Consider the following 288,358-nt stretch of genomic DNA (forward strand, 5'->3'; position numbering starts at 1 on the left):
AACCAAGCTATGGAAGTAAATTTATTTGACCGTAAAGAATATATTGCTTAAAATACTTTACTGACAGTTACAATATTCTTCGCAATAAATGTTCATCTTCAGTAACAGTCAAGTTACTCACCTTACATTTGTTTCATCATCCCATCCGATTTAATATCACTTTAAACAAATTGTTATTAACTCCTCTCTTTTTTTAATAACTTTAAATTTTATATTTTAATTTAATTTTTACTTCTTTGATATGAATTAATTTACTAATAGTTTTATTTCATTTTTTAAATTTTGCTTAGTTTTACTATTGTATTATTTATTGCATTATGCATTATTATTTTTAGCCCAAAAGGCGTTAGAACAGAAGGGCTATTAATTTCGTTTTGGCATTTTGCGTTGGTTCACGATAAACTTCGGTTCACTTTTCAATCTGTTACCACCAAATTTTACAGCCCTGCATTATATTAAAAAATTATTAATGAAGAATGGGCATAAATCTATGTATGTGTCTCGCATTGTGATAAAACAACGGCCCCTAGAGCCATCAACTTTTGAATAAGGTATATTTCCACTCGAATGTGGGCATCTGGAAGCCCAAATTTGGAATTCGGAATTTGTTTTATTATCGCTTTCATATTTTGTAAAATTTTAACGAATTTTTGATTAACAAACTCAACGATTTCAAAGCGAGCAATGGCAACACTGTATGGAAAAAGAAAAAAATATCTCCATCGCGCGAGATTAAGTATCGGAAATTCTAAAGATATACTCATTTTAAAATTACTTTGCGATATTGCTGTTGAATTTAATTTTATGGTTTAAGTGCGAAGAACATGATATTTAATAAATAAAGGTAACACATAAAACGTTGAAAAAACGCCCCCTTTGGGTGCAATGTAAAATCTGAAAGCTTTGAAATTTTTCAAAAATTTTATTTATTTATTTTCGTTTGCCCCTTTTGACAGCCTTCTATAACGCTATAACACTTCTAATCACAGAAAAAAGCCGTCCTCCCAGCAGCGGAAGTCTTTAATGCCTCTATATACATCTTGTTTCTATGCTATGTACCCTGTGTTTATGAAGTCCCGGACACATTTTGATGTTTAATAACTCATAAAATAATGAAGATATAAACAAGCTTATGGCATTTATTGATGGAGTAACTTACAGTGTCTCACAAAAGTGATGGGACACTTGTGCTTTACAAAAGGCAACTGTAATAAAATAAATTAAAAAAACATGCAAACATTTTTGTGGGTGTGTTTCTTACTTAAATTTAGTAACAATTATTACATAACATACATTTTCTCAAAATATTAAAATATTAATTTAATAAAAATACAATTGTTTAGAACAGAGCAAAAAATGGCTCACATAAGTGATGGGACACCATTAAATACTACTACGTACTACAATAAAAATATTTTTTGGGGTTTGTATTTTTACTCAAAAGCAATTGGCAATAATTTATAAAATCGTCTGCAGTATTTAGCTCCAGTTTGTTTTGGAATTTTTGTGTTTTTTAGCTCTGTGCACCCATGAATGCTAAACGAAAAGAAACTTTGCCTGAAATTCGAAAATTAGTTATTAATTTGCATATTGAACGTGGAAAATCTATTATAGAAACTGCTGAAACAGTTAACTTGAGTCATTCAACAGTTTTCAATATCATTAAACGATATAAAAAAATCATATGATTCATGATAAAATATCTGGCCGACCATCAAAGCTATCTAATGGAATAAAGCAAATTATCGTTCGAAATGTTAAAAAAAATCCAAGAATGAGTGCTCCTAAAGTTGCTGCTCATTTACAAGCATTATATGGAGTAATTGTTAATCCTGAGACTATTAGAAGAGTAATTCGATCTGCTGGATATCATGGTAGAGCAGCCGGGAAAAAATTCTTCGTAAGTGAAAAGAATAGAAAACTCAGACTGGCTTTCGCAAAATCCAACATAAATAAGAATTCTGATTACTGGAATGAAGTTATATTTGCTGATGAGAGTAAATTTAATATATTTGGTTCTGACGGTAGAATCTTGGTGTGGAGAAAACCCAAGGAAGAATTTCGTAAACAGAACTTGGTGCCAACAGTAAAACATGCTGGAGGAGGAGTTATGGTATGGGGGTGTATGTCGTCCGCTGGAGTTGGTAATCTTGTTTTTATTGACAGTATAATGGATCGGTACAAGTATATTGACATTTTAAATAAAAATTTGAAATCTTCAGCACGAAAATTGAACCTTCATAACGATTTTAAATTCTACCAGGACAATGACCCCAAGCACATTACTTTGAACGTTAGACTCTGGCTGCTGTATAACTATCCTGAAATAATAAAAACACCACCACAATCTCCAGACTTAAATCCCATAGAGAATATTTGGCAAGAATTGGAATCAAGAATTCGCAAACACACCATTTCTTCAAAACAACAATTAAAATCGATGCTTCAAGAAGAATGGGGTAAAATCACTCCAGAAATCACAAAAAAATTAGTTGAATCCATTCCAAGAAGATTAAATCATGTTTTAAAAGTAAAAGAAAATCCAACAAAATATTAAAACCTTTTAAAAAGTAAAATTTTTGGATAAATATTTGATGGAAAATTAAGTGTCCCCACTTATGTGAGCCATTTTTTACTCCGTTCTAAACATTTATATTTTTATTAAATTAATGTTTTAATATTTTGAGAAAATGTATATTATGTAATAATTGTTACTAAATTTAAGTATGAAACACATCACAAAAAATTTTTACATGTTTTCTTAATTTATTTTACTACAGTTTAATTTTGTAAAGCATAAGTGTCCCATCACTTTTGTGAGACACTGTATATATTTTCCTTTTCAGGTTTGAATATTTGAATATCTTTACTTTTGTAAATATCGTCTGCGCGTGTGGTTAATTTCAGATAATTTCATTTTCCAGTCTAAATATCTATACTTTTCTAAATATCGTCTGCTTATTAATTGCTTTTTTCTCTCTTTTGTTTTTGGCAACTATTACAATGGTATGAACTTTTTCCTTTAGGGATTTGTAAAGGACAACGTTTACAGGAGGAGAGTATCGAACATTGATGACCTAAAAGCCAGAATTACAACCGCAAGAGCCTCTGTGGATGCCGACATGCTTGCCGGTACCTGGCGTGAAATTGAATATCGAATTTCTCCGTGCGACGAAGGGGGCACACGTGGAAGTTCATTGACAAGGTTCATGAAACTTTTTGAGTCTATCTAACCATTTATGTTATTAATTTTAATCTATCTATTATTTTATGAGTTATTAAACATCAAAATGGGTCCGGGACTTTATAAACACCCTATATGGTCATGTGAAATCAACAGATCCAAGAACATTTATGAAAAAAGAATGGACCGATTAAATATTCTGTGATTATTTTCCCCACTGATGTATCAGTTTACAATGAGCTGAAACAAGCAGTACGTGAAACGCATTCTCATCAATTCGCTTACTATTAAAATTACTTTGAGTGAAAGCAAAAAACATTTTTTTATCTCTTTTAGGAGGAGAAATCAGTAGGAGCTTTATACAGAATTCAGTAGAACAGTTGTAGTTTATCCATTTTTTGTTCGTTGGTTCGGGAGGTCCAAAGTTCGAATCCCGGCGAGAGCATTGCACATTTTCACGCTCCAGCATCGATATAACCTTATAACTCTATAGAGGCATAATCTCTTACTAGACTGAATGTTAAATATCTGTTAAAATTAATGTGTATAATTCAGTCATTTATAAAATACCTTGTTATTTCACGACATAACTGATCAAGTGAGTTAAAGTTTGTAATAAATTAATAATCCCATAATTTAACTAGTTGTTTCATAGAATAACTAGTTATTCTATGAAATTCAAATGACTAGTTATTCTGTGCGTTAATGTTTGATAGGCAGTTAAAGTGTAAAATAAACATATCACTGAATAAATTATACATCATGCAAAATGTTACTTATATAACGTAAAACCATTTGTCTCAACAAGGATTACTATAGTAGCACTTGAATTGCATATAACATTATTTCTAAAATAAATACAATTTTTATTGCCACACGGAATTTTATATGAGCATTTTTTAAATCTCTCAATCTGTACCCAAACACTGAGCTGTAGCAAACGGCATGAGTTATTTTTCTGTATCAGACACTTCTTCGATCTTAACTAGCTTTTGTTCTCAGATGCTGAACTGTATGGAATATACAGAATATATAGGAATACAGAAGTGAATATACAGGAGATGATGGATGGATGAGAGATATACAGAAAGTTTTTACCATTTTTAAGAACGATTTTGACAAAGAATTAAAAAAAAGCAAATATTTTCGGAATAAAAATTTCTGGCAAAAGAAACATATGATTTAAAAATATTTGAAATGAGAAATATCGTCTGCTACTTTTAAATTTATTCTTCTCTCTAAATGTTGCTAGTGAACAAGCGTGGGTTGAAGGATATATTTTTGCTTTTCCGAAAGTAAATGTTCCTGTTTCGTAATTCAGAAAGCATTGTGAAATGTGTGGTCTTAAAATTTCTAACTTCAAAATAAGCAGCATAATTAAATGAAAGTGGAAAAACCATCAGTCACTACTTCTACAAGGAAAGAAGACTTCAAACAAATACCCAAAAAATATATGTACTGTTTCTAATGTTTCTAAAGTTAAACTGCTGGTAATAACAGAAAATACGAAGATATAAACTGCGAGGTCTTTAAAAATATCTATGCCAATAATAAATCAAGTGGTAAAACAAGATTTATAGCTTAAAAAAGCTAACAAACATAAAGTTCAACTGCTTTTGTCGAGGAAAGAGGCTTAATGCAGAACGTTTTGTTCAGACCTGTATGAAAACTATTTAGCAGGAGAAAATAGCAAATACATTGCGACCTTAAAAAGTTCTTTTTTTTAATCTAAAAGAGCTGAAATTGTATAAACATAGTTCTATCAATGCAAAGAAAAGTTTCTGTGACTGTGTCGTAGGATTCACTTGCAGTGGGAAATTAAAAATAAGAAGAGTGGAAAAAAGGGGCAAAAACAATTCAACGTACTATCAAGAGAAAGTTTTACGTCCAATATTTACAGATGAAATTCCATTTTTATATTTCAATAACTTTCAAAGAGTGAAACTTCATAAAAGAGCATAGCACCAAGTCATACTTCAAAATTCCTTGGAAAAAATTTTCTTCATACCTTGAAACAAAATGAAGACTGATGCATGTATTGTTGTTATGGGTCCTTCCCTTAGTTTAGGCCCCTAAAGCAAGCCCGAAAGATCATTACGCATCAACAAGTCGTAAACAAACTCATCCTCATCCAATAGTTACTCTATACAGGCACGATAAATTCGATGATATGAGAGGGAGACGCAGTGGTTGAGTAGTCATAATAGGCATTCTCACTTCCATTGAAGATTAAACTCTTAATGTGTCCAGTACCAAGCCTAGATAAAGCCGTCTGGGAGAAGAAGCACTGCAGTGACAATGCCAAGTCACAATAAACCAAGAAGGCATTTTGCGATGTTCCATGTATGATCTGGTGAGATCTTTCAAGTGTCATTAACATTGGTCGAAAACAGAGAATAGACCTCAGAAGTTCGTAATTTGGAAGAAGAGGCAGTAAGGAGTTCACTACTCCCTTTAGCAAGCAAATCGGTGATTTCGTCTCCATAAATATTCTTATGGAAAGGAATCCACTGTGAGCACAAAAGGCCCGCTTGGGCCAAAATTATCAATTTAGATACGATATCCTGCCCTAATTTATCTAGGATGCCTGGTGAATCCTTCAAGTATTGGACTACACTTTTGCTATCTATCAATATCCAAACATCGGGTATGCCAAAGTCCAAAGCAACGCTGAGAGCTTCTGTAATAACTCCGGCCCAGGTTTCTAAAACAGTATCTAGACTCCCCTTTACTAGTTTTAATAAAAATACCAATACCCGTTCTTCCAGAGTCAGATTTGCTTCCAATAGTGTAGATGACTAGGGCACGAGAAGGGATATCATTAATAACCTCAAGCCGACGCAGCAACTCTGGGTGTTCATTGTGTTTGGTAAAGTTCATTTTCAAGTTTTCATTAAAAGTTACATTATCAAGAGATATAGTAGGTGTAGATAGATTAAAAAGAGGACAGGGTTTAATATCAACGTCTGCCAACCCTACTTCCACAATAAACCGAGAAGGCTATTCTTTTTCAAACTCTGGTTATTTGTCCAGTTCGATAAATATTTGATGTTCTTTTACAGGGCCCAAACCTTTTAAGCTTGGCAGTGTACTTTGAGAAGTTTGCTTTTCTTCTCAAGGATAATGCCTGAAGATCGGCCTCAAAAAGGACATTATCTTTGGGAAAACAATTTCTGAAACCTGGCTGAACTTAATTTAATTCGCTCTAATTTTTTCAAATGAGTAGGGGCAGCAACCTGATAAATCTGGTAGCCATACTTGAGAACTGGTCGAATGAGTACAATGTAGGTAATCCTGAGTGCTTTAGCATCCGCTCCCTAATCCGTGCCACATATGTATTTTAAGAACTGTAACCTTTTTCTACCTTTTTCAGCAGGTCTGTCAATATGCTCACTACAGTTAATTTCAGTATCCAGAGTAAACCTCAAGGAAGTAGATGACTTGGTAAATTCAAGCAGGTGGTCCCATTACGATAAATCTTTGGCTGTTAAATGAACAGATGTCTTTGGTAGTGAAGAGGCAGCTTAGAGTTTTAGCAGTATTAAAATCAATTTTTGCTCCTTTGAGAAAAGCTGGATTGTCACCAAGAATTGTTATTATGCCGTGCGTGAATAGAGACAGTTCGCAAATTCACTTTTAAGAAAACGGTGATTTTGTGAGTTAATAAGTATGTATGTATAGTCAGCCGCCCAGACGGTATAGTGGTTAGGGAAGCCGATTGCAATACCGAAAGGCCCAGGTTCGAGCTCGATCCAACCATCTAGTGAGCTACAATGGAACTTCAGGAACGAGCAGTCTTGAAAACCACTCACAGAGTTCAGTAGAAAGTCAGACGTTCAATAGAAAGTCAGACGTTCAATAGAAAGGTGATTTACTGTAGGGAACCACCGCCCTTTAAAGAGTTAACCGAAACCAGTGGCAAAGTAAGAGTTTCTTTCTGCAATAGGTGGCGGTGTATTCTAGTAACTTAATAATTCGCTTTGGAAGAAAGTGTTCTTCATTCTGTCGGTTCTTACAAATGTCACGCATAAGAACCATCCAAATATATTTGGGAATAGTCAAAATATATATTTACGTTGAAATAGAATACTCGAAATTTTTCGTCATTTCAATACTTCCTTTATTTCAGACAAGGAAGTAAAATGCGTCCTTTGTTCTCTCCATACGTACAGACGTCACCTAAATCGTCCAGATGGATTCGGGAGTGGTTACAATGCATATATCCTTTTGAAATATGATACCCGAATTTTTTCGCGATTAGAAAACTTCTTTTACTTGGTACAAAGAAATAAATATCTGCAAGTGCAATCATTCATTATTCTAAGAATAACTTTCATTTTACAAAGAAACATAGCTCTAAGAATGTAACAAATTACTAAGTAAACGTTCTGATTTGTAATGAAATAAATTATCTTAATTTAAGTATTCTTTCTCATACGATGAAAATACTTTTGATTCCTTCATATCATCAACCGGTGATTCATTTAGTATATCATGGAGATAATAAGTTAATAATGTAAAATAATACGTATATTAAGGAATGCATGATTCATTTATTGATCAAATTCAATGCATTAATGATGAAAATAATTTTCTTTCATCCTTATACACAGTATATGCTTCTTCTTAATACCATACTGTACAAGCCTACCGATTTCTCTATGCTACGAAGGTGAATACTGCATTCTCAGACCATGCGTAATAAAACATTATACGAAAACAGTATATTAATCAAATTGCCGAAATCTGAGATATCTGGAACCTTTAAATATTTTTTCTTTATAAAAGTGATTATCAGTAATAATAATGTATATAAGTTAGAGAGAAAATCAGAAATGTTGTTTCGCCGAGTTAGAGAAATCACCTGTTCCATGTTGCCAGAACATAAAATGCATCAAACACGTAAAATACTCGTTATATCTCATAAACTGGTAACAAAATAAATAAATAAATAAATAAAATAAAATAAAAAAGTGAAAAAATTTGTTTGCAGAGCCTATGGTTAAAAAAACATCTTGTTTTTTTCATAATTAAACATATCCGTGTGTTATATATTTTGCTGTGTAGTTTCTCCACTAGAACTCGCACGTGCTTTACAGCGTGGATCGATATTGGGGCTATTAAATATTTCATATCTTTCGTCTTTAACATTTCAGCATCGGTCGATGGACAGGTTGTATTTTACACAGGTGAGGATGCGTTCTTTTCCCACTTTCAGAGCGCATAAAATGTAGCAATTTTTTTTTTTTTTTTAGCGATTTAAAGATATATTACATCATTTAGTTATAAGGTCGTTAAATCACACTGGTTTTCGATCTCATCCCCCCCCCAAATGAAAAAAGGTATCTGGATATGCTATATTCTAAAAAGTATCGTAATTTGTTACCTTTAAAACAGACATAAAAGAGAAAGGGAAATCTGTCTGTACAAAAAACATAATATATGATTGTAAAAGCATTTTTAACAAATATCTGTGAAATTAATCACATTTTGGTTCACTGTAAAAAAAAATCTGTAAGGTTACTAAGAAAACTCATGGAAACTGGGATGCCATGGGTTATTTGAGTAACAGAAACAGGTGTTTTCTTTGTAACGTTACAAGAGTTTTGCCTGTAATGGTTACAGATCTTTTTCTTGTAATATCACAGCATATAGTTATGTAAGTAGAACATATTTTTCTCATGTAAATTCCCAAATGATATATCTGTAATGGTTACAGATTATTTGCGTGTAATATTATAGCAAATAATTATGTAAAAAGAACATGTTTTTCTCATGTAAAATCCCAAACGATATATCTGTAATGGTTACAGATTATTTGCGCGTAATATTACAGCAAATAATTATGTAAAAAGAACATGTTTTTCTCATGTAAAATCTCAACAGATATATCTGTAACCGTTACAGGTTATTTGCTTGTATTATTATAGCAAGTTATTATGTGAGTAGAAGATACTTTTCTTACGTAAAATTCCAATGGTTGTATCTGTAAAGGTTTCAGATTATTTCCTTCTAATATCCCATTAAGTAATTATGTGTGTAGAATATATTTTTCATAGATAATACTAAAGGATATGTCTATAAAAGTAATAGATTTTTTTGTCTAAAATGATGCTTATTATAATAAAATATACTGAAATCAAGATGTTTTGAGTAAAACAATATCTGCATGTGTATATCATTATACAGATATATGCAAGTGAAGCATAATAGTTTGGCTTTTTAAATTAGTCAATTTGACCTCATAGCATTAATTTAAAAGATGCACTTTCAATAGCAATGTTCTTTTTTCAAAAAGTAACATTAGTCTGTTGCAGAGTATTTTTGTTTTATGAAGAGAAATTTATGTCTGATATTATTGAAAGGCCTTTCATATTATCATTTTGATAAATTTAAAAGTTCAAATTGATATGCTACTCCTTATATTTTCCCTGTAAAATAGCTGAAAAAAACAGTATGTTTTAGTGTCAGTTAATAAGATATGTTCTAGAACTTTCTTTTTAGTAATTTTAGCTAAAATAGACACATGTTGCTTTAGATTTAACTTTAGAGTAAACGTGTTGCATGTTGATATGATCATATTGTTACAGTAAAAGACATTTTGTGAAATATTTCTATGAAGAACTCAGAACAGCTGTTCTTCATGTTTCAAAAATATATTCTCTCCTTCTAAAAAATGACATTTTCAGTAAATTAAAGAATTCAACATAGCAATGAACTTCATTTTGTTACTACAAGGAATTCAAATTATGTTCATACGCTTGAATTACAACCTCTAACTAATTTTTTTATTCTTATCTGCACTCAGTGTTTGTCAACAGTCTGCTATTGTTTGAAATAATGCATAACTTTTTTACTTACCTTCAAATAATTTCCTTTGAATTAACAGATAGAAGTCTTTCATTAAAAACCTAATGTCATGCTTTTTCAATAAGCATAAAACTTTGCCAACTGATCTTAATTTTTAAAGCCTTGTTTCCCTTAAAATTCTTAATACAACTATGCCTTTAAGAAATTTATTTCTAAAATTAATACTTCAGTTTAGCTTAAAATTTAATGCATTTTAATTTTACCTATAATTTTTTACAAACATAATATGTAATAAATCTAAGCTTAATATTTACCATTTTTACCATTTCGAAAATGATACTAAAAAGTATTCCTAGTTATTATAAATTTCGAGATTCGCATACAAAATTGTGAAATAAACATGTGACAACAGAAAACAAACTTTATTGCTCTCTCTATATTACAGCATGTTAATTAAGAAGTTTATTGAATTTATAATTTTATTGTGAAACATTATGAAGCAAATGATATGCTAATTAAAATACAGAAGTAAAAATAATTTATTAATTCATAAACTTTACATAAAACCCGAAAAAAAGAATTAATTAAAAAATAACATAATATAATTTAATAAACATTTCATAAAAATTCGTTTCGACTGCTTGGAAAAAATGAATGGTTTTTCTCCTCTTTGTAAACCATGTCTCCTAAATAAAGAAAAAAAACATTTCTTTTAAAATCATAATCATGCTCTTAAAAAGCTTATAAAAATTATTTTAATAGATGTTTTAAACATGTGCTTATATAACACTTTTAATCATATTTCTTTATAATATCTTAATTAATTAAGAACAGCTTAAATTCTTTAAAAAATTGGATTACAGTGAACCGTCTCATTACGACAAGCTACCTCAGTCAATCACTTTTTAAATTTAACCAGCATTCTCATTCTTCATAAAATAACTAATTAGTAAACATAACTTCTCTAGGATGCCCACTATCATTTAAAGATCAAAATTTTCAGGAATCACGTATAGCTAGCTTAGAGAAGGTTCATTGTACAAAAACAGCCAATATTCAAATATTTTCATAAATGAAGCCACCATAGTTATTAAATATAATATACAGTATACTTATATTCAGAATTCAGAACTTGAATAAATTTCTCGAACTGTTTTAGCATTCGAAAAATATTATATTTCTTACCTTAAATTTCTAAAACAATATTACATATTCGTCCAAAGGAATCACTGGGACTCGGACAACATTTTCCCCCTAGCTTTCTTTTAGCACAGGATTCTGAATATGTTTTAAAGATTTAGGTAATGTTTGTCTTCCTTAAGGCGCTCACAAAACAAGTTACCCTAAATGTTTTGTCCGCATAGTGGTCATTTTCATCTTACTAACTGATTTGCTAGTGGATTTTGGGTGCATGGCCTATCATTGATGAAACAATAATAGTGAACAGCTTCAAGAAAATGGAGATATCTAATGCTCTTGATGCCATATTCCCACTTATTTTTACTAATTTTATCTTCTGAAAATTAAGAGGGAAAAATTAAACGAATAATTTAATTTCCAAAGGACAGAGTCACAGTAGGAATATAACAAATGAAAAGTAATCATGGATAAACTACTACTATCACAATATTATTTATTTAAAAGAAACCTCTATTTCAATAAGAATACACATAATTGCAACATCTAATAAGTTATCTCATTTCTTCTTTATAATTTGAACTTCTGTCATTCTCATTGTTGTTCTTGCAAATCCTTAGGCCTCAGATCATACATAAATAATTAGAGAAGGTTGTGGTCCGATGCTTGCTAGGGTGAACATTCAGCTGATATGGCAAAATTGCACAGTGAATGGCAGTTGGTATTTGCTTTCACTATCATAGATCATTGTTTGTATTAGGCTGACATAATATTCAACAGTTAGAAGAGAAAGATTCAACGGGGCCGTAAGTGTGCAAAAGTTTGCCTTTGTTAGTATGACGAAAACAATCATTATGTTGATAAATCCATTTTAAAATCTTGGGATATTCATTTTCTGAATGCATTAAAAGGGGGAAAATTATGTAAATATTTTTTTAATTTTCAGAATCTGGTTCTAAAGCTCGGTGGGGTGGAATATGCAACGCAATACGGTAATTCTGAAGATCATTGCTCGGGGCAGTACAAACTAAACGGTGATAACTTGCATGCTGTAGAAGAAGACACAAATTGCAGTTCCAGATGCATTAAATGCTTTGAGGTCTAGGGAGTAGCAGTGGGCAATACTAAGAGTGAAATTCAAGGTATAGGGAAGTAGGAATGAAAATTACTTTTATCAGATAACTTAAATGGTTATGTTACTAAGCGTTCTTATTGGAATGTAGGTTTCTTTTAAATAATAATACTATGATAGTTAACAGTAGTTCATTCATGAATATTTTTGAAGTATGATCTTATTGTAATCACATCCTTCAAAATTAAATTGATTGCTTAATTTCCCCCTTGATTTTCATACTATAATATAAAAGGAGGAAAAAAGTCTGCAAGTAAACATAACTCCTCTCTCTCTCTCTATATATAGACATGTATCTTTGTGTGCAACTAAGCAAAACAAATGTGACTTTTTCTTCTTTAAAAAAATTGTGTAAATAAATAGGATGAGAATTAAATTCATTTCAAAGACTTATGACACATGAAATATACATGATCAAAATAAATTAGAAAATTAAGTTCAAATAAATTTTAAGCTAAATTACGTGTTGCAATGTAAGTTGCAATAATTCAGTTGTAATAATTAATACTAACAAAACCAAACATCACATTCCCATTCTGCAAAGTATAAAACTTCTTCTGCAAAACTGAAAAAAGGACCAGCACTTTGGCTTATTTGATAACATTCAAATTCACTCCTTTGTTTGCATTTAGAATTTATAACTTTAATTTTCCACAGAAATTTGTTTTTGATTTTAAAAAATTTCACTGGCATAATTTCATTCACTTCAGCATATATTAATAGATGCAGAAGGTTTTTGTACCTTACATAATTTTAAATCTTATGTAAACTAACGTAATTAATATCAAAATCAAAACATAGATCAGAAACAGCATAAAATTTAATTAATAATTACTACTAGTGTCACACAAAATGCTATGAAATTAATTAATAAAATAAGAATGAGATAAAATATATAGAATTAATATTCCACATGTGTGAAGTTTGGAAGTTTTACGTTAAATAATTTTTTTTAATTAAGTATTTTTAAAAATGACCCCTTAAAGTATGGGACCTTTCGTAATTAGAACTTGCAAATCCACTTCGCTAGTCTTTCATAACATTGCTTTTCTTTTATTAACAAGAAATATTGCATTCAGTTATTTAATTTAAGATATCAAAAATAATGCTACTGAAAGGCATGAATACTTACTTAAATTTGAAATTAATTTGGTTGACTTAAAATAATATTTAAAAAAATAAATCTTCATATATACGTCTAAAAATCATACCTTATTAATTTTCTTTTATTTGAACGATATCTGAATTCTGCCTTAGTTTGGACTAGTAAATCATTGGTCAAATAAATGCCAAGCTATAAGAAAACTAATGTAGTTTACAAATGCACTGAATTTTATTTCCGGTATTAACTTTCAAAGAAGGTAAAATTTTCTGCATATTTGCATCATTTGGATTGATAGAATATGGCAAAGCATGCAAAGGCTATCAGCCTAAAGGGAAGTATGGAAGCACTTGAAGTATATATTCATGGGCGGTTTTGTAAGGAAAAGTAGCTTGCATTTCCATTTATTCATGTATATATATATATATATATATTTACATTGTTAATGCTAAAATCAATGCTTCATTAAAAATTCATTATTATTTAATTTTAATACAACATACAGATACAGAATTGTTTTAAATTCCAATAAGCAATAATAATTTATTTTTAAGAAAACTTATTTTATGATTTATATATTATATTACATGAATAAGAGAAATATTTGTCAAGAAATGTATTAAACTTGTATTAGCAGATTCATGCTATCCTAGTAACAAGATTATCATACTTCAAAACTGTATTAAAAACTGGGCAAAATAAAATCAACATAAATTCTACATTAAATGTTTAAAAACTTATAAGTATGCAATGGTAGTTATATATACAATATAATATATGTTGTCATTTATAAAATATTAATGAAATGATATTTTTGGAAATAATGCACAAAATTTTAGTTTTGTTTTATAATTAGTTTAACGAATTGTTAGAAAAATATTTTAGGTCATTTCCATTTTTCCCCTGTTGATCTTGGTATATTAAAATATATGGAATAATTAAGTTGCATCTAGTTAGTAAAACAAAACATTACGAAAAGTATGATACGGCATATTTTTAATCAATATAATTACTTCATTTTGGAGTTATAATATTTTCGTAAGAAATTAATACCACTGAAAAAAATATTATTACACTAAAGGAATAAACGAGATTCTCGACCGCGTTGTTCAAGTTTTTGTAATTTTACTTCATAACACACTCGTACATAAACATATTAGACTGAATTATAAACCAGGTATAACTAATCAGATAATCCTAGAAAAAGAATAAATTAAACCTTAAGCAAAAAAATATATACATTACATTCAGAATTCTAAATGTTTATGTAAACGTTTCTCGCAAGGCCTGCCGGGAAAAAGATGTCAAATGTTCTTTGGTCAGACGATTGGAAAAGAACGCTAAAATAATTAGTTTTGTTTTCAACAATTACATTACCATTTCAATTATATACCACAAGCAGTGATTAAATTTTGGAATAATTAGTTTTAAATAATAATACGGGCAATTTAAGGCGTAATTTATCGGATGCACAATGACAAAATACTACTATTAGATCTGCATTTGGAATAAATATTTTGCACTCTTTCAACTCATTAGACATTACGAACACTGATATTAATTAATCGCAAAGCTTAAACGTTTAAATACTTACTCACTACATATAACAGTGCAAAGTGCATGAGAATAATCTGCATAAAATGAACAATAAATATTTCAAGTAGTAATTGTTAACATTTTCTTACTTACCTGCGCTATACAACCAACATGCATTCAGCCATGTTTTCTTCTGCAACTAGCTTTCAAACACTTTTCTCCTGATTGGCTAATTTCCAGTCAGTCACGTGATTCTTCCGCGCGGCTACTGAAACATTATCTGTAATGTTACAAGCAAATCAGATGTTACCGCTACAGTTTGCTTTCAACCTGTTACCATTACAGGAAATTCTTCTGTAACTTTTTGATTTCTGTAACTTTACAAAACTTTTGCCTGTAAAGAGCGAACTTTTTTTTTACAGTGTTGTAGAATACCTTTTTCAGAAGTTAGTCATAACTGTATTTAACAAATGTACAGTAAGATTTTATAATGTCCCTTTAAAAGAAATCACGCGTTTACATGTTCTTTTTTTTATAACGGTTTACTCAAAAAATTGTTTTATATTTTTAGGCTTTTTAAAACTTGTTTATGGTTTTGATGATATAATTTTGTAATTTTTTTCACTACTTATTTCGGTTTATAGGAATGGGACTAATATTGATACAAATTAGTTTGATTAATTTTCTGATATTATTTAAGGTATTAAACTACAATTTTTAAAATGATTCATTGTTAGTTCAGAAACAGGCTCAGCTTTTTTTTACTTCTTTCGTTGCACGAACCTCTTGATGACGATGTAGCGACTAATGTTAGTTTCTTTTTTTCTTTTTGGTGTTAGCATTTTTTGCATCTTTTATCTAATTTACCACTGTGCTTTTGATTTTTATTATTGCATATGATTGTTACGAACTGAATATGGCATGGATTTTAAACATATCAATTCAATTTATTTGCTCATTTCATATCCAAAATTTTCTTTACACAAATGAAATCACGAATTTCGTAAAAACTGTGAACTTATGTGGAATGATACATAACATCACAACACTTAAATAAAAAGAAAAAATTAAGGGTATTAATTAAAAGAAAACATTTTATCTCTAGCGCACGAGACTGTGTGTCAGAAATTCTAAAGATATGCTCTTTTAAATATTTTGTGATTTATGGTTCAAACGCGATGAACGTGATATTTAATAAATAAAGGTAACTCAAAACGATAATAAAACGCATCACGGAGCAGCACCACAAGTCCGGGGCTCAAACCCCGGACTGGGCAAGTTCGACTCAGCCTTTCATCCCTTGATTACCATCTCTTGGGTCGATAAAATGAGTGCCAAGTTCGCTTGGGGACTGAACCAGTATACTACATGTATGTAGGAGGTATTGACTGAACACTGGGGGTCCCGCGACAAGCTGACCACTTGTTCAGGGCATATGCTTACGCACCCCGGGGACCACGGTCAAGAAAGCATTAAATGGAAAATTGCCAAGATTATCCTCATTCCTAAACCCGGTAAAGACTCTACTACTCCCGAGGGTTAGACCCAATTAGCCTACTGCCCGGACTTGGCAAGATTTATGAGAGATTAATACTTAACAGAATGCCACAATATAACAGCAGACTTCCTCCAGAGCAATTTGGATTTCGAAAGACACTCTCTACCACTAAGCAGCTTGTTCGCTTAACAGAATTTATAGGAAGGGCTCTTCATAATCACCAGAAAGTCGCCTTACTCATGCTCGACGTGGCAAAGGCATTTGACCGAGTCTGGTATGAGGGGCTTATCTTCAAATTAATTAGTAACAACTTCTCTCCAGAAATGACCAAGCTCCTCTACTCTTTCATCAAGAATAGAAAATTTTATGTTTCTCTCGGCCAGGAAAACTCCGACTTCAAGTATATTCGTGCTTCCGTAGCCCAAGGTTCAATATTAGGCCCAATTCTTTACTTATTTTATGTTTCCGATTTCCCCCTCATCCTGACAACGAAATTAACAGATTTCTTGGATGCTATGCGAACGATACGGCTCTTGCCGTAAAATCCCTTAGCCCCAACGCTGCCATACAGAAGCTTCAAAGCATCATGCCTAGTATCGAACATTGGTGTAAAAAATGGAAGATCGCTATAAATGCAGAAAAGTCGCAACTCCTTATTATCAGCAGAAATAGACGCACGCGTCAAGTCATCAACACTAGTTTAAAGTTCTTTGACAAGGAAATTCCCATAGTTAATAAAGCAAAATATTTAAACAATAGGCTCACTTGGACGGATCACATAAATATTATAAAAGGAAAAACTTACGGTAACATGAAAAGTTTTATGCCACTCCTGGGAAAACTCTCTTGTCCAGATCTGAAAAGAAAAAGGCATATTTACACCGCTATTGTCAGGCCTACCCTTTGCTACGTTTCACCTGCCTGGGCTACTGTGAAGAGCAGAGAGATCGAGAAAATTCAAATAGTACAGAATAAATTCCTCAGACTTACACTTCTGCGTATCGAATGCCACCTTACATCAAGATTTAAAAATAGATTACATCAAGAATCACCTACTGAAAATCAATGACAACTTCTTTCGTAAAGCCATTACGTGTCCTTTTATGGAAAATTTTCAAGTCTTTAACTACACTATTCTTGCTGAAGACAGAGATCTGAGACCCTGGGCGGCCCACCTCTGTGACGTAAATTTTCCTACGTAACATTTTCTGTACATAGTTGTAATATATTTTATTTTACATATCTTGTTTTCTCTATCTGACCCAGATTTTACTTGCATTATTTAATCTCACATTTTTGTATATATGTAACATACCTTATTTTTATGCTTCTTTTTCAGGTACTGTACTCTAGATAATACTCTTATTATTTTGCATCATACTTGTACATATGTATCATAATCAAAGTCCTCATTATTTTTTTAGGAACTATTCTTATTGTATCGGTATTTATTTTACTCAATTTCATATTTATCCCAGACTCTTAACTACTTATGCAAGAAATATTTTTATGTATCCTTATGTTCTTATGTATTTATTATGTAGCCTCTTTATGTACTTAATCACCTTACTTATCAGGAGTGAAATTGAATTTTCATCATCACCGCACTCTCCAACATCAATTGTCTGGTTTCTACAGTGTGACGCATGGTCACCCCCCTTTTCCTGACCTTCAGTTCCACCGCCACCCTTCAGGACTGTCAACTGTCAGGTGCCCACACTTATCAGCAGCCGTTAAAGCGGCATATACTCGCTGCACACCGGCAATAAAGACATGGACTGGACTGGACTGGTCAAGAAAGCAGATTTCGGGGCACTGCAGGCCTTGGCCCATTAGGGCTATTTGCACCACTAAGTTTAGTTTTTCTAGTTTTTTTTTTTTTTTTTTTTTTTTAATTTTACTTTTTCTCTTTTGAGTTACAGCTAAAAGTATTGGCTAAGTTTGTACGCACCCTTGACTATAAATCCTTTCTTGAAATGAATAAAAGGGTCTTTTCACCCTTTGTATGCTTTATCAAAGATACAGTTGAACTTAGCTAATAGTTGTTTCACAGTTCAAGTAAAGTTCTAGCCAACGAAAGTTAACTTTAATTTATCTAGAATTATACATTTGGTGCCCGAAAATTTTACGAATCATGTCACAAGGCAGTGAAAGATTTGCTTCGCTTCTTCAAGATTTGAAGTTCCATTGACACCAGTTAACCCAATGGAGAGTTTTTGGCTTCATAGTCGAGATCATGCGGGTCGCCATAAAACCCGCTATAATTTTTGACGGAAGAGTTATGTCGTTCTTAGGACAGTTAGATTTGCATTTCGTATTATATCCAGTTCCGGAAATACAAAAAATTACGACTGCTAAGGCAAATTTGAAAGCCCAAGCGTTAAACTGTTTTAAAAGCATAGCAAGTTCCTGCTAGGTGAGCTAGAAAATGCCTCCTACACCTGGGAAACGTTTAAAAATGCGTTAATAAAAGCATTCGCTGTGTTTACTCATCAGGCTAAATTGGAAGCTGAAATCTTCAGCTGATATCAGAATGAGCTCGAGAAGTTGACAGAATTTATTATAAGGAAAGTCCAGATCTTCAACATGTTGTACGATAAGAGGCAAGATGCCGAGGTAATCGAAGTGATATTACCGTTTCACCAAATTCAGGGCTATATCCAGGTGAGAACTCCTATCACGTTTGAAACTTTATTTCAGTTAGTAATAAAGTTCGAAAGCCGGCGAGCGACGGCAAATTTTCGTGCGGCGGGATATGGGCAGAGGCTGGACAGTTTTTCGGATCTCCATCCCAGCAAAGGGCACAGGGTAGTCAGAATAGGCAATATCCTTATTATCAAAATGGATGCAACCGCAAGAGGCGGTAACTGAAATAGTAGGCAAAAAAAGAAAAGTTTTGGCGATCGCTAGAATAAGCAGCAAGAAAAAGAACAAGTGTTGGAGAAATAGAATTTAAACTAATTTGTGGGATAGATGTTAAGAGGGTACGTTTACCTCTGACGCAAGAAAAATCCTCTACAATTAAATCTAATACAGTTTTGTTGTCAAGAATTTGGCTCTGCCGGAAATCCAAATTTTGTTTAATGACATGCTAGCTAGTGCTTTAATTTTAAGAGATATCGAGTGTTTAAAGTGACTGATTCTTGGATATGTTTTCAAATCTATCATGTACCTTCGGATACAAATTTTCGAAAGTTGGAAAGGGTACAATAGAGGTCAGCACGCTTGTTACAGCACGCTCGCAACAGTGTTTCAGCTGAAATCCTTCTCTGCGAGGCAGATACTACTTTGGTAGACGGTTGCCCGGATTTTTGGCGATTTACGTTGGCGCAATTGTTGGCGCGGTTTTTACAATCGACAGCCGTCTTAAAAAACGCTTTTTTTACGTATTTTACGCATAGTAAAGTATTCGAAACTTAAAAAAAAAAAAAATAATAATAAAAAATAAATAAATAAATATCGTTAAAAATAATGGATTAATTTTTTGTTGAAAATGTCGTTTTTTAAGATGGCAGGGAAATGTAAATAAATACATTTACGATGAGTATAAAATACTTAAGTAAGGTTAAATTATTACTTTCATATAGCAAGGAAATAGAATAAAAACACCGCTATAAAAACATTGCGCCAACGTTTAATTGGATTAAAATATTACTGAAATTGAATATCGAATTAAAAACATCATACCAACGTTTAAAAGAATTAAAATATTACTTAAATTCAAATCCTTTAAAATAAGTTTTATAGGATATAATTATTTAACATTAAAACATATGTGGCAATAAATATCTCGGCAATTTTTGAAAACAGTGTATTAATTTTTTTCATAAAAATTGAAGTATACAATTATAAAGTAAAAGAAAAATATGTACTTACATTTTTTCTTAGTATTTAACCTGTCGTATATTGATACTGTCGACATTCATCTTAGAAAACGACATTACCGCGCCAACGTAAATCGCCAAAAATCCGTGCAACTGTCTACCAAAACAGCACCGAAAAATTAATTAGTTATAGACTAAAAAATTAATAAATTCCGAAACAACTCCACAAAGACCCGAAAGAAATAAAATGTAAAACCAATACTATACCGAAATCCCCCAATAAAAAATATAAGAAAACACCTTCAACTCAGAGTTTTGGAATTAGAAGAAATTTTGAAATACGACTGGTTTGTAATTTTATTTTTTTCATGTTTTTGTGAAGTTGGTTCGGAATTTATTACTTCTTAGTCTATAACTTATTTGTCCTATAATTTATCTACTGCTTTTTGCTTTTGTTTTCTTTATATATATATAAATTATTCTGTCCCCAGATTTTTGGGCTGTGAACATTAGAAAACATTTAATTTAGTACAATCATGCTGTAAAGTAATGTTTAGTACAGTAATTCTCCAAATAATCATAAAATGATATTTCCATTTCGCCGGCGCAAATCTCGCCAAGCTGACTTTATTGGCGACAACATGCAATATACACAATAAAAATTTTTAATGAATGTTAGTTCTAAGAATTTTTTATTTTGAAGGCATAAGCATTTTAATATCGTTTAAAATTTTGTAAAAAGCCAATAAATAAAGACAATAAATTTGTAAAAAGACGTTAATTTAAGAATTTACTATGCTTTCATGGTTCAACATCCTGATTTGCCGGTTCATATCACTTGACCCCAAGTGATCTCATCTCGTAACTACGTTACAAAAATCTAATTCTCTCCGTAATTATCTATATTAATTTCAAGTTAAATCTTAATTTTAACATAGTTTAAATGCAAGAATTATTTCAATTCGCACGAATAGATTACTCAGAAATTATGTAAAACCGCAGTGCTTTACTTCGCTAATGCATTCTCATTAGAATGGATGAATAACCCTTGACTTTGCTTTTTTTATATTTTCGCCTTCGGGTGAGCGGTGTGATTGCATCCTAATTGACTTAATTACCGCGAATGGCCTTAGGGCATAAAATTGAATTATCTGGTAAAAATTCTATGTAATTGTATGCCAATATTAAAAGAGTTAGCCAATATTAAAAGTGTAAAAGGTTAGCAGCGAGGATATTCTGTTTGGCATACTGGCGACTTTATCGCCTTAGGCGGCAGAACGGAAAAGTACCTAAATTTGATATAAATTACATAAAAAATACTATAAATTATATTCATGTAATAAATTGCATCATTTGTATATACTATTAAACATATCCTGTACTTTAAATATATAATAAGCATTTAAATATTCTATAAAACAAAGATAAGAACATCAAAAATTGCGTTTAATGTTTTTAAACCTAAGGAATTATTTTAATTTTCAAATAATTATTTTTAATTTTGAAACCCTTTTTTTAAAATTCTTTTTCCCACCTACAATTCCCTGCCAGAATAAGTTTTCAGTAACGCGTTTTATGTAAATGAAGTAGAACCGGAGTTTAATGGGAAGTTCACATCCGTAGATGAGCTCAGAAACTCTCAGTAGAACGTATTCTGCCTTCGGGCCACGTTGTTGCTTTAAGCCTATCTTACTACATAAGGCCTGTTAGTATCTTACGTACCTGTTAGCATCCACCGGTGAGGTTTAATTAGGGCCAACTCGGTTAGTTATTTATGTGCAGTTTCGGCTAATTTTAGTTAGTTAGAGTAAGTCTCTAATTTTCTGTCTTAAGTTAAAGACCAAGTGGAGGCTTTCCTGTAAGCCCTAGAGGGGCCATCTGTCAAATATTCCTTTGTGTGAATAAAAGGGTTTTTAAACCCTTTCTTGGACTTTATAGTTGTAAGAATACCAGCGAATATCCTCTAGACTCTTCTCCAAGGTTCTAGTTGCCGAGGACACTAAATTAACTAGACCTTTGTAAATCTTTCAATGTAACCAGCAATAACAGTTTTAATTTGTAACATAAATGGAAGATCTCATATAGCAACACATTGGAATCAGGATAAGTATTAAACATGAAAGATAAAAAATCGTATAAATATTTCGTAATTCGTTTGCCCTCTTATGTCTGAAATGATTTAGCAGATTTTCATTTGGATGATAAGATATAGATGTTTCTAATCTCAAACAGAATTAAATATGAGAGTATTAAGACCATAACAGCAATTAGGACCATTAAACAGTATTTCCAAAATCTCGCATTCTCTTAATTAATTAAATTGTGATCCATAAAATTTGCATAACTTTAAGAAATGTCATAGCTTTAATTTTAGCTCATTTTAACGTTTTATTTTGAGCAAAATTTAGCGATAAAATTCTTGATTTGGTTTGTATTTTCATTCTTGTTTTTCAGAATCACGTTATTAAAGGCAGAATTGTTCAAAGTTAAATTAGTACAAAAGAAAAAGAAGGCAGGTAACTAAGACATAAGTGATTTTAGATGACATATTGAATGACTACAGTTTAGCAAAATACGTAATTTGCAGGAAGGAGGTGTAAGGTGTTTTGTAAAAGGTTAAACTTGGTGAAAGAAGGATTCTGTGAGAGGACAATGACACTTTTATGAAAAGTAAGATGTTTATGAAAATTGCTTATGGGCGGTTGGTTCTGTCCGAAAGGAAAGGACAAATTTTTATATACCATAGAGGTAGAAACTACCGGAACACACATTTTTGCTCCAAACTCAAAACCAAAAAAAAAAAAACTTGGCAATTCTTTAAGCACTGGACGCTCTTCTTTTGGTCTGTTGTAGAGAGTTCATTGAGTTGTTTTGGATAACTTGAACTATCTTTGAATGTTGAGTTTTTAAAAAGATCTTGAGAATTGGACCAGAGAGTGAGAAATGTAGCAATTGAATTGCTTGTCTCCCCTTTCTGAACGCAGGTTCATAACCAAGAATGTCGATGACTGCTCATATGATAATCTTATAATCTTATAATCTTCAACCGATATGATCCATGACATTGTGGGTAAAGAGAAGATATTTCATATTTGAAAATTGGGTATAAAATATATTCCTGATATCATGTGGAATTGACCTTAACAGTTTTATGCACTGTATTTAATTTTTTTTGTCGTTATATCAGAAAACCAACATCAATCATAAATCCCTTTGAAAAACTTTCGCTAGGTTCTTTGAACCATGTTCTGATATTTTTTCTTTTCTTTCATGAAAATAACTTATCTCTTTTTATTGCAGTCATTCAAATATATCCAAGATTCGTCTATTGTGGCAACATTTTTCCATTTTTGTTCGAATAATTGTTTCTTGTAGAGAATTCTGCAGCGCGTTCCGCTTTCGGCGATATGTCGTGGAGAAAGACGATGCACATTACGTTTTTTCACCTTTTTAAGATTCAAATCGGCATTAATCACTTTTTTTACAGTTGACACTGAACATTTTAATGATTATTTAACTGTCCTTTGACTTCGCAGATTTTCATTTAACATTAAAGTTGTTACCTTCGCACATTTGAAACATTCCGGTTTTTCATTGGATATGCATTTGGAACCATTTTTCTCCTTGAAGGCTAACCCTGACTTTTTTTCCCTTTCTTATTGCCAATGCTATCTATCTTTGCTTTAGATACCGGAAAATCATGGCTTCCACAGCAATTTCTGACAATTAAATATGAAAATTTTAAATGTTCCATTTGATAACACTTATTCTTCACTATCTTCCTACACCGTAACTTCCAAGTCACAGAAGGCTTTATTGATTTGGAAAACAGGGAAAGAGTAAAAAACATAACCCTATGTCCACTGCTTCTTTAAAAGTGCCATTTTGATGAAAACAAAACTGTCAAGCAGCAGGCGATAACTTAGAATTTGGAAAATATAGGTGGAATTAAAAAGAGTTTTTCAAGTAGGCAATCTTTCTTTATAGCCAAACAAATTCGTCTATACGAAGAGGCTCTGTAGTAAAAGATAGTTCGCTTTCTTTATCATTGTATAGCATTTAAATCTGTTGTTATTTTGTTTAAACAGCATAATGTTTCTAAAGTTGAATTTTAAAGTTTACATGAAAGGGCTGATTTTCGGTTCGAATTTGAGCTTGAATTTTGAGCGTTTCAAAAGTAACGGGAAACGGAAGTGAAAAGAACTGCTACAAACTTTCGTTGCTAGTCTAGCGAACAAGGTAGTTATAATATAACAGGAGTGTGTTTCTGATAAAAAGAATCAAAATTTCTTTGCTAAAAGTGCAATATTGTGTCTGACGGTCGAGAGATATTTTAATTCCTCCTCCAAACCCATACAAGCGATATTGAATGATATATTTCTTATATAGAAAGTATACTATCATTCGATAGCAGTCAATTAATCAATTACTGCAGGATTCACATCCTTGAGAAGTTTTTCTTTGAGAATTTTGTAGAGTGAATATAAATAAGAGCCTGCTGTGAGTTAAGCTAGCAAAGCAAACGATTCCTCCTCAAAATGGATTCGGAAAACTTCGCATTATTGATATATCGCTGCTGTACTTTGAATAAATATCACATAATAAATTTTTAGCCTTTTGTTATTATTTTTCAAGTTAATGTAACTGGTAATTTAATTAATTATTAGTCCAAAGGGGCTTTGTCCCTGAAGGACTATTGTTTATGTTTCGCGATTTTGCGTTGAGTCACTATAAATATCCGTTTCACTTTTCAAACTGTTGCCACCAAATGTTAGAGTACTGCATTATATTTGAAGAAATTAAATAATGAAAAATCTGTATAAATGTATGTATATTTCTCGCATCGTGATAAAACAACGGTATATAGAGCTATCGAATTTTGAATGACGTAATCTTACTGCGAATACGGGCATCTGGAAGCCCAAATTTGAAATTTGGAATCTTTAACGAATTTTTGATTAACAAACTCAAGGATTTTAAAGCGAATAATGGCAACACTCTACGGGAAAAAAATAAAAGCCTTTTTATCTCCAGCGCACGGAACTGTGTATCGGAAATTCTAAAGATAGGCCCATTTTAAAATTATTTTGCAACATTGCTGTTGAACTGAATTTTATGGTTTGAGTGCAAAGAACATGATATTTAATAAAGGTAACACACAAAACGTTAAAAAAAAAACTCCCCTTTGGACGAAATCTGAAACCTCTCAGATTTTTTTTAATTACTTTTCTAGTTATCCTTCTCTCACACATATATTTATTTTGTGATTCAAGTTTCTTAGAGACGATAACTCGTCCATGAGAGTGAAGGCTAGCTAATGAGAAGCAGCGCTAAAGAAGCAGAGTCAAAGCCTATTAAGCAAAACTAAAAACTTTTAGCTAATGCAGATCCGGATGACTCATATGCATGGTCTGATTAAGAGAGTCGGCAATATTCTTGTAGAGGTTCCAGACTCTCATTTCCCTTATTTTTACAAGAAAAATAACATGATTATGTAGAATTACAGGAGGATTTTCGGTTCCCTGTAATCTGTGGCAGCAGGGACTAGCGGCTTATAATCTGTGGCAACAGAAGCTATCAGATCCTACTCACACGCATTCTGGAATAAATCCCTTCTAAATCGAATTCTGGTATTAATCCTTCACATCAGGCTTCAATCTGAGCAGTTTAAAGCATATTTCAGATAGTTTACTAACAAAGTAAGGATAAAAAATTAATAATTAAAGAAAATTTAATTATATTAAACAACTATTAGATTATTAACAACTAAATTTTTACAAAGGTTAAAAAAAAATCGCATGTCTTAGATTCGTCAATAAAAGAAAGACATCAAATGTTTCAATCGATAATATTTTATTTACTTCAATACTTTACAATGTTTTTTTAAAATTGTGTACAAATTCAACACCTGTAATAGATGGAAACAAATGACACACAAATTCGAAATCAAATATGAACAAGAATAGTTATTTATGTATCTATTTTTACAGCTCTTTTCCTACTTTTCATAATTGGCTCCGAAGCATGTACAGTGTTTGCGCCGTAGAGTACAGCAATAGTTGAGTCCTGGTATTTAGGTACTCATTTCAACCTCAATAAAACAGTCTGCGCAATAATTTGAACAACAAGGAAATAAAATATTGTTTACAAAAGCGATTTAGAATTCTCTGAACACCCATTCTGATTAGGAGAAATAGGTGAAAGAGGCCCATATGCACTTTGAGTTCAGTATTCGTACAATATACGAAAAAATGAGCACAGATTTGTGGTCGGAAGCGAAGATTTCGAAGATGAATGTGCGATAAAATTTGATGAAATTGTTCTTTGAAATTACTAATTATTTTATTACACTCACACACCATTTTTTTATCAAGAGATCTTTAGGCCTGACTAGACATGAATGACACTGCTAGCGTTTGTCAGTAAAAAATCACTTAATTTGTTTTTGCAAATGCTCAAATGTATTCATTAAATGCTTTTACTACATACTTATTCTAATAATTTGCATAGTCCATTTGTTTGAAACAAGGTATAAAATAGAATTTTGGAACGGTTGTTACTTTGCCGTGAATAGGCTAGCTCTTCTGTAATATATATTTTATGAAACGCTATTAATAACTGTTCTTAATTTAAAGCAAACTGAGCAGTTTGTAATTTAAAATGCAGTAAGAAATCTCACTTAGTTGCATTTCATATTTTATCTGTTATTGATTTCAAATGATGGAGCTTAATTCCCTTTTTCTTGTTAAACTTTCTAACATGAATAAGAGAAATAATAAAATATTTGAAGATATATTTAATACCTAAATCATATTCTATTATTTAGTTAAAATTACTACCATTTAACATGTATGTGTAACTGAAAATTACAAATAAATGGTCCTTTGAATTAGCTCATTAATGATCTAATCTTGATGAATTCCGTTGCCAATGATATTCAAACAAACTAAAAAAGGTTCAAAGAGCCCGAAACGAAGTATGAACAGATAAAAACTGAAAGTGACAACAAAATGAAGCTTTGACCAAAAAATTCAAAATATACACGTTTTATCACCACTGATTTCTATGAAATAATGAAATTCTGTACGGAAAAAAATATAGTTTTCTGTTAATATTTACATTGATTTCTTTTAGAGATAACATAAAAAAGGATTTAAAAATTTCTTAACATTGCTATATACCAGAAGAAATACCCTTAAGTGGCTTTTTATTAAAGATAGCAAACATTTCCCTCTTATTTGTTTAGCTTCTAATTCAAAATAATCTAAAATTATTTTATTTTGATACAAGTTTAAGCATAAAGATTTTTATTGCTGTAGGAAAGGAAGAGGTTTTTTAATTCAAAAAAGTCCTAAAGTATGTAGATGTATATTGAAACTGCTAATTCTTGTTTATTAATTAATTTATTTTTATTGTTTACTAAATCTCTCTTTTTTAGAAATTTTATTATGTCTTAAAGACACTTTTCAATAGTCACTTGTTTTGGGATTTAAAAACATAAACTATAAAAATAGCCTACGCTCTAATATTTAACTCTAGACAGTCACGAAGATACATTTAATTCTGGCAATCATATTAACAAGGAGTGGTTTCATACACCATATTCAGATGTATGCATGTTCGCGTTTATATTAGCGTGTATCACGAATATGAGTTTTCTATGAATAGATTACTTTTCTAAGGTTTGTACATATTGTCCTTTGAAAAATTCATTATATTTTAGCATTTGAACTTGATTACAAAGCAAACATATAATCTGAAAAATGGGAAAAAATATTCTGATATGTTAACGGTTACTTAAAATAAGTTATAATGGATTAATTTTAAAGGACTTATTCTAATAAAGGTTTCTTTGCCTTCCGATGGTCGAGGAGATGAGACCATTAAACAGGAGTTGTGCGACTCAGATTCGGAGCCCTGAGAACGGGCTGGTGGTAAGGCGATTTAGTGGTTTTCTCCATATGTAATATCGATACGAGTTGGTTTGCATTTCAAACACCTAGTGTGTAAAGAAAAGTTAAGAGAAGGCATCCATCTCTGTTGTTGTTGCTTATGTTCACTTGTCTGACGTAGTCAGTCCAAGTCCACGAAATTCCTCGTGGCAAGGAGCGCAGATTACGCCTATCGTCGTTGGCAACAGCCTTGAGCACCTAACAGGTGACAGTGGCTCAGGATTTGGCTCAGTTCTGCCCCTAATTTTGACGGGGAGCACCCCGGGGGAAAGCGTCCGAAGGCATCCTTTTCTTTTGACACATACCACAAATATGGTCAAATAACCTCATCTAACAGAAAATTTTAGAAAAACTGTTTCAGAATTTCATGAATAAATATTTTGGGCTTTTAAATGAAATTAGATCCTTAACATTAAATTTTAAGAAATTTCAAAATAGATTTTTCTGACAAAAATTTAAAAAGTTTTAGAAATTTCGTACGTACGTTTTAATCTTATTTCTTACCCTGTATACATACATGCCTCTATTTTTAATGTCGAAAACGCATTTTATATTTGTCACAGCTAATAAAATTTCTATATTGCTCAAAATGTATTTGAATTTTATAAACAATTCTTTTCACAAAGAAAAGTACAAATGAACGAATCAGAGGTAAATAAATAAAAAGAAGAGGAGGGAAGAAAATGGAACATCGTTGTTATTATTCGACATTTTACCGTCACTGACTGAAATCAATAATTTTCTTAATTCAATTTAATTTTTATAGTCATTAATTAGTATGATCATTCTGTTTGTTTAAAAGTTAAAACGCGAAGAGATAGAAAGATCGTAGAATATACTCTCATGATAATTGATCTGTGAAATAAAATAATAATAATATATGAACTTTTACCATGTATGCATTAAATTGAAAAGCAAATCTCAGTTCGTGAGTTGGTTCAACAGCCATATTTATTATTAATGTGATGAAATAAAGTGGTAATTTAATCTTGATAGAGAACACCGCACATTCGTCTTCGAATCCTTATAACATCTGAAGACAGTCACAGGCTTAGAACTGAATTCTAAAGAAACCGACTTCTATCTTAATTCATGTGGCCTTGTCTATAGATACTGAAATTGAGACATTAAAAATAAAGTTAATTCTTTAACATACACTACAGAAACGAATATCTGATTAAGATGATATTAGTTTTTAAGTATAAATATGGACTAAATAAAATTATGCTTTTGAAGGGAATGCATTTTGAAAAAAAATATTGAGATAAAATAAAATAAATATTAATGAAAGTTTCATATTTGAACTTACTTTTTTATATAATTTTATTCTAAAACTGGGATGAAACTAGTGGCGGCATTCATCAGGTTTTCACCGGTTTGATAGTAAATCTTACTGAACTATTTTTAGTTCTGCAAACCGATCATTGTAATTAAATTATGATGGTTATTTAGGAAATTTATAACTATTTTCTTAATATTTATGATTGAATGAAGCAGCGACCAGCAGATAAACTATTTGAATCCTACCACTAGATGAAACAATTCGAAATTATTAAACAAGCTGCAATGCTATATAAAATTAGATTAATATGCCCATCTAAGATTGTGACGTTTAATAAGATTTAACTTATGCTTTTATAATTTTAAAAGTTATTAAACTGCCATTTTATTTGGAAAAAATATTTTACAAAATTATCATTTATAATTACAAGAACTTGAAGCAAGCAGAATAGTTTTTAAAATTTCGATTTTTAAGGTAGATCTTAACATAAAACATCGAACATAGAGACCTAGCAATCTTATTCAAGGTTTGATTGATAAAGATAATGTACTTTTTCTCAAAGAAAACAATTTACCTTATTTTAAAATAATATATCTTTGTACTCAAGAGAAAATTACATTCTAAAGATAAAATACTTGTACAAAAGAAAGGTTCTTACTATAGTATTCTACAACAATAATATACTTTAGCTAAGAGAAACTTTCATATTCGTCGGAATATAAAACTGCGTTTTTCCCCTTAAAATGTGGTTCTAAAAACCATAACTGCTTTATATGTTCAGGCTAGTAATTAGTATACATAATTAGGCAATTCATTACTTAGATATTCATTTTAGTAATGTACAAAAACACATTCACTTATATTACCTAAAGAAGAAGTGTTTTAGCCATTTAATTATTTTTTTACTTTGCTTACAATGCTCAAACTTAGATATGCGTTTAATGAATACGCAGTTGTCCGTTTCATGTAAAATACCTTATTAATACGATATTCACTACACATAAAATGACAATATAGTTTCACTGAAATACATGAATTTTTCTCCTGTCAAATGGCAGCTTAAGTTTTAGATTAATTTATTCAGATAAGAAATGCAGTTCTAATATTTATCACATAAAAATACAAGTAGAACATCAGTTTGTTAATGAGTCACTTTGGAATAATAAGAGGTTCACATTCTAAAATTTGGAATATTTCATTATCATCACTTACATAATATAAGAGTACATATTAAACTAAAGGAAAAAGAATGTGTCACAACACTCCCGTTATCCTTTTACATAAGATAAAAAGTAAAGTGAAAAGAAGAAAAGCTGACAATGCCAGTCTGCAGATTTGACTCAATAGATTTGTGTATACTTTAGATATGCCTTTTATTCAAGATATGCCTTAGAATAAATATTGTTTCTCATATTCTATGAAAGTAATTTCGCATGGGATGAAAATAAATTGAAATCATGAAATGACATTTAGAATAATTAAAAAACGAATTAAATTTACTCTCCGTTCCACTATCTTTATAGAAATGGCCACATGTGATAACAATTAGAATCTCAGAAACAAACTTTGATATATTTTTCCCTTGTTCAACCTCTGTCACTTGCCATGAAAAGAAGATGAGTTCGAATATTTTGTTCATGAAAGAAACATCAAAATCTGTAAATAATCACAGTTCATGGAAATTCTTATCTACCATTTAAGTATTCAAAGATAAATGATGAATATTTATAGCAATACGATCTAAGGTTTACAAGAGACGGGAATGAACGTAAAATCTCTCAACATTAGTAACAGATAATCTGAAACATTCATACTACAACAGCAGAGAGGAATGAATTAATTCGCATATATATTTATATATATATATCTGAAACGCAACGTCTCAGACACGACTGAAAATGGACGACTACGTCTTTGCAAAGTTATCTACTGAATTTATTTTCGCATTGCAAAGACAAAGAAGGTTTAAAAACTGCGTAAACGTCTGTAAGCAGTCGATGTTCTATCCGTTTGTTGTACATTCTTTAAATCATTTCAAAAACTGTTACGTTTTCATTGCTGCAATCAACATTGTAAAGATGAGGAGTAAAAAAAGACACAGAATGGTTTAAATGTAAGTATTTTTGGAAAGTAATTTACAGTACGTAAATGGAAAGAAAAGTAATATACTCCTAATATACATGTACGTATATAATACTTATAAATGTTCTCTGCATATTATTCATTACAAAAATTTGATTAAAATATTCTATTGTCTCAATGCAGTTAGTTTTAATTTTGTTGAAACAATACATTAAAATGTGTTAAATTATGCTGCAGATGTTTATGCTGTATTTTAAATATTAAAATAATTATTAGGCGTCTATTAAACAGGGCAGTGATTTTTAAGTTTTTAATATTTTGAGAACCGATTTTTTAACCCTTTGGTGGTCATCAGCGAACTCAGCTCGCATTTCAGTTACACACTGCAATAGGAGCAACGAACCAACTCGTATAACAGATTTACTACTCACAGATATCAGGCGCATTTGGGAAGAAAGAATTGCTTAAACTCGTAACCGCTAAAGGGTTAAAAACTACAATTCTGTCTTCTCTTTTTAATTGCAGTGTAGTGAGTAATGTCAAATTTTAATTAATAAATAGTAAACTTAAATGAATTAAAACACAAATTAAGTATATGAAGCTAAATTTAATTTTAATCTTTCTAATTAAATACCCTTCGGGGCGATATGACAGATAGCAGATTCTGACTGCCTGTACGAAAGATGTTAAGGTTTGGCTATTTGTGTACTGTCTTCCCCTTCTCCTTAACAGAGGCAGTTACCATCCTAGGATTCTTGAATTACATTGTCGGTGATCAGATATTTCAAAGGCTGATTATTTAGTTCCTAATGAATACCTCATTGGCAAATGCCTCTATCGATTTAGGAAACGGAGAAATTTTGATTAACTTTTATTATTATTAAAATTAATTATGAATTTTATTTATCAATTTGCATTAGTAGTTTTCACTTTTATCGCCTTTATTAATTTAACAACAACAAATATGTTTATTTAAATATTTGAGTGATTGAGATTCTGGTTTTACATATACTGTGCTATTAAAGATGAATAATTATTTACAAAAATAGCTTACTGTAACGCAAAGCTTCGATTAATTTTCTGAGTTAAAGGAAAGTAAAATTCGTTTTCAGCTTATCTGAAATTTAAGTAATTAGTATTTATTAATCTTAAAAATGCATTATTTTGTTAACATCGTTATGTTAAATAAAGTTGGAAAGGAACAAAGAAATAGTAATAAAACTTTCATTTATCATCTGAAATGAAAGAAAAAATTATATTCTTTCTTTTATAATGAAATCAAGCTTAATAAAAGTTTGCATGAGGTTTAACATTAAGCACATCTGTCGTTAATAACTCGCTCTGATCATTTAAGAAGTTCTAATAAAAATTATAAGTTCTAATAATTCTTTAAACTAGAATTCGATGCATTTAATTACTTACATTCGACATTAAATAATTAATATCTAATAACATTATATATGGTACACATAACAATAGTACTTAATAACATGAAAACGAAATTTATTGGCAAATAGTTTGACAGAACAACTATTTGATATGTGATATCTATCTAAAGAAAAACATTTTCAGTTTTGCTGTAAGAAATTACTTAATTCTGAAAACGTAACAATTCTTTATTTTGTAGTTATAAACTAGATTAACTTCATAAAAGTAAATTAAAGAAAAACCTATTTTGTTCTCCTTTATGACAGCATTAGATACATTGGGAAGTCAGAATTCTCTTTTAACTCATATAGCTAAAGCATATTTTCTGAATTAAAATAGACACCTCTTTATGTCACAATAATCATTATTTCGAAATGTGCCGCAAAAATGATCGTTTTTTTTTTTTGGTTCTAATTAAAATAATTTTCCATATAAAGAATTATCATAAATTCTTAACCATTAAATAATTATTGTAGTATTTGGTGTTAACGTTAATTGCAAGCCCAAAACTTAAAATTACTAAACTTGAAAATAACATCAACAGGACTCAACAGCAAGTATACTCAACTTTAGTATAGAATAAGCCAATGGTCTCAAACTGGCGATCTGGCGGGCAGAAAGCTGTGTCCGAAGCAGTTTTATGCTGCCAAGGAGTACATTTCTATTATGTATCAATTGCAAATTCGGTGTTACAATGATTTTCAAGATTATAGCTGTTTGAAGTCCGAGTTTACCTTATTTTCATTACCATTAAAACCGACATGAATAACGAACGAGAAAAATATATAAACAGAGTTTATTAATTTATAATCTGATATAAATCTCATTCAAAGGTTTGAAGATGCAGATTTTATTAACGTTTGTTCGTATTTGTCAAAAAGTAAATACCCTCAATTACGAATGTTTGCACTAACAATAATTACTTTGTTTTGGAAAGCATTTAAATGTGTACAGTTTTTTTTTCACATTTGAAAACTAATAAGAAAAAAAGACCTAGAATGACAGGCTATATATAAAATCCGATGATAATTTCTAGTAATTCCTCTTCAAGGCTACACATTTTATCAGAATCGAAACACCATCAAATGTCAAGCTGTACTAAAAGATATAGAAGTTTATAATCATTTACATACAAACGTATTTTTAACTACACGTCGAAGAAAATTTTAATAAATGTGAGAAAAAGATTAAACTAATTACCATTATTTACTCCAGTTTTGTCCCATTCCAGAAGTCTTCAAAGAAAACTTTTAAAGTGGGGCAAACTCGAGTTGTCAGAATTTGTTTACTTTTTGTGTGAATTAAATTAAGCTGTTTAATGTTTAATTAAGCATGTTATAATTATTTCAAATAAATGTCAATCTGAAAAAAATTTAATAAATAAATGTCAAATACATTTAAATTACGAAGTGTAATCAACAAGAATGTCTTAGATGAGACGAATTTGTATTTTATACAGAAAATAAACAAAATTTTTCCTTTGTGATATTATTATTGCTCATATATGTTTTGTTAAATATTTAGTAAGAGAAATTTAAAGTTATTTAAAATAGATTTTATTTTGCTACTACAAATTTTCATTGAAATTAAATCTAGCCTATCATTTGTTTTCTGATCGTGCATACAATATAAGTTTGAGACCATTGGTATAGGCTATATCAGGCTTTAGTTCAATATAAGCCATACTGGGCTTCAGCACAAAAGATATATCCGGCTTTAATATAATGTAAGCTATATTCAGTATAATCCATATTGGGCTTAAGCACAGTATAAGATATATCCGTCTTTAGTACAATGTAAGCTATAACAGGATATAGAATAAGCTATATGACTTTCAGGAAAATGCAACATAAGTTATATCATTTCTAGGAAGGTAAAATTTATTAATTCTCATATTGAGACAAAATTTTAGCAAATGTATACAATACAAATTTTATAATTCAACAAAAGAAGAGTGGGAACATTGAAAAATGAAAATGAATCTGCGAATGAAAGAAAACAGGGAAATATTTGCTTCGATTTTGAATTATTAACTATCAAACCTCAAAAATTAACCGTAATAATAGATAAAGAATGTTTATTACAAATCACTGTTTCAGCAAACACAATATAAATCCATTCGTGCATAACCAACATAACTGTCTCTTTAAATAACCCACAAATAAATTACAAACATTGAAATATTTAAGGAAAACAAATCAGAAACTTTGTTCACTTGGTTTGAACGAGAACTTCTTCAGAATATTGTGAATACGTCGCAGTATGAAAACCTTTATATTTTGCAATGCTTTCCTCAAAATTCTGATTTTAAGCACCAGCAAATTATGTTAGACTTTTAATAATAACAACAATAACAATAAAGTACATTGTATCTATATATATTCAGCATTTATGCTCTTATTCATGCAGTTCCATTGCAAAGAATATATGCTGATATAATCACAAACGAGATTTCTTATACCTTGAATAGAAATTCCTTTCTAAACCAAACTTATCCAAATTCCAAACGCAAAAACATCCTCATTTCTTTTTTGATACTTTAAGAAGTTACGTTAAATTTACGTTAGTAGCTTTGATAGCACCTTAAAAAGAAAATATTTAAAGTAAATCTCTCCGTTCTATGTCTCTTAACATCAACTCAACTCTAAACACTTAAATTTAATATAGCAACAAAATAACATCAAATTTATTTGCAGAAATATAGTACATCAAATTTGTTGAATTACATAAGTAACAATGAATTTAGAGACATAAGTTTGTTACATAATTTTGTGGGTAACAGAATTCTATGGTAATAATGACAGATATGGGAAACTGATTGATTTTAATTAACGCAGTGCATTCGCGCAAGGAAAATTAAATTTTACTTCAGAATGACATAAATGTAATACCTCTATCAAATAACAAAAATGAAATTTTATAAAGACATAAAAACATAATAAAGTTTACTCCATTGCTATTCTCAGTTTATTTCGAAAAAAATACTATTTAAATATTTCCAAAGCATTTATAAAACCTTGTACATTATTACTGATTATAACGAATATACAGCAAGCAATTAACTCAATTGACATTAAGAATGTAAAATTTATGATATGCATGTAAACAGATGGATCTATACTATAAACTTCTATTTTTAATTTCAGTTGAATAAATCTGCATAATAGTTATTGCGATAGAATTAATTTGTAATCCAAATAATACACAGAAGACTATTAAAGTATGATATTGACATAGCTTTTAGTTTTTCTTCAACTTTCGGAGTATTCTTTTTTTGTTCCTGTATTTTTACAGTTCTTCTAAATGAATTTTTATTTTTTTAGTTTTTAGATTTTTTTTTATGCTTATGTGTTGATAACTTTTATAATATCTTTTTGATTTATAATTCATCCTAGATTCATGTAAATAAATAAATAAAGTGACTAGTGTTAAGGATAAAATTAATATTCATTCAGAAAATTGCAAAATCAGAAGCGTCTCGACGTATTTTACTTGAAAACTAAAATAACTTGTCATTAAAAAAATTTGTATTTGGACTGAATAAATTATATACTTCATTGACTAGAATGGTGAACAAAGAAGATGTGTATAAGAATTTGTTTTCGTTCAAGTTTCGCTAAAAATATGTTATCTTTCATATTATTCATGCAGAACAGCTGCAAAGTAATTCTTACTACAACCCTCTTTTCCATCTGTTCTTATATATCAATAAAATAAATACATTGATTACTTTGCAGCACTTGTAATATTTTGTTATTTTCATTCAACATAATTTTTATTGGAAATTAGATATAATTGTTTTTTCAATTTGCTCCAGTATGTAAAAGATACTAAAATATGTTAATACACATATCTATTGATTATCTAAAAATGGCTGAGCATTCATTTATTCTTTCATCACATAAGATTTCATCTTGTTTATTTTTTTCCTTCGCATTCACTGAATCGTATTTTACATAATTAGTAATTTAAAATTTTGCATTTGCTGCTAATTAAGGAATAAATCCAGTAAAATCACTTTATCTTTAGATTAATAATAACTTAGATTGACATAATTCATAACTATAAATACAGTATGATTGACTACTGGTATTAAGTAGAATGATACTAAAGAAATTAAAGGAAAGAAAAAACTCTCAAGAAATTAGTTATTTTAAAGAGATCGTTCACCTATGTGGTTATCAACAGTTGATTTCCAACCTGACAACTGCAGATGATTCAGAGACTTTTGAAAGGTAAATGATTGCTTTAGTACTTATTTTGAATCAGTTTTTTTTATAATTGTTGCTTTTAACTATTTATTGTGCACATACAGTATAATTAACAACACTGAAACAATAAGAAAGGATTTACGCCAAGCATTCCGTTATAAATAATATTCTCAATGTCTAAAATTTTAGTGGCAATTAAGTAATTTTCTTATTTTCAAAAATCATACAGTTATTATATACATTTCTTTAGTATGATATCATTTTAGTTAAAGTAATTATAAATTAGTCGCATCTTTTTGGTGATGCTCTGTAACTAAACCATAATATTTGCTCTTTTATTTGCGAGATGGTAAAATTCATAAAAAAAATTACATGCAAGAAAACAAAATGGTGAACAAATGTTATCGAATAACGAGAAGAAATGTAATGAGAAACTATAACGTAAAAAACGGTAAACTCACATTATTGTGACATTATTATTGCCTTTATCTCGTATTTGAATTCTGAATTTTTATGTGATGCCATTAATTAAAACCACCTTTTCATAAGAATTCTTATAAGACGATATTAAATTTCCTTTAACGAATTATAGGACTATTATATATAAATAATTAATTAAACTAAGCAGCATTAGGTTATGAATTAATTAAACGAATTAAATTATGCAATATTAGTTAAATGTCTACCGTGTTAAATAATGCAAACTAAATTATACGGCATTTGTTATGGTTGAAATTATATTATATTAATTAACTATTGTATAACGACATTAATTCAATTTTATTAGCTTCGAAATTTTATATGGCACCATTAAATAAAATAAATATTGCCAAACGTTTCCAAATGTTTTGGCATTTCGGAGATTTTCTTCGATTCACTGAGTGAGCTGAGACCCTTAGCAAAATTTGAATTCAGTTTGTACATTTTTAAAGAACTTTGACAAGAGCAGGTACAGTAAATTTCTTCACAATGGAGGGCATTGTAAACTACTTTTCCAGCTATATTTAAAAAGTTCTCAATCAGAAGGCAAATGATTCTGTTATGAAAAATCAGCAAAAATTTTATGTTACCCAGTGAAGAGAAATGTTCTGCAAAATACAGAATAAAAGATTTAATTTATAAATATATTAATTAAACATTATTCATAAACAATTTTCATATTCATTATATATCTCCGTATTTAAATGTTAAAATCTTGGCTCGTTAAACAGATCTTTAATATAACAATACTAATAGTATATTATTAAAATTTGATAGCTTTTATTAATTAATTTAGCCTTTTTGATGACCAACTACTTTTGTGCGTTTTTCGTTTAAATATTTTTTTGCAACAAGATGTGAAAAAAGTCTTTCTATCTATCAACATGAAATGTGAGACAAAACATAATAACACCATGATTTCGTTAAAATCACTTTAGGATTTAAAACCCGTAAAAAATCACATTCATTTCTGAAAATAAATAGTAAATGAAAAAGAAATGAAGAAGAAAATTAGCAAGAAAGCTTTTAAGTACAAAATAGTTTACCAGAAAATAGAATGCATATTTAACAGGAATGTGTTTAGATTAATATTTCTTGATTTCAAATACTTTTCTGTATATATGAAGTTTTAAATTTTTATATCATTTCAACATAATTTTAATAATCGCTTTTTCTTAAGTACCACAGTATTAACAGCATATAAAATTTTATAAACGGATAAGAAGTTTGATCCACTACAGTATTCAGTATGTGTTTCTAAACATCTCATTTATACTTCTTCGGGTTTCAAAGCCAGAATTAAAAACAAAAGTCTCGAAAAATTGTAATTCAAATAATATTTGAGAATATATATATTCACAGGCTTTTTAAATATAAAAAATTAAAATATTAAAACACGAAAGAAATAAAATATTTAACGTGGAATAGTACGAGGTTGTTTGGAAAAAAATTTCATTGTTGTGCTTATGAAAGAGTTCTTCAATGTATGTCATATTTTAAAGCACGGTAAAATGCAAACTCCACTAAGTTAAGAAATAAAGAAATGTACAAAATTTGCTTTGAAGACCTTGTTCAATCAGTTGCCAGAAACGTTGATTCTTCCGGCTCTTCAACAAGCTATTGAGACACCCACTTCAAGACCTTCTTTCAAAATGCGTATTTTCATATTTCCTTTTGATTGTTATCACTGATCAAAGCGTCCGCTCTTGAGATTTGATCGTTTAAGAGTTCGAAACGTTGAAAAATGTTCTGGTTTAATGCATGCATATTCTGTTTCACTTCCTCCTCATTTTTTGAACTAGCAGTGGTTTATTGTTATATATGGAAGGATTACTTAAGATCTCAGACAGACATATGACTTTACTGTTATACATAGAAGAATTACTCAAGCAGTCAGACGACATTTTTTTTAAATGTAAAAGCAAGATGGTAACATTCTTACGAAAATACCAAAAAATTCTGACTCCTTTTTTTTTCGTTGTTGGTACTTAAAAGAGGTTTTGATTCGAATACAGGCATACCTCGGTATACAGCAGGGGTCCGTGACACTTAGCCGACATCAGTTAGCCGACAGGAAATTTAGCCGACACGGACATTTAGCCTACAGGACATTTAACCGACACGGACACTTAACCGACAGGTCATTTAGCCGACACGGACAGTTAGCCGACAAGACATTTAGCCGACAAGGACACTTAGCCGACAGGACATTTAGCCGATACGGACAGTTAGCCGACAGGATATTTAGCTGACACGGACAGTTAGCCGACAGGACATTTAGCCGACAAGGACACTTAGCCGACAGGACATTTAGCAGACACGGACAGTTAGCCGACAGGACATTTGGCCGACACAGAGTTAGCTGTCAGGACATTTAGAGCTACGGGACACTTACCTGTCAAGACATTTAGTTAACAGGTTACTAAGCCGACAGTGACGTTTAACTGACACGTACCCCAAAATTATTTAAACTATTAATTACAAAATTTCTCGACTACTCCACAAGCTCAATATATAAGTCATTTTTTCACCTATCAATAAAATTCATTTTTCGATTCTTAAAGATCTCATATGTGCTATTAATTATTGTGTTCATTTAGCATTGTTTGATATGTATCGTGCTGTTTGGTGTACATTGTGTTTGGTGTACATTGGCCAAATTGAAAAAGCGCTGAAATTTCTCGAAAATGATTAAAACAAAACCTTAAAGAATATTTTACTTCTAAATTAAACATTATACACTAGTTTAGGGCTATAAACATTCACCTAAGTAAGTATTTTAAGCAAGAGGCGTGGTTAATAAAATGTTACAGAATTTTTATCTCAAGAATGGCGACATGAACTGCAAATTATAGAGGTCACAAATAATTTATACCTTTGCTTGTCTTAAAAATTCACTTTTTTTAAAATTGTTTTAATAACAAAATAAAATATATTTGCTAAACTAACCCTCACCACTATATGTTTCCATAAAAAGTATAATTCAAGGATTACAATAATTTTTATTGCATTGCATTTTGCGCATTTTTTTCAAGCGTAATTCTTCTATAAATTTCTTTACTTTAGTAAAACGGTAAAAATGCTAAACGCAAAACTTATGAACTTATTTTTGTGTACAAATAAAGTAAAATTAAATAATACTGATAGCATATGATGCTTTGAAACAAATAAGGTAAAATTAAACAAGATTTGAAAATTTTCTTTGATTTTATGAGCATTTTCAAGCAATAGTTTTAAAAATTATTATAACATAACAAGACGATCATTTATTTGATTATATGATCATTAATTATTAACATTAAAACATGATTATTTATTTTAGCAATTCATAAAATTCGGAGCATAAACGTTTTTGAGTATAATGAGGAAAAAAAAGATAAACTCTGGAAGCACTCAGCAATATAATTTTATATTACGCCCAAAGGAGCGTTTTTGTAACGTTTTGCGTGTTACCTTTATTTATTAAACATCATGTTCTTCGCAAGTAAACCACATAAAATTCAATTCAAGAACAATATCACAAAATATTTGAAAATGACATATCTTTAGAATTTCCGCGTTGGAGATAAAAATGTTATTTTCTGTACAGGGTTGCCATTGCTTGCTTTGAACTCGTTGAGTTTGTTAATCAAAACTTCGTTAAAATTACAAAATATGAAATGGATTAAAACAAATTCGAAATTAGTCCTTGCAGGTGCCCATGTTCGGGTAGAGGATTACGTTATTCAAAATTTTATGGTTCTAAATTCTGTTGTTTTTTTTTTCACAGTGCGAGAGAAACATACATGCATTCATGCAGATTCTTCATTAATTTCTTTAAATATAATACAGGGCGATAATATTTGGTGGCAACAGTTTGCAAAGTGAAACGGACATTTATAGTGAAACAAAACAAAATGCCGTTTCGAAACTAATAGCTTTTTTGAGCTGCCGCATCTTTGGGCTGATAAAATAAATTAACAATAAAGAAGAAAACTTATTCAGAACTAGACATAAATTAAAAAAATAATCACTATAAAATACTAGCACAATCAATTATTACAGTCAAATACAGTTTTTAACTTTATAATAAATGCATAAAAATTATTAAAGTGTTAAAAGTGTTAATCACTATAATGTATTAGGAAATATTATTGAAATAAAACTTCTTTGTAGAATATTATGCTTCAATATTCAGATATAATTTTTAAAAAGCAGTACAAATAAGAATTTTAAGCAAAACTTTCAAAAATCCCTTTTTTCAATTTTAGTATTTTTTACTTATTTATACCAATAAAAGCATAAAAATTGTAAGAGAAAATTTTTTGCTTGAATTTTTCTATTAGTTCAGATTTAAAATATTACTTTTAAAAGAAGGAGATACAAATTTCCTTGCAGCATAGGAAAAGCTACTAAAATATCCCGACCTGAAAGCATGCAACAGCTTTATAATTATTTAGAACATCAATTATGCTCGATAAACATGCTAAATTTTTAAAAATCAATTTCAGTTTCAAAAATAAAAATATCTAAAAATTCTAATTTGTCAAATGAGGTGCTATTACCAGCTTTTTCTTGAAAATTATACGCGCTGCATACTCCTCCGGATATGGGCAAGGTGACAGCCGGCAATACGTCAAGGCAGGGGAGAAAACCCATTTGGGTTGGTCTATTTCTTATAACGTCCATGGATACATATCAAACCATGCTAAATTAACTCAATAATTAAAAGCTATATGAGATCTTTAAGAATCTAAAAATGAATTTTACTGATAGTGAAAAAATAACTTAAATATTGAACTTATGGAGAAGTCGAGAAATTTTGTAATTGATAGTAAGTTTGAATAATTATTGGGTACGTGTCAGCTAAACGTTACTGTCGGCTTTGTGTCCTGTGGATTAAATGTGTTGACAGTTAAGTGTCCCGTAGCTAAATGTCTTGATGGCTAACTCTCTGTTTCAGCAAAATGTCCTGTCGGCTAAATGTCCTGTCGGCTAAGTGTCCTTAAGTGTCTTGTCGGCTAACTGTCCGTGTCGGCTAAATGACCTGTCGGTTAAGTGTCCGTGTCGGCTAAATGGCCTGTCGGCTAGGTGTCCGTGTCGGTTAAATGTCCTGTAGGCTAAATGTCCTGTCGGCTAAGTGTCCCTGTCGGCTAAAAGTTCTGTCGGCTAAGTGTCCCTGTCGGCTAAATGTCCTGTCGGCTAAGTGTCCCTGTCGGCTAAGTGTCCGCGACCGATGCAGCAGACCATTTTTCAATATTTCAGTCCACCGCAATAAAATAAGCATGGTAATAAAAAGACTTACACGGATTTTGTAGTTCTTTAGAATGTATTAAAGCTATATTTCGATTGCAGACGTTAAAGTTTGAGCAACAAAGTAAGCAACAAAGCAATCGATTTATTTAACTTCATATATTTTGTATTTTTTCTGTAGTATAACTTTTATTTTCTTTCAAGAACCTTTTCTTTGTGTTTTCAACTTGGCTACTATTATGCTTCACGATAATGGCTACGTCTCAACGTTCGACATATCATTCTCTAGCAGATGAATATTTCTTCCTTTCACGTAAGAATACGAGACTAGAGAAATAGCATCAGATGCTACGAGAATCAACATTCTATACAATTAAATGTATGAAATTTATAGACATATTATAATATTATAAGAGAGGGAAAAGAATTTATGCAATGAAAAATTTTAATAGTTGTCAAAATAAATAAGAATCGTTTGAATTCGCCTATAAGAAAAAATTCTTTCACTCTTGAACCCTTCAAGACATCCAAGCAATTCCCAATTGTGTACTGATGGGTTCTGTAGCGCTGTGGTTGGCTCCTAGGAGCACGGCGAAATTTTACAATATTTTCTTAGAAATTATATTTAATCCACAGGATTTTAGAATCAGACAATCGAGGTATGGTACTATGACCGGAATAATATCTAGCAGACACTGTCCAAACCACCGGTTTTGAAAAATATCTATCAATTGGTATGAAAATTAATTTTAGAGTGATAATATCGATAAATTCTCTTAGATTTAATCCTCTTGAAAGACAAAACTCGACCTGAATTTTCTTCTATAGAAGGAAATCTCATTGAGCTGTCTTGGGATAATATACTGAAGATGATTTTTTACAGTAATCATTTACTACGAAACTAATTGAATTTTAGATGGCATTAAAACATGATGAAAGTATGTTCGACGTCATATCTTTGTAATACTGGTTTGTTAGAAAATGTTTTAATAAAGATCAAGTGTCGTATCAAAAATATTTTTGGGGAAGAGGAAATGAGGTGGTTATATCTGGTCTGATTCTGGGATTTCAAAAGATGGATGATTAAAAAAAAAAAAAAAAAGAAACCCTTAAACTCAGTTGCAATTCATTTGTTCATTGATACGATTATTCAAAATAGATACCTATTTTGTAATTTTTAATACAAATTGTTTCCTCAGTTTCAAAATATGTTTCATTTATTTTTTAGTTTAACAATCTAACCACTTCAGCTCCATATTATAGCTATTATTAAGTCTATTTCTAACGCGGAAACACTAAGATCGCCACGAACCGAAACTGTCTGAGATATTACGTGGCAATTATTTTGTCTAATAAAAATAATAATAATGAAAAAGTCTGGAATATTATAAGAATTATCAGCCGAGGTACAAAACGATCAAATGAGGTTTCCAGCTGATGCGAATCAACTGATTTCATCTTGGATTGCTGCAAATTTTTTTATTTTTTAAGAAAGAACAACGAAGTGAGATATACTTCTATCATTATTTGCACGAATTTAAATTGTTTACTTAAGTAAAGTTAATTAATACCTTACGCATAGTAATCCAAAAAAGTAATGAAGAAAAATAATTTTTCATTCTAACGGAATGACAAAATTTCAGATTCACTCATGCAACTGATTTACTTTATCAAAATGTGTCAAAACATTTTCCTAAAGAAAAGCAAAAAAAGAGGGATTATCAAATGTCACAATTAAAAAACGAGCCACAAAATTTCGTTGCCGCTTATCAAAGCTAATATAATAGTGGAAATAAGAACGTAAAAACTTAGAACGTATGAAATAACATATAACTGACGAATAATTATCTGCTTTCTATTAACATATATTTTATATTTTTAAGGTGCAAATATACTAAATGCTGACAACATTTAAGCGTCATTTAGCAGGAATAATGTATTATTAAAGCTAAAGTTAAATTTTTTAACGAAAAATAATTCAGTTCCAAGCAATGAATTTAGACTGAATTAATATGAAATAACAAATATATCAATTAAAATATTTCGTAATAAAACAAAAATAGTAATATATTAATAAAATATTAAGTATTTAAAATGTTTGGAAAATTACAAAAATACACTGAACAGGATTTGAGAATTATTTACTTATTAGTGATGTACATGTAGGAAAAAAAAAGGCAGTTTTATATCTCATGTTCTACTGGGCGAATTGAGGAAATTCAACTTGCGTTTTTCATGTCTCGAAAGCGCAACCTAAGATATGTATTAGATTTATATATAGCATTGTTTTAATGTAGGTATTTTCACACAAAATTGGACGTTTTCTGAAATGACGTGCCAAGATTTTCATATTTCGATTCTACGGCTCAAATTATGCCAAACTGCCAAGTTTCATAAAAATCGCACGAGTACTTTTGAAAAAATTAGCTCTGAAAATTTTAGTTCCTCAATGTTAATTGAATTTGGCATATATTTATTAGTCTCTCTTTTTTTATTAAACCTATTTTATTCGTTTTTTACCATTTCGAAATTGAGGTTCATTCCAAATAAAATTCGCCCATTTTTTATAATTTATTTTTTTAAATTGGTATTCTAAAATAATTTTTCGAAAAGCATTTTGAGTTGTAATCTATAAAATGTTTACCATCATCTTAAAATAGATATATTTCCAGGCACACATGCAAAAAATTAGAGTTTTTTATTCAAAATTTGCGAATATATACGTGAATTTATATATTGGTGTGTTTTGAATTTGGCATATTTGTTAAAAGCGGTAATAACATCAAATGTGGTTTAGGCACTTTGTTGAAATTATTTGAAAGCAGGAACGATGTGATTTTTTCTCGCTCATGCACAATGCAAAAAGGGAGAGGAAGATAGGTTGCCATATATTAAGAAGTTCGCTAAGTAAATTATTCTTGGCGCAAACTGAAAAAAATGCGCCAAAATAAACTTTTGAATTTCTCCACAAATTTCTCACCAAATTTTACAAAACTTAATATTTTGGCATAATTTGAGTCGTAGAATCGAAATATGGAAAAAAAATGACATGTCATTTCAGAAAAAGTGCGATTTTGTGTCAAAATACCTATATTAGAACATTGCTATTTATAAATATAATATATATCCTAAGTCGCACTTTCGAGACATGAAAAATGCAATTTGAATTTCGTCAATCTGCCCAGTAGAACGGGAGATATAGAACTGTCCCTTTTTTTTCGCAGTGCATGTTATAATAAAATATTTACGACAGAAAAGATCTTGCGGTGAAAAATTGATATTTAGGAAAAGACATTATGCATAATGGAGAAGTATCAAGAGATTTAATTTTAATTAAAATACCATAGATTTGGGGAAATGATTTGGATAAATGAGCACGTAAAAAGCGAAATTTAAAAATCGCAGTCATTGAGTAGCAAACAACAGCGTACTATTCCTTTCTGTACTATTCTATTCTATTGAAACAATTTTGTTCCAATTAAATTCTTACACTCTCTTTTATCTTATTACACTCTTTGATAAGCAAACATTATTCGCTTTCGAATCTGCAAGAAAGAGAGGGAATTCTGTTTTATTACCAATAGTATTTCTATATTGAAGTTTATAGTCTTGACATTAATTAGAATATTTAAACGATAATTCTGGCATGAACCCCAAAATATTACATATACAGACAGAGGCATTTGCATTTAAATAAAATATTTTAAAAAAATTATCAAAAGATAAACATCATGCAGGCAAAATTAAAAGTAATCCATTTAAAGATTCTTTGACAGTGATGAGCATGAAGGTGATTGCAGCAAGTGTTAACACGTGCTACGAAAACAACAAGTGATGAGAACTTTTTATTGTTTCGTAATCGCACGACTGCTCTATTCCAGATGTGCGAAGAAAACAGTTTCATAACAGTTTCTTAGACTGAAAAGGCGGTAGAAATTCTTGCAATACCTTTCGAACATTGTATGCCTAACTAAAAACGATTAGATAAAAATAAATAAAACATTTTATCATTTCTAATGGCATCAAGCGGTACATGCTTTCATCACCACAAATTTTTCAACTTCGTATTCGTAACTTTGCCAGCTTATGATTGTGAAACGAATGCTAATCAATTGCACTAAAGGCCTGTGGCTGAGCTTGAAGATATATTATATTACCTTGGACTTTGAATACATCACGTGTGCAACAATGCTTAAGGTGATTTGCTTTTCGTTATTGCAAACATATTATACTTCAAAAGTCAATGATGCGGATGTCAGCAAGTACATTAGTATTATAACATACGCGAGCCAACTAGCACGGATTTCAAAGTACAGCCCACTCTCTCTCTCTCTCTATTTTTACACCCAGCACTTCAATATTATGACTTAGAATTCTTCATCAAAAAATTGCATTGCACGTAGCGAAGTGCTAAGTGTCAGAAGAGTATTTTAAGTAGCATTTAACCGGGTTTACATCAGTGGCTGGTTTTGGATTCAAAGATGGATTTCTTAGTCCACTTATTTATTCGTCGTTGCACCATATACAATATCTTACTCCATGCGAGTAAACTAGCAATTTGTGATTTTTGGAGAACTTTATAAATGTCTTTTGTGGTTGTGAGGCAACTTAAATGGAATGTACGTACCTCCATAGTAGTTGAACGGAATGCTCGAAATATCTGGTTGAAAAACCTAAAAGCGGTCTTGCTAAGTTGTAAGCTGTAGATTACTGGTCCATTAGCTTTTGTACACCTCTTGTGCATTGCAAATTATTGTCATGAATTTTAGTCTGAAGCAAATGAAAATTCACTTGCTTCTGAAGATCTTTCTTGTCATGATGCGTTGTACACTACCACATGTGACATCACAATGAGAGAAAATTTGACCAGTTGACTTCAACTCTGTACTTTGAGATGATTCCCTGAAATGAAATTTCTTAATTGAAAGGGAAATAAGAAAGGAATCCTTTTCATATTACGTATCCTTAAAACCTGGACAACAAAACTAGACAATATCCCAGTCCGTGTCACTATATTTAAGATTTTTTCCTGTCCATTTTGTCTTTGCATAATCTTTTATAGCAGCTGTACCGAGGAACTGTAAATAGATTAAGAAAACAATTACCGCAAGTTCCATCTCTTTCGTGATTCTCAAAAATCAAGTAATATTTGCTTTTTTTGTTTGCCCTTCGAGAAGAAAATAATGGTGCGCATTTCTTCAGAAAGGATTTCTTATTTTATTTACCCAGGAATGGCAAAAACCTCGAAGGCCTTGCCAGAACGAGGCTATTTTCTGCAGATATAAGGATCAATATACCGGCGTTTGAGATGAACCAAACAAATCGATTCATTAAGTAATCGCTTCTGTAGGTTCATGGATTGCATAATGTAATATATTTATATATATGTTAATGTATATATATAGATATATCATGGATGACGTCTGAGTATATCTCAAGGTGACAGAGAGTAGAAGTAGCAGAGAAGCCACGGTCATCCGACTGAAATTGATGTTTTACGGGTGGGCGGAGTTGGCGGTGAGAGCTGAGCCATCCGCCTATAAAGGGTGGACCCCACGAATCGCGGATAGGAGTCCCTGTGCATAAGGGTGTAGATCTGCAACTGAGCTTCGTCAAAAGTGTTAGCTGTGGGCGCCACCATGTTCTTATTCACGATTTCACGAACCTTCGAGTCCAGACTTACCTGCAAACACAAAAGACAAATAAAATATGCAGGCAAAGAGACAGAATTTATTTTGAACAACAGCTCAGCGATGATAAAGAAAGCAAAATGTAAAATAACAATCGAACTGAAACAATTAACAGTTCACTACAGGCTTTATTTTTCATCTAAAATTATTGGTAAAAGTAAACAAGAAACTTTTTGTCTTAGATTTTTTATTATCCTCCTTTTCTTAGTTATTGAATGAATTTTCTTAAAAATACAAACATTATGTTCCTTTTGTGTGTACTCATATACACATTAAGGAATCATGATTTTGCAACATGATTGTTTTTGTATATATATATATGCAAATACACATTTACACACGATTTAAAGGGAATATCATGTTTAATTAAATTTGTACATTTATATGCAGGGCATTCAGTTAAAAAATTGACCATACATTTGATAGTACATCATTTTTGGCATATTTTTATTTTGTTCGTGATGGTTTTAATTGTTGTATTCTATGTTATGAGGTTGATAGCCCAACTGCCTTTTTTTCGCGGGGAGGGGCATGAATTCTTCAGACGTAGAAAGGGGTTGTGACACTATAGTTTGTTTAACTAACAAGTTAATTTTTAATTTGCGTCTTTATTGTCCTTTTTTAACTTCAAGTCATGTTTCTTTCCCTGAAGGTTATATAGATTTTATGTGCTAGGTATAGATGTATAAAAGAGTTTACCCGAAAGAAACAAGTGTGAATGAGGGAACGAACGAGAAACATATGGCCACGTGTGGAGTGAATTAGCTATTGGCGAATGTCTGGCCTGCGTAGAAGAATCCTACGAATTACCTGTCCAAATGGTAAGCTGCAAATGAACATTTTAAACACGTACTATCAGCCAGAGATTAATGATTCCTTCTAGACTAAATTGAATTGTGACTTTCTCAAGATTTAAATTTGATCCCACCTACATTTAATAACCAATCGAGTAAGACTGTCAGCTTGTAATTTAAGAATCTCAGGTAGAGAACTAATAAAGTTAAATTTGATTTTATACAGTATTCTTATTTGCATAAACTTTAGCATTTCACGAAAACTCATGGTATGGGACTTATTGGTCGGTAGAACTTACGCATAGCTGTAAGCTGAACTGGTTACACCCACCCACTTCAAATAAAATACTCAAGCGTCATGGGGTTTGATGAGTCTTTCGTGGGGAACAGATACTAAACCCAATCATTCTGTGTATTTATCTTTATTTTATTTGTTTTTTTTTTTTTTTTTTTTTTTTTTTTTTTTGTAAAACTTAGTGACAGCATTTCTATTTTACATCAGGCACTTTTCACAGTTGAGACATGGTTTCATTGAAATGAAATTGCTATTTTCAATGTTACTGAAGATGGAGTTCCGAAGATCTGCAATATTTATCGAATGTTCTCTATATTTGTAAAAATATCTTGGTGTGCCATGTCAAGACGACGAATCTATTCTTTGAAACAATCATAGACGTCACATCAAACACATTCTAGAAGCTCGTTGCTTTATTGCAGGATAACGAATCTCACTGGATTTTACCACAAAAACGGTGGAGGAAGTCCTCCCACCCCGAGACAGAAGAAACATATTGTCCCGATCTAGATAACGTTTTGTGGGGACGCTTCGTAAAACTGTGTTTATAAACAATACATACACACACTAAAAAAGCTGCAAAATTGAGCGTCACTGCTACCATCCAGAACACAGATAAGGGAAAGGCTTTATAAAATTGCTAAGAATATAATGAAACGTGGTGACAAGTGCATTGAATTATAAGGTCATCATTTCTGTAGGCTGTCTCATACAGATGTTCACTTACTGTTTTATTGATTCTAAGAAGGGTCCACCTTTTAAGTGAATATCCTGTACGTACGGGATATATGCACAGGAATATACAAGGGATTCAGAGCTATTCAAAAATCTACATATAGATCAGGAATATGATAATAAGCAAGAATCATTAAAAGAATATATAGTGACATGAGTAACCCAGACTCCCAAGATATCGCTAGAGGCCGCTAGGAAAGCTGGCCAGGATAAGAAACGAAAAGCGTATTTTGGGTCTATGAGCGTAAGGAAGGATTGAATCGCTATATGAATAGAGAAATGGCGAATATGCGCCTCGTTTACGGGGCAGCTAATTGTAGTGGAACAGCCGCTAGGGAACTGTACCACACCGGTTCCCTGACAGATGTACTCCTGCTTATACCATGTTCGGACGTGTGCATAATCAGTTGAGCGAAATCGGAAGTTTCGAAACAAGAATGAATGATACTGGTATTGACAGAACATCTCGGACACACAACCTGGTAGAATCCATGCTGTAAGACATCGAAAATGACCCAAGGACGAGTACTTGAAGTATTGGAATACATTTATGTACTTCTCAATCCAGCGTTTGGCGTATCTTACATGAGAACGAATTGTATCTGTACCACGTGTAACGTGTGCAGGTTCTGTTCGCGGGTGATCATCAGCAGCGTGTGGACTTTCCACATTGGTCTTTACAGCAGACTGCAACGGTCCCCAACTTTGTAGCTGACGTTATTTTTACTAAGCAATCTTTACACTAGAAGGCATCTGCAGTGTGCCCAGTGTGCATGCGTAGGCACATAAAAATACAACAGCCACATGAACCTATGCTGCTCGCTGCAGCGACGATAGATTGGGATAGAATGATTGGGTGATAGAATGGTCGGGTGATCGATAGAATAATCGGTGAATGAGGGATAGAATGATCGGCGACGATAGAATGATCGGGTCCTCATTGTTTCCATTGATATTAGATGGAGAGACATATCACACCTTTCTAGCTCAAGTCCTGCCGGAATTGCTGAGCAACATACCACTCATGTCGCTCAGCAATACCGGCAGCACCGGAATTGCTGCACCGGGTGTGGTTTCCCATGTGCAGCACCGGATGTGGTTTCAATATGACAGAGCTCCAAAGCATTTCTCCCGCAATGCCGGCCACTATCTGGACGTTATATTTCCGGTACGATGCATTGGCTGAGCTGAACTCATCCTGTTGTCACCTCGTTCGCCAGATCTCATCCCCTCTTATTTGTTTCTTTGGAGTTGAATGAAAACTCCTGTGGAATCGGAAATGGATTTGGTAGCACAAATCGTTGCTGCAAGTAGCGTTATTGTCGATACATCAAGCGTTCCTGCGAATGTTCGTCGACAGCTGCGTCGTCGTTGCGAGGCGTGTATTACAGCTGCAGGCTGTAACTTCGTTAACTATCGTTATTTGTGATCTGTCCTGCATCTTTTAGTCTCTGGCTTTGTGAGCATGTAGCGCATGGGGATTGCGTTTGCGATCAAATGTTACTATATGATTCTTGCTTGTTATAAAAGTATTTCTGACATACACGTAGATTTTAGAACAATTGCTCTGAATCACCCTCTCACTCTCTCTCTCTATATATATATATACTATGTGGGATGTCATCTTTTACGACTGACAGATTGCGCTTAACGCTGTCTGATAGAACTGCTTTTGTGAAAAAAATCTGCAGACAAGGCCGCCATGACAAAGGAGTTAGAATTGCTGATTCTTTAAGAGCTGGTCGCAAAACATCTGTTAAAGTTTCGCATCAGAATATTTGGAACCTTAGGTGGTAAGAAAAATAGATCCAGATTGCGTAAATTTGCTGGTTTTCCGTTTGGTTTTAATGTCGCAGAAACGAAACAAAAATTAAGTCAGACTTTCACTACAAGCGATTTCATTTCTTTGTGTTACATCTTAATAAGAAGTGAAATTCAGATAAGAATTGTGATTTAATATTGAACACTCTTTGTAATTTTAAACTTTTACAATCCGAAACTGATGACGATGATGAGTTATCTGAAAACGAAAGTATTCACGATTCTGATGATGATATTCTGTTAAGCCAGAATCATCTCCAGTTAATAATTCAGTAGATCCAAACGTAATAATACCTAGTAATATTTTATTATATTTTCTTGACATTTTTGAAAATGTTTCAGAATTTAATGGAACGGTTACATATCCGGTCGAATCATTCATTTGCGATCTGGAAGAGTCTTTTAAATTATTTCGGTTATCTGAATTAAAAAGATTATGTTTACTAAAAATTGCTTACTGGTTCTGCTAAAGTATTTATTCGGTCTTTGAAAGGTATGATGTCATGGTACCAGTTAAAAAAAAACTTTTATCTGAATTTGGTTCTAAAATAAGTAGTACGCAACTTCAGAATTTGTTATAAAAACGACATTTAAAACCTGGTGAATCCATTTATGAGTATTTAATTTTTACGCGAGAATTAGCCAGTCTTAGTTCTTTTGATGATTCATCCATTCTTGATTATGTAATTAATGGAATACCTGATCCAAATGCCAACAAAATCATCAGAGTCAAACTTAACGACACATAAAACATGGATAAAAGTTGGATTTACCGAAAGACCTTTGAAACTAATACCTGTGTTGAATACCTGAAATCCTGGTCAGACGATCTTTGATAGTACAACATTGATTTTAATAATTTCTGATTTAGACTTTTTTCCGACTTGACAAATTTTTCCTGATCTGACCAATAGCCTACTTTAAAGGAATAGTCTCTATTGTTTTAAAAAGACGTGGACCATTTTAAGATCTTTGCTTTAATTTAATTCAATACGACAAAGCACAGGAAATTTTATCTAATTCGAAAGTGATGCCTTCGTGGATGACTTTCTAAGAGAAACCGACTCGTATACACGTTACACATGGGAAAAAACACGCAAAGCCCATGCAGCCAGCCCGCTAACTAGGAATCGAACTTCGGACCGAACTGCCAATGTTCAGCGACATTACTGCTCAGCCGCTGTTAGTCGAACCATTTTAAGAAGAATAAATAACATGTCTACGGAGGAAATGCATTAAAGAAAACTGTTTAAAGATGACGAGGTTTTGGAAGACGCATGTAGAAAATGCATTCAGACGATATCTAAGAAGACTCTTTTAGAAAACGTATCCACATGATATTTAAGAAGATGCATTTAGAAGACATATCAGGACAATATTTAAGAAGACGCATTTAGACGTATACAGACGATATTTCAGAAGACATACCCGTACGATGTTTATGAAGATGAATTCAGGCGGACTTATTTAGATAACGCTGAAGAAGAGACTCTACGAAGCTGACTTTCACTTTTACCTCAGTTGAAACTTAAAATTGTCTCTTTCCCTCTGTTTTTTACTTCCTTGTACGAAGTAAAAAGGAAGTATTGTAATCGCGAAAAGTTTCAGGCAGCATATTACAAAGAAAATATCCATTTTGACCGCTTTCGAATGGAATTTAACGATGTATTTGCATGACATCTGTACGTAAGGGCAGAATAAAAGACTCCTTTCCTCCAAAAAAATTATAAAACTGCTTTAAAATGAATTCTGAAGAGAATTTTTCGTGGCGTCTGTATGAACGTATGTACGTACGTATCTCGCATAACTCAAAAACGAGTAGCCTCAGAACGTTGAAATTTTGTATATAGGAGTACTATAACATGCAGATGTGCACCTCATATTTTGGTTGCAATCGGCTGCGCCAAACGTATATAAATATATATATATATATCCACTCTGTTACCCGGCTCAGTGATCTCAGTTTCTTTACTCTTATATGTTTGTAAATTGCACATTTTTTGCTTTAAAAATGATTGAATTATGTTGTTCTTATCTTCCGGTTAAGGTTTTTATGCCTTTAGTAAATCTGCATGCAATATTTTTAGCATTATCAACAATTTTAAAGTTGTTTAAGTGCCGCTAAGCCTAATAATTTTTTTTGATGGCGGCCATTGCTTGTTTACATTTGAAACAGCAAAATAGTAGATTTGTTGCTAATCTAGAGAGACTAAGCTTCGCAACACAAAGATAACGCCTCCATTTATTATTGCGAATTAAATCATGCTTAATCCTTTCTGGAATTTTTTCGAGGAAATAAGTGTTTAAGATTTACTTCGTAATTTTGAATACAGACATCTTGAGTTTTAATGTATTTTTGCCTGGTCGCGAAGTGAGAACTGAATTAATTGAATGAGAAATACTGGATCGTTCTCTGAAAAACGGTTTTTTTTTTTTTTTTTTTGGTTGTTGTTGTTCTTTGCTTAATTTCTATTATACATCGTTCTAGCTTTATTATTGTATTTGAATAGAACATGTGGCAACGATTAGATAATTCTCTAAATGTTATAAATTTTGTGCATTCTGAGTTATAATATGAACGAAATATAATACTGTTAAGTGAACCTAGCGCCAGAGTGTCGATATGGTAAACAAATAGAGTGAATTTTAAAGAATGCATTTATTCTGCTGTGTTTATGCGCTGTCGGCGAAGTAGGTTTAATTCAATCCAATAAGTTTAAACGAAATGCGAGAAAAAATGTGTATAATTTAATATTCCGTACAAGGAAGTCATGTGGTGTACACATCAAATTTTTATTTTACAGATCCCCAGACGATGATGACCTTTTTCCCAGTACGCGAGGATGCATACCATTAAGATGGAAGAGCATATGTGAGATGTCATCTTTCACGACCAACAGATGGCGCTGCACGCTGCTTTATAGAACTGCTTATGCGAAAAAAATGCAGATGATGCCGTCATGACAAAAAGAGGTATAAGACGCAAAGTAATATATGTAAATATGAAAGAATTACAAATTTCCTGCAAATATTCATTTTCGGACGACACTCTATTTATCATATAGCCGTCCGGGTATCTGGGCTCTGCATTCACCTGTCACCTGCAAATATTCATGTTCCTATCATCCAATTTTCATAATTTGTAAAAACCGTTGATAATTTTCGTTAAATGTTCAAAATAAAATGTCATTTGGACTAATGTATCTATTCTTCCCTAGATCAATGAAGTTTCCACTGTTTAAGAAGTAAGTTTTCAGTCGTCAAGTTAAGCTAAGTATCTCCACACACACACATTAATATATATACATATTTTTTTCTTGGATTTCCTGTAAAATCTATGGGTACTAGACGCATAGTCTTTTGACAATTCCTTCCCCCTCGGAATAAGAATAAGCAAATCTAGCACTAGAAACATAAATTTTATTTTAAACACATGCACATTTTTGTTTGTTTACTTGATCTTAAAGGGTGCTAAAATGACCAGTTCAGAACTTGGCATTGCCGATAAGATAAGTTTATTGCAAAATATTGGCAATTTGTATGTAATAAATGCAATACGTAATAAATGTAATAAATGCAATACGTAAATCTAAATCGCGCATGCATGCTCAGCATTTTATACTTAGGTAAACGTATTACAATAAGTAAATTATGAACGTTTTGGTAGTTTTGATGTTTTTAATGTATAAAATCATTATTTATTTTACATTTTCTTTCCAACTGTAGGTTATAGGACTTTTCATTATTATGATCAATTAGTGCAAGAAACATTTCAGTGAAAAAATATCATAACTGCATGTCGGAAAGTAGATGAAAATAAATATTAAATATTTTTTTTATTAAATTCTCCTTTAATGTGTATAAAACTGCTAATAAAAAGTAGTAATAGATAAATTAATATGTACTTGAAAAGTACAGTAGAAATTTGAAAGCATTTAATGGTTGTGATCCCATACTGGTTTTTAGAGGGGAAGTGGTGGGAGAATTTGATACGGTAGTAGTGTGAAACGGAGAGTTCAGCAACAGGAGGCCGTGCGCGGTGCAAATTCAGAGGCGGTGCAAGCGGAGGCGCGAACCGCGTGCTTTTCGTCCGCCATTTTGGAACACGTGGTCTTTCATCCTCCATCTTGAATGGCTCCCGCCATGCTTCAGTCGCCGCCATGTTGGATTATTTTTTAATCTAATTTTCTTTCTAATTACTTATTAAATTAATTTTGAATCACCTTCGAGTAGCCGCCATTTTGAATCACGTGGTTTTATTTTTTGCTGGAGAACGCAGATTCAAAAACTACCAGCCACGCCCGAACCCACAATGTCGGGATCTGCAGCCACGCGCTTTAACCACTGAGCCACGGTTTGCTTGGCGGCGAGGTATAAAAATGGGTACTTGTAAAAAAAAAAAATGACAAAGCGTTCAACATGTTTATGGATAGAAAGGGGTTCTTTTAGACGAACAGTATTAATACGGAAGATAATATATATTTCCATCTTTATTTTCGAACATGGCATTCTTTCGGAAAAAATTAAAAAAAAAAAATAAATAAAAAGACGAAGATAAATATTTCTTCGACCATTTGATATGTTTCAAATCCCTTTTATTTATTTTTTTTTCTTTTTCTATGTGTTAATATATTTTTGTTCATTTGGAGTTTTAATTTTTCTTAATGAATATTTTTTAAATTAGAAAATTAATTATTTTTTTCCAATACATTTTTTCTAAGCGGGTGATTTCATTTCTAATGGGAAGAATTTTTCAAAGTCATTTTATTATTTGCAGCGAATGAGTTAAAAACGGTATTTTTTAAAACATTATTGGATTTTCTTAAATACATGTTGCTGCTGGCGCCATCTAGTGTACATAACATCTACTAAAGTTAACAGGATGGTTTAAAAAATGAAGAAGTAATATATATTTCCTTTCCACGTAGAATCGAACCCGCTGTCCCAGCAAAAATGAATAAAAAGGAATTGAGGGGCACCGCATCCAGTACTTTAGGCGATACCCCACAATTCCTTGGTTGAAATGGTTCTTAATTATGTATATAAGGTTTGAAACGCCATCTTGGTTTGAACGCCATCTTGGTCGCCATCTTACTCTGAATCCGCCATTTTGAAAGATTTGCTTTGGGGGAGGATGACATCACCCATATCATGTTTATATTTTATTTGTTTTAAAGTACTCTAATTTTAAACTTGTTCATTATATTTTCCTACCATATACCTAAATTTTACTTAACTTTAGATGTAAATTTTAACTTCTTTTCTACTTTTTAATGTTTTTAGTTTCCAACATACTCTGAATTTTTAACTAATTTGTTAGATTTTCACACTATGTTGTAGGGTTTATATTTATTTTAAATAACATTTATTTTAAGTTTAAACTATCTTTCCTGTCAAGCCTTACTTTCCCCTGGAATTGCCAATGCCAGAGTATGTAAATTTTAGTAGAACGCGCAAGGATTCAAATTGTCAGTGGAAGTAATCTGAGTTAAATAGAAGGGAAACGAGTTCGAAAGTGTGCTTTATTGCTTCACGAGCGTGGAGGTAGCTAGTTAGAAATTGAAGAACCACGCGTTTCGGCCTGTGTGCTTGCCTCAGTAGATAGTTAAATCTTTCAACGTAATATTCAGAAGTTTGCTGAATTGTCAGCGGTATCTTAGAACGCGGTTAGGTTAGTTACGCTTAGAGAGCCTCGTAGTTAGTCACTTATTATTCTTTTTTTTAGTTTCTTATTTTTATTTTACCGCCGGCTCGGCGTAGTTTGTGAGCGTCAAGACCACGCATCTGTAATTTCTAAAGTTGAATAAAAAGGGATTTAAACACTTCTCAAGACTTTGTATACTTTCCAGTTCATAGTAGTCACCACTATTGTGGCGTGCAGGTTGGAAGCGCGGAATATTACAATGTACATGACTTTCATTTACTTTTTAACTACTTTCTTACGTTTTAACCTTCGTAATTTCAAACATATCCTTAATTTTAGCTTAATTCCTCTATTTTCTTACCATATAACGTTTTTAATTCGGTATTTTTTGCTAATTCACTGCATTCATACCATCATTTTTACACTTTAAATGCCCCGACTATGCAAATTTTAAATTTATCACTTTTTTTCTGCACCAAGTACGAGTATTTCTGCCTTCATGGGCAACGTTCAAGTGAAATTACCGATTATTTACGTTACATGCACAAAAGAAATTCCTAAGATAAACATTTTCAGTATCAAATGAGAGATGAATGACTATAGATTTTATCCATTGGTTATCATTTCAGCTCTTGAAATTATGTTTAATCGATATACTTTTATTTCTAGTGCATAATGTTAACACATTTCTTCGAACCTAGTTCAATTCCAACTCAATTTCCCTAGACAATTGCATACATAGTCTATTTTTCTAATTTCTTATACTAGGATTTTCTTTCGTGAGTGTCAGTTTTCATTAATTTATTTACCAATTTATTCTCTTATGAATGAAATCTTGTGAAACACTGCCATACCTTTACACAACATATATCATTACCAATATACTTATATTTACAGAACGAATCAAAGAAAGAAACAGTAAGAGACATTTTACCAAAATCTCCGCTATATTTTCGAATATTTTAACTTTCATCCATCTCGAATACAGAAATTTATTCATAAATACTCATTACATCAATTAAATATTCCTTACTAATAGCCATTTAATGAGGAATAACCCCTTTAGAATATACAATTACATCCAAATAAGTGTTCCATTTTCCTATAATTTTACATAAAAATTTACATTACAGGAACTTCCTATGTATGTAATTTAATTAATGCTGTTAAATATTACCTTTTTCTAAGGCGAAAACTCCAAAGATCATTCAACTTTCCAACTCCAAAGACTATTCAAATCATTCATCTTCGCCTGCAGTATTTCCCGCAGTACCGAATATCTATCTTAGAACTATTTTCTTAAAGAACTAAATACGAAAGAAACATTGTCCACTGTAGAATATTTACTGTTTTATGCAAAATGAAAATAGAACCTTTACCTAATTTAAGTTCTTTTACCCAGAATTCCAACAAATTTTAGAAAATGTGCTATAGAAAGCAACTTATTTACCTAAACATGAGTCTTAACAGATTTTTATCGGCTTCAGATTTACTATCAGTGGGAAAAACATAAAGTTAACTTCATCTAGCCTTGTCAGTATATACAAAAATGTCATGAATCATTTTGCAGTACAGTTAACATTTTAATACTCATTAACAAATTTTAATTAACTTTCAATTAAGATTTTAAGTTTTTAAAGTTAAGTTTTAAGTTTTTAAATGTTTATTTTAAGATTTTAAAAGTATATTTATGCGACATATTATCAAATTATTCCCAAGCATTATTAAGATAAATGCAATTAAATATCCACGTACACACTACGCAAATCCCATTCATTAGGAACAGTAAAATTTTACCAATACTAAAATGAAATGTAAAATCTTGCAATGCATTAGTATAAAACCTGAGTAACATATCATTTCCTATAAGCAGTAAACGATAAAAAAAGAGTATTCTTATGAAGCCTTAAGCAGTAAGAGTAATGTAAAGAGATATTCATTTAAAACATAATATGAAACAGTTGACAGCTAAATAAAGATACATTTCAATATAAATAAAACATTTTTTTATTAAAATACATACTTACTAAAACAATTCTTTCTCACAAATACTTACTAAAACAATTTTTTCTCACAAATTTTCTATTCTATCACGTAAAGTTGACAATGAAATATTCTTTAAAACGTCATCACCGTCATAAATACAACAACAATTGTTAAATACAACAACAATTGTTTACATAAAGCTTTTGAGCAAGTCTTTTAAAGTTCATTGACAATATAGCTTTGTCAATATTATTCATAGCTTTTTCCCGAGTCGTCTGCATTATACAGCGGTGGCGACGCTGACTTGGATGATCGACAGCACATCCCTCACAGATAAATACCTCGTTGAGACTCGTTAAGTACTCCTCGTAAATAATATTGTTAAGTTTCTGCATGCATTGCTCGCTAGTTAAATGTTCCAGCTGCTGGCATTTTGATCGCCGTTTTCTTATCTCATGCGGTAACACATTTTGAAATAGAGCAGTTTGGATAAGTCTGTGTTATTTCACCGTATAAATCTAAAAGTTTATCTGTCTGATATGACTGTAATTCAAAACAATCTGCTACAAGACGGAAACCACCGCAGGAATTTTTAAAAATTTGTTGAAGAACACATTGCGAGTTTGTACAAAATACCGTTAACTGATTATTGGCTATGAAAGATGCTTCTGAATATTTGAAATTAAAGTTTGGTAATTTGTTCATGAAATCATACCAAGTCGCAGGAGTCATACTCACACCCTCAAGAGAAGATCCCCAGTTGAAATTATTCGTTTCTGCAAAGTTTTGTATAAGAATTCGAACATTATTATTTCTACTTACAACGATGGAAAGACGAGACATCCGTTCTAATGACCAATAATTGATCACTTCATCATGAATTTGTGATGACTGGTAATGACGACTCAGCCAGTCGTCCTGGGGTATGTCAAGCACCTCATCTTCTAAACATGGTTTCCCTTACGCGGAAAAGTTCTTTTATTCATGCACGGTATAGGGATTGTGTTGTCATAATAACCAAAGTCCATTTCATCAGAAGAACGCTTCATTTGCGGAGATATAATTTTTCTAAACGTCAAACTTTTTCGAATAGTCTTCACTTCGGGATGGGATGGGATACCTGTTTCCAGACTACATTTGTGGGCGGGTTTCATCACTAAAAGCGATCCATGTTCCAGACTCAGAATGTGAGTCATATAATTCTATCTTGTAAGATGCATCACTCGCGTCGCATCGTAACTCAGCGTGGGAATGCAGTAGGAAGGATCCAGGCAGCTTTCATCGTCTCTGTGCGCGGATATCTTGGCATCTCCGTCAGGGTATTTGTTGAGCAGAACGTAATTATATTTTTCGTGGGTGAGGGCTTCCACTTCACTTTTAATTTGGTACAGCATGGGAGTCCAGGCCTGGGCGAGGATCGATGTGCCCGAAAAACTGTAGGTGAGTCCATCTTCATCCCTGTAAGCGCAACAAAGTCGAGCTGGAATATATTGGTGGCCGTAAATATTCAGTTTCACAGGTTGGAAAGGATACATACAGAGTTCCTCAAAAATAGAATTTGCCCTTTCTTTACTATGAAAATCTTTTAAATAGGATAGTATTAACTGATCATCAAATATTTCGGTCATCGTGAGAATTGTAAGAGTTAAGAATGACTGCTTTGAAGTACAATTCGTCAATATTTGCAATGAAATGAGAAATCTACTGCGATCGAATATTTCTAAACTTATTTATATAATCATTTACTGATAAATAAGAATCATTTGATACATTCTTTTAATCGGTAATCACCTTATTTATTCCGATAACATCATATTTTCCAGAACGATGTGGATATATCGAACCTTGTCATGATGAATCATTTAAGGATAAACAGATAGGGTAGCCCGTATCACCATAAGTTGGTAAACCGTGGATTAGGGAAGTGAGGACCTGTTGAAATGGGATGCGCACACATCCCATTTTAAGAAACTCCACTTCCCTAATCGACGGTTTACCAACTTATGGTGATACGGGCTACCCTATCTGTTTATCCTTAGATGATTCATCATGACAAGGTTCGATATATCGACATCGTTCTGGAAAACATGATGTTATCGGAATAAATAAGGTGATTACCGATTAAAAGAATGTATCAAATGATTCTTATTTATCAGTAAATGATTATATAAATAAGTTTAGAAATATTCGATCGCAGTAGATTTCTCATTTCATTGCAAATATTGACGAATTGTACTTCAAAGCAGTCATTCTTAACTCTTACAATTCTCACGATGACCGAAATATTTGATGATCAGTCAATACTATCCTATTTAAAAGATTTTCATAGTAAAGAAAAGGCAAATTCTATTTTTGAGGAACTCTGTATGTATCCTTTCCAACCTGTGAAACTGAATATTTACGGCCACCAATATATTCCAGCTCGACTTTGTTGCGCTTTCGGGGATGAAGATGGACTCACTTACAGTTTTTCGGGCACATCGATCGTCGCCCAGGCCTGGACTCCCATGCTGTACCAAATTAAAAGTGAAGTGGAAGCCCTCACCCACGAAAAATATAATTACGTTCTGCTCAACAAATACCCTGACGGAGATGCCAAGATATCCGCGCACAGAGACGATGAAAGCTCCCTGGATTCTTCCTACTGCATTCCCACGCTGAGTTACGATGCGACGCGAGTGATGCATTTTACAAGATAGAATTATATGACTCACATTCTGAGTCTGGAACATGGATCGCTTTTAGTGATGAAACCCGCCCACAAATGTAGTCTGGAAACACGGTATCCCATCCCATCCCGAAGTGAAGACTATTCGAATAAGTTTGACGTTTAGAAAAATTATATCTCCGCAAATGAAGCGTTCTTCTGATGAAATGGACTTTGGTTATTATGACAACACAATCCCTATACCGTGCATGAATAAAAGAACTTTTCCGCGTAAGGGAAACCATGTTTAGAAGATGAGGTGCTTGACATACCCCAGGACGACTGGCTGAGTCGTCATTACCAGTCATCACGAAATCATGATGAAGTGATCAATTATTGGTCATTAGAACGGATGTCTCGTCTTTCTATCGTTGTAAGTAGAAATAATAATGTTCGAATTCTTATACAAAACTTTGCAGAAACGAATAATTTCAACTGGGGATCTTCTCTTGAGAGTGTGAGTATGACTCCTGCGACTTGGTATGATTTCATGAACAAATTACCAAACTTTAATTTCAAATATTCAGAAGCATCTTTCATAGCCAATAATCAGTTGCCGGTATTTTGTACAAACTCGCAATGTGTTCTTCAACAAATTTTTAGAAATTCCTGCGGTGGTTTCCGTCTCGTAGCAGATTGTTTTGAATTACAGTCATATCAGACAGATAAACTTTTAGATTTATACGGTGAAATAACACAGACTTATCCGAACTGCTCTATTTCAAAATGTGTTACCGCATGAGATAAGAAAACGGCGATCAAAATGCCAGCAGCTGGAACATTTAACTAGCGAGCAATGCATGCAGAAACTTAACAATATTATTTACGAGGAGTACTTAACCAGTCTCAACGAGGTATTTATCTGTGAGGGATGTGCTGTCGATCATCCAAGTCAGCGTCGCCACCCCTGTATAATACAGACGACTCGGGAAAAAGCTATGAATAATATTGAGAAAGCTATATTGTCAATGAACTTTAAAAGACTTGCTCAAAAGCTTTATGTAAACAATTGTTGTTGTATTTATGACGGTGATGACGTTTTAAAGAATATTTCATTCTCAACTTTACGTGATAGAATAGAAAATTTGTGAGAAAAAATTGTTTTAGTAACTATTTGTGAGAAAAAATTGTTTTAGTAAGTATGTATTTTAATAAAAAAATGTTTTATTTATATTGAAATGTATCTTTATTTAGCTGTCAACTGTTTCATATTATGTTTTAAATGAATATCTCTTTACATTACTCTTACTGCTTAAGGCTTCATAAGAATACTCTTTTTTTATCGTTTACTGCTTATAGAAAATGATATGTTACTCAGGTTTTATACTAATGCATTGCAAGATTTTACATTTCATTTTAGTATTGGAAAAGTTTTACTGTTCCTAATGAATGGGATTTTCGTAGTGTGTACGTGGATATTTAGTTGCATTTATCTTAATAATGCTTGGGAATAATTTGATAATATGTCGCATAAATATACTTTTCTTTTTAAAATCTTAATTGAAAGTTAATTAAAATTTGTTAATGAGTATTAAAATGTTAATTGTACTGCAAAATGATTCATGACTTTTTTGTATATACTGACAAGGCTAGATGAAGTTAACTTTATGTTTTTCGCACTGATAGTAAATCTGAAGCCGATAAAAATCTGTTAAGACTCATGTTTAGGTAAATAAGTTGCTTTCTATAGCACATTTTCTAAAATTTGTTGGAATTCTGGGTAAAAGAACTTAAATTAGGTAAAGGTTCTATCTTCATTTTGCATAAAACAGTAAATATTCTACAGTGGACAATGTTTCTTTCGTATTTAGTTCTTAAGAAAATAGTTCTAAGATAGATATTCGGTACTGCGGGAAATACTGCAGGCGAAGATGAATGATTTGAATAGTCTTTGGAGTTGGAAAGTTGAATGATCTTTGGAGTTTTCGCCTTAGAAAAAGGTAATATTTAACAGCATTAATTAAATTACATACATAGGAAGTTTCTGTAATGTAAATTTTTATGTAAAATTATAGGAAAATGGAACACTTATTTGGATGTAATTGTATATTCTAAAGGGGTTATTCCTCATTAAATGGCTATTAGTAAGGAATATTTAATTGATGTAATGAGTATTTATGAATAAATTTCTGTATTCGAGATGGATGAAAGTTAAAATATTCGAAAATATAGCGGAGATTTTGGTAAAATGTCTCTTACTGTTTCTTTCTTAGATTCGTTCTGTAAATATAAGTATATTGGTAATGATATATGTTTTGTAAAGGTATGGTAGTGTTTCACAAGATTTCATTCATAAGAGAATAAATTGGTAAATAAATTAATGAAAACTGACACTCACGAAAGAAAATCCTAGTATAAGAAATTAGAAAAATAGACTATGTATGCAATTGTCTAGGGAAATTGAGTTGGAATTGAACTAGGTTCGAAGAAATGTGTTAACATTATGCACTAGAAATAAAAGTATATCGATTAAACATAATTTCAAGAGCTGAAATGATAACCAATGGATAAAATCTATAGTCATTCATCTCTCATTTGATACTGAAAATGTTTATCTTAGGAATTTCTTTTGTGCATGTAACGTAAATAATCGGTAATTTCACTTGAACGTTGCCCATGAAGGCAGAAATACTCGTACTTGGTGCAGAAAAAAAGTGATAAATTTAAAATTTGCATAGTCGGGGCATTTAAAGTGTAAAAATGATGGTATGAATGCAGTGAATTAGCAAAAAATACCGAATTAAAAACGTTATATGGTAAGAAAATAGAGGAATTAAGCTAAAATTAAGGATATGTTTGAAATTACGAAGGTTAAAACGTAAGAAAGTAGTTAAAAAGTAAATGAAAGTCATGTACATAGTGTGAAAATCTAGCAAATTAGTTAAAAATTCAGAGTATGTTGGAAACTAAAAACATTAAAAAGTAGAAAAGAAGTTAAAATTTACATCTAAAGTTAAGTAAAGTTTAGGTATATGGTAGGAAAATATAATGAACAAGTTTAAATTAGAGTACTTTAAAGCACAAACATGATATGGGTGATGTCATCCTCCCCGAAAGCAAATCTTTCAAAATGGCGGATTCAGAGTAAGATAACGACCAAGATGGCGTTTCAAACAAGTTAGGTATATGGTAGGAAAAAATAATGAACAAGTTTAAAATTAGAGTACTTTAAAGCACAAACATGATATGGTTGATGTCATCCTCCCCCAAAGCAAATCTTTCAAAATGGCGGATTCAGAGTAAGATGGCGACCAAGAGGGCGTTCAAACCAAGATGGCGTTTCAAACCTTATATACATAATTATGAACCATTTCAACCAAGGAATTGTGGGGTATCGCCTAAAGTACTGGATGCGGTGCCCCTCAATTCCTTTTTATTCATTTTTGCTGGGACAGCGGATTCGATTCTACGTGGAAAGAAAATATATATTACTTCTTCATTTTTTTTAAAACATCCTGTTAACTTTAGTAGATGTTATGTACACTAGATGGCGCCAGCAGCAACATGTATTTAAGAAAATCCAATAATGTTTTAAAAAATACCGTTTTTAACTCATTCGCTGCAAATAATAAAATGATTTTGAAAAATTCTTCCCATTAGAAATGAAATCACCCGCTTAGAAAAAATGTATTGGAAAAAAATAATTAATTTTCTAATTTAAAAAATATTCATTAAGAAAAATTAAAACTCCAAATGAACAAAAATAAATTAACACATAGAAAGAGAAAAAAATAAATAAAAGAGATGTGAAACATATCAAATGGTCGAAGAAATATTTATCTGCGTCTTTTTATTTTTTTAAAAATTTTTTCTGAAAGAATGCCATGTTCGAAAATAAAGATGGAAATATATATTATCTTCCGTATTAATACTGTTCGTCTAAAAGAACCCCTTTCTATCCATAAACATGTTGAACGCTTTGTCATTTTTTTTTTTTTTTTACAAGTACCCATTTTTATACCTCGCCGCTAAGCAAACCGTGGCTCAGTGGTTAAAGCGCGTGGCTGCAGATCCCGACATTGTGGGTTCGGGCGTGGCTGGTAGTTTTTGAATCTGCGTTCTCCAGCAAAAAATCAAACCACGTGATTCAAAATGGCGGCTACTCGAAGATGATTCAAAATTAATTTAATAAGTAATTAGAAAGAAAATTAGATTAAAAAATAATCCAACATGGCGGCGACTGAAGCATGGCGGGAGTCATTCAAGATGGAGGATGAAAGACCACGTGTTCCAAAATGGCGGACGAAAACCGCGCGGTTCGCGTCTCCGCTTGCACCGCCTCTGAATTTGCACCAAACACCGCCTCCTGCTGCTGAACTCTCTGTTTCACACTACTTACGGTTCTGTTACTGTTTCCTTTCTACAAAGCAGTTTTAGCAAATATTTTAGCAAAGGAAAGAATTTTTATCATGTTATTTTTATTCATATCATTTGGATATAAATTTAAATTGCATGAGGTAAAGTATTTACTCTTCTGTAACTTATAAAAGATTGAAATAACATTTTGGACCTTAAAATTGCCCACGGATGAAGCAATTATCGCTAATTTTTTTCCATGTGGATTCTGATGAACACAGTGATAAATATAACTTATTCTTCTAGAAAATTTTCATTTTACTCTCATAATAAATTGTGTTATAGGTAGCGTAATATGTTGTACAGCTGGTGTCGAGAAATTTTATCACAAGAGACTTTTATCACACATTTATTATTTTAAATTTGCTCCTTTTAACCACTGTACTTAATTTATTATATTTTAATTTTATGTCTTTTTTCATACGAGATTGACGCGTCACGTGTTGTATCTCAGCACAGCACTGATTTGTTGCCTCACACGAGACCGTTTTTAAATCAATGGCCTGTTTTGATTTTCATTATAGGGGAATATGTACGAAAGAAAAACTGTAATTCTCTCTAATATGACTATCTTAGATTCCAGATGATTTTGTCTTTAGTGGAGGTGTTTGCTTTAGAGAAATGAACTTTAGTATTAATGTTGATTTTTTGTTCTTAGAAATACTGGGTCATTTTTAGAAGTTACCTTCTTATAGAGGTGGTCACCCCAAAAATGTTTACTGCATTTTTGAATATGAAGGCTAACAAATGCAAGAAGGCATAATGTGCTTTGATAAAGCTGTAAAAATCAGATGGGAAGGGGAAATTAAAATGATTTAATGACAATAAATAAGCAATATTTTAGTTCTAATAGATGTCATTAAAATTAAATGAATAATTTAAAAAATGTCTCTTTCAAAAAGAATACAAGGAATGCATAATTAATTCTTATCTGTTTGGTTAGTAAAATACCAAATTTTCTTTCAGTATGGCATCATACTAACTAGACAGAATGTCATCACTAAGTTTGATGAAAACATACAAAAGTAGAACGCAGCAGCTCATAAACATTAGTTAAAAAAGGTGTTTAGTACAAGTTATATATTAGTTTAAATAAGGAAATTGTAAATTCACCTCTTTTGGGGAAAGTATGGACACGTAATCTTCGTAAATAAGTCGTGCCTTTTCTTCTATTAACTCAGGATTCTTCTCCCGCTTTAAATCTTCGCAAGCTAGCCAAAAAAGTATATTCTCCTCACTATACTCACAACGTAAAAAATCTCGAAATATTTTGCGACCAGCTAGGCAAAAAAGAAGAAAAAGTATTTAGGTACACTGCGTAGTTTAAAATCATTAGAATATTAAGTAGAACTACACATATAATATGTGTTTAGTCCAGTTTGAAATCAATGAACTTTACTTAAATTAAAACATAATTTGACAAAATATTCAGGAAATATAAGAGAAATCCATAAATAAATTTCGATTTAAGGACACATCTAGTGGTTTTGAAGGAACATAAAGCATGACAGTAACTCTGCAGCAAACAGCGATAAAAATTTATGATTTTTGTGTCTATGATATAACTTTAGAAATATCAGTTTAGAGGTATTTAGCAAAATTATGTTTCTGGGGTTTGCCATTAGAAGATGAGAAAAAGCTAAATAATTCCGTTAATGGCTGTGACTATGGTTTCGTGATAATGTTTTGAGTATGGTTACAATTACTTTGGCTTATTATTTTGAAGATAATTCTAAACAAAGCATGACTATATTTTTTTCCAGTAATGGAAAGCATTAGCCATTATAGGCGTTGGCCATTACCAAGACCCGAAGCAGTGGTCACTTTATTATGGAGGCAACTAATAAGTGGACCACCGATTGAAGGGACAGACATTTTACATTCATGCCTTCTCCGGGAATCAATCCCGGGCCCTTCGGTAAGGCTGTCAGATTCACTAACCATTTCCCATCTGGACGGTGACAAAGCATTTTCGAAGCATGAAGATGATAAATAAAGCTTTTTTATTCTCACATTCCATTTACGCTTACACTAAAAGTTACTTTCATCCATAATTTCATTTATAAATTTACTCTTCATTACATTACATCGCTCAAAAACAACAGTAGATCTTACAATAAAAGTTTTCACAAAGTTTTCACAGTTAAGTATTTACCTCATCTCTTAATGCCTATATATCTACAATTTTCAATACATTTTATTCAGTTTTTAAAATTATGAAAAATATTTATTATTTTTAAAGGATTCCGCCAGATATAATTTAACATATATATTAAGGAATTTACAATATATTTTAATTGCTTTTTCCAGATATATGTTAAGTATTTTGTAGTTATATTTTGAAAGCATTGTAAATTTATTTAATTATATATGTTATTTAATAATATTATAATTATTAATTAAAAATATCACTATTATTATATACAATGTAATATTATTATACAATAACATAGTACCGATGAAAGATTTTAATCAGACAAAGGATTTGATTTTGAAATGCAGTTATTATGATTGGCATAGAGTTAAATTTTTGTTATATACTTGCTTTTTCTGTATTTAATTACTTTTCAAAATACTGAAATTAAACTAACAGAGCATATTTGATGTACTGGAGGCAACATGCATTTTTTTCTTTGAAGAGAACCTTGTACGATTTTTTACTTTATGTGCTTCAAAATGGGAGCGTAATTTATGCATTCAAAAAGGAAAGCCTCTTTCATGTAACCATTGATTAATTCCACAGCAAAACCTGACTGAAAAATATTAGATGAGATCTTAGTACTGACAGCCATATGAGGCTTCTAGATGAATAATTAGGAAACGACTACATAAATCTTGAAACTCTAAACACTTAAATTCAACTTTACTGTCAACTACTATTAAAAAACTCATTATCATGTCAATTGCTCTACAACAAAAGATAAAATTACTTAATTTGCATATTTTTTGAATAGCTACAAACTGTTGTAACTTACTCAGTTTACATGTGCCAGGAATTCCATTACATCTTGAAAAGGAATTTAAGCCAAATTAATATTCCCTTCAAATATCAGCGAATTTCACCAGAACAAAAATCCAAATTTCTCTCAACTAATTTTGGAATTCAAATTCATACACTAAAGCTCCTTAAGATATCTAATTCAGTTGAATATATGTAATCTTAGGGAACGCATAATTAAGAGTACGGTAGAAATGTAAGTAGTACAAGAGGGTCATAAAATAACTTCTCCGATATATATATATAGCCTTAGCAGTCTCTTCGATCAAAAAATCGAATTTCAGGTATTATTAATTGAAGATATGCGCTCGCAATTGTGATGATTAAAAAGATTACAACTCTCGTGAGTACAGTTTCAGTCAAAACATTTCGAAATTTTAGAATGTTAAAATCCAGATTTTTCCTGTGCAAACTAATCGACGCACTAAAAAACCATAAATGGCGTTAGAACGATATACGTATGACGAAAACTGGCGGTGTAAGACATTTGTAAAGTAGGCTCGTTGCAAAGGCGCAATGATAACAAAAGAAAGGACATGGAAAAACTTTTTTTGGAATTAAAAGTTTCAATGTGCGTACCTTTACAGACAATATCGCATTGCAGACAGGAGATTATTTACGACGAATGGAACATTGCATTAAAAATCTGTAAAACTTCACGTTTTAAGGCAAACTCACGTTTTAAGGCACTTTCAATTCTGGCAAACTTCGTGGTTTTGATGTTCCTACCTTAGATTTCAGATAGCTCCAGAACCAGAAATCCATCGCAATCGGGGAATTGCGGTGGTTACGAATCTTCAAAATTAGGATTACCTGTCTTCAAAGTTAGACTCTGTCTCTAAACCGCTGTTGCAGCACTTGACGAACACACGTGGTTTGTAGACGTGTGGACCAACACGTGTGGTAGTAGGAGCACCATCTTATACCTATAACAGTGTCATTAACGACATTTCACTGCTGCACATTTGAAATTACGTAATTCTGGAAAATTGTTGTATACCGAGAACTTGTGATGGAGCACGTTATCGTACGTGTAGAAATGACGTCTTCGAAGAAGTACGGGCCAACAACTAATGTGGTTGCGATGCCGTATCAAAATACAGTCACTTTGTGTAAAAAGCGTTGGTGCCACATCCTGAGAATTTTCGTCAGACCAGAAAACGCAGTTCTTGGAATTTACAAATTGGAGTATTTCGAGTATGAAAAGTGCGTCAATGCACCTCCTCTCTGTGTTATCATTGGTGCTTTGAAATTCTCTTTGCAAATGTTTTACGCCGGCAGTCGTTCCGACGCCATGGTTTTTCAATGCGCTGGTAAAAAACTGGATTTTGACATTCTAAAATTTCGAAATGTTTTTAGCTTCAACCGTAACCATGAGATCTGTACTCTTTTTAATCATCGTAATCTCGAGCATATACCTTCAATTAACAATACCTGAAATTTCATTCGGATTGGTTGATCGAATAGACCGCTAGGGCTTCATACATTGGGGAAACGTTTTAGAACCAAACTTCATATAAGTTAATACGCGTTAAAAATATCTGCAGAATAATAGAGTAATATCTAATAAATATTATTAAAATAATTAAATTTGAAACATTGTGAGGATATGTGACTTAAATAATGAAATTATTGTATTTATCTAACAGAGTACTGCCGTTTTCAGTTATAAGGTACTAGGTTTCAAACATTTCATGCTTAATATTCATTATACCGCTTAGTTATTCAAGTAGTTATGCATGAATAGTATTTTACGTTGTATCCCAATTTTTACAAAGTACACTTACCTGCGCATTTCATGAGCCTGTCGAACGATTCACCCCATGATCGAATTTCTTCTAAACTCGGCCTAAAAAGTAAATAAAGAATAAGTAAAATCGGTATTTTAAACAAAAAATGTAATTATATTATTTGCAGACGTTACCTTGCTTCAAAAACTAGATATTTCAATAGAAAGCATTTATAAATACACTTAACGATGAATCCACCTTTATGTTTAAGAACATTTATATCTTTATGATACGTAATAACACAATGGAGAAAATCCTATATTTACAATTTTAATTTAGATGAAGAGGAGTTTTTTATTATAAATGAAACTTTCGTGGAATAGCAATATAAATGCCTTTTGAAATGAAGATGAAAATCGAAAATATCCATTTTTACCACTATCGAATGCAATTTAACGATGTTTTTGCGTGACATCTGTACGTAAGGACAGAATAAAGGATTCTTTTTCCAGCAAAAAATTAAAAGACATTTAAAATGAATTCTGATCAGATTTTTTTCGTGGTGTCGCGTAACTCAAAAACGAGTAGCCTCACAACGTTGAAATTTTGTATATAGGACTGCTATAACATGTAGATGTGCACCTCTCATTTTTGTTGCAATCGGACGCACCAAAAGTATATAAATATATGTATATAAATATGCACTCTATTACTCGGCTAAGTGAGCTCAGATTCTTTGTTCTTATATGTTTACAAATTGTGTACTTTTGCTTTAAAAGTGATTGAATTATGTTGTTCTGGTTACGATTTTTAAGCCTTTAGTTAACCTGCATGCAATAAATGTGTCATTATCAACAATTTAAAAGTTTTTAAAGTGCGGCTAAGCCTAATTTTTTTCTAGCATGGGAGGCATATTTATTTACATTTGAGACTTAGCAGAATAAAGGATTTGTTGCCAATCTAGAGAAGCTAAGCTTCGAAACAACAAAGTAACGTCTTCTTTTATTATTGCCAATTAAATTATGCTTAATTCATTCTGGAAGTATCATACAAATTATTAGCTTGTTTTTACGTAGGAACTGTAATTTTAATTGTAAAAATTGCTTTTTTAAAATTGTTTTAACTGTACTTGGTATTTTATGTTTTTCTATATGTTTCAATTTTTAATGAAAATATTTTGAATTTTTATGTATTTTTGCCTTGCCGCGAAGTGAGAACTGAATTATTTAGTAGCGCATGCGCATTAGGTAAGCGGCCCTGAATTGTCTGTGAAAAACTGTTTCTTTTTTTACTTGTTTAATTTCTTTCATACATCATATTAGATTTATTATAGTATTTGAATAAAACATGTGGTAATTCTTCATATGATATAATTTTTGTGCACTCTGAGTTATAAAATGAATAAGACGTAACGCTGTTAAGTGAACCTAGGGCCGAAGTGTCGTTATGGTAAATAAATATAGTGAACTTTGAAGATGCTTTATGCGCTATCGACGAAGCAGATTTAATTCAAAATTCGTTAACTGTTAATTCAATATGTTTAAATGAAATGCAGGAAAATTGCGCATAATTTAATATTCCGGACAAGGAAGTCATGTGGTGTACACGTCAGAATTTTTAGCTTAATATGTAATTTAGTACATTTATTTGATTTGAACGAAAAGTAAATACTACAGTTTTCCGAGACGGAGAAGCTGCATTTAAAAAATAAAACCTGAACTATGATTTCATGAAACAAATATTTTGACGATATGGACGAAGAAACTGATCAGTTTTACACATGTTAATCTTTAAGCAGATGTTATTCTATCAGTTGGGGTTTGCTCAACATTTAAAATATTGAGATATAATAAATGTGATAGGGATTCTGGCTTATTATTGCATACAACAAATAATCAAGAAACAATACTAACGCAAAACTGCTCAAAAAATAGGAAAAGCAAACTTGGATCGTCGGACATTGTACATAAAGCTTTAACTATAATGATATCTAATCAGTTTAAGAACGAGATTTTAGACTCATTCAGTATTCCAAATAGATATAAAATCTATAAGGAATAAAATCTTGGAAAGTTGTACCGAATATGTAAAAAGTGTAAAAATTATCTTTGGATTTAATACTCCGTGTTTCCTCGCATATCGCCTCTTTTTACTTCCTTATACGAAGTAAAGGAAGTATTGTAATCACGAAAAATTCCGGGTTTCATATTTCAAAGAAAATATCTATTTTGACCGCTATCGAATGCAATTTAACGAAGCTTTTGAGTGACATGTGTACGTAAGGACTCTTTTTCCCCAAACGAATTAGAAAACTGATTTAAAATGCATTCAGAAGAGATTTTTTTCGTGGCGTATGTACCTACATACGTATGTATCTCGCATAACTCAAAACGAGTAACATCAGAACATTGAAATTTTGTACAGAGGACTGCTATAACATGTAGTTGTGGCCTTCCTTTTTAGTTGCAATCGGCTGCACCAAAAGTATATACCGTATATACCCGCGTATAAGTCGAGATATTTTGGGCAAAAAAAAGACTTCAATGTGGGGGGGGGTCGACTTATACGCGGGGCCATAAAAAATTAAAAGAATCGGAAGTTCAAAAATTTCTTTGTATAATGCAGTTGTTTTCTTCCCGCACTCGAATTGGACGACTTATCAAATAAGTCACTTACTTGAAGTAATTTCATGACTTAAATTATGTGACGAACTACAGTGGTGGCCAAAACTGTGGACACTTTTGGAAATTTTTATGTTTTTGCCCCTGAAAAATGCGAATGCCTGCGAAATACCCTCTGAATGATTATAAAATCATTTAAAAAATGTTGTATTAGCAACGAACTAGACGGCACGGAAGATGATACTGTTTTTGAAAGTGAAAATGAAGACGAAGGCTGTAGTAGTGATTGTAACAATACAGAGTTCGAGACTGAAAATATGTATAATGACGAGCCAATAACGACAGAAGAGTTCTATGAAATGTTTGGCGAATCTGACCATGAATCAGACGTTGAAGAATTTTGATTTTGTTTATTTACCAAGGTATCTTTTATCGTATATTTACTTTTTTTCTCAGATGATTTTGAATAAATGTAGTACTTAAAAAATTTTTTTCGAAGTTTCTCGATCGATTTCGGAAGTGGGGGATCGACTTATACGCGGTTTCTTATTTTCTACGAATTTTTTATGTCGAAGTGGGGGGGGGGTCGACTTATACGCGGTATCGACTTATACGCGAGTATATACGGTACATAATTGCAAAACAATTTTAAAATATATATAATATAATCATGCCTAATATTTTCGAGCATTAAGCTGCTGAAACATTATCAGGAAAGACATAAAATAAAATTTGCATACAATAGTTGAGGAATTATCAATAATTTAACAGTTGCTTAAGTAGTGCGGCTAAGCCTATTTTTTTTTTTTACTATAGGCGCCATATTTGCTTACATTGCTAAACTTAGCAGAATAGTGAATTAAGTCTTTCTGCACCTTTAGTGTTTTTTTTGCCGAGTGGGACAAAAACAAAAAAATCTGCCTTCTTGCCTGTTGACCGAATTGCTTGTTTTTCTTGAAACTGTAATTTTAACTGTAAAAATTGTTTTTTAATCGTTTTAACTGTATTTTGTGTTTTATATTTTTCTCTATCTTTCAATTTTTAATGAAGACATTTTAAGGTTTTATATGCTTTTGCTTTGCCACGAAGTGAGAACTGAATTAATTGAATGAGAGATATATCCCTAATGAAATTCGAGGAAATAAGTTTAAATGAAATGCAGCAAAAAGTATGTATAATTAAATATTCCGTACAAGGAAGTAATGGGGTGTCTGCCACAGATTATTTTACTAATTTTCCTGTTTGAAAATCGATATAGAGCAAAATATGCGAGTAATTTAATTTCCGAAGGACATGGTTGCAGTATGAACATAACAAATAAAAAGTAGTCATGGATAACCTACAGGTAACTATCACAATATTGCTTCTTTAAAAGAAACCTACGTACCAGCAAAAATGCATAATAATATTAACGTAACAATATGTACTAAGAAGATATTTTCATTTCGGCTTCCATGAAACTTGAATCGCCCTCGTTCTTATTGTTGTCTCTGCTACTCCTTAGATCTTAGATCCTCTGTAAGAAATTAGAGAAGTTGAATGTTCAGTTGACTTAAAGATAGCCTGAATGTCAATTCGTGTTTGCTTCACTGTGATTGGCCAATTCTTGTATTCAGCTGGCATAAAAATTAAGAGCTTGATAGTGAAATGCTCCGTGTGACCTCCGCAGGTATTTTTCGAGGGTTTGTTAGTAAGATAAAAACTAAGTGGATGAATCAATTTAAAATTTAAGAGATCTTGTTCTCTGATGTATTGAGGAAGGGGGAAATAACGCGAAAATTTTTTTAATTTTTAGAACTAGGGCTATGAAACCAAGGCGAAAACATGAGAGGAAATGCGGTAGATGAAGAATCTTAAAAATTACTGTAGAAATTGATAATAATTTAAAAGTATTTTTAGAATATACAATTCACTTTTAAACTGTAAGCATTATGAATTATATTTATTCAGAATCAAAAAAAGTAGAATGTTTAATTAGAGCCATTAGAATCCCTATTTTGAGCAGAATTCTGACGCACTGGCTTTCCAATCTAAAGAACGTTACTAAAGATAGTTTAAAGACCGTTGCCAATAAGCTATTCTGTCACCTTTTTTTAAACGACTAAGAGATGAGCGTTATGTTTATGGTCCATTATATATTTCTGGTTTCCGAAACCTAAGCATTTCAGCTGTAGAGTTTCTAATAATTTAAAAAACATTGGGTCATATAAAAAGTCTCCGCATTTTTTTGCCACCAGATGGTGTTGATGCCTATACATCTGGCAACATTCACCCCATTGTCTCAAATGAACATACGCGTTAAAGGTGACATTCAGCTTCCATTGTTTGCGAAAATAGTTTTATAATTCATTGCTTGTGTAAAAAGTTATATTGATTTGAAAATGAGTAAAATATCTGAAGAAATAAGTTATATGATGCTTTTTTTACTATAAAAAAGGCAAAAAGGCTGCAAAAAATGCCGAAAAATTTGTGAAGTATATGGTGAGAATGCTGTGAATGAGCGAAGGACTCAGAAGTGGTTTGCTTGATTCCGTTTCGGAAATTTCGATATCAAGGATGCACCTCGCTCTGGTCAGCCAGTCACTGAAAAAGTCGATGAAATTTTGTAACTGATGGAGCAAGACCGGCACCAAGCTGTCAGGAAATAGCAGAGGCACTAAATATCAACCACATGACACTTTGGAATCATTTGAAAAGAGTAGGTTACAAAAAGAAGCTTAATGTTTGGTTGCCACATAAGTTGCAACCTGTCAAAACCATCAATTCGGCCCTTTACTGTACACAACTGGACCGTTTGAACGAAGCAATACAGAAAGAGCGAGCAGAATTGACCAAAAGGTGGTGTATTGAGAATACGGCAAAGCACACTAGGGCTATCTGCCTAAGGAGAGGGATGCCTTCGTGGAGGACTTTCTAAGGGAAACAAGCTCGTATACACGTTACACATGGGGAAAACCACGAAAACGCCCATGCAGCCAGCCCGGTCGCGGGATTTGAACCTCGAACCAAACTACCAGTATTCAGCGATTTTACCGCTCGGCCGCTGGTGGACCAAATTGACCAAAAGAAAGGGAGTTGTGTTTCATCATGACAATGCGCGGCCACACCATCTTTGATGACTTGGAACAAATTGACGGAACTTGGTTGGGAAGTTTTGATGCATCTACTATATAGCCCGAACCTTGCAACGTCTGATTACCATGCGTCTGACTTCTTAAGTCTCCGCAAAACTCTCTTGATGGTAAAAAATTGGCCGATCGAAGAGCCGCTGAAAATCCCAAGTTTTTTTGACGATAAACCACAGAAGTTCTACACCGATGGAATTAGGAAGCTCCCCGAAAAGTGGCAAAAGATCATAGATAATAATCATTAATATGTACTTGATTAAAAAAGATTTTCAATAAAGAAAAATTTTTTTTTCAAATATGTACCAAAAAAGTGCGGAGACTTTTTATATGACCCAATATTTCTAATATTCAAATTCATTTAATATCAAATTCATTTTAGTAAACCAAAAACTTATTTTAATAATGTTTATTCAGGGTTAAAATTACAACGTTTTTACGCTCCAGTACACTTGTTTGTCCAGGGGCCACAATGTTGTCAACACGGCACTGTCACTGAATAGCCAAAAGGGACAGTCAGAGAAAACCTCCGAATTTAGTTCTTATTTAGATACATTCTGAAAACTATTTCCCCCCAAACCCAACAAATAAGAAGTAAGAATGTGTGACATATTTACATCATTTACATGTGATATTACAATAAAAGTAATACGGAATAAAGCAAAGAAGTTTACATTCCATGAGCACAGTACCATTTAATTAAGAATTTCTAAATGGATCCGAAAAAACTACTTAAACAATCATATTTGATTTCATATCAAAACTACTGATTAACAGTTAAATACAAATGTTATTATAAAACCTTATAATTTAAATGTTGCTTGTATTCATTGGATAGATGCAAGTTATTTACCAGTTTCATAATTTTAAAGGAAAATGCATTCATTGGCAACATTGTATTTCACATCTAGTTTTGGCAACAATAAAAAAAAATTCTGAACTTGGATTTGAAAACCAAATGTATGAGAAACTTCTATTGTATAAAAAAATCCATTTTGGACAGGATTTATGTAAATTCCGTTCTTAGTGCGCGTCTGAATTTTACATTTCATCAATAAAATTTGATGAAGATACATCTCTATAAAATGTTTTCTCACCAAAGAAAAATTTGGAAAAAAAAAAAAAATCTCATCACACCAAACGTAGAACAACAGAAAGTGAAGATTTCCTTCAGTTTAAAAGTACCTATAGCCAAATATAAATATTTCAATACTTACGGCGCTTCGTCACTCCCGTTAAAGAAATTATCTCCAGGTGCAGAGATCGGTTGCATATTACCGGTGGTTTTATCTTTCGTGGGGCGCACAGAAAGGCTGCGGGAAAGAGCAGAAACACACCTAAAATAAATTCAGTCGTGATGTGATCTTCAATTATAATTTTTTTGGGGGTAAATTGATTACGCACATAAAAAATAATCAGCTAGTTTGGAAAACAGCCTAAAATATAACATAGAAAATGATCGTACTAAATTACCTTTACGTCAACAGCCTGTTTGGATAGAATGGACATTACTTTCAGATACTGCGATATTCAATACTCACATCTAATTACGAAATGATGCTAATATTGGGATACACTTAAATAATACCTTTTTTCTCCTTTTAAGGGTTTTATGATTTCACTTCAAGCAGCTGACTAATGATCGAGAAACAGATTCGTATAAATATTAAACATCAGATAACGTAAAATGACGCAAATGATTATTTATGATGACGAAAAAGTAAAAATAAAACCTTAATTCCCATTCAGATAAAGAGTTATTCAGACTGCGCAAAATAATTCGCGTTCAAATAAAGAGTTATACAGACTGTGTAAAATAATTCGCATTCAGATAAAAAGTTGTACAGAGCAAACACTGAATGAAGTCACATAAAGAGCATCGCTTTCAGATTATATATTACGTCCAAAGGGGCGTTTTTTTTAACGTTTTTTGTGTTACTTTTATTTATTAAATATCATGTTTTCGCATTTAAACTATAAAATTCAATTTAACAGCAATATCGCAAAATATGTAAAAAGAGGATATCGTTGAGTTCGTTAATCAAAAATTCGTTAACGTTTAACAAAATGTGAAATAAATAATAAAACCAGTTTCGAATTCCAAATTTGGGCTTCCAGATGCCAATATTCGAGTGGAGGACTACGTTATTCAAAATTTGACTTTTCTAGGTACCGTTGTTGTTTTCTTACACTGCGAGAAACATACATACATTCATGCAGATGCTTCATTATTTAATTTCTTTAAATAAAATGCAAGGCTATAATATTTGGTGGTAACAATTTGAAAAGTGAAACGCCGTTTTATAGTGGACGACGCAAAATGCCCAAAACGAAATTAATAGCCCTTCTGGGCAAATTCTCCTTTGAGCTAAAAACTGTCGAAACGCCAACCGTATAGAAAGATTTATAAAGGTTCAAATTTTGTAAATGACCACATTAGAATGTTTTTCAGAGAACTTTAAATGCTTAATTTTATTTAAAGTAATGAATTAAAAATGTTTGATTCCTTTCATTAAATAGCATTATCATAAGGAAAATATCTTGTTTTGGTCAGAGTTAAGCCCCACCGAAAAAGTTTTCAACTTAAACAATGATGCTGAATTTATATCTATATCAAATAATGTTCATAATGTATTTTAAGCTATAGGTGTCTAAAGGTTCTGGAGAATTTAGAGCAAGTACCCCAATAAAAGAGCATTCCCAAAACGGCTCTCAGTTTAAGAGGATTTAGCTTCGACTCTCAAGTGGCTCTTCGACTATCGAAGTCAATTTAAAAAGAAATTCTACAAGGGTGCATGAGGAGAGGCAAAATGTATCTTAATAAAATAGACGTCGTACTTTTCTGTTTTGCCGGCGCAGGCGATAAAGTCGCCAATAATGGTACAACTTATGTCAAACGGAATATCTTCGCAGGTAACCTACGCCTCACTTTCAAAAAAAGTCGCAGTCATTTCTTATCAGATTGATTGTTTTTTCAATACTGGCATACAAATTACGTAGAAATTTTACCCAGATAGTTCAATTTTATGCTCTAGGGCCATTCGCGGTAATTAAATCTATTAAGATGCAATCACACCACTCACCCGAAGGCGAAAATATAAAAAAAGGCAAAGTCAAGGGTTAAATTCATCCATTCTAATGAGAATGCACTAGCGAAGTAAAGCACTGCGGTTTTACATAATTTCTGAGTAAGCTATTCGTAGAAATTGCTATGATTCTTGCATTTAAACTTGTATTCCAAATTAAGATTTAACTTGAAATTAATGTAGATAATTACTGAGAGAATTAGATTTTTATAGTGCAGTTTACGTGAGATGAGATCACTGGGGTCACGTGATATGAACCGGCGAATCAGGGTGTTGAATCATGAAAGCATAGTAAATTATTAAATTAAAATCTTTTTACAAATTTATTGTCTTTATTTATTGGATTTTTACAAAATTTTAAACGATATTAAAATGTTTATGCCTTCAAAATAAAAAAATACTTAGAACTAATATTTGTTAACATTTTTTATGTGTATACGGTATGCTGTCGCCAATAAAGTCAGCTTGGCGAGATTTGCGACGGCGAAACGGAAAAGTACCGACGAAAACAAAAATTTGGCAGAAATGTAAATACTCACATCTAAAATGAGCTAATTTCTTAATATTCTAATGTAACTATAAATCTTATATTTATCTCATTCTTATGTAGGATACTCTTTATTAACTTTCTACCCGGTATCAGTACGTAATATTGTGAACTCCAAATTAACAGAGAGTCTAAAAATTTAATCCCAGTCTGTTAGAAATGAATTATTTACATTTTGCAAACTGAATAAATAAATCCAACAGCAGATCCTGTGTGAGTCCTTTGATTCAAAGCTTTGAAATTCAATTTCATATTGGAAGCAATTTTAGGGAAGTATGAGATATACTTAAGGAAATCCAATCCAATACTTGAGGAAGAGGGGTCTGTATTATGCTTTATCGAAATAATGTAAAACTCTTCCCTAAAATGTCTCTCTTCTGTAATCAACTGAGAGCAAGTCCCACTCTATGCGAAACTGCGACTATACTGAAATTACTATTAACCTCAATTTATTTCAACGCCAGCAGCAATACCTTTCTTTTTAAGGATTTTTATGCATTTGAGATTTATACCAAAATTATTTAAATAAATAACAGCATTCTTTCATTTTAAATATTTAATATGATTTCTATAAAAAAAAAGGAAAATTATTCGACCAGTGCCACACTTGACTTAGTATTTCATGTGTAAACTTCTAGGCATTAAATTTGCTATATTATGATGGAAAGCAAATAGCAGAATTTTTTTATTGTAGTACATATACAGTATAATGGGAAGAAAACATGATTAAATTTGCAGGTAATTTGAGATACACAGCAGAATTCAGTACACAAAACTGAATCTTCTGCCAGCAACAATGGCTGTAATCCAGTTGGACATAGAGTCGAATTTAGCTTGGATTACAGATACGGGTACACCCTTCCATGTGGCTGCTGAGCTGTGGCTTCCAGTCTCTCGACAACTTATAACCAGATGTTTTCAGTGGGGCAGAGATCTGAAGAACGTGCTGGCCAAGGTAACGGTCGAATGTATCGAAAAAGGTCAGAAAAGCATAGGCAATATGTGGTCATGCATTCTTATTGAAAAATGACTTCACGCAGGCCTCTTAGATAGGCACAGCCACGGGCCTTAACAAGTCAGAAATTTCACGACGTGTTGCCAATCCTGGGTCGAGTGTCGTCGTTCATCGCACTACTGTAAACGTACTTGTATCTGCTGCATCGTCAAGGGTAGCCGCAACAATGGTCCCGTACTGACAGCCCATGGTGCTACAAATGTCAACGCACTGTCTCTGCGGACACTTACCGTCCTGCTTATGAGTACGTGACGGTGCTGCACGATCCTACAAGGCCAAGGTAACAAAAAGTGTTTCCTCTCAAGCGATGGAGTTTTGGGACGGCAAATATCTTGCAAGGTGCTCATTTAACTCTTCTGGACAACACAGTTCCATATACGCCTGAGGATCTTGGGATTCCGCCTAACACGTGCAGTAATGTCCGCAGTTTCAATAAGCCAATATCCTACCACGGTTCCATTCCGACACTTGCTGAGGCTTTTCTTCTTCTCATATGAGGCATAACCCGACCTTTACACAAAAAACTTCTAATGCGATTTCCAAATGAGAAAACTGTTTCCCAGTCTTTCCATCTATACACAGTGTAGAAGGCATTACTTTTATCTGCTTTGTGCGCATGCTCTGGAATGCTAATGATTTGCATGTCCCAGCACATAGTACCTCTCATGCAAATTTGACGTTTGTTACGTACCGCCTTTATGTGCATCAATTTTTATGGCCAACAGTGTCAGTGGATTACAACAATAAATTAACATAATTAATAATATTAACATTACTTACAACAATAGAAAGTAGATATTGTTAGGCGGTAAGACATTAGCAATGCAAAGCTTTTTATTTTACTAATCAATAAACTTTCTAATTTTATATCCTATCCTGAAAATTAATCATTAAGAATGATATTCCTCAGTATATAACAGTAACTCTGAGCATGAATTATTAATTATTTGGTTCATCTCAACTCTGTCTTTAATCAACCTCTGCTTTCTATCTTTTTATTAACCTCTGTTATCTATATTAGATGTCTGGCTCCCAAATGAGTTGCCGGCAGTGTTTCAATTTCACTTTTGTTGCAGTGTTTTGTTAAAAAAAAGTCGAATTTCTGGAGTGAGTACTTTAATTTTGAGAGCACTTTATTAATTAAGAAATCCATGCAGTCAAGTCTCTATGATTGCTGCAATGGATTTAATAGATTTATAGAAAAGCCCACTAAGGTTATCTGCCTCTGGAAAAGAGATCCTTGGGAAGGAATATCTAAGATAAAACTCGCGTCAGGAAAAGAGATGCCTTGAGAAGAAATACCTAAGCCAAAACTATCTTCACGTTAGACATAGAAAAACAGCGAAAACAACAATCCGACAAGTTCCGGCTAAAATGGCTAGTTCTTCGTGGTTTGAGCCCGAATCAATGCCCTAGTATTCAGCTGTCGTTTTCGCTTGGCCACTGGACACCGACTTTATGGATATTAGTTAAATTACTTGAAGCTTTTATTTATAGCTATTTAGAAACTGTGTTTTATATGCTTACCGATTGCACATTATAAAGCTTCTCTTCACTTTTAGATGGCATTAAGAGAGAATTTTAGTATAAACTTAAATTGTTTTATAATTATATTGTTCATTTATAGACATATTATTCGCGTGGTTACTTAAAATGTACTATTGTGTAAAGCGACGAGTCGCTAAGGTCAGATTAATCAATAAAAGATAAGAAGGAGAAAACTGGAAACCACCACAATAACGTTTATTCAAAGCTCATTTAGTGCATTTGACTTTTTTAAAATTTGGAATTTTAAAATTTGGATTTAAATTCAAATTTTAAAATTAATTGAACTTGGCTTGCAAGCAATAAAAACGTTCTCTGTCAAAGTCAGAAATGAAATTAAAATTTTGAATACTTTCACTAAAAGATTTAATGCACCCAAACCAGACATATTCTGAACGACTAACTGATTTGATTTCTTTCTTAAATCAGAACCAAGAATCTGCAACTTTCTATTCAAAAATATTTGATCATTATTTAATATCTGAAATATCTGTAGAGGGTAATGAAATTTCATGTATGGCAGAACACTGTCTAAACAAAATGGTGAAGAAAATAACTTTGAATCACTCAATTCGGAAACTAATTCTTTTCCAATTGTCAGTCCTTTCCTTTTTTTAGAAACCTTCCTTTATTTCGTTTTTTAGAATCCAATATATTTTTGTAATGAAAGTGAGTGATGCAAGTTTATGGCAAGCAAAAATAGCGAAATGTAAAGTAATCTCTGTTCAAGAGATAGCCTCGTGATGGATTGCATCGACTGAAATTCTGCATGCATTAAAAAAGCAAGTTGCTAAGTTACTGAAAATGATGCTAACAAAGTTTCCCTCAAGTTATAGAAACATTTTGCAATATATGCCAAATAGATCTTTTCATTTGATGAGAAAATGTGTCACTGGCAAACAGGTTTGTTGACAACAATCCACATGAATGCTTCTGAAACTGGATACTTATAGTTATGTTTAGCAAATTAAAGAGTATTTTAAATTTCCGTTTCTATACAACATTTTTTAATACTGAAGTGTCTAAACCATTGTTATTAATTTTGATCACGTGTTGTTTCGCCTCTTTCTTCGTGCTATTAATTCTGATCCAGATTTTGAAATTTTTCCAATTTTAGTGTACTTTTAATTTATATCAAGAGCTTTTTGAATACTAGTTATTTTTAAGTCTTCCTGAACTTTTATTTGGGACATCAATTCATCAGTTTGAAAACAATAATTGTAATAAAACAAAAAATTAACGTTCCTTTCTTAAATGATATTTAAAGAAACGTCTTCCGAAATGTTTATTGTAAAGTGGATCTAGATTTGGCGTCCAAGCGAAATAAAAATTATTACTACCGGAAGACTATATTTGTTTTAATTTAGAGCGAAAATGATACATAAAAATAAATGCACAGCTACGTCTTGAATATATAAATTTTTTCTTTCTTAAACTGTCCAAATGTCTCCACTTAGTAATACTCTATGATGAAATCGTAGCATAACTGGATTCTTTATTTCACCATTTAGCATTGCTACTGTAAACAGTTCATTTTAAGTGCAAGATTTTACGTTTCCTATTCTGAATTTTGTGTGAATTAATTCTTTAACTAGTGCGCTAATCGCAACAGTTAAATTTTTTTAATATATTAAAATAGAAACAGTTTGCTAAAATAAGACCGAATTTTTTTTAATTTATGACTTTATAATTAGTTTTTGTAATATTTTAATTTTTTTAACGTTTTAATGATAAACTCTTCGATAAGCTAGACTGCAATTTTATTTTTAATTTTAATTTAATTCAGTTTATTATTAGTACAAAGAGGCAATTTGCCCAGAACTATTAATTTCGTTTTGGCATTTTGCGTCGGTTCATTATAAAAGTTGATTCCCTCTTCAAATTGTTGCCACCAAATATTATCTCCCTGAGTTATATTTAAAGAAATTAAATAATGATGAATCTGCATAAATGTATGTATTTTTCTCGCATTGTGATAAAATAACGGTACCTAGAGCCAACCAATTTTGAATGACGTAATCCTACTGCTGATATGAGCATCTGAAAGCCCAAATTTGGAATTTGTTTTATTAGCGATTTCATATTTTGTAAAATTATAACGAATTTTTTATTAAAAATTTCAACGATTTAATAGCGAGCAGTGGCAACACTCTACGAGGGGAAAAAACTTTTTATCTCCAGCGCGCGGAACTGTGTATAGGAAATTCTAAAGATATTCTCATTTTAAAATTATTTTGCGATATTGCTCTTGAATTGAGTTTTATGGTTAAAGTCAGAAGAACATGATATTTAATAAATAAAGGTAACACACAAAACGTTTAAGAATGCCTCTTCGGGCGTAATGTAAAATCTGAAAAATTTCAGATTTTTAATTTTTTTGAAATATTATTTTGTAATTTAATATCTCTATTATTTTTGTAATACATACTGTTTTGTAATACATCTGATTAACAACGGGCTTGTTTATATTATTTTTATCGGAAATAACTGAAATTATATATCCGAAAAAATGCTATCGGAAAAAATCTTTGCCTTATTTAGTTCAGATAAACAGGCTTCTACTGTATAGTAAAGATTCAATTAAATTATGAAAAGGATTGCAAACTTTAATTTTTTATAAAATTTCAGAGGGTTGACGAGTCAATTTAGCCGCAGTCCTCCAAAATGTTATAAGAAATTTTTAGACATGATATGCTTCAGTGAAAAATACCTAAGAAGTTAAGAATGTGTTGGACCGCTTTTAAAAACTGTAATACATCTAAACTTTAATTCTAAAAATTGTTAATTACATGTAATGCAAAAATTTTCAGCTTTGCTCAAGAAGCTGTCATACCATTCAATGGAAAAATCTCAGAAGAATTAAAATTATCATATGATAATTTAATTTTGAAGTTACATTTATAATCTATTTTTCCATTTTTAATATTAATCGGGGGAAAAAAATTTTTGTTTATTATAAGAGTAACTTTCTTTCATATTCTTTCAACAGTCTGGAGTGCATAGCTAAACGAAAATTATTTAAGTGAAAAGTAATTTAAATGACAGTGTAATACAGAAAAATCTGAAATAAAACAACCGTCCAAAATCCAAATAGCATTATTTCATTGGCTCTTTTAATATGATTTATTATTCCAAAGGGATAATTTGCCCAGAAGGACTATTAATTTCGTTTTGGCATGTTGCGTCGATTCACGATAAGCGTTGTTTCACTTTTCAAATTGTTGCCACCAAATATTATCGTCCTGTATTATATTTAAAGAAATTAAATAATGAAGAATTGCATAAATGTATGTATGTTTCTCGCATTGTGATAAAACAACGGCACCTAGAGCCATCCAATTTTGAATGACGTCATCCTACTGGGAATATGGGCATCTGAAAGCCCAAACTTGAAATTCGGAATCTGTTTTATGATCGATTTCATATTTTGTAAAACTTTAACGAATTTTTGATTCACAAACTCAACGATTTAAAAGTGAGTAATGGCAACAATCTACGGGGAAGAGGAAAAAAAAACCTCTTTATCTCCAGCGCGCGGAACTGTGTATCGGAAATTCTAAAGATAGGCCCATTCAAAACGTTAAAAAAATGCCCCTTTAGACGTAATTTAAAATCTGAAACCATTCAGACTTTTTTAATGTTTTGTGTGTTAACTTTATACATTAAATATCACATTCTTGGTGCTTACGCCACAGGAAATTTGTCACAAAATATTTAAATACAGCATATCTTTAGAATTTCCAATAGACAGTCTCGCGCGCTGGAGATAAAAATGCTTAATTTCCTACAGTCTTGCTACTGCCCGCTTTGAAATAGTTGGGCTTGTTAATCAAAAATTCGTTAAGGTTTTACAAAATATGAAATAGATAATTAAATAAATTCGGAATTCAAAATTCGGGCATCCAGGTGGCCATGTTCGGGTGAAGGACTACGTTATTCAGAATTTTATGCCTCTAGGTACCGTTGTTTTTTTCACACACACCGCGAGAAACATACATACATTCATACATATTTTTCATTATTTAATTTCTTCAAAAATAATACAAGGCGATAAAATTTGGTAGCGATAATTTGAAAAGTGATACAATGCATTTAATTTTTTCGATGCAAAATCTCCTTTCGAAGCAAATATAACATTCGGGACAAATATCCCATTAATCCCTTTTGGGCTAAAAAAAGATGATTTGCGTAAAAAAATTAATTTGGGGCAGTGAATCTTTACTATTTCCTCATATTTATATTGTTATCATATATTGCATATATTTAGAAAGGGTAATTCAAAAGACATGTAATATATGATCAACAGGAAAAATTTATTAAAATATTCTCTTTTTATGCTTTAAATCCGTCAAATACCAAGCAACATGAAATTTTAAGATCAAGTTAAAATGAAATTTTTATCAGCTCAATGAATTATTCGTTATTTAATTTGATTACATATTTTGATGTTTAGATCAGAAGAGTTTATATTTATGAAGCAAACAAATTTTTTGTACAATCTTATTTCAGATAAGATACTATTTAAAAAAATGCAGAAACCGTGTTGCTATGCAATAACAGTGAATATCATAGCAGCAGGACAATGCCTCATGTCACAAAGCTTAAAATATGGAGAGCTTCGAGGAGCATAAGAATGAATTCCAATTAATGTCTTGGTCACCTAATTCGCCGGATCTTAACCCGATAGAGCACACTTGAGATATCATGGAGCGGCTGCTCAGAGCTCAAACATCATCATGTCGGAATATCTCGACTTTGTGTGACCGCTGCTTAGAAATTTGGTACAACCTATCTCCAGTCATCTGCTAAGAACTCGTGGCATTCATGCTAAGTTGATTTGCAGGGTCTCGCGTATTGAGTAGGTGGTCATAATGGTTTGGCTGTTTAGTGTATATGCAGTCATGTTATTTATTATTTTATTTGAAGTGAATTGATTCTAAATTAGCAAACTTAAAATGAAGGCTCTTTAAATAAAAGCAACGGAGAATTTATGCTTTTTTTTATTTTAACATACGAATTTATTTTTAACAAATAAAAAATATGGTGGGAGAAAATAAAAAATAGACAGAATAAAAATATATGAATTAAGAACAGGTATGCAGAATAAGAAAAGAAGAAAATGAGCCGAAACGTTTTCGCGGCCTTACCGGTCGTCAGTTGGAGAGAAAAATGAAAAGAAAAATGAACGCGGCCAGATGCAAACAGAAAAGAAATTTCATAAAGTGTTCACAGTCGGCAGCTAGTAACTAAGTGGTTTAGACCAGTGACATTTGAACCTGAGCTAGAATCCTCCAAGATGGACGATGTTTCCGTAGTTTTCCCATAACGTGAATACAAACCGTTATCTGAAGGGGGAAAAACACCCCTCCATGAAGGCATCTCTTCCCATAGGCAGACAGACCTTTTACTTTTATAAAATAAGCAATAAAATTATTGCCCGCAGCTGCAGTGGAAAGAATCTAATCAAATAATCCTGACAGAAAAAGAGCTCAACAAGAAATGGGTATCATTCAACTCATGAAGCAAATCTAGTTGATACATCTCACTGTTTACGCCTCATAACTGCTGTTGATTTATTTATATTCAGTTTAAGAACTAATGAATGCTTATTGTACGTATGGGTCATTTTTCTAGTAGATAAAAGCTGATGAATACTGGTAGTTTGACCTATGTGTGAATTGTAGTGAATGGACTAGCTGCGTAGGGTGCTGCGATTTCCGAGAAAAGAGACGAGCAGGTTCTTTAGGAATTCTTCCACGTAGTAATTGCTTCTCTGAGGCAAATAGTTCAAGTGCTTTATCATTGTTTATTTGTTTTATTTAAACTGCTACTCTAAAACACGCAAGGGGTATCTGCCAAAGTATGGAATACCATTCTACAAAATTTTTTGAATGGTACTGTCTGATGTACGGTCAAACACGGGAAAAAAACTCATATGCAGTAAACCTATTCTCAGGAGTTCAAACCCGGCTTGAACTCCCAATGTTCAGCGCTATTAGCAACTCTGCCACTAGCAGGCTTCGTGCTTTGCCATAATGACTAAATAACAACATACCTACTGTATTGAATTCATGAATATTGTAGTGAGAGGAAAATAGCAATGCGTTAAACACTGAAGTTCTTTAAGACTAAAATGACACAATAAATGTTTCAAATAAACTTCACTGCAAATTCACCAAAGCATTATTTTAAGAAGTTAGATAAATACGGATCACAGAACGGACATTTTCCAGGTAAAAAAAAGTGAAACATCATAACATCATAAATTAGTAATTACCACGAGCAGCTGCAGCAGCAGCACCAGCAAAAGCAGCAGGATTTGTCCTTGTTGCCTTCTTTCTGAGTCCGATTGTTGTTATTGTGAGCAACTGGGGTGGACGTGGAGCTGCCCGTTGTTCCACTACTCTCCTCTTTGCTCTCTTTCTTGGTCGATGAGCTCTTGCTGGTCTTCGGGGGAGAGGAGGTGGAGGGACCGGGCCGGCCATCCCCGTCAGCAATGGGTGAAGAGATGGCCACTTGACGTTTGGCCGCCCCTTGTTGGGGCTTGGAGCTGGCTTTTGGATTCTCTTGTTGTTTGCTGGCTGTACTGCTGCTGCCACCCTTCGGTGGGCTGGACATCTATGGGAGAGAAAAAAATGAATATTATAAATGCTTGGGGTCTTTGTGCAGAAGTTCTGCCCAAAAAACATTTTTCAATACTGTGCTTTATTTAATGCATAAACATATGAAATGTTACATTATTCATGTCAATGTCTTTTTTTTTCCTCTTTTGAAAATAACGCCGAAACTATGTATTTGGAATGTATCGCAAAAACTATGCATGCTAACTCAAAGCAATAAGGATAAAAAAAACTTAATCGATGAGATATGCGACATTAAGACTTTGTAGCCGCCCAACCGAGACAGTGGTTAGTGACTCTGACTGCCGCCCTGAAAGGCCTGGGTTCGAATCCCGGAGAAGGCATCGATGTTTGTAAATGTTTAGTGTCTGTGCTGCATAAGACACTCTAAATATGTGGCGAGCTTAAAGTCCTGTCGAGAAGCTGATGGTAGGGGATGAGAGGTGGGAGACACTTGAACCAGTCCAGCGGGCTCTTTCAAAATTGGGAGGGGGACTGAGCTAAAGCTCTGTCGCCTAATATGGTGCTCAAGGCTCTTGCCAACGACAGGCGCATTTGACTTTCTGCTCCGATGAATGTCGTCGGCTTGTGCTGACTATTGTCAGACATGTGAGATTGGCAACAATGACAACAGATTTGGGAAGCCGGTTTCTTGAGAGCTTCAAGAGTCCAAAAAGGACACGCTATCTTAATCCAGAAATTCTGCGATGCTTCCTACTAACGTAATCGCCAAATCCTGGGTGAGGAGAATCATCCTCCACCACACTTTTAGTTCGGAGGCCACTGTAGAGACATTAGGTACTTTTGAAGCAAGAAAGATGAAAAATATGGAACGCCTTCGCCGGTAATCGAACACTCACCTCTGAAATACGCGCCCAGAGTACAGACCACCACACCACGAAGGCATGCCAAGAAGGCAGGAGAAATATCTTATATTTCTACTACTGAATGAGACTTTATGCTTGAATATTTATTATATATATTAAATATGTAAATCATAAATATTTTATCACCATATTTAAGTAAGAATTATGCATTATTATCAAACGAATTGCATACTTCTGTAACGAAAATTAGTCCAAATTGTAATTTATGGTAGAATGAGACTGAATATGGGAAGTATATTTTATACCGGAAGAACTTCAAACATAATACATCTGGTTATAATTTAAATGAATAAACTTCAAATTAAAGTTTGAAATTTTAAAATGTACTAAAAGAAATAAATATACATGTATTGGTGTATGAAGCTATTAATTAAGAAAACTAACTCATCAGTTTCTTTTGGAGAAAAATTAATTTTCATAGTATAGTTTAAAAATATTTTTATGCATCGTCCACTAGAACACTGATAAGCAAGAATATTGCCTTTTGAAATACGTAAAGGTATGTTCTGGGATTCATGGAAGTAATATTTTATCCGTAATTGCTAGAAAGTATGGTAGGAAATTTTTACCTGTATGGATGTGAAGCAGCTTTTAAATTAGAAATAATGGGATAAGATAGAATGGTAGAGGAGAAGTTATACAGTATATAAGGAAATTTGGGAAAGATAGCAACGCCTTTAAAAGAATGGTATGGAAAAAATGTGCGACTACTTGAAAAAAAATAGCTAAGAGAGATAAACTACAGTGCGTAAGAAAGTTTGAAATACATGGCTGTTTTCTTAAATAGTAAATTTATTTCTTTTATTTGTCTCAAATTTCTCAAAAGCAGAGAATTTTGGGAAAATCTCTCAACATTACGTGTAGGAAAAGATCCGTGAAATAAATTAAACGTTTCATGTGGTCTCTGCAGAGCAAAAAAAAATCAAAGTTCTAAAGCATTCTTTGCTTTTTAATGAGCTAAAATGATTTGTTATCGTTGAGAAAAAAATTTTTACATCATTAATGATCCAACTAAGGAAATGTGAGATTGAACTTGCTGAGTGAGGTCCCTTTCCATGACATTTATGAATAGCAATAAGAAGACAAAACCAGTTAATAGTTTCATCTTGAGAAAAATATTTACTACTAAAATTTTAGTTAATCCATTAATAGAGTGACACTGTTTATTAAAAGTAGATTCGCGAATTTTGAAAAGGTTATAGTACATATTGATTTTCTGGAAAAAGCATAAGAAACATATCCCTAATGCAAAGTTTTTTTCCTAGGATGGTCACTCGAAAATTATCACAAAAAATAAAATCTAAAATTTTTAGTTACAGTCAAATGAGTGTAACATTGAAGCTTCAAAAAATTAATTTCAGAGCGATGAAAAATATTTAAAAAAATAAAAAAATTAAGAAATATTAGATTAAAAATAAAATGCGATCTGATTTTGGCATTCAGATTCTAGTTTAACATCTGAAAAAAATTTTAACTTTATTACTAAAGGTCCAGCAATTTAGGAATGAGTCCCTTTAGAAATGACAGATACAGAATATAAAATCTGATATTTAAAATAACTTGTTGATAATGGCAAAGATAAATGGTAGGGAAAAAATTACCATGACATTTCATTGTACATTAATGAAATGGGGAGACTGGTAAAGAAAAGATTTAACTATTCAAGATGTAGTTGTACATTTGTTTCACTACACCGCTCGCTCACGATGCTTGTAATTAAATATTTAACTCAAGATGCAATGCTTTCCATTTCATCAGTTCACCAAAATGCCCGAACTGAAAACAATAAATATCTCGAACAGGCATCTTACGAGCTGCTTAAAAATAATTTTCTCTATCGACAGTATCTGTATCCAAATAAACTTCGCTTAAGTTCTAACTTTTTATGCACAGTTAAAATTAGGAAGTGATTTTGGAACTGACATGAGTCTTTTTTTATGTTTAAGGTAATGTTTGTTATATATTAGATGCTATAACTATAACTGTAAAACTATGACAAAACATAATTATTAGTAGTAGAAAAAGGAGAGTTCATCGCCAGGATCTCAAACTCGCAGGCGGATTGCGGATGATGCGGATTGGGGAGGTGGAGTACGCGGAGGCGCAGCAGATAAAAAGGAGAGTTTCAGGATTCTTCATAAAACTGATAAGATGGCGTCACGCTTTGATAAGAGATTATCTTTGAATGATTTTCCGGAGGTTCTATGAATTTTTAGATGATTTTCTATATACTCAGAATTTTACCTGTTTCTTAAATCTTCTGTTCATAGTACCAGATTTACTTTCCGTAATCTTAATTATATTCCTTATTTTTATTGTTTATTCCATTTTACCCAGAATTATTTTCATACCTTTTAACCAATACTCTTAATTCATTTGTTACAATTTACGATCTTAATTATTCAGATTTGCGTTTCTATTTCTTATATTACTTAATTTTAGATGTAAAATTTAGCTTATTTTATACTTTTAGTCGTCATAATATTTAATGTACTCTAATTTTTAACTAATTTATTATATTTGTACACTATATACATGACCTTCATAGTTTCCAATATAGTCTTAATTTTAACACAGTTCCTATATTTTCAGATCGTATACCTGACTTTTATTTAATTTTAGATATAAATTTTAAGTTCTTTTCTACTTTTTAACGTTTTTAGTTTCCAACATACTCTGAATGGTAACTAATTTGCTATATTTTCACACTATGTATATGACTTTAAGTTAATTTATAGATAATTTCATACGTTTTAACCTTCATAATTTCAAACAGGCTCTTAAGTTTAGCTTCATTCCTCGATTTTATAACCATATAATGAACTTTATTTAATTTTAGATGGTATTTTTAATGTGTTTCGTACATTTTGAACCTTCCTAATTTTTAAAGTACTCTAATTTTAAACTTGTTTACCATATTTTCCTACCATATACCTAACTTTTATTTAATTTTAGATGTAAATTTTAACTTCTTTTCTACTTTTTAACTTTTCTTAGCTTCCAACATACTCTGAGTTTTAACTAATTTGCTATATTATCACACTAAGTACATGACTTTCATTTCATTTTTAACTACTTTCATACGTTTTAACCTTCATAATTTCAAACAGGCTCTTAATTTTAGCTTAATTCATTCCTCTATTTTTCTGACCTTATATAAGCTGTACTGAATTTTAGATGTTATTTTTAACTTGTTTCGCACATTTTAAACCTTCGTAATTTTTAAAGTACTCTAATTTTGAACTTGTTTATTACTTTTTCCTACCATATAAATGAACTTTAATTAATTTTAGATATAATTTTAATACTTTTTAGATTTTTGTTATTTCTAGTTTCCAACATACTCTACATTTTAACTCTTTTTTACTATTTTCGATTGTAATCATGCATTTGATTTTACTATTTCAGCGAAATTTAATTATTTAAATGTCTTAAACATAGAGATAGTTTTCAATTAAGCATTTTATTTTACAACTGATAACTATTATTTATATCCAATGCGTTGAATAGCTCTTACTTAATCTTTATAGTACTATTTTAATTTGCTAATTCTACAATTTACCATTCTGTAGCACTCTTAACCATGACTGACTCTACTATTTTACTTCATTATTAACTGCATTTAGTTTCAAACTTTAACATTTCCTGCATATTCTGGTATTTCCTTATATTTTCTACATCATTTATATCTGACTATATGTTTTTAAGCTCTTCAATGTTAACAATGTTCGGTTTTGAATCTCGATTCTCATTAACTTAGTTTGATAGATTCCGCATTTTTAGAATGAATTCACTACGTTCATGCATAATTTTAGAACCAAATTCAATGTTTCATGTACACATACATAAATCTTTCTTATTGTTTTGAATGTTTCATACTTTTTAATTCGGTATTTTTTGCTAATTCACTGCATTCATACTATTAATTTTAAAGTTTAAATGCATCGACTATGCAAATTTTCACATAATTGCCTTTTTCCTGCACTAAGTACGGATATTTCTTCATCGACAACTTTCATGTGAAATTAACGATTATTTAAATTACACATACAAAAGAAATTACTAAAATAAACATTTCCAGTATCGAATGAGATGTGAATGACCATTGATTTTACCCATTGGTTATCATTTTACCTCTTGAAATTTTGTTTAATTGATTTAATTTTATTTCTAGAGCATAATGTTAACACATTTCTTCGAGCCTATTTCAGTTCCAGTTAAATTTCCCTAGACAATTGCATATATAGTCTATTTTTTAATTTCTTATACTAGGATTTTCTTTCGTGAGTGTCAGTTTTCATTAATTTATTTACCAATTTATTCTCTCATGAACGAAATCTTGTGAAACCCTACCATACCTTTACACAACATATGTCATAACCAATATACTTCTATTTACAGAACGAACCAAAGAAAGAAACAGTAAGAGATATTTTACCCAAATCTCAGCTATACTTTCAAATATTTTAACGTTCATCCATATCGAATACAGAAATTTCTTCATAAAATACTCATTATATCAGTTAAACATTCCTTACTAATATTTATTTAATGAGGAATAACCCCTTTTCAATAAAAAATTACACCCAAATAATTATTCCATTTTCCTATAATTGTACATATAAGTTTGCATTATAGGAACTTTCTATGCATTTTCGAGAACTGTAAGTTAACTAATGTTGCTACATATGACATTTTCCAAGAGAAAACTCTAAAAGCTATCAAAATCATTCACCTTTTCCTGCAGTATTTCGTCAGTGCAGAATAACTATCTTAGAACTAGTTTCTTAATTTTAAGAACTAAATACAAAATAAGAATGCTCCACTATAGAATATTTACTGTTTTATCCAAAATCCAAAATGAGGATAGAACCTTTACCTAATTTAAGCTTTTTTTATTCAGAATTCCAACAAATTTTAAAAAATGTGCTATAAAAAGCAACTTATTTACCTAAAAATGAGTCTTAACAGATTATCATCGGCTTCAGATTTACTATCAGTGGCAAAAACCTGAAGTTCACTTTATCTAACATTGTCACTATACACACAAAAACCAGGAATCATTGTGTAATGCTATCAGCATTGTAGATAATTTAATACTGATATAACTTTCAATTAGGATTTTTAAAAGAAAAGCATATTTATGCGATACATTATTAAATTATCTCCAAGCGTTGTTGAGGAAAATGCAATTAATATCCACGTATACGCTAAGAAAATCCCACCCATTAGGAACAGTAAAACCTTACCATTACTTAAACGAAATGTAAAATCTTGTAACGCATTAATATAAAACATGAGTAACAATTCATTTCCTATAAGCAGTATACGGTTAAAAAGAGTTATAACTTATCAACTTTCAAGAAGTAAGAGTAAGGTAATGAACCAATGTTTTTAGAAATTTTCCTTTATTTTCTAAATCTACCCTTTTGTAGGAGCGAGAAAATTCAGTGATACTCCTATTTTATTTTTATGTAGGCATGGGCATTTCTCCTAACAGGTGAAAATCCGAATATCTCACTTTTCCAAAGATTTAGCTTTAGACTTACTTTCATCGGAAAAGGAAAATAATTTTACTTAAAAAACAGATATCTTCTACTAAAGCACCATGAAACAATCACGATCACATCTATATGCAGCACTCAGTGATTTAGTTTCAAACCCAATTTTGATATTGTATAATCATGCAAACATACCGCTCTTTTACTTCAATAAATAGTTACTTCATTTAAATAAAACCAACCAATTAATAAAATATTTTAATTTTCAATAACGTTTAGTACATCTATACAGTTATTTAATTCATGAAATACCAAATTTTGAAAATAATAAGACTAAAAACATCACATTTCAGAATTTAGGAAGAGATCTTCAATAATGAGAGTGAACATATACCGAACTTCATGAGAGATTTTTATCCTTTCATACCAAACATTTCACTATTTCGTAGATTCTAAGAACATAGCTCAATCTTTTTTAAAGAATATATATCATTTCACATTAACTAGAGAGTGCCATACGAGTTTATTTGCAGATGCGTACTGAATGACACTAAATATTTCAAGGAGAAAATCAAATATTTTTCATCTTTGCTGAAAATTTGTGAATAACAATGATATCTCATAAGACCTAGAAGACTTAGTGCAATGAAATAGTATAAAAAATAGAAAACTATTTTCAAAATCCGAATTCCAATTGAAAATTTTAGATATTCTTATGTAAAGTTATATCACTTCAGTCGAACTTGAAGTACCAACCAGATTTATTACATGATTTGATACATTTCTGGTAATTTTTCCGAAAATAGAAGTTTATATTTTTCATACGCAAACTATTACAACGAATCAATGACATTTTATACCCATATTACTTATCATTTTTTACCGCACAGAACTATTTTAAGTGCCATATTCGAAGATCGGCATCCATAAATTTTACATAATGCTATAGTTACACAATGCGAACTAGATGAAAAGCTAGATAATCTATATTACATACAGAACATAGAATACAATACCCAAGGACCTACTTAACGAATACATTAAACTGTTCAAAAATTAATTACATTTTTTATAATTCTATGCCTATTTCATACATTAAGTACATTTCACGTTTTTAGAAATGTAGAATCACGTTTTTCAAGACAATGGCCAGTATATCCAACCTTATGAAAATGAGTCATTTAAATAAGAAGGTGTAGTTTTATCATCTTAAACTGGTAAACACGCGATTAGGGAAGTGATAGCCTGTTAAAAACAAGGGTACGTACATATCCTAGTGGTAGTAGTTTAACAGGCTGTCACTTTCCTAATCCCGGCAGGAAAAAGGCAATTATGTGAAAATTTGCATACTCGATGCATTTAAACTTTAAAAATAATAATATGAATGCCGTGAATTAGCAAAAAATACCGAATTAAAAAGTACGAAACATTCAAAACAATAAGAAAGATTTATGTATGTGTACATGAAACATTGAATTTGGTTCTAAAATTATGCATGAAAGTAGTGAATTCATTCTAAAAATGCGGAATCTATCAAACTAAGTTAATGAGAATCGAGATTCAAAACCGAACATTGTTAACATTGAAGAGCTTAAAAACATATAGTCAGATATAAATGATTTAGAAAATATAAGGAAATACCAGAATATGCAGGAAATGTTAAAGTTTGAAACTAAATGCAGTTAATAATGAGGTAAAATAGTACAGTTATAGTTAAGAGTGCTACAGAATGGTAAATTGTAGAATTGGCAAATTAAAATAGTACTATAAAGATTAAGTAAGGGCTATTCAACGCATTGGATATAAATAATAGTTATCGGTTGTAAAATAAAATGCTTAATTGGAAAACTATCTCTATCTTTAAGACATTTAAACATGTAAATTTCGCTGAAATAATAAAATCAAATGTGTGATTACAATCGAAAATAGTAAAAAAGAGTTAAAATGTAGAGTATGTTGGAAACTAGAAATAACAAAAATCTAAAAAGTATTAAAATTATATCTAAAATTAATTAAAGTTCATTTATATGGTAGGAAAAAGTAATAAACAAGTTCAAAATTAGAGTACTTTAAAAATTACGAAGTTTTGAAATGTGTGAAACAACTTAAAAATAACATCTAAAATTCAGTACGGCTTATAAAAGGTCAGAAAAATAGAGGAATGAATTAAGTTAAAATTAAGAGCCTGTTTGAAATTATGAAGGTTAAAACGTATGAATGTAGTTAAAAATGAAACGCAAGTCATGTACATAGTGTGATAATACAGCAAATTAGTTAAAACTCAGAGTATGTTGGAAGCTAAGAAAAGTTAAAAAGTAGAAAAGAAGTTAAAATTTACATCTAAAACTAAATAAAAGTTAGGTATGTGGTAGGAAAATGTGGTAAACAAGTTTAAAATTAGAGTACTTTAAAAATTAGGAAGGTTCAAGAGCCTGTTTGAAATTATGAAGGTTAAAACGTATGAAATTAGCTATAAATTAACTTAAAGTCATGTACATAGTGTGAAAATATAGCAAATTAGTTACCATTCAGAGTATGTTGGAAACTAAAAACGTTAAAAAGTAGAAAAGAACTTAAAATTTATATCTAAAATTAAATAAAATTCAGGTATACGATCTGAAAATATAGGAACTGTGTTAAAATTAGGACTATATTGGAAATTATGAAGGTCTAGTATATAGTGTACAAATATAATAAATTAGTTAAAAATTAGAGTACATTAAATATTATGACGACTAAAAGTATAAGATAAGCTAAATTTTACATCTAAAATTAAGTAATATTATCAGGTTCTGTGTTCCTCCTTACTTGCTTTGGGAACATTAAATGTCCTGACTCGGAACAGGGAGCTTACTAAAGCTATGTTCAATAAATTTGGGAAGTAGACAAAACACACAGGAAGGGTATACGAAACCCTTTATTTTTCTCTCTTTACAATGATTTCCGGACTTCGGAATACAGAGACCAACCACTTGTGGTCTGAACGTAAGAATATAAAAATATTAACTAAACTCTAACTAAACTTAACTTTGGATTAATCAAACAAGTGCCTACTCCAAGATTGGCCGTATATTAGCAAAAAGCCGTATGTAGTACAGAGAACTGCTAACACTACGATACGTTTAAAATTATCAAGAGGATTAAACCTCTGGCCTTGAAGGCAACCAGCAACCGAGTAAAACTACTATGGCAAGCGGCCTGCTTCTAATAGCTCCTTCCTCTCTCTTGCTTGGCAAAAAGCCACAACTTAAGTACTTGGCGTTCGCAAGACAAATTTGCATAAATAAGTTAAAGCTTTTAATTCTGGCCGGAAGAAGAAAATAAGAAGTGATAGTAAAGATTTAAAATAAAATAAACGTTAGTAAAACTTAAGATCCTTACAATATAATAAATAGAAACGCAAATCTGAATAATTAAGATCGTAAAATGTAACAAATGATTTAAGAGTATTGGTTAAAAGGTATGAAAATAATTCTGGGTAAAATGGAATAAACAATAAAAATTAGGAATATAATTAAGATTACGGAAAGTAAATCTGGTACTATGAACAGAAGATTTAAGAAATAGGTAAAATTCTGAGTATATAGAAAATCATAAGTATGCGGAAACATAAACAAAATTTACATTTAAAGTCAAGACTTTCTGGATCATTCATTAAATTCAAAAATAAGCGCCGTTCAGGGCACCTAGGAAATAATCATCATTTACGTTATAAAATAGATGGAATACGAAGAAAAATATACAAAGACTAAAAATTCATGGAACCTCTGGAAAATCATTCAAAGTTAATCTCTTATCAAAGCGTGACGCCATCTTATCAGTTATATGAAGAATCCTGAAACTCTCCTTTTTATCTGCTGCGCGTGCGCGTACTCCACCTCCCCAATCCGCCTCATCTGCAATCCGCCTACGAGTTTGAGATCCTGGCGCTGAACTCTCCTTTTGCTACTACTATTATTAGTATCCTCGTAAGAATTAGCTACAACATTAGTATCCACTTTGCTGCATTTTTCAGAGATTATAACATAACTGAAAAAAAATCAGAAGATAGTTTTTAATGCAATTTTTCACTGCTATGAAGTCAGTATAAATGGAAAAAGTGGTCTAATGAGACAAAGAAAAGAATAATGAAATGACAGAACAAATTTGTCATTAAAAGACACAACTTCGATGTCTGACTTTTAGAACATATTAGAATTACATTTACATTTGAAGATTTTAGTTCCTTCAGGAGAAATATTATCAAATATATCTTGACATTAGCATTCCTGCTTCAAATAATAAAATGGGATTTTTTTTTATTCAAATCAGGAAGTATCGAATCCTATTACTTAAGCCATATTAAATTTCGGTACTTCCTTATAATAGCTGCCCCCCAACACTGAATCGCTAGCCAACAATGATACCTCGCTACATGTAAGATTTCAATTTATTAACGATTAAATTTCGGGAGACGCTATAATAAAGAAGAACTTAAATTTTTAGCCCGAATGCACCAGTTTACAATTTGTGTTTAAATTGTGGTCAGCAGCCCACGCCACTGCCCCACTCTATAGCTGTTTGAAAGAAATATTTTATTTTAGCTTAACGTACTTAAGCGGCCCACCAGCGGCCGAGCGGTAAAGTCGCTGAACACTGGTAGTTCGGTCCGAGGTTCGAATCCCGCGAACGGGCTGGCTGCATGGGCGTTTTCGTGGTTTCCCCCATGTGTAACGTGTATACGAGCCAGTTTCTCTTAGAAAGTCCTCCACGAAGGCATCCCTCCCCTTAGGCAGATAGCCCTTGTGTGCTTTGCCATAATTAAATACACCTTAACGTACTTAAAGTAAACCAAAATAGAATCGTATGTTTACCTTGAAAATAAAACTTTAACAGTTTGCATAAAATACAGTGATTTATTTGTATGAAAGGTATATATTTGTGCAGATAAAAGTTACGCTCTCATTACCTTCCATCTAACAAGTTAGTTATTAGAAAACAACTTGTAGCTTGTGAATATATTATACAACTCAAATATTTAAAAGTATTAAAAGTATTTTCACTTAACTATACTTCGCTAAGAAATGTTTTATAAATATCAGCAAGCTATTGCCCTGACTACAAACGACATAACACAAATTCATTAAACGTCAACAAACTTCGCTTTATTAGTCTTACTAAATTACAGCTAAAGAGATAATTTACAAAAAAACAGTCGAATACTTATCAACCATACCAGGTAGCAATTAGGTGTCCTGCCTTGAAATACACAAATATCAGAATCAAATATTCAGAAGTAAAAGAACAAATTTTATCCTTAATCACCTTATTCACCAAAACATATTGTGGCCTTCGACCAATCCTAAACATTTTGTGTCCCAGATAGTTGAATTGGCACTAGCAAGTAAGGAGAGAAAACGGCTCTTGGCAAAACAAGGCAGATGTTGTAATTTCACTACTGATTTTCACTACATTTAAAGTTTTCTTGCGTATATTTTAATTTATATGATTTTCTGGTCTGAACGAATATATATCACATGAATCAAAGAGAAGAAAGAACAATGTTTTAATTCAGTTTATGTGTTAGTAAGACTTAAAATAATTATCACAAGGAGACAAAGAAAAGAAGAACAAGGGATTCGTGTTAGATGAAATTTGCTGACATTTGTGTTAAAGATAGGCAGTTTGGAGAGACATTAGAATCTTTTGGAAGCAGGAGACGTGAAAAATGAGCAACTCCTTCGCCGGGACTCGAATCACGGGCCTCTCGAATACGCGCAGATCGTGCTGACCACTACATTACGAAGGTATGCTAAGAAGGCGGGAGAAATACCTTATAAGGTAACTCAAATGCTTTAAATAGTATGCTCAGCTTGACAATGATACGATATTTCCATATACCTCTAAATTTGGATTTTTCGATATAAGCCGGAACTGAAATCTGACTCTGATATTTTTTCCTTATCTAAAAGATTGTATTGCAAGAAGGCAAATCCTTACTTGAAATTAATCGCTGATATTTCCTAGTTGTATTCTTAGCCCTGATTGTACATAATTATTGCTACATAATATATTTCTGTTAGCACTCTATCTTATGGAGCAGTCTTCTACCATTACTGTTGTTGTACGGTATTATCCCGTTATTATTCTACCTTTTTCTCCTAATATCACTATTTCCCTGCATGTTGTTTTCTTACTACTTTACTTCTATCATTCTACTACTCGGTCACCCGCTTTTGTTAATCCACTCTTATTTTCTTTCACTCAGTCTGAATAAAAGACTCTGATGAGTGTGGCATCCCAAATTATAGCACATAAAAAAAAAAAAAAAAAAAAAAAAAAATAGAGAGAGAGAAAAGAAAATCTGAAATGTTTCAGATTTTAAATTACGTCCAAAGGGGCGTGTTTTTTAAACATTTTGTGTGTTACATTTATTTATTAAATATCACGTTCTTCGCACTTAAACAATAAAATTCAGTTCAGCAGCAATATCGCAAAATAGTTTTAAAATGAACATATCTTTAGAATTTCCGATACAGAGAGTCACGCGCTGGTGATAAAAGTGTTTTTTTTTTTTTTTTTTTTGTACAACGTTGCCCCATGGTAGAAGTCAGGTTCTGGCCCCAGATGGAGGCTCCGTACAATATAATGCGTTCTGAAATGGTTTTATACCAAGATTTCGGGAGATTTGCCGGTGTGTTCTATTTCATACCTGCAGTACGATTTAGTGAGATTGCTAATGCGCTGCCTGAGAATTTTAAGATGAGGAGTCCATGAAAGTTTATTATCAAAGGAGAGACCTAGGTATGTCATTTCTGAGACTGTTTTTAATAAATGTCCGTGTAACTTTAAATAGGTTCTTCTCCTAAGGGGATGACGACGTCTTATTGTCATGGCTTGCGTTTTTTCTGCACTTATTTCAAGTTTATGCTCCTTGGCCCATTGAGCAAAGATATCTAGACAATCCTGCGATCTTTGTTGGATGTCGCTGCAGCCCGCTACAATAATGAGGAAATCCTCAGCATATGCCAGAATCTTGACTTGGTGAAGGTTGATGAAACGCAGGAATGCAGTGTTTGCTACTAAGTTGCACAGGGTGGGACCTAATCACGAACCCTGAGGACAACCACGAGTAATTGTTTTGGTGTTGATGTTATTATTCATCGCGATCTGGACTTCTCTGTTGTCCAAGCTGACAAGCTGCTGATAATGTCTGGCCACCAGATGGTGTCAAATGCTCCCTGGATATCAATGGAAATAACGAGGGTAGTGCATGTCTGCGCTCTTATTATTTTATAGCTGATAGCGTTGTCATTAGATAATCTAATGCATTTTCAGTTGACATTCCGGCTCGAAACCCATACTGATTAGGATGCAAAGCATGAGTGGTTGCAAGGTGGTGGTTGAGCCTAGTAAGGATGGTACGTTCTAGCACTTTTCCAAGGGCTGGTAATAAGCAGATGGGTCGGTATGATCTTGGTATAGCCGGATCCTTTCCTTTTCTGCAGAAGAGGGCTACTTGTGCCACTTTTATTCCTTGTGGAAAATGACGTTGCCTCCAACATGCACTGAAGATGGAGTATAGTAGAAAGGAAAGTGCTGTTAGATGATTTTGATAATCATATTATTTAACCCCTCTGGGCCAGGGGCTTTCTTAGGAGCTAGGTATTTTATTACGCGGTTAAGCTCATATGTTGTGGGAAGTGGCTCTTTTCTTTGCTTTGTTGACCACCTGCGTTTGCTGAAGAGCTGCCTTGCATGTCTTTGTGCTACCGAACTATCTTCGTTGTTATCTGTGTGAAATATTCAGTCCATAATTCGTCTCGCCACGTCTGAACCTGACTTAGCAGTAGGTAGGAGTGAGGCTCTCAGCATTGTTAGTCAAAATACTTTGTCGCATGCTATTTTTTGCTACACCATAAGTTTTCGTCGCTGTGGAACAGTAGTGCATCCAAGAAGAGAGTTTTGAAGCCGTAATGTTGCGCTTGTATTGCGCCCTGGCCTCGCGAAATTCCAGCATGCGTTGGCTTCTAAGTGGGAGCTCTGTTGTTGCTTGTGCTCTTCTGCGCAAAGCCCGAATTTTGCTACGTTGTGCATTTAGTGTAGGAGTCCACCATAATATGGCCTTCTTGCGAAAGATATTATCGCAAGCTTTTATTAAGTGTTGCACAAGTTGATTGTAATGATAATCAAGTTGCTCTGGGCTTTGACAATTATCTAAGTTTGCTTCAAGATTTGCTATGTGCGGCTGGATTTGAATTCTGAATGCTTTGTGTCCACCATAGCATGCTTTGTAGCGACGTTTTATGAAATAGGTATGCGAGGTCCCCAGGTGAAACGTAATAATGCAGTGATCACTGACAGAAGGTATGTTGCTGACTTTCCAGTTCTGTATTAATGCTGCTGTATTAGCTGATGCAATTGTTAGATCGGGCCAGCCTTGTGCCCGTGTGGTCCAGAACGTTGGCTTTGAGTCATTGAGAATAGTCAGGTTATAAGACATTACAAATTCTTGCACTATTCTTGCTTGTGGAGTTTCCAAGTGTGCTCCCCATTGTGGGCTGGTTGCATTAAAGTCTCCTCCTATTATTCTATGTGTGGGTTGAGTTGTTAGCCCAGTTTCTAATTCTGCTAGTGATGTTGCCATATCAGCTCTGGGCGGGAAGTAGACAGACGTTATTTCAAGTGAGGTTGCAACTGGCTCGAGTAGAACAGTGCTTGTGTGATCTGTAGTTTTCTTATGCACTGGAGTTAGTGGGCCTTTATAAATTGTAGCTGCTAGGCAATTGGCGAACAGAAATACTTTGAAGAGTGTTGGGATTCCTGGTATATATCCATTTAATGTGTAAGGTTCTTGTAGAAGGCCTACATCTGCTTGGAGTTGTGTCATTGCCTGAATTGCATTTAACGTGGCTGCTTTTGAGCGTTATAAGTTGACCTGCATAAAATTTAGATTGTTAGCCAGTTTTAGAAGCGGAGATGTGGGACCTATTGTTTGTTCAAGGCTTTCGACTTGCTGTCGAGAACTGCTCTGTATATTGGACATGTTGAAGAACTTGCTAAGTGATCTTTTGAGAACTCTGTGCCTTCTGTGGAAATAGAAATATGGCAGTTGATACAGTTCACTTCTTCTGACTGACAGTCTTGAATTAAGTGACCTTTTCCACACTTGGAGCAAGAAGGTGCGGCTCGGCAACTTTTATTAATATGGCCAAAATGTTGGCAATTATAACAACGTGCTACTCGAGCGTAAGAGCGAAAAGGACAAAACACGAAATCTATGAAAACCTTCCCTTTGCTAGCAGCTTTTCCTTGAAAGCTAGCTTTGCTAGCAGCTTCCTCCTTTTGCTTTAAAACATGAGATACGACTTAATAAAGACATGAGATACGACTTGAGATAGATTTAATAAAAGCTGTACGTAACTTTGTTGGGTATGTCTTTTTCCCAGTCAGATGTAAACTTTGACGTTTTCTTGCGTTCATATTAATTATGTCATTTATTTACGTGTAGAAATATTAAAATACTAAAAACAACTTTTCACATCTTTTTTTAATAATTCAATAAGAGTATTTTTCGTCGGACAGTGCAAAAATATAGCCTTCCATCCATTGTTTCTTTTTCAGCGACATTTTAAGGAAAAGAATGTTTTTAATGGTATAGACTAGTGCTCCGCAACCTTTTCTCACCTGCGACGCATAAAAAATCTTTCTGGAATTTCGTGGCACACCCGAGTTCCGAGTTATCAAGGAAGTGCCGAAAAAATTCAAATGCTGACACACTTACAATTACACACACAACCACACAACAGTGAAGTATATAAAAACATTTAAAATAGACATTATTAAGGGAAAAAATTGTCATTGTGTATTAAATACATGATAAAAATTGCAAAGTGTCAAATACATGTATTTGATTGCGGCACACCTATATCCTACTCATGGCACACCAGTGTGCCGCGGCACACCGGTTGCGGAGCACTGCTATAGACGATAATTCACATTAGTCCAGTTTGATGTCAATTATATTTGTATTTTAAAGTTAATATTTAAATTCACATCGTTACAAAAATGCATGAACACCCTCTGCATGTTATACAAACTTCATTTTCGAAACAAATTGCCTAAAATTAATTAATTTAGGAATTAAATAATTATATTAAAATAATAAAAATTTCAGAAGAAAGGTAGAAAATTGTTTGTGCCTTTTGAGCAATTTTGATCAAGTGCTCTTAGCAGTAACAGCTGTGCTTGTGGATTTTAAACACGAAACAAGTTTCGAAGCTGTTCCACCAAAATTCTCTTTTCATCGCTTTCTCGTTAGAATTTTATATATTTTACTTTGATCTTGCGATCTTCTCTTTTTCCTCCGAGGCAAGTGCCTCATCTATTTATTCCTCAAGCGCCGATTTATTGATAATTATTGCTAGTTTAATCAAATATCACTGAATATAGAAAAATGTATTTCCATCTTCTTTCAAAGGATTGGTTCCCACAGCTGAAAGCTGCTAAATATTTAATAGGTATGAAATACTGTTTTCATTATATTCATGGAATGGATTAGTACCTACTTTCATGATAAATACGTGAACATATTTTGGTAAATCCTTCGCAAATACCTACGTAACTCAATGATTACATAAGCATAACATTACGAAGAACGTCCGTTTCTTTGGAAACATTTCCTTTCTTCTATATTGTTGCGCTTTCTTCGATGATCCATAAATCTCAGTTATCTCAGAAAAAAAACATTTTTTCTTTGATACCGGCTGCAGAAGTATTTTTCTATTATAACCATACAGATTAGTCCAAGGTTTGCATTCCATCTCCCAGAAGCATAAAAGAAGCCAAATAATTACCGAGTGGAAAATTATAATGAAATACAATTATAATAAAATGGATACATCAAAATAATTAAAACGGAATTTTTTAATCAAAATAAATAAAAAGAAAGAGAAAGGAAAAAAAAGTAACTGAAAGCTTTCAGATTTTATATTTTAATGTTTTTTTGTCTTTTTTTTAAGTTTTGTGTACTACCTATATTTATTAAATATCGTGCTCTGCGCACTTAAACCATAAAATTCATTTAAACAGTAATATCCCAAAATATTTAAAAAGAGCATACCTTTAGAATTTTCGATATGGAGTCTTGTGCGCTTGAGATAAAAATGTTTGTTGCCATTGCTCGTTTTGAAATCGTTAAGTTTGTTAATCAAAAATTCGTTAAAGGTTTACAAAATATGAACTAGGTAATAAAAAAAATTCCAAATTTGGGCTTCCAGACGCCCATATTCGAATGGAGGACTACGTTATTCAAAATTTGATGGATCTAGGTACCGTTGTATTTTCGCATACAAGATTATATAGATTCTTCATTATTTAATTTCTTTAAATATAATGCTAATATTAGGTGGCAACAATTTGAAAAGTGAAACGCCATTTTTAACAGGCGATGCAAAATGCCAAAACGAAATTAATAGCCCTTTTTGGGAAATTGCCCCTTTGGGCTAAAATGGATATAAAAATTTAAAAGGGTTCCGCTTTTAATGATGATCCAAAAGGGATCTTTTAAAATTTAATTTGGTTTCTCATTAGAGATTATCCGTAGAGATGGCTCAGTAGGAATAGTGAAATATTTTATAGGTTCCTACGAGAATATAACACGAGAACGTTATAAATCTTCTGCATATTTGATAAATAAAAGCTATGTAACTTAATTTTATAAAAATATTTAACGTTTCTAATTATATGTATCATGAATTAATTATATGCCTTTTTATTTAAACCAATAAGATTAAAAAGTGAAAAAAGTAATTTTCCTAAGAACTGTATCTACTGCTTTTAAATAGCTTAGTTTATTAATCAGTAATATTTCAAAATTAAATTTGAAGCTTACATTTTGCCGAATGGCAGCAAGTCCACTGAAAAATGAAACAACACATTTACAGTGGATTGACATTTAACGCAAATCAACGCAAAATCGCGTTTCGAGACTAACATTTCGCTTAATTATCAACAGTAAGAATGAACAGTAAATTTACTTTTTCATTTTATTTTATTTATCAACAACTGATGTATTTTATCCAAATACTTAAAATTTCTACGCAGATTTATAAAAGTTTAAAATTCAAAGTCAATTTTAATGTAACAAAAGAATAATATTTGATGCAGCCTGCATAATTAGACATATACTATAACGGGTGCAACAGTACGCTTGTTGATTGTCGTGGGCATCATGAACTTGAAAACGTCTCTTGACTGCATATTTCTAATGACAGTTTGGTGATTTTGTTTTCATGAAGACGTTTATTACGTTTGTAAAATGGTTATTCCTATTAGTATGAAATAACTTTTAGCACTAATAGGTGAGAAATTTCAAACCACTATGTCATACAGGCACACTATACACCCCCGCCCAGATATATACAAAATAATTTGGATTTTGAAGACAGGTGGATCGTAAGCCATCGAAAACGGTTGAACATTTCTTTTACTGTTGATAAATGTAGCCACAAATAATTTGGCAGGAAAAAAGCGTTCCTGTTCTCGAAGATCTATATCGATATCTTTCAGACTTTTGAAAATACTTTTGACGACAGGCATAGCAGCAGGCATTAGAAAGTTGGCAGTAGTTAAGCGACAGAGTCAGAGCAATCGAGACTTATTGAAGATGAAAGCTTAGATGAGAATAATTTAGTTTCATTTCAGATTTGTGCCCTTGGATGACATTAATTTTCGACTCCCAAAGATGAAAGCTTAGTTCAGATTGATTTAGTTTCAGTCCAGATTTGTCCCCATTAACTAACATTAAGTTTCGGTTTCTTATTAGAAATCAGTATTGGTTGACGTCTTATATAAGCATCTGCGTGATTAGCGTTGTATAAATATCTTATTTTTTAAGGTGTACACACACGCACGTACCCAAATAGAGAGTTACATGCATTCTGTTGCTAAGAGATTCAAATACAAAACAAAAGATATCAAAGCCCGTCTCAACAAATGCTTCTCTGCACCCTATAAAGAACTGCTGTCAAAAACCAAAACATACCGATACACTTCTGCTGAAAATTAATCACTTTTCTTTAGTAGTTAGGAGTATAATCGTCACTCATTAATCACGTCACGAAGTACCTTTTTAAGTGAAATTGGCTCATATTCACCCATTGTACATCATAGTCATCAAAAAATATAAATTAAAAGTTGATTAACTGATTAAGGTGAAGCAATTAAAATAACTACCTGCCTAAAGAGCGGATGCGTTCGTGGATAACCCTTTTAAGAAAAGTGGTTCACATTGAAGTTATACATCGGGAAAACTACGAAAATGACCATGTAGCAAGGCGGCCCATGGGATTTTAAACCTGGATCAAAACAGCAGTATTAAGTGGGCATATCCTCTCTTCTCTATTGGTGTTCTTGCTTATTAATGCAGCATAAGCAATAACCTATAAACTCTATAGCAGGGTTTTGCGATTGGGGCATTACCATTTGAACAAAGATTCGCAGTGAGCAATCAGACCTTCATATTATCTCCTTCATCTATTGTTGTTGCCTTGTCCATATTACATGGAACAATGGTTACCAGAGCTCCTAAGAGAGGTTGGATTTCTGTTTTTCAACCCCAATTTTGAGGAAGAGCACCTCGGGGGCGAATCCAGGGGTTTCCCGCCCCTCTCCTCTCCCACCAACCCACACGAGAAGACCTTCGGCTCACCACATATTTAGAGTGCCTCCATGCCGCACCGACACTATACATTTACAAACATCCATGTCTTACCCGGGATTCGAACCCGGACCCTTCGGTACCATAGTGGGCTCCTCTAACCACTATACTGTCTGGGCGACTTCTTCATCTATTTTATTCTCTTTTAAGACTTTACCATGTTATGTTAGGGAAGTTATGCTATTCCATACGGAGCTATACACAGGATGTAGCTATTTGCCCGGGTGCCTGACAAAACGTGTGCGCAACACCTGAGCTTTCGTCATCTATTAAGAGCGGGATATGTATAAACACTGCAACGGCCCGCGAGGAGGTTGTTAATAGATGCTTTCTTGCTGCGTTCTCCGTGGCAGTACTTTCGGTTTTTGCAACTCGTGGCGACACCTATGGGCATTGAATGGAAGTGCGATGCAAGAGTCTCATATCTTTGGGAGGCACATTTTTAGGCGGGCCCAAAATCTGAGGCCAGTCCGTGTGACCGTTTCAGAACTGAGCACAATTTTAAAAGAAGTATTTTGATTTTAGGGTTTATACTTGTTTTTATAGAAAAGAGCAGAAACAGTAATAATAATAAAATAATAATAATGAGAGATAACCAAATGAAAAAAAAAAGATAAATACTATTTTCAAATCATCCCGATTCGCATCAGAAATCGATCTTTCATCTTCATTTCAAATTGTTAAAAACAAAGGCCATGTAAAAAAACAAAATCTAAATTTTTCTCATTAGTTTTGCTTTAGTACTTGAAAGCGGATACCTTCTCCAGCTAAATATTTTTTATTTCATTTTAAAGGTAAAAGTAATATGCAGTATTCTTTGATTACATTATGCTTTAGAAAATATAATCGAACAGTCTTCATAATTTTAAATCAGTCCCAGCAGAAACAAGAAACATTACTATTTGAAATACAGTACGTTAGAAATTATTTTTAGCAAGAGAGATAATAAAGTTACAGATAATAAATAATTAACAGCAAAACAGAAAGCGAGGCAAAGAAGCAGGAAGTGTTTTTAAATTTACTTTAATGTAAATGGAATTTTCACTTAAGTTTATTCTATGCAGTTAAAACTGATCCTAATATCAAGTATTAAAATCTAAACTGGGTATATTAATAGTTTTCTTGATTAAAGTATTTTATTATACATAACGCTGAATTACGATAACCTTAAAATTTTCAATTAAAAATTGAATTCCCATGCTCAGAGAATTACTGTTCAATAAATCTTTCATAAAATGTCATTGCTCTTGAGCATTATTGAAACTATGATTCTCTAATACACTCTATATTTCAATTGGGGTCTTCTACATATATCAATATTTAAGAAAATTATTTAGATACTGATATTAAAATGGGTTTAAAAATTACATCTTATATTTTTTTTAGTTCTTTTCTTCCCATTTCAATCAATAGATGGCTCTTGATATATTATTACTCCAAAGGGGTAATTTGCCCTGAAGGACTATTAATTTCGTTCTGGCATTTTGCATCGAAAACTTTAAAAGGCTGTATCACTTTTCAAATGGTTGCCACCATATATTATCGCCCTGTCTTATATTTAAAGAAATTAAATAATGAAGAATATACAGAAATGTATGTATGTTTCTAGCATTGTGATAAAAGGAAGGTATCTAGAGCCATCAAAATTTGAATAACGTAATCTTCCATAGAATATGGGCATGTAGGAGCCTTAATTTGAATTTCAAATTTGTTTTATTATTGATTTCAGATATTGTAACACTTCAGCGAATTTTTGATTAAAAAACTAAAGGATTTCACAGCGAGCAATGGCATCACTGTACGAAAAAATAAAAACATTTTTATCTCCAGCGCGAGACTCCTACCGGAAATTCTAAAGATATGCTCATTTTAAAATTAATTAGCGATATTGCTGTTGAACTGAATTTTATAGATTGAGTACGTAGAACATGATATTTATTAAATAAACGTAACACACAAAACGTAAAAAAAAAAAAAAAAAAAAAAAAAAAAAAAAAAATTCTTTGGACGCAATTTCAAATCTGAAACCTTCCAGATTTCATTTTCATTTCTATCATTTATAATTTTGTTTTATTATTTATTTTTATTCTGTCTATTAAAGTAAGGAGAAAAACAGATAAACAGAATGCTAATAAGTTCAGTATTGCATCTATACAAAAAACGCATATTTGAAGACCATACTCGTTTTTCATGTATTATTCTTTATGTGTCTATATATTATAAGTTACTATTTCTCAGAAATTAATCTAAAGAAAGAAATGCTTGGTAACAAGAAACTCTCGCTATGTCAATAACCTAAACGACAAGCTGGTAAATCAATACGCAGACGTTTTGCTTACTTGGTATATTCACGCAGATTTGAGAATAAGAGTATAACATCGCTCAACAAATTTGCCAGTAAATAGTTTAAAAGCTTTGCTTTCTCAAATAGAATAATAAGATTACAAGGGTTAGTGAATGATCTTAAGAAAGAGTTTAGAAGTAACCAATCAAAGCGTGGTCTTATTTTAGTAACTTCTGGAAACTACAGATATGGATATGAGAACATTTAAACATTTTTGTAAATCTTGAAAACAGAGCAAGACAAAATGTTCATTCATTTCAAGCACCTGTCGCTAAGAATATGAATCAACTGCAAATGTTATGGAGTGGGATCAGAATTACTTTGCCCTTGTCAGGAACCTTTTAGGTACATGAAATACTTCATGTTCACCGAAGAAAGGTTTTGAAGTAGAATAAATAGCATGTATAAATGGACTTAGGCTGAGTGTTAAGAGAATGATGACTAGAGCGTAAAATAAATTGTTTACACTATTATGAAATTTTTTTTCTTATTTTTATTTTTATTGTTGCTAAATTTTACTTTAATGTTTGAGATTTAGTTTACTTTATGGGCTTCCTAATGTACGAATACATGAAGCTTGCAAAATCAAGTAATTCTCAAAGAACATATGAACTACAAACAAATATTACAAGTTCATAAAAATATAAAAAAGCAAAGTTAGGCACATGAAAGAAAATTGAAATATTACAAACATGTTTCCAAATGAGGAAGAACTCATCTATGTTACACAAAATTATGAAAGTTAAAAAAATATACCTCTATAATATAAAATTTGTACCTACTAAAAGTAATGACAATACATACGCAGAGTTAAGGAACAGAAGAAAGTTTTAAATATCCTTCGATAATTTTTCTTTATTGTTTTTACTCCTTCTATAAACTAAAATACAAAACAGAATGTACGGAAAACTTTTTAAGGTAAATAGTTTTACTTAAATGCACCAAAAAGTAAAAGCGTAAGTTTTTAAGCTATCATAATATTCGTAATAATAAAACATGACTAGATGGCTTTGTAATACTAAAAGCCGTCGGCGCACATATACGAATTATACAAAGATATAAACAGATTTTATGCAATAACAGCTAGTGTAGAAGTGACATATACAAGAATGATTAAATTAAATACACTTAAATATTTCTCTTTGACAATTTCGATTTAAAATTAAGCGTTATTAGCATTCTTATGATTTTATTTTTAGTCTCTCATCACTGAAAATATTATTTATGATAAATAGAATAATATATATATACGAGGGTTGGAACTTTAATAGTGGCAACTATTTATTTACAAGGAATACAAAAGTGATTCATGTCACCATGTTTTACAGTCCTTCAATATAGTCGCCAGCATTGTGTACAACTCGTTTCCAACGATGTGGAAGTCGCAGAATACCTGTAGCAGCGCCTGTTTTGTTGATAGTTTCAATGGACCGGTCTACTGCCGCAAGAATCTCAGGAACAGTTTAGAAGCGAGTGCCACGAAGTGGTTCCTTCATCTTAGGAATTAAGTCATAGTCACAAGGGCTTAGATCAGGAGAGTATGGTGGATGGTAAAGCACTTCCCAGCCCCATCGCTTGAACAAATCAGTCACAGCTTGCGGCCGAGCATTGTCATGTAAAATGAGAGGAGTGTTCTGCAGAAAGTGTCGCCGTTTTTTTCTCAAAGCTGGTCGGAGATTGTGCTCCAAAAATGAGCAGTAATACTGCGCAGTGACGGTCTGCTGTGGGTGAAGGGTATGCGTTAGGATGACACCATCACAGTCGTACACGAGAATCACCATAACTTTCACATTGCTGGGGTTCTGACGAAATTTCGAACGTCGTGGTGATCCGTGATGACGCCATTCGTTTGATTGGCGTTTCAGTTCTGGCTGGTACGATCGGGCCCAAGTCTCATCCAGCATAATGATATGGTGTAAAAAAACATCTCCTTCGCGCTCATAGCGCTCCAGGTGGGTTCGGGCAGCATTGTATCGTAGCCATTTCTGCATTTCCGTCAATTGATGTGGAACCCATCGTGAAGCAATTTTTCTCATGGACAGGCGTTCCTTCAGAATGTGCAGCACAGTCGTATGCGCTAATCCTGTTTGTCCGGCCAGCTGACGAATCGTTTGGTGGCGATCACTGTCCATTAGTGCGGCAACAGCTTGCACGTCTGCATCGCTGACACTCGGGCAACCTGGCCACAGCATGTCTGCCACGTTTTGGCTTCCTTCATTGAATGCTTTCAGACATCTTGCTACGGTTCTGTAAGGCAATGCAGATTCCCCGCAAGCTTCTTGAAGGCCTTAATGACAGTGTCGTGCTGTACGACCTCTGGCACATTCAATTTTTATCCAACATCGTTGTTCTTGTTTTGAAAACATCCTGACAACACTTACTTTAGACCGCGAGCTAATACAAGGATTCGTTCTTCGCGTCACTCCGCATGCTCGTGACGTAGGCAGGACGAGTCCTTTTGCTGAGAGGTAAGGTAGGTATGTAGTTTACATGTGGTATACGCGATATTCTTTGGTTTTGTTGCATAGCGTTTTTTCAGCTGTGTTGCCACTATTAAAGTTCCAACCCTCGTATATATATATATAATTTTTATACATTTAAATAACACCATGTAACTTTGAAAACTATATTTTATTTCGTAATGCTTTATTAAATAAAATAATAAAATTAAAGTTCGAAGAATTTGTAATAATTCAAAACGGAAGTCATGCACCACACGTAACGTTTACTTCAAAACATTTAATTTGCTTAACGAAAGCACAAAATACTGCACTACTAAGACTTCCTATTATTAAAGTTTGGTTTTCCAGTTGAAGAAAGAAATATTATTACAGTCGCTCAAACAGCTTCTGCTTTTAATTTATTTTGCAATGCCAAATAACTTTACTTGCTTCAATATTTCTAGCATTATTTTAGCACTTGTTTACAGTCATAGGTTCATTACCTGAAGTACATTTTAATATTTGCCTGCTTAAGCTTCAAAAATCGACTAATGTAAAAATCACTACTCTGAAGATGATCACTGCTCTGACAGATGTAAAAATCTTAGCATCGAAAAATATAGGGTCAATCCATAAATTCGGGCGCATTTTTTGGTAAATTTTTAAATAATATAAAAAAAACACAATTTAACATTTTAATCAATTATATAGTTTCCTCCATTATGTACAAATGTCTCGCCATCTTACAGGTAGCTTTTTTATGCCATTGCTGTAGAAAGACTCTGGTTTTGATGCAAAAAAACTTTTGCATCAAAGTTCATTGTGTACATCCTGTTTAAAATTTAATTTTTTTCCCAGTAACAAAATTTGTAAGGCACGAAATAAGTCAAAATTACTTGGAACAATATCTGGGGAGTAAGCAGGAATGTGGCAAAAGCTCCCAATTAAAATCACTAATTTTTTGCAGCGTTGTTCGAGCCGTACGCGGTATAGCGTTATAATGATGAAACAACACTTTATTTGATATTCACCCATCGTGATTCAGAATTTTGATCAATTCTGAGTTTAGACGGCAAAGTTGTTCACTATAAACTTCTGAATGAATCGTTTGATTTGGTTCTAACAGTTGAAAACGTCCTGAACGGGTTTCATCATCAATGCTGCTTTTTCCAACTCTAAATTTTTTAAACCATTTCTGGACAACCCTTACACTAATAGTGTGTTCACCATGTACACTATTGATTTTTATCGCTGCAAACCTGGCAGATTCATCACACGAAAATAAAAAATGGAGCACAGCACGTTTGTACTGATTATCTATATTCATCTTCTACGGGTACTAAAATGCGTTCGATATTTACGAAAGTTGATGATGAACTGAAAAATATGTTAGTCAAACGATGACAAGTTTCAACAGGTTTAAAATTGTATTGTTTTAGTAAATAGTGAATTCCACGCATATTCTTAATGCGCACGAACTTATGGACTGACCCTATTTGACTGCTTAGACCATTAATACTCAACGTTTTTTCTATCAGACCACTTACACATATTAGGCATTACGAATACATTACGGAGGCTGCAACGTAGTACAAAATACCTCATAGCTTAACAATACAGAAATAAAGTATATCCAAATGTATGTTTAAAAATCAATGGGATTTTTGAGATTGGTACAAACCTTTAAAAATTTTATAACTCAGGTTTATAATTGCTATGAGCTCTTCGAGTATTTCCTTTCAGAATAAGACTGAAAGGTATTTTCTTTCTTCTTGCCGCGTGCCTTTGTGGCGTAATTAGAAGCATGTCCGGCCAGTAATCGGAAGAAGATTCGGAGGGCGAATCTCGGCGACTGCAGAGCCGAATTTTCCATTTTCTTTCTCCAAAATAAAACTAATGTTTACACAAGATGATTTACAGATATACATTATATTGAAAAATGCGAGTAGCCTTTGCGCACAATTTTGTCCAGTTTTGTATATGTTAGGCATTAAATTCCAAAATTCAGCATACCCCTCTTCTTCTCTCTTTTTTGGAAATAATTTTCAAACTCGTACTGTTTCTAAACTCCATGAATTTACCAAAATCATACACCAATACAAGTAGTTTTGCAATAACTGCTGTTTCCATATTTTAGGTATTTTATATAAGTGAAATTCAAATTTTAACATTTTCTAAATCTTGAAATTTTCTATTAAATTCTCTATTAAAGGTAGCTAACTAATTTTAAATTATCGCAGAGCTTTTTAGGCATATCTTAATTTCAATTTTTTTAAACTTTTGTAATGGTTGGAAAATTATACGATATTTGAGTATGTATTTCCACAAAATCACTGCCTAGTCTGTCTTCAAAAGCAAATGCATTTTTTCTTATCTGTAAAATAATTTTATTTTCGGCCTATAAATAGCGGAAAAATTTTCTTTGACTTCGCACAAAAAGGTTAAAAGGCACCACCTATCATTTTGAAGAAGTTCGCCTTACACACAGTTTTCAAGTAAAAATAAATTTTTAAATAATATTTTTTTTTTTTTTTTTTTTTTTTTTGGCGTAAAGAAAACTGATTCAAAATATTTTGCCTAGTTAACCGTCGCACCGATATATGCAACAGAGAATCCCTATATTTACTATTCTTTTATTCCAACAAGTTCTTAAATTTTCTATGATTCAGTTCTAGGCTAAATATAATAAAAATCACTGTATTTATTACAGTTTTCATTGCCGGGGTCTGTTTCAGACATACAGACACGTCTTGTCAAGATTTCTTGATAAATGATGCAGTGAAATGATAAAAAACCTTGTTATATTATATTTTTGTTTTAATAAGGGTATAAGGTATTTCTCCCGCCTTCTTAGCCTGCCTTCATGATGTAGTGGTCACCACAGTCAGAGCGTATTAAAGAGCTCCGTGGTTCGAGTCCTGGCAAGGACAATGCTCATGTTTCAGCTCTCATGCTTTTAAAAAAACATAATGTCTCTACAATGGCGCCCGAACTAAAAAAAGGTGGTCGGCGATGATTCACCACCACTAGGATTTGGCGATTGGGTTCCCTAATCCCCAGTCTTCTTTAAAAGGAGGTGTATACAAGGTATTTCGCCTTTCCTTTTAGCATGCCTTCATGGTGTAGTGGTCAACACGCTCGGCGCGTATCTGAGAGGTTTGTGGTTCGAGTCCCGGCGAGGGCATTGCTCATGTTTCATGTCTCTTCCGTCAGAATAACCTAATACCTGTAGAAGCAAATATATCCCTTTATTGATTTCGTCACTTACGGATATCCATCTGCGCATACGCAGACTCTTTCTTTATAGCAATATAGCGTTTTTCCAGAAATATACTATTAATATCGAGGTATCCTTTACCTCTGGTTTGATTCTTCAGAGGACGAAATTTAAAGAAATCTTCATAAAATAAATTATTTTCATTACAGTATCTAAGAAAGCGAAGCATTGTGATGCTGCTAAATTGTCAGCGTTATAATCAAATGACAAGTTAAAATATGTACAAATTAATTTTTTTTTTATCAGAAGCGTGTTTTGTGATATTTTCAATGTGTCTAAAGCAGGTAGAACCTCAGAATTGCATATTTTTAATTTGCACAATTTTTCTGATTTTTATTAATAACTATATCAAGGTATTGAGGTATTGAAGAATATTGGTAGTATTGAAGTATTTAAAGTATACTTTCACAATTTTAGTTTTAGTAAATGGTTTCATAAATTTGTCAGTCGATAATCTTCATTATCCCTGTGTTACTTAAAATCCCCACTGGCATTATATTTTTTCATTGCTGAAAATATTTCCGGAAGAAAGTTTATTTTTAACTTCTTATTAAAGATCCACGAGGAAATGTGTCACTAAATGATTTGCGTTTCGTAATACAGTGACGACATATGCTATATATTTTTAATATCACGATAAAGCAAAAACGTTGACGAGCTCTGATATTTTTTCGAAACGAAATATTCTTGAAATAATTCCACGCGTCTTGAAATCATCAGTTATTAGTTATTTTTTTGTTCTTTTCTTTTGAAGACGTTGTTGCCATTGCAGATAAAATCATTTTACGAATATAAATATGAAACTGAAATCATGGAATGCACTCCGCAAGAGAAGAAGACGAAGCATGACCTTGTTTGTTTACACATAAGTCACGTGATCTCTGAGGTCATCTACATTCTTTATTTACATTAGTGATACATAAGTCGCGCGATCTCTGAGATCATCTACATTGTGCATTTACATTAGCTATACATAAGTCACCTTATCTCTGAGGTCATCGAAGTGTATCTTATTTATGATCAAAACTGCTATACGTCGACCATTAAGAATAATCTGTACTATGTAAACTTACTATTTATGATATTTTTAACTTCTCAAAATGCATAAAAATATTATTTACAACATCAAACTTTGAAATGCTATCCAGCCAATGCGATGTCATAGCCATGTCCAAGTGACAAACTGGTCAGCCTATTCGCCATCTTCTATCCTGTCCTCCTGGACTCACTGTGCTGCAAGCATTCTACTTGAGGCGTCCTACTATGGCACACGAAGTTCTGACAGGTGACAGGTGACGGAGGACGAGGGCGCCTGATGTTTAACATAGGTAAACAGGCATATGCCCCGCGTCCTCCACTATCTAGTGGCAACAACTCCCTGGAGCCTCATCAGGCTGCCTCGGGAGTATATTTGAATCTTAATGAGAAAGTTACATGGCCATACAAGGGCGGTTGACATAGTCTACATTACAAGTGATGTGTATGACATTTGAAAGTTTTAGGATTACAGTGGTTGTTACAGGAAATCTAAAAAAAAAAAAAAAAAAAGGGGTGGAGGTGGCATAAAAATGTAAGACATAATACACATAACAACACACTTAAAATACACAGAACATACTCACAGACTGCTAAGTAGAGTACTAATAATGCATTCATGTGATGCTGTTAGAACATATAATGCTGGGCAGATGTAATACTATGTGACATATAAAAACGTGTAATAAAACTGGTAAGATCACAGGATGCAGAGCAGAGATAAAGCTGCGATACTAGTGAAAACACATGGTGCATGCCAGATATAAAGCACGCGTGTAACATTGCCAGATATAAAGCACGCGCGTATACTAATTAAAACACATGATGCAGGGCAGTTTTAAGACAGATAATAACATAAGTTGCAAATAATTATTAGCAATGAACTTTTGGTTTACATATGAAACAGATGGTGGTATATGAGTAATAATACTTATGGGGAGACAATTCATAGTGCATGAACCTAGGCTAACACATGATAGGAGTACATGATGCAGAGCAAATATGTTAATAGTATATACACATTATACAGAGCAAATATAGAGCTAAATAAAAGACATGATTCAGGACAACTATAATACTGTTAAAAACACATGACTTTGGGCAGAGATGATGCTATTTAAAAGCACATGATGCAGGACAGAGATAATAGTAATGAGAAACACATGATGCAAGCATAAATATGATACACATGGTACAGGGCATATGTTATACTAATAGAAACTCATGATGCAAAGCAGATATAATACAAATAGGAGCATATGATACAAATAAATATTAGGGTACTTTATGCAGAGCAGGTATGATGCTGGTATATACACATGATGCAGAGCAAATCTAGAGCTAATTAAAAACGTGACATAGGGCAGATATGATACTAATAGAAATACATGAAAATACATTATGCAGTGCAGTTTATGTTCTAATGAACACGTATGATGCAAATCAGATATGAGAAAAAAAAAGGGCCACATGCCGCTGAGCAGGTATAGTACGATTAAAATCATTTGATGCAGGACAGATATGATACTAATGAATATACATGATGCAGAACAGATAAATAGCTTATAGGCTCATATGGTACAGAGCATATGTTGTACTAATAGGAACGCATGATGTAAAGTAGATGTAATACAAATGAAAATATTTAATGCAGATAAATATTTGGGGTAAACAGTTGGTGTTTCATATAATGCATATGATAGTATATGTGTAAAAAAAAAAAAAAAAAAAAAACTTATGATTAGACAACTCATAGTGCACGAACTTAGGCTGTCATACGATTGAAACACATAATGCAGTGCAAATATGATATTAATGTATATACATGATGCAGAACAAATATAGAGCTAATTAAATGACATGGTGCTGAGTAGATGCAGTACAGATGAAGAACGAGTAAATACACTTGGTACAAAGTAAATATGATGCCAATAAATATACATGGTGCAGAGCTGATATGATACTAATAGCAAAGCAGATATAATACGAATAAAATACATTGTGCAAATAAATATTAAGGTAGACAAAGATACATATGATAGTATATGAGTAATAAGTGCTAATAGAAACATATGATACGGAGAGCTGATATGATGCTTATAGGAAGGCATGCTACAGAGTCGTTATAATACTGACAAAAGCACATAATACTGTGCTTGTATAGAACTAATAAGGACACATGACAGCGTTAAAGTTCATTAAATATTTGCTATTGTGCAAGAGTTCTCAAACCAGTTTAAGTTCTGTTTAGGTATAAGATATAAGGTATGCGTGTGCAAATTGTAGTTTCCTGGATAAATGCAGTGGAAAACCTTATGTTGATTAAATGGGCTGGCAGATATCCTGACCTAGTGCCGCGATAAATTTTATAATTTTACATATTGCATTAATGCTTCCCTTGTGCTTTATTATCAGTCGGTGGTAGGCAGTTATGTTGCTCGTGGGCATGAAAAGATGCATGGTATTTGTCAGAGGGCACCTGAATAGGTAGTGGTCTGGCGTTCCGTCTTCTCCACAGGCACAGATGTCTGTATTTGATATCCCATGTCGATGAAAATAAGACGGGAACGGCCCGTGACCTGTTATGTAGTTTACCAAAGGAGCAATGGCGATAAGGCGGTCAGTTGATACCTTTGAAATACGCTCATAGGTGCGCCTCCCTGTTTCCGCATTAGTCCATTCTTCTTGCCATTGTCGTATTGCTTGTCCCTGCAAATGACGCTTTAGATAGGATGGTGGGGCAGGAATATTTATTTCTTGTGCTTCGAGATTGCTTGCAGCATCCTTAGCCAAACGGTCAGCTGCTTCATTTCCCTGGTTGCCATCGTGGGCTTTGACCCAGACCATGGTAATTTTAGTGTGACGATTATGCTGCAGGATGTCTTGCAAGTTAATGATGCTCGGCGATACATGGTGTTGATTTTCTATTGCATTTATTGCTGAAAGGCTGTCCGTGTATATGGTAGATGCCTGTATATTGTTGTTGAGTATATGCTGTACCGCTGCTGTGAGAGCAGTAACTTCCGCCTGAAAGACGCTGTTTTCCGGTTTCAGATGTCCTTTCCATGTGTATTCGGTGTTGGAACCATCATAGTGTATAAAGGCACTACCTACTCCATGTTCATGCTTCGAGCCATCCGTGTATATCTTCGTGAGGGTGTCTCGATGAAGGCAGTTGGATTTAACTGTGCGTATGCCTGTCCCTTTTATTGAGGGATGTGTACGCAATACGTCGCCCCGATGCTCATATTAGACTGGGCTATAGGTAGTGTTTCCAAATGTCGCATCTCGGCGCAAGTGGATCAGTTGGGCATATGCAGATTCCATTAAGGCTTTGATATGCAGTGGTATGATACCAGCTAGTACCTGTGCTGCATTTGTGGCTGTAGTTCGATATGCTTTGCATAGGTTTATCGCAAAAGGTCTTTGCAAGGCTGATAGTTGACGGATTTTCCTGGCTCCCATTGGGTTTGCCCAGATTGGGGCTGCATATAATGCGATTTTCTCTGCAACTGTGAGATATAACAGTTTCTGAAAATGGGGGCTCTGACCCCAATTCTTGCCCTGAAATTGGCGCGCTGTTCTCGCTATTCGAGATGTTTTAACACGAAGGTCTTGTATATGAGGAATAAAGGTTAGACCGGAGTCCCATGTTACTCCTAGATATTTAAGATTTTTAACGAACTTAATATTTCTCCCGTTTAATTTAATACAGGGCCGTCGTGTTGGATTTGTTCCTGGCCTTGGAATGATCAACGCTGTTGACTTTTCTGTTGATATTTGAAGCTTAAGTCGAGTGCAGTAGTCAGCAAAAAGTGTGCAGACTTCTGTGCCGTTTTTCTCCAGTTCGTTGCGTGTGCGTCCTCGCACCAGGAGTGCAGCATCATCTGCGTAGGCGACAACTCGCGTGTGTGCGGGCCAGTCTGCAGCGAGCACTTCGTTAAATGTGATGTTCCATAGGAGGGGCCCCGCGCAAGAGCCTTGCGGGCAACCTCTCACTTGGGCTTTGGATGAAACACCTGCATCGTGGGACATTATTAACATACGATCTTGTAAGTAGCTTGTGATTGTTAGATAAAGGTTGGTCGGGCATTTTGCATTGCGTAAAGCTTGTTTGATTGCTGGCCACCACAGAGTATCAAATGCGCTGGCCAGGTCAATCGAAATGAAAGCCGTATGCATATTATCATTTCTATTCTTCTGGATGCAATCCTTGATTGTTGAAAGGGCTTGAACGGTGGAAGATCCTATGCGGAAACCGAATTGTCCGACACTTAGATATTTCGTCTTGTGCAGATGATGACGAAGTCGATTGACAATCAGCTTTTCATACACTTTGCCCAGTGCAGACAACAAGCAGATTGGCCTGTAAGACCGCGGTTCAGCTGGATTTTTGAATTTTTTCAAGAACAAGACTACCTGTCCCTTCTTAAATACGGTTGGGAAGAGCTTTGCCTGAAGTAATTTATTGAAAAATTTAGTGAAGAAATCTGGATTGGCTTTATATGCAACTTTAATTATTGAATAGTCCAGGCCATCCGGTCCTGGGGCTTTTTTCAGGGGTAGGTAGCGAAATACATGAGCGATTTCTTTCGCTGAGAAAGCATAATCATCTGGCGTATCTGGGATAGTTGTATTGTTTCGCACTGCACGTTGTTCCAGTGTATCTTCATGCGGATTGTCCTTTGCAAAAATTTCGTCAAGAAGGGTGGCAGCTGTAAACCCCGCTGGGTTTGTTGAAAGACTAGCTGTTGGAACCTGTGCATGAATTTGTGCTGGTTTGAATACCTTCTGTGTTGCAATCTTATGTAAGATCCCGTAGGGATTCGTATTGTTGTTACAGAAGGTACGCCAGCTTGTCACGTTTGCAGCGAGAATATTCTTTTTATATTTAGCCCGCTCTTGCCGGTATGTAGTCAGAATCTGTGCTTTGGTCTCTCCGTCCACGTTGCCTCTTAGTCTGCGGCGCAAAGCTCTGCATTTTTGTCTTTGTTGCCTTAGTTCGCCGGTCCACCAAGAGATTCCTTGTAATTTTTTGGTTGTACGGAGGGATAAAATTTGTTGATATATTTCATTAAGTTCCTCTAGAAGTCCTTGTGCAAGGGAATCAAGGTGTTCTGAGTTGTTGCAAGATTCTAGCTGCAATTCTTTTGCTTGATTGTACGAATTATCGAATGTAGGTGGTGCATTCGTTGTATTGTGCAATTGTAAATTGTTTGCCGCAATATAATCTTCAAGCTCCTGCCCTTTTGGATTTGTGGTACTATACCCCCATATAATATGATGGGCATTAAAGTCGCCTCCTATGACTTGAGCTGTGTTTGGAAATTTTCTACTTGTTTCGCTTATGTGGGCGACAGTGCTGCCAATTGCATCTGTTGGTGGTGAATACACCGAAGTAAGGATAAATTGCATATTTTCAAAAATGATTAGAATGGCGACATAATCCCTATGCAGCTTGATGACTTGTGGTGTCCATGCGGGGTTGCAGCAGGCAATTGCTACTCTAGGAGCAAGATCTGCCGTCGGGGACTCCTTTTGGTATATTTTCCATGCAATAGGTAAGCTAGCGACGTGACCTTCTCTACAGTATGGTTCCTGCATGATTACGAGGTCTATGTCGTTGGAAATAACTTGCGTGAGGACATGAGATGTTGCTGCCTCAGCCCTTTGAAGATTGATTTGCAGGCATTTGATGATACTTGTGCTTAGTGTACCTATGTTCCTGCTTGATGGAGGTATAGTATGTGGAGAGAGAATCTGCATATGATTATTGTTATTATTAGATTGGATTACAGGCGTGTTGATGTTAGCATTAGTAGCAGATAGACTATTCATAGATAGTGCCGCGTTTGATCCGTTCGACGTATCTCGTGTATGTTGGACAGGCAACATCATATGCTGGATGGTCGCAAGCTTTATTGTCTCGGTTGCGGTAGTTACTGTCTGCACAGTTGATGCATGTGGCTCGTCTGGTTTGACAGTCTTTGATTGCATGATTCCCCGAGCAGTATGCACAATAGATTTTATTTTGGCATCCCTGCTGGGTATGGCCAAATGCTTGACAGCGGTAGCACCTCTTAGTGTTGAAGTACTCTGAGATTCGATGTGCCCGCCAGCCGATGAGTAGTTTTCTGGAGCGCATGAGTTGTTGGAAGGCATCGGGATTACATTCGACAATCCACTTGACTGTGTTACTCCTTTCTTTGAGCCTGTACAGGATTTTGGCATTATTCTTGTTAATATGGAGTTCTAAACTGATGACTCGTCCAAGTTCCTCCTGTGTAACGCTTAATGGGATATCGTGTATAGCAACCCTGGGAAGCCTTGTGCTTGGGATCTTGGTTTGCAAGAATTCTTTAGCCTTTTCAGTCTGCAGTTTTTCCGAGAGTGCGTGAATGTCCTCCTTTGTATGGCAATCCACTGCAAGTCCTTCCTGCGGGATGTATCTTAATGCTGCTACTTGAACTCCCAATGTGGGTAACGGAAATTCAGCAGTCAATTTTTCTTTTAACACTTTCCTGGATGTTGTGGACGGGTCTTTAGGGTAGATCAGCAAGGTGTGTTTAGGCTTTTGCGCCGTTACACTTGCGTAGGACTTTCGATTGTCTGTTGCCTTTTGCGCTAGATTAGGTGCAGCTGTGATGTGTTGCTGTTGACTTGCTAGTTCACACGCGAAAATACTGGATACTGGATGTGTTGACTGCTTTATCGACGGTATCCGGAGGTGGGATATACTCAGATACTCCCAAAGCCAGAATTCGGAAGGCTTCAACCGTGTCTATCAGTTGCTTTCGCAAGCCTAGGGGTAGAATATTTTTGCCACCTCGAAAGGAAGTTGCGATCTTTTTAATTTCGTCAGTGAGTTTATCAATCTTCTCAGTATAGCTTATGTCCGAGGTAATGAATGTTTGCAAAGCAAATTCTCTCGAGTAAGTGGAGGAATCTATGTCACTCATCGTATGGGAAAGGATCTAAGTTTTTCTGTACAGTACTGCGTTTGGTGCTGAATTTTTATATTTCTATCTGGAATACAGGAAAAAGTCAAATTTTATTACCTTGGCAGCAGTATTTCATCTGTCCTTCATCTGTATAAAGGTATTCCATAGTAATCCAAAGGCACATAGACACTGAAACACAACACTGCACTGTAATAGGAAGTCAAACTACGCAATTTTGCAGCTTGAAAATTCTAAGTTAATAAATGTCGAAAAAATTATATCTTTGGAACCAGTGGGCCGATCACGACCAAAATTTGAAACTTCTGCTTCTGAAGATAGATGATGAAGATTGCCGTTTATTCCAGCATGATACAGCAATTAGGAAATTAATTAGCAGGCAGCTAATAAAGTGTCCGCTTCATAAAAGGAAAGCCGTTGCGAATGTCCTTGACGAAAACGCGCTACCCCGAGGGGGGGATGGTGGCACCTAACGGTCGAAAATGCAGCGTGAGCGAAAAAAGCGTTAAATTAAATGAGTAATTTCTGCATAATTATTCAACCAATTATCCAATCTTGATAAAACTTATATCAAAATACTGCTGAGATGATCCTCTATCTGGCTGTGTAAAAATCCGGCTGCTACGACGTCCGTCGGTGTATCCACGGACTGCGAAGTTGAGGAACAAGGCGAAAATGGCTCCAAGTCGTGTAAAAACTTTGAAGTTCCATAAAAAAACGACTAAATGTCGTAATAACACAATTTTTATATAAGTGTACTCCTGATGATGTTAGCTACACGTAGCAACTACTTTTACAGCGGTACGTTGAGAACTTCCGCTGATATTAGGCAAAACGGCGGAGCGACAAATACACGTCAGCAGTAAAACAACTGAACACTGGTTTTTGTGCACGAAGTTCTGACAGCTGGAACACAGCATGAACTTTTCATTCTAATCTCGGCACACAGCGGAAGTTGGAGTTGCTACATAGCTAGAACAGTTCACGGTCGCTCATTGAAACATTAGTTCGATTCGTGCCTACAACGATCTTGCATCCAGTGTCGTGCATTCGATAGCGATCGATATTTTAGTACGTAGGTAAGTTGAAAGATAAGTTTCCTCTGTCGACTATGGTCAGAGTTGTGTATGAAAGTCAAAAAATAGAATGGGACATTAAAGATATGACATACCTTTATTTTTCCACATAGGTACCAAGTACATTGAGACATTTGTCATATCGCTTGATAAGCTTCAAAAAGCCCTCCAGGAAAAAATCAGGGCTTTGCATATGGAAGAAGCGTTGAACGGCTATGGGCGAAAGGCGGTAGGTATGGAAGGAAGGTGCGTTTTGAATTCGTGGTCAAAGGAGGAAGTGAAAGCGGTTATCCGCTATGAATGGGCACGTGGAGTATCAGGAACAGAAATTCATAACCGCCTAGTGGAAGTCTATGGGCCAGGTGTGATGTCGAAGCAAATGGTGCGGAGATGGTGTCGCACATTCAGTGATGGACGTCAGCAAGTGGAGGACATACCGAGAGCTGGACGGACGCGCACGACCACTACAGATGCAAATGTCAAGAAGGTGGATGATATGATTTGAGCGAACCGGCGTATCACCATCGATGAAGTAGCGGAAGAACTTGGAATCTCACATGAGCGAGCTCAAAACATCATCCACGACATTCTTCGATACAGAAAAGTGTAAGCACGGTGGATGCTCCGACAATTGACCCCGACACACAAGGAACAACGCATGGGGGTCAGCCTGGAACATCTTCTGCGTTACCATGAAGATGGCAATGACTTTCTGTTTCGGATTGTGACGGGGGATGAAACGTGGGTCCACCATTTCACGCCAGAATCGAAGGCCGCATCTATGCAGTGGAAACATCCGTCATCACCTGTCCGAAAGAAGTTCAAAACAACTCCCTCTGCAGGTAAAGTGCTCCTCACAGTTTTCTGAGACGCCCAAGGAGTTTTGTTGCTGGACGTTTTGGAGGTTGGAACCATCAATGCTACGCGCTACTGTGACACCCTGTCGAAATTGAAAGAGGCGATTCGGAAAAAGCGGCCTGGCCTTCTCACATCTGGCGTTCTGCTGTTGGATGACAATGCCAGACCACATTCGGCGACGGCAACGCAAAACCATTTTGCAACTCTTGGTTGGGAGCGCCTACACCATCCGCCATACAGTCCTGATCTCGCACCAAGCGACTTCCATCTGTTTCCGGCTTTGAAGAAAAATCTCGGAGGAAGGCGCTTTGGAAGCAATACTGAAGTGAAACAAGCCGTTTAACGCTTCTTCCATATGCAAATGCAAAGACCTGATTTTTTCCTGGAGGGCTTTTTGAAGCTTATCAAGCGATATGACAAATGTCTCAATGTACTTGGTACCTATGTGGAAAAATAAAGGTATGTCATATCTTTAATGTCTCATTCTATTTTTTGACTTTCATACACAACTCTGACCACAGTTGACAGGGGAAACTTATTTTTCAACTTACCCTCGTAGTTGTACCAATGGCATCACAGATTTAAAGATTTACAACACACGGGAAACTTAAATGTCAACATGCATTTAAAAACTTATAATTTTAAACTTTTCTACAGCGCAGGCGACTGCAATGTTTGTTTTCAATAACAGCAAAAAGGCTTTCTTGTGGGCCACATATATAAGCTCAACAAAGCCACATGTGGACAGAGGGCTACTTGTTGAAATGTAAACAACTTAGACTAACCATTTTTGTTTTCTGTCGAAATCTTTCATGAGCTGGGTGTTCATGGGGAAAACTCTGGTAAACTGCCCTAACCATAAATGATTTTGAGCATTTTTTTTCTTCTTTTCTTTCCGTCATCGCTGGTCCTTTCGGCAAGGTGTCCATCAGTCTGCATGATCTTCCATACTGTACTTCTGTAACCATTGCATAAAAAAATAATGAATGCTATTTACGGATTTTTATATGTAGTTTCCCCTCCTTCCTTTGCGAAACTGAAATATTTTTTCGGATTTCTTTCTATTACTGAAAAAGGTAATAGTATAGGCGGAATATAAATCTCTCAGCTTTTGCTAAAGAGAAATGACGTAAAATGAACTCTCGGAAAGCCGAGAATTTTGAAATGCATCAATGCCTCAGCTGTCCACAATGGTCAGTTTTCTTTATTTTCAAGACTTTTCCACCCGAGCGTACTTTTTAGTCCAAAGGGGCTTTGTCCTTTCGTTTTGCGATTTCGCGTTGAATCACGATAAATGTCCGTTTCACTTTTCAAACTGTTGCCACCAAATGTTAGAATCCTGCATTATATTTGAAGAAAGTAAATAATGAAAAATCTGCATAATGTTATATCTATTTCTCGCATTGTTATAAAACAACGGTACATAGAGCCATAGAATTTTGAATGACGTAATCTTACTGCGAATATGGGCATCTGGAAGCCCAAATTTGAAATTTGGAATTCGTTTTATTATCGATTTCATATTTTGTAAAACTTTAACGAATTTTTGATTAACAAATTAGCGAGTTCAAAGCAAGCATTGGCAATACTATATATATATATATATATATATATTTAAAAAAAATCTCCAGCACGCGAGACTCTGTATCGGAAATTCTAAAGATAGCCTCATTTTAAAATTATTTTGCGACATTGCTATTGAACTGAAATTTATGGTTTAAGTGCGAAGAACATGATATTTAATAAATAAAGGTAACACACAAAACGTCAAAAAAACTCCCCTTTAGACGTAATTTAAAATCTGAAACTTTTCAGATTTTTTTAAAATTTTTATTTATTTATTTATTTATATATATATTTTTTTAATTTTATGGAATCGATGGTAAGTGTCGTTATATGTTAGCCACATGTCAGACACATTTTTCCTCAAATAAATCAGTTCGTAACAGAGAAACGAAATAGGAAAATATTCCTCGTGATATGAATTTTATTCTTCGAGGCGAATGCAGCTTTCAATCCCGAAGTCTATTTACAGAGACCTCACCCCTATTTCACTAACGTTTTCCCACCCGCAGGAAATTCGACAGAAAAGCGGAGGAGGGGGGTGGAAGTTCACTTTTTCGCTCAAATGCACACACACATTCTTACATAATTCACTTCTTTTTCATGACATTCTTTTGACAGTTCCTAGAAAACGAACATGAAAAGCGCATGTGTTAGGTTAAAAAATGAAGACGTTTTTCAGAGTGGTCCTGAAATTTTATTTTTAATATATGTCTTGTAAAAAGACAGTTCTTAAAATAGTAATGTAAACTATTAAAAATAAATTAGAGTACATGTAAGAAATATTACTTTTTAATTTTTTTTTTTTTTTTTTTTTTTTTTTTTTTTTTTTGCATAAGAAACCCGAAATATGGACAGAAGGTTGAAACTTTTTAATATCGGCCATGATTTTCAGTTTTCGTTTGCTGCTCATAAGCATCCAAATATATGAAATTCCGATTCCCATTTCGTTGTCAGATGAGTTAGTTGATAGAAATTTCCTGAAATTTTCTCATGTTTGTGGTAAATCGAGTTCTACACTTCATTAGCTATGATACTAATTAGCTTTCAGCTATTACAGGCAAGTAGACCCACCAGCGGAGGAGAGGTAAATTCGCTGAACACTGCTAGTTCGGTCTGGGTTCGAATCCTAGCGAATAGACTGGCTGCATAGGCGGTTTCATGTTTTTTCTCATATGTTATATGTATAGAGCCAGTTTCTCTTAGAAAGTCCTCCAGGATGGCATTCCCCCTCTTAGAAAAAAAGCCCTCTAGTACTTTGCCATAATCAAATAAACCAAACTAATGACAAACGAGTTATACAAAAAAGCTAAATACTTATGGTAGAAAACAGTGATTAAATCATTTCTTAAAAATGATTACAATTTGGGTTACAAAATTCAGAATAATTATAAACCAAAACTTCTTTTACTTACAGGAAATAAACATTCAAGTACAGATTTTATAATAAGAATGATTTAGGTACATTCTAACGATTAAGCTCCTTAAGCTGCCTAGCGGCTCTAGATTAAATTCACTAAGCATTAATATTTCTTATAAGGTTCTGTAATGTAAATATTAGTCCTAATTTCACAGAAAGTTCATCTATGAAAGTTATTTTTCCTTCGTAAAAAGTAAGTAGGTAGAATTAGTAAGTTTGCCATAACCAAATGATTCTGAGATTCGGATCATGATGTCTGCAATAAAGGTAGTAAACTGATTTAACTTTATACTATTAGCGCTGCCTCCGAGAATGTATCCGATATCTGAGCCAAAGAATATTATTGACATTAAAATTAAGTTATTATTATTAAAATTATTAGCATTCAACATTAATGAGCCAAAGCTAATGTCTCACTAACAAAAGGTGTTTGTAGCTCTCTAATTGTATCTTGCACTTAAACTCTTAAATCCACTTTGTAACAGCTAGTCAAGTCACCTGAGCACTTGTTTGTATTACACTTCTCAACAATCAGCGCGCTTGGTTCATACATAACAACTCTGCTTTTTCTTCTACAAAACTTTTCACATAGCTAAGAATTGGAGAGGTGATATGATTATGACAAACGAAAAAGGAAAGGACTTAAAATGGTAACTGGTAAGTTAAGGCCAAAGTGCAATCTTACAAGTCCTCCAAGAAACCACAGTATGCAAGTTCGATGGCCTTCACTTGTTTTCCTCTCACAATCAAATGCAGTAAGCTTTCAAAAGCTTTTCAAGATCTATTGCAAAAAATGGGTTCAAACCTTTCACGTTATCAATTTGTAAAATTAACCATTCACTTGGAATCTCATTGTCAGCACGCTCGAAGCGTATTTGAGAGGTCTGTGGTTCGACTGCCGGCGAGGGCATTGCTAATTTTTCACATCTCTTACTTCCAAATAAGCTAACGTCTCTTAGAAGAGTATCAAACTTATTATGTGCTTAAAAATATATTTTCCGGATTGTGAATATCAAGTCTTTGGCCCCATCAAGTCTTTATGCCTTTGAGCGCTCATTCAAATCCTGAAGAAGACATGGATAATTATAGTTTTTGCAAAGTAACGCGCTTAAATTATTTACGCCGTTTATCTAAAAGCACTTTCAAGAGTTTCAGGGTAAGGAATGAAGAATATAATCATTCCCCTAGGTAAATTCGCGAATCACTATATACTTGAATGCTCACTGATGCTTTATGCCCCGTCCACACAGACCCTTGAAGCACGCTAAATAAGGATTAAGGATATGTTTTATATCAACTGACCAGCATGAACGGGTAATACATTATGCAACAGTGGGCAAAGCAACTGCACATGGAGCATTCTTACCCCTTGTTAAGAATGTTGACACTCACACCGATTAAATGTGTGTGTATGTGATTATGGCAAAGCCTTGAGGGCTATCTGCCTAAAGGGAGAGATGCCTTCGTGGAGGACTTGCTAAGGGAAACTGGCTCGTATACGCGTTACACATGGGGAAAACCACGAAAACACCCATACAGCCAGCCCGTTCGCGAATTCGAACCTCGGACCGAACTACCAGTGTTCAGCGACTTAACCTCTCGGCCGATGGGGTTAAATGTGCATAGAGCATCTACGTCCATTGCATCGTCGCATTCAGAACTAATTATCTAAAAATTTGCTGTCTATCCATATACTGATCTATATATATTATATATTGCATTTATTTTATAGTAATACATTCCATTGTATTTTTACTTAAATATAAAGATTATACTTGGAACTTTCTACAGTTTCATTTTAATTTTTTGTTTGTAAAATGCATATATAGTTGTCCGTACCTGTATCAGTGTTATGGTTGCAGATATTTTCGTTTTTGAGGGCGTAAATAACCAATATTAATGGCCCTACATGCATTATATTCATATTCAAACTTGTATTGCTTTTTCTCCTAGCGATTTATTTCGGCAAATACAATGTATTGCACTTTTAATAATTGACTTCTGTTTAAATATATCATTATTAGTATTATTTTCGTTTACAAACTGTATATTTGATTCCTAAATTGCTCATTTAACCTACGTTACCTTACAGCGAAGTACCCACTTCAGGCCACATCATTCATTGTAAGTTTTTCATGACAGACTGTTTCTGCAAACATTGCATATAATTTTTCAATTAAATCACTAAGTACATGTAGTAGACTAGTAGAAAATCATTGCACACGTATTAGATTATAGTGAGTTCAGTATAAATTAATCGTGTATTCATCGTATGCATATTACAGTGCTTCTGTGAGTCTATTGCCTGAAATTAGCTTTTATATCATTTTGCATCTTAGTGTAATATTATATCCTGATCTGTGCATGCATGATTATACTGTATTAAGCTATCAATAAACCTGTACACCTGTAATAAGAGATGTCCTGGCCCTTGGCCGGGGATTGCAGGTAATAATGGTATTGCGCAACTGAACGCTAGTAAGTGTCCTTGCTAAGGAGTAAAACGATAACTCGACAGTTACAGTCGAGGCTAGTTAGTGAATAGCACAGTTAATGCGAGAGCTAGATTTTATGATATCTTATAGTATATTTATCCCACGAAAGTTTTAATAAGAACAACTTATGAATGAACTATTGAAGATGAAATCATGCAATGATTTCATTTCCAACCTAAAGTTGTTCACCTAAAGCATTTCAATTAAAGTGATATTAGTACAGTATCCAAGGATTTACGCATTTTAATACCGAAAACCTATTTCAAACATTACAGAATTAGGACATGGTTAAAGATTAGAAATGTGATTATTTATAAGATTATATTCCCCGTGCTTTCAGCATGCCTTCGTGGTGTAAGTGGAAGCATGCTTGTCGCGTAAGCGGGCGGTTCGGAGTTCGAACCCCGGCGCATGCATTGCATGTTTTTCATGAGAAGACTTAATGATTCTATGCATTAAATAACATATTCCTAATTAAAATTAATAATTCCTATCGAGGGGACGAGCAGTAAAGTCACCGATAGTGTTTCGGTCCGAGGAATCTCGAGAGCGGGTTGGCTGCTTGGGCGTTTTCGTGGTTTTCCCCATGTGTAACGTGTATACGAACCAGTTTCCCTTAGAAAGTCCTCCACAAAGGTGTCCCTCCCCTTAAGAAAATCGCCCTCGAGGCTTTGCCGTAATCACATAAACCATAAACCAAATCTAATCTTGGCGAAAAATTAGTTTAATTTTGAAAATCCAATATTATATTTACATGTTTGAAAATATGTCTTATATATCAAGAGATGTCGAACTATGGCTTCTTCAAAGGCGACAAAGAAAAAAAAAACTCGGAAAAGAATCAACATCATTAAGGAAAAGGGTACAGTACATATAACTATTTTGCCGTGCTTGAAAATAATGCTTTAAGGAATAATCCCTAATCATTCACTAATGGTAATTAATTATTCATTACTATTCCACTACGTGCAGTTTATTCAATAAAATCTTATTAATGATAAAATTTACTTAAGTTTAAAAGAACTGAATACATATAAAAACAATTATTAAGAATTTTATCAATTAAAAATTAAAGCAATTTGAATATTAAATATGACACATGTAATGCAATTAAATGTTAAATCGATTTACTTACATAAAATTCTTAATTTTTAATATATCCATGAGAAAAAAAATATTTATGAAATTAATTAATATGCAAATGTTTTATTCGGAACTTAATATTCATTTAAAAATAAAAGAAAAGAAAACAATATTATGTGTACTTCTGCCTCTGAGAAAATATGCAGAATATACACTCATGTCCATAAATTAAGGATAATTCGGAGTCACGCGGAAATTGAACTCTAAAATATATATATCACCTGTAAAATCACTACACACATCTTCAAGAATCATATGCAAATTTCAGGAAGTAACCAGATGACACCGATGGTACATCACAATGACGAGAGTGTAAGAAAGTGATATATAAGGAATACAGGCAAAGAAGTAAATTTGTTCGCAGGCGCTTTATAAGCATTTTAGTGGAATAACCGAATAGTTATGACACAAAGGACGCATTTGGATGATTTTTTACGTGGTAGAATTATCGGCCGTCTCGAATGTGGGCATACCCAACTGGAAGTATCAGACGAACTTGGAATTGCCCAGAGTGTCATCTCCAGGCTTTGGCAACGATTCCAAGGTGATGGTAATGGGAGTAGACGTTACAGCACAGGTAGCCCCAGAGTTACAACGCCGAATGAGGATCGGTATTTGGCAGTTATTGCCAAAAGAAACAGGCGGAGCACAGCCTCAGACCTGTCTCGTCAGCTCTCTTCAGCCACTGGTATGACAATTTCAAGGCAGACCGGGTACAGACGCTTAGGGCAGATTGGTCTATATGCTCGTAGACCTGTCAGATGCGTTCCACTTACTGCAACTCACTGTCGTAGAGAGCATGCCTGGAGTAGAGAGCATGCATTGTAGACACCGCAACAGTGGGCTTGTGTGATGTTTTCCGACGAGTCCAGGTTTAGCTTGCAGTCTGATTCTCGCCAGACTTTCATATGGAGAGCTCCAGGTACCCGTTACCACCAAGAAAACATCATTGAACGACACCGTTACGGTAGTGCAGGAGTGCTCGTTTGGGGTGGAATTATTCTGGGTTCCAGAACTGACCTGCATGTTCAAATTGGAACCATGACAAGCCAAATCTATCGGGACGTCATTCTGTAACAACATGTACGTTTGTTTCGGGGCGCCATGGGCGCACAATTTGTGTTTATGGATGACAACGCCCGTCCTCACCGTGCAAACATCGTAAGCGAATACCTTCAATCGGAGGATATCACCCGTATGGACTGGACAGCATTCTCACCGGACTTGAATCCAGTAGAGCACGTGTGGGATATGCTTGGCTGACGAGTTGCAGCCCGTCAACCTCCTCCTACATGTCTACCGGAACTTCGGAGAGCATTGCGTTTTGAGTTGCGTAATATCCCCCAAATGTAAACAAATACGCCTGCCATGCTAAACAAAAATTAGGCTTAGCCGCACTTAAAGTACTTTTAAATTGTTGATAATTGCACAATTATGGCATGCAGGTTAAGTAAAGGCATAAAAATTTTAACCGGAAAATAAGAACAACATAATTCAATTTTAAAGGAAAAAATGCATAATTTAGAAACATAAGAATAAAGAAACTGAGCTTACTGAGCCGAGTAACAGAGTGCATATATATATATACTTTTATATATATATACTTTTGGTGCGGCCGATTGCAACCAAAATGGAGATGCACATCTACATGTTATAGCAGTCATATATACAAAATTTAAACGTTCTGAGGCTACTCGTTCTTGAGTTATGCGAGATACGTACGGACGTACGTACATACACAGACGCCAGAAAAATTTCTCTTAAGAATTCATTTTAAATCAGTTTTATACTTTTTTTGGGGGAAACAGAGTCTTTTATTCTGTCCTTACGTACAGATGTCTCTCAAAAACATCGTTAAATTGCATTCGATAGCTTTCAAAATGGATATTTTCGTTAAAATATGATACCCGAAATTTTTCGAGATTGCAATACTTCCTTTTTACTTCGTACAAGGAAGTAAAAAATAAATTTTTATTTACAGCATTTCGAAAATGTTACGCAATTATAGTTTATAAAGAATTATTATTATTTCATAACTGTTATGATAATGCCACTTTAAATAAATTTAAAATGTTTGAAAATTCTTACACAGTTTCTTTAAAATAATACGCAATCTATTATGTCTTCAAACGACATTATTTTTTCAAATGGGTTCTTTTTAAGATGGGCCAAATATTGGCGTACTGCAGAATGTTTACATTATGTTCTTTATTTTCTAATTTTGATGTTAATAACTGAAAAATTAATATTGATACAAATTTCTTTTTCGCATTATTACAATTTCATTTAAAGTAATGTTTAATTACAAAAATCCAAATTAAACTAAAATTTTATTTTGAAGAAGGCACCAGTGTCTATAATTAGTTATATGTAAGAATAAAAAAAATAAAAATAAAAATAAAAGCTTTATTCGTGTATTTCATTGAAATGCATTTCTTCCTCTGTATAATTATTCCTATAAAAGGCACGAATTAGTTAATTTTTAATATCAGGTAGTTAGCATGGGATATTTTTAAAACTCCAAAATAATTTTTAAATGATCGTAATAACAATCATAGCTTTAAAACTAAGAATCAGCCTGAACTCAGGCAAAGACCTTAATAATTAACACTTAAAGCTATAAATACAGCTTGTTGCAAAAGTCATGAAACAATCATATAGTTGCGATCTCATTCCAGCCATCACAAGAATCACATCAGCTTTAAGAAAGTTTTGAAATGAATGCAAAATGTTTTGCAGATTTAAAATATCAGAACTGCTTCAAAAGTTCTGAAGTAAAAAATGAGGCCAGGAAAACGTATGTGACTGTTGCATCAAGCCGTATAGAGTTTTGGCATAACAGCAATGATAATAGCGTTTGATAACAAAAACTTCTGTAATTGTAATTGATATGCAGATTTACCAGAGCTAAAGAATCTTCGTCAACTTCATAATCAGATTCATTGTAGTATCGTCCATTTAATGGATGATCCAAACAAAGTCGAGCACACATGTCAACTAAGCTTACTTCTTGAAAATCTCCAGCAAACACACAAGGCAGAAAACAAGCGTTCATTTGGACTTACTAGCTTCGGACTTATCATTCTAAAGACGCTGAATAATAGTTATTCCATTACAATGTACTTTACGGAGGAAGTTCACCTTGTTCCGCTTTTGTGACGTCATACAATGCTTCCCGTACCGTGTCATTTTCTAATTTAAATCAAAATTCCACTCTTTTTTTTTTTTTTTTTTTTTTTTTTTTTTTTTTTTTTTTTATAATTGAACTTTAGTTTCTGTTGGATATTTAGTTCGAGTATTTCGGGGCATTTAAAATTCTTTTTTAAAGAACATTTCAGAACAAAATTGAATTAGAAATTCTAAGTGAAAAGGAAATACTGCGGGGAGAGAAGTCACTTATCAGCTGGTCACCGCACCTATCCCGCTTCCTGTTTCCCGGAGCAATTAGATTTTACTCTAAAGATATTGCTCTTATAGTAATGCGCTCTCCATTGAAAATACACACACACACTATATATATAATTATATAACATATATATTAAAATGTTATTTTTTGCGTCATATATATAGTGCGGATAATTCTATCACAGGTGCTGCAATGCGTATTAAAACTTTTTTAAATACTCGTAAATATCTCACGAAGGAAACCAGTATAAAATACCTACAAAGACGCAAATCTGAAAGCAGAAAGTGGACTAATGTAAAACAATGATTTAAATCTCGATATATTTCTTCGGTCTTCACAAAATAAATAAATAAATAAATAAATCAAATAAATAAATAAATAAATAAATAAATCACAAAATAAATAAATAAATAAATAAAGCAAAAAAATCTGAAAAGGTTTCAGATTTAACTGACGTCCAAAAAGGTTAAGGCTTTTTACCCTCTCGTTGAGCTCGCAGTCTACCAGTCTGCTATTATACTCACTCCTAAACTAACCCTTTTTACTTCCTTGTACGAAGTAAAAAGGAAGTATTGTAATCGCGAAAAGTTTCAGGCAGCATATTTCAACGAAAATATCCATTTTGACCGCTACCGAATGCAATTTAACGATGTTTTTGCATGATATCTGTACGTAAGGAAAGAATAAAATACCCTTTTCCTCCAAAAAAATTATAAAACTGCTTTAAAATGAATTCTGAAGAGAACTTCTCGTGGCGTCCGTACGAACGTATTTACGTACTGTTGTGTAGCGAATTTAATTTAATTAAGTGATTCATAAAAATCAAAATTTTAATTTGTAATTATTCAAAATTTGAGCTACACAAGTTTGGTTATATTCTTTTTGGGCCTATTAATTCTAGTGTAATATATTTTGGCTTTCCGAGTTTACGCGAACTGCGTCTTCATTCTTGTACACGCAAACAATGGATAAGTATTTTTTCCTACGTAATAAACTCAGTTTTTCATGTCAAAAATTAATTTGATTTCTTAGTATTTAATATCATTAGTTGCAGAAAAATTAGCTCTTTAATTTGGCATAACTTTCATTTTTCTAACTTTAATTGCATTTCAGTTATGAGCTTTAATTAGTAGATTTTTCTTCGTTTCGCTTGTGATTTAGTTAAACGGGGATGAAATGCCTTCTTTCCGGTTGAAAAGTCACTTTTTGCGAGTTTTCAGCGTTCTTTCGTTGGGACCCTTGCAGGGTTGTTGAAATTCCTAATCTCCCCCGGTCGCAGGTGGTGTTTATTTGGCGAGGGTTTGGCGACATAGATTTTCCGTTGAGGTTTCAAAATAGTGGTTTTGGCGAGTTTGATAACATGAGGGTATGCTGTGGTTGCAACTATTTCAACTTTCGGCGAAAAATGGGTTGCGCCAACTTGGCAGTCCGGCGCTCTCCCTTTTAACGGGTTGTTTTGTGGGACGAGCGCACTTCTTACACTTTTTGCACTTTTCTGACACTTCTTTTGCCCTTTGAATTGGCCGGAGGCCACAGCTGACTCCGACGAAGAAAATGGAGCTTCGCCCCGATAGACCTACGGGCCTCTTGGCTAAGCGCTGTGAGCGCGGGCCGTAGATATGGGCATCTATGTCTTCAAAAAAAAAAAAAAAATCGAAATTCTTTCATCAGTTTCTTGTTGTGTGTGTTTGTGTATCTCAAGAAAAATATACAGAAGTAAATTTCTAGAAAAATGATGCGCACCATTGATTCGTCGCTTCACTCGGAACCAGAGCGTTAATTTACAACCGTTGCTTTTGGAACCTCATTTGCTCATCCTAAAATCTACTAGAACTTCAAGGTTACCGTAATGAATAATTTGCAACCGTTGCTTTTGGAACCTCATTTGCTCATCCTAAAATCTACTAGAACTTCAAGGCTACCGCAATGAATCTCTACTGTTCGACGAACATTTTTTTTCCATTCAACAGGCTGCCAGCACTGTATTTCACTTATCTTGCCGTATTGGAACCTCATTTGTTCATCCTAAAATCTACTAGAACTTCTAGGCTACCGTAATGAATCCAGACTGTTCGACGAACATTTTTTTTTTCCCATTCAACAGGCTGCCAGCATTTCTCATGAGCTTCGATGGATTTTTTTTTTTTTTTTTTGTTTGATGCTCCTGCTGCTCTTGGAACAGATAAGTTCTTTTCTTTTTTGGTTAATTCTTGGTTAGTTAAATATTATAGATTTCTGCAGTTAAAATGATTGAATTAACTTAATTTGTTAATTTGTTGAACCCTAATTTTTTTTTTTTTTTTTTTTTTTTTTTTTTTTTGTAGTTGATAACTTTATCCTAACTCTATAGAAATCATTTTTCTTTGGTGTATCAATCAAGTAAAAGCATTAAATGGAATAAAGATTTATAACCTTATTAAAATTATTGTAACTTAACTTAATGGTTAAGAAAATTAAGTTCTTCAGGAAATTATTTACTTGAATGTTTTTTTGAATTACTCATTGGTGAGGATGATTTGAAATAGTGCTTGTATTAGAGCATTCTTGTTTCTCAGGACGAACTTGTTTGTAGAATAGTAAATGTGTCATTACTTATCTTTATCCGGTTAAACCATATTTAATTAATCAAAAAAAATTAAATAATAAAAATTATATGTGCAATAATAGTATTTAAATGATTATATTGAGTGCAATATTAAGCAATATTTTTTGTTGTATTGATGAATTCTGTGTGAAGTAGAAAGTGTAGCTTGTTAAATTTTTTTTTATTATTTTCTCCCCGGGGAGGGTAGTGTTCTTAAATTTATAGTTTATTTTGGTATGTTTTACCAGATTTGCAATATTAAATTTAATAGTAATTACAAGGATGTTAAAAAAATAATTACTTGGAAATGTTTGATGTGTAAAACAATAGTTCAAATTTTGTTGAATATATTTTGATATTTTTTTTCAACTAATGGATATATATATATTTATAATTGACATTGATAGTTAAATAAATAAGTTTTTCTAGATCATTCAAAGGTTAAATTTTTGTGTGTGTGCTCATGATTTTCACCCGTCTCATTCTCAAATTGATTTCAGGGTTAATCCGAAAACACAACGCGAATGTACAGGGCTTATTGATATTAGTTTATTACTGTTGTTAAAAAATTTTAAGTGTTATGTCAACAGAGTAGGAAACCATAACAATTTAGGTACCATGACTTTAACATAACATATTGGTGCCGTGTCTTTTGTCATAACATATTGGTTCCGTGACGTTTCGCTATAACAGTACGTATCTCGCATAACTCAAAAACGAGTAGCCTCAGAACGTTGAAATTTTGTATATAGGAGTACTATAACATGCAGATGTGCACCTCATATTTTGGTTGCAATCGGCTGCGCCAAACGTATATAAATATATATATATATATCCACTCTGTTACCCGGCTCAGTGATCTCAGTTTCTTTACTCTTATATGTTTGCAAATTGTACATTTTTTTGCTTTAAAAATGATTGAATTATGTGGTTCTTATCTTTCGGTTAAGGATTTTATGCCTTTAGTAAATCTGTATGAAATATGTTTAAAATTATCGACAGTTTTAAAGTTGTTTAAGTGCCGCTAAGCCTAATAATTTTTTGGATGGCGGCCATTGCTTGTTTACATTTGAAAACTTGGTAAAATAGTGGATTGGTTGCCAATTTAGAGAAACTAAGCTTCGTAACAACAAAGATAACGCCTTCATTTATTATTGCGAATTAAATCATGCTTAATCCTTTCTGGAATTTTTTCGAGGAAATAAGTGTTTAAAATTTACTTCGTAATTTTTAATACAGATATTTTGAGTTTTTATGTATTTTTGCCTTGTTGCGAAGTGAGAGCTGAATTAATTGAATGAGAAATACTAAATCGTCTGTGAAAAAATGTTTCTTTTTCTTTCTTTCTTTTTTTTTTTTTTTTTTTTTGTTTGTTTTGTTTTGTTTGCTTAATTTCTTTTATACATCGTTCTAGATTTATTATAGTATTTGAATAGAACATGTGGCAAATGTTAGATAGTTCTGTAAATGATATAAATTTTGTGCATTCTGAGTTATAATCTGAACGAAATATAATACTGTTAAGTGAACCTGGCGCCAGAGTGTCGCTATGGTAAACAAATAAAGTGAATTTTAAAGAATGCATTTATTCTGTTGTGGTTTATACGTTGTCAGCGAAGTAGATTTAATTCAATCCAATAAGTTTAAATGAAATGCAAGAAAAAATGCGTATAATTTAATATTCCGTACAAGGAAGTCATGTGGTGTACACATCAGATTTTTTCTGTTTAGCTTTATTATTAAGCATCATTTTCTACGCACTTACGCCATATACAATTCAACAGTAAAATCACAAAAATTTTAAAAGCAGCAAAGCTGTGTACGTTTAGAATTCCCGATGCAGCTTTTATTATTGGTATATATATTTTTTCTGTTTTTACCCCAAAGGGGCACTTTGCCTAGAATGGCTATTAATTTTGTTTTGACATTTTGCGTTTATTCACTATAAACGGCGAATAACTTATTAAATTGTTGCCACCCAAATATTAAAGCTCTGTATTATATTTAAAGAGATTAAATGATGAAGAATCTGCATAAATGTATGTATGTTATGTATATATCTGTCATTGCGATAAAACACCGCTACCTAGAGCCATCAGATTTGGAATTACGTACGTCTCCAGATGCTGATATTCGGATAAATATGAGCATCTGGAAGCCCATATTTGTAATTTCTTTTATTATCTATTTCATACTTTGTAAAACATTTATGAGTTTTTGATTAAAAAACTCAAAGATTTCAAAGCGAGCAATGGCAACACTGTACGGAAAAAATAAATGTCTCCAGCACGCGAGACTGTGTATCTGATATTCCAAAGATATGCTCTTTTAAATATTTTGTTCAATTGAATTTTACGGTTTAAGTGAAGACCATGATATTTGATAAATAAAGGTAACGCACAATACCTTTAATTTACATTTAATAAATAATAAATTAAAGGGGCGTTAAAAAACGCCCCTTTGGGCGTAATATAAAATCTGAAAGTTTTTAGATTTCTTTTTAAATTTTTTTGGGGGGAAGTATTATTTTTTCCCTTCAGTCGTTTGTCAGTTCATGATATCAATGCTCAGTTTTCTTACGAAGATGGCTTTACAAAACGTATTTTATCTTTTCATTATTAACGCTCTGTGCGTTTTCTTTATATATTAAATATCATGTTCTTAGTGCTTACGTAAAATAAAATTTGATTCAACGGCATTATCACAAAACATTTAAAAACAGCATATCTTTAGAATTTCCCATAAAAATTTAAATATAATACAGGGCGATAATATTTGGTGGCAACAATTTGAAAAGTGAACTAATACCGAAACCGCTTCGAAACTAATATCCCATTCGGAACTAATGTCCCTTTTGGGCTAATAAACAAATAAAATTAAAAAGTTTTAAAAATAACATAAAATAATACTAGGATTGCCAAAATGAAAAATGCACAAATAAAGAAATAAATAAATATTTTATAGTTTAAATGAGTCCTTCAGATTGGTAAAAGAGCTTGTAATTTCAATAAGTCTTTCCACGGCCGGAAATTTTTTGTTTTCAGTGTGCTATCGAATGCTTTTATTTCCTATATATGTCTACATTTTTTAAACAAAATTTCTATAATTTCTGTGTGTTTGACAAACCATCATCAAGTAGTATATTGAGCGGCACCTTAGCTATCAGTTATTCTTCTTCACTCATTATAATATTTGGAACTGCAATGAAGATATTTTTCTTCCTCACTTTGAAATGTTTATTCAGCAGATGAAGCTTGATCAACACCATGAGCATGTAAGTATATATAAACATCATAACATGCAAGTATTCATCGGATAATGAAAATATTTTGATATAAAAAATCCTTCGGACACGAAGAACCTTTTCTAATCTTCTTTGATAAGGTTTAAATAAATAATGTAAATGTAATTTAAATTAAAGTAATCACGGCATCTGTTAATAAACTCTACCTCCTCTTCTTTAATGCCAACTAAATGAATCCTTTCTCGTTTTTTATATTACAAATACTAGCGGAAGTACCCGATGCCAGTTAAGTTTGATTGAGAGTAATGTATCTAACAACAGTACCACTGTAATCCTTCTCTAATAACGATGCAAAAAATACGATTCATAATCATATATTTTCACGCTGATGCGATATGGAACCTACATAGAAATGATGATAGAAAAATAAACTAATTCTCTCTCATTATATCAGCAAAAATGGCACGCAGTTTTTAATAAATTTCATCTTTCTAATCAAATGGTCCTAAAAGCTCAAGTTCCATCCAATATATCACCTATATTCAATTTTAGTTGATTCAGTGTGGCCAAAAAGCGATCATAATTAATCAGAAATCAATAATGCTAACAAACACGCAAGCAATCATTCTTCTTTATGTAGAGAGATATTGTAAAACTTAAAAAATTTTTGATTATGAAACTCTGCGATTTGAAAGCGAGCAGTAGCGACAAGTTTCGAAATAAAACATTTTTATCTCCGACGCGCGACACTGTTGCCACTCGGAAAAATGAGTGCGAAAATGAGCACTTTCAGAGCTTTTAATTAATTTCTCGGCTGATTAAAGTCGTACGTAGATGGAAACAGTTTAAATGGTTTCTCACGAATTTTTGGAATCGGGAATAATGTATTTAATGTTTGGCAATGCTATTTGTATTTCATCGTAAAACTTAGAAATTTTTTATTTACAAAATCTAGGATTTGAAAGCGAGCAGTGGCAACAATTTTCGAAATAAAACAGATTTTCATTTCCAGCTTGCGAGACTGTTGCCACTCGGAAAAATGAGGGTGAAAATTAGCGTTTTTCCGAGTTCTTAATTAATATCTCTGATTTTAGCTACTTTTGTTTGGGAAAAAGTGGATGTCGACCTTTTCCAGGACACAGAAAAGAATTTTATAAAGTTTGGAAACGATAACTATAGTAGTGACTGAGTTATTAGTGAACAAAACAGACTTTCGTCTTTATCTAGATTGTTGTCGTATTGTTATTACAAACACTGTCAGCAGGAAATATCATTATCTAGCAAATCTTCTTATATACCCTATTTGTCAAACTACTATCACATGGTACATTCGTTCTTATCATTTAGTACACGCAAGCATTTATGGCACTTTGGATCATTACGTCACAGCCGTTTGTAGCAGAACAAATGATGCAAACTGACCTATCTTATCTTTTTACTAGTGTTAAATTATTACAGGTAACAAAGTCAAGCCTCGAGGTTTAACTTTATGAAGACGATATAGCTTCATAAAGTTAAATTTTGAAGAACCCATGGTATATAATTTCGTTTTGAATGTTGCATTATAATGTGCTTCGTAAAATGGTTTTTAAATGCCTACTTCAAGCCTGAGAAAATACGACTTAATATAGTGTTAAGATATAATGTCAAGAATAGCCAATATGCGATATATTCTCATTTACTGTGATACAAGGATGTATTAGAATTTGATTAAGGAAAGTATAAAATGTCTAAGGAAGGGATGCTTAAATGAATGACTTCTTGAGGAAAACTGGTCCATCTTCCCCATTGATAGGCTCGATCTGTTACAACAATGTCGATTTTTATCACCTACAATGGCATAATAAATAGCCAAAACATGGTAGATATATTCTTATCTGTAATAGCATGATGAACAATCCTAATATAGTGTGTCATTTTGAATTGTTGTTGTCCGTTGATTTAATTGCTCTTATTTATTATATTTCAAATTTCTTAGAGATATCAAGTACTTAAATGTTTTGGTTGTTTACAATCAAATAGATGTAAGAAGGGTGACATTGTATCTTCATGAGCAGAATTCTCATTACTTTCACCAGGTTAATTCACCAGAAATTCTTCTCAAGCTAGATTCGAGAGACACTTGTCGCATTAGAAAAGAATGAGCCCTCGAGATCCATCAAAAATACATAACCTTAAAAATTATGTATAAGTTATTTGCTTCTAAATTCTTCACTTGACATGAAGACGTGCCTTTAGCTGAAATCCTTCAGAAAGAGATTATGCTTTAAAATGAGAGCCAGTCACGCTTCCACGTGACAAGAGCCGAAGATATCGGTTCCAGGCAGAGAGCTCGATCAACGCCGTTCAAGTTATCGATCCAATCGAGTCCGGAATCGATCGGCGGCTGACTTCGTTGAACCTCAGCCGGAAGCATTTCCCACCTTCCAGAATAATAAAACTTGTTTCCCAAAATAGTTAATCGTCGATAAAAATAGCCAGAGTTAGGAATGCGTTTATTTCGGTGAAATAGGCTTCGTTTTTACCCATTTTAGCAATTTTTTCTTTAACATATCTTCTGCAGTTAATGGAAAGAGAAAGTCGACTTTTATTGCGCAAACTTTTAATCACTGGTAAAATCCAAGCCGCTAGGAATATTCCAGACGCCATTACTGAGAAAGGAATGTAGATGAAGAACACTTATCTGTGAAGCTCATTACATTTCGCAGTTTTATAGGTATGATTAAAAAAACAAATGATATATCGTATATCGTCAAGAATTTTGCCAGTATGTGGAATTTATAAAGCTGCAGTTAAATAATACTTTTTTTTTTTAGAAACAGTTTGGACATTGCTGGCTTAGACTGCTCATATACCAGAGTAGGGACATTAGGATTTTTGATGCTGAGAGATGAAAAATGAGCAATGCCTTAAACTAATCTAATAACCCATTAGATGACTGATATTAAACTGATTATCAGTTTTGTATCTTAATTATCTACTAATTCATAAATTTAGAGCTTTTCCAAATTAAAAAGAGAAAGAAAAATCAAGTTCCTTTTGTTGGGTAACATTCAACAATTCAGAGAATCAGATATTAAAAGAGGCAGTTTGATAAGATTGAAGCCAAAGTTTTAATCCTTAACAAGAACAAAAGTAAGCATAAAATCGGTAGATTTATGAAAAACTCATAATTTCATCTTCACCTGGATATTGAAATTGATTCTGCAGTGGTACACTACGGGAATAAAAAAAGGGGGCGGAGAGTTTTATATCTCCCTTCTACTGGGCCGATTATCGACATTCAATTTGCGCTTTTCATGTCTCGAAAGCGCTACTTGGGGTATATATTAGATTTATATTATATATAGCATTAAAATCCGCAAGAGTAGTTTTTAAAAAATTAGCTCTCAAAATTTTACCTCCTCTATGTTAATTTAGTTTTATATCTCGAAATTTAGGTTCTTTCCAATAAAATTCGCCAACTTTTTATGATTTACTTTTAAAATTTGTTATTTTCAAATAATTTTTATACATTTTTCGAAAATATATTGAATTATAACCTACAAAACTTTTGACATCATCTTAAAGTTGATGTATTTCTCAGCACATCTGCAGAAAATTAGAGTTTTTTATTCAAAATTTCCTAAGATATACGTGAATTTACATTTTTGGCGCTTTTAAAATTTGGCGTATTTATTATAAGCGATAATAACGAAAATGTGTTTCATGCACTCCGTTGAAATTATTTGAAAGTATGAACGATGATTTTTTTTCTCCTCGTGGACAATGAATGGAAAAAAGGAAAGGAAAATAGTTTGCTATAAATTAAAAAGTTCGTCAAGTGAATTATTCATGCAGCAAGCTGGAAAAAATCCGCCAAGGTAAATTTTTAAATTTCTCATCAAAAATTACAAAACTTAATATTTAGGCATTATTTGAATCGTAGAATCGAAATATGGAAAAAAAAATGGCATGTTATTTCAGAAAAATCCGATTTTGTGTCAAAATAACTATGTTGGAATACTGAATAAGAATAGAATATAAAACTATTGTACATCTTCAGTCGCGTTTTCGAAATATCAAAATTGCAATTTGAATTTCGTCAATCGGCCCAGTAGAACGGGAGCTATAGAACTGTGCTCCCCCTTTTTTTTGGCGCAGTTTACATAATAACAAGAGCATCATCAAGATTTTTAAATTTCTTTTCATAATAATGACGCTGTAAATTTGATCTCAAATTTTATATATTTTTTAAATCAGAAATGACAGAGCTTGCCAGCCTACAGCATAAGGAGTAATCCAGAGACAAAGCATGAAATTGGCAGTTCAGAATTCAACTTTCGCATAAAATTAGGACATAACAGACATTCGCAAAAAATAAAGTCTAACTTAGCCATAAAGTCAAAATTCACTTTTACGTTCCAATACTACAAAAACAATAAGTACATAAAAATCTTAATACATATTCTTTTAACATGATTTTCAATAGGTTGTAAATCATAAAATAATATTTATGATGTTAACAAACAATAAAGTGTTTAAATAACGAGCCACAATTATTTTGTGAAGTTACAATGCACATAGTGAGAGCTTCAAAAGCACTGGCCTTTGTTTCACTGTCTGAGCTAAAACTTCATTCACTTAGATATTGATAATCCAAGTGAATGAAGTTTTAGTTGCGAGTAGAAAAAGATATCACTGTCGAAAATGAAGCTAAGGATTACCATCATTTTCAACAGCGTAAATTAGAGTAAAGATTATAGTTTTAACAGTAACAAATAACTAAATGTAACAGTAAAGTTTATAATTTTAACAGTAACAAATAATTAAATGTAACAGTAAAGATTATAATTTTAAAAATTAACCTTTTCATACAACTCTCATAATCCAAGACGTTGAATGACTTGAAAAATTTTGTGTCAATTAAAAAGTAACGAAAATTCCAGCTGTAGAATTCATATAAATCCATGCTACAGATTATCGAGAATAAAGTGGAAGCATTTGAAATATTAAGTAACAAAAAAATACTTTCTAATTTCTGTAAGTGTTTATAAACAAATTAAAAAAAACCGAATAATCTTTTTAAACAAATTTAAGAAACATCATTCGCATTTTCGGTATTTAAATGACAGCCAAGCTGCAAAATTTAAATGAATTTCACCTTTTATTAATAATTGATGAATGAATTCAATAACAAGCAAATGTTTGAAATATTGTAAATTTTATGTAATCCCCTTATTAGTCCTGGAATAGTCTATAGAAAACAACGGTGATGTCAGTCGGGAAAGCATTTTCTCCACTGGGGTTTTGTTTTGTTAGATACAAACGTATAAGAAACTAGTAGCATTTGTAAATAGGCATTTGTAAGAAAACACAATGTGTTTTTTTACTAAATATATTATTCAAAATCGAAAATTAAGAATAAGAATTAATGAAACAAAAATTAACAATGATTACAGATTTATTTGAAATCAATCCACTTTGCGGAAGAGATATAGTTATTCCTTGCAAAAGAGTTTGAAAAGCTTTGCGAGGACGTTAGACTGTTTAATTAAAAGAAAAGAGATGAGACTAGGAGCAAGTTAGAGAAGTAACTTGCTCCAGTCAAGTTACAGGAATTAATAAAGAAGTCAAGCAACAAGAATCCGCTTTAAATTTGTAAATCTTGCAGGACTGGTTTCGATAGTTTAACTACAGAATTAACTTCCTCAGGACTTTGGTAGCCAACGAAGATGGTTCTGTAGTTAAACCATCGAAATTAATCTTGCAAAACTTACAAATATGACACTGATTATTGTTTTTTGATTTATTATCCTTATTATCCTGACTGATTATTGTCCAACAATCATTATTAGGAGTGTTATTTTAAACTAAATTTAAAATTTAAAGTTATAGCAAGTTAGAGAATAACTTGCTTTTCTCTTAATTACTCCACGTTATTTTCATTTTTGCGTTAAATGCCTATCGACGTGGTGCTCACGTCGCTCGCGGTTTGAGACAAAAGCATCTCGACTTGCGTGGCACGTCTTTTTAGCACAAGTGGGTAAAAGAAAAGGAATAAGGCAGACCTGCTTTCGAAAAGAACGTAATAGAGCTCTGGTCATTTACAAGGCTGCTATCGTATAGAAAACTTCCCGAAACTTCTAAAATAAGCTTAAAATAAGAGGCGTATTAATATGAACTTTCAAAATTTTAAGGTTATGATTTTTGTTCCAACAAAGGAAGTTTACGGCAGATTTTCTTCTCGACATTCAGTTTAGTGTGCTTGATAAATTCCCTAATCCCGAATTTTGAATCTGCAGGTTTGTACGTTACAGGTAAACCGTATTAATAAGGAATTTTATAAACATAATAAGAAAGAAGATCAGATATTCTGACTTCGGATTATTATATTATCGAATTCAAAGGATACAAATTAATTGTACTGCTTGAAATATTCCGAAAACGGAGACTTGAGTTTTCCTATGAAAGGGAATTGAAAGGAAGAAATTAATCTGCTTAATTATTCAGCATTAATTAATTCTGCTTAATTATTCAGCATTAAGCTAAAGGGAATGAGATCTAAAAAGTTTCGTATAATCGACGATATCATATTAAGGAAAATATAACCATGATTTAGTACTAATTTAGTATTGAGTTAATTAGTCATTTAATGCTGAGTTAATTAGACAAAAACGAAATGTCTGGTTATACAAATAAGCAGAACGATCAAATAGGGAAATGGAGACAAGAAATAGCTTGTGAAATTTTGCATTAAATTCATCATTGGATTTCGATTACAATAAGTTTGTAAAAGGAAGGTAATAATTCAGCTCAAGTTTTCTATACTATAAACAGTCTGGAAAAAAAAGTCCAGAAGGTCATCTGCTAGCTTGCCCAAAATAACAAGTATGTCATTAACATGCAACATCGAATAAAATCAATTCAATAAAAAAGAGTACACTAAAAATAAATTGTCAAATGTTCGTTGAACTGATACTGATTATATATTCATCAAGCTGCATATTAATCATGTAGTCACTGGAACTGTGCTGAAGTATCACATCTTTGTGAGATGCTTGTCATAAGAAAGACTGTCAATTATTCCATTAAGGAAGTTCAAATACTCATGAAGACTATATATAAACTATGACCCCATGAACAAAACTATATATATTCACTGAAAATTTGACCTTAGAACTGAGACAGCAATTGCAGGACCGATAACAGTCTTCACATTTTAAAATTATAAAATGCCTCAGGGTTGAAGCTCTCTGAAAACTGCAAAGAAACTGTCCAGATTATTTAAATTAGATAATATAAATAACTACAACGAAGATTGTTTAAGAGGTGGTCAAGAATCATAAAGGTTTATCATCCTTGTGGGCAAACGTATTAGTACCTGCACTACAGCAATAAGGTTCTTCAAGGGGTATTGAAAAGTATCCAAGGTGCAAGTATCACTCTCTAGAGCGATGGTTAAGAGTACGTAATAGTCTTATAGAGTACCACAACAGTGGACAAATTATTTCCTCCAAACAGAACTATAACAGAGGCGCAAGATCTCATAATGGCTTCAACACATAATGAAGAGTTTCCAAAAGACTGACTAGAAGTTCGAACAGGTATTCGAATCCCAGGAAAGAAAGGACTGCCTGCATAGGCTTTTTCGTGGTGTCCTCATACGTAACGTTTATACGAGACGGCCTGGTGGCGCAGTGGCTAGAGCATCGCGTAGCATCACCACAGGTCTGGGGTTCGATCCTCGGGCTGGGAAAGTTGGACTCAGCCTTTCATCCCTTGGGTCGATAAAATGTGTAAACACTGGGGGGTCCTGCGACAAGCTGACCACTTGTTCAGGGCATATGCTTACGCACCCGGGGGCCCACAGTCAAGAAAGCAGATTTCGGGACACTGATGGCCTTGGCCCACTAGGACTGTTGCGCCAATGAGTTGAGTTATACGAGACAGTTTCCCTCAGAAGGCATCCCTTCCCTTAGACAGATAGCTCTCATGTATTTTGCTGTAATCAAATAAACAAAACAAGCAACCAATCCAAAAGACTGATGAAAAAGGATCTATATGAGAATCAAAATCAAACTTGGTAAAGGATAAAATAACTTCTAATCTAACAACAGACCATATAATTTAATTCATGGAATTCTGCATCTGACATATTAAACACATGTCAAGGATCATTAGACAAAAAGTAATATTGTGAACACAAGCATTTATCGATTAGAACACGGAGGACTGGGAAAAGTGATGCCTTTCTCCATTATTCAGAGCTTTCTTACATGGGGTTACTAGTCGTGAGTGCGTACCCTAACAAAAACATGAAGAAGGGAATCCTCCCCTATGTGAGCAACACTGAAGACGGACAAGGCGCTGTATTAATCTGATAAGTATTTCATTGCTGCGCCTATGAAACTCCAGATGCTTCTAGACCGACATATAACTGAAATTATTGAAGTTGTGTAAAGTGTTGTATAAGGGAAGTCAACTGTCAACTATACTGAACATCTTAGTTTGAGATAGTGTATTATAGGACAGTAAATTACGCGTTGTATGTTAGAATGGTTTGCAAATTTTTCTGAAAAATGTGTAACAGTAACTGTTGTAGTAGTTTACTATAACAACAACAGAAAGATGTTGTCGTAAATAAACTACTGGAAATTATTATTGTAGTTCATCATTCGTAAATAAACTACTGGAAATTATTATTGTAGTTCATTTACTATACGGTATTTTTCTCCCTTCTTCCTGCATACCTTCGTGGCTCAACGGTAGCACACTCAGTGGCTATATGAGAGGTCCAGGTTCGAGTCCAGGGGAAGGCATTGCACACTTTTCACGTCTTCTGCTTCAAAACAACTTAACGACAACTGATTTTATGGAAAGAATTGCTTTTTGTGGACTACTGCCCACCAGCGGCCTAGCGGTAAAGTCGCTGAACACTGGTAGTTCGGTCCGAGGTTCGAATCCCGCGAAGGGGCTGGCTGCATGGGCGTTTTCGTTGTTTTCCTCATGTGTAACGTGTATGCGAGGCAGTTTCCCTTAGAAAATCCTCCAAGAAGGCACCCCTCCCCTTAGGCAGATAGCCCTCGAGGTTTTGCCGTAATTAAATAACCTAACCTAAACTTGTGGACTACTTCGTACCTAAAGCAGGTTATTCAGAGTAAGGGAACGGGATTATTCGCCGTGGTCGTTTCGCCGTCAAGATATATTTTTCTTTACATGACTGTATCTTGCCGGATTATACTAAGTTTATTTAAATTAATAACTCTGTTTAGGTTAATAACTTCATTTAATTTAATAAACATTTTACATAAAATAATATATAAAATATTTTTGTGTACAGTTTTATACAAGTACACCCTAAGTACAATACATATTAATTTTAAGAGAAACATATTAGTTTTAAGAGATGCATATTAATATTAATAATTACAATACATATTAATTTTAAGAGAGTAATGTGCTGACAAGGTTCCAAAGTAATTTCGCTTTCCATTCAGATTTCATAAAAATGTGAATTTCTTGCTTGGATGAATGATTTCTCTGAACTAGCCGATTAAAATTTCAAGAAATTTTGACGAATCATGTAAATATTGTGCTCGCATAATTTTAAAATCCATAATATAACTTCTGTTATATCAGAAGTTTAGCCCCAGTTCTCTTTGACATAATTTTCCAACTAACTATGTGTAATTTCTTTATATCTCATACTTATAAATAACTATATATATTACAAGCAATCTTTATTAAGTATACAAAAGGTAAACAGAATTATTAAACTAAATAAATTTAATACGAGTGTAATACGGAAAGATATAATACAGTCATGTAAAGAAAAATAAGTCTTGACGGCGAAATGTCCCGATGGCGAAACATCCCGACGGCGAAACGTCTTGACGGCGAAACGGCCACGGGGAAAAGTCCTAGACCCTCAGAGTAAAAGATTGATCAACAAGTTATACAAACCAGTGAGCATTTAATTCAACATGATATTGCTTTATTGACGGTGGATGATATACCCGAAGCATGTGTGTTTGTAAAAGAGAATAACGAAAAAATAATAATAGTAATAAGGTGCAAAACGGTTATATATTTTCAACCTTACCTCAACGGAAACTTAACAGGTACACAGACTATTATAAGAACTTCCAGTTTCTAATATTACCTCTCCGTGAAATCTGGAGATAAATAAAGGAAAAATAGCTTTATTTATGCTTTCATTTTACTCGTCTCCATTTCAAATTTATTAATTGAGATTTTTTAAGCAATTAAAGTCAAATTAATTGCGTTTGATAGTATTGCATTTACCGAATGAAGTACAATAAAACATTTTGAAATAATACTAATAATACATAACGTAACAAAGCAATATAAGGGCAGAAACTCTTAATTGTTTAGCTTATTTAATAATGGAAAAGCACGTCTGTTAAGGCAGAAGTGATCTGACAACCACGATGAGAGAAAACGACAACGTGGTGAGCTAGCGGCCATTATTAGTGTGCTTGATTGCGTGCTGGGAGGTGCACCTATGCGATGGCAAGAGTGTCCATCCAAACAGAAGTTAAAAGAAATAAAGCTACAGTCCATTAAATCTTGGTGTTTGTGTTTCATGAGTATGTTTATTCTCGAACATTTTGTGGTCCGTGCAACCCGGTGGGAACATTAGTGCCTATGGATAAAGTGCTGATTAAAAAGCTTAAAGGTGAAGTGTTAAATTGATAAAAAGTGTGATATGTTACTTCGCATTCGACAAGATAATTAAAAATTAGTGTGTGTTTGGATTTACAAATTTCGGGTTCATTTGGATTACCTCAAACGGAGGTAAGTGAATTTGCTCATATATGTTCGGTATTATTAATTAACGTTAATTATGGAAGCATTTTTAATTAATAAAAGAATTTTAAAGTCAAATATAACGAAAGCGACATCAGATTTCGAAAAATATACTTGTGATGAATTTCAGTTACAACTTTTTGAAAATAAATGTGCAAAATTTAATAATGAGTGTTCAGAGATTTTTGATAAATTATTTGTAATAGTTCATGAAAAAGAGTTTGAGAAATATGTAACTGAACAACTAACTGTTCAAGACAGCATTGATACTTTGTGGGTTAAGGTTAAACAGCAAATGTCAAAATTTAGTGCTAAAGATGCAAGTAATGTAAAGATTGAAAATACCAGTGCACAAGGTATGAAATTACCTAAATTAAACTTGCCGTCTTTTAGTGGAAATATTCAAGATTGGTTAAGCTTTCGGGATCTTTTCATTTCAAGCATTCATAATAATAATGTATTATCGGATTCCCAAAAGCTCTCGTATTTGAAATTATCGCTTCATGGCGAAGCAGCTAGGATTATTCAATCAGTCACAATCTGTGACAATAACTATAAAATTGCTTGGGATTTTTTAGAAGAGAGATACTCCAATAAACGTGATCAGGTTTTCGCCCAGATAAAGCGATTCATGTCAATTTCGCCCATACAAAATGAAAGCCCGTCTTCTATTTTAAAATTAGTAGACACAGTGAATGAAAGTGTAAGATCTTTGGAAATATTAGACCAAAAAATAGAGGGATTCGCAGAAACATTTCTTGCATATATTTTGCTGCAAAAATTGGATGTTTCCACTCGTCTTTGGTGGGAAAGAGATTCAAAAACAAGTGAGTTACCTAAATTATCTGAGCTTATTACATTTCTAAAAAATCATGCTAGAACTTTGCAGTCGTCAAAATCATCTAATGTGTTTAATTCAAAAAAGGGTCAACCTATTCAAAAGGTGACTGCCTTAGTGTCCAATGTTAAAGGTCAAGATTTTAAATGTATTTGTTGTAAAACTAACAATTTTCACAAGTTGTATAAATGTAATTCTTTCTTGAAAATGACTGTAAGTGAACGTCTTGAATTTGTTAAGAAACATAAATTATGCTTTAATTGCTTGGGTTTTAATCCGACTCATACTGCAAAAAACTGTCGTTCAGAATTCAGCTGTTCAAAATGCATGAAAAAACACCATAGTTTACTGCATTTTCCCAATCAAGACATTTCGCATTCACCTGCTACTATAGCGAGTTGTGTGGGGAAGGAGGAAGCACCGGCTAATAATTCTGACCCCCCTTTAGTAGACAACTCGGAGCTGAACGCTGAAGCCAGATGTTTTGAAATGTTATCTAATTGCAACCAAATAAACAATTCGGAATTTATTGGTTCGTCTGTAACTGCTTCACAAGTGATTTCGAAGGAGGTATTACTATCTACTGCTATTATTTATGTTAAAGATTCTTGCGGGAATTTTATTGCTTGTCGAGCTTTACTTGACTGCGGAAGTCAGTGTTCGTGTTTCACCTATGATTTCGCTAATAGGCTTGGAATAAAAGGGAGTAAAATTAACATATCAATTTCATGTTTAAATGGAAAAGCTCTATCGGTAAAATCCAAGCTTATTGCTGTGATATCAAACAAGCGTGATTACCACCGTGCTCTCGAATTCTTTGTTGTACCTAAAATTAATGATTTGGTACCAGTGAATTATTTTAAATTTTCATTTTCACAGCTTCCGCAAAAGATGAAACTAGTGGATCCTCATTTTAACAAGTCCCAGAAAATAGATGCCTTGTTAGGTGCAGAATGCTTTTATGAACTACTGAAGGCTGATCAAATTCATCCACGCAATTCTAATTTAACTCTTCAAAATTCCGTATTTGGATACATTGCTACCGGTGTAAATGTTGGTTCAAATTCAGGCAATACGATTCAGTGCGGATTTATGAAAGTCGAAGAAGACTTAAATTCACTAATTAAGTCCTTTTGGGAAATTGAGGCTGTTACAGAATCTCTCAAAATAAAAAATAAAGAAGAAGTAGAATGTGAGGAGCATTTTAGAAAAACCCATCAGAGGGATATTGAGGGTAGATATGTAGTGACGCTACCATTAAGGCAAGATGTTCATTTGGGTGATTCTTCGCAATTAGCCACCCAACGGTTAAATAATTTGTGGAAGAGACTAGACAAAACCCCTGACATGTCTAGGATGTATTGTGAGTTCATGAGTGAATATGAAGCGTTAGGGCATATGCAAAAAAGGCAGAGTGTGACGGAAACTCCTAAATACATAATGCCTCATCATGGTGTTTATAAGGCAGACAGCAGTACAACTAAGTTACGAGTGGTATTCGACGCATCGGCTCCTTCATCGTCTGGTTTTTCATTAAACGACTGTTTGATGAATGGAGGTGTAGTTCAAGATGACCTGTTTGCTATCTTGCTACGATTTAGAAAACACAAGGTGGCTTTCACTGCTGATATATGCAAGATGTATCGGCAGATTCGTATAGATCCTGAGCAACGAAAACTTCAATGCATACTTTGGAAAAATACGTTGAATGATGCATCTAAACTTTATCAATTACTTACGGTAACATATGGAACAAAATCAGCGCCTTTTTTAGCAACAAGAGTTTTGAGGCAGTTAGCCTTAGATGAAAAAGATAAGTATCCATTGGCTTCTAAAACGACACTCAACGATTTTTATGTTGATGACATTTTGTCTGGTGCAGAAGATGTCACCTCTGCTGTAGATTTGCAGCGGCAGTTAATAGACATGCTACAATCTGCGAAAATGGAATTGCACAAGTGGTGCTCAAACGAAAAAATTCTTTTAGAACAAGTTCCATTCGAAAAACAAGAGTATCATTTTGGAGAATCTTCACAAAGCACCGTAAAGACTCTGGGTTTAAGATGGAATCCAGAAGAAGACTCTTTTAGTTTTACTGTGTCTAGTTTGTCAAAAATCTGTACAAAACGCCCGGTTTTGGCAGATATTGCTAAACTGTTTGATCCTTTAGGTTTCCTAGGGCCTGTAATCATGCGTGCTAAGATATTCCTGCAAAGGCTGTGGCTTTTACATCTAGAGTGGGATGATCCACTTCCTTTCAAAGAGCAACAAGAATGGGAGACATTTCAAAAGGCCCTACCAGAGTTGAAACAAATCAAAGTCCCTCGTTGCACTCTAATAGAATCAATTAAAGAAATTGAGCTCCAATGTTTTGCTGATGCTTCAAAGTTTGGATTTGGTGGAGTAATTTACTTGCGCTGTGCCTCTAAAATTGGCGAAGTGACTTTACTTTGCAGCAAATCTCGAGTATCGCCTATCAAGGTAATAACCATTCCTCGTCTGGAGTTGTATGCAGCAGAGCTCCTTTCCAAACTTGTGTGTAAGGTAAAAACATCTTTGAGTTTATATGTTGACAAAGTTATTCTGTACAGATTGAACAATTGTGTTAGCCTGGATTGCTACATCTCCTCATCTTCTAAAAGTGTTTGTGTCAAATAGAGTAGCTCGTATCCAAGAGCTAACTAAGGATTTCTGCTGGCAACATGTCAGAACCGCAGACAATCCCGCTGACCTAATTTCTCGCGATCTGAGCCCGGAAATTATTGCTGACAACTCTTTGTGGTTTCAAGGACCAAATTTTCTGCATCAACAAGTCATTAATTATAGTGTTAATAATAACTTTGAAAATTCAAATGAGAACTATGTGCGCGAACTGAAACTTATTTCTAATGTAAATTTGACAGTAACTGTTAAAAATTCTCTTTTGGATTATGTTTTTAGTATTACTAATTGTTATGCTAAATTAATTAATGTTTTTGCTTATATTTTAAGATTTATAAGAAATTGTAGATCCAAGGAAAAACAAGTAGGTCATCTGACAGTAGATGAGGTTTCGTTAAGCGAAAATAAATTACTTTCCTTAGTCCAATGTCAAAACTTTCCTGAAGAATTCAAGAACTTAAGTAAGAGAAGGGAAGTATGTAAAAATAGTCAGTTAAAATTTTTATGTCCCTTTCTAGATGAATCTCAAGTTATTAGAGTAGGTGGTAGACTGCAGGAAGCTAACTTACCCTTTAACACAAAGCACTCTGCTGTCCTGCCAAAAAATCATAAACTGACTCATTTAATTATGTTACACTACCATATTCGAAACTTTCATACTGGAGCACAAGCGCTCTTGCATAGTGTTAGACAAAAATTTTGGCCGATAAGTGGGCGTAATCTTGCTAGAAAGATAGTAAGAGAATGTGTTACGTGTGCCAAAGTAAAACCAGTATTGCTGGATCAAAAGATGGGAAATTTACCATTAGAGAGACTGAATCCATCCTTTCCCTTTAACCATACTGGTGTTGACTTTTGTGGCCCTTTTGGTATAAAGTATACAACTCAGAAGAAGAGCGTAGTGCACAAGATTTATGTTGCAATTTTTGTTTGCCTCTTGACTCGTGCAGTCCACCCCGAGATCGTTTCAAATTTGTCTACAGATTCATTTATTGCTGCTTTGAAGCGATTTATTTCTAGAAGGGGTAAATGCGCAACCTTATTTAGCGACAACGCTCGAAATTTTGTTGGGGCTAGCAATGAATTGAAGCGACTCTACAATTTGTTGAAATACCCTGATGAATTCTTAACCAAATATCTGACATCTGAAAGAATTCATTGGAAGTTTATCCCTCCCAGGGCTCCTCACTTTGGAGGTATCTGGGAGGCAGGTGTTAAGTCGTTTAAGTTTTATCTTAAGCGTGCAGTTGAGAGATTGATTTTTACATTTGAGGAGTTTCTTTCAATTTTGAACCAGATTGAAGGAATTTTAAATTCACGTCCAATATCCCCTTCGTCAAATGACACCAATGATTTAGAAGCTCTTACACCCGCACACTTTCTAGTCGGGCGACCTTTAACATCAATAACAGAGCCTGATTTAACTGATTTTTCTGATAGTTCTTTAAAGCGCTGGCAGCGCACTACTAAAGTAACGCAATATTTGTGAAAAAGATGGCAAAATGATTACATCAGTCATTTACAGCAACGATTTAAGTGGTATTTCTCTAAGGATAACGTTAAAAAGGGCACTATAGTTTTAGTAAAGGAAGACAATATGCCCACTTCGACTTGGGTACTGGGTAAAATAGAAGAGGTAATTTATGGTAAGGATAAAAAGGTTAGAGTTTGTATTGTAAAAACCAAGTCAGGTTTTTTAAAAAGACCAATAACTAAATTAGCTGTACTACCAGTATATGTGACATAATTTCATGTATATTTCCAGAGTTCAAAAACTTGCTATATATATGCATTGTATTTTAATTTAGATGTTGTGCATTTCATGTTCTGTGGTTAATTATGTTTATTGCTTTTGTTCATGTGTATCAATTTAAATTTTGTGATATATGATTTGGACTGTATGGTGATGTAAAACTGTTTAATTTTGGTCATTGTTAACTATGTAACAAATGCCCTACCCGGGCGGTATGTTAAGGCAGAAGTGATCTGGCAACCACGATGAGAGAAAACGACAACGTGGTGAGCTAGCGGCCATTATTAGTGTGCTTGATTGCGTGCTGGGAGGTGCACCTATGCGATGGCAAGAGTGTCCATCCAAACAGAAGTTAAAAGAAATAAAGCTACAGTCCATTAAATCTTGGTGTTTGTGTTTCATGAGTACTTTTATTCTCGAACAACGTCAAAGCCATCTGCGTGTGAGGAGCGATGCCTTTGTGGAAGATTTTCTAAAGAAACCTGGCTCGTATATACGCCGCACATAAGGAAAACCAAAACGCCCATGCAGACCATCCGCTTTGCCATCAGGCCCGAGGCGGAACTACCAATGTTTACCGCTCGACCCCTGATGGGCAGAAACTCTTAATGATTCACCACGATTGATCATTGATCATTCATCACGATTAATCATTGATCACTCGTCACGATTGATCTTTCATTCACGATGATCATCATTCACCGAATGATTGATCATTCATCATTAAACTCTTAATGAAACAAATATTAAAGCTAATGTGACATGGAATTTGCGGTAACATGTTAAAAGAAATGTAATGCATGTTACATTTTTGCCATTGCTTAAAATGTCTGCTGAAATAAGGTATGGCAAAACAACGAATTTCCCAAAATTTAGTTTCCTTATTTAAGAATAGAACTGGATTGGATAGAAGTCTTATTTCTAGACGAATCAATCTCGTTTATATTTTAATGTTAGTGATCACTACTGAATAGATAACAACATTAATACCATTATATCACCTTGGAGAAGAGAGCTATTATGAGATTTATATTAATCAATTAACTAGTAAATGAAAAATACCTTGGAAGAAGATGTTAAGTACATCTGGTACTTGAAAATAACCAATTACGTATTACTTCAGCAGAATCTCCCATACTATCTGACTGTAAAGAGTTTACTGTGCTTGAGGAGGATTAATTATCATTCGTAATTAGAGGCTCAAAAATTAAGCTTCATTCATATGAGATAAGTTTTTATTTAAAGAATGCTTAGTTGTACCATAAATAACGAGAATGAATAGTTTTTTTACGTCCTTCTAAGCTTAACGTCTCTTATTCCTGTCTTACATTTGTGTTATGTAACCAGAAAATAACTAGTTTAGTGACTGTAGGCCTTAATTGGAAATCGCTCAACTAGACGTAGCAGTTATAATTAGTGATCTTAATGCAGTTTATATATACAGTTTTATATATAATAACTATGTGGTTTATTTAGCATTTAAACAGTGAAATTGTTCCATATAATATGATAACCAAACTGCTTCCCTTCATTCCACAATTTCATTTATAAGGTATTATCCCGCCTTCGTGGTGCAGTTGTCAGCATGCTCGGCGCGTATTCGAGAGGTCAAGGGTTCGAGTGTCCGCGGAATTATTGCTCATTTTTCATCTCTTCGGCTTTCAAAAAATACCTAATACCTGCATAGTGGCGCCCGAACTAAAAACTGGGGGTGGATGATGTTTCTCCTCTACCAGGATTTGGCGATTGTGTCTCCTAATTCCCAGGTGCCCTTTAAAAGGGGGAATATATAAGGTATTTCTCATGCCTTTGTGGTGTAGTGGTCATCACACTGGGCGCGTATTCCAGAGGTCCGTGGTTCGATTCCCGGAGAGGGCATAGCTCATTTTTCATGACTCCTGTTTCAAAAAATACCTAATGTCTCTACACATTTACTGAAACATCTGATTATAAGACCTGGCCAAATTTTAGAACAAAACAATATAGTAAAAAAATGAGGTCTTATTTGCGAGTCAATAGCTAACTGTCGAATATCCTACCTCTGTCTTATCCCTTTTCCGCGAAGTTTCCTTTTCCTGTGTATGTTTAATCAAATTTCAGACTGACTTCTGAAGAGTCATTAGGTTATTTTGTTGCTAGGAGACATGAAAAATGACTAGTGTCCTCCCTGGGACTCGAAATATGGAACTCTCGATCACGCATCGAGTATGCTTCCAATTACGCCACGAAGCCATGCGGAAAGGAGGGAGAAAATACCTTATATGTTCCCTCTTTTAAAGGACGATTGGGGATTAGGGGACCTAATCGCTAAATCCTAGTAGTGATGAATTGTCGTCCACCACCCTTTTAGTTCGGATGCCACTGCAGAGTCATTAAGCTTTTTTGTCATTAAGCTAAGCAGGAGAAGTGAAAAATGTACAATGCCCATGCAGGGACTCGAACACTAGACCTCTCAAATATATGCGTCGAGTTTGCTTTCAGTTACACCACAAAGGCATGCAGAAAGAAGGGAGAAAATACTTTATATGTTCGTAACAATATGATAGAATTTTCTGCTAAACTTGTAAAGGTAAATACAATTTTTCCTTAGTCTATTATACTTGAATTTTATTCAAGCGGCTGCTTTCTTAAACGCTGTTATTCCTTTATAAAGGCTTTAGTTAGATACAACAATAATCTCAAGGTAGGAATAAATAGTCATATACAGCTGGTGTATGACCACTGTATAGCTGCAAAAATCCCAGCTTCGCCTAAAACTCGAAGTTAGGATTTCTTTAGCGAACTGTCAGCAAGCGATGAGACATTTACTGTATGAATGTTGGCATTTGGTCACTGGATTCTGTGGCAAGATCAGCAACAGCTTGCTCAGCAGACGCTTGATAACCAGATTCTAGACTTTCTCAGTTTCTAATTTATGTTCATCTGATCAATATCACTAACGCATCTGAATGCCTTATTAGCAACTGGACGAGTATTTCCATACATATAATTTAGAAAACTAATTTTCTTTCCAAAATTAATTTATATTACTATTAATTTAATGTAACAACATTGCTGTCTATTATAATGAGGTCTCTAAGTGTATAAAAGAAGGAGATGAAAGACGTATTACAAATTAAATTATTATTTTCTTGTGGAATGCAATAAGCGGGTGAATCGCTCTTTAAAAAAAAGTACGTATATTATACTCATAGTTGATCTATAGGCCTGACGTCACTGATGACGTCGCTAGCGCTACTCAAAAAGGCGTAGGAGGCAGAATCAGGAGACAAGAAAAAATTTCGTGGCTGTTAACGTCGGTTGGAGGCGGTTTAATCGATTAATAAGACCCCGTAAAACGGATTAATCGCCTTTCCTATCATTCCTCCAAGAGTTCCAGAGGAAGATCAATAACTTATTTTAGTGTAAGAACGTCATATGCTCCAGAGTAGACCTTAAAACCGAATATGAGTTCATTGTCAGCTTCCGTTAAATTTGGGCAGCTTTAAACGCATTTGAACCCCTATAAGTTTGAGCTGATCCCAGACTAACCACTCAGCATTAGCATAAGAAGAACAAAGACTATCCTCTGCAATGCACTTGGGAATTTCATTGATGGAAATACTACATAATGAAACATTCGTGTTTTTTTATTCATGCATTGATTTAACTAGTTATGCGCTAATTCAGTGTTTCTCAACTGCCGGTCCGAAAGAAATATTTACCGGTCTGCGAATATCTGTCCGAAACCCAAAATGTCATCGGCCGACAACCGATATTACAACAGCACCTACATTACAATAACAACAATAGTTTTCCAGTTTAGAAAATAATGATTGATGATGAAAAATATAACAGACTGGCAACTATGTACCTAATCGCGTTTCATAAATTGTCGTGCCGTGCACTTAGTACAACCGTTAGTGTGCCCCTGTCAGCCTTGAATATCGCTGATTACTTGAACGCTGAATATCTATCGTAGTGTTCAAGGCGTCTTAGGTTAGGTTGCGCTTTTTATCTTGCTTACATTCTTTTGCACGCTTGGACAACTGAAAACTATTTATCAGAGAAAGTTTTTAGTAACTTCTGAATTTAATGCTGTGCTATAACTACTATTTCTGTAAATTTAGGCCAACAACCAGGATGAGTAAGAAGGAAACGAAAGGCACATTATTAAATTTCTCGCGAAGAAAGGAATCTTCCAAACCACGTCCGTCCCTTCGAATACAGATGAAGGTGAATATAGTCCACAATTTGCAATAAAAAAAAAAAAAAAAAGAAAAAGAAAGAAAGAAAGAAAAAGCTTTGTAAGGCACTATGTCGCAGACTATTTGAAATATGGTTTTATCCTTTGGCCACAATCCGAAAAAAATTGTCCAAAACCTGAATGTGTGTTGCTTGTAGAGATGTTTTTTCCAACGAAAGCATTATTATGAATTTTTCCACTTGAGGACGAGAAGAGGTTGACAAGGGGCGCTTCAGGTACGGTAAATAGGGGATCCTCATTCGCTTGTCCAGGGACCGTCACTAATCCGTTTTTATATGCAAGTTTTTTTTTTTTTTTGTTTTGTTTTTGTTTTTTGTTTTTGTAATATTGTGATTTTTCTCAAAGGTTTATTTACTTATATGTGATAATTATCCTGATATGTAATAATTATAACATTTACTTATCTTTATATTTGAATATGATTGTAGGCAAATGGTAATAAAAATATTGCAATTAACTTATGTAGTAATTCTCTTGAATACCTTGTAAAGTTTTTGTTTTCGGGGGAGGGGGGAACTACCGGTTCGCGAACCAAAAAAAGGTTGAGAAGCACTGCATTAATTAATATGATTAGAACTGACACCCACATAACCTCTTAACTAGGAAGTTTCTGTAGTTCTCACCTACTAATTAGAGTAGATTTCCTGCATAATATCAACGACAGGTGACAGGTGACAGCAGGGCCGGACACCCGGACGGCTTACAATGACTACTCGGGTGCTGTCCGGACCCTGCAACTATCTGTAGCTGAAACTTTAAATAGACATAAATATAGTAATTTACAAATAGACCTGATCGTGTAATCGCACGAAGCGTCAATGTACATAATGCAACACACTAAGATACTGTAAACTCAAAGATAGACACAATACACCAATACACATAATTGTGACACACTAATACGCTGTACAACAGTATTCTATACACTAATATACTATACACCAGTATACTATACAATAATTCACGAATATACTATACACTAAAAGATAGACACAATACACCAGTGCGCATAAATGCGACACACTAGTATACATTGACACTAATACATAAGTACCATATACACAAAAGTACACATAGGTAAGATAATGCAATTATTCTATTATACTACTGTAACATACACGCGGATACAATACACTGAGATAGGTAGAAACTTATGCTAAATTACAATATATAAAAAAGTTAAGTATTGATACACATAGATACTGCGTAAATTCTATATATTTTAAAATACACTTTTGTGTAAATATTAATAATACACAGTACTACTACAGGTGTTACTCTGTATGTTCTTAGATCTTGAAACATGACAACATGATGCTAGAATATGAATATATTTATAGACACAATAAATCAATGACACGATGCGTCAATATACATAAATGTTTCACACTAATATACTATACACTAAAAGATAGATACAATACACCAATGCGCATAGATGCGACACACTAATATACTATACACGTATATACTAAACACTAATACACGATACACTAAAATATAGGCACAATACACCAATGCACATTAATGCGACACACTACTTTGCTACTTTGCACTGATATACATTGACACTGATACGTAAGTACCATGTACACAAAAATACACGTGAATTAGATTATACAACTATTCAATTATACTACTGTAACATATACGTGGATACAATACACTGATAATACGTGAATACAGTACACGTAAATAAGATTAAACAATTATACTATACTACTGTTACATACACGTGAATGCAATACACTGAAATATGCAGGCACATACGGATATGAAAACACTAAATACTACGTGGATTCGACATATTATGAAGTGCACATTAATGTGAATATTTAATACATGCCAACTACAGGGGCTGAGCCTCTTAAAAACTTGACAACATGATAATAGAAATTTACACTTTGGCTGGTAGAGATGTACATAAGAAACAGACGGACATAAACTGTAAGAGAATTCTAGACTGCACCTATACACTTGTCTATGCATTATTCTCTTGGTGCATGTACGATGGGTACAGTGCATGCTGAGGTACGTTGTAAATGCGTCTGTGGCACGCTGAGCATATATGCTAGAGAGGTACTCACTTTGCCACGTATGTTACAGAAACTGGCATGTGCGGCACCTATGCAGGGCTGCAGAGCTCCTGCCTCAGTACTTCTAAGTGATCCATGATCTGTTTGATTTTGTCGGGGTGATTCGTGGTTGTTTCAGCACGAATCTTTTAAAGGCGGCCACATTATTCGACGGTAGTTTAACGTGCCATTGTGTGGTGAGTTGACACTCCGTCAGGTAGTGGTCGGGGGACCCGATTTTTCCGCAGACACATAGGTCTGTGGAGGTTATATTTCTCTCTGCGAAGTAGGTCGGAAACGGCCCATGTCCTGTGATGAATCTTGTTAAGAAGGGCGCAAATATGAGTCGTTCCGTGTCCACTTTTCGTATGAATTCGAAAGTTCGCCGATTCTGTGGCGACGTGTTTCATTCCTACTGCCAGTGCGACAGAGCTGACTGCCAAGTCTGCCGATTGAGAAGTGACTTTGGTAAAGGTGGGTTTATTTGCACCGCGTCCCGGTTCTGTGCTGCCTTTTTTGCCAGGGTATCTGCGCGTTCGTTGCCCTGGGCACCAACGTGCGCTTTTTCCCAAGAGATTTCAATTTTTTGGACCGGACTCGTATTTCTTAGTGTCTCCTGAATTTGGGACACGAGTGGGGAGGTGTGGCGTGGGTCGTTGAAGGCGTACAGTACCGATAGGCTATCAGTATAGATTGTAAAATCTTCTGCTCTGGTAGTTTGGGCCCATTCTATTGCTTTAAGCAAAGCAAGGGCTTCCGCCTGGAAGACCGAATTCTGCGGAGACATATGGCACTTCCAGGTTTGCACTTCAGTGCCATTACGGAAAACTGTATATGCGCTGCCGACTGCATTGTCCATTTTCGACCCATCCGTGTAAATCATGAAGTCCGGGCCCTCTATGGATGGTGGTAATTCAGGGGCGAAGTGAGTCACAACACTTTTACCGTAATCTGAAGGGTGCGTTTTAAGTTTTGAACTTTTAAACTCGAAGTCTGCAGGGTCATAGCTGAGCTACCCAAATCGTGCTTTTCTATGCAGTTGGGAAACCATTGTAATTGCGGCTTCCTGCTGTGCTTTTATTGGTAACGGGATTAGTCCCGACAGAACTGCTGCGGCTGCTGTCGACGTTGTTCGATATGCCTTTGTAATCGCCAGTAGGAAAGGTCTTTGGGAACTTTGAAGAATTTTTTGTTTCCTGCAGGTCATGGGGTTTTCCCAGATTGCCGCCCCGTAGATCATGATCTTTTCTGCTACTGCAGAGTATAGGATCTTTAGGATATGGGGACGCAATCCCCATTTGGAGCCTTGCATTTTCCTTAGTTTCATGGCTATTTTTAATGCTTTTGTTCTTTGCTATCTTAAATGGGGGATCCAGGTAGAGCCCTCATCTAGTATGATACCTAGGAGCTTCATCTCTTTAACTCTTTTAATCCTGTGACCTGCCATCGTAATTGTCGGGTTTCTTTGTAAGGTCTGGCCCGGTTTATGGTAGATGATTTATTTAGATTTGAATGCGAGATGTTAAGCTTCTTAGCCTTGCAAAGATCATAGAACATGTCAATGACTTCCTTGCAGTTTTGTTCAAGAATGACGCGGCTTTTCCCAATGACCACGAAAGTGGCATCATCTGCGAAGGCTGCGACTATTGTGTGAGCCAGCCATTCTGCTTTTAGAATCGAGTTAAATGTTAAGTTCCACAGGTCTGGACCTGCGCATGATCCCTGTGGGCAGCCTCTTTGCTGTGGCCTGGTAATTAAATCCCCTATTATGAACTGCGATGAAGCTGCGGTTACTGAGATAACTTAAAAAAATCTGTAGGATGTTATTTGGGATGTTAGCTGCATGTAAAGCTTCTAGGATTGCCGACCACCACAGGGAGTCAAATGCACTTTGCAAATCCAGACTGAGGACTGCCACGTGCTGTTAATATCAGCGACATCGGGACTAATTTTCTTTACCTACTTACTGAAAACTACCGCTTAGACGAGAAGGTGGTTAGTGATTCTGATTGTCGTACAGAAGCGCCAGCGTTCGAATCCCGGAGGGGGCATGGATGTAAATTGTCTCTCCCTTCATAGGAGGCAACGTATGCCTATCTCCTCTGTAACAGAAAGACCACCGCTCCTGGCCTTAGTTGTGGCAAACGTCCATAATGGCTAATGTCCGCCACTGAGGACTGGAGGAAACTTACTAAAACATTTGCCTACATTTCGAAGAGATTGCACTGAATATGTTAAAGCCACTTACCGGTATGTTTTAAAAGATTCTTATGGATCTGCAACCATACCAAAATGCTAACAACTGGATAGTTTTATTTTTCCCAATGGCGGGCTGTAGTTGTATGTAGGCGCTATCCACTATTAAGGGCAAAAGAGGTGGTCTCTTTATTATGGAGGCGCCTAATAAAGAGACCGTTAGTAATGTGGGTCACGTTGCTTCCTATGAAGCGATAGACAAATTACATCTATTCTTTTTCCGGGATTCAAACCGGGACCTTTAGTACGCTAGTCAGAGTCACTAACAACTTTCCTTTCTGGGAAGCCGTTTTAACTGGATAGTTAAAATATACGAATAATGGTAACAATAAAACATTACAAAGGTTTTACCAGTACCTAGCTTTAAAATATATTCCGAGACAAGAATTGCGTTACCATGTAAGAAGGATTATGTATTTTATGAGAGCAAATATCTTTTCGAAGCGTCTATTATTAATTACCAAATACGCGTATCGCATATAGTAAATAATTCCTTTTCTTTGTAATTTCTAGTCTGTATTATCTACTGACCTGAGTTCCTGCTTTCATAAATTTTGAAAATGTTTAAAAGTTACTTGAATAACCAATATGATAGAAATACATAGAAACAGATAAATCAATAAATGTTTAAGATACAAAGACACGCAGACAAATATTAATTTAGAAGTCAAAAAACAAAAATCAACCTTATATTTTCACAGGACTAGTTTCGATGGTTTTACCGAACCATCATCCACAGCTACAAAAGCGCAAATGAACGAGGTAAGTTATAATTATTAGACAAGATAAGATGAGAAAGCCTGGACAGGAGATAAGCTACTGGTGCCATCTGTTGATGAAACCAAAACTAAAACATAATTTCTTTAAAGACTGAAGGCAAAGATGGATTAAAATTAGGGTCGTTAACTAGAACAGAAAGATTTTTATATGTCTCGTGTTCCTTAACGCGAAATTTTAAGGCTCTCTTAGTTTGACCAATGTAAATTAAACCACACTGGCAAGGAATCCTGTAAATACCCCAGGAATTCATATCCGGAATGGGGTCCTTGAGTATGGAACTCGAAATTTTATTGATGGGAGAATAAAGGACCCGAAAGTTAAATTTCTGCAAAATACGTGCAACTTTATAGCTAATTGATGGAAAGAAAGGAATGACAACAGAATTTTTATAATCTTCTAAAAGAGTGTGCCTTTTGGTGTGTTGAGATGAGAATTTTTTAACTGCTTAATTAATAATGTTAGGTGAAAAACCCCTGTCAATAGCTATTGCTTTTAAATAATTTAGTTTTTCATCAAGGGATAGTTTGGAGGAGTTAATTTATACAGTTACGTTTTCTATTACAAGTCTGACGAAATTATGTTTTAGCGATACTAGTTGGATCACTAAAAGAGAAAGTTTAATCAGTTTCTGAAAATGTTTTAATTCTTTTTCTTTACTGATAATTCTTAAATAATGTAAAGCATCTAAAGACTGAAATCTTACTAAATAAAGCAAATCATTATATAAGGTATTTCTCCCGCCTTCTTAGCATGCCTTCGTGGTGTAATGGTCAGCACACTCGGCGCGTATTCGAGAGGACCGAGGTTAGAGTCCATGCGGGGGCGTTGCTCATTTTTCATCTCTCCTGCTTTCAAGAGATACCTAATGTCTCTACAATGGCGCCCGAAGTAAAAAAGGTGGTAAATGATGATTTTGTACCACCAGAATTTGGCGATTGGGTTTCCTAATCCCCAATAACCCTTTAAAAGGGAGAGTATATAATGTATTTCTTACGCCTTCTTAGATGCCTTTGTGGTGTAATGACCAGCACACTCGGCCCGTATTCGAAAACCCCGAGGTTCGACTCCCGGCGAGGGCATTACTCATTTTTCTTCTCTCCTGCTTCGAAATAACCTAATATCTCTCCAATTAAATCAAATAAAACAAATATTATCCCATAAATACTTATGTATTTTATGACATTCAATGAGAAGAGTTTTATTCTTTGCGACGTTAACTCTCAGAAAGATCCGAATGAAATCAACTGCCAAAAGAATTCAGAGACATTCACATACAAATGGAAATTAATAAAAATAAATTGATGTTCAGCTTTGTTTTCATCTTCATGCCAAGTAACTTCTCCGAAGCTGCTAACCTATTGATTAGTTTTAATGACACATTACAAGATTTAGCACTGAATGTACAGCATACCATTGCTACTTTTCACACAATTAGTAATAAATCTTAAAAACATTTCGGATACAAAAACGATATGTGATAGTGAATCTTACGCTAGATTAAAAATTGAATGTAAAATTGCGAAAGATCTTGTTAATGTGGTGTTTGTTGACGTCCTCTAACCTTACTCCGTTACCACAATGAGCTCTTCTGTTGACATGACAACGCAAATGGAGATGCCTTGTTGCTATATTTTTCTAATACCTGTTTCCCTGGGCACGCAAGATAAGCGATTGGAAACATTAGAAAGAAATGGTAAATGAATCTCCCCTTAAGATTGTTAAGGTTCCATGCAGAGGATGAAATAAACGAAAAAGAAATTATTTTTTCCTTAAGCATCTAAGTATTTCTTTCTCCAGCTTAAAGAAGAAATCGTTATAAAAATTTTTTCTAGAGTAAAAATGACACATATTATGAACACTATCTTTCATCTTGATCTTATATTAATATTCATATTCTGTATTTAACACTTTAAACCTCTCTCGTTTAAATGTTTCTATTATTCTATTGCAACTTATTTAATTTATTATTATTTTTGTAACGTTTATGATAATGTTTAATTGAATGGAATTTAAAATTAAACAGACTGGTAATTTATATTTTACTAATTCTCAGAAATCACGCATAAATACTTTTTTATAAACTTATACATTTGAATTCGAATTCCAAATCATCACTGAAAAAATGTTTAGGACAAAGCGAAAGACTTTCATCTGCTTTATTAAGAAAGGCCTTTGTAGAGAAATTACAAGAAAAATAGTTATATAATTATTATAAATTTTTATTATATGATACCATAGCCATATAAGTAGTCTGTTTTTCCAAAGCTCGCGTAGTTGAAAGGGTTAGATTATTCGATAGCGGGAAAGCACACTAAAATGTGACTATGGAAAAGGTATTTTAAAAGAAACTGAATAGCATTTACATAATATATGAAGAACACCCATAAAGTCAACTTGTTTAGTTGCCAAGAACAGAAACCAGGGCAAAATGCTAGTTTCATGGCTTTATACACTATGCAATTAGTCGACATAAGTATTGAGTATGATCATATGATCATCCATACGGTAACATCTAGGATAATGGAATATACCTATTTTAAGTGTGAAAAATGAAGTAAAATCACGAGAGACATAAAAAAATATGAAAATAAATCAGAAGCTAATAAGGAAATTCAGTTTGCTCAGAAATAAATATAAAGGAGAAGAAATGTGTGCCTAGAAATAAATGGTTATTTTTTTTCCAAATCACATTTGGGATAATGAACATCAAAACTCTTAAGTGCGTATAAACTCAGTATTCTTAATTTATTTTCTTAATAAATATAGATGTACTTTTAAAAAGTACAGTCTCAAATTTATTTTTCGCTAAATATAAATTTCAAATTTTGTTTTAATTAAAAAATTGTAAAGTAAAACTATTTTTACTTCTTTCTTCTCTCTGTTTGTGTTACCTAAACGATATGAGATTCGAACAAATTTCAGGATTTGGATTCAAATTTTAGAAAATTTAGGAATCTGCCCCATCTCTAATTTAAAAAATTTATTAAGATTAGAAATGCTGAAATGACCTTTTTACTGGGAATTTCATCATAGTAAAAGATACAAAAATTTTTAAGCTCTTTTGAACACTAGCTTCTTTGAAAAAGAATCTTTCATACTATTAAATATGAAATTTACGGTCAACTTCCGATTTGCCACGGTAATACCGGGAACGACATCCAAGATTAACTTAAGGACAATTAAAGTGAATCTAAGAACAGGATTCAAAAGAAAAACAGCAAATATAAGCAATGAAGAATAAACATCATTAGAAATGAAGAAACGGACTAAAGAACAATATGTACAAGAATATTGTACCAATGTCATGAAATTGAAAGTAGCATAAAAACGCCCGTTAGCGTCTTTTCAGTTTTTGCTAAAGATCATCTGGTAGATATTATCTGCTATCACAACAGTTATAACACGCAATTTTCTTTTCCTTTTTGAATTTTCCGCACACTTTCGTTTTACGATGATGGTTCGTATGAAGGTAATTTTTCCATTTTTATTTTAACTTTTTTGACAGAACTTGGTTAATTAGTAACACGATTAATTCGCTCAGGATGATCAGCAGTTGACTGCACCGATCAGGAAAAAGATCAGATATAATAATTTTATTTAGGGACTCCACTTGATAAAAAAAATCAAACGTTACATCATGAGAAAAGGTTTCAAATACGCTGACCCATTCACTTAATAGATGCTACATTCTATTAAATTGAATCCCAATATTTAATCTTTAATCCCCTTGGAAATTCACATTTTGTCCGTAACGATTATATATTCTGGATCTACCGCCCACACAGCCTCACTAAAAGAGAACGAAGGATTGTTGGCTTCTGTTAAATGGAACGCACGAATAAATTCATTTTGCCAGTTTGGAACGTGTCCAATATTTATGTAACTTCACCCACGGACTCGTGGACAGCATAATCTTGCTAATTGTGTACGAAATGTCTACCGAATATTCATCCGTAAAGCAATTTTTAATGGAGAAATGTGCCTTCCTAGAAAACTAGGAATCGTGTAACGACCCGTAAAATTACTAATTTATGTAAATGGCATACTTACCTTTAAAGGGGAAAAATCGGTTTTTGCGAAATGGCAAAGGTGTAATTCTTATTGGTATGCATCTCCTTTCCGAGAAACATCTATTAAAAATATCATTGATTGCTTTAATTACGGAAATGTTAACTGACTGCCAAAAGTTATTCACACAAAACTACAAGAAATAAAAGTTTTTCGGTACAAAAATTATTCCAGGATATGCTTCTCTCTCGCTCTCTCTCCGACGTTATTTTTCTCACTTTTTCTTACACTTATTTTTTTCCTTCTCTCTCTCTCTTTATATATATATTTATTTGTATAGTTTAACACTTAATAGAACTAATACGAATCACGATTATACTGAATACCTAAACCTGCTCATAATTTAACACAACAAATTTAAATTATATGATAAAAGGAGGACATTCCAGTTTGAAACTATTAAACTAATTAATTGGAACTGTAATATCTCTAAAATAGTAATAGGTAACACTTTTCTAGCCAAATAATTAAAATGAAAAATATATGCACTGAAATAGGAGGTTTAAAGGGAGAAATAATAAAACTAATTAAAGTTCAAGTTAATAACCAGGTCCCAAAACATTTTATTAAATCTATATTAAAAAAGCAGGCATTAACTCTTCCTTTTAATTTTTTAACTCTTTAAGGTATGGTAATTATTACCTTAAACCTTAACCGGACGGTAATGGAGGATTTTGAAGAGTTAAGGGATTACTTGTAAATATTAATTAATTATCAATTTTGTAAAAATGTATATTTTCTCAATACTGGATTCTTTCCTTTTATTAACGTAGGCCCACCAGCGGCCGAGCGGTAAAGTCGCTGAACACTGGTAGTTCGGTCAGAGGTAAGAATCCCGCGAACGGCCTGGCTGCATGTTTTCATGGTTTTCCCCATGTGTAACGTGTATACGAGCCAGTTTCCCTTTGAAAGTCCTCCACGAAGGCATCCCTCCCCTTAGGCAGATAGAACCAGTGTGCTTTGCCATAATTAAATACACCACACCGCCTTTTATTAATGAAGGGCCAAATCTCTCTCAATTATAGCCCGAATTGAATGAAGATTTTTATCTAATTTTTCTAATTTTCTCTACCTTTGGCCAGTATTTAGTTAAAGTTTTGATTAAACTTGTAACTTTAGTTTTAAATAATGCAGTCTAGTGCAAAAAATTTATTACAATAATTCTCCATTATTTCAATTTGTAATTTTCTAATTCAAATTCAAATTAATTCAATTAAAATGTTTTTTCGAACTTTTATTTTAATTTTAATTTTACTTAAAATTTTTTTCAAAACATTTTTTTCAGAATTTTTACATCTTTAATATTTTGCAACATCTTTTTTCACAAACAGTAGATGATCACATTTTTACTTTTTTCACACATTTTAACAATGCCTCAAAGTTAGCAACATTTATGCACACAAAACAAACATTTTACATTTTACATTATTAAAGATTACAGCACAGGTTTTTTACAATAGCTCTCACAGGTAGCAGCTTTACACTCAACTTTACATTGCATTAGCGCCCTCTATTTATACAGTTAGCAGTAACAAACTAATCAACTTCACCTAGTTTAGCAAACGCTGTCCAACTCAGGAATTCAAATATGTAGTTCTAGGTAAGTTAAGTTAAGACTTATTATTTACTAGCCTATTTACTATAATTATATTTTGATAGATCGTATATAGTTTATTTTAGGTTTACATGCATAATTCGTGTAGGGGAAGTTATTAGTAGGCAAGAGTTTCTAAATTACTTTGGTTTTCTAAAAAATTTCCTTTTCTACTCTAAGTGACATTTAATTAATTTTAATTCTAGTCATTTACTTACTAATTTCTCAAAATTCCATTAGTTTAAATTTCTTTTTAGTAATTCACTACATTTGAAACACGAATTGAGTAATTGAAGAAAGGTTTGGTGGCAAAATCCCCTTGATAAGTCTGTCTCCTGCCTGCTCAACAATTATTCACTTATGTAATTTAATTTTTTTGGAATAATGTATTTTTCATGGTTTTAGATACGTGCACTTAATTTGCATATGCTCTTAGAATTTTAATGGTATTGTAAATTAGTTCGCAGCAATAATAAATCTTATTTTTATTTTTATTTCTTATTTTTGCAATTAAAATTTCTTAATTAAATTTTAATGTTATACGAATAGAAAATATTCGTTAAATTCAAATATATATATATACGTAAAGCATCTAAAGTTAAAAGTAAATTGGTGTCAAAGCAAGGCAATTCCTCAACAATATTAATAATTACATCCTTGTTTAAGAGGTTTAACATAATATCTAAGCAATTCAAAACTAAAAAAAAGGATCATAGTAGTACAAACTCAAAAAGTAAAAATGCAAAATGGAAAAAATACACAAGATAATAAAAATATAAAATTAATCTCTTTTTATTGAAACTCCATTTCAGAACTCATCAGGGAAAAATGAATTAAAGCTTCATAAAAGTCGATTAATATTATTAACTGCTTCCCTTACAAATTTTTTTGAAAAAAAATTGCAAAAAATCATCAAATTTTTTTATTTTATTATTAAATACAAGAAAACGAAACAAATCAAAATATGCAGGTTTTAAGTTGAATTTTTAATTTTTTGAAGGTGTAAAAGCATTTATTTTTAAGATTATTTTACTATCCCGAGTTATCTCGGACAAATGGAAAAAAGTTAAATATTAATCTTTGTATGATAGTTTTTGAAACAAGGGATAACACAGAGTGATGCCTGACATTCTACACTGATATCTAGTCTCTTTTCTTACTGGCTTACCGCTGGAATCTCTTTCAAGGGAGCACAGAGTACACTGTCTCGGTGGATTTGATTTTTTTCCACCTCTTCATAATTATTATCTGAAAAATAATCGCTTTCGCTATCTTGCATCATCGCCATCATTTTATTTTTTTTTCAACACATGCATCCTTCTTTATACATTACTCTTTTTGGGTGTAATATAAAATCTGAAAATTTTCAGAACTTTTTTTTTACTTTTTCTTTTGCAAAGTAAAGACTTTCATACTAAATCGTAGCCTTTAAATGCATTTCACGAATCCTCCCTTGCTTTTGTGCGTGTTTCTTGTAATTGAAAGCCCGTCCGACGTGTAATCGTAAGGTTCGGAGTTCAAATCCTGGCAAGGTCACTGCTAATGTTTCTTGTTTCCGCATCATATATATCATCGATATAACCTAATGACTCTACATATTTAATTTATTATTATTTTCATAGTTAAATTTATAAAGTGTTTATATAAGTGTTACAAATTATTACTTTTCAAGTATACCACTATCGCTGTGCTATTTCAAGTATATACTATCGCTGTATATTTGTCCTTTTGATGGCAAATTTTTGCTGAGGTTTGAAATTTAAAATCTCATTAAAATTATAATTTCTATATTATTATTAAAATTAGTATTTTACAAAAAAAAAAAAAAAAAAAAAAAAAAAAAAGGGATGCCGGAACAAGCATGCTGAGGAGTCCTTGCATATTTTAAAATTAGAGAATTTCTTTGATTACTTTTGGGCACTGTATTAAATGCAAAAGGTTATTAAACCCTCACTTTTTAGAGACAGAAGATAAGATCATTATATAGTTTTCAGAAATGTGCAAATTGTTAGTTTGGTTTCAGTAATATGGGGTCAATAATTGATTCATACTCACACTTAATAGTTTTAGGTAAAATTAGATAAAAACAAAAGTTTTTGGCAAAGATATCTAAGGCAATCAACGTCAGTCCCTTCTCTCAGAAAGGAAAGAAATTGTTAAAAGAAAAATTTATGTCAATCGACTTTGAAATTGTTACAGTTACATTTAAAGTTTGTCTTTTTGATTGTTCTTAGTTGAAGTTTTTTCTTTTGGAGAATGCTCCATTCAACAGATAATAATGCATTTAAATTTAATAAATTTTAATCAGATATTACGTGTATTAATATCTTATTTAATAGAAACTTTTCTATTTCTACCACCTTAATAGAATTAAAAATCAATACAAAATTTAACATTAATAAAAATTCTAAAAGCTACACTTTACTTTCATCCTTAAGAATGTCTTACAATTTTACACTACTTTCTAAATCAGAAATTTAAGAAACAGATTAAAAAAAAAAAAAACTACGGGAATAAAAAGATACATAATATTCCCTAATAAAATTAAGTTCCGTGCATGTGATTCGTCCGGCATAATTTTTGTAAGAATAATATATTTGCAAACAAGTTTCAGGAAGATTTATTCACACTCGCCATTATTTTCTATCCATGTAACAAACAATTTCCGGAGTGATATTTCCCTTCAAAGTTATCGCTGTACGGATAAACACTGCTGAAAATTATCTCTGAGGATACAATGAAGATTTTATCCTCGGAGACCCCTTCAGCTACCTTTCTGAGGAGGAAATATTCGTTTAATTCAAAATAAATGTTGCTTAGAGAATTGATTAGAGACCAAATTTTAGGACTAAATCTAGATGCAAAAAAGGAGAGTACTTTTACTTCCTTGTACGAAGTAAAGAAAGTATTATAATCGCAAAAAATTTTGGGTATAATTTCAACGGAAATACCCAATTGTCCCATTTACGAATCCACTTGTACAATTTTTTTACTTGACGTTTGTACGTATGGACGGTATAAAGGAATCGTTTTAAGAAACGGTTTGTAAAATGGATTTCTTTCTTGACTTGCAATACCTACATATGTACGCACACTGCGAAAAAAAAGGGGGACATTTCTGTATCTCCCGTTCTACATACCGATTGACGAAATTAAAAAAGCGTTTCCCATGTCTTGGAAGCGCGACTTAGGATATATATTAGATTTATATATAGCGTTGTCCTAATATAGGCATTTTGACACAAAATCGGACTTTATCTGAAATAAAATACCAGTTTTTTCCCCATATTGCGATTCTACGACTCAAATTATACCTAGATATTAAATTTTATAATTTTTGGTGAGAAATTTATGGAGAAATTTTAAAATATATATTGACGAATTTTTCTCAGTTTGCGCTAAGAAAAATTCACTTGGCGAAGTTCTTAGTTTATAGCAACCTATTTTCCTTTCCTTTTTTTTATCGATGAGTGGAAAAAAGTCATCATTCATACTTTCAAATAACTTTAACAAAGTGCGTGAACCACATTTTCGTAATTATCGCTTATAACAAGTACGCCAAATTTCAAAACGCGCCAAAATGTAAATTCACGTATATCTTAAGAAATTTTGAATAAAAAACTCTAATTTTTTGCAGGTCTGCTTAGAAATACATCTACTTTAAGATGATGGCAAAAATGTTATAGGTTATAATTCAAAATGTTTTTGGAAAAATTTATAAAAGTTATTTAAAAATAAATCATATAAAATTCACAAATTTTATTTGGAATGAGCGTAAAGTTGGAAATATGAAAGGGAGAATCAGATAAGTTTAATAAAAGAAGAGATATAAAAATATATATATATATCAAATTCAATTAACACTGAGGAGCGAAAATTTTGAGAGCTAATTTTTCAAAAACTACTCGTGTGATTTTTACTAAACTTGGCAGTTTGCCATCATTTGAGTGATAGAATCAAAATATGGAAAACAATTGGCATGTCATTTCAGAAAAGTCTGGTTTTGTGTCAAAATACCTATATTAAAGCAATGCTATGTATAAGTCTAATAGATATCCTAAGTCGTGATTTCGAGACATGAAAAACACAACTTGAATTTCTTCAATTGGCCCAGTAGAAAGGGAGATACAGAACTGTCACCCCTTCTTTTTTTCATTTTTTTTTTTTCCCAATCCCTCGTAGTAGTCATTTACTTCCAATTACAGAAGAGTTTTAAATTACGAAAAGATCCATGTTTTGGCCAAGTCAAACTTGAAAACCAGTATTTTCCACAAATAGCGAAATCTGACTTTAAATGCAGTCTCGTAGTTTCTATACTTATATATGGGAAAGTTTTAATACTCGTCATGGAAAAATAAAATTAGAAGAAGTTTGACTTCCGTACAACAAAAACGACCAGGATATTAATTTCAAAATTTGCACTTTTTGATGTCAACTTATTTCTTCGAATTATTCTAACTTGAGGAATGGGTTAATTAAGTTAGAATAACTCGAAGAAATAAGTTTAAAAGAATTGCAGCAAAAAATGTGTATAATTCTATAGCCCGTCCTGTGATATCCACAACAGACATATTTAATTTTCTTTTACGCTTATAATATATGCCAAAGAAGCGCATGCGAATGGAATCATCAATAAGTTTGCTAATTATTAACGAAAAAATTTATTAAGTATTTAAAAAGGATAGGTCAATAAAGGAAAAAAAACAATATGCAATTCGTATGCAACACTTTTTAAATATTTCCCTTTTAGTATCAAAGTTACTGATTGCTAAAGATTAAAAGAAATCTTATTTTGTAATCTTCTGCATTATTCATTATTCAATCCTTTTTTTAACTGCAGTTTCATAAACAAATGAATGCAATTTAAAACAATTAAATTAGGAATTAAAAATAGAAAAATTTTTTATTGCGCCTAAAGGGTCGTTTTTTAACGTTTCGTGTGCTAACTTTATTTATTAAATATCACTTAAACCATAAAATTCAGTTCAAGAGCAATATCACAAAATACTTAAAAAGAGCATATCTTTAGAACTTCCGATACACAGTTCCGCGCGCTAGAGATAAAAATGCTTTTTTTTTTTTTTTTTCGTACAGTGTTGCCATTGTTTCATTTGAAATTACCGAGTCCGTTCATCAAAAATTCGTTAAAATTTACAAAATATGAAATAAACAATAAAACAAATTCCAAATTCGGCTTCCAGGTGTCTATATGCAGGTGAAGGACTACGTTATTCAAAATTGGATGGCATTAGGTCCCGTTGTTTTTTTTGCATTCCGAAAAACATGCATACATTCATACAAATTCTTCATTATTTAGTTTCTTTAAATATAATGCAGGGAGATAATATTTGGTGGCAACAATTTAAAAAGTGATACGCCGTTTATAGTGTATAAGGTATTTCTCCCGCCTTCTTGGCATGCCTTCCTGGTGGGGTGGTCTGCACGCTGGGCGCGTATTCTAGACGTCCGCGGTTCGATTCCCAGCGCAGGCGTTTGCTGATTTTTCAAGTCTTTTGCTTTCAAAAAATTCCAATGTTTCTACAAATGAATCGACGCGAAATACCATTTCAAGACTAATGGCCCTTCCGGGTTAACGCTCCTTTTCGCTAATAACGAAAAGAGATCACCAGAACTAAATTGAAACAGAAACTAAAAAAAGTAGTTAAAATAATTTTAAGCTATTTTATTGCAGTCTTCAAAAACACAATTAGAATAATTTTCTGACTCTCCAAGAACCTTTTTCATGAAAAGATGACATATTTAATGCTGATATTCTATACGATAAACTCGCGGTTTCATAGTGCTTTTAAAGGCTTCAAAGTAAGAAATCTTTTCCAGAAATTAGAAACCTTAAAATTCATAATAAAGTTCAATATAAATATTATAAATTTACAACAGGTTTAAAATTTCGAGAGAGGGTTCATATTGTTTAAGGAAAAGCTAGTAGAATGTTAAAATGCTTCATTTAATTAATTCAACAGCAAAGAAATAATTGTTAACGCGCCACTTTATGTATATTGCTTTCTCAGACTGTTTAATGGCATCGCTAGTAATACTTCTAGAATATAATTAACTATTATCTCGATAGCCAAAAGGATCGTTCGAAGTAGAAAATCTTTGTCTCTCTATTCGTAAACATATTTTATCCTTTTCCCAGTAGTAGTTAGTTTTTCTTGAAATTTTTGCAATGTAACTTGAGTCTTTAATTTTATTTTATGCTGTCATTCATTATTTCTGAAGTTTTCACGAAATGACTAGATATTTCGTGTAAAGAAAATAAGAGGAACAAAACTAAACAGTATATAATTTTAAAAAAGAAATTCTGAAAGGTTTTAGATTTTAAATTACGTCCAAAGGGGCATTTTATTAACATTTTGTGTGTTACATTTATTAAATATCACGTTATTCGAACTTAAACCATAAAATTAAATTCAACAGCAAATAGTTTTAAAATGAGCATATCTTTAAAATTTCCAATACAGAGACTCACGCGCTGGAGATAAAAGTGTTTTTTCTGTACAACGTTGCCATTGCTCGCTTTGAAATCCTTAAGTTTGTTAATTAAAAATTCGTTAAAGTTTCATAAAATATGAAATAGATAATAAATAAAACAAATTCCAAATTTCAAAGTTGGGCTTACACATGCCCCTATTCGCAGTAGGATTACGTCATTCAAAATTGGGTGGCTCTAGGTACCGTTGTTTTATCACAAAGCGAGAAACATACACACATTTATGCAGATTCTTCATTATTTAATTTCTTCAAATATAATACAGGTAATACAGGTTGATAATATTAGGTGGCAACAGTTTGAAAAGTGAAACGGTAATTTAGAGGGATTCGACGCAAAATCGCAAAACGAAAACAATAGTCCTTCAGGCACAAAGCCCGTTTAGACTAAAAAAACATTCAGAAAATATTCTTGGAAATATATTTTATTTAGATTATTTTTTAACATGTTTTTTAATTAAACAGCAAAAAGAATATAAAATTCTGATAAACACCAAAACGTGAATAAAAGTAGTTTTTTATACTCAAAAACTAAAACTAAATGCTTAACATCTAAATAAAAGGCTGATAATATTTTCCCTAAAACAATGGAATTCAATCCAAAGGTGATTGCCCCTCTGGGTAAGGTCCCCTCAATATTATAACACCACAAAAATGTTTAATGATTTTTATAACAAAGCTATTGCTTCAATCATTCAAATTATACGATTCTGGACTTCGAATGCAGTAAAAATTATGCAATGAATTCTGGTGAATACTACAGATCATGTTTTAATTTTTTTAATATACCATTTGTTCTTAATTATGTTCCGAAAACAACTGAAATGAAGAAAAATGTCTTAAAGCATTTAACATTTTTGTGCATAAAGCAGTCTTATTATTTTACTACGGAAAACGAAATATAGATCAGCTTATTTCTTTCCTCCAGATTGTTTCAATTACATTTACATTTTTTTAAATATTCAATGTTTCATTGTATATTGGCAACTGATGTTGCAGTCTGCTTTTATTTTTATTGAAGTATTCGATGATAGGTTATAATGTCTTGGTAGTAGAAACTGACGAGACCTAGAAGACGGTGAGGAGAATCATTCTCAAGTCTTCAGTATAAAATGTACAAAGAAAGATGTAAAAATCTCTTTATTCACTCAATATAAGATTACATATGTTCCAATTGTGCGTACACCAACGCCAACACTTCTGGCTTAATTCAAACAGGTAAAGATGAACTTAAAATTAAATATAGTAAGTTTAGCTTAAGAACTCACAGATAACTTAAAACGCAGGAAGGCTCTGATTCGCAAAAGTTGGCGTAACAAAACTGATGGTTAGAAGTATTCGACACCACAGAACTCTATCGCTAGTAATGCAAGGTAGCAACGTGGCCTTCAAGCATGCATAACACGCTCTAAAATCACCTTCGAAAACCTTCCCTTAAAAACAACTTCTTCCAACATAATTTGAATACACGTCCGCTAACTTATTAACATTCTGGCAAGAAAGCGTGGGTGAAAATGAGAATCAAAGGATAACTGCTTTAAAATAAAAATGTAATGTTAGATAACTTATATGAATCTTCACAAGGAGAAGTTGAAAGTAATAACCATATATGTCATTTTCTTTGTAAAATTCTTGTTTTCTCTCTATCTACGCAACGAAACTTTTCAGATCTTTCTCAGAGAACATCTAAAAAAATCAAGGACGGAGCTTAAAAATAATATCACAAGCTACAGAATAGAAAATTACTAACGTTATGAATATTGAATTAAGCATTACGAATACTGAAGAATTTCCGCACGCGTTACTACTACGAGTCTAATAATAGGCAAGACAGCTGCTTCTTACATCTTCAGCTTACAATGTGACACATCGAAGAAGAAAGGTTTGCCTTCAAAAAAGTGTAAATGGCGCCTTAAATATTTTTTAAAAGAATTGTGATCTACAGCGCTATAAATTTTTTTTATAAATTGCCCCCGAAATGCTGCAAATAATCATAAATATTATTGATTAGATATAGCATGAAATAAATTAATTTTTATATGAATCAATCAGCTAAAAAAGTTTAAAAATATTAAGAACGATTCGTTTATTGCTTTTAAATAGCTTAATTTATTAATCAATAATATTTTAAATAGCTTAATTTATTAATCAAATTTGTCTGTTATTTATTAATAATTGATTAATTTATTAATCAATTATTAATAAATAACAGACAAATTTTGAAAGTTATATTAGCATGGCAACGCATTGCTTTTGGTAACACACTGGTGCAGTAAAGATAAAAATATTTTATTTTAGTCAGAGACAACACATTGTTTTTTAAATTTTCTCAATTTGCTGATTAAACCTGAAAGATAAATAAATTACACTTTTCTGTAAGACAAAACAGTGGAGCGTGGGAGATAAAAATTTTTTTTATTTCAAATGGTGGTAACGCATTGCTTTTAAACAGAAGAGTTTGCTGATTAAATTTGAAAGATAAATAACTTATATTTTTTCATATTTTCGTATTAAAAAACACTACAGCAAGAAAGATAAAAATGTTTTATTTCAACCAGTGGCAACACATTTCTTTTAAATCTCCAGGTTTGTTAATCAAGTATTCGTTAAAATCGAATGACATAAAACATGAAATTTAAATTCGAATTTGAGACACATTAGGTAGTGAGAGTGAGTACTGAAGCCTTGCCAAAAATACCTCCCAGAAAATAGGAAAATTTTACTGTGGGAAAAGTTAATTAAATAAATTTGAGGAAAAAAGATTTTTCCTCCGCATTATTTCAGGGTTGTAGGACTGTTAGTCATGAGGCAGCGTTTGTTATTTCTGGTTTTCCGCCTATTGACTTAGTAATCTTAAATGACCTTGATGTTATAGATAGATTTTTTAATGACAACTCTTGCAGTGCCTTGAATGGGATGCTTTCTTTTCAAATTTTCCTCACCCTTCAGACAGAAACCCCGTGAACGTCGTTACTTATAGTGTTTTCCAAGAATAGAGAGTTATATGTTTCAACGATGGTAGTAAGATAAATGGAAAAGATGATCTTGCGCTTGTAATTTATGAAGGTTGCAGGAAGAATATACATAGCTGTTCAACATAGGATACTAGCTGCGTATTCTGTTTTTCAATCCGAGCTTAAACCTTGCCGTTAAATGGACACAAAGCTCTTATAGTAAGAATAAGATGTTTAACCCTTTCCGGCACGTTACCATTTTAAAGTTGGAGTGGTTGATATGAAAAAGGTAGACAGTCTAATTAGACCTAGAGGAGACACAAGTAAAATTTTGTGAAGATAGCACTTATCTTTTAATTCTGTGGATGTGCCCGAAGTGGGCACAGTGATTGAATAGAGCTTCGAAAAGAGTGCTGAAAGGAGCATTGTCGTCAATGAACTGACCGATGAGATGCGGAGAAACAAAGAATACAGACTCTCAGTTGTCCTAGATGATCGGTGAGCCCGGTCTGGGCGCACCTAGGGTTCGCCGTTTGATTTTAAGCAAGATTTCAAGGTAAAAATTTAAAACTAATATAGAATAAGGAGATTAGCATACAGCCAAAAAATAACATAGAAATTTCTTTTCAAACACTTCCTTTTATACCATAAAAAAACCTGGAAGATTTCTTTGAGAAATGAGGGTCTTAAAAAACTAAACATGGCTAAACTATATGGACTGGCTTGTGTTGAGCTGCCATCTACTGTAAATAAAGAATGTTCAGAGTAACCTATAGTAACCTATAAATCCTTTTTCGTTCAATTTTTCTGTGCATACAGAAGGAAATTTTTAGGTGTGTCCAGAGCGGACACAATGTGCCGGAAAGGATTAAATAACTTATTTGTACAGATTCACGTTCGTATCCTTTTCTTCTACGTGATGCAATATCGATTGAAAAACTGGTGGTAGAAATTCACTCTGTATTACATACGACTGGACAAACTGCAGATATTCATTTTACTGTAAGGTTTATCCTAAGTTTTCAATAGCTATCTTTAGTTAAAGCTGCTTTCTTGTCTCTCCTCATTTCAGCTTACAATTTCCTGCCAGAGTGTCTTTTCAGAATAGGGGTTAATGCAAATGACGAACAGCGGTATTTAAGGTGAAGCTCCACTGACTTCGTTAGAGAGACAGAGATTCTGACTAGCGCGTGTTTCCTATTTGGATACAGTCTCTCTAAGCTAATACTACGCTTGGTTGTAGGGGCCAACTCCTTAGAATTTTGATAGCTTCGGCTATATATTTTTAGTTAAGCATTAGTTAAGTTTGATTTCTTAGTACTTTTGAGTTCAAGCCCAAGTGGAGGCTTTTCTGTACGCTCTAAGACAGGAGCCGTATGTAAATTCTTATTTTGATAAATAAAGGCCTCTTCTTGAGATTCTTTAATTAACTCTTCTTAGATTACGTTTCTGTTTCCTGAAGTAAAGCGATTATTCGCTTACCAGTTCTCGAGGTTCCACACACATAGCTGTAAGAGAAAAGGCTCGAACCCCGTCTTACTTATGTTTGATGCCACAGTTGTATTCTCGGTAATGAGAAGACTGACCATTTGGCTAAGCAAGCGACTATTGATTTCATGTTGTCTGTTCCCAAGTCTTATTGGAAGCATGTGGCTTGAGGTAAAACTCTGGTCTTTGGTTAATTTAGAATGATAAATATCTTGCTTCTTCGAAAGCCCAGTGGACAAAGAGATTTTTCCCGAGCACGTTTCAACGGTATAAGTGTAAGCATATTCAACCGAGATATAAACTTACTTAGATTTTGACCGATCGTGGAAATTTTAGAATTAATTTCTTCGTTTCAGTATTATGATTAGTGGAGTTTGTGCTTGCGGCGATGCCGTGGAAGATATACAACTTATGTTATTGCATTGCAGGGTGCACGCGAGTGCCAGAAGTGCATTTAAAGTGAGTTTAGGACATTCCTCCATTTGCTGGCATCCTTTTTCCTATGGTCTTGTTAGGAGCTCCGAAGCCTTTGCAGGACTTGTCAGGACGTTATGCTGTCAGGACTTGTATGTCTTGTGATTTGTTTTGGGAATATTGCGTGTCCTGAATAGGAACAGGGAGCTTACTCAAGCTATGTTCAAATATGTGTGAAATGGGTGATAAAAGCAGGAAGGGTTAACTTAACCCTTTATTGTCCACGGTATTACACGTGCTCCCGGCACTTCGAGTTACAAAGACCAAACACTTGTGGTCTGAGCGTAAAAATATAAAAATTACTAACTAACTAAAAATAAAAGCTAACTTTGACTGCTTTACACAATTGAGTATTGCTAAGACTGGCCTTTTAAATTATGACGTATGTAGTACGCAAACTGCTGAAACTACAATACGTTTAAAATATCAAGAGGACTAAACGTCTGCCCTTAAAGGCGGATAGCAGCTGATTGAAAACTCGTAAGGAATACAGTGGCAAGGCGGCTCACTTTTCTTCTCTCTCTAACTCTTGGCAAAAAGCCACGATTTAAATACTTGGGCATTAGCAAGTACAATTTATCTCCAGCGCGCGAGACTGTGTATCAGAAATTCTAAAGCTATGCTCATTTTAAAACTATTTTGCGATATTGCTGTTGAACTGAATTTTATGGTTTAAGTGCGGTGCGAAGAACGTGATATTTAATAAATAAATGTAGCACACAAAATGTTAAAAAAAACGTCCCTTTAGACGTAATTTAAAATCTGAAACATTTCAGATTTTCTTTCCTTTAAAAAAAAAATTATTTATTACATCGATTTATTCAAATGACCCTATGTGAAATTGGTCGATAATATGAGAAATAAGATACATATTTTTAGATGTCTGCATTTATATTCCTACTAAATGTTGAATCTATAAATGAATTGCTAAGTGTATTTGGATAGTTACTTGGCAGCATGTTGTGTTTAAAATGATGTTTCATAAAATCAAATACCTTTTCATTTCGTTTGGCGTCTACATTAAAATCTCCCATCATAATAACAGGAACATCTGTATCTAAAGTGAACTTTTCATCGATCAATTTTATAAATAAGAACATCTTCAAATCTCCTGAATTAACAATTGGATGAATTTATACGGATGATAGAATAAACCGTAACTTTTTATTAACAAGTACATCAACCATACAAATATCGCTTACTTCTGAATCCTGTATTCTCTTACGCTACATAACAGTACACAATCTGCTACACTAGTCAAATTTCTATAAATCATAACACCACTAGTTTGGCGAAATAAAATGAAATATAGCAAATACCACCACAGAACACACAGATTGTCTACGTGCGACTGTCTACCAGACGACCTTTCCACTCTCACTCGGTCGCGCATGCGCAAGAAGCTTCACCAAAATTTCTCTAATTTTGAAGCCTTACTCTGTATATACCCTTTGTCCAATATGAAAAAAAATTGAGTTTGCTAACGTGCTAATTCATCTGTATAATGCTGTATTTAGATTCATTGTAACATTTATGTAGTTTCGAAACTACAGACATTTACGCACATCTTAAAATAACATCTTAATTTTTACTTTTTCATCAGACCATTATGAAGGAACGTAATCCTACGTTAAAATTGTTGGCCGAAATCCAGTTCTACTATTTACTAAATAAAGATTACTATAGTTTCAGACATATTTATAATTTATTACTTATAACAAATCAATTATTGCCTATTATTTTTCAATATTCCGTTGTACATTAAATTAAAACTTTAGATAAATCCAAACAGATGATTAACTGTAAAGTCATTGTTCTCATATCATTATATCAAACACAGAAAAATTCTAAGACACCATAATCAAGTAGGGGACCCTACTTGATTCTTAAACCAGCGGAACTAAAAGAACCAACGGAACTACGTTTTTTCAGCCTGTTTCTGAATTTATATTAAATTTAATACAAGTTCAAATGCTAAAATCAAATAAATTAAATTTGTTAAACAGTTTAGTCAAAAACCACGGAACTAAAACAAGGTTTTGTGACGCAAGAATTAAATTAGCGTGCACTAAGGAAAGAACGGTAAAATATGTTACTCATTATACTTCATTTACTGGAAGTCTGTCTGACGTAAGTCTAAACAAGTTTTAATGAATTATCAATAAGATGATCGAGATTCTACTATACTCCTTCTAATTTAACCAGTACGCAGATCCTAATATCTTAGCAATCGACCATCAACCACAATCAAAACCCGTCACTGGCAAAAGATTGTTTATAAAACACCTTCATGTTTCCTATATTTGTGTCGAACATTTCAATTGAGTGAAAATATAGAGTATGATATAGAGCAGTGAAAATGGAAGAGTATGGAAAATGGAATCATCAGTGGCACTCCACAACTTCAGCAATAAATAACATTTTAGTTGCAAAGGCAATAACTTTAGGGTCCCAAGTGGGACAACTTACCCACTAAAGTAGCTTGCAGCTTTTTTTTTTTTATTCCATTGAAAGGAGTACTTATAAGCTGAGTTGAAGCATATAGAGACAAAGTATACTGAGTGGCCAAAATGTTAGAAACGTTCCCTTCCAAAGTCTTTGTCCATCTTTAGCTAATATTTAACGGCCAATATTTTTTGTAGCCAGGATCTTAATAATGTGCTGATATCGTTCAGTAGGAATAATAGCCTGTGCTAACACAAAATCAGCTCTAATTTCGTATATAGTGGATGACAGCGTTTCCAAGAGATGAAGTGACTTTTCCACTTTGGCGCTCAAATGCTGAGTAGGATTGATGTGAGAGGCCTGAATTAATCATTTGAACTCAGTCATGCTATTCAAATTAATTCGAGACCCATGATGTCCAGTACAAATATTGTTTTTCTGAAAGTAACCTGTTGCAGTAGGGAACATCGCAGCTCTAAACGAGCTCTAAACGTATGGGATCAATGGAATCAATATGGGATCAATGGAAAGTAGTGGTATCGGAGTATGTTTTCTGACACTCAAGTAATTCATTTCAAGACAGAAAAGTATTCCAGAGACAATAATTTCATCGCCATCAGTTTGAACAGTTGAAGATTTCTCACCACGCAATACAATCTTGATTGCCTTCTTCATCCGTTGCAAAGTCTGTGTGTACTGTGAGCACGGAGATGCTTTGCAATGCATCTGAACTGTATTGAGCTGCAATTTGTCAAGTTTTTTGCCCTTCTGTTGTTGAGAAATGTTCATTTCAGCCGCTTTTCGTCTCTTTCATTCACTAGGAGTTTGCTACCAGAATTGTCCTCTGTCCTTATTGCCTAAAACGTTTTCTTCAACTACAAGTCTCTAAACACCAGATGTTATTACACGCTCAAAAGCCTAAAGCTTTGAACATCATGAGAAATAGAGCTGAAAATTATGAAAAAAATTGGCAATGTTTTGTTTTACAAATAATAATAATCATTTAAGGCCGCTTATACCAGTGAATTTAATATAAAATATTTTGCAAGAATTACATATTGCAGGCCATTCGAAATAAGAAAAATAGTCCATAGTGTACGGGAAGCTGTTCATTTTCCACAGCTACAAATACTTGTAACCGAATATGCTAAGTCTTGTAACATTTGTCTGTTAGTTAGCGAAATTAATCACAGCACGTCCGGGTACATAAATAGTATAAAAGCTACTTTCTCTAAATTAGCAGGAATTGACCTATTAGATAATTAACCACGTAGTTAAACATATATATATATGCATATATTTTGATCTTGATCATTTCTCAAAGTGATTAGAAATAATTGCCCACAGAAAATCTTCAGATAGAATTGTTGCAGATTCATTTTTAAATAAATTTACATTAAAGTATGGAGTTCTACTTAAAGTAATATCCGAAAGCATAAAATAATTCGTTAACCAAATCTGTGAGATACATGTATAGATCTTGGCATACAATATTTTACGGAGGTTACCTATCGACTATAGTCGAATACTGAACAGCGCGCGTATAGATACACAGTTAAAATTATCCACAGCCATATTAAAAATTATCATAAACTTTGGGTTGACCGTGTCAATGAGCTCGCATTACGAGGAAGACAGGTTGAATTAATTCTTGGCAGAATACGCCCTTCATTAATTTTTTTTTTTTTTTTTTTTTTTTTTTTTTTTTTTTTTGTTCAAACGAGGTCTTCGGAATTTAAGGTAGCAGGTATTTAGAAACAAGAGAACAAGACAATAAAATCTCTTTCATGTTCACTAGAGGAAAAGGTTGCAATGTTTTGTATTAAGTTCGAGGGCTCGAATTAATTGAGCGAGTAAAAGAAACAGTAGTACAGGGAAACAGATCTGAAACGCCAAAAGGGAAAAGTATCAAAACTGATGTAGATCAGATTTAATGCTAATTTGAGAGCATTGATATGCCATTGTTACGAGACGTTCTATGGAAATCACTAAGTATGAGCAAAGAAGGGCCATGAGGGGGATGCAGTGTCAACATTGAGTAGAAGGCCCACACGAAAAAGAAAGTAGGCCATAAATGGTGAAAAAAAGAAGAAAAACCTACATTTGAAGAGTCTTCAAAAAGCAAAGCTATGGAGAAAGGCGGGCCAAGAAGATTGAAAAGAAACTTATCCAAAAGGCAAAGAAAAGTACGGAGACTCCTCAGATGTGGTGACCAAGCGAGTGATCAGCAACGACTGTTGGGAAGTCAACGAACGATAAGTCCAGCTAAGACAGAGACTTACAACGATCGGAAAAGGTCAAAGCAATCAAGCCAGAATTCAGGCAAAACGAGCAATAGATGACGAACCAGGCCAGCGGTTGAATTTCCAGGTGAATTAGAGGAAGTTTTCGAGAACATATCAAGTAACAAGAAAGCGGCCGGCTACTCCAGAATTCCATAGCCTCGAAAGAAATTCAGACGAATAAAGGAAAGCTCCCAGAAACACAAACTACCAGTCGACGTGTCACGAAATCAACAGAAACTACGTATTCATTACACGAGTACTTTCCCATGCTGCCAGAACTTTCTGCAAAAAAAGAAAAAAAAAAAAAAAAAGAACGAAAAAGTTTATTTTATTTTATTTACTTATAATTATAATTTCAGTCTTTGCTATAACTTCTACTATCCGTGTGCCTCACCAGAATGCAAATTAGTAGTGAGTATATGTAAGAGGGGTTTGATTTAAAATGGAGAATGCTTCTCGCATTGCCTGTATGCTACGTAGCTCATATCCTGCCAGATTTAATAATTGTAATTATTCGGTTTTACATTCTCTCGGGGCCGACACTTTTACTCTGACGCTCCGGTCAGTTAGTGAGGCAGGTTCTAGTAAACCTACGAAATTTCCACAAGAAACCAATTGTTTAATATGCATATACTAATTTTCAGTCGTAGTCACTGTTTGCAAACTTTTAGGATTGGTTAAGATATTTGTATGTATGTGCAAAGTGTATACAATGCTCAAAGTATGTGTTTGAAAATACAATGCTCAAAGCATTTAATACTTTACACTAAATTTTCACGTGTTAGTACAGCTGGTAGGAATTAATTATTTTGATCGATTTTAGGAAGTGTGCAGATACTATTATTTAGCTTCTCTTCTAGGTTATTATATTCATTAAACTTGACTTATGGAAAAATATTGTTACAAAATGTAGAGGAGCCATAAGATGGCTTCCTCACAAAGAAGTTTCGGGGTTGCCATAAAATGGCAAAATAAAGTAGGGTCGCCATATTTGGTAGGAAATCGCCCATTTGGCGACATTTGACGACAAAATTGGCGATGTACCATGGACGGATGGAGAACCTTTTGGAACGAATTCTTACCGGTTTAGCCCAGAATGTTCTCGAATACACCCACTTCTGACACCAGTTGTTACGTTATTTTCTTCCTTCACGTTCATAGGGAGTGTGCCTCGTCTAGGGGCGAGATAGTATTGTCATTATTCACTCCAAATCTTCACGAACCCCGTACGAACGTGAAGGAAGAAAATAACGTAACAATATACACTAAATAATTTTGTTTGCAAACTATTTATTCTGCTTGCAATTCCTTTAGCTAACACTGGTTAACAGTATATTTTTCAGCTAATAGTGTAAAACATTTAAGCATTCTTCACTGGTATTTTGTGGTTTAATGGACCGCATGTGTGCGTCAGGCAATTTGAAAGGTTTAGAGAGCGGTAGAATTTGGTACAAATAATGGTACAATTTGTTTTTCGAATACAATATAATGCTTTTTATATCTGTACTATGTTTTTCGAATTATTTCATTCATTTATATTGTTGTGTAGAATTGTTATATATTACTTTACAGTGCTTAGTTAATATATTAGTTTACAGTGAATAATGAAATTTTAATGTTCATATTTGAGAATTAATTCTTAATTTATAGTATTGTTTAAACTTTGTGCATTTGTTTAAGGTGAAGCTCTTAGTTAGCAGAAAAGGTTTTGCTGCAGCTAAAAGTGGGAGTCGTCAGAATTGGTTTTGGACAGAGTTGAAATTTACTACAACCGTGAGTGCCACGAGCACTTACCAGACTATGGTTCTGACAACTATTAAGTTTCGAACGAATACTTTTTCCCGACGTGTTTACGAAAATATCCGACAGCTCCCAGAGTCCCACAGACTGTTTGCGCATGAGGCTTCTGTGGGTGTTTATATATTTTTTTTCTCCTTTGGTTTTTTTTACTGGTTATTTAATTATTAATTTGAGAAAGTGCTTAAAAAGATTTAACTGAGATGAGTAATAATTTAAATTAAATGGAGGAAAAAATAAATCCTTCTTAAAAGAAATTTTCACTGAACTGATGTATTATATCAAGTAGTTTAATGAGTTACTAATTGTCAGAAGATAAATTGTTCATTACTTCAAATATGAATTATTTCGTATGAGGAATTTGAAGTGTGTGTTTTTCAGGCAACAAGTGAAAAATCTTGTAGGGACCTGGATCCAGTTAGCCCAACTATCTAAAATTATAATTTTGGGGGCAATATTTAATAAATGTTTTTAATTATTTATTAGTGTATGTTTTATTTTGGTGAAATATTTCGTATTAGAAATTTGAAATATATGTTGTTTAGGCAACAAGAGAAAAATGTTGTAGAGACCTGGATCGAGTAATCCTAGCTATTTAAAATTGTAATTTTTTGGAGAATATTTAATAAACGTTTTTAATGATTTATTATTTTATGCTCTATTTTGGTGAATTATTTCGTATTACGAATTTGAAATGTATGTTGTTCAAGCAACAAGACAAAAATGTTTAGAGACCTGGATCCAGTAATCCTACCTATTTAAAATTATAATCTTTGGGGAGTATTTAATAAATATTTTTAATGATTTATTAGTGTATGTTTTATTTTGGTGACTTATTTCGTATTAGGAATTTGAAATGCATGTTGTTTAGGCAACAAGACAAAAATGTTTAGAGACCTGGATATAGTAATCCTAGCTATTTAAAATTGTAATTTTTTGGAGAATATTTAATAAACGTTTTTAATGATTTATTATTTTATGCTTTATTTTGGTGAATTATTTCGTATTAGGAATTTGAAATGTATGTTGTTTAGACAACAAGAGAAAAATGTTGTAGAGACCTGGATCCAGTAATCCCAGATATCTAAAATTATAATATTTTTTGGAATATTTAATGAATGTTTTTAAGGATATATTATTGTATGTTTTATTTTGTGTGTTTAGCTTGTGGTCTACTGTATGTCACCCATGTGATCCTTACTTAAAACATGGTTATTTCTTTCAATTCGAACATGGGTAATTTATTGTGAGTAGTAGGAAAAGTAATTCTAAGTGGATTATGACTGTATGATCACATTGATTAATTAATTTATTTGAATTGGTGTTTTGACTTCTTACTGTGAGGTTTATCTTTCCCTGATGTTTATAAGTGTTCTGTGTTATATTTAAATGAAAAGTGTTTTGTGTCTAATCTCTAGAGTTGTACTGAAATTTATGTGTTTTCAGGAAAGTCAGTGGATCTAGTTTTTTTAGTGAGAAATAGCTTGTTGATGAATTTGTTACGGAAATGCATTTTACATTTTTCATTGATAAATAATCTTTGCCTTTACCATAACGCCAGGGAGAATATTATCTGTTCAATGTTGACTAAAAGACTATGAGCGTTGATCTGATAAACTTTATTTTACTGTATTGATGGTTTATGTAATTTAGTCTTAACTGAGAAAGTCGTAGTTTTGCATTCACCAGACACTAAAGAGTTATGATATATTTTTTTAATAAGAGTAGTGGTTTTTTTTTCTTGTCATTTTTGTCATGGCACCAAGAAGCCAGGTGGTATAAAAGTAAAATTAATATTAACCTTTTTCTTACTTTACAATATACTACAGTGGCATCCGAAAGAATTAGTATTAGTCATTAAAGATAAAGAGGAAAAAATTGAATTGTTGAAATTAGGGTAGTATTAAGATTACGGTTATGATTACCCCTTCCATTGGTGAAAAAGACAATATTTTTTATTACTTAAAAAACTTCATTGAAGAGAATTAAAAATATGTTTCAAGGCGTTAAAAACAGTGTAACTGATCGATGAGCGAGACATAATCAATTTCTGTTTCTTCCAAAACTAAGTTTACCCTTAAGATAAATAATCATTTTGATTAGCAATTCGATTAAGTCCTTCCGTGAAATTTATTCTTTTGATGGAAAGATCCAATAAAACAAACCTAAGTATTCTAAAAGGCATGTGTGATTAAAGCTACAGCATAGAGGAATTAATGCAGACAGAAAAGAGGTTAAGGAAATATGATGCGAACAGTATGAAGATTCTCCCATTGTTAATTGTAACAAAACTGGATAATTTCCCACAACTTTTATAGAGAAAAGCGTGTTGTTGAAAGATTAAAAATAAGTTCCTAGTTAACACAGTAAACGGAGAATAATAATTTTCTTGAGCGAAATTGCAAATGGTATTATGAAACAATCAGAAGATTAGCGACAGAGAAATTGCTTAAATTACACACGTGTAGGATTTCTAACACTTTAATACAAAAATGAAGCATTTCTGGATACTCAAATATTTAAGAATCTGTTATTCTAACAAAAGCCAAAAAGGGAGTCATGAAATATAAAAACTGATAAATAATTATCTTCGACTAAAGCATGCGGCTTCATTGAAAATTTGAAGATAATTTGTTATAAAGTTGTGCTTTTAATTTTCAGTAGCTATGAGCTATAAAGGAAGGATCGACTCAGTTAATTAGTCAAATCCAATTATACAAATATCAGCGATAAGTACAAAACATCCTCAGTTCATAACTGATTCAAGGTAGCTAAGTGAACGAGAGCTCAGGTAAAAAATGCCCTATAAACAAATTTCAGCAGAAATGTGAGTCAGATTATTGCTTTGGCCCCTAAGGACAGGCTTACGACCCCAGGGTTTAGGGAATCCCCAAATCCTTCTATAACTTGTAATATTCTTATGTTTAACTAATTATCATGATTTTAATTCTTGATTTAACTCCTGTCCATATTTCTTACCAGAATGCAAATTAGCTTGTGCTATATTTAAGCTAAGGGCTTTTTGGATCTTGAGAGCGAGATTTTTATCGATGTTCTTGTCCTATGTTGTTAGAATCATGCCAGTTATTATAGCTAAACGTAATTATCTCGTATTTGCAGTCGATACTTTAAATTTCAATTCCGGTAATTTATTCGAGTTGTCTCATAGCTTAGTATTTAACTATGGAGTCTTAGACTACTGATCAAAGTTTAAAGTTATTTGACTGTTATTATTTATTTGCATCGACACAAGTCATGGCTATATGTAAAGTCACAGTGGTGATTACCACGATTCGTGCCCTTTATCTTAAAAGTTGAGTTTAATAAAAGGTTGTTTTAACTTTCGTACGTCACTGACTAATGTTCTAGTAGCAAACCAAGGATAACCTTATAAACTCCTCATAACTCAGTTTTCGTTTTCACAAAAGCAGTGAAAGTGCTTAAGAGGAGCCTCTAAAAGACCTGTATGTATGAGAACTCAGACTGTCTTAGTGATGCCTTATCCGAGGTTAGTGGCTTTACAGTGCGTCTGATTAAATCAGAATCTTTTGAAAAGAGGAACCTTACTCACCTAAACTCGGACTGGATAATTTCCGCTGTTAATATAAAACATATCACTTCATCAAATGACGATCAAATTATTCACCGAGTCAGTTAATGGAAATCATATTATTCCCTGCATGTCCAACAGGAAATATTCACAAGGTAATTTTAGGATCACGGTGACTTAGGCACCTATCCGGGGGGGCAAAAAATATAATTCCAAATCCTTGGCGAGGCAAAACTCAATCGGCATCCCTAGTTAAAGCAACCTCATTCTAAACGAAATTAAAAATTTTAAATTAGTTCAGTCGATGTACCTAAGTGCTTTTGCTTAGGAAGTTATTATTTATCCTCTAAGTATTTACTTCTTAAGAAGCTTTTATTTGAGTATGCTTTCATTAATTAAATAATTAAAAGCTACTTGCTTACTACAAAATACAGTTTGAAAATTTTCTTAATTTAGAAGTACTTTCATTCAGTAAGGGAACTGTGGCAGTAGCTTGTAAACTATTTAAACTCTACTGGAAGATTTATCTTATTTCACAATGGTCTGAGTGTATGTCTGTAGGTATCAAAAGTAAAGGTCTAGGTTCATCTAAGTAAGAAAATAATTGGAGAACCGCATGGGAATATGCCAATTCAGAGTGTTTAAGGAAAATTGTTATTATTATGTAGCGAACATCGTCACGATGTATTGAAATTTAAATTCTTTGTAGTGATTTATAAAATCTGTCGTTTAAGCTATAAATTAATCTCTATATAATCTCTCTTGTTATGCACGATTACTGTTTGAAATGAGTCACAAAGAAAATTATTCACTGAACAATGATACTAAAATGAGGGATAATGAATTAACATCCCTGACATATCAGTACTGCAAATCTATAAACATTTTCTAAAACTGGTAATCTCTTCATATCCTGGAAATAGGCATTTAAATAAGAAACTTTGAAAGAAATTATAGGTATGTATATAGAATTCTAACCATTCATGCATCGTGCAGAAAGGAATGGATAAAGTTGACGCTCTCACCTATACATCAGATTTATTGAAACATTTTATTAACTTAAAGGAATATGATGAATGAACTATTAATTAACTTCAAATTTTAAGAATAAGATGTATTTTAGTAAGGATGCTTTTATGCAATACTCTGAAGTACGACTGAATTAGAGATACCTGATCAGTAGTGCAATAGATGGCATGCTTGAGCACCTTTTTTTAGAATATCCCAAAGCTGTTCAATGAGACTTAAGTGCGGACTTTTCGGTAGCCATTTCAGCAGGAAAAATTTAGTAGTATGCTCTTCGAACCACGGAAAACCCAACAAGGATCCTCTACGACAGCATTTTTATCTCCAACGCGCGAGACTGTTGCCACTCGGAATAATGAGTGCGAAAATTGGTGTTTTCAGAGTTTTAATTAATATTTCGGTTGATTACAGATGCGCATAGATTTTAATAGCATAGATTTAAAAAAACTGCAACGAAAATGACTAATCACTTAATTCATTTTAATGACTGAAATACGTTCAATTTCTGCAATTTAAAATCATAATCGGGAATGATGTATTTAATGTTTGGTAATGCCATTTTTAATTCATTGTAAAACTTCGAAATCTTTTATTAACAAACTCTATGATTTGAAAGTGAGCAGTGGCAACACTTCTCGAAATAAAGCAGATTTTTATCTCCAGCGTGCGAGACTTTTGTCACTCGGAAAAAATGAGGGCGAAAATTAGCGTTTTCAGAGTTTTTAATTAATATCTCTGATTTTAGATTTTTTTAAAGTGGGCGTCGACCTTTTCCAGGACTCAGAAAAGAATTGTAGAAAGTATAGTGACGATAGCTATAGCAATGACTGAGTTATTAGCGAGCAAACGAACACACAGACTTTCTTCTTTATATACTATATATATAGATAAATATACAATGCAAAAGGAAATCTATTTTATTTCTAGCTTCAGATATAATTCAGATAATTTGAGCTCTTATATTTCAACAATTCTCTTCATAATGTTTAGTAAAAAACACAATTTTAGTTTTTAGCATGCATATTTGACACAGAAAGCGCGAATTATCAAATCGTTTTTACTTACTGATGATAATTTTCTAACCGAAATTAGATCAGTAGTGTAAATTAAAAAACGAGCTATTCCCATATTATGAAAAATTGGCACTGTAAAAAATACATATAATTGGACAAGTTAAACCTTTTTTTCAGAAGAAATGCAAAAGCGGATTCTAATTTTCGTAAACTAGTTAGTTGCATTATGCAAAATATTTCCTTTTTCCGCATTTCTTCAAATGCAAATTTAAAATTGTCCTTTACGTGCATGTTTGTTTCCCTAAATGAAACTTTTAGAAATTTGCACTAAACACCTTAAATGCTAATTGTGTGCCCCCAAATTTTGATTATCTTAAGTAATTCTGATCACACTCGGAGAATCTTTTGTTATTGTTCTTCCTTGTGCTCGTTTAACTAATTTGGTTGGGTGTTGGGTTAAAGTAATTTGTAATATGGGTTAATATAGTTTTTGACTTACGATTCTTTTGCACTGAGCCTATATAAAAATGACTAATTTTCGCATATTTATGCTAAAACGAGGAATGTAAATTGAATTGTCGTTTATTAAAAACCTACCTTATTTTATTGTTTTTTTTTAGATTGGAATTATTATTTTATAATCAACTAGCAGTTTCGCTGCCAGCCTTCGTCTGGCTTTTAAATGTACCGGAAAAATGGCCGAAGGAAACACCAAACGTTAAATTTAAAAACTGCGTAGAATTTTACTCTGCAGAACAACTTCATAAAAAAAAGTTATTATCTATAACAAAATTACAATGAAATAAGCTTTATCCCTTAATACGAACTTTAATTATCCTAATAAATAAATTAACCAACTTGCCTTTGAAAAATATTAAGAACTCAAATGGTATAAAGGAAGTTAAGAACTTTGTTTCCTAAAAAAAATCACTCAAAACTTTTCAATATTCTAAAAACAGTGAAATGAGCAATAAATAACATAAAAGAATACAAAAAACAAAAATTTCTGAAAAGCAAAGTATAATTAATAATATGTTATCTTATATTTTCAAGAGGAAAAAATTACAATGAAATAAGCTATATCCCTTAATACAAATATTAATTGTCCTAATAAAAAAGTTAACCAACTTTCCGTTGAAGATAAAAATCATGCAAAACATTTCAATATCTTACAAACAGTGAAATAAGTAAAAAATAACAAGAAAGCAACTCAAAAAACATAAAATTCCTCGCAGAATTTTACTCTACAGAACAACTTTATCAAAAAAATTCAATAAATATGTATTATATATATATATATATAAATGACAATGGATTATGCCAATCTCTTCTGTAGCAATTCTGTAGCAATCTTGCTTTTGAGCAAGAAGAAAGGAGGTGAGGACTTTGGCGAACGCCGTTTCCTCCAGTCCGTGAGGCGCAGTACCAATCTCTTAAAAACAGTGACATAAGAAATACGATGAAAATGTGTTGCCAAACCCATATTTCTAAAAGAATGAAACTATTCAAAATGATGCGATTTCATCAAAAATCTATCAACAACAATAAGACAGGAAAATTGTTGGCAAAATCACATTTTTAAAGATGTGAGATGTGAGAAATGTACTCGGAAGCTTCATTTAAAATTTTTTTTAAAAAACAAAATATTATCATTTTTCCAGAATTCCTTTTGTAAAAGCAGTTGCAAAGATGAAAGTTTAGCGTGTTCAAAAATCAAAGAAAAATAAACTGTACGTTTTAAAAAATAAACGTTTTTAGAAAAACTCCCTTTGAAAAGGTGTTAATGTGTAATGTGTTATTCAGTGTAATATGTTAACTTTGTTAAATAAATTCGTATTTAATCGATTTATTGAAACACGAAATTTATTTTAAAGTTCGTAAAATAGCTAAGTGCCTATGTTTCATGATGATGTGAAAATGGAGTGTGTTGAGTAAAATCTCGCTTTCCTATAGCCCATTATGTGTCAAAATGACATGATTTCGTCACAAAACATCAAATAAAAAAATTCGAATTCGAATTTCGAAAAAATCCGCTTCGAGGTGCACTGGCTCTTGTCTAGATGCACCTTTCGTAGCCGTGGGTCTATTAGCTTACGCGCAGCGCGAACGAAAGACACACACACACACAGAGCCTCTTTGTTTTATTATATGTAGAGAAGATAATTTAATGGATATTAGAGACATATATTTGATTTTAATTTTGTGTTACTTTTGAAGGCACAAATATTAAAAATATGAAGTAGAAAGTTGCAAGACTTGTAGATATATGGAAATGTAATAAAATATTTAATAATAATTTGAAGCTACATGAATTGCAAAGTTAAAGATTACATTCAGATCTTGGAAACAAAATAACCATAACTGAAAAAAAAGAGTTAAAAAATTCCTCAGTGAAAATACATATATAAGCGCATAATTTTTGTCTAAAGTTCAAGGGTTATTTTTAACCCAAAGAAACAATTTGCCCAGAAGGGCTATTAATTTCGTTTTCGCATTTTGCGTTGATTCGTTATAAATGGCGAATCGCTTTTTAAATTGTTCCCATCAAATATTAGAGCCCTGTATTATATTTAAAGAAATTAAATAAGGAATAATCTGCATAAATGTATGTATGTTTCTCGCATTGTGATAAAACAACGGTACCTGTTAACTGTAACTGTATCTATTATTATCTTTAATCATAACTGTAATATAGAATAGTGGATGAGCAATGTAGATAGAATAAACAATGTTTGTGTACATCTTGTAATCATCACTGAGCACATACCCAACATATGTATAAAAAACAACATATGGCACAGCCAGTAGGATCCTATATTAAAAGGAAAATCTTTTTTGAAGAACCATGCAGCGTCGGTAAAGATATTCTAAACAAAAACATGAGGGGAAGCTGTTTACAGTGAAATTGAAACTTATATCGCTGGTAAGTGCGTTGTTTATTTGTATTTGAAGTGGCTAAAAACACATATATATATAAACTATTTAAAGTTTTTATTAAATATGGATAGATTAAAGCCACCAAGTAATCTAAATTTCGAAGGTAATTTAAGCGAAAATTGGAAGAAATGGAAACAAAAATTCCAAATTTATATGTTAGCGTCTGGTGGTATTACTAAATCACCTGAAATTAAAGTAGCTATTTTATTGCATATTATTGGGGAAGACGCACTTGAAAAATTTAATACCTTTAATTTAAGTGAAGAAGATAAGAAAGATGTTGACAAAGTAATTTAAGCTTTCGAAAATTTTTGCATACCGAAAGCAAACGAAAGTGTTGATAGACATATATTTTTCTGTCGAACACAACATGTAGGTGAATCGTTTGATGATTTCTTAACCGATTTAAAGAAATTAAGTAGTAACTGTGGATTTGGAGAATTAAGAGATAGTTTAATAAGAGATAGAATAGTAAGTGGAGTTCTAAATAAAAATCTCAAAGATAGATTATTAAGGGAAGATCAGTTAACATTGGAGAAATGTATTAAAATGTGTAAAGCTTCTAAATTAGCAGAACTTCAGCTGAAAACTTTAACTGAAGAAAATAAAATAGAAGAGATCAAACGTAATAAATTTCGACCTTCATAGGAAAAAAGTTAGCCTCGTAAGAAAAACTATCATGTAAAACAAAGCAACAAAGTACTAAATCTTCTTCAAACTATCAAGGAAATAAGTACAATAATCCAAAACCATGTAGAAAATGTGGAACCTTTCATAAGTCATACAATTGTCCTGCTTATAATAAGATTTGTTTGCACTGTAAAAAGAAAAATCACTTTTGTAAAATGTGCACTTATAAAAATGTTAATGTTGTACAGAATAATTTAGAGCATGACTTGCATAATAATGGTAATGAATATAATTTAGTGTCAGTAGAAGATACAAATCCATTTTCTAAAAATAAAACAGAATGGTTTGAAAAACTAAAAGTAAACATATCTAAATATTAATTTGTTAAGCTGGAGCTCAGTGTAATTTGTTACCATTGCCTAAATTTAAACAATTAAATTTAAGAGATAAATGTCTGGCTAAATCAAAAGTCACTTTAAATAATTACAATGGTACTACAATTGATGTAGTTGGAAAATGTAAATTATTATATGAAACATCAAAAGGAAACAAGGATGAAGTAGAATTTAAAGTCGTAGCATGTGATAAAACTGTTCCAGCTATTTTAGGTTTACCTACATTGCAAAAATTAAACCTAATACAAAGGATTTGTACAGTAAATCCTGATTCCAATGAAAAGTTACCAGAATCTTTAAAAGGATATCAAGATTTGTTTAAAGGAACTGGGAATTTAACTGGATATACATATCATATTAAATTAAAACCAGGAGCTGTTGGTAAAATAGAACTCTGTAGGAAAATTCCACTTAGCTTATTAAATCCATTAAAAAGGGATTAGCAAGAATGGAAAAAGATGGTATTATAAAGGAAGTTAACTAACCAACAGAATTCGTGAATTCATTAGTGGTAGTAAGGAAAACGGATGGTAATTTAAGAGTGTGTTTAGATCCTCAGCACTTTAACCAAAATATACTGGGAGAACATTATCACATACCAACCTTTGAAGAAATTTCATCTCAAATGTCAAATGCAAAGGTCTTTAGTATTTTAGATGCAAACAAAGCATTTTGGCAAATTAAACTGTCAGATTCAAGTTGTGAATTTACTACATATAACACTCCGTTTGGTAGATATTGTTTTTTGAGGTTGCCGTATGGACTGAGTTCCTCACCAGAAGTTTTCCACAGAAGTTTTTCTGAAATGTTTAGTGATTTAGAAGGAGTTCAAATATATATAGATGACTTATTAGTTTGGGGTAAAGATAAAAAAGAACATGATTTAAGATTAAAGAAGTTGTTGGGCAAAGCCAGAGAAAAGAATGTTGTAAGGGACATATATTTTCTAAAGATGGTTTAAAACCAGATGAAGACAAAATTAAGGCTATTCTAGATATAAAACTACCAAAATATGTGAAAGAATTAGAAACTTTCCTAGGAATGATTACATATATTTCTAGATTTACACCTAATGTATCAGAATTGACATCATGTTTAAGAGATTTGTTGAAAAAACAAGTTATCTGGAACTGGAATGCAACACATGAAAAAGCATTTAGAAGACTAAAAGATGTCTTAGTAAATAAACCAGTTTTACAGTACTATGATATAAACATGCCAGTAGTTTTGTATGTAGATGCATCTCAAGAAGGACTAGGAGCAATCTTACTGCAGAATAATTTACCAGTAGCATATGCATCTAAGGCATTAACAGATACACAGAAGAATTATGCTCAAATTGAAAAGGAAACTTTAGCTATTGTATTTTCGTGTGAGAAATTTCACCAGTATATATTTGGAAAATATATTACTGTGGAAAGTGATCATAAACCACTGGAATCAGTTTTCAAAAAGCCATTAAATAAATGCCCTGTGAAATTACAAAGAATGCGTATAAGATTACAGCCATATCAGTTTGAGATAAAATATAAACGAGGAAAAGAACTTTTTATAGCGGATGCATTATCAAGATCATTCACTGATAAAGGATCTAATTTCTTTGAAGGAGACATAGAAGCTCATGAGGGATTGGTTGTACAATATATACCAATGTCTAAAGGTAAGATGGAAGTTTTTCAACTGGAAACAAAAAAAGATGAAGAACTACAAGTTTTAAGAAAATTAATTAAAACTGGATAGCCAGATGAAAAATGTATCGTTCCAGAACTGGCAAAACCATATTTTAACTTTAGAGAAGAACTATCAGAAGCAAATGGATTAATATTTAAAAATTCCTTTGTTGTTGTACCAAGAAGTTTACGAAAAGATATGTTAAGCAGAATTCATTATGGTTATTTAGGAGTAGTAAAATGCAAAATCAAAGCAAGAGAAATATTATATTGGCCAGGTATGTCGAAAGAAATTGAAGATTTGGTACTGAATTGTCAAACATGTTTAAGTTTACAAAACGCTAATAATAAAGAACCAATGATATCTAAAGAAATACCTAATGGTCCATGGGAAGTATTGGGAACAGACCTCTTTTACTTTCAAGGAAAGGATTATCTAATAGTTATAGATTATTTTAGCAAATATGTTGAAATTGGACATTTAGAAGATTTGTGAAGTGTAGCAGTGATAAAGCAATTGAAATCAATTTTCGCAAGACATGGTATTCCGAAGATAGTATATTTGGATAATGGTCCACAATATAATTGCAGGAAATTTAAAGACTTTGCAAGAAGATGGAATTTTGAAACCAGAACTTCAGGTCCAAATTACCTACAATCTAATGGAATGATTGAAAGACATATACAAATCGTCAAGCGATTGTTAGAAAAAGCTGTAGTTGACGACAAGGATTCATATTTAGTATTACTGGAATATCGCAACTCTCTTATTTCAGATGAAATTAAGTCACCTTCAGAATTGATGTTTGGAAGAAAAGTAAATGGATTGATGCCTATAAAAGAGAATTTCGTGAAAGCTAAACAATATGAAGACCATAAACAACATTTACTGAAGAGACAAACCTTACAAAAAAGTTATTATGATAGGCATGCAAGACCGTTAAAACCACTGAAAATAGGAGATCATGTTTACATAAAAGAGAAACTCGATCTGGTACGATCTTACTCGATCTGGTAGGACTGTCAAGAAACCATATTATTTAAAAGAATATGTTTAATTTTACTATCATTATTATTTTTTATAAAAAAAGGGAGGTGTTATATATGTAACTGTAACTGTATCTATTATTATCTTTAATCATAACTGTAATATAGAATAGTGGATGAGCAATGTAGAATAAAAGATGTTTGTGTACATCTTGTAATCATCACTGAGCACATACCCAACATATATATAAAAAACAACACAGTACCTAGAGCCATCAAATTTTGAATAATGTACGTCTCTATCCGAATATGGGCATCTGAAAGCCCAAATTTGGAACCTGGAATTTGTTTTATCATCTATTTTCATATTTTGTAAAGCATTTACGAGTTTTTGATTAACTAAATGATTTCAAAGTGATCAATGGCAACACTGTACGGGAAAATAAAGGACGCTGGAGATAAAAAAACATTTTTATCTCCAGCGTGCGAGACTGTGTCTGGGAAATTCTAAAGATATGCTCATTTTAAAATTGTTTTGCTATTTTGTTGCTAAATTTTTGGTTTAAGTGCGAAGAACATGATATTTAATAAATAACGGTAACACACAAAAAAAACGCCCCATTGGGCGTAATATAAAATCTAAAAGCTTTCATTTTGTTTTCTTTTAATGCTAATTAGCGTTTGGAATAATTTTGTTTGCGAAAAATCTGGAAATTGTTTACAAGGGAATATTTAGATTATATTTTTTATCATTATAGAATATGTTTATTAATCTTTATGCATTTTTAATTAGTAAACGTCATGTAACTTTAATGTTTACGTTTTGCAAGTTTTACATTCTTATATCCACAGATACTTTATCACATTTAAAGACGTAACGTAATTATAAATTGAGAAATAAATGTTTAAATATTTGTTTAAAAAGAGAGATAAACAACGAAGATGTACATTTTTTTTCTGAGGATTAAAAATCTCCAGGGAAAAAAAATGAAGCTGAAATAAAAATATTTAAATAACAGCAAAAATAGCCGAGTGTAAAACTGGCCAGTGATACTCTTATTGCTAAGTTAACACCGCTATAACCAACATATTGGAATCGATGAATAAATAAAGCATTAGATGCTTAAGGTAAACAGCACGGATCAAGTCTGAAAAATCGAAAGCAGTAAATACTGATGCTATTTTAGAATCGTATTATATGTATATAAATTTTCTATGAAACAAAAATGGTTAAAAGCACAAGTAAAATATATAAATACAAACAGACAAATACCCCAAACCTGAATCTGATTATAGTGTTATATTTTGAGTACTTAATATATGCATTTAAATTTTGTATACATCGAAAATTTAAAACTGAGGAATAGATTATCGAAACATAAAAGTGAATTACTGCAAAAATATCACCTTTTCTGATGAAACAAAATACCTTTTATAATTTAAAAAATCGTACACCAAAATTTCCATCTTTAAAAAAATACTAATGTAATAATAATAATTTTAAACTAAACCACGAAAATTTAAATTGCCAATAATGAACAAAGGAATTTCCATAAAAGCTGGGTATCGTTTTCAAACGTTTCATGAATAGTACAGTATTCCATTGCTTGATGTCTTAATGTCTTTTTCTTACCTCATGGCAACAGAAAATATATTAAAGTGCAAATTTAGCAAAATATGTATTATATGTATCAACCAGCATGCCTACGCTTTATAAAAAAGACGGAGAATAATTTTACTCCTTAAAGAAAAGAAAAAAAAACCTGAGTCTGCTTCTATGTTCCTTTTATGCGGTTCGCTTGCATATGTCATGTTTATGCCAATACTTGACTTTAACCTAATTGTATATATTTAGGTATTTAAGTATTTAGGTATTGTATATATTTAGGCCTACCTCGTACCTTTAGTATATATATGTTGCGGTTCATGTAATAAATATAGTTCTGTTTAATAATAATCGGTTAATATGAATAATATCTGCATCATTTGGTCAATATTATTAATAACGGATAATAAATATATCTCTTGGTAAATGCCGATAATTGCCAACTAAGCCAGGTAAATTTAATAAAGATGTACTTTATAATGTTTATTACTTTTATTAATAATATATATTATTCTATCACAAACTAGTTCTTATACATATATGTAAATAAATGGTTAGAAAAATTATTTATGCTTCATGAAGAGTTTCCGTGGCATGGAAAACTAAAAAGAGTTTTTGATCTTTCATATTTGTATATTACATATATAAACGTATATTAAAGTCTAGTGTAATATTGCAATATAAATATTCTTTTCCATCTAAATCAAAATTCTTCCAAGCACATTTTCTTAGACCTATCTGACGGAAGTAAAAGTTTCTTTATAAAAGGTAAACTCAAAGTGTGATGTATATAACTGTTTTCGTTTTTCATTTTTAACTCTTCTATAAATTTTTCAATATTTACAATTCTGACAACATCGTATCATAATAGTCATTTGTAATTTTTTGGGAATTTGCCAGAAATTTTCTGTTTGCTCTCCTAAATTTCCACTAAAAATTAATAATACTTTTGTCTTGTAAATAACTGATATATTTTTCGTCTTTCGATTTCATCATATCAACATGATGAAGAACTCAACCGTTGAAGAATTAAATGCAAATTTTAATGTTTGCTGTCAGTAGAAGTTCCATGGCCAGAAGGAATAAAAGGATACAAATATTAAATCTCATAATAAACCATAAAATAATAATAATCAATTTTCGGGATATCCTAGAAATGGCTTTATAACAGGAAACATTTTGAATAAAGCTACTAATAGCATCAAGCTTAAGTCATTAGAGAGACCGCTGCCACTTGTAGCGCTAAGCTGAACGAGCTTTCAGCTCGATGAACAATATTTCCAAAACCAGATCTACATTGACTGCACATGTTTCAGATTTAATGACAATCTCGTTAATGTTAAAGCTTTAACAGAACTTACTCCTAATTAAACAAAACGTAAAAGCATTTTGAAAAATCCTCGCTCGGCTTCATCATCTCCAAGAAGATTAATTAATGTGAAAAGAAGAAAAAGCTTTATTTGCTCGCGTATTTTCCCCCTTAACTCAGCACAAGATTCTGGAAGTTTTTTAAATATTCAAGTAATTTCTCCCTTCTTCAAGGCGTTTAGAAAATAAGCTACCTTAAGTTTTAAAATGGATTCATCCACATAAGTATTGTTATCGTCTTACTAATTAATTATTGCAGAATTTATGTACATGCGCTCTAACTGATAAATAGATAATAATGAAGTGATTCATAAAATGGTGATATTCAGTATTCTTGGTGGTTCTGAAGATATATGTGGGAGGACTGCCGAATGGTAACGATGACGATAACAACGGTGATAATGGCGATGACTTGAAAGCTACCCAGACAGGACTTAACTAGCAGCATTGCTTAGTTGGCCAAAGGCCACGAGAAATGGGTTCCTCTACCATACTATGAAATTTGTAGGAACGTAACATGTAAGTAGGACTTCAAAATACAAGAGCTAAAGTTCAAAGGGAGGTAACGATAAACATTCCAATATTAAAGCAGAAGCCATATTGAGGTGACGGAAGGCAAAATAAAGCTTTCGAACGGTGTTGTCGAAGGCAAAGGATATGATAGTACGTCCATTCGAAGTGTCGACGGTGATGAGAAGTTGAGGCAGGGGAGAGCGCAGAGAGACGTACATCCAATATGGCAGGCAAGGCTTGAAGGAAGGACAACGGTAGAGTTGCTTCAGCAGCATTAAATTGCAGGAATTTAACACTGGGAAATAACAACAAGCGGAATTCAAGGTACAGGAAATTAGAATTCACATTAAATAGCGTAATGAAATATTATTGTGTTTCTTGTTAGAATGCAGGTTTCTTTTAAATAATTAGTATTCTGATAGTTACCGGTAGTTTACACAATGAATACTTTTCATTTATTTTGTTATTACTATAACCGCATCCTTCGGAAATGAAACTATTCGCATAATTTTTCCCTCGTGATTTTCATACGATAGCATTAGGAAAAGCAGTAAAAAAGATGGGGCAAGTAAAAAGAGAGAGCTAAATTCGGTAATAGGTGGCAGCAGCTTCTGGTATAAACTATGCCACCTAACTAAACTTTCTCGACATTTTATTCAATTTCTGATATATTTTGCGATATGATTTACTTGAATTTCTTGTTGTACAAATGTAAAATAGTACGACGTATAAATTTGTAATATTCCTTTTTCTGGCTTCTAAGCTTTTACAAACACAGAGCCAATTTATTTTAAGTCGCATTCTAGCGATACCATAACTACCATTTTCACCAAACTAATTTTTACTGTTATCTTGTATCCGGACACTGCTGACAAACACGCCTGCCCTTGGTATTATAGGAAAGAAAACAATGTTCATTGTTAGTTACTAGCACGATGTAGAGAGTAACATTTTAGCTTTTAAAACTATTCTGACCTAATTTGTTACTTGAAATGTGACAATTTCATTTAATTGAATATTTTTGTAATATAACGTGTACTCCTTTTGTTTGCATTTGCATTATCATGTTTTATTTTTACATGTTTTGATCGCATCATTGATTCGATTCTTGCGTTTTGTTTTGACCTTTTTTTAGCATTTAAATAACGTCTTTTTATTTTATATGATATTCCAAATAATTTTTTAATTAGTTTACATCGCGTAGAGGAATTCGTGATTTACATATGAGTTAGCTGATTTGGGGAATTAAATATTTACGTATTATTTTTAGACGAAAGGGTTAGTTTGCCCAGAAAAACTATTAATTTCATTTTGACATTTTACGTTGATTCACTATAAACGACGAACACTTTTTAAATAGTTGCCACCAAATGTTAGAGTCCTGTATTATATTTAAAGAAATTAAATAATGAAGAATTTGCATAAATGTATGTATGTTTCTCGCACTGTGATAAAAACAACGGTACCTAGAGCCATCCAATTTTGAATAACGTACTTCTCCTTTAGAATGTCGGCATCTGAAAGCACAAAATGGGAATTTGTTTTATTACCTATTTTCATATTTTGTAAAGCATTTGTGAGTTTTTGATTAAGAAACTCAACCATTTCAAAGCTAGCAATGGCAACACTGTTTGAAAAAAACATTTTTTTCTCCAGTGCATGAGACTGTGTATCGTAAATTCTAAAGATACGCTCTTTTAAATATTTTGTGATATTGTTGTTGAATTGAATTTTATAGTTTAAGTCCAAAGAACATGATATTTAATAAGTAAAGATAAGACACAAAACGTGGAAAACGGCTCTTTGTTCGTAATATAAAATTTGTAAGGTTTTGGATTTTTTATTTTTTTTAAATTTTTAATTTGACTATTCATAGCAAGGACGAATGTCTGAACGGTTGGAAAGAGTGTGAAGAATGTGAAAGAAGCTAATTTTCCCTGAAGAGTCAGTACATTTTCGCTGTTTTTTCTATTGATCATTTTTATGTAATCTTCTTTATATAACTAATAATTATTACTTGCAATTTTTGCATATTAGTATTCATTTCCATTACTATTAGCCAATGCCTGTAGAATTATTTTTCCATCTGCTGCTTTTCCTTTACTATTTCAAGTATTTTGTAAAATTTTTCAAATGCTTTAAACAATTTTTCTAAAACTTTTAATTTTTAGTTTAATTGAATTTTAATTTTTCTTTCTACCTCTAAATATTTGTTAATAAGAAATTATTTGGACTTCAAATTGCAATTCTTAGTTTTCTTTATCAGCTTTCTTTATTTTCTTTGAAATATTGGAATTATAATAGGAGTATTCCCCTTTCATTTTTACGATTATGCTTAATTAAATCATTGCAGCCTAGGTGTAGGATTCTTAATATTCCTTTCTTTTGTTTATATATATATATGCAATAATCTATGTCAAGACTTATTGTATAAATTTTTGTATTTCAAGTAACTTTAATTTACACTGGTGTGCAAAAATTAAGGACGAAGTCGAAAAATTAGCATATCAGCTGAACGAAGAGGCAGAGCGGACAGAAAGACCAATCAGGAGATTAAGTAAGGTGATGTGCGGTAGCACATGCGCAGTTATGCAGGTAGACGTAATGGGGGAGTGTCTGAGTAGTATAAAGCATGTTGTCGGTGTAAGATCAGTATTTCTGGCAAAGAGATTGCACGCCGCATAGCAGTTAAAATCACACCGAGTTGCTGCCTCAGCGAGAAATGGCGAATAATCAATCTGTTAGACGACATCTGGATGCTTTTACCCGAGGTCGAATCATTGGGAAGTTGGAGGAAGGCCGCAGTGTGACAAGTGTGGCTGCAGAGTTCGGAATTGCTCACAGCATCGTTTCACGACTTTGGAGACAATTTCAAACTACAGAAACAGCTATCCGGGGGTTTAGTAGTGGTCGTCGACGAGGAACCACATCCGCAGATGACCGGTATATTGCCTTACAGGCCAGAAGAAACAGGCGGCAGAATGCGGGAGAAATCGCTTGACACACGACACAGGCGACTGGACGACCGATATCGCGTTTTACCGTGGCCAGACTGCACGGTGGTGGTCTGTTTGCACGACGCCCTGTACGGTGTGTAGCTCTAACGCCTGCCCATCGGAGAAGGCGTTCTCTGTGGTGCCTGGAACACCGGAATTGGAGAGACAATGAATGGGGACGAGTACTCTTTACAGATGAGAGCAGATTCAGTCTGAGTAGCGATTCTCATCGCATACTCATCTGGAGAGAGCGGAGAAAGTCAACGGGACCCGTTATTGTAACGAGATTCTTCTTCCATGTGTGCGTCTTTTTAGAGGCGCTATGGGTCCGCATTTCCTTTTCATGGACGACAATGCACCATGTCATCGCACAGTAGCTGCAGAGCAGCTCTTAGAGAGTGAGGAGAGTGAGGATATTGAACGTATGGATTGGCCGGCACGATCTCCGGATCTCAATCCCATCGAGCATGTATGGGATTTTCTAGGCAGACGCTTGGCAGCTCGTACCTTACCACCAGTAACGATTCCGGAGCTTCGATTGGCGCTGCAAGACGAATGGGCAGCAATGCCTCAACAACTCATTGACACCCTCATTCTCAGCTTGGGCAGACGCTGTGAAACCTGCCTAGCAGTCAGGGGAGATCATATCCCCTATTAAAGACCGGATTTTTCTTGCTGGACACCCATCACAGGGATGTTTCGGCCTTCAGTCGCGTTGCGCTCCATGCTACGTTTTCAATAAAGCTTCTTTTTATCCCTCTGATTTCTCTTTTAGTAAGTGTTGCTTACATTACTCATGTCCTTACGTATTGGGGATCTTACGGTATTAAACATGTTGATTTGGAAAGCTTTTGTACAAAGTTATATTGAAAAAACCGTCTCGTCCTTAATTTTTGCACACCAGTGTATTGTGTCTTTTTAAATTTTCATGCCATTTCATTAATAAATTACTTTTATCCATTTAAATTTCATCATGCTACAGATGAGTGAAGGTTATTGTACCCTATTGTAATTTTCTTACTAATTTTTTTTAACTATTTTGTTCCTTCTTATTGATATTCTATTCTTACTTCCTTTCTTACTAATTCAATTCAAATTTACTAATTCAATGAACATATTAGGATATATAGCTTTTGAAGTACACACAAAACATATTTTAGCTTTAATATAACTTTAAAAGCCACATTTTTATTAGAACATTACATCTAATTTCGTTCAATGATCACATGTTAATATCTTTTTATATTACGTTTTCTGTTGACAGAATTCTTTATGTGCCTTCTAATACTTTCTTTATTAAACTATATTAATTTTATTTTATTTTTATATTTTTAAACTATTTGTTTAATTTTAATTAAATTTTATTTTTATATTTTTAACTATTTGCTTAATTTTAATTAAATTTTATTTTTATATTTTTAACTATTTGCTTAATTTTAATTTAATTTTATTTTTAGTCCAAAGGGGCTTTGTCCCTGAAGGACTATTGTTTTCGTTTTGCGATGGTTCATTATAAATGTCCGTTTCACTTTTCAAACTGTTGCCATCCAATATTAGAATCCTGCATTATATTTGAAGAAATTAAATAATCAAAAATCTGCATAAATTTATGTATATTTCTCACATTGTGATAAAACAACGGTACTTACAGCCATAGAATTTTGAATGATGTAATCCTACTGTGAATATGGGCATGTGGAAGTCCAAATTTGAAATTTGATATTTGTTTTATTATCAATTTCATATTTTGTAAAACTTTAACGAATTTTTGATTAAAAAACTGAAAGATTTCAAAGCGAGCCATGGCAACGTTGTACAGGAAAAAAAAAATTTTATCTCCAGCTCGTGGACTCTGTATCGGAAATTGTAGACATGCTCAATTTAAAACTGTTTTGCGATATTGCTGTTGAATTGGATTTTATGGTTTAAGTGCGAAGAACGTGATTTTTAATAAATAAAGGTAACAGACAAAAAAAAAAAAAAAAAAAAACGCCTTTGCAACAGAAAAAGCCTTTTTGGACGTAATTTAAAATCTGAAACTTTTCAAATTTTCTTTTTTTATATATTTTTAAACTATTTCTTTAATTCATGCAATAATTTTGTTTCTAGTTTCCTTTGTTCTTTCGATAACTATTTGCAAATTTTGAGCATTTTTGGTAGATTTTACAATGTTTGAAAAATGTATTAAAAAATGACGAAACGAAACTGAAAGCAGCAAAAAACGATCTTCAATAATCAATTTGTACAGAAATATAAATTTCGTATTGTACATTCAGTATGTAAGTTTATTTAATAACATTTTCGGTTCATTAAATTCAAGTATTTAAAATTCTTTTCAATATTTTTAAACTGTTGTTTATAATTTAATTGTACGAATCATCTCAGTCACATTAAACATGGTTCTTTACTCAGACTAAAACAGACCTCCCAGACATTAACAGATCTAACCAGTATTTTATTTATATACTTGGCATGTAAAATCTAATTTCTAAAGTTTTTTTTAAATAAACGTTATTTTGTCTTATTTTTAGATGCCATTACTTATTTTTAAAATTTAATTTCTAGCTCATATTTTATTAAATCTGAGCTCTTGTTTTATAGTTGTTCCTAGCATATACAGGGGCACTGCTATCCGTCACCGCATTTCAAAAAAAAAAAGCAAAAAGATATTTATTTCAATCGTTTCCTTGTTTCTCCTCCATCTTACCAGAAATGAATTTCATTTGTAAAATAAGTTATTTGTTCCTGAATGTCATTATTGCAAGTAGATGCAGAAGATAAGTAGCTTTTCAAAAAACACAAATTTGAAATGTATTAGGGGAGTTCAAGTAAAAGAAAACATTTGAGCATTTTCGGACTCCTGTCTTCAGGATTAAATCAATACAAGAAGACATAACAGAGTTAAATCAATAAATTTTCTAACTCTTAAACATCTGGGAGGAAAACAATCTTCCGAGCTAAATCAATACAGGAGGAAAACAAAGTTCAGGCAAAACAAAGGGAACATATCTCCAGAACTAATCTGGAGCAGCCTTAACTAATAATTTGGCAAGAAAGCTTGGAAATGTTGGCAACATACGAGCTGAAGCAAGCAGCAGCTAACCTGCGCTATTATAATTTTAATGCAAATTACTATGTACGCAAGAAAAGACACCTTTGTCAATTAACGGAATGGAAAAGAAGTCTTTTATTGATATCAATCCCACTTTCTTTCATTTAAGATAGATTATTATGTGGACAAGATAAAGTTTATTAAGTGAGGGCGAAAAGCGATAATTGATTCTTTCGATTGTTGAATCAATAAAAGTATAGGAGAAAGATTTTATTTTTCCAGAAAATGTATCTTTTCAACGTTAGAAATCATTTTTACGGCACAGTGGAAGTATAATATATTATTTCGTATTAGTATTTTTTATATTTCGTATGGCCTATTTCCACCTTACTCTGTTACGCATGAATTCTGATTTTGTTTGAATAAATAACTGGCTGAGACAGGCAGTTTTGAACCAAAAATCATTAAGCAGAAAGTGAGTAGTTTAAAACATTATGTTCTAAGAAGCACTTTATCAGGTATATTAACTGTAGGACATATTTCACAGTTTAAGGTTAAATCATCCAATCTCAACGATAAATATAAAATAACCAGTTAGTTGGAGTTAGATGTCAGCATTATAAATTTCGACTTAGAGTAGCCTGATCTCCTGAAGGGTTTAACTCATCATTTAGACTGACCTAACTGATCATTTAGGGTTTTAACTCAAGGTAAAAAGGCCTTCCTGTACGTCAGCTGTTCTTACACACGGGCTTGTGCTCAAACTAACATCAAGAAATGACAGCTTTGAAATAATTGGAACCCGTCCACCATTGTTGTTCTTCACTGGGAGATGATGAAAAAAAAGCAGTATATGATCCAATCCTTTGCAGAAATGAACCAGCGTTGCCGAATTAACAAATGAATCGATATATAAAAACATCAAAACCCACTGTCGGCTTGGTAACTGGCTCAGCAAAGTGGGCTTGTCACGAGAAGCAGGAGATCAAAGGTTTAAACTTCACTCGGAAGCCAGAACTTAAAAATTCTGATATTAAATATACTAATAAATACCATTTTCTCATTCTGTAATGATATATTTATCAGTTTAATGTGCTAGAAAGACTATTATTACTAAAACATGCATGTTACAGAAATTCGAATGCCATTCGACATAATGCGCTTGACGCATTCGAATGCGTTCGAATGATAATGCGTTGGATACATACGAGCAGAAATAGCATAAATCTTACATCAAAGTAAAATGTAAACCTGTAGCTTAAAGCTCAACGAAATATGAAAAAAATAAAGAGAACAGTGAGTCCAAATAAGTCATCTCTGTTTTTTAAACTAATGCTTTTCTAAATGTATAAGTCTTTAGAAACAAACATATATTTCATAATCAAACAAATCCTTAGTTAGGAGATTTCAAACACTTATGTTTGTTGAGCGATCTTGTCAATTAAGAATTTGCTCTACCAAAAGAGTTACTTGCGTATTGTTTAACTGTTAAAAACCATAAGAGCAAAGATCCTGGTAAATTACACAAGAATTATTCAATACCCCCCCCCGCATTACTAATTGACAAAATTTCTGGAGAGGAGAAATTTTGAAACTATAAAATTTTGATTATTTGGGTATTTTGGAGATATTTTGTGTGTTTTCCTTTTCAGCTGTTTTTATTATTCTTTTTTAAAAGTTGCTTTTATTATTTTGTTAATATTCGTAAATTTAAATCAAAATGCCATCGATCTGCGATTTCGTAAATTCCTTCATAGCACATTACTTCAGCAATATAAAAGTTATAAATATAGAAAAAGTAAAAACTTAACAACAGCTTTTAATAATTGCTCGCTCGAATGCCCAAGCGTTTCAGATCAAACAATAAAGAAAGTTAAGAGTTTCAAGCGTAGTCTATAGGATCAACAAATCACGTTAGCAGTGAACACTGTATTCACCAGAGAAACACATGGACGATTCTGTAATGGTAATTGAAATTGCTTTTGCACTGCAGTATTTTGAACCAGATAATTATATTATCAAATGATACAAATTGTGAAACTGCGCTAAGAAGTATTGCAAGACGATTGTTTGCAAGACGCGTGTAACATTCAGCAAAGAAGCAACATTTCATTTGGGTAGAATGGTAAATTACTCCAATGGGAGAATCATCAATTGTTGATTCACGAAAATTGCCCCAGTGTGCAATTTTCATGAATCAACAAATCACAATAGCTGCAAACTCTCTATTCTCCAGCCATTCTCTTGAACGATTCGATGGCAAATGCAACTGAAATTGTGCCTCTTGTACTACAAATGTTGCAGCCAGTTGATTATACTATCAAGAGATACAAATTGTGAAACTGCATGCAAGTATTGCAAGACCATGGCTGAGCGGTATTTCGTACCTTGAATTGTTGCAGTTGCGGCTATTTCCTCAAATGAAAGATGACTCAGAAGTTATCATGCTCAACAAGATGAGGCTTCACTTCACAGGTACAGAGAAGTATTTCACTACTGGATGATCGAAATGAGGAAGGTGAAGGATGATGAGAAAGGTGGTCATTCTTCAAATGAGCATCAAAAGTTTCCGACCTTATCCCCAACAATTTTTGGCCTTTGAGAGATGTTATAGACAATGTTAATGTGTTCCAACAATCAACAACACAACAGAAACCCCAGAACAGCACTTCATTCACTTTAATGACTATAAGCAGAGAACATTGCAAATGCGTTTGCCGACGTTTGAGCACCACATGGTATAAGAAGATAAAAATCTAATAATCACAATATCGTAACTAAATTTTGACTTAATTTCATGTAGTTATCATTGTCCATTTGTATATTATTATATCATTGTCCATTTGGAATGCCTTATCAAATATAGTATTTTAAATCCTATGAATCATTTGTAGTAATACTGTATTTTGAAATAAGTATCAAATGTAACATAAATTTATGTTTCTTAATAATTATAGGTAATTATTTCAAGATTTAGTTACAGAAAATAGTGAACTCTAGTTATCCAAAATGATTCTCTCTCCACTGTTTTCGAGTAAAGTTGTTCTAGTACCACACAGCGAAAGAATAATGAAACATTATTTCAGAATTAAGATGAAATTAAACAAAAACAAATCATTTTCTTTCATCCGAAATATGAAGTAACAGTCTGTATAATAACAATATAATATATATTTTATATAATGACAATATAATAGTCTATAATAATGAAAATATTAATGAGAAGTGTTTCAGTTATGTTAACAGTTATTTTTCTTGAAACAGTTTCAAGTAGAGAAAGAATTCAGTTCTCTTATGAAACAAACATTTCAACAGTTTCAACTATTTCTGTGTCCAGAAAACATCGCGTTATTTCTCTGTAGAAAATCTGCTGCTTTTAGACTAGTCATTAAAAAGAGAAGACTAGAACTTCTCAGACTTATTAATATGTACTATTACAAAGTTACTTATCAATATTAACAATCTTATATTGTAAAACGTTCAGTATTTTTATTCTTCTTAGACCACAAATTCAACAGTATAATTACTTTTTCTCGTTATTAATAATACTTTTTTTTTTGAAGTTCCTCTTAAAAAACTAATCTTTTAAGTGATTTCTCAGGTAATGACATATATTTCTGGAAAATAATAAAACTAAATAAAGGTATTAATTGTATCACTCCGTTTGAACTTCCACTCATGAAACAAAAATTAAGTTACAGGAAATTATATTGTGTCAAGTTCTTACATTTGAAACAAATTCATTTCTGTAAGAAAAAAAATCAGTTGAATAAATCATTGAAAGTAAAGGTTATCAGAATAAAATCTATTATAAAAAATAATCACATCTTTCGACTTTAAGGTGAAAACAGTTCGACGTATTTGAGCGCAGTATCAACAGGGGGCCTCTCCAACTTGTATACCATCACAAACAGATCAATAACTTTAGTAGCTGTACCCAAATATAAAAACTTCTGAGGCTGGTAGTGTCCTCAAATTCCTGAATTTTCCCAATCCTATTAATACTAGATGGCGAATATTTTCTAATTTAGTGAAAAGTGCTTTCAAAATTCCAAATTATTTGTAACTGTCATCAGTACTCTTATTAGTACTAAAGAAATATCATCAAACGTTTATTTATTGTACCTGGAAATCAAGCCTCATCGACACGAATCAGAACTAGATTTTAAAAAAATACTACTCTCTCTGAAATTCGTTAACTTTGGAAAGAAAGTTTAAAGTAATAAAGCTTCGAAAAATTCTAAAAAAGTCAGTAAAATATCTTAAAACTAAAGCCAACAAAAAACGAGGCCTAGCCATATCTTGAATACGTTTTTTCTTATTATTATTATGAAACAAAATGAAGCAATTCTAGAAAATTTCAGCTATTTTAACACCTAAAAGTAACTCGTGTGGGATAGTACACCAACTAATGGACGCGGCAAGTTAGTCGAAAGATTTCTGAAGTAAACAACGATTTACATAAAATTCAAATGTGATAGAAATGTTTTGATTTCATTAAAAATATGATTGTACTTTTTCTCTCATTTCCTCCTATCTATAGCAATTTAAACATGATTAGTTTTCAGCATTATTTTAAATTATGTGCACATAAAAAAATCAGAATTTTCCAGTAATTTCCTATTTTTATTTTGACAAAATGCCTGTTGCTTCACGTTTCGAAATTTTTGCTTCGATTTTAACTATTATTTTCTCCTGAAAAAAATTAACAGTATAAGCAGGACAAACAAATAACAGTAATTTTATCGACAGCTGTGTTGTAAAAACCTTTTCAAAACAAAGCATGTGAATAAAAATAAATTTATTCATGGAAGGTAGTCAGTTCAATACTATTAGAATTCATCTATTAGGAAAAACGAAATTCATACATGCTAAAGATTAAAAAAATAAATAAATATCTCTCTTGAAGTGTCTTGTTGCAAATATTTCATGGAAAACCGAAAAAAGAAGGAAAAAAATGGAAATACTCCAAATACTCTTAAATACATTGCACTACTAATAAAGGCTTTTATTTCAATTAATCAATAAAAATATATATCAAATCAAATTTTGCGCTCCTTTGCTGGAACAAAAATTATTGTCTACCAAAGAACTTGATTTCAAAATTAACTTGCAAAGTTGTGTAATTTTTAAGTATATCGTTATGCTATTATGAAAATAAAATTCAATAATTTTATTTAATTATTTAAATTCGAATTTCGAATTTCGTTTCAAATGATTTATTTATCAGATCACTACCTACTGTGTAATTTTTTTGTGTCTACATTCATAAAATTGCAATAAATAAAACTAATAATATTACTCACATTTAAAGGCGATATTTCATACAAATAAGATTCGCTAGCAATAGAAGAAATTACTACCAACAAAAACTGAGATTAAAACAAAAATCAGCCAAATTATTTTCATACAACTTCGAAGTAATTCAGCATAATAATAACTTGTTTTTTTATTTTCTAAAATTATAAAATAAAACAAGATTAACATTACCATAATTGAAAATATTAAGTCATAAAGGATCAATAAAAATATTCAATACATATATACGAGGTCAAACGGCTTTTTAAAAGCTAAGAATCATTTTTCAAACACCAAAGCTCTTTCTTTATTTATTCACTGCAGATTTGCATACAAATTAACCCTGAACCTAGTATGTAATTAAAAAATTAATCTTAAAGTTATACAACAAAATACGAATTTAAGCAGCTCTCGATGCGGAAATGAAATTAATCATAGGTACAGTATCTTATACTTACTTACTTATCTGAGAAACTCTGGGAAGAAATTTTAACACTTAGGAATTTACGAACAATTTTAAAATTTTAATATAAGTAAAGGTTTTGTGTTAGCATTTCCTGTTTTTTTATCTTTTCCCTTTTAATTCATCTTTTTGGGCACTGCAACAATAAAGTTTGCGTATGCTTTTGTGATTTTGAACATTAGCCAATATTGCCTTTTGAAAATTAATAAAAATAATTTCGACGTGAAAAAGATATAATAACAGGAAATCATCATACTCTTTAAATCATTCAATTCTTGATTTTTGCTCTTAAGCTTTAGATTATTTGAATAATAAATCGTTATACAATGCATACTTCTTCCATAAAATAATTATAGCAAGAGCAACAGTTTGTAACATCTTTGCGGTGATACAAATTATTTCCCATTTTAAAAAATCAGATTCAATAGAATTATAAATTAGCTAGCTGCTAAATTAAAACAAAATCTTATTATTTATTTATTAATGTAGACTCATTTAAGGTAATGTCCGTCAGAAAAATCTAGTAACCTGAAATGATGACATGAAACAAGTATTAGCACGATGGAATTTCTTAAAATGTTGCTTAAAAATAATACTGTATATTTTTTCCTTAATATTGTTTAATTCTATGTGTGTATTATGTGCCAAAGAGTTTGTTTATAACATAGTTCTTTTTATCGCAACAAGCTTCTCAACTCCCTGCCGTTAAATCTCACGCTTCACTGACTAATAGAAGATCAACCGGTAGATAATATCAACGCAAAGTACATTTACGTACCTTTGTACGGTAGGAATTGGTCCGAGTGCTCCGTGCCCATATCCCAGGAATAGGGCACTTGCCCCCGACCCCCGAGGGCCCTCTTTTGATGCCCGTAGTCTTTTGGATCAAAGAATGCTGAGTTAGGCTTAAAGACTCCACTCACTTCACAACACTATTTCGTCAGTTTTGTGAGAGATCCAGTTTTCAGCCTACTATTCCATAATATATATAAAAGGAAGAAATGTACCAGTACGGTACATACCACGCACCGCTTCACTGAGATGTTATGCCTTGCGGTAGGTTAAGAATTTTTCTGGACACTGATAGAACCGCCATAGAAACTGCACTTAGTTGAGGAGAGCTATGTCCTCCATATTGTGGAGTTTCATCCACATCAGAGATGCGCGCGCAGTCGGGTGTATCCCTCCGCTGCTTCCCTTTACACGTCAGAGAGAATCGCCGCACGCAAGGGACGAAGGAGTATCTGTAAAAATAGAGAGCAGTTTCTCACCTTTATTTTCTACTACTGAAAATGAACAGCTGAAAGTATTATGAAACATTTTGCATCATTGGATTTAAGTTCTGTAAAACCCTTTATTTCTTTGAAAAATAAGGCCATGGGAATAATTCAGTAATATTGTTGATGATTGGCAGTCGTAGAATAAAATGTGTTAGATGTTTTAGAAGTGTGTGTAGAAATTTATATGATAATTTTACTCGCGTTTTTAAATGAGTTTAATTTCCATAAACGAATATATATTACGTAATTAGAAATTTATATAATAAATTTCAGACGTTGAATAAACAAATTAAGAAAATATAAATTTATAAAACATAATCAAATAATTTACTAATTATACGAAAATTCTTAAAGTTAATACTACAAGTATTTTTCAAAGAGAGATTAACATTTATATCTTATTGACAATTAAAGCTTATAATAAGAGGAATTCTATGAAAACTGCTTTATAAATATGAATAATTTCCTATTAGTAGTGAAAATTCTGAACAAATGAAAACTGTAGCGGGGGACTTTACAACTTACTTTAACAAAATAAAGCTTACAAGGTATTTTATCTCTCCTTTTCGCATTCCTTCGTGATATAACTGGAAGCATGCTGAACAGGTGTACGGGAGGTCCGGAATTCGAATCCCAGACAGGGCAATTCAAGATGTCTCCAGTTTTCTGACGTCGAAAAATTTCTAATAATTCTACAGATGACGCCAGAATTAAAAGATGGTGGACGATAATTCGTCACCATTAGGATTTGGCGACTGGGTTATCTAATCCCCATTCCTTCTTCAAAAGTTAGGAGTATATAAGGTATTTTCTTCCTCCTTTCCGCATGTCTTCGTGGTGTAACTGGAAGGACGCGTATTCAGGAGGTCCGGATTTGAATCTCGGAGAGGATAGTGCACGTTTTTCACATTCTTGCATCGACATAGCCTAATGACTCTATAAGATTATAATTAAATCATACTAATCTAATGTCATCAATATATCCCTCTATTTTATTCTGTAATATACCTTATACTAATTTTTGTTGTAGTATATATGGGGGGGGATACTTCTGATACAACAGAAACGTTATCTATCAGTGAAAATGCAAGTATTTTGGTAATACAAGTAATATCTTTCTTCATTAAAAGATCTCATAATGCCTTTCTGAGAAAACTGCATCACGGTACTATCAGTTTTCAAGTTTAGAATATTTACTTTCAATAATTAGAATTTTTACATTTCTGTAATTCCTTTAAATTCAGATCACGTGAATAAAAATCTGATGTGTGCACCACATGACTTCCTTCTACAGAATATTAAATTATACCCATTTTTTTCTTGCATTTCATTTAAACATATTGGATTAAATTAAATCTACTTCGTCGATAGCGCATAAACCACAATAGAATAAATGCAATCTTTACAATTCACTATATTTGTTTACCATAGCGACACTATGTCGCTAGGTTCACTTAAAATCGTTACATTTCGTCATTTTTTAACTCATATGCACAAAATTTATATCATCTTAAGAATTATTTAATCTTTGCCACATGTTCTATTCAAATACTATAATAAATCTAAAACGATGTATAAGAGAAATTAAGCAAAGAACAACAACAACAAAAAAAAAATGAAACTATTTTTTACAGACAATTCAGTATTTCTCATTCAATTAATTCAGTTCTCTGTCGAGACAAGGCAAAAATACATTAAAACTCAAGATGTCTGTATTGAAAATTTTGAAGTAAATCTTAAACTCTTATTTCCTCGAGTAAATTCCAGAATGGATTAAGCATGATTTAATTCGCTATAATAAAAGAAGGCCGTTATCTTTGTTATTGAGAAGCTTAATTTCTCTAGATTGGCAACAAATCTACTATTCTGCTGTTTCAAACGTAAACAAGCAATGGCCGCCATGGAAAAAAAATTATTAAGCTTAGAGGCACTTAAACAACTTTTTAATTGTTGATAATTCTAAAAATATTGCAGACAGATTTACTAAACGCATAAAAACCTTAACCGGGAGATAAGAATAACATAATTCAATCATTTTTAAAGCAAAAGATGCACAATTTACAAACATATAAGAATAAAAAAACTGAGATCACTGAGCCGAGTAACAGACTGGATATATCGACATAGCCTAAGTGATCGATCACTTAGGCTATATCGACAAGCCGAAGTGAGAACTGAATTAATTGAATGAGAAATACTGAATTGTCTGTAAAAAATAGGTTTTTTTTCCTGTACTGTGGCTTCCAAAAGTGTTCGTAGACTTATGATTTTCATTGAAATATGGCTCGATCCATTAATTAAAAGTAAACTTTCTGAATGAGATTTTAATAATAAGATCTATAATCTATTCGTAACAAAATTACATGAAATATTTTTAAATATAACGAAACTTTATTTTTAAGAAATTAATAATCAAAAAATGATAAACATTTTATCTCACAAGAGTCTTCGTACACTGAAATATTTTTGGATAAAATCAAAATTAGAATTACCGTTTGCCGCTTTTTTAAATTTTTGCATTGTGGTGGCATTTAAAAAATCGTTTGCTTCAATTTTTTATTTTTACTCCATAATATTCTATTTATCATTAAAAAATGGGTCGCAGTCGTAAAGAAATTACAAACAGCATTCGAAAATTTATAATTTTTTACCACAGTAGTGTTAAATCAATTCGAAATATCTCTAAATTAATTAATTTATCCCATTCTACAATGCAGTATGTGATAAAACGCTTTAAAGAAGAAAATCGGATTGAAAACAAGGTAAGAAAAGGTCGACCGAGAAAGTTAACTAAACGTGATGAGAGATTCATTATTAGAAAATTTGTGAAAACCCACGTTTGAGTGCTGTAAAAGTTTCTGCAGAATTTAATGCAAAGTTTTCTATTTCAATTTCACCTTAAACTGTTCTACGAGTTCTCAGAGAAGCTGGATTACATGAGCGTTCTGCCCGTAAGAAAAATTTGTTAGTGAAAAAAACAGAAAGCTTAGGCTTTCATTCGCAAAATCAATAATAAATACACTCGGAACGTACTGGAATAATGTCCTATTTGCTGACGAAATCAAATTTAACATTTTTGGTTCCGATGGTCGAATAACTGTATGAAGAAGAAAAATGAGGAACTTCATTCTAAGAACTTAGTTGGAACAGTTAAGCATGGCGGTGGAGGTGTTCTTGTATGTGGGGACATGACAGCATCAAGACTAGGTAATTTGGCATTTATTGATGTCATAATGAATCATTCTCTTTATTTAAATATTTTAAGAGACAATTTAAAATTATCAGCCCAAAATTTGGATATTGGAAACAACGTTATTTTTAATCATGATAACGATTCTAAGTATACGGCTCTCAACGTTCGCCTGTAGTGTCTCTATAATTGTCCACAGGTTTTGAAAACAACCCTCAGTTGCCAGATTTAAACCCCATAGAACACATTTGGAAAGAGCTGGAGGTTAGAGTATGAAAACACGACATCAAAACGAAAAGTGAACTCAAAACAACCATGATGGAAGAATGGATGAACATTGATACAGAAATTACCAAAAAACTTATAAAATCTATTCCCAGACGTTTAAAAGCTGTTGTGGATGCTAAAGGAATAATAATTTAACGAAAAATGAAAATATTTACTAATATGTAAAGATTTTTTTGAAGTGTACGAAGACTTTTGTGAGATAAAATGTTTGTCATTTTTTTATTATTAAATTCTTTAAAATAAAGTTACGCTTATTTTAAAAAATATTTTATCTAATTTTGTTACGAATAGATTATAGATTCTTATTATTGAAATCTCATTCAAAACGTTTACTTTTAATTAATGGATAGAGCCATATTTCATTGAAAATCATAAATGTACGAACACTTTTGGGAGCCACTATACATATATTTATATACCTTTGGTGCGGCCGATTACAACCAAAATACGAGTGCACATCTACATGTTGTAGCAGTTCTATATACAAAATTTCAACGTTCTGAGGCTACTCGTTTTTGAGTTATGTGAGATACGTTCGTACTTACCCGCAGACACTAAGAAAAATTTTCTTCAGAATTCATTTTAAAGCAGTTTTATAATTTTTTTGGAGGAAAAGAGCACTTTATTCTGTTCTTACGCACAGATGTTACCCAAAAACATATTTAAATTGCATTCGATAGCGGTGAAAATGGATATTTGAGTTGAAATATGATGCTTGAAACTTTTCGCGATTACAATACTTCCTTTTTACTTCTTACAAGGAAGTAAAAAAGACGTATAAAGAAATTAGGTTGTTATGTTACTAACAATGTTCTTACAAGCGTTGAATTTGCTGCCTGCCAAGAGTTAAGTGTATAAAATTAATCAATAAATTAATCCATGATGCTGTCTCTTTTAAAGAAATGAAATAGATATTAAAACGTGGACAAGCAATGAAGAAAATAAAAAGCATAATAAAAGATCTGTAGCAAATACCAAAGTAAAAATCTTAAAATGTAGAAGAAGAACTGTAAACTTGTTTGAAATAAACAAATAAATACATTTCAAAGAAAGAACCATAATGGTGAAATGCAAAGAAAGTTTGAAATATTTTTGAAAAAGAAAACCTGCTTTTCTTTAATCTAGTTTATCCAAAAAGAATTAAGGTAGGTCAGTAAGCAAAATTTTAGATAATTAATGCAAATGAGAAAGTTAAAAATTCTAGCAATAAGACTGATACAAAAAAATAACACCTGCAGCTTCAAACTATATTTTTACCACAACAAAAATTGTTGAAAATTAAGTTACCGAAAAGGAATTAAGGAATAATTATTGTAAATGATTTCAAGTTAAATAAAATAATAAAATAACAAAAATAACTGTGTTGTATTAGATATAAAATTTTACGTTATTTTTATCTGTTTAAATTCTTTTTTATAAATTTTGCTTTAATTTATATTTAAAATTATTTTGATTAATTCATGATTTCTAATGAAACATTTTCCTCTTTCACCAGAAATGTATGTAGTAGAACGTTTCGTGTATTATTTCTGCTGTATTAAGAAATATATATATATATATATGTAATGATATTTTTAAATCAATTGATTAAATTAAATTCTAATAATATTGCTTAGTAATGTGTTGGCGATTCTCTACCTAAATTGCATTCCTGTTCCTAAATTTTGGCGAAATCCTTTCTTTAGTATAAAATATATTAACCTGTTGGCGCCCGCCAAACCGCCAAACTCAAAAATCTGTCATATTACATAAAGTCCTTTAGACCACTCCTGATGAGAAGATAGCGTCACCTCGTGATTTCAATTAATATCGCTGATTGGATGAGCCTCGTGACGCACACATATGTATAAATAGGGCTTCTGCTCAAGGTACGAAAAGAAACGCCTGTGAGATGGATGCTAAAATAAACCTACCACTTTATATTCCAAAATTTGTCTCATTCCTGTTGCCCCGGCTGCACAAAACAAATAATGTATGAGAAATTACATTTCAGAAAAACCGGTAGGATACCACCTTCAAAGGGATATCTAAAAAAGAAGATACCCCAAGGATTATACGGATAAAATGTTACGCACTTTAGATGAATTTGCCGTTGTGCGACTTCTATGTTTCTACATTTTTCTCTAGGCGTTCTTGCTTCAAGAGAATCATCCTTCTGTTACCTGTATTCTGCAGATTATTTTACGTCCAGAGAAGCATCCTTCTGCCCCCTGTGATGCGTGATCTGTGTTTCCATCGAAAGTTCGTCGTTCATCAAATGTGCTCTTACCGTTGACTTACTTTTGAGGATGGAAATCTTTCTCTACGTCTACGCCGTTCTGTGTTGCTCTCGAGAGCTTTGTGCTTGTGTGGTGATTGATCGTGTTTTGCGAAAATCTAATCAAGAGTGCACAAAATGTGTATTTTCAACAAGAGTATAAGAGCTCTAGTATCGTGACATAAAAACTCAAATGTTTTCAGTGCCAATGCTATTCCATAATTCTAGCGCTAATTAAATGATCCGGAGATCTCCAAAGACCAGTAAAAGACTGAAGATGAGCCTGAATGATAACTCTAATGATTGTACGGACTCATACACAAACTGTGAATGGCATGCCCTAAGATATAAACTTACAAATTCAGTTATATTACTATCTCTTATTGCCGCGTAGCTAACCAGCAATATGTTATTAGTGCTTTATTTGTTCTGCACTTAGTTACTATATTATAATTTCATTAATCATTTATTATATTTTATATACTGTATTAATTATATTCAAATATTTTATGTCATATTTTATGTAAACATTTTGTGTGCCTTGAGGTAAATCCAATCAGTTTTCCTATTCACTTAATTTCCTAATAACTAAATTTTCTTCTCTCACTATCTGGACTGTCTTGGGTCGACGGCCGCGACTGCAAGCCTTTTCAGATGGGGGGATAATCTGTAATGATATTTTTAAATCAATTGATTAAATTCTAATAATATTGCTTAATAATGTGTTGGCGATTCTCTACCTAAATTGCATCCCTGTTCCTAAATTTTGGCGAAATCCTTTCTTTAATATAAAATATATTAACCTGTTGGCGCCCGCCAAATCGCTAAACTCAAAAATCTGTCATATTACATAAAGTCCTTTAGAACACTCCTGATGAGAAGATAGCGTCACCTCGTGATTTCAATTAATATCGCTGATTGGATGAGCCTCGTGACGCACACATATGTATAAATAGGGCTTCTGCTCAAGGTACGAAAAGAAACGCCTGTGAGATGGATGCTAAAATAAACCTACCACTTTATATTCCAAAATTTGTCTCATTCCTGTTGCCCCGGCTGCACAAAACAAATAATGTATGAGAAATTACATTTCATATATATATATATATATGTGTGTGTGTGTGTGTGTGTGTGTGTGTGTGTATGTATCATTACATAAATAAGCAGAAAATAAATGAAAGTTCAAGAATTTTAATTAGCGGTTCTAAATTAGATTAATAAGTGGTTTTTTTTCCTCAAATAGCACATTTTAGCCCATTCAGTGTTCGAATCCAAGCAAGAAATATTTTCAGTTATAACAGCATTAAACTTGCTTCATCTTGTCAGTTACATACTCTTTAAATGATTCTTCAAAAGCGAATTTAAAATTTAAAAGAAATAAAAAATCGTTGCTGCAACAAACGATTTTGCTTAAACTATATTTAATATATTATTTATATTACCTCTCGTATTTGTATCAGTAATAGACATAAAGAAAATGATTTTTTAGTTTCTCTAAAAAACGATTAGAAATATTAATGAAAATGTTAGAAAAATTAGTCATTGTTAGAAGTCAATTACTTTACCAATATGGAGCAGAATAAAGTTAGTTCTGCTCGCATTTTCTTCCTCCAGAAACTCATTAGCGATACGCGTTATAAAATAATAATTGTGTTAATTTAGGCAGTGAATTTTATGATTTCATTTATTTACAAATGAAAAACTTCTCTAAAGAAACATAAAACACGATCCTATACGTAAATATAGTCATGGCAATACCTTAGAATTCTTGAACTAATTTTTAAATGGATTACAGAAACTTATATTGAAGTATATATTACATTCCAAATAAAAGCATTTTCAATGTCATTTCACATTTCTTTTACTTATGCATCATTATTTATTTTCCTTTCTATGCTGCTGAAATATCCAAATAAACCCCAGCCACTTTTTAAATACATTCAAAAACAATTTACGAATAAAGTATTTAGATTTCTGTGAGAACAAAAGTATGGTAAAAATGACTCAAGACGTTACGTCACTTGCATTTACTGACGCGCATTAACGAGATTAGTCCACACGAATTTCAGGTTCCTGTAAAACTACTTTTTGGAAAGGACGTGTAGTGAGAAGGTAAAGCCCAACTCATGCCGTTTTCCTGTTGATTTAACCTCGATGTCGTACAAATCCATATCGTTCGAAATAAGTAACCCGCTAATGTAAACCTGAAAAGGATTTCTTTCCACCTATTGCTGTAAAAAGAATCATATTTAAATTTGAAGGTTTTATTTAGTCTGCTTTAAGTTTAATTAAATTTTCAGGTTGCAGTTTTCTAAACCATGTAATCAGTCCAGAATTGTAAACTTCCTTTAGAAGTAGTTAAAAGCATAGCAGATCTTAACTGAGTTTCTGATTTTCCATTAGTTTGCTCGAATATCTAAGGACATTGTCCAGCTGTTCTGTAGGAAGACCATTCAACCTTGGAAAAATTCTGTGACTGTTAAATGTTTCGATAAAGGGTATTTAATCTGGTCTCTTGTGGATCAGGATTTGGGGGAAGTTAATGTAGTAAAATGGCCATCAGTAATAGAAGTTTGGTATATCATTCATGCTTAAATGCTAAATATTATCATCAAATTTGTATACATACGTGTAATGTTGTATGTTCGAAATGTTTAGCTGCAAGTTGCACAAGGTTTAGTCATACAAATTTCACTTTTCATGTCACTTGCAGCTCCCAACAAACCGTTTACGAATAGTTTTAGTAATAGAACCGATGAACTGCTTGTGAAGCTTTTATCTTTCACGTGTTCTTTTGCAACACAAGGATGTTAAGTAATTTTCTACCATTTTTTTTTAATACAGCGCACTAAACAACGTGTTTAAAATGTTTCTCTCAAGTGAAAATTCATTCTCATTTAAAAATCATTTTAATTAAAAATATTTTCGAAAATCGTGCATAAACATGTTAAAAATACGTTTGTCTCTGGTTAAAAAATAATCTGATGTGTACACTACATGACTTGTACGGCATATTAAACTATACGCATTTTTTCTTGCATTTCTTTTAAACTTATTGGATTGAATTAAATCTACTTCGCCAACAGCATATAAACCACAATAGAATAAATGTATTCTTTAAAATTCACTCTATTTGTTTACCATAACGACGCTCCGGCGCTAGGTTCACTTAAAAGTATTATATTTCGTTCATATTATAACTCAGAATGCACAAAATTTACATCATTTAGAGAATTATCTAATCGATGCCACATGTTCTTCTATTCAAATACCATAATAAAGTAAGAACGATGTATAAAAGAAATTAAGCAAACAAAGTGAAACCGTTTTTCACAGACGATTGAGTACTTCTCATTCAATTAATTCAGTTCTCACTTCGTGACAAAGCAAAAATACATAAAAAGTGAAAATATCTGTATTAAAAATTACGAAGTAAATCTTAAACACTTATTTCCTCGAAAAAATTCCAGAAAGGATTAAGCATGATTTAATTCGCAATAATAAATGGAAGCGTTATCTTTGTTATTGTGAAGCTTAGTCTCTCTAGATTGGCAACAAATCTACTATTTTGTTGTTTCAAATGTAAACAAGCAATGGCCGTCATCAAAAAAATTATTAGGCTTAGCGGCACTTAAACAACTTTAAAATTGCTGATAATTCTAAAAATATCGCATACAGATTTACTAAAGGCGTAAAACCCTTAACCGGAAGATAAGAACAACATAATTCTATCATTTTTAAAGCAAAAAAATTTACAGTTTACAAACATATAAGAGCAAAGAAACTGAGATCACTGAGCCGGGTAACAGAGTGGATATATATATAAATATATTTATATACGTTTGGGGCGGCCGATTGCAACCAAAATACGAGGTGCACATCTGCATGTTATAGTAGTCCTATATACAAAATTTCAACGTTCTGAGGCTACTCGTTTTTGAGTTATGCGAGATACGTACGTACATACGTTCGTACAAACGCCACGAAAAATTCTCTTCAGAATTCATTTTAAAGCAGTTTTATAATTTTTTTCGAGGAAAAGAGTCTTTTATTCTGTCCTTACGTACAGATATCACGCAAAAACATTGTTAAATTTCATTCGATAGCGGCCAAAATGGATATTTTCGTTGAAATATGCTGCCTGAAACTTTTCGCGATTACAATACTTCCTTTTTACTTCGTACAAGGAAGTAAAAAAATCAATGAAAAAAACTTATGGAGCTAAAAATGGATTTATATAAATCTGAAATTGGCAAAATAAAATATGAATTATCTAAAACTTAATTTAGCGCAAAATTCTAAAATTTGTCATCTAGTGCAGATTTAAAAGTAATAGCAAATCTTTTAAATGCACTTTACATCTTATATGAAACATCCACTCCCATTGACATAGATGCAAGAATAATTAAAATTACGTGTTAGTTTGATCATAACAGAACCAAACTTTATGCACCCATTAAATGAAATAATAACTAGTAACTTATTACATGAAGAATTTCAATTACATGTGTTGTCGACACAACAACCATCATAGCCAGAAATTTTATCAAATTTAGTCTAAGCCCTAGGCCTTCATCAAGAGTACCCCAACGTTTCGTGTTATTCTTCTTGCGTTTTTCGTAGTATGTTTCCTCACCAATTGCTTATTCTAGAGTTTTTCCGCTTATATATATCAAAGCAAACTTTTATGTTTTTTCGTACATGTGACATAAAAATTCCAATAATTTCCTTTTTTTAACTTAAACACTTTTGTTGATTCCAACAGAGTTCATGAAATTTCATATGTGAACATTTCATAAGGCTCAAGAGAAATTTTGATGTAGCTAAAATTAATTTACATGAGCCACATAATATTAATTCTCACTCAAATCATGAAGTTATTTTAATTTTAATTTAAGAGACAAGACATAAGCTGTTAAGATATGAGATCTGGAATAGAAAGAAAGTATAAATTATTGAACATTTTTAAGATGTAAAAGTTTGACAGTATTTAATTAGTCATTTAATTATTATCAATTAATGTTATTTTATTTACAAACAAAGTACGAACAAATGTTTATATGATTAGTTATTAATTGTATTTTTTATTTTTTGAATGACAATATAAACTTATTTTGTAATTAATTATTTATTACGTATTCATAAATTTTATTATCAGACGTTTATTGCACTTTATCATTATAAATTTAACAAATAATTGTTTTAAGTCTTAATTAAGATGTGCAGTGAATTCACTATAAGTTGAATTCTCGTTTGTATAATTTATCGCCAAATGCAAAAATTGATCTAATGCTAAGAACTGAGTTTATCAAGATAGATCCTTACATAAGATTTTAAAATTATTAATAAATTTTGTCAACACAAAGGAAATATATCGGGTTGGAGGGAAAGTTCTGTCGTATTTTAAATAGGCAGGTGATTTTTCTTGTAAATAAAAAAAAATCTGGCTAGTGAGTCAATCGGATTTTTTTTTTGTTTTTTTAGCTGCTGTATAATATAAAAGGTGCCCTTTTTTACCGTTCATCATTTACTTGTAATATTTAAAGGGAAAAACATGTCGGTAGATAAAGTGCATTTAGGACACTGCATTTTATATGAATTCCAAAAAGGAAGCAACGCATCTGTTGCATGTAAAAATTTATGTGCGGTATTTGGAAAAGATATTGTAAATGTTCGTACTTGTCAAAGATGGTTTAGCAAATTTCGTTCCGGGGACCTGAGCCTCAAAGAAAGTGTTCGATCTGGACGACCATCCAAGATCGATAATGATGTTTTGCGATCCATGTTGGAAAATAATCCACATTGAACAAGTCGAGAAATTGCAGAAGAGTTTGGCATTCATCATACAGCTGTTGGAGATCACATTAAATCTCTTGGGTTTGTGTTAAAGCAAAGTGTTTGGGTTCCACATGAATTAACGGAAAAGAATTTGTCTGATCGTGTAAGAATATGTTCATCACATCTGATTAGACACAATGTGGAGCCGTTTTTGGACAGGCTGGTTACTGGAGATGAAAAGTGGATTCTTTACGAGAATATTAAAAGAAAAAAATCTTTCTGCGAACCAGGAACATCATCAGCAACAGTTCCAAAACCAAGTATCCATCAACGAAAAGTACTGCTTTGTTTGTGGTGGGACAGGAAAGGTCCAGTGTAACACGAGTTGCTGAAACAGGGAAAAAACATCAACGCGGATCTGTACTGCAGTCAGCTGGATAAATTGAATGCAGCTATCAAAGAAAAAAGGCCAGCATTAGCGTCCAGAAAAGGAATAGTGTTCCATCACGATAATGCTCGACCGCATACTGCAGTGGTTACACTACAAAAACTGAATGCGTTAGGATGGGAAATCCTTAGTCACCCCCCGTATTCACCTGACATTGCACCCTCTGATTATTACCTGTTCAGATCTCTGCAAAATTATCTAACGGGAAAAAAATTCAAGTCTTTTGAAAGTGTTTCTAAGGCAGTTGCTGACTATTTTAACTCCATGGATGAGAACTTCTACAAAACAGGAATTTACAGGTTACCTGGAAGATGGCAACAGCTTGTAACAAATAACGGAGCATATATAATTGATTAATATTAAACACATATTTTTATAAATGAATTCAAATATTTTCTTTAAAATACGACAGAACTTTCCCTCCAACCCAATATTTAAATAATAAAATGGTTATTCAATGTGAAAGTGTTCACAAACACAAATATACTGGAAGGTAGTTGATTGATTTCAACTGTTTGAAGGTACCCTTTTTAATAGAATGAAAAACAGTTCTCATTTCTTAAATAAAAAGGGTAAAAAATAAAACTGAAAGCTTTCAGATTTTACATTACGCCCAAAAGGGCGTTTTTTTAAGGTTTTGTGCGTTCGCAAGATGAAAGAAAATCGGATCGCATGAATTACTGAGAGGTTTCTGAAAATATATAGTCCATGTCATCATCACATCATCAGTGGCTACTATGACCAGTCTAATGGCCATCGCTTCAGCTGGGTAGAGGAGTTCTTAGGTCCTATGTGCCCTTTCTACTTACCTACTTCAGTAACGTTCGTCTTGATTGCGATTCCACATCCAACTGCTCTATCAGTTTGCGAGTCGACCTTGAGAAGTCAAACTGCATTTGCAAAGACTTTGCAGCTGTAAAGCATGTTGGCGTTAGATGCCTACTTCGAGATGTGCAATATGAACTTTTCGAAGCGATCTTCTTTCCATAATGAGCTGGGTCATAGTGCTGTTCTCCCTACAGCGCTGTTCGTCTCAGTAAAATGACCATAGTAGCAGCTGCCTCCATAGCTTCCCTGTCGTAAAGCGGGATTAATTCTGTTAATACTGTAGTCGCTGCGGTAACAGTGGTGCGTTAGGCCTAGTTATTGCTACGGCAAAGAGGTGCTGGGTATTACTTAAAAGTTTTACTTTTTGCGTGCTCGTGGAGCAAGCTCAGATTGCCGCTCGATACGTGATAATTTTTTTCTGCAAATGTGCTGTAAATTAGTTTTATGATGTGGGACCTTAGGCTCCAGTTTGACCCTTGCATTTTCTTGAGATTGTTGGCTATACATTGATCCTTTATCCCCTGCGCTCGCAGGTGCTGTAGCCAAGATAGATCTTCATCGACGATGACGTCAAAGAGCTTGAGTTCTAGGTCCTTTCGCTACACTTTTTTTCCCATTCATCTCTATAACAGAATTGTGTAACAGTTATCTTGGCTTGTGAAATAAGATATAGCAAGATTTTACTTTTGAAACTTTGAGGCATTTCAAGCTGCAGAGGCGATTAAAGAGACCTATTGTTTCGCTATAGTTTGCCTGGAGTGCATCTCTACTATTTCCTCAAAAAACAAAAGTTGCATCGCGAGCAAATGCCATTACCTTTGTGTACATTGTTCCTTAGGATTTGAGAATAGAATTGAACACGATGTTCTGCAGGTCTGAACCTGCTCATGTACACTGCGAACAGTCTGGTGTCCGCGTGATGCATCTTCCACTATGCACTTCAACACATTCCGGTTGCTCAACTGACTTTCATAGCCTTAGAAGAGGTTGCTGGTAATTTTCGCTTCGTGTAGGGCCCCTGTAATCACAGGGAGTCAAACGCACTCTGCAGATCCAGAGTGAGAATGTACATTACAGAAGAACTAATTTTAGTCATTTTGAAAATGATCTACCATAGAAAGAAAATATCGGTTTTATTTTTTTTCATTATGAAGGTAGAAGCCTAACAAATCAACTCCTCTGATTTCATTCGGTAAACTAGCTTTTGTGCTATTTAGAACCCCCGAAGCGCTTTATTAACAAAACGTTTTAATTGAGGGAAATAGACTGGTTCTCTGTCTCACTACTGGTTTTATAATTTCAAGATACCCTGACAATGGTGCATCCTGGAATTCCTCTAAAATATTTAACATTAAAATCGCTAAGATAACTGATCGTAATTCCATGGTTTTATTTGTCCCCTTTGAATAAGAAGGAATGTATGTGTGACCTCACATTTCGCGTCCTTGTTGCTAATGCATATTTTATTTGTCCCCTTTGAATAAGACGGAAGTTATGTTGGACCTCACATTTCGCGTCCTTATTGCTAATGCATATTTCAGGTAACATAGATATCAACTTAAAATAAAAACTAATTTGATGTTGGAGGTTTACCATGCAAAAGTCTAAAAAGAGCTGGCTCAAATCTAATTTTGGCTAAAATATAATAGAATGCGCGAGTTATTTGGAAGCAAAAAGTTTAACGCCGGATAACATAAGTCGCAGAGCTGGACGATGAAATAGTACTACAGTTAGTGTAGCTACCAAAGCTGTCTGACTAAATTTCACGAACTCTCTTCATAAATACACGTATCACATTTACGTTCTGGTGAGTGCTAACAAAAGGTAGAATTGATAGTATTGTTTAAATAAAAAGATGATGGGTTAATTAACCTAAAATACACTATAAGTTATCCTTTACCATTGACATAATATGCAAAACAGATAAATGTGATTGCGGAAATGGCTACCCTTTCTCCATGTCTGAAGTTATGTGACAACTATGCTGAAAGTGTCTGACAGCACTTGACTCGGCTATGCATATTTTCAGATGCCTCAATAAACATAATTGATGTCGTCAGTTTTAGCGGTGATGTTACCGTTCAATCACTTGATTATGAATTATTTGTTGGCGCAATCATTTCATTAAGCATGTTGCTTAAGAAATCATAAGCTCTCGGTGAATACAGTTCTTTGAACATTAGCGGTATTTAACCGCGAAGTTCTTCGGTCTTAGGGAGAGAGTTACCAGGTATTCTGTCTTCATTCGTCCCGTCTTTTAAGGCTACTCTCTCGTAAGCTATTATTACGCTCGGCCGTTCTTTAGGCCCTTGATAGCTTCGCAGTCTATTAACGTTAAAGGGCCAACTCGGTTAGAATCTTGATAGCTTTGGCTATATCTCTTTAGTTAAAATTAGTTTAGTATTATTTTTAGTCTCTTAAGTTCACGCCGAAGTATCGGCTTAATTGTACACTCCAAGACGGAGTTTGTTAAACTTTAATTGGAGTAATAAAGGGCTAGTTTACCCTTCTATCTTGCTGTTTCCTGTCACACGAACTTAAGCGATTATTCGCTTATCAGTTCATAAGATTCTTCACATTCAACAGTAACTTAGCATTACACTGTAAGGAATCCTTCAATTTCTAAAGTGGCACCCGAACTAAAATGGTGGTGGATGATGATTCTCCCCACCCAGAATTTTGCGATTGGGTCCCCTAAAAAAACCCCAGTCGCCCTTTAAAAGGGAGAGTATGTAAGGTATTTCTTTCGCCTTCCTAGCGTGCCTTCGTGGTGTAGCGGTTCTGCACGGTAGGCCAGTATTCCAGAGGTCCGTAGTTCGATTCCCGGCGAAGGCGATTCCTAATTTTTCATCTCTCCGGCTTTTCCAAAAAAAAAAAAAAAAAAAAATACCTAATGTCTCTACAGTGACTTGCTCGATTCCCGGCGAAGGCGGTTGCTAATTTTTCATCTTGTCTGCTTCAAAAAAAATTCCTAATGTCTCTACAATACTTATAAGAAATCTTTCTCAGATTCCAGTATATACTGTTCTGAAAGTACGATTCAGAATGCTACAGTCTAATTAGGGAAAACTGTTGTACTATGAGATTTAACGTGTTTAGCAAGCATGAAATAGTAATTATATCTACGTAAAGTTCGCATCTGGCTACTTCTCACACAGGCGTAAAGATGAACACAACAGGGAAAGAGTATAAAAGACCCTTTATTTATCACAACAGGACCCTTTATTTATCACAAACTGTACACTAGAAGGTGCGGACTTTCGTGCTTTCACAAAAACATCGTTCACATGCGGTGAGAACTTGAAATGGAATTTAGTAATAAATTTAACGGTAGAATTGTAGTGCTTGACTGCAGAATTCAATTTAAACTAACAGGCTGACTCAGAAACCTACGCCGGCGATATACTAACTAGATGGCCAGAATGCGTAGCCGCTACTAAGATTAGCTCTGGAAGACAAAATAGAAAACGTGCGCTTTATCTGAACTTTTTGATTCGACAGTTTAACTACTCTCGCTCAGCTACTTAATTAGCATCCCGCAAGGAAATGGGCCCACCAAAGTGAGCGATAAAGTCGCTGAACGCTGGTAGTTTCGGTCCGACGTTCGAACCTCGCGAACGGGCTGGCTGCATGGGTGTTTTCGTGGTTTTCCCCATGTGTAACGTGTATACGAGCCAGTTTCCCTTAGAAAGTCCTCCACGAAGGCATCCCTCCGCTTAGGCAGATAGCCCTAGTGTGCTTTGCCATAGTTAAATACACCACCATACCACCCGCAAGGAAATGCGATGGGAAATAAGAAAATTGAGGAAAGACTCAAAACTTAAAGTATCTGTTAGTACAACTAAACAGGACATGGAAAAGCCTGTTATTGCGTCACGCGTTCATGGTGATTTTATACTATACTAAGAGAATTATTTCAGAATAATGGAGACATCTTGGTTTGTCTTTCAAAAGAAATTGAATAAAACCAACCAGTTTTTAAAAACTTACCTGAAGAAAATCTGATCTGTATCCCCTTCGAAGTAAATTCGTTCTGTATATATACACCAATCCTAAACGCTTGCACCAAAACTTAATTTTTCATTTCAAGTATGCTTCATATTATCAGCAATTTTTCTTAAACGTCCCCTAAGGTTCACCCCCTTCATTCTTGTTTAATATCATGAAACAAAATAATAGTCTTCAAATGCAAGATCCCAATTTCTTTAAAGAAAGATCAAGGGCACTTGGAGTGCAAATAAAACAATGTTAATAATTTCATTTTTTATAATACCAAGCGAGCTGTGCTAAAAGCTCGCACACTCCCCCCCCCCCGAAAGCCAAATAATCAGTGAAGCGTTTTCTATTGTAATATTCAGGTGGCAAAGAACAGACGCTCATCTCTAAAGTTCTTATCAGTGAAGGAATGAGAGGTGGTTGCTTCACAAAGAAGAAATTGATTTGAAGGCAATATTAGCCAAATATAATTCAGACCAGTTTTTGAAATGTGATGGCCCTTATCCAGCTTCTTTGTTATCAGGACAAGGACAATATGTGTTTACTAACACGCAGTCAACTTTATATGCGTGTGCATTCACCAATGCATAATCTAATCTAATCTAATGCGAATAACAATGTCTAATGAGTCTAATGCGTTTGCTTGCTACGCTATTAAAGTACAGTAAGTTTATTTCAACAATGATCGTAAGCAATAATTTTAAACGGAGGTAGTTTTACACATCTTTCTGTTGGATAATTTGTGCTGGCCAAAATGTAATTTCGATTTTTTATTATGAAATAAAACTAAATTTTTTCCATGCAAAAATTAAATTTAATCAGTCAAATATCTTAAGGCTTTTGAAAGAATTATCTTTTTGGTATCCTCATGATTCCGCGTTCATAGAACTTGCACATTTTAATTTTATAACAAGTATTTAAATTTAATTCATCCTTCCTGTTTACTTCCACGCCTATCGAATTAATTTCCATCTTTTCGTTGCCCTGCGTTGGTCAATACACTTTTTTTTGTCGTCGGAAGAGTTCGGTCGCTAAAAACGCAGCTAACCTATAACTGTTGTAATTCTTATTTTAAAGCTTATCTGTATTCCTGAATTATTAATAAATGTTTACGTGTAAATGTTTTATTATTATATTTTTACATTTTGATTTGTGTAAACTGGAAGTAGTTGAATTTATTAAAGTTATTTCAAAACGTAACTTCTCCCTCCGGCGCCATTTGATTAACGGCCATTGAACACTTCCCTACCAGAATGAGTTTTTAGAATCCAGTTAAAAGCAAATGAGGAAAAGAAGAGTATTTAAGTCAAGTTTAACTGATTTCGACCGAGAGAGTTACGATTCCTGAGTAGCGCACGTTTGCCTTTGGGCTACGTCTCTCTAAGCTATTGTTACGATCGGCCGTATTACGTGGCTTTTGATAGTTTGCTGGCTAATTTAATATTAAGGGGCAACTAGTTTAGAACTATGTGAGCTTCGGCTAAATCTCTTTACTTAGTCATTAGTTAGCGCTTATTTCTTACATTTTGAGTTTAAGCCCAAGTGCAGGCTTTGCTGTACGACCTAAGAAAGGGACTGATTGTTAATTTTATTCTGAGTAAATAAAGTGTAATTAACCCTTCTTTAGTTTACGTTTCTGTTCTCGGACTTAAGAAATTATTCGCTTTGTAGTTCACTAGATTCCTCGACGCTTAATTTGACAGAATAAAAGACAGGATTTTTATAAGCTTCTAGTCTTCAGCAGCAAAAAACTCAACCAAGTGCGTTTTGAAGTCATCGTTATTACTGAAATTTTTAGCATTTAAGAAGTTTTTTAAACTTCAAAATAAATGATAATACGATGATGTAAGCTCGGTAATTTCGTACGAATTGCTAAAGATAAGTGGGGCCTCGCATTATCGTGATGGAACGCGATTCCTTTGCGATTTGTTGGTTCTGGCCTTTTCTTTTTGGTCGCGTCTTCCAGTTTCACAACTTGGCGGCATAAATATCTAAGTTGGTGATTTGGTTGCTTGGAAGTATTGCAAAATGCGCAACACCTTCGTAAACCCACCTAATTGACTGCAAGACCATTTTCTGATGCAATTAAACTTTCGGTATGATCTGTGTTGATTCATGGTGCTTGAAAATATGATATTTTAAGATTAATGTTATTATAGACGATCCACTTCCTATCACCAGTGATAGTTCTTAAAAAAATGGTCGATTGCAGCGTCATTGATTAGCTATTGATTGAATATTGGTTATCTGCGTCATGTGAATTTCTTTCGATTCAAGCGGAACCCAAATATCGAGATTCTTAACGAGTTCGAGATACCTTATGTGATTTTCAATTGTTGTGTGTGATACATTTAATTTTTTGTAATTTCTCGCACATTTCTATGAAAAATCGATTCAATTATGGCCTTTAATTGTTTCACCGTCATCTTCAGAAGGTCGGATAGAACTTTGGTCATCTTCAAATGAAAACGTCTCCAGAACGAAATTGTTTAAAGCAATTCTAACATATGAGTTCTGTTAAGAAAAATAGATACCACTAACTTCGCATATCCTCTTTTTGAGCCTCATTCGCTTTCTTACCTTTCAGAAAATAAAACAAAATGTAAAATGTGTCGAAAATGTCTATTTTTGCTGCAAGTCATGTTAAAATTAGCAGTAAACTAACAGTAATAATAAAAAATACGTGAAATTTGTTTCTGTAACAGCTTATAGGATCAGCTACCAAATCTTAAAAGGAAAAAAATATAAGATCGGCAGACAATAATAAAACGAACATAGCGCTATCTGTTTGTACAAACCGACATTACCTTCTTGCAAGCATTTATTCCCTGTTTAAACACAAACATGCTTGTTATTACATTCATACCAAATAGACTAACATATTTATGCAAGGAAAGATAAAATATCACATATTAGCTTGATATAAAATGCAGGTAAAAGACGAAATGTTCCATTAACTAATATTGGTTATAATGTGTTTAATTCATTAGGGAAAGGCTGACCTAACAATTTATCACTAAAATCGAGGGTCTAAAGCCTATTACCAAATTAAGGCAAATGGAGAGTTTAAAAATATAGCAATATACTATAAGGCATTTCTCCCTGCCTTCTTAGCAGGCCTTCGTAGTGTAGTGGTCAGCACGCTGGGCGCGTATTCCAGAGGTCCGTTCGATTCCCGGCGAAATGCGTTGCTCATTTTTCACATCTCCTGCTTCGGGAAAAAATCCTAATGTCTCTACAATACATGCCATAATACAATAAAAGTAATAAAAAGAAACAAGAAAATTTCTCTAGTTATAAATATACAGTTCTTACCAAATAATTATAAAATGCTACAAATACAAATATTAATGAAAATTATGGAACACTTATAATAACTAACAAAATTATAATTAAAATGCATAAATATATACAAATATATGCAATAGACACAATGCACGCAATGTTCACAATGTTTGGATTTTGCTTACAATGCAAATTGAAATTGAATTTTGCATTATCATTTACACTACTCATAATACAGAACTCAACATCATCAAGCTCGTCAACTTTAAATGTAAATAGCTGTAGACTGCATTGATGTGGCATTAAACTTTGCTGTAACATTCCAACGCTTGAACAAATATCTGAGAGCAACCTTTACTTTGTTTCCATTTCATCTCGAAGAATGAATTATTCTGTGATTAATCGGATTTTAAAGCTAAATACATTATTTCTGGGGTGAATCTCAAGAAGAAATATTGTTTCGATGTCAGTAAAGCAGAAGAATAGGTCTCATGTTAGATGGCAGAGATTTTCAAGCAGAAGTCTAGAAGAATAGAATCGATTCTTGATTGATTGATAAGCTATCTTGATCCACCTCTTATAATGCTTACCAAAAAGTGTTTTCTTTTTCTCTGTCCAACAGTTTGGGATAAATTTCAAAGCATATTATTATCTGAATCGAATACTCAGATTAATGAAATGGTCTTCAAATTATCCTGATTTAAATTCCTGAAAGTTTCTCTGGTGAGGATTTGTTGAAAATAGGTGTTCAATAGAAATCCTTTAACTATCAGAAACCTCAAAAGTGCTATTGCAAATGCATTTCAAGTAATTTCAGGTCACGTTATATAAACGTTTGAAGCCAAATATCGGCAGTTATTGTTCGTAGATGATAAAGCATTCAGAGACTAATTAACTGAAGATCATTTCATTTAAGCAAACCAAATTAAATTACCTTGTCTAGTTATTTTCCTTGTCCAGTTGTCCACTTATTCTCATTTAAAATCGGTTTTGCCCTAATGAAGACACGGTATTGTTTCCACAAAAAGTTATTGTGCAATTTCGCGGAACCCAAACACTGCAATGTAACGCAGTTCTTTAATTTTAAGAAACCATTATTCCTAAGACATCTCTTTTAATTTTAGTAACGCCAGTTTAAAAAAAAAAAATCTTTGATTCTAGGCAAGTAAACTTCTGGAAATGAAACGCTAAAATACACTTATCAAATAACGTTTAGTGAAAGAGTTAGATTTGTTAACAAAAATAACTTATCTATTTAAATTAAAAACTTAGGAAAATTAATTTCTTCGAACTTATTAATAAATTGGAAAAATCTGTACTTTTTAAAATACTGCAACGTTTAGATGTGAACAGAAAATATATCACAAAATTGAAGAAATGCGTTACTTCTGCTAATATTGTAAAATTATAGAAAGACATTTTTCATAAATTACAATCAATACTAAATTTTCTAAATTATGCTTTGATTTTGAGCATCAATGAATGTTTATAATAGTGCATACACAATAATATATTATTGCATATATATATAATATTATACATATATATATATGTGTGTGTGTGTGTGTGTGTGTGTGTATTATATTGCTTATAATTATGCATTTATTATCAATTTCTCATTGTCTGAATTGTGACTATTCAGCATATACGAAAACATAGTTTACACTAGAAAATATTAATATTATTAGTCCAAAGGGGCTTTGTCGCTGAGGGAGTATTGTTTCGTTTTGCGATTTTGCGTCGAATCACTCTGAATGTCCGTTTCACTTTTCAAACTGTTGCCACCAAATATTATCTCCCTGTATTATATTTGAAGAAATTAAATAATGAAAAATCTGCATAAATGTACGTATGTGTTCTCGCATTGTGATAAAACAACGGTACCTAGAGCCATCCAATTTTAAATGACGTAATCCTACTGTAATATGGACATCTGGAAGCCCAAATTTGAAATTTGGAATTTGTTTTATTATCGATTTATTATTTTGCAAAACTTTAAGGAATTTTTGATTAACAAACTCAAGGATTTCAAAGCGAGCAATGGGAACGTTGTACAGAAAATACACATTTATCTCCAGCGCGTGAGACTGTGTATCGGAAATTCTTAAGATATGCTTAATTTAAAATTATTTTGCGATATTGCTCTTGAACTGAATTTTATGGTTTAAGCGCAAAGAACATAATATTTTAAAAACAAAGGTAACACAAAAAATGTTTTAAAGAACACCCCTTTGGACGTAATTTAAAATCTGAAACCCTTCAAATTCTCTCTCTCCCTTTTTTTATTCATGTATTCATTCTATTCAAGGTGTATCAACAACCAAATGAATTCTGAAGAGAGCTGCTGAACAGTAAACCTGGCATCTTATAGCTAAAATCATAGCGCTTCCTTCTAACAGTCATTCTATTCCTTTCAATAATTTTACGCTATTTTTACATCACTGTACTTAGCCATATTATTACATCACTGTAGTTAACCGTATTCTATTACTCATGTTTTAATTTAATGCATTTTTTCGGAAGAATACTAAAGCCTTCAAGTGAAAAGTGGGTGGTCTTATAGCTGAATACTTACTGAGATTGGACAAAAATATGGAAACATCGAAATAAAAACCTATTGATGTGACTAATAGGATGTAGGAAAAACATTGCCATTCAAAACAACTTTCAGTCTTCTCGGAATGTATAAATAGAGGTCTTGCATGCTTTCCAAGGAAATCTTGCACCCTTCTTCCTGTAAAACGCTGGCACATTCAGTTAACGATGGTGGCAGTGAATACCGCTTACACCCACAAATAAACAAATAGCCAACAAAGGCAGAATAATATTGATATCTGGTGGCTGTGGCGCCATGGTAGATGTAAAAGTTCACCCTGGACCAGTCCTAGACGATGTGGGCTGAGTGAGCAGGAGCTCTGTCGTCTTGGAAAAAGGCATCCTCATTGGGGAATAAAATTTGTACAATGAGATGGATGTGATCAGCCAAAATAATCACATAATCATTGGCAATAACGTAACCTTGTACATTAATGATAAATCCCATGGGAATATCACAATATAGCTGCCCAAACCATGACCTCCGTCATGTTTCTGTGTCAGCAGCAAACAACGTCTATCATACGCTTGGGAAGGTGTTCGCCAGACGTAAACTCGCTTAGAAGTCGGAAACAGCATGAAGAATGACTCATCCGATTAAATGACCGTGTTCCTTTGCTCTACAGTCGAGGTTTCATGACTTTGGCACCACTTTCTCTTCTTACAGGCATTTTGATCATTGATGAATGCCTTTTGAATTGCACAGCTCGCCCAAAAATACCCTCCTTGCGAAGCTCCATTCGTACTATTTTGGTGCTGATAGGTTTTGTGTGTGCGCCATTCAGTTCAGCAGTCACTTTCGCGGCTGTAGTTCTCTTACTTTTCATCACAATTGTCTTAAATACTCATCTGCCATGATCAATCAACACACATTTTCGTCCGCGTTGTGATTAGCGGACGCAGTTTTTCCCGTTTCCCTGTATGAATTAATAATCTTAGATACTGTGCCTCTTGAAACATCAAACGCTCTAACTATCTTGGTTACGGAAGCACCCACCATACGAGCCTGAAAAATTTGCCCACGTTCGAATTCATTTAGCTCCGGCATGATACACTCATAACTGCACAGAGCACTATCTCGATAAGGAATGACACTTGCAACGTGTGGAGGATGTTAAGGTGGCGTTAGGAGCACACACATCGGTGCCACCAACAGCTTCTTCAAGAATAAATATTTCAGTTCAAACATGCATTTTAAGAGTAGTATCCGTATTTTTGCCCAACCCGTGTGTAACGTAGTGTTCTTATAATTTAATGTTTTCAGAAAATCTACACAAGGAAAAGAATAAATAAAAACTGTCTTTAATTCCAATGTTGAAAATTTATAAATAAAAAAACTATCTTTAATTACGATTTTGAAAGCTTAAACGTTTGTGACTGCAGAACAAAGCCCATTAACTAGTTTTTCTGTTTGTTAAGCTTTAAAGAGTACCTATTATCACTAATAATATCCTTATCACTGATAAATTTAAATAATATAATAGAATGTGACTCCTCTTTGACGCTAACACTCATAATTCCAGAAAACATTTGGCCTTCTGTGAAAATGGTCTTTTCAGAAAAACCAATAAGTCAGTGGTTGAAATTATTCTTTGTACGAGAGATTTATTTTATTCAAGGCTTTTTCACCTGCTAAAGAAAAATAGCAAGTGTAAATGTGCATGTTGTTTTATTAATGCATAGCATATTAACCCTCTAAGCGGCAAGGCCGTATATATACGGCCTAGAATATTTATTGTGATATCTGTAAGAACGTACATATTAAAATATGTCAACAAAATTACGGCAATATATCAAAAGAAAACAAATCCAGGTATGAAATACCAGGAGAGGTTTTGCATTAAAATCAAAACAATAATTTGTTCTCATAGTACTTTTGGGAAATTTGTGCTTTCTTAGCGAAACCCTAGCCGCCCAGAGATCGAAAGTAATTATAAATTACTTCATAACCAATTTGGTAAAATCAAAACAAAGTTAAATAAAATTTTACAATATAATTTTTGTTAGTGAATTTGAAAGTATTTATTAATATAGTCATTCGTTGACGTCCGTCAGTCTCCTCTGAGATAAATACAAGCAATAAATATCTTTGCAAAACGTTAATCATGCTATTAAACTTCCATTTTTCGTTTGCAAACATTTCAATCTAAGGAAATATTTAAGATTTTTGATTTTATATTTTAAAAACCATAATTTAAAATATTAAATTACCAATTCCAAACCGATATTTCAACTTTCCGATTTGTTATACACTAGTGTGCAAAATTAAGATAATTTGCAAATTATGTCTATTTTTACGAAACGTATTGAATCAAAAGTACTAATTATGCCACCGAAGAAATATGCAAATATTCAAATACGCAAGCATAACACGTGCGTGTCTGCGGAGCTGTGATTGTAATATACTACGAGGGATATAATACTACGAGAGTTTTTGCGATTTGTGTGCTTGTAATCCTTTACGACATTTGCCGTGTTTCTCACAGTAGTTCAGTAAATTTTATACGGCAAAATTTGTAGCTACGAATGTATATGTTTGAAATTAATCAATTTCTTGACTTATTTAATAACTTCGGACGAATGGTAATATATTTAGGAGAGAAAACCTTTTTAATTAACAACTGTAACAGACCTATTTAAGTGTAATTGAACTATTTTATTCACGCCATGAACTCATGAACTGTAACCGAACTATTTTATTTAAACGCCATCTCGTGGCGATATGAAAAAACGTCAGTCGAACTCCAGCCGCCATGATGTTAGTTTACTATGTCTCTGTTATTCAACTGTTTGATGTTCCATTTGGTATATGTTTCATTTTTATGTATATTTCTTTTGTTTGTAACCGTTCCTGTGTGCTCTGTTAATAAATCCTTTTAAAGCTAGCCAGCATTAGTGTCTGTTGAGGAACGGCTACATCACATTGGCGCCCAACTAAATTTGAATCCAAAATGGCGCAACAAAATGTTTAGAATTTCTGTTTGGCTTTAACAAGCTCTTACGCCCGAATTTAACTTTTAGTTGCTGGAGATCGGCTCAGTTTCTTTTCAGGTGTGGACTACTGGTCAAATATTCTGGAATTAAAATTGTCATACCCTGCTGCTAGCACATCGAATCATCAACTGGACAATTTCAACGGAAAAGATAAGTTTCGTTTACATTATCGTTTAATATGAGTTTAAAGTTCTTTTAAACTGATTATTTATTATAAGCTGCTTCTTAAAGCAAATGTAAATTCTTTACTGAAATCTCATTTATTGATACTACATAAGAGTATTAAACGAAAGCAAACGGCTTTCTGTTAACCAAACGTTATTTCTTGAATTGTAATTTGTTATTTTAAAATGTTAATGCGCATAGTAAATTAATTTGTGAATAATATTGTTTCACTGAATACATGTTTTGATCTTAAAGTTTGAATATATTCATGGACGCTGTTCATTAGAATTTATTAGTTTCGATTCTGACATACAGCAGCAGATGTTTCCCCCCCCCCCGCGGAAATGTTTAGACTAGCGATGATTTATGATGTGTTTACGTCAAATCTTTTATTATTTTTATTTTCTTTGAGTGCTGTTGTTCCTTATTAAATGTTTTATTCTACATAAAATAAAATATTGTACTTGTTGATTTATTTTTCGACGAACATTTTGAGAAAATGATTATAGTATAATACTTTAAGAAAATACGATTGTTTTCCTTTAATGAATGCATGTCTTGAAAATATTTCTTGAAGCGAAAGAAAATAATTATGAATAAAATCGAATGACTATTTAAATAAAGTAAAAGAGTTACTAAGTGTGTGTTGCTTAATCAGCTTAATATTTTGTTAAGATTAAGATTTCGAAGAATTCAGCTTAAATATAAAAGCTTATGGTAAGACATTTATGTATGTTTTGTATGTTTTGCTAAGTAGTAAACAATTTTTGAGCAATTTATTATATGTTATTTTCTTGATACAAGTTGAATTTATGAGGGCATTTTATGATATTTTTACGACTCCGAAATAATAAACTTTGTGAGTATTATTGTTTACATTTATAAATACTGTTTAATAGTGGTATATAAATGTACGACTAACATTGTTTACATTCATACATGCTGTTTAATAGAGGTATATACATACCTTGCCAAAGCACGAAAAGAGGATTTAAAAACTCTCGCTGCAGAACTGGGTTTCACTGTAAATGACACTATGCGAGTAATAGATCTTAAAGATCTTATTGTCAATTCTGACACTTATGATGAGGCTTTTACCAGGAATCTTCTGGAAACTTTAATCGAAACTAGACAACAAAAACAACGTGAAAGCAACGATCTGGAGACACGTCAAAGAAAAGAACAAGAACTTTTATTAGAATTGGAACGTTTAAAATTAAACCTGGCAGCTGCTAGCTCAAACCCTAACTATGCCGCCTTTGCTTCAAATGCAGCTATTGGAACAAATATTCAACACCTAATCCCTAAATTTACAGGAACTTCTGACATTGCAACCTACCTGCAAATTTTTGAAAGACAATGTGAGAAAGTTAATATAAAACAAATAGATTACATCACTCATCTCCTACCTCTTCTGCCTATAGACATTTCGCAAATTATTTTAAGAGAACCAAAAGACAAATTAGAAGATTATTCTTACATCAAGAATATTCTGCTACAAAGATTCAAATTAAATGCTGAATCATTTCGAATTAAACTTACTACACACCAAAAACACCCTGGGTCCTTATGGAAAGATTTTGCTTACGAATTAAACAATTATCTCGAAGAGTGGCTTCATAGTCTCGATGTTACAGACTTTGAATCACTCAAAGACTTGGTCCTGACGGATCAGCTTAAAAGAAGAGTCAGTAGTAACGTTAAGGAGCATTTTATTGATACTTGGGGAAAAATAAAGATTTCATCTGAATTAGTACAGAAATTGGATGATTATGAAGCTGTACGTGTTAAAAATACGAACTATAAAACTCAACTTCCTGGCAGGCGGAACTATTCTTACAAATCGACTAATCCATCCAAACACAAAGTGGAAAATCGAACAAGTGACATACAGGGAACTCATAAAACCTTTTTAAATCGTGGTCAGCAACAAATAGAGGAAAAGCGACCTCCTTTAACATGCTATGGGTGCGGAAAAACTGGTTTTATCAAGTCTAAATGTCCAGACTGTAACCCCCCCAAAGACTTCAAATTCATCAAATTTTGGCACTATCCAAATCCGATCCTGTTTATCTTCCACTCGGACTGCTGTATTTCGAATTAGTACTGGTGGTGTTTCCGGTACAGCTTGTAAGGATCTTAAGTTTTACTAACGTTTATTTTATTTTAAATCTTTACTATCACTTCTTATTTTCTACTTCCGGCCAGAATTATAAGCGTGAAGGTTTTTATGCAAAGTTTGTCTGGCGAACGCCAAGTATTTAAGTTGTGGCCTTTTGCCAAGCGAGAGAGAGGAAGCAGTGAGTCAACGCAGGCCGCTTACCTTAGAAGTTACGCAGTTGCTGTTTGACTTCCAGGCCAGAGGTTTTAATCCTCTTGATAAATTAAACGTATTGTAGTGTTCACAGACTCTGTGCTACATACGCTTCCTGTTATTATAAGGCCAATCTTCCACGTGTATTATTCTAAAGTTAAATTAGAGTTTAGTTTTATTTTTATACTTTTACGTTAGACCCCAAGTGGCGGGTCAGTGTATTCCGAAGTACGAAAGTTATTGTATATAGAGAAAAATAAAAGGGTTTTGTATACCCTTCGTCTGTATCCTGTCTACTTACCACAATTAGTGAACATAGCTTTAGTAAGCTCTCTGTTCCGAGACAGGTCCTTGTATGTTCCCGAAGAAGGTTAGAAGGAACATTGACCCTGATAGTGGCGCCCAACGAAGAAGAATAACCATGGCCGAGTTTCAAGAAGAACCTGTGCTGCCTGCAGAAACGGCTCAGAATCCAGAAATGCCAGCTGCCGCCCTGGAAGGATTTGGTTACATCGTCCAGACCATGCTCGCTTCGATGAAACCAGAAGCAACATTTAACGGAAACTCACCGGTAACCAGTTTTTTGGAAAAATTGGATGACCACTTCATGCTCTACCCCGTGCACGAGTTTCAAAAAGTTACCTTAGCTACCAGCGCTTTGAGGGGCCAAGCGCTTAACTGGTTCAAATGTATAGGCAGAAGTCTCTTGGGTCAAGCAGGAAGTCCCACCTATACTTACGAAAATTTCAAGACTGCCCTACTAAAAGCATTCCCTGTTGTAAGGGATCGTGCGAAATTAGAAACGGAACTTTTCAGTATATATCAACAAAGAATCGAAAACCTCTCGAGCTTTATTTTAAGAAAAATTCACGTTTTCAAGCTCTTGTATGGAAACCGTCCGGATCCTGAAATAATTCAAGTGATTTTGCCGAGGTTACTGCCCCAAGTGCAAGACTTTATTGAATTAAGAAATCCGACTACACTGGAAAAGTTATTTGAGCTAGCAATCCAGTTTGAAAGTAGAAGAACGGCGGACGTCGAAAGAAGACGCCAATATCAACAGCGAAACCAATTTGGTACGCCAAGACTCCAGCAAACTCAAGAACACGGCTACGGAGAAAAAGCGAATCAGTGGGCAAGGAAACCCGAGCATTCAAAAACAGCCGGCGAACGTCGACAGTTCAATAGCAATCCAGAAAAAAAGTCTCAAGGCCAGGGGAAAAAGAAGGAAAGAACGGAAATGCAAAATAATTTAAACTAAAACGGATTTCTGCTGACGAGAGGGTGCGGAAATCCGAAGGCCACGAAAACCCCTCTTCCTACAAGTTAAATACAGTAATGGTGAAAAATTTGACTCTTCCGAAGATTGAAGTCTTGGTGAATAATATCCCAGCCACCGCACTCCTGGATAGCGGCGCGCAGTGTTCCTGTGTGGCAGAAGAGTTTTTTAGGAAGTATTTTCGCAAATACCGCATATATAATGCGGATAATACGATATGCGTATATAATGCGCATATCGTATTATCCGCATTATATATGCGGTATTTGCGAAATATATATAATGCGGATAATTACCGCATATATAATGCGGATAATGCAAATACCGCATATATAATGCGGATAATTGTCAGCGGCGCAAGGAGAAAAATGTAAGTGCGTAGGTAAAGTACCTTTGTATATCCGTATCAAGGACGAACAAATAAAGGTGATGTTTTTTATAGTAAAGAATCTGCAAGCACATTTAATTTTAGGAATAGATTTTCTTTCAGAAGCCCAAGCTACGCTGGATTTTAATGAAGCGTCCCTTAAGCTGACAATGAAACCAGTTCGTACTGAAAACGCTGAACCGCCGATGTTAAAACTTGACCACCTGCCTAATGACGAGCAAGATAGAATCCGACAAGTGGTAAGTGAATTTGCTTCGTTATTTAGTGATATTCCAGATTTACTCAGGTTACTAACCATAGTATTGACACCGGAGATGCAATGCCAGTTCGCCGAAAGACCATACCGGTATGATAAAAATAAGGAAAAAATTATAGAATGGCATATTACCGATATGCTACGTAAAAAGATCATAACGCCCATCTCAAGTAGTTATGCTAGCCCGGTGGTTTTATCTAAGAAAAATAATGACTATCCATTGGCACATCCAAAAAGGTGGAGATTCGCTATTGATTACCGTAAATTAAATTCCATAACGAAATATCCGGTATATCCGTTACCGATCATAGAAGAAATTTTAAGGAACATAAAATCAACCAAATTTATGACGACTTTAGACTTAACGACTGGTTATTTTCAAATAGGGGTGAGGCCTGAGAACGTGCCTAAGACTGCGTTTATAACCAAGTCTGGCACTTATGCATTTTTGCATATGCCGTTTGGTCTTTCAGGGGCCCCGGCAACATTTCAGCGATGCATGGACATTGTGTTCAGACCTGTTCTTGGAAAGTCCACATTTATCTATTTAGACGATATCATTATTACTAGTGATAATCTCGACCAACATGTACAGGATTTAAGACAGGTGTTTTCTTTATTAAATGAGGCCGGTCTAAAAGTTAATGTCGAAAAGTGCAAATTTGCAGCCCCTGAATTAAAATATTTAGGTTACAAAATATCTCAAAAAGGGATCGAGACAGATGAATCAAAAATAATCGCTGTACAAAAGTATCCGACTCCAAACACGGCAAAGAAGCTCTCTTCTTTTCTAGGACTTTGTTCATATTATAGGTCCTTTATAAAAGATTTTGCGGCTATCGCTGAGCCATTGTTAAAATTAAAAAGGAAAAAGGCAAGATTCTCGTGGACGGCCGAAGCCAATAGTGCTTTCGAAAAATTAAAACAAGCATTAACGCAAGCCCCTGTGTTGAAATTTCCTGAAAAGGATGAGAATTTAGAAATTTCAGCGGATGCTTCGGATTATGCGGTAGGAGCGGTACTTTCGCAAAATCAGCAGCCCGTGGCATTTTTTAGCCGAACTTTAAATCAAACACAAAGAAACTATTCCGCGACCGAGAGAGAGGCACTTGCAGTTCTGTTAGCAGTGCAAAAGTTCCGAGTCTATTTTGGAAAGGCGCCGATAACAGTATACTCTGATCATGCGGCGGTAACTAGATTGTACTCAGGGAAAAATTTATCCCCAAGGTTAATAAGATGGGCACTCAAGCTGCAAGAATATAATCTGCTAATCAAGCATACCCCTGGAAAGGAAAATATCGTAGCAGATGCCCTATCAAGGATTAAAATAGACGAACAAGGCAATACCGTAAAGATGGCAATGCTTACAGCATGTACAATAAATTCCCGAGAAACTGTAATAACCGAACTGGGTAAGGATCCTGAGTTTGGAAGCATTTATGAGTATTTGAAGGATCCTGAAAATTTTAGCCACCAAGATATTGTGGCGATAAGAAATAGGGCGGCCCATTACGAACTAATAGATGGTCTATTATTTTATACAAAAACTACGAATTCCAACAACGAATTTTGACCTGTTATCCCAGCTAGTCTTAGATTAAATATCCTGCAGGAGCTCCATGACAGCCCTTTAGCTTCTCATGCTGGTATTCGAAAAACTATCCAACCCGTACGCGAGGCAGTCTACTTTCCTGAACTGCAAAAGTTAACAAGGGCGTATGTCCAGTCCTGCCCAACATGTCAAGTAGTTAATTATATTAATTTCCGCCCGGCCGGGTTTCTAAATAGTATTAAATCCGAATTTCCAAATGAAATAATTGGCATCGATTTATTGGGCCCTTTCCCAAAAAGTCAGTTAAATAAATGTCGCTATCTCCTTGTTATGGTTGATCATTTTAGTAAATGGACCGAAATTGTTCCCTTAAAACGAGCCTCCGCGAAATTAGTTACTGATTCTATTTTAAATAAATATATTTTAAAATACGGGGCGCCCCTAAAAGTTATATCGGATAATGGTCCTCAATTTGTAAGTAATATATTTGAAGACATGTGCCAAACCTGGGCATACGTCATTTAAAAATGGTCCCGTATCGGCCGCAATCAAATATAGCGGAACTGGTCAATAGAAATATAGTGAAAATTATCCGTAGTTATGTTAAAAAGTTTCATAAAAGCTGGGATAACTATGTCAATGAATTTTCTTTCGCCCTTAGGACCGCAAAACATGATACAACGGGCAAAACTCCTGCTGAGTTATTTCTAGGCAGAAAGATTATAACGCCGTTAGATAAATTATTCTATGTGCAACAAAGAGCCCCAGAATTTAAAATGGGTGATATAGAAAAATTAATTAAAGAAGCAAAAAAAAAGAATACTGAAGTAGCACAGAGAAAACAGAAGCTTTATTATGATTTGAAACGACGGGGAGTAACTTATAAAGTAGGGGATGAAGTTTTAAAAATTAAGCATTCACTTTCTTCAGCACCAGAAGATAAAACTGCCAAATTTTTTCCACGATTTGAAGGACCATATGTTATAGAAAAAATAACTCACGCTGTTGTAGTGTTAAAAGCCAGAAATGGTGAAACCTGTTCCGCAAACATTGATCAAATCAAGCCCTACTTCGATCCTAATAAAATGCAAATCTTTTCAGATCTTTTGCAGGATCCGGCACGGCAGACACCGCAGGTACAAGCTCCAGAGGTGGAAAAACGACAAGTACAAGGGCAAGCCAATGAGAGACAGAAGCAAGTGAAAAGAAAATTGCCTCGCGGAAAAATTGAAGGTAACAAGAAAAAGAAGCCGTTCCACCGTCCAGAAAAGAGAGTTCACGAACACCCCCAGAATGAAGAAGGGAGAAGGACGACGTATGTGAAGAGAACCAGGAGAAATGACGGCAACTATAACCCGGCTTTAAAACGGAAGATCTACTCATCCGACAGAACTCTCCGCAGCAAATGTCGCCGAACTGCGGAAGGGCCACCAGCGGTGTAGGAAAAGTTACAAGGAAAATTTGAACGGCCAGCAACGAGGTCCAAGCAGGAACACGACAGAAGTGTCCCGGTTCCGCCAAGACCAGGTGCCATCAAACGGCCAAGACCACAGGCAGAGGCGAAAAAGAAGGTATTCAAGGGTGATCGAACTGGAGGAAAAAGAAAGCTTCTAGAGGAAGAAACTGAGGGGCGATCCCGCACAAGAAGGAGGATAAATCAAACCAGAATCTGCGCTACCTTCCAGGACTGGGCTCAGAAAAGAATGTCCGAATATCACAAAGATAAGGAAAATTTTATGTTACTTGGCAAACTTAAGTTAATCTTTCATTCTTACTGCAAGTGGCAGATTTCAAGAAGTTTTACCTCATGCGAGGTCTACCTTTATCGCCAAAAGGGCGAGAAATGAGTTGTGACCGATTTTCTTATTATGTTTTTCAATTACTCGCGCGTAAAACTAAAGTTGATGTATAATAGCGTTGTGTAAAGACTTAAATATTGTAAAAAGTTATTGTATAAATTTTATTTAAAACATTCTAGCAAGAGAGAAGTTTTAGTCTGAAAGACTTTTTGAAATGTATTATTTCAATGTAGAAAGAATTGGCACTTGCTTTGAAAAGAATAGAAGTTAACAAGGTACTACTAATGTATGTTTTCAAATGTGTAAAATTAACAGCATGTTAATATGTTCTTATATACAATGTGAACTGTTATTTTAAATGTTAAGAAATACTGTGATATGATAAAAGTGAAAGTAATGCCAAAAATTTTAAACTTATTCGTGTGACTGTAAAAAGACCAAATTATGGTGAATATGTGTTAAAGTTTGAATGAATGTAGTTAGGCTCTCTGACGCTACACTTCAGAGTTAGCCACTTTCAGAATAGTACCTCAGGGTTTAGAGTTGAATATAAGGTGTGTTCTGTGGTCTTGTCATATTGAATTTTAACACGTTAGTGTTTTGATTGTAGGAGGCAGTGTTGAACATGTATACATAAACACATTCGTGTTTGGTGTTCTTTTACAACACATGTCAGAGAGCACGGGAAGAGATAATTAAAATAGTCATGAATGAAATAAGAATGTTAAGAGAAATATAAATATGCATGTTACTTGCCATTTCATTGTGTAACATTTCATTAAACTAGTTTTCCTTCCAGATCTCTGGAAGGAACCAGAATTGAATAAAAGCTCCTGTTTAGATGCAGTACAGATGAAAAAAAATTTTTTTGTATCCTGGGAGCTGCTATTGTACAAATTTCTTTCTTTTAAATTTCTAGTTTCTAGCGAAGTTATGTTTGTAAAAGATTAGCCTCGCGTTAGATTCTAGAGCTAAAAGTTTTCAACAAGGTCGTTTTAGACCTCAGTTTCAAACTAATTAACTCTGGCGGGAAGTATGTAAGGATCTTAAGTTTTACTAACGTTTATTTTATTTTAAATCTTTACTATCACTTCTTATTTTCTACTTCCGGCCAGAATTATAAGCGTGAAGGTTTTTATGCAAAGTTTGTCTGGCGAACGCCAAGTATTTAAGTTGTGGCCTTTTGCCAAGCGAGAGAGAGGAAGCAGTGAGTCAACGCAGGCCGCTTACCTTAGAAGTTACGCAGTTGCTGTTTGCCTTCCAGGCCAGAGGTTTTAATCCTAAAAGTATTGTAGTGTTCACAGTCTCTGTGCTACATACGCTTCCTGTTATTATAAGGCCAATCTTCCACGTGTATTATTCTAAAGTTAAATTAGAGTTTAGTTTTATTTTTATACTTTTACGTTAGACCCCAAGTGGCGGGTCAGTGTATTCCGAAGTACGGAAGTTATTGTATATAGAGAAAAATAAAGGGTTTTGTATACCCTTCGTCTGTATCCTGTCTACTTACCACAATTAGTGAACATAGCTTCAGTAAGCTCTCTGTTGCGAGTCAGGTCCTTGTATGTTCCCGAAGAAGGTTAGAAGGAACATTGACCCTGATAAGCTTTCGCCGACAGTGGTGCTAGTCACTCAATCGCAAGTGAATTCCTCTATCATATTCTGCAGAAACAAGATGCAGTATTTGAAAAGACAACACTAGAGGTGCCTTTCGCTGATGGTTTGGTATCTGAAAAAAGAGGTACTTCGCACCGAACAAATTATTCTTCTCGAAGGCAGAGAGTTCAAAACTCCGCTCCTAGTGTTGCCTGATGCCAAAAATAACTCGACTCTGTTAGGAATTGACTTTCTTCAAAAAGCTAAAATTGTTTTAAATCTTGCTGAAAATAGGTGGAACTTTTTTGATGAACCTCAAAGAAAATATAGCTTCGTGAAACCTCATCAATCCCAAGTACTGGAAGAAACCCCAGTTGTTGTAAACAACTGCCAACTACGAGAAAATGAAGGACAACAATTAACTACAGCCCAACAGCTTACAGCTGATGTATTGCTTAACAAATATCACACTGTCTTCAAAGTAGGGGGAGAAGCCACTCCATTCATTGAACACCATATTAACACAAGAAACAGCCTCCCTGTTTCAGTCCCTCCATATCGGATGAGCCCAAGTAAGAAAGAACTGTTGAAAAAGGAACTTGATTCCCTTCTAAAACAAGGTATCATAAAAGAATGTGAAAGCCCCTATGCGTCTCCTGTGGTTCTGATTCCCAAGGCAAATGGAAAATTACGTTTATGCATTGATTATCGTAACTTAAATGCTCAAACCGTTCCAGACACTTATCCTTTGCCACGTATAGATGATTTGTTGAGTGAAGCAAACCCGACACCTTATATGTCAACTATTGATTTGAGATCCGGTTATCATCAGGTGAGAGTAGCTGAAGAAGATCAAAATAAGACTGCTTTTGTTTGCCCTTTTGGTACATATAAATTTACCCAAATGCCCTTCGGATTGAGAAACGCTCCTGCCACTTTTTCTAGATTGATAGATAGGTTCCGTTCTGGACTTAATAATGTGTTTGCATTGACATATTTAGATGATATCATCGTGCTGTCATCTAGCTTCGAAAAGCACCTTTCTGACTTAGAACAAGTTTTACAACGTCTATCGTTATTCAAGCTCAATGCTAATCGTGAGAAGTGCCACTTCTGTTGTGAAAAAGTGAAATATTTAGGGCATTACATTACTAAGCAGGGTATAGCTGTTGATCCACACAAGACTGCTGCCATTGCAGAGATGCCATCGCCGAAAACTGTTAAGCAAGTGCAATCGTTCGTACAAACGTGTTCCTGGTATCGTCGATATATTCCAAATTTTTCTCAAATAGCCAAACCGTTACCGGATTTAACAAAGAAGAAAGCGCTGTGGAAGTGGGAAGCACAACAAGAAAATGCTTTCCAAGAGCTGAAATCCAAATTAATTAGCCCGCCGATTCTTAAGCAAGCTGATGGAACGAAGCCTTTTATCATTCGCACAGATGCTAGCAATGTAGCCATTGGAGCAGTGTTGCTACAAGGGGAGAAAAATGAAGAACACCCTATAGAATATGCCAGCCGCTTGCTGACTGCATCAGAACGAAACTATTCCACCATAGAAAAAGAAGCCTTAGCAGTAGTATGGGCACTCAACAAATTTAGAGGATATGTTGAAAGCCAGTCTATCACAATCACCTCTGACCACCAACCATTGAAATGGCTGATGTCTTTAAAGTCACCAACTGGTAGGCTCGCAAGATGGGCCTTACTAATCCAATCCTACAATCTGACTATCAATTACATTCCTGGACGATTGAACTTTATTGCTGATCTATTGTCTAGTCCTATTTGTGAACACTCAAGTACAGATTCTTGTCAAGTATGTGCTGTCTCTGTCGAAATCCCTACTATTAGCCCTGCAGAATTAAGACAATCACAGATAGAAGATGATGATCTTCGGAAGATCATCGAAACTTTTGAGAGTCCAGAGAAAGAAGCAGACTGTGCAACTTGGACTGGAAGAGGCTACGTTATGAACAGAGGAGTTTTGTACCGATATTCCCCTGATTCAGAAGAGGAAGAAGCTCAACTAGTTATACCTCAAAAAAGAAAAGCAGAAATCTTGAAAGAATATCATGATTCGCCAACGGCCGGTCACTATGGATCTGAAGGAACATTTTATCGAATAGCAAAAAGATACTACTGGGTTGGAATGAGAAAGGATATAGCAGAATATGTCAAAAGCTGTCTCGAATGCTGTCGTTATAAAGCCACTAATCAAAAACCGTATGCCTCTAAAGAATGTGAAAAGTACGGTACGTATCGTGTTCGTATTCGTATCGGTACGTAAACGTGTTCCTGGTATCGTCGATATATTCCAAATTTTTCTCAAATAGCCAAACCGTTACCGGATTTAACAAAGAAGAAAGCGCTGTGGAAGTGGGAAGCACAACAAGAAAATGCTTTCCAAGAGCTGAAATCCAAATTAATTAGCCCGCCGATTCTTAAGCAAGCTGATGGAACGAAGCCTTTTATCATTCGCTTACTTCAAACTCCAGTCTATGCTCAACGTTTTGAGACCTTGTGAACTGATCTTTTCGGTCCCCTTCCTGAAACACCGTCTGGTGAAAAATGGATTTTTATTGTGCAGGACTGTGCTACGAAGTGGACAGAACTATTTGCTTTAAAAGAAGCCATGGCCAGAGAATGTGCCACTATTCTTTTGGAGGTAGTCGCCCTTCGATTTGGGTTACCCAGGAAAATAATAAGTGATAATGGTACCCAGTTTACTAGTGCTGTTATGCAACAACTATGCTATATCTTGAACATTGATCAAAGTCTTACTCCTGTCTATCACCCACAATCTAACCCAGTTGAAAGGAAGAATAGAGATCTGAAACCACGTTTAGCAATACTTGTTGATAACGACCATCAGTCATGGAAGGCTAAACTGCCATTAATAAGGTTTGCTTTGAATACAGCCAAATGTGATTCAACTGGACATTCTGCTCCTTTTCTTCAATTTGCACGAGAGTTACGAACCTTAGATGATGTAAAGCATGATATAAAAGCCGTAATTGAGAACGTAATTTTGTTCCCAAAACTACTCCATATTTGAAACGTTTTGCAAGAAGTGTACAACAGGTACGAGAAAGAGTCGAAATGCATCAAGATAAGCAGAAACGATATGCTGACAAAAACGAAGAGAAATGCCGAAATTCGTTCCTGGAGATAAAGTTTGGGTCACCTTCCACCCAATCAGCAAAGGTCCACTGAAGAAAACTGCTAAATTCATGCCCAAGAGAGATGGTCCTTATGTGATAGTGATTACAAGATCTTCAACCACTTATGATATTGCCGATCCTCATGAACCAGACAAAATTCTCGGCAAGTATCATGTTTCAGCCTTGAAACCATATCAAGATCGAAATAAGCAAAACTCAGTTCGTGTAATTCCAGTGGTTCCCTTAAAGAAAAGAGGACGCCCGAAACGTGTAATACTACCCGAATCTGCACCTGTTGCACAAGGTGCTGGTGACGCAAAATCTACTCCTCGTCAAACTGGAGCCCGTCCATCTGATTTTCCGCCCGCTGCACAAAGTAGACAAATGTCAGTTCCTGACTTCTTGCCGAGACGTCTACGAAGTCAGAGGGGGAGGATCTAACAGACCTATTTAAGTGTAATTGAACTATTTTATTCACGCCATGAACTCCTGAACTGTAACCGAACTATTTTATTTAAACGCCATCTCGTGGCGATATGAAAAACATCAGTCGAACTCCAGCCGCCATGATGTTAGTTTACTATGTCTCTGTTATTCAACTGTTTGATGTTCCATTTGGTATATGTTTCATTTTTATGTATATTTCTTTTGTTTGTAACCGTTCCTGTGTGCTCTGTTAATAAATCCTTTTAAAGCTAGCCGGCATTAGTGTCTATTGAGGAACGGCTACATCACACAACGAACTTACATATTTAGCATTCTAAACATTAAAAAAAGAATAACATTCCATGCGTTATCGCGCTCAAAGTAATATACAAAACATCACTGTTGCCACAAAAAAATACATTATAATGAACATATTAAATTATTGCGTATTAACTGAGTTCGTGCACGTTCCTGAACATCCTCCCACCTTGCAATTTTTAGAAAATTGCAACGTATTCTCTACTCAGTTCAGAGATTCAGTCGATGAGGAACTTTTACTTGTCTTCCGACCCTAGTGGTTATGGGTCTGCCTATTGTAGGGGACTCAGTCAGAGGCTCAACTATCCTTAAGGTATCAATCTGACCATCCAGAGCTGTTGGTAATTGGGGGGAACTTCTAAGATCCGCATCTTGATCTGGATTTAACGAGACTTGATGCTGAGGTAGCTAAGAGGGACGAGTCACTTCTAAAGGATACAGGTTTTGGACGGGTCTTATTTTTTCTCCCTCAGCCGTTTTTACTTTTGCCACTCTATATGACCATCTGCACCTGGAAATACTTGGACAGCGAGTCCCAGTGGCCAGTTGATGCGCTTTTCCGGAGTTCCAATCAGCACCACATCACCCACCTCTAAAGTGTCTCCTTTTCGTTCTATGGACTAGCATGGCTAGATACTCATTTCTGAATCTCGAGCGTAAATCAATCCGAAGATTTTGTAAATACCGCAAGCGACGATTTAAACTTTTGCTGTCTATAGTATCCAGATCCTTTACTCAGTTCATCAGTTTCTAGTTCTGACTCTTCGGAGAGAAGCCATTTATCCGGCTCTTTTTTAAGCCAATCCGGCCACTCCCACCATCTGCTCTGAGCAACATTTTGGCATCGCACCCTCTAGAGGGAAGATCAGCTGTATTGCTTGAGTTTGGTACATAATGCCAGTCGTCCGGATTTGTGCATCTCCTTATTTCAACTACATGATAAGTCACAAAAACACTCCAGTGGGAGTCTTTTTTGATCCATGTCAGAACTACAGACGAGTCGCTCCAAAAGTACACTTGGCACTTTGTCAATTTAAGAGCGTCAATGACTTGACGGTACAGCCGAGTAACTACAGGATACCATCCCTTTGTCTTAAAAGTGATACAAAATATGCATATAAAGAGGAATTTTATCAAATTCCCCTTTATAAATATATTATTTATAATTTATAATTTGATATATAATATTTATATTATTTATAATTTGATAAAATTCCCCTTTATATGCATATTGCTATAAGTGTTCCAAGCAACTCTAATCTGGGAATAGTTACTTCTTTGGTAGGCGCTACTCTTGATTTATATAATACCAATTGTACTGAAGTTTTTCACTCAAAATATGCACGTAAGAAAATGCATGCTGCATAAGATACCTTACTAGCATCACTAAAACAATGTAGAGAGATAGAGCAGTCATCGAAGGGTCCAATCACAAGTCTTCTTAAAATTTTACAATAATTCAAGAAGTGTAGTCTTTTGAGCCAAGCCTGAAATTCTCTTTCTATACCTTGTGGAAGATTTTCATCCCAGGAAAGTTTCCTCTTCCATGTTTTTTGCAGAATGAGTTTTGGAATTGACGTGGTTGGACTTGTAAATCCGATGGGATCGAATATCCTCTGTGAGACTGACAGAAAAGATCGTTTCGTGTGGGCACTCTCCGAAAATGCCAAAGGGGTTAAATTGCAATAGATTTCATCATTCTCGGTGTCCCATGAGAGTTGCAGAATTGGAATAGGAACTGATAGGAAGTCATGCTTCTATCTTAGAATGGTGCAGCAGTCCACCCTCTAAGGTCAAAACCTCCTGAAGACATTAGAGTTTGGGACTCTTCTTTGAACTTGTCTACTTCTTCTTCGGTTTCGAAACTAGCTATACAATTGTCGACATAAAAGGATTTCTTCAATCTAAGTGCCGTTCCTCTTAAATCTTGTGGAGCATTATCCAAATGGTAAGAAATCGTTGCTCCCAACAGGAATGGACTCGAAGAAATGCCAAACACGACACGACAATGTCTGTAGGTAACAATCTTGGTTTTGTTTGAATCTTTCCACCACAGGAATTTCAAAAAGTCTCTGTCTCTAACACACAAACTGATTTGTAAGAAAGCTTTCCTTATATCGGCAGTAACACCAATTGCATGTTGCCGGAATTGTATCAAAAGTTTTGGAAGAATTTCTTTTAAATTCGGCCCCTTTTCGAGGCAAGCATTCAAGGAATTCTCATTTTCATCCTTCAATGATGCATCGAATACAGGTCGGACTTTCGTAGTCAGACTGGAATCCTTGATTACTGCTTGATGAGATGAATAGTGACCAGTATCACTATTATTTGGAGCTATTTCAATTATACCTTACTCGTGCCAGCCTTTAATAATACCATCATATTCTTCGAAAAATACCATCTTCTGCAGTCTTCGTGTATTGGCGAAAAGTCTTTTTTCCGCTTTATCTTTATTATCTTCAAGAATCCGATGACTATCCTTCCAAGGCAAACAGACTTTATACCTATTGCCCTCGATTACTTTAATGTTCTCTAGGAAAAACTTGGTCGTTTCAGTAGCAATAAGGTTTTTGTCAATTGGAATGATATTATTCGTCATCAACAGTCCGGAATAGTCGGCTCCTATTAACAATCCGATATCTGGTGTATCTCTACCAGAATCACTGATTTTGATTTTATGTTCTCGAAGTGAGGAACTTATATGTTTGAGTTTCACTCTAGGAATGTATCCATAAATTATGTCTTTATCTAAAACAGATAATTCGTATTTGAATTTATATTCCGTTTCTTGTATTTCGATATCAAAAATACCATGCACCTGAGATTCAGTTTCAATTCCACCATACAAATTGTGGCTCAAAGTCTCTTGATCTAATGGGACTAAATCTAGTCTCTTTATTATGTCTTTCCGTAAGTAAGATCTTTGTGACCCACTGTCAAAAAGCGTTCTCACAAGCTCCTTTTTTCCATTATGGACAATCTTCACCATAATAGTTTGGAGAAGAGTTGTTTGCAGTTTTTGGTTAGACAATAAAGTCTCACTCATTTCGTTAGCTACTTTAGGCGCTTCCTTTTTTGAGCTTCTAGAACCTTTCAGTTCTCTGCACATCACTGTTACATGACGTTTATTGCAAAATAGACATTTCACAGAACTTTTACACTTTTCGGCAGCATGCCCAATTTTTAGGCAGGTAAAACAAGCTTTTTTCTTTCTTAGTAAATTTTTCTCATCTTCCAATGAAAGACTGTGCAGCTTAAAGCAGTCATAAGAATTATGTGTTTCCTTGTCACACCAAACACAAAAATTAAGCTGTTTCTTCTTTGAATCTCCTGCATAAATACAAGCTGCTATGGCTGGAACCGAGTCATATTTGTCTGGAGCAGAAAAACTTGTGCGGGCCAACTGAAGACGCTCTTCACTTCCAACTTCAATTCGGAGAAAATGCAATAAATGTTTCAAATTTTCAGTGTGTGCAACACTTTCCCTACGCTGGCGAGATCGCTCCCATGCGCTCAGAATTTCTTCAGGTAGTGAAGACTCTACAAAGGGATACAGCATAGCTGCATAAATCTCACTTTTTACCCCCAACGTCTCCAAAGCTCTGAGTTGCGTCTCTAACTTATCATGTAAATTGGATAGAATCATATTTCCTTTTTTGCTAGCTTGAGCCAAAACCAACTTTCATAATTCGCGAACATAGATTTCTACTAGTAATTCGTCGCGTGCAAATCGAGATTTTAGCTGCTTTATAGCTTTTTTATAATTCGCGCCTGAGGGACGATAACTATCTATGAGCTCTCTCGCTGGGGATCTAACGACCGTTGCCTGCAATAGGTACTGAAATTTATCATCGTCATCTATATTTACATCTTTGTCGATCTTCTTAAACTGTCCCCAAAATCCTAACCAATTTCGGGTCTCCCCATTGAATTTTTGAAGTTTCAACTTTGGTAATTTAAAGTTCCTTTTCGTGGAATTTTCTAAAGTTCCAGGTGTAATTACACGAGTGGAATTCACTATTCTGTTTTCTACTTTTGTTTTTAAACTGATATATTTATCACGAAATGCTTCATTCGTGTCAAAATCAGCTAAATATTCATTTTCGTTTTTACTTTCCAACAAAAGTTCGGAAATTTGTGATTGAACTTCATCTAATCTCTTAAATTTTTCTTCCAACTGTGAGCTCAATACTTGGAGTTGATTAACCTCCACGTCAGGCTTTAGAATTGCAGCATCTAAAGCACTGGCAGTAATCGTAAACGATTGCCTCAGAGGCTTACGCTTTCGTAATAAAATTTCCATGATTTAAATACAATATGTCCAAGATATTCAAATAATAAAGGATATAATCAAATAAATCCTAAACTCACTTGATAAATTCCAATACGAAATCGATGTTTCGTTTTCAAACCGTTGTTTCGTTTTCTTCAAATAGCCATTCCGTCCTGTCACCGGACGCCAGTTGAAATTAATCAATTTCTTGACTTATTTAAAAACTTCGGACGAATGGTAACATATTTAGCAGAGAAAACCTTTTTAATTAACAACGAACTTACATATTTAGCATTCTAAACATTACAAAAAGAATAACATTCCATGCGTTATCACGCTCAAAGTAATATACAACAAAACATCACTGTTACGACAAAAAATCTACATTATAATGAACATATTAAATTATTGCGTATTAACTGAGTTCGTGAACGTTCCTGAACAGTATAGATGACAAGATGGAGAATTCTTGGTAGATTAGAAGCAGGCCAGAAACAAGCGCATATGGCTACAGAGCACAGTAGTGTAATGCGCACTGTCATCTGCAATTTTTGGAAACACTTTCAGGACACCAGATTTAATATTTCGAGTACACCTGGACAAATGCGACTAAGGTCCATAATGATGAATGAGGAACGTTCCTTGACACACATCGTCACAGCTTTTCACCCCTCACGTGAGTTCTCAGTTGCCACTAGAACCCCAGTTGCATAGTCTATAGTTGCCCGAAGGTTTGTTGAGTTAAGGCTGTATGCCAGAAAACCTGATGTTTGTGTGTCGCTCACTGGACCATACAAGACAGCGAGTTTAGCATGGTGCGGACAACATACCACTTGGACCAGATTTCATTGGAGTACTGTATTTTCTACAGATGAATCAAGATTCAGCCTGGATAATCATTTTCGGAATACCTGTATCTGGAGAGAGGTTGGAATAGGATATTATCCTTCCCTCATCGGCAAAAAGAATAATTATTGTAGTGGAGGTGTAATAGTTTAGACAGGCATTATGTTGGGCACCCTATATGTGTTTCACAAAGGCTCTCATGAGGTAAGATCAAAGTGCCAAAGATTCTCATGAGGTACAGAGAGGAGATTTTAGAGCTCTGTGTTCAACTTTCCAAAGGTGCAACTAATCCTGGGTTCCTGCTAATGAACGACAACGCTTGTCCACATAAGGCTCAGATGGTCGATGGTTACCTGGAAAGTAAAAACATTCTCCATATAGATTGACCAGCCGAAACTTCTGAACTTGTTTTTATACAGCACGCCTGGAGCGCAATTGGGAGGGTAACTTCACCTCCGAGAACTATTTCGGAGATGAAAACTGCCTTGCTTCAGGAGAGGGATCGCCTTCTAGAAGGACTCCTCAATTGCCTCCTGTCCAGTATGCTGGCGCGCTGCGTTACCTGTCTGGCTGTGAGAGAGGATCGTCACCATATTAGACTCATTTTCAGTTTGTGGATATCATAACGGGGATCTTGGACATCCCTGCACTATGGGCTTTACCGGATAAATCATGTTCATATAAAATTACTTTTGTATGGTACATCTGTTTCCCTGTTGTAATCGTACATTCATACCAAACCTCGTTAAAAATCTGTCCCGTTCATATGAAATCCATACCTGTTCATACCAAGTACGTTAAAATCTGGTTTTGAGAAATTTGACATACTGTGCAAATTCTCTTAATTTTGAACACGAGTTTATAATATTACCCCTCAGCCGGAAAATGAAGAGGTTTAATCAATATAGACATGGGATATATCATTGAAAGAAATATGTTCCATAATTAAAAATAAACCTATGTGATAAATTTCACGTCGTTAAATACATAGCTAACCTGCGCTTTATTAACCATATTCAACTAAACAAACAAACAAAACTATACTGAACTAATCATTATTCGCTTTATTTTATAAAAAAAATTTTGCTTCTTCAGTAAGAGCCGGAATTTGTAATTCATGATACCTCAGTTTATTTCGAAGTTAGATACTTTCGTGGATGAAGTTAGATACTTTCGTATTTGATGGTCTTGAGTGGGCTATAGAGCAGTTTTCTTAGAGAAGGCTATTATAATCATAAAAACCACTTTTTCATATTATAAGAAATAATGGTAATTTTCAGAGCCACGTGTAGAACACATCTCTGGCAGAGGGTCAAAAGATCAGATTTTTTTCCTAAAAATTAACGTAAACCTTTTATTAACAAACAGATAACCATAATAAAGTAATAATAAAAATAATAAGAAAATAGTAACAAGCATAAAATATTAAACAGCTCTGGCAAAACAAAAATAGCGATAAAACCTGAAACCGAAAACTAAAAATCAAAACTAATTTTAAAAAAAAAACGAAAAAATTCAAAATTTAATTTCAAAATAAAAAAGGAACATTTTAACAAAACGTTAAATTATATCTTTTTATATCTCTACTACAAAGGAAAGTAGAAATAACAAATGATCAGAAATTTATAGAAAGTTCTAAGGCGATGAATGTTTTTTGAAAAGCCCTTTAGAATATTATTGGAGTTTCCGAATTTCATTTATTCAATATATAATTAAATAACTGAAATAATAACTTACTACTGATATATTTACAAATGAATTTGTAAATATTAAAAAAACAATATTATATACAAATGAAAGAACATTCAAAATTAAGGAAATGTTCAAAGATTATCATTTAAAGTTATAGATTTGATTATTTCCAAAAGTGCTTGTCTACTGAATACACTTAAAAGCAGGAAAAGGTATAGAATAGAAAAGGTATAGAAAAATACACTTTCTATAACAGAGTAACAATATAACCTACATACTATACACAGTAACAATATAATTTGTATGCATGTTTAATAAAATATAAGAAATCAATATTACCTTTGAAATGACACAATTTGCCATAAAATACAATTTAAGGTGGCTTAGAATAGTACTAAATTACATTAAGAATTCAAAATTTGAAAAAAGAACTTTTTTTATAACTTAATAGGCAAACAGAGAGGGGTTATCGAGTATGTTTCAAGTTTTAACTAATATTGCAATTAACAATACAAACTGCGCACACACGTTTCTTGCACAAAGTGTCTTTGTTTTTGTCATTTTTACTTCCTTCTACAAAGTAAAGGAAGTATTGTAATCACGAAAAATTTCGGTTTCCATATTTCAACGAATTATTTTTCATATTTTTGATGATTTTTTAATTCATTATTTTATTTACTTGTTATTTAGCTATACTGAATTTTGAATGCGAAAAATACATATAGTAATACAATAATGGCTAATATGATCTGATAAATTTATAAAAATCGGATAACGAAAGGAAGTCAAAGTAATCAAACAGTAATAAATATATAATTCTTTTAAAATAATGGGTGCGGTAAACTTAAATAATTAGTTGAAATCTTTTACTCCAAGAACACAAGGCCAGCAAAACAGATTACTTCTTAAACTGCATATGATTAATATTTTCGAAATTATACAGTATTTTACTTTCGAATGATCGGCATAATGTTTGAACAAGCGAGAAAATGTAGTGTAGAACTAAATTTGTAATTACTTTTGTGTCTTTTTAAAATATATTACCCCCCCAAAAAAAAGGCATGGTAAACAAGACTATAAGGGACTATAAGCTTCATCGAAACTATAAGGTTGTGATACTGCCAAATGATAAGCTAGCGTATTGTTATAAAACAACTTCAGTGGTTCTTGCTCGGTCTGCTCCTCTAATGATCTCTTATATGGGAACTATCGTTTCGTGCCACCTCCATCCCAATATTTTAAATTCGAATTACTGCATCAATATAGTGATTCAAATTACTCGAAATTATTTCATGTACCATAAAAACGAATGAAATGACGTTTTATGAAGACGAAATAAAAGATAATTAATTTCGGTCATTATAAGAATGACCAGAAAAAAATTTTAATGACCCTGCATCAGTAGCTAACACCTTGCAATAGGAACAGGTGGAAGCGAGGTAGTCCTTCTTCGAGTCTACTGAAGAGTCTATTCTTCGAGTTTAGCGACAAGTTCCTTTCATTTGCACAAAAACCGACAATACTCGATTTCACACACTTTTAAAAGAGACAAAAAGTTATTCCTTTTGATGCTTTTGAATGTTAGGTAAAAATATACTTGAATGTTAAAGCATAAATTGTTGTGGAACTAGCCTAGTCCATTGATGGCAAGCCACTGGATGTCCTGTTGTTGTCTCACAGAAATACATCCAGCCTACGCATAATACACTTACCAAGATGAAGGGATGGTATAATGATGGTAGTATAATGTAAGGTGACGTAATGGTACCAAATAATCGTAAAGACTCTCCTAAAGGAATTTTCAATTTCAAAATAGTTGCGGAAAAAATATAAAAGCTTTCAGATTTTACTTTACGCCTAAAGGGGCATTTTTTAACGTTTTGTGTGTTGCCTTTATTTATTAAATATCATGTACTAATTCAGAAGTCAAACAACAAAAATCAGCGTTATATTTACAAAATTTTCACAGGACTAGTTTCGATGGTTTTCCCGAACCACCATCTTCAGCTGCAAAACCGCAAATGAACAAGATAGGAAATAATGATTAGATAAGATAAAAAAGCCTGGACAAGAATAAGCAAGTGGCGCCATCTGTTGGCGAAACCAGAACTAAAACATAATTTCTCTAAAAGCCGAAGGCAAATTTGGATTGTCTTCTGTTGCTCAACATTGTTGGTCCGAAAATCACACTTTCAATTTTTCTGCTGCCAAAATTATTCAAAAAACATCTTCCATTGGAGAACTGGATTTTCTAGAGGCATTTCACATTCATAAAAATCTTTCTGTTCTAGTTAACGATCCTAATTTCAATCCAAATTTGCCTTCGGCTTTTAGAGAAATTATGTTTTAGTTCTGGTTTCGCCAACAGATGGCGCCACTTGCTTATTCTTGTCCAGGCTTTCTTATCTTATCTAATCATTATTTCCTATCTTCTTCATTTGCGGTTTTGCACCTGAAGATGGCGGTTCGGGAAAACCATCGAAACTAGTCCTGTGAAAATTTTGTAAATATATCAGGTTCAATGTTCCGTCATACTTTCTTTGGGAACATGCACAGACCTGACTTGGAACAGGGAGCTTACTAAAGCTATGTTCAATAAATGTGGGAAGTAGACAGGATACACAGGAAGGGTATACAAAACCCTTTATTTTTCACTCTTTACAATAATTTCCGTACTTCGGAATACAGAGACCAACTACTTGTGGTCTGAACGTAAGAATATGAAAATATAACTAAACTCTAACTTAAATTTGGAATAATAAACGTGGAAGATTGGCCTTATATTAACAGGAAGCCGTATGTAGTACAGAGAACTCTTAACACTACAATACGTTTAAAATTATCACGAGGATTAAACCTCTGGCCTGGAAGGCAAACAGCAACCGAGTAAATCTTCTAAGGCAAGCGGCCTGCTCCTTCCTCTCTCTCGCTTGGCCAAAAAGCCACAACCTAAGTACTTGGCGTTCGCCAGACAAATTTTGCATAAATAAGTTAACGCTTTTAATTCTGGCCGGAAGTAGAAAATAAGAAGTGATAGTAAAGATTTAAAATAAAATAAACGTTAGTAAAACTTAAGATCCTTACATACTTCCCGCCAGAGTTAATTAGTTTGAAACTGAGGTCTAAAACGACCTTGTTGAAAACTTTTAGCTCTAGAATCTAACGCGAGGCCAATCTTTTACAAACATTTCTCACTAGAAACTAGAAATTAAAAAAGTCGTTTTTACATTATCAACTCCATGGACAAGATTTTTCATCTGTACTGCATCTAAACAGGAGTTTCTTAGTTGAAATCTGGTTCCTTCCAGAGATCTGGAAGGAAAACTAGTTTAATGAAATGTTACACAATGAAATGGCAAGTAACATGCATATTTATATTTCTCTTAACATTCTTATTTCATTCATGACTATTTTAATTATCTCTTCCCGTGCTCTCTGACATGTGTTGTAAAAGAACACCAAACACGAATGTGTTTATGTATACATGTTCAACACTGCCTCCTACAATCAAAACACTAACGTGTTAAAATTCAATATGACAAGACCACAGAACACACCTTATATTCAACTCTAAACCCTGAGGTACTATTCTGAAAGTGGCTAACTCTGAAGTGTAGCGTCAGAGAGCCTAACTACATTCATTCAAACTTTAACACATATTCACCATAATTTGGTCTTTTTACAGTCACACGAATAAGTTTAAAATTTTTGGCATTACTTTCACTTTTATCATATCACAGTATTTCTTAACATTTAAAATAACAGTTCACATTGTATATAAGAACATATTAACATGCTGTTAATTTTACACATTTGAAAACATACATTAGTAGTACCTTGTTAACTTCTATTCTTTTCAAAGCAAGTGCCAATTCTTTCTACATTGAAATAATACATTTCAAAAAGTCTTTCAGACTAAAACTTCTCTCTTGCTAGAATGTTTTAAATAAAATTTATACAATAACTTTTTACAATATTTAAGTCTTTACACAACGCTATTATACATCAACTTTAGTTTTACGCGCGAGTAATTGAAAAACATAATAAGAAAATCGGTCACAACTCATTTCTCGTCCTTTTGGCGATAAAGGTAGACCTCGCATGAGGTAAAACTTCTTGAAATCTGCCACTTGCAGTAAGAATGAAAGATTAACTTAAGTTTGCCAAGTAACATAAAATTTTCCTTATCTTTGTGATATTCGGACATTCTTTTCTGAGCCCAGTCCTGGAAGGTAGCGCAGATTCTGGTTTGATTTATCCTCCTTCTTGTGCGGGATCGCCCCTCAGTTTCTTCCTCTAGAAGCTTTCTTTTTCCTCCAGTTCGATCACCCTTGAATACCTTCTTTTTCGCCTCTGCCTGTGGTCTTGGCCGTTTGATGGCACCTGGTCTTGGCGGAACCGGGACACTTCTGTCGTGTTCCTGCTTGGACCTCGTTGCTGGCCGTTCAAATTTTCCTTGTAACTTTTCCTACGCCGCTGGTGGCCCTTCCGCAGTTCGGCGACATTTGCTGCGGAGAATCCTGTCGGATGAGTTGATCTTCCGTTTGGGAGCCGGTTATAGTTGCCGTTATTTTTCCCGGCTTTCTTTGGATTCGTCGTACTTCTCCCTTCTTCATTCTGGGGGTGTTCGTGAGCTCTCTTTTCTGGACGGTGGAACGGCTTCTTTTTCTTGTTACCTTCAATTTTCCAGCGGGGAAACTTTCTTTTCAATTGCTCCTGCCTCCTAATGGCTTGTCCTTGTGCTTGACGTTGTTCCACCTCTAGAGTTTGTGCCTACCGTGTCTGCCGTGCCGGATCCTGCAAAAGATCTTTGAAAATTTGCATTTTATTACGATCATAGTAGGGTTTTATTTGATCAATGTTTGCGGAGCAGGTTTCACCATTTCTGGCTTTTAACACCACTACAGCGTGAGTTATTTTTTCTATGATATATGGTCCTTCAAATCGTGGAAAAAATTTGGCAGTTTTATCTTCTGGTGCTGAAGAAAGTGAATGCTTAATTTTTAACACTTCATTCCCTACTTTATAAGTTACTCCCCGTCGTTTCAAATCATAATAAAGCTTCTGTTTTCTCTGTGCTACTTCAGTATTCTTTTTTGCTTCTTTAATTAATTTTTCTATATCACTCAATTTAAATTCTGGGGCTCTTTGTTGCACATAGAATAATTTATCTAACGGCGTTATAACCTTTCTGCCTAAAAATAACTCAGCAGGAGTTTTGCCCTTTGTATCATGTTTTGCGGTCCTAAGGGCGAAAGCAAATTCATTGACATAGTTATCCCAGCTTTTATGAAAATTTTTAACATAACTACGGATAATTTTCACTATATTTCTATTGACCAGTTCCGCTATATTTGATAGCGGCCGATACGGGACCATTTTTAAATGACGTATTCCCAGTTTTTGGCACATGTCTTCAAATACATTACTTACAAATTGAGGACCATTATCCGATATAACTTTTAGGGGCGCCCCGTATTTTAAAATATATTTATTTAAAATAGAATCAGTAACTAATTTCGCGGAGGCTCGTTTTAAGGGAACAATTTCGGTCCACTTACTAAAATGATCAACCATAACAAAGATATAGCGACTTTTATTTAACTGACTTTTTCGGAAAGGGCCCAATAAATCGATGCCAATTATTTCATTTGGAAATTCGGATTTAATGTTATTTAGAAACCCGGCCGGGCGGAAATTAATATAATTAACTGCTTGACATGTTGGGCAGGACTGGACATACGCCCTTGTTAACTTTTGCAGTTCAGGAAAATAGACTGCCTCGCGTACGCGTTGGATAGTTTTTCGAATACCAGCATGAGAAGCTAAAGGGCTGTCATGCAACTCCTGCAGGATATTTAATCTAAGACTAGCTGGGATAACAGGTCGAAATTCGTTGTTGGAATTCGGAGTTTTTGTATAAAATAATAGACCATCTATTAGTTCGTAATGGGCCGCCCTATTTCTTATCGCCACAATATCTTGGTGGCTAAAATTTTCAGGATCCTTTAAATACTCATAAATGCTTCCAAACTCAGGATCCTTACCCAGTTCGGTTATTACAGTTTCTCGGGAATTTATTGTACATGCTGTGAGCATTGCCACCTTTACAGTATTACCTTCTTCATCTATTTTAATTCTGGATAGGGTATCTGCTACGATATTTTCCTTTCCGGGGGTATGCTTGATTACCAGATTATATTCTTGTAGCTTGAGTGCCCATCTTATTAACCTTGGGGATAAGTTTTTCCCTGAGTACAATCTAGTTACCGCCGCATGATCAGAGTACACTGTTATTGGCGCCTTTTCAAAATAGACTCGGAACTTTTGCACTGCTAACAGAACTGCAAGTGCCTCTCTCTCGGTCGCGGAATAGTTTCTTTGTGTTTGATTTAAAGTTCGGCTAAAAATTGCCACGGGCTGCTGATTTTGTGAAAGTACCGCTCCTACCGCATAATCCGAAGCATCCGCTGAAATTTCTAAATTCTCATCCTTTTCAGGAAATTTCAACACAGGGGCTTGCGTTAATGCTTGCTTTAATTTTTCGAACGCACTATTGGCTTCGGCCGTCCACGAGAATCTTGCCTTTTTCCTTTTTAATTTTAACAATGGATCAGCAATAGCTGCAAAATCTTTTATAAAGGACCTATAATACGAACAAAGTCCTAGAAAAGAAGAGAGCTTCTTCGCCTTATTCTATTTGACGGCGGATACTTTTGCACAGCGATTATTTTTGATTTGTCTGTCTCGATTCCTTTCTGAGATATTTTGTAACCTAAGTATTTTAATTCAGGGGCTGCAAATTTGCACTTTTCGACATTAACTTTTAGACCGGCCTCATTTAATAAAGAAAACACCTGTCTTAAATCCTGTACATGTTGGTCGAGATTATCACTAGTAATTATGATATCGTCTAAATAGATAAATGGGGACTTTCCAAGAACAGGCCTTAGCACAATGTACATACATCGCTGAAATGTTGCCGGTGCCCCTGAAAGGCCAAACGGCATACGCAGAAATGCATAAGTGCCAGACGTGGTTATAAAAGCAGTCTTAGGCACGTCCTCAGGCCTAACCCCTATTTGAAAATAACCAGTCGTTAAGTCTAAAGTCGTCGTATATTTGGTCGTATATTTGGTCGATGTTATGTTCCTTAGAATTTCTTTAATAATAGGTAACGGTTATACCGGATATTTAGTTATGGAGTTTAATTTACGGTAGTCAATCGCGAATCTCCACCTTTTTGGATGTGTCAATGGATAGTCATTTTTTTTCTTAGATAAAACCACCGGGCTAGCATAACTACTTGAGATGGGCGTTATGATCTTTTTACGTAGCATATCGGTGATATGCCATTCTATAATTTTTTCCTTATTCTTATCATACCGGTATCCTTTGTGGCGAATTGGCATTGAATCTCCGGTGTCAATACTATAGTTAGTAACTTGAGTAAATCCGGGAATATCATTAAATAACGAAGCAAATTCACTTACCACTTGTCTGATTCTTCGTTGCTCTTCATTAGGCAGGTGGTCAAGGTTTAACATCGGCGGTTCAGCCTTTTCTTCTCGAATCGGTTTCATCGTCAGCTTAAGGGACGCTTCATTAAAATCCAGCGTTGCTTGTGCCTCTGAAAGAAAATCTATTCCTAAGATAATATGTGCTTGCAGATTCTTTACTATGAAAAACATAACCTTTACTTGTTCGTCCTTGATACGGATGTATAGCGGTAATTTACCTATGCACTTACATCTTTCTCCTTGCGCCGCTAACACTGTCGTATTATCCGAATTATATATGCGGTATTTCCGAAAATACTTCCTAAAAAAATCTTCTGCCACACAGGAACACTGCGCGCCTGTATCCAGGAGTGCGGTGGCTGGGATATTATTCACCAACACTTCAATCTTCGGAAGAGTCAAATTTTTCACCATTACTGTATTTAACTTGAAGGAAGAGGGGTTTTCTTGGCCTTCGGATTTCCGCACCCTCCCGTCAGCAGAAATCCGTTTTAGTTTCGTGAATGAAAATCATTTTTCATTTCCATGCTTTCCTTCTTTTTCCACTGGCCTTCAGACTTTTTTCCTGGATTGCTATTGAACTGTCGACGTTCGCCAGCTGTTTTTGAATGCTCGGGTTTCCTTGCCCACTGATTCGCTTTGCTTCCGTAGCCGTGTGCTTGACTTTGCTGTGGTCTTGGCGCACCAAATTGGTTTCGTTGTTGATACTGGCGTCTTCTTTCAATGTCCGCCGTTCTTCTACTTTCAAACTGGATTGCTAGCTCAAATAATTTTTCCAGTGTAGTCGGATTCCTTAATTCAATAAAGTCTTGCACTTGGGGAAGTAACCTCGGCAAAATCACTTGAATTATCTCAGGATACGGACGGTTTCCATACAAGAGTTTGAAGACGTGAATTTTTCTTAGAATAAAGCTTGAGAGATTTTCGATTCTTTGCTGATATATGCTGAAAAGTTCCGTTTCTAATTTCGCACGATCCCTTACGACAGGGAAGGCTTTTACTAGGGCAGTCTTGAAATTCTCGTAAGTATAGGTGGGACTTCCTGCTTGACCCAAGAGACTACTGCCTATACATTTGAACCAGTTAAGCGCTTGGCCCCTCAAGGCGCTGGTAGCTAAGGTAACTTTTTGAAACTCGTGCACGGGGTAGAGCATGAAGTGGTCATCCAATTTTTCCAAAAAACTGGTTACCGGTGAGTTTCCATTAAATGCTGCTTCTGGTTTCATCGAAGCGCGCATGGTCTGGACGATGTAACCAAATCCTTCCAAGGCGGCAGCTGGCATTTCTAGATTCTGAGCCGCTTCTGCAGGCTGCACAGGTTCTTCTTGAAACTCGGCCATGGTTATTCTTCTTCGTTGGGCGCCACTATCAGGTTCAATGTTCCGTCTTACTTTCTTTGGGAACATGCACAGACCTGACTTGGAACAGGAAGCTTACTAAAGCTATCTTCAATAAATGTGGGAAGTAGACAGGATACACAGGAAGGGTATACAAAACCCTTTATTTTTCACTCTTTACAATAATTTCCGTACTTCGGAATACAGAGACCAACTACTTGTGGTCTGAACGTAAGAATATAAAAATATAACTAAACTCTAACTTAAATTTGGAATAATAAACGTGGAAGATTGGCCTTATATTAACAGGAAGCCGTATGTAGTACAGAGAACTGTTAACACTACAATATGTTTAAAATTATCACGAGGATTAAACCTCTGGCCTGGAAGGCAAACAGCAACCGAGTAAATCTTCTAAGGCAAGCGGCCTGCTTCGACTAAGTCCTTCCTCTGTCTCGCTTGGCCAAAAAGCCACAACTTAAGTACTTGGCGTTCGCCAGACAAATTTTGCATAAATAAGTTAACGCTTTTAATTCTGGCCGGAAGTAGAAAATAAGAAGTGATAGTAAAGATTTAAAATAAAATAAACGTTAGTAAAACTTAAGATCCTTACAAATATAACGCTGATTTTTGTTGTTTGACTTCTGGATTAGTATTTATTCGGCGTGTTATTGTGTCTTAAATATCATGTATCTCGCACTTAAACCATAAAATTAAGTTCAACAGCAATATCGCAAAATAATTTTAAATTGAGCATATGGTTTAGAATTCCAAATGCAGATGATATAGATACGCTGTAGATATTTTTTTCCTTACAGTGTTGCCATTGCTAGCTTTGAAATCGTTTAGTTTGTTAATCAAAAATTCGTTGAAGTTTTACAAAATATGAAATCGGTAATAAAAATTTCAAGTTCCAAATTCGGACTTCCAGATGCCCATGTTCGGGTGGAAATGGACGTTATTCAAATTTTGATGGAATTAGGTACCGTTGTTTTATCATAATGCGAGAAATATACATACATTTATGCAGATTCTTCATTATTTAATTTGTTTAAATATAATATAGGGCTCTAATATTTGGTGGCAACAGTTTGAAAAGTGAACAGACATTTATAGTGAACCAACGCAAAATGTCAAAACGAAATTAATAGTCCTTCAGGGCAAATATCCCCTTTGGACTGATAATGGTATTATTTCTCCCTGATTAGTCCTTCTGAAACGCTCTGTTTTATAAAACTCGGAAGTTTTCAGAATTCCTATTTAGGAATCATGTATATTAAAAAGAAAATTAACTTTTTTAAATATTTGCCTGTCATGTGAATAAAAGAAAAAAGAACAATTTTCGAGTTTTTCCGTGGAAAGTACAATTTGGATTGTATTATGTTGAGACCCCTTTTACGCGTTAGAATTTATGGAATAATTTAATAAACAATGGACTAATTTTGTAGGTATTTTTAGACGATCTTGTAAATTAAAATTTTTTAATCACTGCTGCTGTATAAATTCTTCCAACTATATATTTCTTTCATTAACTTGCAATTTTTAACATTATGTAGTGTTCCAAGTTGAAGAAAAAACAGCTTACTCCGAATTCAACAAGAGAACTAGAGACGAACAACTTTATCGTATTTTGCTTCTTTTTCTCTTCAGTCTTGGAAATAAGCCAGAAAACGATTTAGAAGAAAAATTACATATCACGATCACCAAGCAATGACCTCTGCGGAGGAAATTCGTTAGATGTTCCCTAACGTTTTCCTATTGACTGTGATTCCCATCATTTTATAAAATAGTTCTCGACGGTATTCGAGCTTTACTTTTTCTTGTTCTTGTTTCCTGGCTGTCTTATGTATTAAAGGGTAGAAATATTAACTCTTTTATTCATTTAAGGATACAGCGGATATAATATACAAAAATATTGTAATTACTTAAAGTTCTTTCGCAGTTTTGCTATATGCATGTCGATTAAAAATTCTCCTTTACGTTTTGGTATGCCAACAGAGAATTGCGAAGTGAAACTTTTTCTAAGATAAATTTAACAAATCAGTCTTTTTACATGTTTCTATCACGTGACCTTATTGAAGTTGATTTCTCTGTTTGAAAAAAATCTTGGAAATCAGCTTTCGACCGGCATCCAGCGAATTAATATGGAAAGCGAGAAAGACAAGAATAGCTAATTAACATAAAGTAACTGATCAATAAAAAATAAATGAATACTCTTCAGCGTTTAAATTAATCATTGCAAACTTTAATTTAAATCGGATAAATTGAAAATTAACTTACTATAAGACATAATTGATCTTTTTTTTTTTTTTTTTTTTTTTTTTTTTTTTTTGAAAAAACCGCAAGAAAAACACAATTCCCGAACTTGAAATCGTCGAAAACTCCAAGCCTTAAGTAGCGCTTTGAAGTGGCGCCACAAGCGCGCGTGATGTGCGTCTGAGCTGAAATTCTAGTCATTTGCAGATCTCACCTCCGCTAATGCATGTTATAAATTTCATGTTATTTGCATGCTTCTTTCAGGGTGTTGCATTTACGGTGGCCAGCAGTGTATTTCCGACAGGAGTATCTTGATACATTGTGCAGAAATGCTGTATTAGTGTACCACTAAAAGCGCATTCTATTGTAATACATTGAATCTGTTAAGGATCAGGTATTGAGAATTTCATGAACATCGATTTTTCAAAAAATAACAGAGTTGGGATTTGAGAAGAAAGCTGGTATCTGAAAGTTCACGGAATAATTTAGATTCATCCTCCTGTACAATCAAGAAGAAATGAGCGGGCATTAATGTAGTGTAAAAGGGAAGTTTATATATTACTGAAGTTTTCTAATCTGGTGTGTAGCATATGGTCCTCCAATGAACACGGATATTGTAAATAAGTTCTGGTACTATAGTCACGGTAAATATTTATTATTCATGTTGTAAGGATTATGTTAATTTTATTAACAGTTAAATTTTAAGTTAAAGTTCCTTTCCTGTCAAATTCTTAACTTCAACTTACTACTTCCATCCAGAACGTACTTTTGGAATCTTGCTGAATATTTAATGAGAAGGAGCGGTATTTAAACCACGAAGTTACTTACTGAGTCAGAGAGAATCAGAGTTTCTGATTTACGCGCGTCTGCCCTTTTTGGCCACTCTCTCTCTCTCAAAGCTGTTATTACGCTCGGCCGTACTCAGGCCCTTGCTAAGCTGGCATACGCCATCAAAAATGGTTACTTTTTGTTAAGAACTCGCAAGTTGCGAGAAGTAAATTGTGAATAAGTTTAGTCGGAAGACCATTAGAATACCAAAATCTGTTGACGTAAAGTTAAGATTTCGTGTAAATATTGGTAAATGTAATTAAGCAACTATGACTGTTGATGTAAAATGAATTCAAAAGTGATGTGTAAATATTTAAATATTCATGTTAGTGTAGAAATGTTTAATCTTTGTGTTGAAATATCGTAAAGTTCAAATGACATAGAAAATAAATGTTTATCTCTGTATTGGAATGGTGGAAGAATTGAATGTTTATATATATATATGTGTTTAATGTTAGGCTCTCCAGTTAATACGTTTAAAAGTCAAATATAAGCTTTCGCTTACTACATTAGGAAAGAGTTTTCGTGTAGGGAGTTTTGAAAGGTCTGGTGTGTCAAATTTAACAAAGTTAGGTGTTGTGTAGCGGTAGTTTTGTTCGCGGTAACACAACATAGAAGACCTTAAGTACATTTCCAGTACATTTGCTGGAGAGCGTGGGTGAAATAAAACTGTAGTATGAATGAAAGTGTATGAGAGCCAAATCATGAAATAAAAGCGTAAAATTAGGATTTAAGGAAAAGCTTTGTAAAATGCATTACTAATGACATTTCCCTCCAGATATGGAAGGATCAAGACCTGACGTAATTATAACAGAATAAAGTGTCCATTCCTGAAGATGTATGTCAAGAAATAATGTCTAGAAAGGATGACTTGTAAATTTTATTTTTCCTAGCTTTAGTCTAGCTTTTAGAATTGTTGTAAAGTTGGCCCTAAAAACAAAACTTTAAAGTCATTTAGTTAATTTAAAAGTTGAAAGAGTGTAGTTAACGTAAGTTTTAAGACTTTAAAGGCTTAAACAAGGTCGTTTTGAGACCTTATTTTTCGAGTATTTAAAGTCTGGTCGGAAGCTATGTAAGGATTATGTTAATTTTATTGACAGTTAAATTTTAAGTTAAAGTTCCTTTCCTGTCAAATTCTTAACTTCAACTTACTACTTCCATCCAGAACGTACTTTTAGAATCTTGCTGAATACTTAATGAGAAGGAGTGGTATTTAAACCACGAAGTTACTTACTGAGTCAGAGAGAATCAGAGTTTCTGATTTACGCGCGTCTGCCTTTTTGGCCACTCTCTCTCAAAGCTGTTATTTCGCTCGGCCGTACTCAGGCCCTTGCTAAGCTTCGTAGTAAAATAAGTTAAGAGGCCAACTCAAATTGAACCTTGATAGCTTCGGCTATACTTCTTTAGTTAATCTTAGTTTTAGTTTAATTCTTAGTCTTTTAAGTTCAAGTCCAAAGTGCGGGTTTTACTTGTACACTCCCATGCGGGGTTTTGTTAAATCTTATTAGAATTATAAAGGGTTAGTTACCCTTCTATCTTGTTGTTTCTTGTCACCGAACACAAGCGATTATTCGCTTATCAGTTCTTAGATTCCTCGCTTTCAACATTAACTTAGAATTCCAAAGTGAGGTACTCTGCAATGTATTTACCTTCAGCTTGCAGAAAGAAGGAATCTGGAAGGAATGAGTGCAAGCTTCAGCTTGCACTCATTCCTTCCAGATGCTGGAAGGAAGAGAACAGATTGATTGCTAAAGTCCAGGAAAGGTTGCTGTAAGAAGAGAGGGTTAAATAAGTATCTACAGAAATTTATTCTACCTTTTGTGAGAAAACAGTTTTTTTATGTAAACGAGGCTCTTAAATTTTAGTTCAGAATTGTGGAAACTTTTCAACAGGTCGTTTCTAGGACCTGCTTCCAAGTTTACCAAATTCTGGCAGCGGCAAATGTAGGGTTTATATTTATTTTAACTAACATTTATTTTAAGTTTAAACTATCTTTCCTGTCAAGCCTTACTTTCCCCTGGAATTGCCAATGCCAGAGTATGTAAATTTTAGTAGAACGCGCAAAGTATTCAAAACAGTCAGCGGAAGTATTCTGAGTTAAATAGAAGGGAAACGAGTTCGAAAGTGTGCTTTCTTGCTTCACGAGCGTGGAGGTGGCTAGTTAGAAATTGAAGAACTACGCGTTTCGGCCTGTGTGCTTGCCTCGGGAGATAGTTAAATCTTTCAACGTAATATTCAGAAGTTTGCTGAATTGTCAGCGGTATCTTAGAACGCGGTTAGGTTAGTTACGTTTAGAGAGCCTCGTAGTTAGTCACTTGTTATTATTCTTTTTTTTTTTTTTTTTAGTTTCTTATTTTTATTTTACCGCCGGGTCGGCGTAGTTTGTGAGCGTCAAGAGCACGCATCTGTAATTTCTAAAGTTGAATAAAAAGGGATTTAAACCCTTCTCAAGACTTCGTGTACTTTCCAGTAATTAGCAGTCACCACTATTGTTGCGTGCAGGTTGGAAGCGCGCAACATTACATTGGCGCCCGAACACTTGTCGAACTGAAATGGCCGAAAATTGGATGGAAGCTGCTGGACAACAAAAAGAAATGGCAAGCAAATTGGAAGGATTTGGATACCTGGTCCAGACGATGACAGCGTCAATCACGCCAAACGTCAATTTCGACGGAAAACATTCGGTGGCGATATTTCTAGAAAGCCTCGAAAACCACTTCCAGCTCTACCCTGTGCCTGAAAGACAAAAAGTTGCCATCGCCACATCTGCACTAAGAGGACAGGCCTCGCTATGGTGCAAGAATATAGGCAAATTTTTATTAGGGGAATTCGGAGGCCAAACATATACATTTGAAAATTTCAAAAAATCGTTATTAAAGGCCTTCCCCATAGTGAAAGATCGAGCAAAGCTAGAAGCCGAACTGTATAGTTTTTATCAACGGGATATAGAAGAGTTGATGGACTTTATTCTGCGAAAAATTAAGCTGACGGATATGCTGTATGGGAAGAAACCCGACGCGGAGATTATTGAAATAATCTTACCAAGATTATTACCTGCTGTTCAAGACTACATCGAAATTAGAAACCCAAGCACATTGCAGGAGCACTTCGAATTGGCGGTCAAGTTCCAAAATCGCAGAATAGCGGAAAAAGCTAGAAGGGCATCATATTCTCAAAGTATCCGAAGGCAATCTTCAAATGAGCAGACCAGAAATGCAAACCGCTCTTATGGGGGAAAGAGATTTCAAGCTAACTCCTCGAAGGTCAAGGCCCAAAAAGGTGTTGGTGTATTTAATTATGGCAAAGCACACGAGGGCTATCTGCCTAAGGGGAGGGATGCCTTTCGTGGAGGACTTTCTAAGGAAAACTGGCTCGTATACACGTTACACATGGGGAAAACCACGAAAACACCCATGCAGCCAGCCCGTTCGCGGGATTCGAACCTCGGACCGAACTACCAGTGTTCAGCGACTTTACCGCTCGGCCGCTGGTGGGCCCAAGGCCCAAAAAGGAAATTTGAAAACAACCGTCCGCGTACCCAGAAGGCAGAAGTTGAAAGGAAAGCTTTAAAAGAGTAGAGGGGCCTGTGAAAGCGAGGGTCCAGACCCCGGAAGTTTTGAAAAAACCCTCAAGAAGATACTTAAATACGGTCATCGTAAAAAACTCACAATTACCAATTATACAAGTCTTGGTTGGCGATGTACCAGTAGAAGCCCTCATCGATACAGGAGCAGAAGGTAATTTTATGAGTGATATTTTTTTAAGAAGAATTTTAATAGGTTACGATTATTTAAAAATAAAAACACAGAAATCATAGCAGCGCAAGGACAAACTTGTCACTGTATTGGAAAACTATCTTTAAAAATACAGGTTCAAAACGAAAGCCTTAAAGTATTAATTTTTGTAGTAAAAAACTTGCAAAGTCCACTTATTTTAGGTATGGAGTTTTTAAAAGCCGCGAAGGCCAAACTGAATTTTCTGAAAAGTTCTATCGTGCTGGAGATGGATCGGAGGGTGGTGGAACCAGTGGAACAACCGCAAGTCGACCTTAGCCATTTGAATGACCATAAAAGCCAAGTCATCCAGCAAGTGGTGAGTACTTTTTCAAACTTGTTTTCAGAACGGCCTGGTAGTTGTCAAATAGTTACGCATGAGATACAGTTAACTGCCGACAAACTCTGTAGGACTAAACCTTACCGCTATGATAAACAGAAAGAACAAATCATCGAAGAACATATTCAGGAAATGTTAAAGAACCACATAATAACGCCCATAAATAGTGAGTACGCGAGTCCAGTCGTACTATGTAGGAAAAAGAACGACTTTCCTCCTTCGGATAAAAGGGCTTGGAGGTTTGCTATCGATTACAGAAAACTTAATAGTGTTACTAAATTCCCAGTTGACCCTTTGCCGGTTATAGAGGAAATTATTAGATAGATTTAATCTACAACATACATGACTACGTTGGACTTAACGTCTGGCTACTATCATATAGCTATGAGACCCGAAGACATACATAAAACCGCGTTTATAACAAAATCGGGCACTTATGCATTTTTACGCATGCACTTTGGGTTGTGTGGGGAGCCGTCAAGATTCCAGAGAGCTATGGACATTGTTCTAAAGCCTGTCCTAGGAAAATCGACTTTAATCTATCTAGATGATATAATTATAACGAGTAGTACGTTGGAACAACATATTAAAAACCTAGAAGAAGTTTTTAAATTATTAAAAGAGGCCGGTCTTACAATTAACGCCTCAAAATGCAAGTTCGCAACTAAAGAACTTAAATATCTGGGTTATAAAATTTCGCAAAAGGGTATAGAAACTCAAGATTCAAAAATAAAAGCCATCAAGTATTTCCCACCTCCCAACACCGCCAAGAAACTTTCTTCTTTCCTTGGGTTATGTTCTTATTATCGGTCATTCATAAAAGATTTTGCTAATATTGTTGAACCCTTGTTAGTAATTAAAAGAAAGAAAAGCAAATTCACGCGGACAGCAGAAGCAAATACCGCATTTGAAAGGTTAAAAGAAGCGCTCATCAATGCCCCTGTTTTGAAATTCCTGGAGGGGGACGAAAACCTGGAAATTGCAGCAGATGCGTCGGACTATGCTGTAGGTGCTGTTCTCATACAAAATGGCCATTCTTTGGCATTTTTTAGTAAAACATTGAACCCTACACAAAGGAATTATACAGCTACAGAGAGAAAAACATTAGCCGTATTAATGGCTGTACACAAATTTCGAGTTTATTTCGGCAAAGCGCCAGTAACAGTCTTTTCGGATCATGCGGCTGTGTGTAGACTTTACTCGGGGAAAAACCTAACGAACAGGTTAATAAGATGGGCTTTAAAACTTCAAGAATATAATCTCATAATTAAATATAAACCGGGTAAGGAAAACAATGTAGCTGACGCACTTTCTCGTATAAAACTGGACGATGAAGGAAATGAACTCAAATGCGCTGTGTTGACTTCAAAAATTTTAGATTCTAGACAAACAATTATTGCTGAATTGAAAGCTGATCCTGAATTTGGAAGTATCTATGCATATTTGAAAGACCCCGAAAGCTTTGAGCACACAGATATCGATGCGATAAGAAATAGAGCAGAAAACTATGAAATAATAGATAATTTATTATTTTATACGAAAACAACAAACGAAAATCTCGAGCACAAACCAGTCATCCCAGCCTCGCTTCGATTAAGCATTTTGAAGGAATTACACGACGCAAAAACAGCGGGTCATTTAGGGGTCAGAAAGACTTTAAAAAGGGTACGCGAGGGGGTATATTTCCCTCAATTATACAAAATAGTAACTGCGTATGTCAGGTCCTGCAATCAGTGTCAGTTAATAAATGATATTAATTACAGCCCGGCCGAGTACTTAAATAGCATTCGCGCTACATTTCCGAATGAAATTTTAGGCATAGATCTTTTTGGTCCTTTCCCCCAGAGTGAGTTGAATAAAAATCGTTTTCTTTTAGTAATTGTAGATCATTTTTCAAAATGGACAGAAATTGTTCCACTTAAACGCGCGTCAGCCAAAACAGTCGCAGATGCATTCTTACACAGATACATTTTAAAATACGGTGCACCGATAAAAGTCATTAGCGATAACGGTAGAAAATTCGTTAGCCAAATATTTGAAAATATTTGCACTGGACTTGGCATCCGCCATATCAAAATGGTTCCGTATAGACCACAGGTAAACATAGCAGAAAGAGTTAATAAAAATATTGTAAAAATAATTCGAAGTTATGTTAGCACACATCACAAGCGCTGGGATGGCTACATAAATGAGTTAGCTTATGCTTTAAGAACGGCAAATCACGATACTACGGGAAAAACCCCAGCAGAATTATTTTTAGGATGGAAGTTAATTACGCCATTAGATAAATTATTCTTTGTGCAACAAAGAGAGCAAGAATTTAAACAAAAAGATGTGCAAAAACTCATTGACCAGGCGGTTAAAAGCTCGGATACGGCAAGAAATAGACAAAATTTATACTATGATAGAAAACGCCGTGAAGCAGATTTTAAAGTTGGGGATAAAGTGTTGAAGCACAAATTTTCTTTATGAAATGCCCCAGACAATTTTACTGCAAAGTTAGCTCCAAAATTTGAAGGCCCCTATGTAATTCAGGAAATCAAGGGAGTCGTATTGTACCTTAAGAACGAGAGAGGGGAAATCTGTAAAGCAAGTCCGGACCAGGGGAAAAAATATTATAATCAAAATGATTTTGAAGTCCTTAAAAGTTTCTTGCAGGACTCAAGCATAAAAGAAGTAGAAGGTCCAGAAGTAACGTCACCCGCTCCACCACCCAAGAAGCAGAGAACTGAAAAGAAACCTAGCCCTGCTACAAGTCATGCGACGGTACCGAAAAGAAGAAATGAAAACGTTCAGACTCCAGCATTTAAGAAATACAAGAACGCAACGCCGCCGCGTAAAGAAGCTTTGGTAAAGAGGAAAACACCACTTACAACGTATCGCAGTAGAAATTCTGCATCGAGGAAAACGCTTCCAGGGCCAGAATGTCAGGTGCAAACAAGGCCGCCGTTTCAGAGAACGAAAAGACAGCAGAAGGAACGAAAAGACCACCACCAACAGAAGAAATTCAAGCATGATTCCAGACCGGAGGACGCCAAGACTAGCCGTCCAGGGGCAAAACGGAAAAGACAGCAACCCGACGACTACCACTCCAAGAGGCCAGCATGCAGACGGCGAAAATGAAATATCAACATGGACGACACTCGAAGGACACAAAGGAGACGACTGACGTCGATGAATTCTATATCATGGGAGCAGTTCTGCAGAAGAGGATGTCGGAGTTCCAATCATCGAAAACTCAAAGATAAGTTAAAATCTTCTATAAAATTTTTTCTTTTGTTCCGAAATGTTATGCGCAAATACGAAGTTCTATGTTTTGTTCTATGTTTCTATGTTTCTGTTTGTTAGTTCTATGTTTGTTTATGTATGAAGTTCTATGTTATCAATTTGTCTCGGTTGAGACGTAGTTTTGTTTTACTTTATTTAGCTAAGGCAAAAAGTATTATTTTCTTTAAGTATAAAATCTAAGAACAAGCAGTTTCTGTTGGTCGAAAGACTAATTCTGTTATGTTAAAGCCAAAATTTGGCCGAAGATAAAAATAACTTCGTATTCTTGTATTAATAAGAAATTTAGTTTCAGTGCCGCCAGCTTGGCAAAGAATACGTAAAGTAAAAATTTGTTTTTCTCTTATTCATTTTATGGTAAATTGTAAAAATCATATGGATTAGAATTTTGTAAATATACGTAAATACTTGAAAGTTGTGTAAAAGTAGAATTTAGTCTAGAAGCATAAAATTTTAGATGCTAAAAGTAAATGCTCAAAAGAAATGAATTCAAATTTAAGTATTAAACTGTAGATAAAATCATACTTTAGAGCGAAAGCCTGCATGTCTAAAGATGAGTGAGGGGGAATTTAGAATGAATGTGTTTTATAGGGTTCTCCACCTACACTTGAATTTTAAGAATGTTAAAATAGCTCATCGAGTTTTAGAATGTTGAGTAAGGTGTGTCTATTTGGTCGTTGAATTCTAACAAATCATTGTGGTTAGGGGTAGTGTTGCAATACTAAAACACGAATATTCCCGTTTGACACCACACATGGTGGAGAGCCAGGGTAAAGTTAAATTTATGTTTGAATACTTGAATGAATGTGAATTAAGCAGTAACTAAGGAAAATAAATCGATCAAAAACAAAAACTTATTCAGTGTCAAGAAAGTGTAAATTATAATGTATTTAGAAAGATACTGATACTTATTCCTTCCAGATGCTGGAAGGAAGAGAACAGATTGATTGCTAAAGTCCAGGAAAGGTTGCTGTAAGAAGAGAGGGTTAAATAAGTATCTACAGAAATTTATTCTACCTTTTGTGAGAAAACAGTTTTTTTATGTAAACGAGGCTCTTAAATTTTAGTTCAGAATTGTGGAAACTTTTCAACAGGTCGTTTCTAGGACCTGCTTCCAAGTTTACCAAATTCTGGCAGCGGCAAATGTAGGGTTTATATTTATTTTAACTAACATTTATTTTAAGTTTAAACTATCTTTCCTGTCAAGCCTTACTTTCCCCTGGAATTGCCAATGCCAGAGTATGTAAATTTTAGTAGAACGCGCAAAGTATTCAAAACAGTCAGCGGAAGTATTCTGAGTTAAATAGAAGGGAAACGAGTTCGAAAGTGTGCTTT

The 288,358-nt window shown here is 33.4% G+C and overlaps 1 protein-coding gene across 1 annotated transcript; it reads right to left on the reverse strand.

The window, feature by feature from the left end:
- Positions 1–26,055: 26,055 nt before the first annotated feature.
- On the reverse strand, positions 26,056–221,827 carry LOC118194170 (uncharacterized). Its single transcript, XM_085823453.1, has 6 exons — positions 221,456–221,827; positions 89,863–90,203; positions 78,610–78,729; positions 71,704–71,765; positions 68,032–68,198; positions 26,056–48,573 (listed from the first exon to the last, which is right to left on the reverse strand). Exons 2-6 carry the CDS (start codon positions 90,201–90,203, stop codon positions 48,364–48,366), a joined length of 900 nt encoding a protein of 299 aa, XP_085679579.1. The 5' UTR covers positions 221,456–221,827; the 3' UTR covers positions 26,056–48,363.
- Positions 221,828–288,358: the final 66,531 nt, after the last annotated feature.

This window comes from Stegodyphus dumicola, chromosome 1 (assembly GCF_044657685.1).
Source record: "Stegodyphus dumicola isolate Sdum_Otavi_A_Nest chromosome 1, ASM4465768v1".
Classification (NCBI taxonomy): domain Eukaryota; kingdom Metazoa; phylum Arthropoda; class Arachnida; order Araneae; family Eresidae; genus Stegodyphus; species Stegodyphus dumicola.

What these genes read in the sequence shown, in the direction of transcription:
- LOC118194170 (XM_085823453.1), bottom strand. Translation starts at nt 90,203, where the DNA reads ATGTCCAGCCCACCGAAGGGTGGCAGCAGCAGTACAGCCAGCAAACAA. An exon ending in TGCTGCTGCAGCTGCTCGTG is followed by an intron (nt 78,730 to 89,862) that starts GTAATTACTAAT and finishes AATTTATTTTAG; the next exon opens with GTGTGTTTCTGCTCTTTCCC. An exon ending in AACGGGAGTGACGAAGCGCC is followed by an intron (nt 71,766 to 78,609) that starts GTAAGTATTGAA and finishes TTTACTTTTTAG; the next exon opens with GCCGAGTTTAGAAGAAATTC.